Source organism: Oryzias latipes, chromosome 10 (genome assembly GCF_002234675.1).
Source record: "Oryzias latipes chromosome 10, ASM223467v1".
Taxonomy (NCBI): Eukaryota; Metazoa; Chordata; class Actinopteri; order Beloniformes; family Adrianichthyidae; genus Oryzias; species Oryzias latipes.
Genome location: NC_019868.2, coordinates 15547723 through 15785380, shown reverse-complemented (window position 1 = coordinate 15785380; position 237658 = coordinate 15547723). Strand labels below are relative to the sequence as shown.

At 39.1% G+C, this 237658-nt stretch overlaps 4 protein-coding genes across 14 annotated transcripts; 1 reads left to right on the top strand and 3 right to left on the bottom strand.

Moving 5' to 3' along the window:
• Positions 1-16905: 16905 nt before the first annotated feature.
• On the bottom strand, positions 16906-53864 carry LOC101173072 (amyloid-beta A4 precursor protein-binding family B member 2). Of its 5 annotated transcripts, none has more exons than XM_023959189.1 (15): positions 53523-53847; positions 49085-50381; positions 47775-47974; positions 46765-46932; positions 46317-46402; positions 46117-46177; positions 43444-43590; positions 42453-42580; positions 25736-25741; positions 23966-24080; positions 21661-21736; positions 19181-19261; positions 18966-19081; positions 18346-18528; positions 16906-17898 (listed from the first exon to the last, which is right to left on the bottom strand). In XM_023959189.1, exons 2-15 carry the CDS (start codon positions 50328-50330, stop codon positions 17722-17724), a joined length of 2790 nt encoding a protein of 929 aa, XP_023814957.1. In that variant the 5' UTR covers positions 50331-50381; positions 53523-53847; the 3' UTR covers positions 16906-17721. The 5 variants fall into 5 exon arrangements, with proteins under 5 accessions (XP_023814957.1, XP_023814956.1, XP_023814955.1 ...); XM_023959188.1 differs by having other exon boundaries at positions 47775-47977; positions 49085-50364; XM_023959187.1 differs by having other exon boundaries at positions 47775-47977; positions 53523-53846.
• A 6540-nt stretch (positions 53865-60404) lies between these two features.
• Positions 60405-66952, bottom strand: kiaa0141 (KIAA0141 ortholog). 3 transcript variants are annotated; one of them, XM_011480207.3, is made up of 13 exons: positions 66878-66952; positions 66690-66788; positions 66076-66193; positions 65827-65929; positions 64303-64447; positions 63963-64154; positions 63781-63851; positions 63595-63688; positions 63346-63488; positions 62601-62759; positions 61878-61970; positions 61117-61276; positions 60405-61043 (listed from the first exon to the last, which is right to left on the bottom strand). In XM_011480207.3, the coding sequence occupies exons 2-13, from the start codon at positions 66718-66720 to the stop codon at positions 60802-60804; spliced, it is 1551 nt and encodes a 516-aa protein (XP_011478509.1). In that variant the 5' UTR covers positions 66721-66788; positions 66878-66952; the 3' UTR covers positions 60405-60801. The 3 variants fall into 3 exon arrangements, with proteins under 3 accessions (XP_011478509.1, XP_011478508.1, XP_004073503.1); XM_011480206.3 differs by having other exon boundaries at positions 66690-66928; XM_004073455.4 differs by having other exon boundaries at positions 63796-63851; positions 66690-66928.
• Positions 66953-70500: 3548 nt separating this feature from the next.
• LOC101172590 (protein bicaudal C homolog 1) lies at positions 70501-82012 on the top strand. Of its 5 annotated transcripts, none has more exons than XM_020706594.2 (22): positions 70501-70604; positions 71301-71532; positions 71874-72177; positions 73592-73638; positions 73904-73973; positions 74098-74177; positions 74255-74416; positions 74497-74550; positions 74639-74854; positions 74940-75191; positions 75346-75477; positions 75747-75936; positions 77084-77217; positions 77321-77502; positions 77936-78041; positions 78457-78496; positions 80158-80324; positions 80593-80788; positions 80886-81043; positions 81131-81230; positions 81313-81439; positions 81927-82012. In XM_020706594.2, the coding sequence occupies exons 3-22, from the start codon at positions 71907-71909 to the stop codon at positions 81928-81930; spliced, it is 2688 nt and encodes an 895-aa protein (XP_020562253.1). In that variant the 5' UTR covers positions 70501-70604; positions 71301-71532; positions 71874-71906; the 3' UTR covers positions 81931-82012. The 5 variants fall into 5 exon arrangements, with proteins under 5 accessions (XP_020562253.1, XP_023814952.1, XP_020562252.1 ...); XM_023959184.1 differs by having other exon boundaries at positions 74252-74416; positions 77150-77217; XM_020706593.2 differs by having other exon boundaries at positions 74252-74416.
• A 2534-nt stretch (positions 82013-84546) lies between these two features.
• spock1 (SPARC/osteonectin, cwcv and kazal like domains proteoglycan 1) lies at positions 84547-224603 on the bottom strand. Its single transcript, XM_011480201.2, has 12 exons — positions 224376-224603; positions 223786-223923; positions 157154-157162; positions 155115-155160; positions 112390-112504; positions 107270-107402; positions 103303-103423; positions 91584-91700; positions 90225-90446; positions 88880-88942; positions 88163-88300; positions 84547-85891 (listed from the first exon to the last, which is right to left on the bottom strand). Exons 1-12 carry the CDS (start codon positions 224586-224588, stop codon positions 85695-85697), a joined length of 1512 nt encoding a protein of 503 aa, XP_011478503.1. The 5' UTR covers positions 224589-224603; the 3' UTR covers positions 84547-85694.
• Positions 224604-237658: the final 13055 nt, after the last annotated feature.

Sequence of the window (237658 nt, the reverse complement as noted above, 5' to 3'; positions counted from 1 at the left end):
ATTATTTTTTTGTCAAACTAGCATTTCAGCGTTGTGACTTTTTGTTAGTCGCTGTTCTAAAACAGGGATAATATCCTTCCTCCACAGAGCAAGCCGACCTCTGTGCAGAAATTGATTTGCTGTTGACAAACATCCATGCCGACAGTCACACCTCATGCTCATGCACAAACACACACGTCAATCATGCCACTGACCTGCAGTGACTGATCCAAAATTGAGTTGATGTCAAGAAGAAATGCTTCAGTAGGGAAAAAAACTAAAATGCAAATGAGCTCTGACATTGATCTGATGGTTACACTGAATAGTTTTTCTTGTGATCTCAATTTAGAAATGACTACTAACATTTTTATATCACAACATCCATTTATCTTAAAGCTATTTCAAATTTGTTATCACAAGACATTTTGGTGACCATGCTTTCGATAAATTTTTCCAAAAAATAACATTTATTATACAGTAACCACTGATTATATAGAATATAAGCAACGTCAGCAAGCACATGCAATAAATATTTATCTCATGTGAAAGAAGTCTGCATCATCCCTGTACTCAGGTCTAAATGATTTATAGCAGAAAATGTCCAACGTTTATTTTAAATTGCTGCGTGTGATTTATAACATGTAGCCCTCCACACACCTGACTGTTGTCCCCACCCCTCTGCTGTCTGGTTTCTGGTGTGCGGTGGTGGTTATCTGCTGAGGGCTTATCTTTAAGGCCTTCTGCGGTAAAAGTTACAACTGTAAACCTTGGCAGCTGTAAGGACCACTGCTGTTGTTGTATGCCTGCATTTCCTCTATTACAGATAAGCTCTATCGCGCAAAAACACATATTTATGCCTGTAATGGTGCTCACACGCATGTGGATTCACCTACATGAATGTGCGTCCTCCCCCTTTGGAAACTCCTATAGATCTGCACTTAGCTGAATCCGGCACACATATTACTGTTGGTGTGGTGAGTTAAAAGCAACGTCAGGGATTTCTGCTGTCAGTTTGCATGGGGGCATACTCTGAAAATAACTGAGGAGAAAGGAAAATAAGATGTTTAAGAGGCTAACTGCTCGCTCACGCACGTTTTAAAATTGCTACATTTCCAGAAACCTAGGAGTCTGAGTTTATCCGCTAGAAGACAAAGAAATGTGCAAATGAAGTTTCAGATTAGCCTTAATTAGGCATCAAATTAGCTTTTAATCATGCACATTTAAGCCCCCTCCTGTTGTTCAATTGTTCTTTTTTTTAATTAAACCCCTAATTTGAAGTTACTCCGGAAGCCTCTCCATTTCTTAGCGGCTTCTTGAAAAGTGTTTTATCCTCAGACGTTAAAATTGTCCTTCATAACATTTATTTGACCCCTTATTGGACACGGGTCGTTAAATGCCGTCCTTTTGTGATAATAGATGAAATAATTCCTTCTTTTTAAAGAGATGATTTCACGATGATGAAAAAGATGCAGTAATCGTTACTCTGAATTAGCAATCCCTCTTCTATTTCAGCACAACCTTGTTGGTTTTTGAGCAGATCAAAAGCTGCTGGAGGACATTGTGATGGACAGCTCTTTTTAACCTGTTTCCACCAATAATAAGTGAGCTTCACTTGTGCTGTGGGTTTAACATGCAGTCGTTATTAGAGACATAAACACGTTTAATCCCTCAGTGTCCTTTAATTTAAGCCAATTTGAATAGACACGCTGCTCATTGTCCTTCTGACGGTCGTCCTGCTCTCCTTGCGTGCTTCAATCAATGTTTTTATGTATCGACACATTTGTTTCGATGAATTTGATTTGAAAGCACATTAAAATATATATTGCAGCAATGTACCACTTTACACTTCATCTTTATTCTCAATCAATGAGGATTTCTCCCTTTGGAGTAAAATATAAAGGCTTCTGCGGGGCTTTGAGCACGTCTGCCTGTGTCTTTATAATGTGAACGCTCAACCAAACCACCCCACTTAACTGCCCTAATTGTTTAATAACCCAAGGGCAATGTTTTTTTCTTTTTTTGGGGCACTTAAATGGGTTTTACACACTGTGTCCTATACCTACCCCCCCCCCCCCTTCCCCAATGCGCACAACTCTGCGATTCCCAGCTGAGCCACGAAAACTGGGGCCGTTAGACAACAGAGGAATCCCCCGCAGCTTCAATGAAGAGGTATCCTCTGGATGAGATTGGCATGTTCTTTTGCCCTACTTTTAACACTTCACATCAAAGAAGCTGTGGAAACTGGGGGCTTTCGGAGTCCTTTTTTTTCTCTTTTTTTCCAACATTCTGGCTTGTGATCAAACATGCACAGAATACAAAGATGTGACCGTGAGCCGGCTAAGGAAACAAGTAATGAAAGCAGACAGTGGTGAATGTGTAAACACAAACAGAGCTGTCACGGAGCATAGACTGCAGATGAGCAACGTCTACTTCAGTGAGATACATTAGCTGGGATGGAGTTGGGATCAGGCACAATTTCTGCATGCACGTAGATGTCCACTTGGACTGTGCACTTGTGAAATATGGTTGCAGTGAAATAAATAGCTCCCCCTATGTGTTGGTGACAGGTCGTTACTCTGCATCCCTATAGCTTGACAATAAAGCCCAGACACAATGAGACAGTCTTTAGAACTCAGTCTCACCTTCTTTTACGCTCCTGACATCTATAAAGTTCAACCTTGATAGAGAGGAGAGAATGAGGTGAATGAGAGAATAGGTAGTAAAAAGGGGTTGCATAATGGTGGCAGCGTGGGGGTGGGATGAAATATGAAGCTATAGATAGAAATTGAGCCTGAAGGATATTTGATCACCATAAATGAGAAAATGAGGGCTGGATCATGAAGGGAAGGGAAGCAGCCTTAGTGATGATGCAAATTCTGAAAGGACAAAAACACAAAAATAAGGGGTCATCCTTAAAATAACATGTCCTTGACTATAAGGGCGTGTTTTGAATAGAACATTGTATAGCAGATGAGTTTGCAGTTTTTTGATCACACAGATCTGAGATAAAGAGTGCACACTACTGATCGAACAGTGAGAACCTTCATGAGGCGGGCTCAATAGACTTCTGCAGTTTAGTTCCAACCTAAAGGCTCCTTGCATGTGACACCACAACACCTGCTCTCTTACATTTAGATCTTTTTCGTGTCAATCTTTTGTTGCGTCTGGTCTATTGTTTTCATGAAGGACGTTGACAGTCTGGAGTTGTTGGACATTGTGGGAAACATGAAGGGTAATGACAGACAGAAATACCTGTGGAAATGCAGGAATACTGGAACTTCTGACCCCTACTTGATTCCAAAGTTGAGCATAATTCCACACCTGTGGATGATGTAACCCTTGTGCTATCCTAGGCATTTTAACATTGGGAGTTGGGTCATGTAGACCCACTAGACAGTGCGCTAAACCTTTTTTCTTCAATGATTTTTGAACCTCACTGGTGTCCACGGATTACATGAAATCTTTCCACCTTTTTCCACCTTTGTCTTGGTAGGGAGAACACGTCAATGTAAGGGTGGGGTCATCTAAGATAGCACAAGGGTTTTAACCGGACATTGCCTTCCTAGAATTATACATGTTTTTAATCAATTATTCAACTGTTTTGGAGAATCTACGAGAACCTACCGAAGCCAGGATGCACATAAGTGCTTCACCAGTGGAAAACTCTGTGACTTTTTTGTTTGGCTTGCAAGGACATGGAAAAGAAAGCTTTGTTTTGCTCTGATGATGATATTATGAATTCAGTCATGTTACTCAGTTGGATTCAACTGCTGGTCATCTTCACATTATACTAAGCACAACTTTTACATTTTAAAAAGTTGAACTTCATCCAGTTTACGATCCAAACTCCATAAATCTTAGTTCATACTGAGATGCTGTTATAAGCATCTCACTTAAACTCAGTGAGGAGCAGTTGAGGTAAGGTGAGGAAGAAGAGTGGCCAAAATGGGGCAGTATGATCTTACTTGCCCAAAATGAAACTTGATGCCGGCACGATGAATAATAAAGATTTCAAAATTTTTGGGGCAGCTGCATAAAATTTGGAAGACTCCTGGCTTCTGTGCCCAAAGCTCAGTCATGTGAATGTGTCAAGTGCTGCTGCTGCCGTGGAATCATTACCTGCCACTAATAGAGCTGTTGCCCCTCTTCCCTCAGGAAGAGAAAGGTGAAGATGGATAGAATGCAGCGAAATCCTGATGGGGAGAGTCACAAACAGAGTAGTAAGTTGAAGGAGGAAAAGAAGGGACATTATTATTATATGCTTGAGCAAGGCTTCCCCCTGGGCTTAATTAACAGCAGAAGTGGGCTGGAGGGACATTTATCTGCCACTGTGTGTATTCTAGGTGCTGCAAACTAGATATAACTTTAAATCTGTATAGAAGCCACACACAAAACTTCATATATATATATGAATATATATGAATATATACATATACATTCATTTCTTTTTTGCTTTTTTGCACATGATTAATTTCCATAGTTGCAATAATATAACGGTTGTGAGAATCATCAGATTATTCTTATTGCTCAGCTCTCCTCTTACCTCTGCACAACCCCACAATTTCTTTACCATCTATTCATCTTCACATTCCTCCTCCTCAGGGATGGAGGTGGGGGGACCACTCTATAAGTGGCAGATGATCTTCTAAGGTAATGTCAATCTGCTACATCCTCCCAACTGAGCTTTGGGTAAAAAAGAAGAAGCACTGTATTCTTTTTTTATAGCACGTGTTGGTCATTTCCGGCCTTCATTTTTCCATGGGAGAATAAGACAGGTTCAGCCACCTTCAGCACTTTTGATTTAACTGAAAGATTCAATGACCAAAATCATTGTTGTGCTCCTTAATCTTGGGAAAAAAATATTTCATAAGAGCAAAGGAATTTTAGAAATGTGAAGTTTCTTTTTTAGATGATAACAAACATGACTAAAATGCATATTTTTGTTGAAAGTTGAAAAATGGAATGACTTCGTGAAATGACAATGTTCTTTTTCTTTTCCAAAGGTCCAATTTCACAAATCTGCCTCGTAATCAGTTTAAAATTTAGTTTGTAGTTCCATACCTGATGGAGAGTGTAAAGAAGAGGCAAAAAAGGGCAGTAAACAACTTGATTCGAGTTGCAAATTCGACGGCTTTAGTCTTGGTTGACCAACTCTGATCAAAAAAGTTCAACTTGGGAATTGAGTATGAATTGATGCAGAAAAATTAAAAGGACATGGTCTGTTTTTATGTAATCTTACATTTTTGTAATTTATCTTAGAACTAACATTCAGTTATAAAATTACACTCTGATTGAAAGCTTTGGGCGATTAGGTAAATCTATAGCTCAGTGCTTACTGTGCACAGTTAACCACAGGAACAATAGTAATGCAGCCATTACAAGAATAATTCAAACTGCGACTAGGATTTATGTTGTCAATGATAGTATTTGCTTTTGGATCCCCATAAGTCTTTACAAATTTTAAGATCAGTTTTTAAGGAGTCCACTGCTAAAAATACATGCATTATTACAGGAATTTTTAATAAAGATGAAATTAATACATAAAACAATTCATTGTCTTCACAGTTATTCAAAATGAAAAGATTCAAAGAAACAGACAAGCAAAACAGCACAATGTATAAACTTTCTTGATAAGACAGAAAAGAAGACATTGTTTTTTTGTAACAGGGGTCTATTTGCTTTTATAAGATTCAGTTTTTGCAGTGGAGAGGTAGAGTGATTGATCTGTAATCGGAGTCTCACAGGTTAATTTCTTGCCTTCCCTGAGTTAAAGTGCCTATGGGCAAGACTGAACCTCACAATGCCTCTTGGTGGTTACAGGTTTAGCACCTCGCATGGTAGCAGAGCTACCATTAGAGTAATTATGTGTACGTGCCTGTGTGAATGGGACTGTGATGTTTTGGAAAAACGCCATCCAGCTATATGTATTTCATTAACTATATTAATAGTTGTGGTGGAAAGAACCAAATGAGTCAACTCAAGTTGTTGTTGAGTTCAAACAGTTCACAAGTCAAGTCCTAACATTTTGAATTCCACAGCTACATTTTGCCAATGTCAATTTATTTGAATGGCACATTCACAAAAGCTCAAGGTGACCAAAAGTGTACAAAAGATCATAAAAAGCTCCATGTAATAAAAGAAGAACCTTGATAATTTAAAAATGGATTTAAATCTGGAGAGGTAGAACTTCCAGAACAAGCTGCAAGAAAAACCTAGGTTCTCCCACAAAGTCAAATCAGAGCTGGAAAAATTGTTTAAAAAACGGGCCAAACCAAGGCGAGTTTCATAAACAGTGTGTTTTTATGCATGGGAGAACACACATAGAAGAAGTCATTAGTGATAAAAAAGCTGACATATTTCTCCTCACTTTTGATATCTTTTTAAGACTCGTGACTTGGCTTGCATTATTTTTTCCTTCCACAACAACTTGGTACAACTCCTGAGACTTGAAGGATTGGTCTTGAGCATTGACTGTATAAGAGATCTGGACCGAGTGAGTGTGATGTCACCCGTGGAAAATCACTTGTTTCCGGCTTCAATAAAATACAGTCAAATCAGCCGCCTTTTTTCTCTCTCGCAATATGGCCATTGCTATGTTGGAGCCAGAAATTGTCAGTAAGCAGTGATTGGTCAGAATCAGTTTGAGTCAACCCACTCTCCAATCAGGAGTACGCATGTTAGAAGGCCACACCTCTTCAACTAAAAATGGGCCCAGGTGAATCTGTCAATTTAATGCTTTAAACGTTTGACACCGCCTGCTTTTATTGAGGCTTGTGATTGGTCCGTTTATAACTTAAATAACTTGTGCCACATCAAGAGCATAATAAAGAAGTAGTATCAGCAAGAACATTCTGAGTAATAACTGTTTATTTCTCAATGAAGGTCTTTTTGGGACCAACAGGCGCTTCCTTTTTGGAAAGCAAATGGGAAGGGGACCCTCAGTCCAATTCTCATAAAAAGTCAATAGTCTAGAGTCTAGACCAGGCGGGGGCGGGGCTTAGACTCACCGCTTGCGATTCCAGACCCTGCAACAAAGACAGAAAAGTCTATTCAAGGTTGTGGAAAATGGACAAAAGTTTAAAAGAAACATCAAGCTCATAAATAATTAAAATAAATAGTTAAACTATTATCCTGACATCATTTTGAATCAATACAAGTATCGCCAAATGAACTATCGTGATATGTAGGCGAAACAAATTTTAAAACACCCCTAGTGTTGCGGCTCCCTGTGCTTTCATTTCTGTGGGAAACTGATCCAATTGGCTCTTTGAGAGGAAAGGGTCGCCGACTCCTGGTTTAGACACTAGTATGTGAATTGTGCATTAGGGACTTTCTCCCTCCTCTGCAATCTCCTCCTAATGCATTAGCCAGCTCACTGAATAGCAGGTCAGTCTTTTCAGGCTAGGCAAACCTAGCCACATCCCCATGTGAGTATGCACTTATTTACAGGTTGAATCAGTTTGGTGTAAATCCTGCAGCTGTAGACAGATTAATCAGAAACACCTCTCATCCACTTGTGTAACTGGAAAGGTCACCTGCCTTAGACAAACGGTGTGTATGTGTGCCTTAACAAATTTACTGCACACATTACGTGTAAGGCATTTTAGAAGGCCAAATGGGAATTCTGCACACCTGTGTGATCTATGGCGACAGGTCGTCTCTCTTTCCTACCTTTCACCTTGTTCTTTTATCCCTCCTCTTAGATTTTCACTTATCCGCTGTCGTTGCTGCTCTCCTTTTTCTTGCAGTCTCGATATGGTCTGAAGTGTGCTGAGCAATGCAGGGTTGGAGAAATCAATTTGGCAGCTGGAGGGTCTGCCAGGATCCCCACTGTGTTGGTATGCTGGTGTTTCCAGCTGAGCTGAAATCTCAGTTGCTCTCCATCGTGTTGCTTAGTGACCACAAACTCATAATCCAAGTTAGCGCTGGAGAGAAGTCTCCTCTCTGAAGGTGTTAATATAGCTGTGGAATTCTAACAAGCCCCGTCTATCCTCTCAGTTATTTCTCTTTTATCCTCCTAATTGACATGGTCAGATTTATTACAAGCCTTAGGTGTTTTTCATTTTACATAATTTACACTCTAATGAAATAAACTTTAAAAACTCTTGAAGAAAAGAAGGTGAAAGCTTAATTAGTACAACTTATTAAAGGTACCGCAACATACATCTGATGTTTGAGTCGTGTTTGATAAAATATTCTGTCTAAATTGGAATCAGAATCTGAAAAGTCAGCTTTTTTTGTTTTGTTTTTACTATCATTTTCCAAATTGTGGCTGAAAATATTTATCCGGACTTTTAGTCCTCATCTCTGAACACTTGATTGTTTTTCCAGCTACTAACTTACAGTTTTTTAACTTTATTTTGTGAAGCATTAACATAAATCATCTGAAATATTTTGGATTCAGATTGAAATTGATTTATTTTAAGCAATCAAAACATAAACTACTAAAGAGGACAAATAAAGAAGATGTATTTATGCCGATGATATATCAAAATGTAAGTGATTTGTGGTGAGTTGATTGTAAAAGTGAAACATTAAAAAAACAATGGATATCCAAACATACATATGGGATTGGATGCCATTATATAGACAGATTTCAGATAAAAAGGTACAATTATATAATTTTGGATGTTCTACATACTGGTTCACTTGAACACACTGGACTGTGTTTTTTAAGTGAGTGGACCATATATTTTAGCTCAAAAGAACCAGGTTCAGAATTACTGCTCGATAAAGTCATGCAACTTTTGTTCACATCAAATAAATTCCTGCTTCTACTTTTTAGGCAACAACTGGCAAAAGTGAGGCAAAGGAATACATTTTTGACACATCGTTGGAAAGGGGTGGGACTCCCAATTTTGTGACACGGCTGAAAAGGATGATACCACCAACAAACAAAAAATATGTTCCCATCATTGTTATCAGTTTGGAGCCAGAGGAAAGTCACCATGAATTCAATCTAGGTAGAGCAAAAATATTTACAAAAAAGGAGGCTTTAAGGCTGCAGTGGCATGAGAATTCATGTCATATTTAAGATACAAGGGATCCTAAGAAACAAAGGGAGGATTTAAAATACCCGATAATATCTATTTACACATTTTTAAACCAGCTTAAATGACAGGAATTGTCCATTTTTGCTTCAGACTGAGCCTCACTCAGGAAAACATATGAACACTGAGGCAGGTGGAGACTTCCCAAAATTAAATATTTTTCAGTAACTTCAGGCAGAGTAATTTCCCCTTTTTTTTCTTAATCTATAGGCAGTAAGCATTATCAAACAAAAGCACAGAAAAATGCATCCCAACGGTAGATTTCTCATCTTCTTGCTGCTACTCTGTGTTAGAAGCTGATTTTTGAAGAGAGTGAGTGATTTGAAGTTTCAGCCATCTTCAAATGTTTTTTTTTTTAAATCCCGTTGATCCTGATGTTATGGAGTCAACATCCCTGTGGAGATCTTCCTGCTAAAACTGGAAGTATTGGATTTATTTTCACAAAAAATACAAATATTACAAATAAATAAATATAATCTGCATCCACTGTGTCTACAAAAAGCAGGACAAAAGGGATGCAAAGCATCATGTGCTTGTTTTTATGCTTTTGTAATGTGCTATTGTACATGTGTAATATAAATTTAAACTAGAAGAAAGGCATATTGATCAAAACCAATTTCTGCTTTCAGTCAACATGTTTGTAGATTTTATGTGAATTGATTTGATCTTGTGGACACAATATTTCAAGTGTGTAGATGTATATTAAATCTGCTCAAGTATTCCACTCTGTGTAACTCCTATAAGTAATATCACGTATTATGTTTTGCTTTTTGTGCATTTTTGTGGACACAATATTTCAAGTGATTTTTTTTTTTTACCATTTAACTTTCTAAGACATAGACCTCTTGCAGGGCTTTTCTTGCAGCTCCATAGCCTGGAGCAAAATGGAGGCTCTGGTTGCCACTTCAGAAGAAAGATATTGATCAAATCATGAAGTGAGGGTGTAAAACCACCTGCTCTCCTGTAGTCATGCACAACAGACACGTGCACTGCTCCTCTCGCCTCTCCGACACAATGAAGCTTATACGCTTCCTAATTATCTAATCTCAAATGCCATTAGACTGAATCCCAGGGCGTTCCTCTGAGATGGTCTGAGTTTTAATTAGGAATACTAATGTTGCTCCTTATTGGTCAGCCACTGTCTTCTGCAGCATTACTTACTTTTTCTTTTACGCAAGTGCTTAATTCTGGAGTTTGCATTCATCTCGTTGCTGGTTTTTTAGTCTTAATCACTTCTCATCTACTGTTGAGTCTTTTCTGCCCCGTCTGTTCACTCTATGCCTAATTCATTCGCTGCTTTCTTTTGATGCCTGGACCTACTTCATCAAATGATCGAGTTTTTTAGTTAGTGGAAAATTAAAACCAACTCCTCCAGTCTCCCTTCTATTGATCTTTTTGTTGATTCTTTCTAACTGAACTGGTAATTAATGGTTTGGATGCATCGAGTTTCCAAATAGGTGGATTGTTTTATTCCATTGCATTCAAAGAGGCACAAGTAAAATAGGAGACATTAAAGCTTTTTAAAGTCTGTGATAAAGCTCCACATCCGAACCAGGATACCTGAATGTTTTAATGTAAACCCTGAAATCCTTAATTTTTCTTTTGAGTCTATTAACTTTTCTCATTTGTTTGGAGCTATGCTGTTTTGAATTTACTTTTCGTGAGCTCTAATTGTTTCTGTACAACTACTTTTAGTAACGGAAAAAAAATGTTAAATCAAACACTTAATGATGAAAGTCAAACTCCCAGCAGTTTAACCAATCTGAAAGAAACCAGAAGTTGCAGGAGGCGAACAGTGAACGTGTAAATTCAGTTTGATAAAAACCCTGTTTAGAAGTTCATTCATTCTTTCTTTTTGATAAGAACAGGCATCAATCCAAAACAACTACATTTACGGCTTTTGTGTTAGCTGAGATGTGTGTTTTTTTGTTTCGTTTTTCATTGTTTTGTTCATGTTGATGTAGGAGTTGCAATGGAAGTCTGTTCAGACCAGAAGTGATTTGCCCATAGTTATGACTAGTTATGACTTAAAAACACAGAAGCTTAAGTTATTGAAGAGAAATTTAGTCATTGTTAGTTAGTCAATCTTTATGCCCTGTTTGTGTCTTTAAAGCTCAGTCAAGAGCATTCCAGAAACGCTGCTCTTTCAGTTGTTTCTTCCCTCCTTGTGTTTTCTACAGGCACAGAGTTGCTCACATTACATATTTATTCTCATTGTGATCAGACTTCTCCCCACAAAACAAGACAACTGTGTGATCAAAGCACACCTGGATCAGCTGCACAACTTCACACTCCCCCTTTTTTCCTAGAAGAACAGAGTGAGAATCTCCTCTGTCTGCCTGTATAGCAATCTGCTCTCTTTTTCATAGCAATTCCAAGGAATCAGTTGCTCCAACAAACCACATGAGATGGAACATGCATTGACATGCAACATGTAACATTTAATGACATGGAAGACCTGGTCTGGATGCGACACTAGTTAAGTTTAATGAACTATTCTTACAATTTTACTTTAAAGGGTTCAGATTTTTTTTAAAACAAGTAAATCATCACTGAATTATCAATCCAATTTCTAATTGTTGTTTACTTACAAGAGTAATGATCTTTATTCTCCAGCATCTGCTGTAAAAGCTTGAAGTTTGGCTTGATTGTATGAATAAAACATTTACAGGTTTGGATAAACCTTAATATTTAAAATCTCAGATAAATGAAAGTGTGGCTTTAAAGAAAAAAAAAGTTCTTACAGTGTAATAATTTGTGATTGATAAATTCTACATAGTTGGACAATCCTATATTAATCATCTTTTTCTTTATTAAATGATATTTTCAAGGCTTATGCTGATTGCTTCCATTTCTATGCACATCCAGTTAGATGCATATTAAATCTGCCCCAGTATTCCACTCTGGTTAACTCCCATAAGTAATTTCACATATTATGTTTTACTTTTTGTGCATTTTTGCTTCAGACTGAGCCTCACTCTTTTTAAAGCTGCTTTGAGTATGAGCGGACCACAGAAGAAACTGAGCCTTCCTTTGTCTGAGAGCCTTCCAAGGTCAGCAAAAGCTGCTTTTTGGCTGTTTCTGGTAAACACACAAGTATGACATCAGTGGAAACTTCTCACAGAAAAAAACCCTGCAGTGATTCTCACAAATAAACATTAAACAACCATTATTGGTTTTGCAAAACAAATAACGCATTTACAAAAAAATTTTCCAAGGAGAAAATACCTTTAGTTTAAGAAAACAGGTCCTAGTGACTAGAGTTATGTTCCTAAAATAAGACATCTTAGTAAAACCATTTTTCTTATCTCATTGGCAGATTTTTTGCTTACTTAAAAAATGTTCAAATTCTACGAATTTTTAAAATATAGGGAGCCTGTTTTTGCAGTGTCAGATAGGTAATTTTGCATTCCAATGTATGAAATTCGGTGTATAAGTAAAACAAGGTATCTGAAAATCTCAATCGTTGGTAACAAAAGTTGTTTTCAAATATGAGCTAGCTTTTTGCCCAATGAAAGAATAAAAAACACTTCTCTTTTGCTTTTAAAGCTAAAAAACGTAAGACGACTACGGTAAGTTAAAAAAGTCAGAATGAAATATTGCCCATTTATACATAAGTTAGAGAAGTAAATAAATACACCATGTAGCTGGCAAGATGTGATGGAGCTTCCCTTTTGTAACTCTTGAGGATGTTTTATATATACTTAAAAAACTGAAGAAAATTAAGAAGAATTTCAAGATTTGTTGAATTTTGCATTCAAATGCATGGTTTTAGGCCACTTTTTCTCAGTTTTTAATGAATAATTTTTACTCATATTTAAATTCCCTTTATCCATATTCTCCAGCTGAAAAGGTACAGAGCTGTGACAAACTCACAGATGATCTCATTTTAGTTTTTCCTGCCCACTTTTCCACTATTCCTCATACCTCACAATGACATTACTACCTGCCATTATGAAATTTGCTCTTAAGAAATGCTTAATGCGAGTTATTAAGGCCTTTCACCCACAGAGGGAGTGACAGAGTTCCCCCACGCTGTTATTTTTCTCCAGCCATCCATCATACTTTATACGTCCGCAGATGAGTATGAAAAGATAATCAAACTGCTGTAACGTTGCCACTAACAGGATTTTTTTTCTTTCTTACCTCTAATAAATGTTGCTAATCAAATCTTATTGTGGCACTTTGAAAAGCACCATAAAAATAGCAATTATATAAACGTTTGAATGTTGCCTGGGTTATATGGGCATTGCCGTGCACAGTAAGGTTCTTTATGAGCCTGTTATATGGAAGCAGCTGGGGACAATAAAGACATTCCTGCATTACTCTGTAGTGTTCATTCATTCATTACAGTGTAGTGTTTCTATAATTTCAGAGAAAGCAGATTTCACCACAAATAGGTTTTTTTTCCACATGTTTTTTATGGACTAAAATGTTTAGCCAAACATATTCAAGGTCTTGTTTTTGAAGGCAGAACACTCAGAAGAAAGGGTCTGGAAAACAACGCTGCAATTAGATTTGGCAAAGATGGAAGCTCTACGGATTTTGATATAGTTTCTGGAGATATAGATATAGAGGAAGTGAGGTTTACAGGGATGAGAGAGAAGAAAGACAAGTAAGGCAGAGTGCCTCTTTAATAATTCAGCGCCCCCTGTCTGTATGAGTTAACATCAATGAAGTCCAGGGCAACCACCAAGACTGCACACTAGAGAGGCCTTAAAAACAATGTCGACTGCTGTACAGAGGGTCTATCAATGCACCTGCAGGAGAACAAATGGGAAAAATGCACACTCTTATGCTTATATCTACACACACCCACATTTGAATGATGATTAACGGCCAATTTGTGCAATCACTTGAAGGAATTTGCATTCAGTCCAAGCAAGCAGCTGAAAAATCAAAGTACACAAAAGAGTCACCCAGGCTGCTTTTCCCTATGGTGTACACTGTGCTTGTGAATTATTCAGCCGCTACAGAGAGCGGTGAATTCCAGCATGGCCTTCTGCTGAGACAGCAGGTGACCCCACCACCAACAGCAAGGACACGATGGCTCCTCTCCTCTCCTACCTTCTCCTCTGTGCCGCAGGCCTGGAGTTTACACAAGTGAGTTTGTGAAGGTGTTGGTGTGTGGTATTTGGTACAGTTATTTACGTACATTATTCTAAACATTGAAATGTGATGGTAGCTTGTGTTATATGTCTGCAGTTGATGCAAGTAGCTACTGGGCTGCAAGGCTGCATTGGTCTACAACAGAAGTGATCATAAGGATTATGGGAGTGTTGTTACCAGAAGCCAACAGCTGGTACAACAAATAGCTAATGAGCCAACAATTAACCAGAGACAACAAAAAAACAGTGAACAATCCTTTAACTTCCGAACCGAAGCTTGTAAGAAACTGAAAAACGCTGGCGCCTGGTGAAATTCACCAAGTAACTGATATAAGTGCTTGTTAAACATACATGTCAGAGGTTTAGGGTTAGGGTTAGGGTCTTGGCTTTCCTTTTGCATAATCTTAATTTAGTTTTGTCCTGTTAACTGTTCTGGATCAGGTGCGACCCTCATTTGCAATAAATGTGAAAACTGTCAATAAACTAAAACCAATTTTGAACCCTTCTGTTTTTATTTTAATTGTGAACTCTTGCTTTTGAAATTGGGATTCATTTTAGGCTCATTTTTGCAACCAACTTCAAGTGGTCACATAAAAAATTGCAGGTTTTAGCACTGTAAATTGTGGGTCAAAGTCTGTGTGTCAATAAGCTGTGCTTCTCAAATGAGGAAAACTTTTACAACCCAAGCAGAAAAAAATTAACTTGATGTGTTTTTATAAGACATTTAAAACATGATACAATATTGTATGATATGCCTCAAGTCTTAATAGGACTTTACAAAACAAGTTAGTACATTTTTAGGTCCTTTCAGGTCCATAAGATTATCTTAATCTGCCCCTCTTTCCAGATGATGTTTGATATTTTTTCAATCCCCCCAAAACACCAAAAAGTTAAAGAAATATTAAAGAAATTGAGAATAGGGCCTAGTCAAGGACAGGATCAACTTAACCACTGTTACATAGTGAATAGTGTGAATAATTAGCTCAGCTGACCTGGAAAAAGCGCTAAAACACGGAAGAATCTGCCCTTTTTTATGGTAATGCTTTTATTGTCACAACTGATACATTTACATGGTGAGACGTGACAAACAGAAAATTATGTTTCGCATTTCTCTTTTTTTAGTGTGCATTTTTACTAACATAAAAAGCTTCGACAAATTTTACATTGAGTGCAGTTGGTGGCCATGAGCCCATGAGCATAGAAAAGAGTTTTTGACGGCATACTTATATTTTCAAACATAGATATTAATTCCCGCCGTGTGTGCATATTAGTGTGTTATGACTGTGAGAGGGTGTAAACTGTCTGAATTCTCAGTGGTTGAGAGAACACTGTTAACCTCAAGTGTAAGGAACACATTTGACCTTTGACATGCCTTCCAAGCGCTGCAAATGGGGTTGTGCGCTGCTGTGGATATGCCTCCCAGTGCTTTACATCCGCTTAAGTTAGAGTCTGGAATTTTCTGGATAAATTTTGGCTATCTGCATAAAAATTCCTGAGAAATTTGACAAGTTTAAACTGAAATATTTCTACATTCATGAAATGTTAAAATGTTTCTTTTTGTGTACAAAAAGCATCACAATCCAATGCATCAAAATACATCAAAAACTGCTTAAGGGCTTGAGTCACCATAGTGTTTTGTCTGAGCATCAGCCTCCTTCAGTTTGCTTCTTCTGCGGAAAATGCGTGTGCCAAATCTAAGCGGAAAGAGCTGCATGCAGTGTGCTTGTTGCAGAACAGATTTTGTTTATTTTGTAAGAATTTTTACATTTTCTTACAACTCCTATTTGAACATGTGGTTGTATAAATGAATCCTTTAAAAGTTGACTTAGTTGTTCACATTTTGTTTCAAGTTATGGGTAACATGTGAGGACAAAAAAATTTATCTGAATGTCCTGAGAAGTCAACAAAAAAAAGAAAGAAACCTAATTAGTGCTAATAAATAATTCAGAGGCTTAATATTGGTCACATATGTTACAAAACCATGACCTAGTGTAGCTTGTCAAAAGGATTTTAAACAGGTGAAACGGTTATACACTAAACCTTAGAACAGTCAAACTTTGAATGATCAGGGACTCGGATTTTGCAGTGACATATGGATGGATCAAAATCACTGAAGTGCCAACTGTTTGAAAATTGATCATTTAGGATAAATTAATAATTGCGGTTTGTGCCCGACTGGAATTATATGACACCACGTCTTTTATACATCAGAATAGAGCTGTGAAAGTAAAAGCCTGGAACAAGATTCACGAGATTCGCACTGTTTTGACATTTCGCACCAAACCTCTTCCAACTGTGCACTAGTAAACACTAGAAAAAGAAAACCCTCCCTGTTTGTCCAGTGTGAACGGCATGGGCTAAAATGTATGTTCAAGAGCCTGCATTAAGGAAGTTCTTGCATGCACGTCACATGCCCGATGTGTTTGTAGCTTTAGAAACGATTGCCTTTTAATTATGACTTGAGATCATGATGATTCTCATATTGCTTTCTCAGTCAGCTTCACTGGCTGTTCTGCAGCGGTCAGACTGACAGGCACATTCGTTGACCAAATGAAGACAAATATCTTGTTTGGTGCTGAGATAGGAGAACAAAGTCAAACAGAAGATTGATAAGCCTGCAGCAGCTGTTGTTGCCAGAGAAAACCACTATGTGAGATGCACCCAGCCTTCTTCTGCTCTGAACTTCTTCAATAAATAAGTGAACAAAAAAGCTGACATTCATTAATTGTATTTTTACAAATGATAATCTATTTAGATGTTAAGATGGATTTCTTGTGCCAGTCAAGTAAACATGTGATGGTTTTTTTTGTGTTTTTCTCATACCAAAACCCCTAACATTCACCACACCCCCATCAGGAAAACATGCAGAATCAAAAGCCCTATTTCAGCCACACTTTCTGTCAAAAACATCTCATCTCTCTGATGCTGCATCTACAGGTCTTGTGCCCTAAAATGTAACTTTCTACATACAATCAATTACAGATGTGTCACTTTTTTAACAATCACGTCACAGAGGCTGTGTTTTCAAGTGACTCCTTTATCTCTGAAAAATGCTTTCACCATTTTGGTGGCTGATGCCACTTCACATCTGATCGAAATCACATTTTCTCATGTTTTTCATTTTTACAACAGCAAGACACTTTCTACATCTACTGTAGCTCAATTAGTCCAGAAGTCCAGAAAAAGACGGATATGAAAATAAAAAAAAACACATTTACAAATGCTGCTCCGTAAGCAATTAGCAAATAGAGGCTGGATATTCTTTTTTTGTTGATAATTCTGTCAGTAGTTTGTTATCAAGTAATTTTCCTAGAGTAGAAGATAATTGATTATTTTTGAGGTCCAATTTCTACCAGTAAGGTCAACTTCTTTTCCTATTCTATTTACAAAAGCAGTTTTCTTTCATTTATTTTTTTAATTGGTAGGTATCTCTAACCATTCCCTTCTTTCCTGTATTTGTGATGATCCTTGTTATACTGTGTTCACTGTACATCCTCTTTTACCACGGCTGGTATTGTTTGGGTGTGTGAAGTTGGTGTCAGTGGTTTCCAGGCTGGACTGGGGTGAGTGGCCAGTGGTGATGGTCATTGCTGTGGCAGTTCTGATGACTGTTTCTTGGGTTTCAGAGTGTCTATGAGAGACTGGACGCTGCGTTTCACACTGGTGGTCACCCGTCGGGTCACTGAATCCGGAGAGGGGGAGGAGGAAGAGCCAGCGCGCTGAGAGGGTGGCCGGGCGACCAGACACTTCTGGTACCGGAGCTAAGAGAGGGCAAGACAAAGTTATGCCAGTCGTGATATTATTGCTGCCATACTGTCTATTTCTGCAGTGTTCCACACAAATGAGGTAAAAATAACAAAACAGGAAGATCAATATCCTAGATCTGGGGTCTGCAACCTTTGACGCTAGCTTTGGGCCAGTTTCTTACTGACTAAAACCCAACAAGAGCCCTAAAGTGCCACTTCACTGTTTGGAAAATGCTTTTGCGGCCATTAAGCCTTTTATTCATAAATTTTAGCTTCTAACCTATTATTTAAAAAAAATAACTTTTTCTTTAAAGCCAAAGTGCCACAATGGAGGGACAAAAGAGCTGCACATGACTCTGCAGCCTCAGGTTGCAGACACCTGTCCTAAATAGCTCCTTAAAATTGTGCCACAATCCTCCAAATGATGCAAAAAATGTTTTATTTGAACTTTTCAGAGCTTACCACACAAGCCGCCTGCACAGCTTCCGAAACGCAGCCAGCATTGGGGTCACACCAGAAAGCATGACACTGGAAGTGCTGGCTCCCAGTGTCCATAATGAAGGCAAATGTATGGATGTCCCGCCCCACACCCATGAAGGACAGAAACCGCACACGGCACTCCACCAGTACCTCCTCTTCCTCCTCCTGCACAACAGAACGACAGAAATATTTTTAAACATTTTCTATAATCTCGAACTAGTGACAGAAACTGAAACTGAAACAGAGGAACTACACTGAATTAAGCCAGATCTGGTTCCATTTTCCATAATGTTTCAATTGTTGCAAATTTGCTAAACACTATTTGTTAAATTGTTGCAAACACAATAAAAACTCAAAGTTAATTTTCTCGGCTGCACTTTTTCTATGTAGGCTCTTCAGACATGTTTACTAACAGGACCTTTGGTTTGTAACTATTATTACTCTGAGCAGTAAAAATGAAGCCTGAATTGGGATGAACATTTTCCAGGAGTTTACTGTACAGTTTTCCAAAAATGGCTGATTGGGCAGAACAAAGTCAGACGAAAGTCCACTAAAAAACAACCTGTTTCTAACCAACAACATGTCTTTGTGAGCCTCCTTGCCTTTTCTTTGATGACGGCGACAGTGGTGTCAGCAATGCTCAGTATGACGGGAGTCCAGTCCTCTTTGCCTGTTGATGCCAGCAGGTTTTCTATGGCCCCATTTATGACGTCCATGCCTGCAAAAAATGGGTTAAAAAACACAGATAGGAGATAACATAACCTATAAAAAACATGTAAGCTTTAAATATGAGTGTAAAGCAAGGAATTGGCTTCACCTATTGGACGAGACACAGAAGTCACACCGAGGTACAACACATGAAACTTCTGCACCAGCTCTGTCTTTGGCATCGGAAACTCTGGAGACAAAATGAAAAACAAGAACAAAAAAAGGAATGATCAAATGGTTGGACAGCATGGCCGGAGAGGACAATTACCGGTAGGCGTAGTTAGCATTCTGGTTGTAGTAGTTTCTAATAGATGAGCCCAAAAACACAAACTAGGACAGACGTAAAAAGCTGAATGTTTTAGAAAACAAATATAATTAAACCACAAAATAGCTGCGTTTGGCAAAAGCCCACTGACCACTAATAATAATTATGAAATAAAATATTTAAAAAAGATAAATACTGAATAAATAAATAAAAATTCTTATCTATTTCTGTGTTTGAAAATGAAAAAAAGTAAAAACAAATAACTATAGGAGTTGACTGCATGTAATTTTTTTGTATGTAAACAGAGAATAATTCATGAAAAATACAATAATCCATAAACTAAAATGTTTTACTCCACATTAAATAGGTTGTAGTTGCTTTTCAATGTAAAACTATAGAGCCGGAATATACCAACAGGATTAGATGATTCAAGACAACATCAGAAGTTTCTAAAGAGCAGTCCGTGGAATTGGCCAAATGCAAAGAAATAAGCAAAGGTTGGTGAATATTTTAACATTTTCTGCAGCACTTTCATGGTTACAACATGAAAAAACAGACCCAGAATTCCAGAAGGGAGCTGCCACCCTGTTTCAACTGTGGCTGAATGACAGTGACAGATTAAAACCATCACCCTGGACTCATTCAACACGGGTGTTTTATTCTCCAAGAAATTAAAAATGGACAAAACAGAAAATACTATTCAACTTTAAAATCTCTTTTGCCTGTACTTATTATTGTTGTTAATGTAATCAACACGTCTACATCCCTGAATATTGAAAAATATGGGCATATCCCATGTAGGTTTTTCTAAATATGACTGTTTTAGATAAGATTGTCAAACAACCATAGATTTAACATAGCTTTCAAAAAGTTCACCAGCCATGGCTGTCTTTGGCAAACTTGACTTGGACTTATCAAATAATAATATGACTGAATGTCTGTCCAGTTTCATGAGCTGTTAGGCTTTTCAGACAGTAATGTCATAAAACAATGGAGCTTGGACAGACTGGATCCAATGAGCACAGAATAGTCATTTTCCTGCTGTTGTTCTTCATCAGTCTAATTTCTTCAAATTTCCTTCCAACACTCATGCAGCAATTCATTGAAAGGAGAGATATTGAGAACAACTGTTTCCAACCCACTGCTGTGTCCCCTCTATTGAGGAGGCTAAGTCTCTGTGAAAAACAATTACTCAGAAAAAATATATACACACACATATTCATGGAAGTTGGTTGTAAAGAAACTCTGAACAGAATTTTCTTTGACCGTAAAGCTGTGATGTGGGCTGAGGTGAACCACATTATTCCTGCAAGAAATTTGGGTAATTAGATTTTAATAAGGCAAATTGTCTCTGCAAATGAGAAACCGTTTCTTTTGTAGTCTGATCACTCACACGGCTTGCCTCTTCTTGCAGCATAGAAGGAATAGTGGATTGATTTTTTTTCTGTTTTTTTTTTGCTTTACAATTAATAGGAATATTAGATAAAGGTAATCACAAAACAGAAAAGGTTTGACAATTTGACTTTGCAATGAGATAATGTGATTTTTGAAAGACATGTTGTTCTGGACTCACTGCTATACTTAAAAAAAACAGTGATTCCTTTTTTGTTAGCAGACGTTCATTGATGCTCAAGAGGAACTGGGGTTTAAAAAAGGTGGCCAATTCTGTCACAAGAGACAAAAAAGCACAAATAAAGAGGTAGCACAGGGCGGACAAATGCAGTTCCTTACACGTTTCAAGAAATATATTTGCCTGGGTTATGGAGCAAAAAAAACAAACATGTATGCATACTGTAAATCATAGCTTTTTAAGCGCTTAATTCACAGATGCTCAAAAGTCTTTCCAGGTCCAGGTCAAGGTTAAAGTCTTTAGCTGTCATTTTTAAGTCAAGTGTTAATGTGTGAGTGAATGTGTGTGTGACTGGGTGAATGGCTCTGTGACTGTAAAGCGCTTTGTTCTTGTAGGAAGAAAGGCGCCGTATAAGTATACGCCATTTACCATTGCCATTTAATTCTCAATTTTTAAAACTTGTTTATTTAAAAAAGTTAGTCATGATACAACTTGCCAGGAAGCAATAACAGAAAGTAATATTCCAGAATTCCTAAAGAAAACTTTGAAAGCAGGGAAGCAAATGAATATTGTAAAACAAGTCCCAGATTTCAACTTTCAAGTCAGGTCTGAAGTGTCAGCATATGCGACTCAAAACGACACCAGTCCCAGTTACCACCTCTGGTCTAAGTGTTCAGTTATTTATTACTTCTATGTCAGGAGTCTCTGATATTTAAGAAACATAAACAAATACTCTTCTTCTGTGAGTGTGTACCTTGTAGTGGCACATCAGAGCCGTTTTGGGAAGAGTTGCCAGCTGCAGCTTTGGCACTTTTTCTTTCAGCCATAATCTAAGCAAAGAAAAAAAATGGGTTACACAGTGAGTAATAATTTAATCCAAATATTCACAATTACCTAATAAAAAACAGAGATTTCACAATGCCCTCCAAAACAATTTTAACTTTGTCCTTTTTGCTTGGTCAAAGACACATAAACACACACATACATTTAATTAAGTCTACGCTAAATGTGTGTGAGTATATAGTGACATTTAACACTTTGCAGTCATTTGCTCCTTTTTTACATCATATGGGTAAGTACTGTTTAATGAAATTATACCTAATCCTTGCTAGGTCATTAATGTGGATCTACTAAAAGATTGACGGCTTTTGAACTGCTTCTGTGCTTTCTTTCTCTGCAGTGTGCTCTCTTGAGGAGAGCAGAAGTTTTGGCGTGGCCTGCTGCTCTGGGCCAGTGCTCTCTCCTCCTGCTGCAGACACTTGATTAATTGTAGGTGTCATTAATCAAAGATGATGGTGAGTCTGCAGCTCGGCTCACGAGGGAACGCACGGGAGCGCGCTCACATTCATGCACACTCTCATACACGGACACAAGGGAGCCCTGTTCAGTGTTGTGCACAGCTGCAAGGCGCAGGTCACCAAGTTTCTTCCCTGCAGTAGAAAGAGACACTAGTGTGTTTAAAATAGGCAGCTTGAGGATGGGAGGAAAAGTTGTATGCATACGGTTATAGACACTCTGGTACAAACTCCACGCTTTGAGGTTAAAGATAATACTAAAGTGAACAAAAAATATATATTTAACTGGGTCGCAATGCCTCGCAGGGAGAAAATCTTTAGTTCCAAGTATTCATCTTTTACAAGGTTAGATCTGACCTGAGGAGAGACTTACTTCCCATTTGTGCACAGAGCGTTCTGTGTGTGTTTGTAAAAAAACAAAGTGTCTCCAAGGAAATCAACAATGTTTTCATTGCTTCCCATTATTGCCTTGAGATATATTTCTGTTTCCTAAAATAGTCTGATTTAAAACAAACTTTAACTGAGAAGTAAAGATGCTTCTTAAAAACAGACGTAGAGGGAATTTTCTTTTTGAAAGGCAGGTCAAATTTTTAGATTTACTGCAGAGGAATTATTCCAAATCATACAATCTAACCTTTGCTTTAACTGAAGGAAAAATGAAATAGGATTCAGGAAAGATTTTGTGACGATGGGTAACACAGTTTGGTTGGTTTGGCCTTGGCACCATGAGGAGCTACTCTTTTGACAGCCAGCATTGGCTGTGTGCAAGTGCAGATGGGAAAAGGTTGGGGTTTGGATCCAGCAGGTGCAATGCCTGAAGCAAATCTAGATTTGTTCTCAGTCCTGTGGGAACAAGCATGGTGTCATTAACCAGGGGGTCTCAATGTGACTTCAGGTTTGATTAAAATTCTTTCAAAATGGGACAGATGGAGCCTTGTTAGCTGGAATCTAATTTAAGAAACTGTTGAGTTGAAAAATTAAAAAAAGCAGGCAGACCAGAAGATGACAGCCCAAGCACACATGCTGTTGTGAATTAGCCGGTAAGTGACCAATAGTTTCAGCAAAAGCGGAGACTCCTGCAGCCAGGACAGTTTTATTCATGATGCTTGATCACACTGATGTAAACAGAAAACTATGCAAAGCAAAAATGAAGAAAAATCAAGTTTTCTTTATGCATAAAATGCCGTCTGAGGATTATTTCAGACAAAATGATCTTATAACTTGGAAAAGCTGATCATTAAATGTCCGGCATATGCCATAAGTATTATATTAATTATGTATGCTTTAAGCCGTAGTACGTTGTTGGATCGCTGGTTCCAGTCCAGGACTAAGCCTGGATGGAACAGATACCCAGCAGTGTTTGCTCCACCATTGTAACCCCACTGCGGTGCCCTTGAGCAAGGCTCTTTACCCGAATTGCTCTAGTGGAGCAGCTCATTGGACTACAGGTTGATCTGTGGTTGTACTGGGTAGCCCCGAGCAATGAATGTGAAACAGGACGTCCTTGAAAATGAGAGTTCACTCTCTTAAGATCTGCTCTTTATAAATAAAGGTTAAAAAACAAGTGCAGGCGGCCTCCCGTCTTGTCTTTACAAAAGCTTTATCTGACTTTCATGAATAAAAAGTGGCTCCTCTTTACTGCACAAGCAGAAAGTAATGGGGTTCTGTCAATAACACTCTCACTGATAACTGATTAAAAGCTTGTTTGAGAGCAAAAGACAGGCTTGTGTACGTGGAGGAGTTAACAGTGACCATGGCGCCCACCTTGGAACAGATTTCGTGGAGACTTGTGGCGATGGCTGCAGCAGGGGTATCACATCGGAACACGTGGCACTTCAGCACCCGAGTGTTCTTGTCTCTTGCCACGTAGGCAAAATCCCTACGATGAAAAAAACAAAAGAAAACACAAGAACAAGTAAGCATAATTTTCCAAAGTAAATAAGTCAGTGCTATCTCATTGTGGTTTCATAGCATGTGAAGCAAAAGCTTTTTTTTTTTTTTAAATGGATGCAAAATCTCTAATAGTACGTTGACACCGGGCTCGGGAACCACTTCCAAGCGACCACTTCTAATGAAAAGTCTTTAAACACATGTGTATGCACATTTCAGGCTTACGTGTTCAAAATTCTCACATGCAGGTGTCGCTACGCAAGCATGTTTTCGACGTTTATCATTAACCCAATGTAACTTTGACCAATCAGACACTCTGGTTTGGTAGTGGCGTATAGATGCTGTCCCTTTCAATTCATGTAGCATGAGAGTTGGTAAATAGAAAAGGACTCCATCAGCAAATAAAAGCTGTAAAGCTTTTTCACACATGCTGGAAATGTTGAAGTTTTTTTCTCTTTTCATATCTGAATGGACCTGTGCTCTAATTACCCTCCTTAGTTATGGTGATACAGCTCTTTTCATTTTCGGTGTCACTTCATCTACGCTTTGGAGGGATTGTTGGAGCAAATGGTTGAAGAAAGCACATTACTTAAAGCTCCCCTGATGCATTACATGTGTGCTGTGGGAACAAAAACTAGTTAATAATTAACTAGAAATGTCCAGCCTTAAATACAATTACACAAAAACCCACATGTGCGTGTATGTAGATGTGAATCCTATTGCTCACAGCTTTGTAGTTCTGCTGCACAGGATATGAAAGTAAGTAGGAGAAAATTAGGATGGGATTGAGGGAGGAGGCTCCACTGAGACCCAAATTTTATGTAGAGAGTGGGTGGAAGATTAACAAATATCTGAGAGATAGGAAACACGCACAGAAACAAACAAACCAACAAACAAATAGGTGTATGATGGAAGAAACACACACTTATCCTCAAAAACACGTGAGACAAGCTTTAGAACTACAGTCAAGACAAAAAACTAGTCACTATGTGGGCAAAACAGAGTGGTGACACAGGGAGAGACCAACTTGCACAACTGTGCCACCAGATGCACACAAACATGCTTCGCACACTACAGCGTTAGTAAAGACACAAACAGAAATATGGCGAGCCCAGCTGGCATTTATCTCAAGGGGCCCTTTATGTTTATGATTCCATTACCCGGCCTGTCTCCTCTTCTTAATTGTGTGCTAACACACTTTGGGTCGATAATGCTCTTTGCCTGCGGCGAGGAATCAAAGTGCGACAGGACGCGTGACTGTGCGGCGTCCAGCCCACTTTGTTCAGGGACATTTGAGCAGGCTATCGCCCATAGCAGCATGAGTGGCCTTGCCTCACATTCCACAAATGATTCTTTTATGACTTCTGTACCCTCTATCAGGGGTTGCGGCGCTATAAAACAGCATGCAACTCCTACCAGGAAATAGCTTGTGGCCAGTCTGGCTTGTGATGATTTAGCATCAGTGATTTAGACCTACAGTATCTGCTGCTGGGCTCCTGTAAAGCGCAACGGTCACTCTGGTTGAGGCAAAGCCACCAACTTGACATCTATAGTGGGACTGATGTGATTTTACAGGTTGAGAGTCCTGCATGACAACTATGGAAAACAATTGAGCGTCTAAATTAAACATCAAAGAGGAGTTACCTTTCTCTTTGTCCCAGGAGGCAAAAGGGAAAGTAGAGTGAAGGAAAAACAGAAATGTTAGCAGTTTTTTAGCACACGGATACGGTTTGTTTGGGTGCAATCAAAGCTCAGACATGCATACCTCTATTTTAATGGGATGGAACTTGTTTTCTCTAGAACATTTGCAACATGCTGAAATATCTAAAAAACTTAAATCTGCCTTGGACTGATTACAAGTTTCTCTGGCACTCGTGTTTTTCTTTCACAATAAAAGTGGCCCCAGATAGAAAAGGAAATGCAGCATTAAATGCATAAATCAGTTGCAATTGATGATAGCCAAACACCCAATATTCTGTGATCTTCCTCCATCGGGATCAGTGCAATGCAAAAGAAAACACATAGCTAATTCAAATATTGACTGGCTTTGTTTCTTTGAGGAACTATTAGGGAAGTGCTTCCGTGTGTGCATGTTTGTGTGTGAGCAGCAGACTATATTTTCAAGCAAGACTCTTATTATCAGAGCCTTAAAACAAACGTTTCATCAACTCTACAGGGGGTTGACTTTTGAACAAATGCTGAGAGACATATGGAGACGAGATCAAATGCTTCCGTCTTCAAACATCTCTCTTGTTGCATGTAAATGTATCAACTTTTTGCATGAATTACATTTTGTTTTGCTTCGTAATGCTCTTTTTTTTCAACCTTATAAAGTCGGACCTTGTGTGTCACTTAGTGCCCAACACTTCGGAAAGAGTTTGCTGAAAATGACACTCAATGCTTCACACTTTCTACCACAACTGTATATTAGTGGAAAGTGCTTTTTTTTTTTTTAAGTCAAAGTATCACATAAAATTCAGTGACTCCTACCAGCTTTCAAATACCATGAAGAACTGTCATAGTTGCACCAACAGGTTTGACTTTTGGAAGAAATTTGAAGCTGTCAGTCACAACGAGACATATGTCTTATAACCGATGTTTGACCTTTAGCTGGTCGTATATATATATATATACATATATATATATTCATGTTTTCTGTTTTCTGTTGAAAATGTAGTACTATCACAAATAAAATATGAGCTTGGGTCCTCAACCAGAAGCCTGGGAGCTTAAGGGTCCTGCGCAGAATCTTAGCTGTTCCTAGAACTGCGCTTTTCTGGACTGAGACATCTGAGGTCTTTCCAGTCCTCCAGCTTGGGGGTTATTGCCAGAAGTGCTCCAATGCATTTTTGTCTAAATTTATTTAATTTAATGTCATACATTTTGGCTAATATGTTAACCCTTAACTTCCAGCTCAACCGAATGGCAAGGCACATTTAAAAAGCATATTATTAAAAATATTGTTTGAGTGTATTACCATCTAAATGCAATAAGCAGCAGAACCCCTTCCTTACATTTTATTTTACTTTTACTGATTTTGTCTTGTTTGGGTAGTTAAAGAGTTAACATACTTAAAATGTTTAAGCTAAGGTTTCTTTTTTTTTTTAAAGATTAGAACTCAACAAATTTTTTTTTGAGTACATGGGAATTTAAAATACGTTTTGCCGTTATAAACTTATAAACACACCACTGATCTGTTTTAGTAACAGATGTTGCAATTAAAGTTGAAACACAGAGAATAAAATAATATTAAATAATTTTTTTTTAAGAAATCAAAAATTCTCTCAATTTTAGAAAATGAATAATGATAGAAAAACTACTGGTACTGTTATATGTTCAACAGAAAACATGAAAAAAATCAAGCCCCGTGTAACAACTATTTATAATTTAATCTTTTAAAAATATTTTTTTAGCTTTACTATACATTCCTTCAATCTTAAATGGCATTTGTATTATTCTGCACTGCTACTTGATGAAAGGCCCAAAATAGACTTCAGTCTATATTTCCCCCAGGTTTTCTTAGGTATTCATTCATTTCAGTCCCAGTGTAGTGCCACTACTGTCTCTTTGGTGACCATGACGTCAAGGTTTGGAGCTATGCCCTTCAAACACTGAAACCCTTCCAGCCCACAAATACTTAAATAATTTTAGGTACTGAGATCAATTAAAAACTATACATGCATCAAACTGTTTCTTTCCCCTGTTTACATTTACATTAGGATTTTAACCCCTTCACGCTGTATACTGCTATTTTGAAATGCACTATTAATCCAAGACTTCACCTAATTTCCCCTTAAATGGAAAAAACACTGAATAATATCTTTTTATTTATTTGGAAAAAATATTATTTGGATTTGAATTATTTGGAAAAATTCCGGTATGAAGGAGTTAAAGTTATCCTAGCATTACTGTGCTGCAAGTATTTTAATCCAAATGCCACACTGTACTATTGGTCACTTTGCAACAACTACATTTCTTTTTAAAATTAAAAGAAATATTAATGTTATGCTCAGATTTTTGAATAAATGACAAAATGTTGTGTATGAATGATGAAACTGTTGCATTTGCTTGACATTTAAATCCAAAAAAACAAATAATCTAATAATCTAAGATCAGTGGGAACACAGGAAAAGAGTTGAAAGTTGCTTGGGATGGTAATGAAATACGGTCAGTCAAAAGCTCAGAATGAATGGAACATAGAGGTCCAAGCATGAGAAAAGAGAGTAATAAAGGTAATAAAAGAGAGCATGACAAGCCAGAGAGAAGAGGTGGGTCTGCAGCCGAGAGGAATGGAGGTGTGAGATCCTCTGAGGGCAGCAGGATCGTAGAGGAGGAGCTGAAGAATTAAAAAAGCGGGGGGGTTAGAAAGAAGCATGAGATGAAAGGTGATGAAAACACCAAAGCAGAGAGATGAGTTTAAGCAACACTCCCCACACTCTTGTGCTCCTTTTTTCTCTCTGTGCTCCAGATATTTCCACAGCCTGGTGAAGGTTGACTTGACTCACTACCACCAATCTTTCTTTGATCCTGATGGCTGCGAGGCAGACTCGCCTGGAGAGGATGCGTACAACTGTGTGATTAAATGAGGTCACGACTGCAGGTGAACTGGGCTTGTAAAAGGCACTTTCTTTTTTTTTCTTTTTTTCAATCTCTAAAAAAATTGTATCGCTTTTTTTTTTTTTACAATTTTTTTTTTTTTTTTTTTTGTATCGCTAATCTAGCCACAGGGGTTGCAAGCCAGTAACTTCTGTGCCGGTCCCAAGCCCGGATAAATAGAGAGGGTTGCGTCAGGAAGGGCATCCGGCGTAAAAATTGCCAAAATAACCATGCGAATCATCCACAACACTTTAGACATACCGGATCGGTCGAGGCCCGGGTTAACAACGACCGCCACCGATGCTGTTAACCTACAGGGTGTCGGTGGAAATTTGACTACTGTTGGTCGAAGAAAGAGGGGAGGCAGAAGGGTCCGTTGCCAGAGAGAGAAGGGAAAAGGCAGGAACATAGGTTTGAGAATAGGGACTCTTAACGTTGGCACAATGACAGGGAAAGGCAGAGAGCTGGCAGACATGATGGAGAGAAGGAAGGTAGATGTACTGTGTGTGCAGGAGACAAGGTGGAAGGGCAGCAAGGCACGTAGTATTGGAGGAGGATACAAACTTTTCTATCATGGTGTTGATAGGAAGAGAAACGGGGTAGGTGTGATTCTGAAGGGGGAGTTTGTAAACAGTGTTCTAGAGGTGAAAAGAGTCTCAGACAGGATGATGAGCCTAAAGTTAGAAATTGAAGGGGTGATGGTGAATGTAGTCAGTGGGTATGCGCCACAGGTTGGCTGTGAGTTAGAAGTGAAGGAGAGATTCTGGAGTGAGTTGGATGAGGTCATAGAGAGTTTTCCCAGAGGAGAGAGAGTTGTTATTGGAGCAGACTTTAATGGGCATGTTGGTGAAGGCAACAGAGGTGATGAGGAGGTGATGGGCAGGTTTGGTGTGAAGGAAAGGAATCTGGAGGGACAGATGGTGGTGGACTTTGCGAAGAGGATGGAAATGGCTGTAGTCAACACTTACTTCCAGAAGAGAGAGGAACATAGAGTGACATACAGAAGTGGAGGTAGGAGTACTCAGGTGGACTACATCCTATGCAGACGAGGTCATTTGGGAGAGGTTAATGACTGCAAAGTGGTGGTAGGAGAGAGTGTAGCCAGACAGCACCGCATGGTGGTGTGTAAGATGACTCTGGAGGTCAGGAAGAAGAAGAGAGGGAAAACAGAAAAGAAGACCAAGTGGTGGAAGCTACAGAATGAAGAAACTTGTGAGGAATTTAGGCAGAAGTAGAGGCAGGTCCTGGGTGGTCAGGATGAGCTTCCAGATGACTGGGAAACTACAGCAGAGATTATCAGGGAAACAGGTAGGAAGGTGCTCGGTGTGTCATCTGGAAAGAGGAAAGACGGTAAAGAGACTTGGTGGTGGAATGAGGAAGTACAGGAATGCGTCCAGAGGAAGAGGTTGGCTAAAAGGAAGTGGGATGTAGAAAGGACTGAGGAAGGTAGACAGGAGTACAAGGAAGCGCAGCGTAGAGTGAAGAGAGAGGTGGCAAAGGCCAAACAGAAAGCTTACGATGAGCTTTATGACAGGTTAGACACAAAGGAAGGAGAGAAGGACTTGTACAGGCTAGCCAGACAGAGAGACAGAGATGGGAAGGACGTGCAACAGATAAGGGTGATTAAGGACAGAGATGGAAAGGTGCTAACAACCCAAGAGAGTGTACAGAAAAGATGGAAGGAGTATTTTGAGGAGCTGATGAACGAGGAAAATGACAGGGAAAGAAGGGAGGAAGATGTGGTTGTTGTGGAGCAGGAAGTAGCAGAGATTGGAAAGGATGAGGTTAGGAAGGCTCTGAAAAGGATGAAGAGCGGAAAGGCCGTTGGTCCTGATGACGTACCTGTGGAGGTATGGAAGTGCTTAGGAGAGACAGCAGTGGAATTTCTAACGAGGTTGTTCAATAGGATTCTAGAGAGTGAGAAGATGCCTGAGGAATGGAGGAGAAGCGTTCTGGTCCCGATCTTTAAAAACAAGGGTGACATGCAGAACTGCAGCAACTATAGAGGAATAAAGTTGATGAGCCACACAATGAAGCTGTGGGAAAGAGTAGTGGAAGCCAGGCTTAGGAAGAAGGTGGAGATCTGTGAGCAGCAGTATGGTTTCATGCCCCGTAAGAGCACCACTGATGCCATTTTTGCTTTGAGAATGTTGATGGAAAAGTACAGAGAAGGTCAGAAGGAGCTGCATTGTGTGTTCGTAGATTTAGAGAAGGCGTATGACAGGGTGCCGAGGGAGGAGCTGTGGTACTGTATGAGGTCGTCTGGAGTGGCAGAGAAGTATGTCAGAGTAGTTCAGGACATGTACGAGAGAAGTATGACGGTGGTGAGATGTGCTGTAGGTCAGACAGAGGAGTTCAAGGTGGAGGTGGGACTACACCAAGGATCAGCTTTGAGTCCTTTTTTGTTTGCTATGCTGATGGACAGGCTGACAGACGAGGTAAGACAGGAATCTCCCTGGACAATGATGTTTGCGGATGACATTGTAATTTGCAGTGAGAGTAGAGAGCAGGTGGAGCAACAGCTAGAGAGGTGGAGGTTTGCTCTGGAAAGAAGAGGTATGAAGGTCAGTCGTAGTAAGACAGAATACATGTGTCTGAACGAGAGGGATCAAGGTAGAAGCGTTAGGTTACAGGGGACTGAGGTGAAGAAGGTGCAGGAGTTTAAGTACTTGGGGTCAACAGTTCAGTGTGATGGGGATTGTGGAAAAGAGGTGAAGAGGCGAGTGCAGGCAGGTTGGAGCGGTTGGAGGAAAGTGTCAGGAGTGTTGTGTGACAGAAGAGTGCCAGCAAGACTCAAAGGAAAGGTGTACAAGACAGTGGTGAGACCAGCTCTGCTCTATGGGTTAGAGACGGTAGCAGTGAGACAGAGACAAGAGGCTGAGATGGAGGTAGCAGAGATGAAGATGTTGAGGTTCTCCTTAGGAGTGACCAGGTTAGACAGGATAAGGAACGAGTACATCAGAGGGACGGCTCATGTTGCCTGTGTTAGCGACAAAGTCAGAGAAGCCAGACTGAGATGGTTTGGACATGTTCAGAGGAGGGATAGTGGATATATTGGTAGAAGGATGTTGGAGATGGAGCTGCCTGGCCGGAGGGCAAGAGGACGGCCAAAGAGGAGATATATGGATGTCTTAACAGAGGACATGAAGTTGGCTAACGTTAGGGTAGAAGATGTTCATGATAGAGTGAGGTGGAAAAGGATGATTCGCTGTGGCGACCCCTGATGGGAAAAGCCGAAAGAGAAAGAAAGAAGAAAAAAATTGTATCGCTGACAGCCTCATGCTTAGTGGCACCCCGTTTGGATGAAAAAGCTGGGTTTCTTATGTATTTGGGTTTGTGATATTCAGTTCTCCTAATTTGTGAATTTTTTTTGTTGCACAAACATGTTATATCCTTTAATGTGGGACACATTTCTCTGTTGGCAAAAATCTATAATGCAAAACACAGCAGGCCACTTGTGCTGACTCCAGTTCCTAAATCGGTGTCTTTACCGCTTAGACATAAAGTTTTAAACAGTCGATATTAGATATAGTTATTGATTGGTGGTGTTGGAGCTGCATGAAACTTAGGTAAGTTACTATAAATTATGAGATGTTTGCTAAGTTAAAAAAAAGGAAATTGAAAGTGATTTTAATATTTTTCCGGTTTCTTTAATTAAATCAGTTTTACTTTTGATCAAATCTAATCAACTCATTTTATAACTTCTGGACTCATAGAGAACCAAATCCCGGCATTAGACTTCAAAAGATTTCCAATTTGAACTCCAATCATCTTTTGATCTATTTTAAAATGTTCCCAATGGTTTTTAATTATGATTTAATTCAAATCTGCATCATTTTCTAGGACATAGTTTCTGCAGAGGTTCATTAGAAAGTTGCCTCTGAGTAGTGGGCAGGACTGTTGGCGTGTAGTAAGCTTCCCCGACCTCCTCCTATTCACACTTTCCAACTAACTTACAGCCCCTCACAGCCCCAACCTGACATTAAATGGCAAGCAATGTTGGAGCTATCCAGCCGTACAGTGCTGAGCCAGATGCCAGCTCATGGATCTAGTCTACAAGTGGATGAATTGGAATGGTGCATTGCAGGGAGCTTGGGGCCCGCCGATTGTGTCTTCTACGTCACAGCTATAAGCTTTTTTCAACAGTGTTTTTTTTATCTGCTCTTGATTCCCAACTATTTGAATAAAGACATACTTAGAAATACAATTTTAAGCCTAATCTGTCTTTATATATGTCCTCCATCATGAGAAAAAAGCTAAAAACACATTTTTTATTGCAGTGGGTCACATCTTAATCCAAAATTGAAACCAATGCAACATCTGTATTTTAATTTCTATTTAAGGCACTTTTATCATTCCTCCTTCACTGTGTTTTCATGGTTTCACTGCTGTTTACATGCTCTCATTTTAGATTGCTTATGAGTCTGAAATGCAATGACTAATTTAGGCTAATTTCTAATTTGAGTAACAGTCTTGTCCAAAAATGTATGCAGTCATAAAAAAGTTGAACAGAAAACACATTTAAGGTGCTAAAATGTTGTAGTAACACTTCAGTATCTTGCTGCAGCAAAAACAACACACTTGTAGAGATTCCTAACGCTTTCTGCCGCTAGGATTAACTTGTAGAGTCACGCGGTAGAGACTTGACTTTTCCACACCATCTGTCACATGCACACGCAGGTGCAGAGAGCACAGTGTACATCACACAGACTTTAATTATCAAACAGCTTTCCAGGGCTTCTGCGTACCACCGGCAGCTATGCTAATGCGTTTACAAGTGTGGACTGATTTCAAATGTCTGAGGAGGAAGTTCCTGTGACGGTTCAGTCAGCAGAATGTAGATGCTGAAGACCTGCTGTAAGTGTAATCGTATGTTCTGGATCACCTCTCCACTGTTTATACTGACAGTGGTGGGTTTTGGCTGAGATCCAGAATGGGTATGGAGCTAATCCAGGTTTGGCACTGAACGGTGACAAGTGTGAAAAGATGAGACAACAGCTGGATAATGATTTGGGGGAAATCCTCCTCATCACACTGTAAAAAGAATAACAAATGAGCTGCTGGGCATTTTTCGGTTTGAAGCCACCTACAGTTGTCTTTGAAACACAGGGATGCAGGATCTCAACTCATCTTTAGCTATTTGCTTGAGTTTGAGTATTTTAGTCCTACTTATCATTTCTGACACTTAAAAGATGCAGAATTTTGAGGCTAAGCTAACAGTCATTAGGAAAAACTAAAGAACGAGCTATTATTCTGAGAAAATTTAGATTGTATTCAAATTCTTCTGACAATTTGAAGCACCATGCATTTATCCAAACACCCAGATCTTTGCAAAACACTACAAAAAAACAAAAAATAGAACTATTAGTTAGGTTTAGCCTCCTAATATGTGGCACATAAGTGCAGTATTTTTTGTACCTGCACGTTTAAAAGCGTGATGAAAAAAAGGTAATAAATGTTGAGGATAAAATGGAAAGAGGGTCATAACATTCTTACTGACACAGAGCTATTAGCAGACCTGCACAATAGTGCTGACAAAAATAAAAATTTGGCTTAGTGTTGCTGCAGTCCTGCTGCTTCATTATTGGAAATGATCTGTTTTAAACTAATAATTAGCTAGCAAATATTATTCAGATTCTTCAAAGGTTAACTATTTTTAGAGAACAATTAGTTTCTGATTTGATGACTGAATAACTTTCTTTCCCTAATATTTATTTTTTCTTATACTTTTTCGTGTTTTTCTTTTCATTTTTTTCCTCACTTTTCATAGTCACAACACAAAAGACTAAATGAAGACAAATAAAGACGACAAATAAAAAGATGAGTATTTTAAAAATGTTTTTCCTTTTTAGTTGGTTTAATTTTAGCAAAAAAAACAAAAACAAAACGAAAAACAGAAACCAAAGATGACCAAAAAAATTACATAGATATATCAAATCTAATTCAGACCTAATCAAGTTTTATTATTATTATTGTTATCATTTTGTTTGAGTTTTTTTGCAAAAAAGACAGACTGATTCATAAAAACTACAGAACCACAGGGTTGTTTGAATGCTTAACCTTATTACCCTGTCATTTCAAATGCCAAGTTACAAATTATAATTTAAGGTGCTCCATGATACGGTCTTTAAATGGAGTTTTAAAGATTAGGAATGTAGCAAAGGACTGATGTGTTTGTGTTTCATTCAGCACACGGCACCGCCTGTGTGATTTTGAGCAAGTGATTGACGTTGTTTACAGCAGCAGCTGTGGCGCGGTTTGATTCCTCCTCTGTTCCCGGTGCATCAGTTGAAGCTGATGGTTAAAAACAGTCTTTTGTCAAATGAAAGAAACATAGCTCAGTTTATACAGATGCAGCTTTGTGACCCAATTCCAATTGTGCAGAGTGGCACAGAGGCAACCAAGAGTGGGAGGGGCATTATGCAGCAGCCAAGTGTCAACACTCATGGTGTTTCATTAGATATTTAACAGCAAAGATCGACGATTGGGACTGACAGAGCGTGTGTTAGGAATGAAAGATCGGGGTTGGAGGGGGATTCTTGGTGGGCGGCAGAGAAGGAAAGATGATGTCCTGCAGTTCTCCCTGCTCTTGATCATTTATACATCACATTTCTTTAGAGTATGCGTAGTATACTTTTGCTCTGATGCACCAATATTCTCAAGGCTGCAGAGCTTCAGTGAGATGTCACTTCAGTCAAAAGCCTCCATTCATGCATCACACTAACTTCTATTTGTGACAGAGTGTGGGAGAGCACAGGGACTAGGTGTAAAGTTAATGTTGAGTTATTCTTATACTCTTTTTGCACATAATTTCATTGAGTTGCAGAGCAATAAATCATACTCTATGCATATATGCAATACAGTGCCATATGTCCCCATTTCCATAAGGAGGTACGCTAAATGCCTTAAGGGGATGTGTACTAAAATATCTTTTATAAGCTAAAGATTTCATTGCTATCAAGACAGCTCTTTAAAAAAGTACAGTAAGTTTTATGCATTTTTCAAAATAAGTTGATGCATTGTTTTCAATTATTTTTTCTTGATAAAGAAAATGATAGAAATGATATATATCATTAGTAAGTTTTGAGGTTAACATAATAGAGCGCCATATAGTTAAATGAATGAGCAAGTGTGCAAACTAATGGTTAAAGACAGACTGCAATGAAAATTGTGTTTTTTAGTGTTTTTAACTTGCTCTTGTGGCACTTTTATATAAAGAAAATTAAGCTCAAAACTGCATCTATAAGTATTTCTTTCTTCAAATCATTGTGAAGCAGGAGCAGAAAAAACACAGTTGGAAAAAACCCTGTAGCTGTGACATAAAAGCTACTACTGAGTGTAAACAGATGGATGACGGGAATTTGAGGCGGTTTGCTCCGCGCCAACAGTCTCACCACAACTTAGAGGCAAATTTTTAGTCAACTACTGATGCTCTGCAGAAACTATGTCCTACACAGGTCTTTTGACTTTGTCTAAAAACTGGATAATCATATTAAAATACACTGGGAATGCTTTACAACAGATAAAATGATCAGAGAGGGACTTTAAAAAAGACGGTGGAGGGTGTTCTCCATTCCAAAAAGTTTTGACTTTCTTCTTTGGATGTTGAATGACAGATCTCACGTTTTCTTGTATGAGTCACATCAAAAACCGAAAATCAAAGCAGCACTGCGACTTTACTCGTGCAGAATCCACACATGCATTTCAGCGCCATCATTTATGATTCACTAACACAACATTAAAAACTTTAAACCACACAATCAAACACTCCAACAGCTGAAACCGAGATGCTCAAAAATGCAAGACAACAGAAAAACTCCCACAATGCACCTTGCCCACTCTTTCACTTGCAGTGCATGGAAACATTGCAATAATAACAATGAAATTCAAATGTTTTGCACTCATCAACACGGTCCACCACCATCTTCTTCTAATGAACAAATAAAATACTTCCTTCCTTTCTCTCCTGAGTAAACATTAGCGTATCTACTGTTCAGTTAATCTGTGCGCTTTATTTTTTATCAACCGCTTATTTTCCGTTGACAATAATGTTATTAGCATGTGTTTGACTGTGTGCACTAAAAAGAAGGATTAGACACAGGAACAGCCAACAGGCTTCAGCATAAGGCTGTACCATCACTCAGATTTTTCTTTAATAAAATATATTAGTTGCAGAAATTCAATGTTCAATATTCATTTTATCTTTTTATGTCTTGCGACAAGAATATGTCAAAAACGCCAAAAGCATGATTTTCATCAGAGTGAGTTTTGAATGTAGGATTATTATTCTGAATTCGGGAATTCTTATTCTTAGAACATCCAGCGTAAGACAGGCCTTACTGTCACAAGCTGAAATCTGATTGGCTATTGCAACTTTCTGTTTGCGCAGTTTACGTCAACCCGTTTTGTGAATTCTGAAGGCCTTGGGCAAATTTTACTGAACATGACAACACAAGCAAGCAAAAGAGTGATTGGATAAATAAAATCCCACCAGGATGTCCAGCACTGTCAACAACTAAACTAAGGGGATTTATGTGACATTAGAAAAAAAAAACTACAATGAATGATTATTGTTTGTTAAAAAACATAAAATAATTGTAGTTACACATTAAATCACTTTGCTCTACTATCTTCAGTCCTGCATTATCAGCAAACATCTCTGTCTGACAGGCCCAAAGATGTTCTTATCCTGAGGAGATTTATTGGCCGTTGTGGCAGCGCAGGGAATCTATGGGGATGAACAGGAGGAGTAATCTGTCAGAAGGAAAAGGATTACTGCAGGTGTTCCTAATAATGCAAATGTAAGACAGAAATAAAAGAAGAAGAAAGTATTCAATCAATTTATATTCTAGACGATGATATACAATCAAAGCCTTCACAGTGATCTTCTGCTCAGAGAAGTCTCTTTTGGGATGGGTGGACAAAACCCTGTCAAAGGTGGGTTGTTTGTGTGGGGAGAAGCAGAATTGATCTATTGCAGACAAAATGGAAAAAGCGATGAGTTGCAGGGTAAGAACAGGTGCAGCTATAAGGTTCAAAGCAGTGCAGGAGTGGGGAGGAAAGGTCATCAATCATTCTGACGTCCATCGAGTGGGTCTATGTGTTGGGTCTCTGTCCCTGTGGGCCATCAGAGGGACATGTTGCATGCTAATTAAGGCTTCAGAGACCTTGACATCAGTAAATAAGCTGCGGTTATGGTGGTCTCGAGAAGGGAAGGGGGGGGCTCTAACCAAGCCTGCTTGTACAAACTCACTTCACAAAGGAAAAGAAAAAAAAAAAAGAAAGAGATTGCAAGAATGTGTTCAGCATTAAAAAATGTATGATCCCAGAGGCTAGTGTGTCTCCTCTCCTCTTGTCTCCCCTTCACTTCTTTTCTATATGCCAAAGCTGTCCACAGAAGGTTAGCAGATTGGGAAACAAGTGATAACTGGAGGGAATAGGCAAGAGTCTCTATTGCCCACTAATGAATATGAATGAAATGGTCAACCTCACCCATGAGTAATCCGTGAAGCACTTACACAGCAGGAAAAAAACCCCACAAAAAGAGTTTTTCCAACAGTGCTCTCCGGATCTAAGTAGATGCCAAACGCAAAAGGTCAAGGAGACCAGCGGATGCAGCTTTCCCGTGTTTTTAATCATAAAACTTCACAAATGTGGCAGCGTTTCTCAAGCACACATGCGTGACTAAATGAACATAATCGACTGAAGCCGATTCTGGGTTGCATCTCACCAAAAACTCACACTCTCGCACAAATCCAATATAACATCAAACAGCTGCAAACAGCCTCAAAATCCCTGCAGCTCACTGAGCCCATTTACACCTGTCTTTTTCAATCCTTGCTTTGCCTCATTTCTTTCCTTGCTTGGTTTCTCTTTTTTTGGGTTGTACTCTGTTGTGTCAGTGACTCCTGCTGCTAACCTGCAGCCCTACACCTGATGGCTAACCAAGAAGACGGAGAGAAAGGCAGGAACTTGAACAGCTGGAAGTCAAACGTAAAACCCCAGAAAAGAAAAGAAAAAGGAAAATACATTTAAATAGCTGTTTTCTGTGCTGGAGAAACAGTGACGAAGATGATGAGTGATGTTGGATGACTTTAAGCAGACTGATGGGTGGAGAGCAGAGGAATGAATGAATTAGATGGGAATACTCACACAGGCAGACATCCTCGCCCCGATAACTGCTTCCCTGCCTCGTTAGCTCCACCACGGTGACATTGCTTCTGCCTCTCTTCTGCTGATCCCTGAGGTAAATCTTTTCCAATTTTTTCTTCTTACCCTTTTTTGTAAATTTTCCCGTGGGTCTTTCTTTTCGATCCTTCCCCTCCCCCTGTTCTTTATTTGCTCTTTCCTTCTGATACACCTCTTCTGTTCCTTGCTCTCGCTACAGCCTGCTTCCTTTTGCTCGCTTGCCTCATCCGAAGAGTCTGGCGAGGTCCTGCTGCGTCCTGCTCAATGCAAGCGGGGAAGCATGCCTTTCTCTCCACGCTTCCCTGTTTGCCTACGCTCTCCTCTTTTCCATGTGTCTCCCTCTTCTCCTCACTGAAACTGGGGTGAAAAAAAGGGAAGGCTTCCACCCCACTAAAGTGTGGGACAAACAAAGGGAGGCAGAAGGAAGTGGAGTCAAAGCCTTGCAGCCAATAGCATAACTGGAAGGGATAAAGAGTGTCGGAGACAAAGAGTGGAAATAGCAGAAGAGTGTTACAGACAGGAGAATGGAATAGTGAAGTGGGTAATACATGCACACCCACCCATCACACACCATCACACACCGACACACACCGTGCTCCAGATAGAAACACATGACTTCATCAGTTCAAACCCAGCAGAAAACACACACACACACGTGTAAACGTGTACACGCACAACTGGGCGTGCACTATCAGACTTGCTGAGTGCTCCAGATATAGCCTCATGACTTCATCGTGGGGCAAGCCCCTCCTCCCCTGCTGTCCCACCCTGTTCCAGAGATGGAATGGTGGTGGGGGGACTCATTCATATTGAATTGAGCTGAGAAAGAGATGCAGGAAAAGACGAGGCAGAAGATGGAAAGAGAGATCTGATGACGACAGTAATGGGAGGGTTGTCCTCAAATCCTCTGCAAAACATTTTTAATCTATCTTTTAAATGGAAATTGTTGTTGTCATTTTTTGAAAGCTTTTTACTTATTTTTCTTATTTCGTTCGCTTTTATCTATTTGCACCTAAACCTTAAAAAATGATGTATCTTTATTTTATCATCTGTTCAATTTAACCTCTCAAGACCTGGTATCCACATGCGTTGACATCTCCTTTTGGGTTATATTATTCTGCTTAACTGGGGTTAACGTGTGTAGTGGGTTAGCTTAAATATCAGCTCGGACCTAAAGAGGTTAAAGTACAAAAGGAACATTAAGAAAAGTGGAACCACCTCAAAAGCTGTCAATTTCTTAGATTGATTAAAAACCAAAACAAAAAAGAGAATGTGGATGGCTAAGTGAAGTCTGTTTTCTTTGTATGCAAATCTTTTCCAAAATCACCTTTCCTAAGTCAAAAACAAGATTTTATAATTAGAATTTGATGGATTGATGACTCATCCATCAACGCAGGAGGCCTCTCCACCAAAAACAAAATACATATTTAACAATCAGCAGTCAGGAAGCTTGCCCTCTGCCAAGGCTCATGCTTTATTTAGCTTTTTTTTTTTTTCTCTAAAGTGCATGTTAACACTAAATCTAAAGGGGACTCTTGGTTTTGCCTCACCTCTCCATCTACCTTCATAGAATTTGGCTCAACATTTATGTAAAATCTGAACAGACAAACTCAAGCAGATGGAACCTTTTAGTTATAAAAACTAACAGCACACATGGCATCTCTGTAGCAACAAGAGTAGTCTTATAAATACCCTGTTATGATTAGAGCTTGTCAGGCTGATTATAACAGTTTTTTTCTTTTTCAAAAGCTCTAAAAAAGATCAACTGACAGGTTTCTTTACACCAATGCAGATTGTGCAATTTGTTTTAGGAGCTCATTCATCCTTTTGAAGCACACTATTTTAAATTGTAGAAGGAAAAATGCAACAATAAGTTAAGAAAATCAATGGATTTAAATAACACAAATTGTAAAGCTTTAGCTGCTTACTTATCACACATTATTTTTCTGGGAAGAACAAACCTTGACTACACTGCCCTCTGGTGGTTTAATCAACCAATCGCAGATTTTAGAAAATTGCTGTGGGAAAATTGTTCAAGATCTTAAACATTAAAAATGGGAAATGCAAAAGATAAAATATAACTTTAAAAAAGATACTAGCAGCAACAACATTTTGCATCAGTTCCTATAAAACAAAGTCATGAGAAAAGCGCCAAACAAAAGAAAAAGCAGACTTAAAACTTTGAAGGTTTGTTGGGGTGAAATGTGAACAGAATGGATGTTATGAGGCCACAAAATACAGTTTAGAAGACAAAAGATAAGAGAGGAGCTATCACAGGCCAACAGTCCCCTCTTCTTATTGTAACACACTTTATCCATTAGCACTAAGAGAGAAAGCTGCTGAAAGTTTTCTTGGCCCCCCGGGACGATAGAGGCCGGAAGGATTTTCTGTCGTTATGCTTCACTCTTTATCACCCTCAAACACATGCAACTAGGATTTTAGTGGGTTTGCTAATGGAAAAGAGAAAGAAAGGAGGTAAAATTGAGGACGGGAAGAACGTGAGAGCACAAAGCTGTTAAAGACCCACTCTGATGAAAATGTTTTTTTTGAACATGTTTTTGTGGCATTTTTCTAATGATGGAGGACATACATCAAGAAAATTAAGATTAAAAGTGCATTTCTGAATTGAATTTCTGAATATTTCAAATTTTTGTGAATCAGGAGCAGAGAAAAAATACAGTGCTATTATGCTTGCAGGTGTGACGTAGAAGCTACTTTGGCTGACCCCAAACTCCATGATTTATTTTTAGTGTGTGTGGATGTGAAGTTCATGTTGCATATATGAAAAACAGGATCTCAGAGGAACTGGGATGTCAGCACAAATTTCTGTAGACATGAGGGGAGTTTGTAAGTGACACAGTTGATCATTGGGTCTTTGGGAGTCACGTCAATGGGGGTTTAGACTACCGCTCTATCAACAGCTATGCTAGCTTCAGCACATTGTCAACTCAATAATAAAAGGTTAAGACTGAGGAATGATGGGAAACGATCGACAAGCCAAAGGTTTAACTGGAGGGGGATAAGACTTGAGCAGTGGAATAATTACAACCCTTCATGTATTTCTAAAACAGACTGTTGAAATGATAATAAGACAAATTCTGCAACCTGGGTAAGATTATAGACTTAGTACTCTTAAGGGTATTATGGAAAATATGTTTTTAATGTCCCATTTGATGAAAAACAGAAAAAATTTAGTTTAATGTCAATCTCTGTGCAACAACAAAACAAGAACAGGAAAACTCCACAAAACTTCAAAACTTTGATAAAAATCTGTTTCAAAGAACTGATGTAAGCAAACTTTATCTGCTACAAACTTTTCCATATTGCTAGAACAGATTCTGGTATGCAAATTTGGAATTGTCAGTGGGACAAAAACTTTCTATGTTGGAGAGCATTTTTTTTTCTAACAGCCCCTTAGCTGTTTATTCTTCTGCAGTCTGATGAGACTTTCAGTAGTACCCCATCCTGTCACTCAGTCCTCCAAACTGAGTGACAGTCCTTTAACTTTAACTAAAAAAAAACAAGGTCCTTTAACTCTATCTTAAAAACTCCTTCATTTCCATATTTGTTATTTTACCTGTCATGGTCTCGGCCGACTCCCCAGACACGGATGCTGCTGATTGGCTGAGAGTGGAGCAAGCTGTGATCATCCGGGTCCACCAGGCTTAACATGCGATCCTCCAGCACTAAAAGCATCCCTTTACCCTGTAAGACAATGAGAAGGGATCAGGTCAAGCTGTGGTTTAGGTTACAAACTGAAGGGTAGAGGTTCAAGGTGGAGTCTTTGTCAATGCAGAGTTAAAGGACCTGGGGTGGAGACATATATAGGTTGAACAAACAGAGCTGTGACATACAGATGTATGCTCTTTGTCTACTGGGTATTAAAAATAGCTGTTGATGGTGTTTGCTGTGCTGCCATTTATTAGTAACTAGTTGTAAAATGGGAGCAATCAGTTTAGCATGGATTCTAAACGTCAGACAAGACTTTTTTTTTGCGCTTTTTGTTTTATTCTGTTGTCTTGTTTATACATGAATTTTACATATCATAATGTGGGGAATGTGGGCTTATGGGGAAGGTGTGTGTTTTCACAATATTTTATGTAACAGTCTTACTATGTCTTTTTATTGTCTTCCTTTGTTTTTTTTATTGCTGGAAATTGCTTGAAATAAATCAATCAATCAGACTTTGTATTGTTATTTAGTTTAATTTTTTTAAAGTAATTGGTGTTGATTGTATGAAAGGTGTTTTATAAATAAAGATTAATTCGATCTAACTCACAATATCTCAGACATCAAAAAACACACCTCTATTTACTTTTTTTTTACTAGGAGTGCTATAGTCTACTTAAGTTTTATCAGTTTCAAACTAGTCTGCCATCACCAGACTGTATTCTTTACTGCAGATTCTTTCATAAATCTTCTCTTGCAGAACTTTTCCCACCTGTTAGGCAAAGGAGCTTAACTGAATCTGTCGCAGGTTTTCTATAAATGTGTGTAAAGTGGCATGATGAGGTTGTCATGTCTTAACTAATATTACATGAATAACTGCCCTTTGTAGAGACACTTACCTCCCCCCAGACACCGGCTGAGTCCCGTATGTCCCTCCTGCAGTAGGACAGCTGTCTGATACACTGGTGGACGGCCACACTGCTCCTACCCTCACAAAGGTCCTGCTCTGCCATCTCCACCCAGCCAAGAGAGCGCACTGGAAAGGACTGGGACATAAAAACAGAGAACTTGTATTTTCCTATGTAAATGAGCTGAATATCTTAATTTACAACAGAAAGGTTGGCTGTAAAAAACTGAAAAACTATAGTGAAATATAAGTTATATAATATCTGAATTACAGCATGAGCAACTAAAACAGAATAAAACAGAACAAGAAGGGTCAAAACAGGAGTGGGTGGTGAATTGCAGATGACCTAACTAAAACTAAGCACCAAAAACTCTTTGTAGGGTGACAAGTTAGAATCTCATGACAGCAAGTACTCAAGTTAAGCGATCAATCCATTTTCTACAACTCCTTAGTCCCATTCAGCCCTACCAAGCTACTGTCTGGTGAAGGGAGTCACACCCTGAACAGTATGACATGTCGGCGCCACATAGACAAACGACCAAACACACTAACATTTTCACCTAAGAGTCAATTTAGAGTCACCAATGAACCCATGCAGCATGTTTTTGGACTGTGGGATGGAGCCTGAGTGCCCAGAGAAAACAAGGGGTATCCGCGAGTAGAACATGCAAACTTTGAGCAGGGAGGACCCGGCTGGAATTTGAATTCTTGCTGTGAAGTCAGAGTGCTAACCGCCCAGTAAAAAGATGACTAACTTAACAAATTAAACCAAAAATTCGTACCATTAAGTACAGATAATCAACATAGATTTTTGGTAGATTTTTAATTTTTTATTGATTTTGTAATTCCTTAATGGAAGTACATTGAGACATACTGTAGCTTGTTCCAAAGGAACTAGGGATTAGACACCTCTTTCATTATATACATTTATTTTGTTTTTTGTTCTTTCAAGAAGAAAGAGGTGTGTGCTACCTTTTGGAGGACAGGATCATTAACAGAAAATCACATGAAGGGGGTAGGTCCCTCACCGACAGAAATAGTCACAGGTAAAGAGACAACTTCATTCATTTTGAACGATTTACGCATGTTTTTCATTTGTCACCAGTCGCCGCATTAATTAGTTATGGCACATAAAGCTTTCGCAAACTTTATAAATCAGCTTCATTCTTTGAACTTAACAGAGCCCTGAAACTGACATAAAAAAAAAAAGGTTTCGTCAAATTATTAGTTTAAGCCATGAATTAGTATTTTAAGGCTACAATTTAGAATTTTATTAGCATTTTGTGTGGACAAATTAGCATTTTGTGTGGGCAAATTAGCATATTTAAGCCACAATTTAGATTTTTAATCTGCATTATGTGCACACAAATTACTATTTTAACAGCACAAATTAATATTTTATACAAACAAATGAGCATTTTGAGGCCACAATTAAGTGTTTTGTGACAATAAATTACCATTCATTGGTATTTTGTGGTCACAAATTAGATTTTTATTGGCATTTTGTGGGCACAAATTAGCACTGCCTGTGCACAAATTAGGTTTGTCGGCATAAACTACCATTTAGTGTAAACAAATTAGTATTTTGTGGCCACAAATTAGTAGTATTGACTGATGATATGGAAAATTTTGTGCACCAAATGCTTATTTGTTGGCATTCATATGCCAACAATTCATATGAACTTTTTTTCATTTAATGTTTGGCTCTCCATTGTGTTTTTTGGGCTTTGCTGTTTTTCCTGTTAAGTCACTGGTTCTTAGGTTGCACGTAACTCCAAAGCGAGTTTGAACATCCCTGAAGGTAAATCACTGTTGCCTGTTAACAAAACTCCAAGCAGCTCAGTTTACAAAGTGACCAGGTGGTGGAGCTGTACTCTCAAACAGAGAAGCAAGCACTGGAGGCGAATGGGTTCATCATCCCATTCTAAATGCATTTTGATAAATCCCTTTATTCTGAAATACAAAGTCAGTATTATTATACCATAATTAGCCATTTATTTGACGTTTGTCTAAAACTAATGCAGATTTCACCTTTTTGGAATTATGTAATCAATCAAAACCTTTCCAAACCGCATGTTTAAATTCTAAAACAGAGATGTTGAGTATTTTAATTTATTCTCTGCAATCATCACCTTCCAAAGGATTCTCGGTATTGCATCAGAAGCTGTGACAGCTATACACAGATTCACTTAACTGCCAGACATTTTTCAAACTGAGGCATTGAGCTGTAACGTGTACAGGATGTGCTTTGACATTGTCTTAGTAAGATGAAAAATACGTTTCCTCGGAAAACGCTGCCCTTTGGGTGAATGCTCATTCTGCAACAAAGCCCTGCACGGTTAAGAAATATCTTCTCCAGCTGTGTTAGTTAGTCAAACCAAATGTTAACTTAAAATTTCTGTTAATAACCAGCTAATACCTAATATTTCAAACTACTACTTTTGCCAAAATAGAAAAGACAACCGAAAAGCTTTTACGGCTGCAATACCAGCGGACTAAAAACCAAAAATCTGAAGCATTTGATGTTTTTATTTATTTCCAAAACAATTTTGCATGAAACTCAAGCACCATATTTTTTTATGACAGGGCATTGCATCTGTGTTTGTCACACACCATGTCCAGCTTTGTTATTGTAAACACACTGCCTATGTTTTCACTAGATTACCATTGCCTCTGCATCCGGATATGTGCTGTCAAGGTCCACCGTCTGTAGCTGAGCTGTAGGGCTGTGGAGAGGAAGAGAACACAACAGATGATACAAATACCAAGGCTACTTCAGACTTCACATATACACATACGATGCAACTAACATCTAACAGAAAATCTATTAGATTACATTAAATTCATTTCAGTGGGATTTTTTACTTGAGTTTTAGAGAAGCATAGCGCAGAGTTGCTCCTTCAAATGCTTTAAGACTGGGATCTGGATAGACTGGATAGTCCTTCAGCTCCTGAAACAAACGAAGATGAAACTAGAACCATAGTAATAAATATTCACATATTATTATTTTTTTAGACTGTGATTAGTTTGGGCCATATCCAATTTATATAATAACAATTTAAATTCAGTTCAAGAGATATCACCTTTGAAATAAATTACCATTATTTTCTTTTACAAAGAACAGCAGTGCTACAAAAATAATAATAAGTATCATAAATTTGATGAACATTTTTATTATTTTATTATATTAAATATGTTAGAAGAGTTTTGGATACATTTTCATTTGTTTTAAGGGTAAATGACCTTCAAAATAGAGTTTCGAAAAGCAACATCAGAGTTACAGCTAGAGAGAGCTAAAGCGACTTGACTCACATTGACGGTACGGGTGGTGGTGGTGGTGGGGGTGGGGGTGGTGTCCACAGTCCGTCCAGGAGAAGACATAGCATTGGAGGGTGTGGGGGAGGAGGATCGGGAGGAAAACGAGCCGGTGGGGGACGGAACAGGCTCCACCGAGCTGTCGGATATCAGGCTGCTGGGGCGCTAGGGGCAAAAAAGGATGGAAACGGAGAAGCATTTCAAGATTTGAGTGAAAACAACAAAATAATTTAAAAATCTGTAAAAAAAAAAAAAAATGTGGTCAAAATAACCAGCAGCCTTTCGACAAATGAAATGTAGCTGTTTAATAGTTGCAGGATTTTCCTGTGTGCACAGTAGAATTCAAATGGAACACTATTTCCATCAATATTTATAAAAATAATCATAAGCAAAACAGAATTAGAGGAATTCCTTCCACTTAAACAAAGCTACAAAAAAAATATTTCTACTGAAAAATAGCTGCCAAATGATAATAAATGTGTTTATTAAGATTATCTTTCAAACTAAGCAGCATTATTTTATTTCTCTGGATTAGATTTGACAAAAGAAAACATTAAAAAAAACATTTAATAACTGATTTTAAAAAAGTAATATTTGCATTTTTGACTGTCGTGCTTTCTGATGTTGTCAAAAGGTCAAATACAAAATAAAGCTACACTTAAATAATTCCTAACTTATTAAAATAATTAACCTATTTTTATATTACAAATATAAAAATTTATATTATAAATATATAATGAATCAAATTGTCCTAATTAAGCACATTTTTTGATCCAGTGTTTTATTTTTGCTTTCCTTCAACTGTATTCTACTTTTTTGAAGTCTTGTGTTGTTATTTTTTCCAAAGATATGACGATTCGTTGTCCTTGTAAACAAACAAAAGTAAATTTGACTAGTAATTGTGCACATAATGAGCCATGTGAAAACGGATTTTAGTTGATGCTGCTATTTATGATGATTTCATACATTTAAATGAAACTAAAGAGGACTTTTGTGGGTCTGCTCACCTCCGCCGGCGGTTTCAAAGACTCCTGTTTGTCGCTTTGCTGGTCAAGCTTGGCATCTGGCTCATTATTGGAAGAGGTGTTGTCGGAGGCAACAGGTCGGTCATACTGTGTAGTGCCGGTGGGAACGTGCCAGAAATAGACCTCAGATGAGTCGGATATCTCCCGCCAGCCCGGGGGCAGGTCCCCTTCAGCCCACACATCTGCTGATGGATGGAAAGCAGATTGAAAATGAGTGTAAATACCGACACAGACACTCATGGTCACATGACATAAAGAAGTGTGAGCTGCATGTTTGCTTGGGACATCACCAAGCAAATCTTGAACAATAACTCAGCCCCGTTTGTGCTTAATTTTGTGAATCTTGAGAACAGCTTGTGTGGTTTTTTTACTTCCTTCTTTCTCAGTGTTTACAATGCAAGAGTTCGTCTGGTTACATGTCTGACAAACATAATTCACTTGAATCAATCTTGTTTGTCTTTCAGCTTTCTTTTGACTTTTGGCTCTCTTCAAAACCGCCTCCTTTCCTCCTCCATTATCACCTCCTGCACCATCAAGTTATGATAAAGTTCTTTAGGGTTCCATCAGCATTGTTGGAGATGCTTGCTCCAATCGTCTTTTGTTCTGTTGTAAAATTTTTCCCACTGATCTTTTAATTATGATTATGCCATTTTTAGCCAAAATCAATGACCTATCTCATTTTCTAGGTCATGGTTTCATTCATTAGAAATTCACGTCTGAGTCATGTGCGGGACATGTGGTGGCCCACATTCTCCATCATCCATCTGTTTACACTCCCTCACAACCCCAACCTAACATTACCGGTTCAAAGAAAAAGGGCGAGCAATATTGGAACTATCCAATCGTACAGTTTTGAGCCAGTTGCCAGCTGAGACAAGATAATAGATGAACACGGATCTAGCCGTCTTCTAGTGAATACATGAGAATGGAGTGGAGTTGGGAGCTCCTGGCTCAGCGATTGTAGCTTCAATGTCACAGCAACAAGTTTATTCCAACTGCATTTTTTCATCTGTTCCTGATTCAGAATAATTTGAATAAAGAAATACCCAGAAATGCTATTTTAAGCTTAATTTTATTTATTTATGTCCTCCATCAAGAGACAAATGCCACAATAACATGTTAAAGACACCCAAAACACATTGGAGAGGGTCTTTAAGAAAAGCCTTTTTGTAAAAACCCAGCGCTGATATTCTGCATGAGGCAGACGGATGGAGAAAGACGGGGCTGAGGATGATTACAGAATAACACAGAAATACTGTTTTGAATTGAAAGCAAAAAAAAGCCCAACTAACCTGTCTCACGTGGAGTCTGCGGAGACGGTGTCTCCTGGGACAATGTGGTCCAGCTGGAGTCTTCATCCTCTGAAGGAGTGTCAGGATTCAGGTCAATTTTTAAACTCACTTTAGGGAGTTTAGTTTCCTCTTCAGGGATGGTCAGGGTAAGAGGAGCCTGGGTCCTGGCAGGATTGTTCTTCTCTGCTGCTCTGGGCTGTTTGGGAGGAGATGGTGGATACTGCTGCAAAAACTGGTTCTCGTTGTTGGGGTGCAGCTCCACTTTGATCACCCGGGGCTGGGAGCTTCGTGGGGGCTTAGCAGGACTGCGTGGACACAGCTGAACCTGGGCACAATGCTCTCCTCTGACATGTGTCGGAGCTTGGCTTTGGGGGTTACTGTGGTTCTCAGGTGTCCACTCTGGGCTGTCAGTGGATGAAGAGGAGGTCGGTGAAAGAGGAGCTTCCACCACCACTGGTAGCAGGGGTTGTTTGGGAGTTGGAGTGGGCTCATCTGCTTCATCCTCTTCCACCACAGCCTCCACATCTTCCTTCTCTTCCAGACTTGAGTCTTTGCTGCTCAGCTTCTCTTCTTTCTGGCTCTCCCTCTCTTTAGCAGGATTGGCCTGCTCCTTCTCTGATGAGGGCTGATGCTTGTTCTCTTTCTTGTCGTCTTTTTTTCCTGAATCCAGATCCCAGCCTTTGCCATGGTACTCCAAGAAGCTCTTGGTCCTTCTGCGATACGGGGGCAGCTGTGAGTTGTCTTTGCCAAACTCTGGCCAATCTGAACTTGGGTTACCAATCAGATGGTTGTGAATTTTGTCCACTGTGTTGGCCCTGCTCAGCTCCACCTGCTGGTTCTCAGCTCGCCTCTGCATGTTGGCTCCATTCTTTGCCAGTTTGGGGTTGGTTGTGTTGAAGAAAGATGATAAGGAGGAAGAGTAGAGAGCTGAACTGGAGGAAGACTTGGTTGGAAGGCCCCTACCTTTGATCGCAGATTGGTTTTTAGGCAACAAAGCCAGGTTGTCACTGATTCCCACGGCGCTTCGCACACTGGTCATTGTGTTCTTCTGCCTGCTCTTGGGCAGGGTGGCTGAGCTTCCCGTTGCCATCGATTCCTTAATGATATCACGTCCAAGCAGCTGGTTGTAAGACGAACGAAGGCTGAGAGAGTTTGGTGGGTTTGGGGAAGGACCGCTGCGATTATCCAGACCTCCGGTAGAAGGGGTGGAGCCAGAGCGAGAGAGGGACGGAGTTTGGACTGACATAATGGCTCGGTGGACACACCCCTCAAGGATCAGGCTGGGAGAGGAGATGCACTGTAAGAGGTCACAGAAGGATCACCTGAAACTTCTATTTTCTTAAAAAGAATTGAGACAAACCTGCATCTGATGAAAACACCTTCACTACATTGTTTTTTTCTGCTGAAGTACTGAAAAACTCACAGCATCCAGTAATGAAGTCACACCCACAATGCATTGAAGCGGGACTAACTTCTGAAGCTGGAGCTGAGCAGTAAGCTGCTCTAAGAAGTGCCAGCTCCTGCTAACAAGCTAGGCCTGTCTGATCTCTTTTATCTCTGGGTTTTCTTTGATGCTGATACAGACAGATGGATATCAATGATGAGAAGGTCTGAAAGTCATTCTGATCTCACATTGTGACACATACATCGTATGTGCCTGCTTTGCCACTAAAACCTTGAGCTGGAAAACCCAGCAGGCAGACAAACAAGTTTTCGACCTGCAAGCATAAACATCGCTGGGAACAAATGTGCCTGGAACAACACAGCAGTCATCATCAGCATCTCAGCTCGGAGATCCAGCAAAACTCAAACTCAGCTGATTTTAAGGCAAGATAGGATGAGAACATGTTTCAGATGCAGCAAAAATCCCTGGAGTGAGCAACTTTTTCAACGTGAGTCTCCATCCGCCGAGATGGGCAGTTGTGTTGTTCCTTAGTCACTCTGACATGCAATAGTGGGGTTTGTGCTGAATCCGTGCTTTCTTTAATAAAGTCAACAGGTTCAGGCCACCTGCACGAAAGTCTTCTATCTCATGACAATATCAATATTTAGGGAAAAAGGCCCTTATTGTGAAGGGAATGCAAAGTGTATAGGAACCTCTGGTGACTTGTTTGTCAAGTCTCTGGGGTTCTTTTTTTCTAAAGGAAAATAGTGACGCGGTGAAAAACAGAACAGACTAGGGGCGTAACAATTAATCGACTTAATTTATTAATTGATTTATGCAATTCAACCAGATCGAACTGTCTGAGGCAAGTTGTTAATCAAACCGGCCTAAAGCATTATAAAATTGTTTCAAAAGTAAATAAGTCAATTAAATTCATTCATTCATTTATTCATTCATCTTCTTCCATTTATCCCTTTCGGGGTCACGGGGCTGCTGGAGCCTATCCTGGCCACTTGCGGCCGAAGTCAGGGGACACCTGGACAGGTCGCCAGTCTGTTGCAGGGTCACAATCACACACCCATGCACTCTCACATCCACACCAAGGGACAATTTAGAGTGACCAATTAACCTATGAAGCATGTTTTTGGATAGTGGGCGGAAGACAGAGTCCCCGGAGAGAACCCTCGCATGCACGAGGAGAACATGCAAACTCCACACAGAAAGGTCCCCCGTTCTGTTGGTAGGTTTATTTTACTGTAATGTAAAAATGACCAAGTGCATCACAGCGGACAACACACATGTGATGGCAACAAAAAATATAATTCCAATCCAGTGTGGGGAAATACTTTGAATTTTGCAAAGATGTGACCATACAGTGAGGTAGAATATTCTAATAATGTTCCCTATGGATAAATGTAATTTGGAAAAACAACAGTGGGCTAAACTTTAGGAAACTAAAATGTAGATGGATTTTCCATTTATTCTTGTTTACTTATTTGTTTGTACACATATTTAATAATAATATTTAAAGACTCATTTTAGGTCAGTGAATCAGATCTATCAAAATGAACAAATGTCGACTATGAATCGCACAATAAACCACAAAATCTGATATGAATAGAATCGTTGTTAAAAGGAATCTTTACACCCCTAGAACAGACACTTTGGCAAAACATTTTCAGTTAAAGTAAAGCCTATTAGGCACAACCTGCCACATTTGTATCATTATCTGTAATGCCAATACTGCAAAAGACTTGATCATGTCACATAAGTTGTATGGTTGTAAGAAATTGTATGAAACCACACACGAGAAGTTTTTAAACCAGCTTACATGTTATATAGATTTTTAGGCCTATTTATGGTTTGTCTTTATACGCTTTGTCTTTGTATAATGGAGTATAAGTTACCAGAGTCAAATTACCTCCTACTTGGTCAATAAAGCTGATTCTGAAAGTGAAATTTAACTCATTTAAAGATTTGTATTCATTCTATAAATTAAGCAGAAAAATACAAGACTTGGTAGGGCGTCATTAGACATATTGTGTAAATTCTTGTATTTTTCACATCAGTTAGCCTGTCCTAATGTTATGCTGCTCTGCAATTCAAGCAGGTATGACTCAGATGATGAATTCCATTATAAAGAACTCCTTCTGTGTGTGTTTGTGCACTGCAGACACAGAGACTCTATGGAGGCTTTCCTCCACCCTTATATTAATGCAGCCAGGTCTATTGGTGGACAAAGTGGAGCAAAGCGAGGGTGCAGGCCAGGGCCAGCGAGGAAGAGAAGCTTATTAGAGGAAAAGGGAGAAGAGAATGACACAGCAGTTTGCAGGACACAACACAAAGGGGAAGCTCCAAGTTGAAGAAATCTTTTGTGTTTATTTATCTAGTATGGCTTTAAGTAGAGCAGTTATTTTGCTTGGGAAAATTTGTCCTGACACTTGTACAAACTAAAAAAAATATATATTTTTTTGCAAAAATCATTTTACTGGGTTTTATGTTCAGTATAGATTATTTGCCAAAATAATGAAGTAAAACTTGTTTTCTGGCAGAATAAGCAGAAGGTTTTAAAGAAAAAATGAAATCAGTAATGACTTGCAGGAACTGAATTTTATGATTTCACATAAACAAAAACGTGTTTTACGCAATAATCAAGATTTGAATACCTCAGAAAAGCATCCATCTGTAATATATCAGGGCTTTGGCTTTATTATATATCCCAGTGCGACACAAACCTCCCTATAACAACAAACGCAACAGATGAAAGCCCGAGCATTGGAGAAAATGAACTTGGAAAAGTGGATGATGTCATGGGTGGAGTATTTTAACCCCCTTTTTTGCTGCCTCCATAAATTCCCTCACAGCCAAACCAGAAACGGCTCCATGGATCAAATTTACCCCAAAGAAACGGGCGGAGGAGTGGAGTTAAAATGACTGCGGAAGCTTATCTGTAAATATAGAACAGACGCAGTACATGTTGGGCATCCAGCCCCATCCCCGCCGCACTGGGAGGGGAGCGCATCCCACCGAGAGCATCTGTTTGCTTCCACTCACCGCTTCTGCGTCTCTCCTCCAACGACGGCGCGCAGGGTTGAACACTAGGGCCGCTTTGAAATGCCGGTCTGACCCCCTATGGAATTTAGATCATCTTCGGAGCCCCCTCCCCTCAACCCCGGCTTGGTCCTCCCTGTCAAGGCGGCCGAAGCTACGCTGTTTCTCTGCGCCAGAGGATCCCGGAGAGGCGCGGCGCTGTGGAGCTCACGCGCAGCCGGCCAATCAGAAGCGCGGACGCGGCAGCGCCTTTGCACGGAGGGGACGCAGACATGATAAATCTGCCGGGGTTGTTTTGCGTTTCAGGTAATGAAATCACACATCATCGGGGAAAATCACGTCACGCGGACCGAGGAGACACGACTGCGTGTGGAGGATCTATGGAGTTAATTCAGTCTCAATAATCAGAAATGCACACAACCGGTTTTACAAATGCACACGCTCCGATTCACAAATGTCATTTTATGCAAACGTGAAAAATAAATTCGGAAATACACACCCTGTGTTTCACAAACACACAGATTGTGTTTCACAAATGCACACTAAATGTTTTACAAATGCACAATAAGTGTTTCTCACAAATGTGCACACTGTGTTTCACAAAAAACATTTTAGAAATTCACAATAAATGTATCAGAAATACACAGTAAGTGCTTCACAAACATGATTTTTAGGTACACATGTGATGTGAACTCACAGATCATTCGAACTGCAGACTGTGCATTCAAAATCCCGTTCTCGTTTGTGAATCTCCCCGTGTGTGTGAGAGATTTTTCTACGGTGAATATTGAGACTCATCTGACGGAGCGGGTCAACTAATGTCACCATTGGCTAGTGAATCTGTCAATCAAACTCATCGGGAAAGCAGGCGGGTTCGCTTTTAGCCAATCGTATGGCCCCTTACACTTTCTCTACGCTTTCTGCGGGTGGCAAAAGCCCCGCCCATATTTGATTCTGTACCAGTCGGTCGTTAGCGTGTTAGCCTTAGCATGGCTTGTCGGTTTATTGCCTTCGGTTGTCAAAAATTACTGGCTTGTGCAATTTTTCAGTGGACCTGGAAGCAAGGCAACAGTGGTTGAATGCAGTTGACAGAATCCATCGAACTCTGTACTGGTCATGAGATTTAAAATGAATGTTTCACTCGGGATCGTTTGTACGTTATTCTCTTAGCTTTCATGCTAGCGTCATTTCAACACTCAGACACGGTTTTGATCATATGAAGGTGGAGGAGAAAAATCTTCAACTTCCACAGGTTTTGTGGAGAAACTGGCATCACTTTGCTCCGTACCACGCAGTGGGACTACATTACCTCAAGTTCATCTCACTGTCAATCACAGATACCCAATACACCTCCCCTGCTCAGCCCGAAGTCACTTTGATGGACCTTAATTTTATTTTTTTAATAACTCAAATGTCATTGATTTTATATTGTAACCATATACATATACACCTCTTGGCCAGGTCACCCTTGCAAAAAAGATCCTCATCTCTCTGGGTTTTTGTAGCTGGTTAAATACTACACAACAAAAGATGGTCATAGAACAACAAAGTGCAAACATTCACCCTTTATTGCAGAGTAAAATTCAGTGAAAACCTGGACAGATTAAAACATCAAAATTTAAGCAAATGTGGGATCTCTACTGATTTGAATTTTATTTAAACTCGAACTAATTTTCATAACTTCCTTACATACAATGAAGTCCCTTGAACAATACAGCAGTATTGATTTGAACTCTGTCTTGCCCCGCTCAGTCTCTCTTCTTCTGTATGTAATTATGTCGCCTAAATTAAGTTCTAAACACACTGGACAGTAAAGATGTAGGTCCACTCCCAAACGGTCTGAATTCCACAATGGATTGATGTCGTCTTGCAGTTCCAACAATTGTGGACCCAAAAGAGGACTGTCCCATACCGGGACATTGATCCCAGGATGAGGTTCAGTCATGGATCCACTCTCCTCCCATTCAATCTCTGGAACCAGCATACCCTGACAAAAAAAAAAAAAAAAAAAAGATACTGTTTTTGAACAGCACTGTTTTTTTTGTGTTTTAGATTATGTAGGAACAGTGACCGACTAATAATAACTTATATTGTTGCTGGCAGGCAGACCTCATATCTCCATAACTGTTTATAATTTGCAAATAAGTGAACCTTAACAAAGTAGTGACATTAGTACATCTGATGGTTCATAAGGCCATGCATTGTGATGCATTTTGAACTTGCAGATGTGCTATTCTTCCTACAAACAAACAATTTAGGGAAATTGTTTGCACCACACAACAATAATCCTTTTCATTCATTTTCGATGAAAATTCACTGTAGTCATTAGGATTTCATGATACTCTTCTTGATACTTTCCACTTTAGTCAAACTGCACACAAATCAGTTGTCCAGTACAGTGAGATTAAATAAAGCATTTACCCGGGGATCAGAAACAGGGTTCTGGGTCAAGCCCAACTGCCACAGCTGATTTGGTGTCATGCTTTGCTCCGTCCTGATTGGATGGCTGTCCCACGCGTCACTAAAGACATCCAAACTGGCCTGAATGCGTGGTAGAAAAATGTAATGGCAGCAGAATATGTGATGTGACTGATATTGAGCAAGTCTTGGTCCTCAGGAGAGTGCAGGATGTTGTAATATAAACCAGTAACACTCACGAAGACATCACACCAGAGGAGCTCAATCCTGTATTTGGAAAAAAGCAAAAATAAATATTATATTATTGTCAGATTTATTTTTAATACATCATTCACTTTTATGTATCAGGGCTCCAGACTAACTTTTTTCACTAGGAGCACAGTGGCCCCCAACTGAAAGTTTTAGGGGCACAACCAGAAAATTTAGGGGCGCATACCGTAAATCAACATTCTAACCAAATCTACTAATTTCCACTGTATTACAAATAAATACTTTAATAATAGATGCAGAAATTACAATGTGCTGTTTCTAATTCAGTGTCATATTTTATTCTGCACTTTTGAAGATGCAACATGAAGGTAAACTGACAGCACCATCGCTGTCACGACAGTACAACTAAGTAAAAATAGTAAAAAAAAATACCATACTTTTAGAATAAAAAAAAGTTTTTAGTAACAAGTGATTACCGTAGTAACCTTTCGTAATTTCACAGTTTCAAACAATACTTAAATGTATGTAAATATTAGAGGATGGAAATTCATGTTGGTGACACCAAATAGGTTCAGCCAAGATGCACAATAAGCGTGTTTGAGATCACCCAGATGGACGCAACACTGCACAGATCACCTGGTGTGTGACGTATATTTTTCTTTTTGCTCCAACATCACCTGTCAATCAAAACAAAAATATCCCGAGAAAGGGGTGAGAGCAAGACACCAATCAGAGCGAACGCAGCTGGAAATTTAGTATTGAACTGACTAAAAGCTGCCCTACAGACTACAAAACAATGCATTATGGGACATGCGTCCTGATGGGTTTTTTGTAGTTCACTGATCAATTAAAATAATTCAAAATACCAACTGATTAAAAAAAGGCTACATCCATTACAAAACATTAAAATAATTATAAAAGATGTAATATCACAGTTCATACTTAGGGGGAGAGGCATATTAAAACGAAATTGAATGTTAAGGACAACTCCTAATTCCTGGTCTCTTTCAGTCTCGCTGCAGCTTCGATTTCATGCGAGTTTGAGACCCCTGCTGTACACTCTGTCACTGGTACACTAGCTGCAGGTCGGAAGAACGAATCAATAGTTCGCTTGCTCATAGCTCAGACGCACATATCAAGTTGTGATGATATTTGTCTCCGTTTCCTTCCCACGGATGTTTATGCGCGCTCGATTATCTCTAGGCCCCGCCCCTCCACATATTTTAGCCACTTGCAGTGACTTTCCCTATTCTTCTCAGACGCATTGGCCGCCTCAGGCATCACTCAATGAAACGCGAGTGTGTGCTCGCGTGTGCTCCAGTCTCATGAGTATTCGCGCGAGTGTGTGTGTCTGCCTGCGTGCGTGTGCACTCGCGTCTCATTGATGATTTCATCTCTCATTTCATCGATCATTGACGTGCTCCTTTCATGTTTAATGTATAAAAAATACGGAGGGTGGAGGAGGCAAGTTTACTGGTAGCACATGTGCGACTGGGTGTAAAATTCAGTCACACACTCTCAAATTTTGGTCGCAAAATGTGACCAAATGGACGCAGTCTGGAGCCCTGTGTATATATTAAAGCTTCTAAAACTAGGTTCAACTCACCGTTGATTGTGTGTACACTTTTCCCACAATGAAGCCGTTTGTGTCAGTTGTACGTACTGTGAGCATTAACTCAGCTATGCCCACATTTTCTCCTCCGTGATCTCCTCTCACCCTGACAATAACATGAAAATCATGTCTCAAACACATAATTACAAATGCATCGCCAATACGGTACACATCAGTTTAAAATGTAATGTTCTTATGTATGATGCCAATAAGTAGAATTTCTAGGTTAAAAAAATTGCAGGAGTGGGTTACATGTATCACTGAGGAAAAAAATGAGGTGAGAGAGACTGTTAAGGGGGGGTAAAATGTTATTCATGAGGGGAAAGTTTTAGAGTTGCCTTTGTTTATGGAGAGGAGTCTAAAAAAAGTAATTTTATTTTTATACAAATAACCAAGTACTTATACTGCCTGATATGTGAATAAAATATTTCTTTATGAATAACATGAATACCTCAGAGGAAAGCCATAAACGTTCACAGCGTCACTGAAGAAGGCCAAGTGGGTGTCTGCACAGTTGTTCTCTGCTATCTTCAGGTACAGGATACATGGAATACAAGTACAAATACTTTCAACTGTCAGATATTTACAGGGGCAAAAATGCTAAATTCCCAATTGACAGGTAAAACAGTAATACAATAGGATGATAAAATATGAAATAGAATAGAATAGAAGGGTATTTAATAATCCCTGAGGAAATTTTTTTAAAATGGCCATCTTAAAAAAACACAAACACACATGCATTACAAATAGAAATATCACAAAATAAAAAGATTGATAAAAAAAGGTAAATAATTGGAAAATCAGTGGGTAAAATTAAAAGAAATTACTTGTAAGATGCCCTGCCAGAGAGTTGTATTGCCTGATGGCACGAGGAACAAAAGATTGTCACGCTGTCACATTCAGTAATTCCTAGAGAATAAATAAAAACACAACAAACATGGATTAGATAATTTAGCCGTCTGATCTTAAATTACATAATTTTCAAATATATGAAAGGGGAATTTTTTTAAAACACTCTTGCTATGATTACTTGAGCTTGTAGTAAAGAACACCTTTAAAAAAAATCAGAGACAAGACACTGATCACAGGAAGCCTGTGTGTAATACTTACAGTAACTTCTACTCAAATCACTGTTGACAGCTGATTTCTCCCATCCACCCCTGTGACTACTTATCGACTACAAAACAGCCTAAAAACATAATGTTTGGGATTCTTGTCATTACGTCATTGGAAGTAAAGATACGGGGATTTTAGTGGCTGTCACTCTGACGCAATCTCACAGGGCTTTTCAGCACAATACGGGTTCTAACGTTAGAAACTTAATGAGGCTTCTTTCATTCAACAGTGGATTCATGTCTGTTATATTTAAAAAATGCCGTTTTCATGAATGTCATATGAAATAACTTTGTTGCACAGTCCACCCCGTCTTAAAGTCTGGGTTGTGAAAATGCTGTGTCTAACTTTAACCCGGATCGCGTTTACATAAAGGCAGCACACGGAACAACTAGCTAGTTAGCATAGCATAGCATCAGTGTTTAAACAAATCGCCGTCTCCAAATCAATACTTTTTATTAAACTTTCTTTGCTGCTGTAAATCCGGCATGCTTTTCCCCTTAGTTCCTTATGAATCATGTTAAGAACCTACAGATCATTAGCTATAGACGCTAGCTTGAACCGACACCGGCTTGAACTTCACTCACACTCACACAGACACAACTTGCACAGGCTAAGCAAAACAAAGCTAAGCTAATTTGCGGTGGGGGTACTCTGCAAACGACTCGGCTGCAGTGTTCATAAAGCATTCACACATGTCACTTGGCAAAGGAGAACGCTTCAACTTAGTATTCAATAACATTACAGGACGTACAACGAGGGAATGATCAAATAAGTGCATTACTTACGGCCTGAGACTGATCCCGTTCAGAAGACCTCTCCGCCATGTTTGCCGCCCGCGTCCTTTCAACTGCTGTGCTGAACAGCTCCCTCCCTCGTCACTTTGAAAGTGAGGAGTGTAAGGGGCCATTCGATTGGCTAAAAGCGAACCCGCCTGCTTTGCCGATGAGTTTGATTGACAGATTCACTAGCCAATGGTGAGATTAGTCGACCCGCTCCGTCAGATGAGTCTCAATATTCACCGTAGAAAAATCTCTCACACACACGGGGAGATTCACAAACGAGAACGGGATTTTGAATGCACAGTCTGCAATTCGAATGATCTGTGAGTTCACATCACATGTGTGCCTAAAAATCATGTTTGTGAAGCACTTACTGTGTATTTCTGATACATTTATTGTGAATTTCTGAAATGTTTTTGTGAAACACAGTGTGCACATTTGTGAGAAACACTTATTGTGCATTTGTAAAACATTTAGTGTGCATTTGTGAAACACAATCTGTGTGTTTGTGAAACACAGGGTGTGTATTTCCGAATTTATTTTTCACGTTTGCATAAAATGACATTTGTGAATCGGAGCGTGTGCATTTGTAAAACCGGTTGTGTGCATTTCTGATTATTGAGACTGAATTAACTCCATAAGGATCGGATCTGACAGAAACAACCAGCATTTAAACATTTAATCAGAAGTTACAAAAGCATTCTGGGAAATTTATATTTTTGGTAAATTAAATAAAAGTAAACAAAACAATACTTTCTAAAAGTGTATTTATTTAAAACGGTGCGTCTTAACAGTGCAATCAACAGACTTTGGCAGCATGGTGGTGCTTTCACATCAAGAAACACAGAACAAGCCATTAAGCCACAGAGACATGTCATCAAATATGGTTAAACACATAGTTTTACATGTTTAAGACATTTTGCAAGGAAGCAAAAACACCAAAGGCACCAAGTTCTTTTACATTTACCTTGACATAGTAAAAATGTTTTTTTTTTTTATAACAAAAAAGCTTATTTTCTGATAACGTTACTAAAAGCAAAAAGATAATGTAATCAATACTAACTGACCACCTTACTTCCATCCAGACTTTACAAAATCTGGATGGATGGACCTTTATCTCCTTGTAATTTTACTCATGTTTGTCTATCTACCCTACTCCTACAGTCCACTGACAGCGCCCCTTCTCTGTGGGGGACGGCTGGAAGTGAAGGGGCATGGAGGACAATGACAGGGGAGCTCCAAGGTTCCCCATACTCCAGGAGTGAGGGAGGAGTGGAACGGTTGCCGGATGACTGGAAGTGGTCGGGGAGGAGGGTGTTGGTAGGAGCCGACTGTCAGCCACAGGGAAGCATGGAGCTGACTGGATGGAACGCATCACCACATCTTCAGCTGAAAAAAACATGAATATTATCATTCATCCTATACAGATACATCTGGAAGCATAAAATGCAGATGTGCTCACCTTTAGTGTTTAGGTCACTGTGGGGCCTGAGTAAACTCTTGGCTTGTTTGTTGCCTGCTTGAGCTGCTTGTTTGTAAAACTGAGCAGCTTTGTTGAGGTTCTGCCGCACGCCAAAGCCGCTCTCGTAACATTGACCCAAAAACAGCAGGGCCGTGTCGTCCTGAACAAGAAAAGATCAAATCATATCATTTGATCTGAAATCACTGAAATTAGTCGAGCAGGTCGTCCAATGACTGAAAGGTCGGTGGTTCGATTTCCCACTCCTCCCAGCCAGCTGCCGTTGTGTCCTTGGGCCAGACACGTCACCCTGGTTGCCTCCAGTGCGGCTCCACTGGTGTGTGAATGTGCATGAATGTCCCGTTGGGTCAGAGGGACCGTAGGCGCAGACTGTCAGTCTGCCCCAGGGCAGCTGAGGCTACATTAGTAGCTACCGTCACCAAGTATGAATGAGGAGTGAATAAATAATGGACACATTGGAAGCACTTTGAGCACCAAGAAAAAGCGCAGATAAATCTAATCCATTATTATTATTATGAAGAAGAAACTTGACCCAAAAATGATCAAAGTTTTACCAAGATAGTTACCCACATAAAAAACTTAAGTCGGTTCAACAATCAAAGATTAGGAGATGACAGTGAACTTTTATTTTTATGCAGCATTATTATTATTAACGTTAGTGTACGAGTATTTTACTTGAAAATTATGCGTTTTCTGGTATGAAGCCACTGATAAAAGTCTAGAAGCATCTAGAAAGCACTCACTCCACTCTCTGCTGCCATCTTCAGGTACTTAATGGACTTGCCCCCATTCCTCCCAGGATCCCGAGTGTAGACGGAAGCTAAGCACAGCTGGGCCTGAAGGATGGAAATTAAAACTGCTTTAAAGTCAAATAACGAATCCAGCTTAATTTAATTTCCAGAGAACTTTTTAATATAATTTTGTTGATTAATATTATCTATATTTGATTAAAGAAAAAACAAAAAAAATTACCCTGCTTTTCTCAGATATTTTCAAAGTGAAACATGGGTCAAATTTGTGATCAGGGTTAAAGAAAGCTTTTATTTGATTTTTTTCTTCTTTTGGATATTCCAGACCAGGCTTTTGCATTTTTTACGTGGCGTTGCCTTGACTTGTTCTTTGGTAATTGGTAAATGACGTGTACTTCAATAGCATTTAGGTCCAAAGGGCTTCACAGTCACCTTAAAGAAACCTTTTAAAAGGAACCAGCTCAAAATATCTCAGCAAGACTTAAAAAAATAAAAAATGACATCTTTTGTTGCAGTTATGTTTTACTGCCTTTTGGCTATATGACTTTTACGAAAGCTGTGTGTTGCAACAGATACAAAAACTTTTCATTTAAACCTTTAGTGTTGCAAACGTATCACTAAAATATATATTTCTTCAATTAAAAATGTCACTTGCACCAAACCACAGTGAAATATATTTGCATTGTGAAAGGCTGATCATGAAGGCTGGATTCGTACCTTGGTGATTCCAGCTGCAGCAGCTTCTTGAAGTAAGTTGACAACAGTGTTCATCTCTTCTGCACTCTGCTGCTCTCTGCTGGTCAGTAGAAGCTTTGCATATCGATACTGAGCTTGTTTGTGGCCTCTGGCTGCAGCCTGTCTGTAAAAATACAGAGCCTGGGGAAAAACACAGGTTATTGAATAGCTGGCAGATGAAAAGAAAGAATGTAATTGATTAAAAACAAGAGTTTTTCATTATAGAGATTCTTAGAGGCTTATATTAGTGAGAAAAAGTGATAACCTAAAAAAGTAGTTTGACACAACGATAACAAGCAAAACTGAAATCGGTGTATCAAAAAAACAAAGGCGTCTCTGAATAAAATATCTTTAATATTCAAACAAAGTGACTTATAGCAGACACATGTAAGATAGAAAAAACACATAAAGGCAAAACAAAAAACAGTTTTTACATTTGTTTAAAATTTTTGTTTAATTCTACATCCATTATTTCCATACATCAACAATCTAAAATGTATTAAACTCTCTTTTCAACATCGTATCGTTTACTGCAATAAAAAAAGGTTCCTTTTCCTTAACGGACTTGGACTTTCCTCTGAACTGTTGGGCACATGTGCCCGTTTTTTTTCCAGTTTCTAACGATAAACCAGATATTATTTGGTGCATAAGTCAACCCGAAACACTCAGCCCTGCTGACACTGACTGATTATGTAGGACTAAACTAGTCAGCAGACAACAGCCTCACCTTGTCTATGTCCTTGTCGACTCCTCGACCTTTTTCATAGCACACGGCGGTGTTAAACTGGGCTTTACTGTAGCCCTGTTGGGCCGCAGCTTGAAAACACATGAAAGCTTCCCTGTAATTCTCAGCCATAGTGTTTTCTAGGCCTGTTGGACAAGCAGACCAAACAATGAATACAAGAGAGGAAATATTACTGTTTCAACTGAAATGTGCATAGGATTGCTATTAGGGGAAACTCTAGCACATCCTTACCGATGATGTTAAGGATAACAGGAATACTGCTGTCCCCCACATGTTTGAGGTTAAGTGCTGCTTGTGATAACTTTTCTTCTTTGGATAAGGTGGCCTAAAAATAACAATGTGGACATAAATTATTTGTAAAGAAGTCAGTGAAGTGTATTTTAAAGTAAAAATCAAACAATAAAGTGAGAAATGTACTTCGTTTTTCCTCACTGTTTTTTCTGGACTAGTGTCATTCTGAGGACATTCTTCAGAAAGAAGATACTCCCCTGTGAGACAAGGAAGAACAAATTATTATTTGCAAGCAACTAATTAGCTCAAAAACGTACAAAAATGTCTTTTCTTTAAACATTTGTATATAAACCTGATAGAAAACAAACCAATTTCAGGTGAGTGTTCGAGCTCCCCCTGGTGGTCGGAGGTGGAACTGTCAGCAGTCAGAAACTGCTGGCCGGTGCTGGCTGGACTGTTGCTGCTGCTTTGAGTGGAAGAATGATCTGGATTCTGACTCCCTGTCATCCCCTGGAGACACAACACACTCCTTCCTCTGGGAAGAACATCACGTCTGGATACTGCATAGAGCAGATGGAAAGGACACACACCACTGTCAAGCTGTACTCTTAAGACTACAGAAATAAAAAAACTATTGTTTTTAAATGAACTGTTATTTAAATGAACGCGTTTTGCAAACAATGTTCTTGTGATGACAAAGGGACTTACAGATGTCAAGCAGGACGCGGTAGCCACACCGCTGCAGGGATGAGGACGCTGTCCAGCTCCCTGCATTTGGACTTGCCTCAGAACCTGATGAGAAGCTGGAGTGGACTCTCCTGCAGATCTGCATAAACAGAACTGCCACAGCACCCTGGGAAAGGGGGTTGATTTTACAATCTGAGACATCTAATGTTTAGGACTCCCAGTGCTGAGAGGTTCGAGCACCATGTGCCACAGACGACTTACGGTTGATGAATTTAATTTAAAACAAAGTAATTTTCTAGACAAAACGTTCCTATTATATCTAAATGTAAAAAGTCTGAATAAGGTTCGATTCCTCACGCAATAATGCAGAACATTTACAGTTAATCGCCTATTCTGCAAGTTGTCCCACTTAAAAAAAAAAGATAAGTGTGGTCTGTAAAGTTCATCATAGGTTCACAAAATATAAATAAATAATCTAGAAAATCATAAATTTGATTTTTAAAGAGTTTATATGTATAATGGTGAAGAAAATAAGTATTTAGTTCTACAAACAAGCAGGAATTCTGCTACTTCTTCTTCAAGAAGCTCTTCTATCCTCCACTGGTTACCTGTCTTTATAGCTTCTGTTTGAAATTTATAATTAAAGCTTCTGTTCTCTGGACTGCAACCATAGTAATGAAGGTTATTAATAGTAACACCCTACGTTGTCATGGATTCAAATCCTGCAGAGCTCCAAAGGTTTGCAGAGACCATCTGGATTATCCAGAGAGGGATTGGGAGAATGTCATGTGGTCAGAGGAGACCAAAAGGGAACTGTTTGGAATAAACACCACCGTGTTTGAAGGGGGGGAATAAGGCTGAGTTACAACCTAAGAAGACCGAACCCACTGTGACGCATGGGGGTGGGAACATCATGGTTTGAAGCAGATTTTCTGCATCTGTATTAAGGATAAGGATGAATGGATCTATGAAGAGATTTTGGGCCAAAACCTCCTTCCATCAGTGTGGCATCGAAGATGAAAGACATGGCTGGATTCTTAAGCATGACCGTGATCCCAAACACATGGTAACAAAATAGTGGCTATTTAAAAGGCATTTCAAGGTTCTGGAGTGGAGTAGCCAGTCTCTGAACCTCAAACCAACAGAGATCCTATGGAGGGAGTTGAAAGTCCATGTTGCCCAGCAACAAGCCCAAAACATCAAAGCTCTTGAGAAGATCTGCATGGAGGAATGGACCGAAATAGCAGCTAAAGTGTATGTAAACATGGTAAAAACATACAGGAAACATCTGACCTCTATCATTAACAACCACAGTTACATTAAAAAGTGTGATGATTTCCTGGATTTTTTTCTTCTACATTCTGACTCTCACAGTTAAAATTTATCTATGAGCATTTTAGACCTTCACCATTTTTCTAAGTGGAGCAACTTGCAGAATCAGTGACCGGCAGATACTTTTTTGCACCATTGTACAAACTAAAACTAACAAGAACCCGCACACTGATAATAGCACACTGACACTTTAAATGAAGTAACCAGACATACCCATCCCACAGCATCGAGGGCTGTGTAACGTGGAAGCCTCGCATAATCAAACTGAAAAGTCTGCTCCTTCCTATTCCTTTCTCCATCCTCCTCCTTCTGAGACCTGAAAGTTTCAAGAAAACCATCAACACCTCAAGAAAGTAAGATTTAAAAAAATAAAAATGGGGACGGCACATTTTAGTTTATCCTAGCCGTCAGATGGGTTCAGAACCCAAAGTCTGTAAAGACAAAGGATGGAGTTGGAAGTACCTGCCGTCAGACGGGAGTCTGGACGTAGAAAGAGCGGCTGAGCTGTTGAGAACCTCATCTTCCACATGGTGGTTCGGTGTCAGTCGTAAAGTGTGGCTGCCATGGAATCTATGCAGAGCTGAAATGCAAAAGTACACAAACCGAAAAAGAGATATGAACCTGCAGTTCTTGTTATTTTGGGACATACAATTTGTAAATCTGCTAAATATGATTAATTTCACTCCCGGAAGGACTACTAGTTAAACACAAACGCTTGAACTAAATGTATTTTTCGGGGGAAAATATAAACATTTTAAGGGCCTATTTGGGCTAAAGTGTTTTAAGTGGATGTGGGGAATTAAATTAATTATATTTTAAACGTTCTATAAAAAAAATAGGAAGTCAGGGACCGGAAGTTAATAATTACTGTCCGCAAAGACCAAAATAAACATCATGCTGTGTTCGCTGTGCTGAAGTTACATAAACGTCTCCCATTTACAGTATGTGCTACACAGTTTCTCATTTACAATAACAAGCTTGAAAATATGCGTAACAGCAAAATAACTAATGAAAAAAATTACAGCGAAATGAAAAAAGTGTATTTTTTCTTCAAAGACTTGAGTGACATTTCTCACCTCTCCCCACAAAACCTTGAACTCTCCACATGATGTTCGTCCTTGCTTTTAACCGCAGATATAACCTCGGGAAGACATGTTTGTTTCTCCCGCAGAGTTCTGATTCACAGAACAACCGGAGACTGTGGTTAATTCAATAAAATAGTTCCGCTGGTGGTAAAAAAAACAAATAAAAAAACAACACATACACAGCTGTCACGAGTTGTGCCGAAAGAGGAACAAACCGGAAGTGCGTAGTGAATTGATGCAACCGAGCCGAGGCAGGAAGTACAGGCAGAATCACGGCGCCCTCTTGTGGCAAAAGAGGTAACTAACGCTCTTGCATAAAGCTGCAGAGCATGGGATCTGACCCTAAAAAGAGCAAAAGCCATGAGTCACAAAATGTTTTTGTAACCATACCATTAAGCCATTTAACGCCAGTAAACATACGTTTAAAATAGTTGCAGTAATTGAGCCACTATAATTTTCTTCGTTTTAGTTTATTCTGTTTGATAGCAGGATGAATTTTCTGTCCAAAATAAAATTCTGCGTCAAAAAAATCCTCCTGCAGCAGATACTTGAATTAAAAAAGCCAATGCACCCCCATCCTTTTTCTACTTTTACTATCACATATAATCATGACAACATTGGTGCAGAACCTGTTTGAAAAAATCTTAATGTTCTTCAAGCTTATTCTGATAATAAACTACTCCTACATGTATTTTTCTCAGTTATATGACCCCAGACAATTATAAATACAAATGAATAAACTTACTTAACTTAAAGAAATTAACTACAAACCCTTTATTTATTGGAATTGAAAGCACATTTATTTATAAACAGAGCCACAATGGAGGCATAAAGGAGCTGCATGTGGCTCCAGAGCCCTATTTGCAGACCCCTGATGTTGAGAATGAATAACCTGCAATATTAGGTAAACATACACACTCAAATAACCTGTGACAAAGAAAATCTATAAGGGGAAAAATGGTTGTAACAAATGTCTCACTTAAAAAGCACAAGAAATGATTTATAACAACACTAAGTATGGACACCAACTGTAACACATTTATTTTTTGCAACTTTCTTGTTCCAGTCTTCCATGATGCAAAATGAATAAATAAATAAATAAATAAATAAATAAATAAATAAATAAATAAATAAATAAATAAATAAATAAATAAATAAATAAATAAATAACTAGCTCTCGTAAGAAACGAAAAATTATAGGATATAATTGATTTTTAAATACAATTAATATTTTTTTAAAGAACAATTTAAGGTGTCTTTTAAGTGACACTTTAGGATGGGATGTTTTTCTTAGTATCCAGTGGAATTCTAATGATTGCTGATGTTTAGGAAGATGCAAATAAAAAACTAAATGGAAAAACTGTAAAGTATTTAATTAAAAAAAATCCACAACCTCAAACTTAAAAATAATAGTGGGGATTATGTATAAATATAGGCTTAAATAACAGTACAAAACAGAGTGCAGACCAGTAAGAGCATGAATTAAATGCCCTTGGCCCTTTTTCCCAACTCAACATATACTTTATGTTTTATTTTATTTTATTACTGTTAAATGCAAGAAATTTCGGATATTGCAGCTAAACCTGTTGCATTTCGACAACGAATCTAAAGCAAATCAGGTTTTAATGGTGAACATCCAAAATCTTGCAGCACACCCCTCCTCTAAGATCACATTAATGTTGGTTTCCGAGAACTGGAATGCCAACTCTCTGAGAGGGTGAATGAGGAGAAAAAGGTGGCACTCGCCAGATTCATTAAAGAGTGGAAAGCAGATTTGGGAAATAGTGCAGGATTAACCAGTCTCCCTGCAGGATGGTTTGTCTTTTCTCTGTCCTCAGCAGTAATCAAACATGTGACGCACGTGCCGACATTTTACTGGAACTACGCACACTTCCAGTCAGATGGAGCTAAAAGGGGGGGAGAGGGGGTGAGCTTTTGAGGGTGAGCTGGAAAGAGCAGAAAAGCACTCGTAAAGTCAATTCAAACTTTGAGTTATTTGCTCCTTGCCCTGTTGCTATGGTGACAAAGTAATCGGGGCTTTCACTTTTGATCCTCCTCAGGCAAACAGCCTGCAGTGTTTTGTAATGCTTGCAGGATCTCTGCACTGCTAAATACTGTTTTGCTGATTTGCCTGGAGGCAGATGTATGGAAGTAATACAAAAAACACACAAGGTTGACGGTGAGACAGAATTCCTCTGGAGTCGGCAAACTGCGTCAGTGTCTTGCATTCCTGCATTTTTCAGCTTGTGACCCGCCGACTTGCTCATATCTTTATTTTGACCAGCAAGCACATTAAAGTGCATATATATATATTTTTTTGGCAAAAGGTGGTGGTCACACTTTAAGGTCCTTTTTGGGCAAAGAAAACAAAACTCTATGTTATTTTTTAACATTATTCTAACAATTGTTATCGTGTACCAAGTAAAATCATATAAAACAAGCAGTTTGTGCATATAAAAAGTGTTGTTTTCTTTTTTTTTTCTTGTACAAAATCTACAGCTTTGTCTCTGTACTGTGTTCATCTTGTGCTTGAATTATTTTATAAATATTTTTATTTGAGCAAAAACTGATTTTTACTGTAATTTAGTACATAGCACAAGTGTTGCTTGAAGGATATTTTGCAATAATAAAGCTGCAATGAATTCCTCTTTTATCACAGATGAAGAATACAGTAATTTTATAAGGTATAATTCTCTTTAAGGATCTGTTGTAAATAATTTCTCTCCTTCCCTTATGAATTTTGTACTTTTTCTGTGCACATAAAAAAGGAAAAGTCTTTTTCCAAAAACATTCATCTTTCAAATTGGATACTGCTACTAAAATAATTCAACCATCCATTTGATTTTAATTTTCCCCTTTCCCTTGTGAAGATCATACATGCCTTTGACTGGACCATTGGAATTTTATTTTTTTAGGAGGGGAGAACAGACAACAGAGATAAAGTACAATGAACAGCAGTCAAAGCTGCATTTGATTAACTTCAGCAGTCTCATAACTGTGGTAGATGAACACCACCAGCAGTAATTTACAATGTTTTAGTTTCTATCAATGTCAAAAGAGTTTGTGATTAAGCTTAAATAGAAGACAGAAAAAAGGACCAAAACAGGAGTGAAAAACGCTGAAGTTTTTTCCAGGCCAAAGCTTTGAACTTTAGACACAAACACTTGTAAATATGTAAATTTTTACATTTTGACAACCATCAACTGCAAGTAAGAAAACTAACATATTTTGCACGAGCCGTGTGTATGAGGTTTTAGTCAGGGTACAGGTTGGTCTTTATTGCATTACTGCACTTTGTCTGAAAAGTGCTATATAAATGAAAATTGTTTTTATTGCTTGCTTGATTGAGCATAAACACACATGCAAATATGTTTCTTTCACCCATAAATTCAAATGTTTTACTTATACCTGTTCCTTAAAATGATCAACTTCTAAATCTCGTATTACTTTTGTCAGCCAAATAAAAGTATTAACCTGACTTATTACAACATTTAAGCGTTGTTGCTTGGATTCAGTACTTTCTCATGTGGCACATGTCCGTGTGCACATTCAAACACCAATATCATCATACTACATTAACGTTCTACATCTTTTCCTTATCATTCGGCTGCTTGTAGACTTATTTTTTGTAGGTTTAGTTTCATCAGACTAATTTTGTAACGCACGATGTCCAACCTGCATTTAATTATCAGGCCAGTTCAGGTTTGCATCCAAATTGTGACTAATTAGCAGCTGCAGCATCATTTTGTTTTAATTAGCAAAAATGATCAGAACATACTGGGGCTTTCAGGAGGATTAAACAGACAGGTGCTAAATATAAGTCGGTCGGGCACAAGGTTGTTGACAGTTTCTGCATGAAATCAGTGTCCTGGTTTTAGCGGGAAAATAGGGACTAAATCATGTCAGGTAAGAGTTATTAAAGATTGGCTGCCTGGTGGTGTGTTGGTTAGAAGAAAAGAGTAAACCTTGACTGGGATTTTTTAAAGCTGGTATAAATTACAAAATGATAGTTGCATCTTTTTCTTATTCTAACATTTTCACATTGCACAGTTTACATGCTTTCTTAGGAGCTCATCACTTGCTTTCAAGACATTTTTAAAGCCCCACTCCGATCAGTTTTTGCTATATTGTAAAATTGTACAAATGATCGTTATGGTGTTTTTAGATAAAATCAAAAAAGTCATTTTCAAGGACATAGTTTCTGCAGAGCAGCAGGAATTTATTAGAAATTCCTCTCTGAGTTGTGTGATTGTTGACGTGGAGTAAGCCCATCATCCATCTGTTTACACTCACTCCTGCTAGCTTACCCCCACACCCCCAACATAAAATTACCGGTGCAACAAAAATGGCGAGAAATATTGTAGCCATCCAGCCGCACAGTTTCGATCTGCCAGCTCGGACGAGGAAAACAAAGACGTAAGTAGATCTGTTTTTTTCCTGCAAGTGGATGCATCAGAATGGAGCTGAGCAGGAAGCTTATGGCCCACCAATTGTAATTTATACAACAACTACAAGCTTTTTCAAATGGCATTGTTTCATCTTCTCCTGACTCATACATGCAATTTAAGCTTAATTGCCTTTACATGTGTCTTCTATCATCAGAAAAATGCAACTACGCGTTGAAAAGACCAAAAACCCAACTTTAATTGGAGTGTATCTTCAAAGACTTCCCCTTATCAGAACCTTCGAAATCTGAAAACCTTCTGTAGGGAGGACAGATGTGAGCTGAGGTGCAGTGGAAAACCAGGACATGAGTTTGTTTGGTCAGCTGTGTGTACTGCTGTGAAGATGACCTCACAGTGCATTTGGTTCATGAGCACAGTGTGATTTGAAGGTTTGTCATGTGACTTTATCATCTGATATAATCTGTGATTTTTCAGCTGTGGATTTCAAGATTCACTCAGAATGACCTGATTATCATCTTATGTGTTTTATTTCAATGAGATTTCTTGCTTATATGGTGAAAAGAAGAGACTTGCCTTCAGCATAATGTCAGTGACAGTTTCTTTGAATATTTAAGAAGCTCTAATTCTAAATCAATGAACTCATTTATATTCTCAATTAACTAAAGGGGGTGGAGTATTGGAGACAACTAACCGGGGTGTTTCTTACCCCTCTCTCCCCTCTTCCCTTTCCATGCTGGTCTCCTTGGTCACACACATGCACAAACACAAGTCACACAAACACTGACGAGGGCTCAGTCCTGCTATGGCCACCACCACCACAGAGGAGACTTCTGGGGTTTCTCAGGACACCATAGCACCTCAGCAGCCCGAACTAGGAAGTAACATAGAACATGACTCAGCAGCAAAGCCTGACCCCAAAGGGGCCCAACATGACAAAAAGGAAAAGGAGGAAGCTGAGAATGGAGGAGCAAGTTCTGCTGTGCAGAAGGATACAACAAGGCCAACTCTGGATCCAGAGTGGGTGGAAGAAAGATTCAGGATTGACAGGAAAAAGCTCGAATCCATGTTATATGGTGAGTGAAATGACACCTTGTTTTTTTTTTCTGGTGGTAAAGGGAGGCTTTTTTTAAAAAAAAAATTCAATTTACCTGGCAGGCCACATTTCCTACAAGTTCTCCTGTGTGTTGAGGTTGTTATTCGCCTGAACCCATGAGTCTGTCAGGGCAGCCAGCTGGCTGCAGCACTGCTGCTCCCATCAGTAGCTGTGATCCAGCAAAGCCCTGTTGGTGCATCACTGTAATTTATCATCTGCAATGACTTACACATTCAGATCTCCTTTTTCCTTTTATCAATCCTGTCTGGAGAGCAGAGGTGACTGCTTCTGTTGGCTACCGCTGCTTGGCAGATTTGTGACAAGTTCCTCCTTTGGGTCACAGAGGAAACTGACAGTGAAATATTGATGTAAACAATGACGGTTGGCTAATTTAGCTTTTTAAAGTCCCACTCATCTTTTGATCTATTGTAAAAGGCTCCCCAGTGTTTTTTTTTGGGCCAAAATTAAAAAGAAAAATCCTGTGACATTTTCCAGGACAACAGAGCAGAGTGGCAGTAGTTCATCAAAAATTTGCCTCTGAGTCATGGGTGGGACTGTTAGCGCTGAGAAAGCCCACCCTTAATTCCCATCATCCATCTGTTTACACGCTCTCTCGCTAGCTTACAACCCCTTTCAAATCCAACATAACATTACCACTTCAACACATACGGCAAGCAAACTCATAGCCATCCAGCCGTACAGTTTTGAGCCAGTTGCCGGCCTGGACAGGGAAAACGAAGTCATACATTAATCCATTTGTCTGCAAGCGAATGCATTAGAATGGAGCGGAGCAGGGAGATTGTGGCTTGCTGATTCTAGCACCTACATCACTGCTACAGGCTTTTTCAAACAACATTTTTTCATCTGCTTCTGATTCACAAAAATTTTAGGCTTAATCTTTAGATACGTCCTCCATCATAAGAAAAATTCTACTAAAATGTAAAAACACTATAACACGATTTTCATTGGAGTGGGTCTTTAAAAATATAAAGTTGATTTTAACCTTTTTTTTCTTTATTCTACTGGGGGTTATATAAATGCAATTAAAGTGAGGGGGAGGAAAGCCAGCATTACTGCGGTTGTCTCCCCAAACCAGCACCTTGTTGCTCAACCCCACACTGAGCTTTTCTCATTCCTCAGTTTAGTCCAGTGTAACCCGTGGTGATAAGGGGGAGATGAGGGCGTTCCTGGAGCTCCTCTTGAACCCCGTAAATGTCACCATGGCGCGATGACCTTTTAAAAAGTGTTTATGTTCCAGGCGACCTCTTGTTCTACTTGCAATGCAAATTTTACAAATGTTGACTCATGTTCTAAACAGAAGACTATGGACCTGCAACACCCAACCTGACTGCACATTATTTGAACCTTGCCTGTTTTTTCTTTTCTTCTTTTAGCTCCTAAGAGTGAAGACAGGGAGACAGGAGAGGAGTTTTTTGAGAGAGTGAGTGCTCCTTCCTTGAAAAATTTCAATGAACAAACTCAAAATAAAAAAAAGAGAAAACCCACACCTTCTGTTCTGCAGACAGCTCTTACTTTAAACATCCACATCAGTAAACCACTCTGTGACACCTTAATTATCTAAGTTTCCAACTCTGTTTAAAGTTGCTAAAGTTTTAATGGGGAAATCGTTGAAGGCTTTGAAATGCAAATGTCCCTTTGTGTTGTGAACAGAGGGATGCTGTGTTTGTGTCTGTGTGTTACCACAGGTGATGCGAGAAACTAACACTCAGGTGAAATGGCCATCCAAGCTGAAGATAGGAGCAAAGTCAAAAAAAGGTGCTGAAGTCTTCAGTTTTTGTTTAGCATCTTCACACTTCTGAGCAAACACTTTGGTCTATTTTCATAAAAAAAAACTTTCCAAACTGAGGCATCAACTCAAATAACTGAGCTTTTTCAACAGATCCACATGTGAAAGTGGAAGGTAAACCAGCCGGTGTCATAGAAGCCAAAATGAAGATTCTTGAAGTACTGGAAACCAAGGTGACAACCTTATCATGAGTAGCTGTTCTTTGATCTGGTTAATGCACGATTTACACCAGCATTTACATGAAAAGCAGGTAAACAAAGTAACTCTGAAAATGGACGTGGCCTACACAGAACACTCCCATGTGATTGGAAAAGGTGGAGGGAACATCAAAAAGGTGATGGATGCCACATCCTGTCACATCCACTTCCCTGACTCCAACCGTCACAACAGTGCAGGAGAAAAAAGCAACCAGGTGATGCTCTATAAATGATGCTTCCAATGTTCCCATGGGAACATTTATTCATTCATAATTTCTTTACATGCTCTGGTAAGGTTTCAATTGCTGGACCCATAGATGGGGTGGAGGATGCCAGGAGGAGGATTAGAGTAAGTGCTTTTCATCTTAAATACTTTTCCTGCCTTGACACAGGCATCAATGAAACACCATCATCTTGTTTCCTTGATGTTGCTCCAGGACCTCCAACCACTGTCACTGACTTTTGATCTGCCGGTGAGTCTGGTACCCCAGGCTCTTCCAGATGCAGGTTCCCCACTCATCCAGCAGGTAGTGCAGGCTTTTGGGGTCAGCGTAAATTTCAGGGCCCTCCCATTGCAGCCTCAAACCCAAACCTCTTTTTATGGAAACTGCTGCACCGTCTGGGGACTGCAAGGCAACACGGCCGCTTTAAAGGTTGGCACAAGTTATTTCCGATCCCCTCCCCGCATCCTTCAAGGTCCACCATCATGACTGGCTTGTGTACATCAACACTTGATAGGAGGCGACCTGCATCCTGATGGACCTCCTACTGGGTTCAGAGGTTCCAGGTGGGGCAGTAAGCAGCCAACTGGACGTCACCACCCAGCAGCATCTTTTTCTGTTGGGCCAGAACGGAACACACTTTCTGAGCATTATGCAGCAGACTCAGACCCAGATCATCCTGCCAGACCTTAGTGCCCCTCAGAGTCCCCCCTCTCTGCTCATCCAGGGCAGCCCTGATGGAGTCTGTCTGGCTCGACAGCAGCTCATGGTACAGTGGAATCTTCTTGTTTTTTTCTGGCAGATTCCTACCTTCCAGTAGATATGCATTCCCCATCTGTCATTCCCTGCTCTTAAATTAAATTCCCCATGAGGTTTCTTCATAGTAGTCTGTTGTTTTAAATTTCACATGGGTGTTTTTTCAGGACTGTCTGCCTGTGTGTCTGATGTTTGACATGCGAGAAGATGGAGCAGCAGATCCCTGCATGCTGGCTAAGATGATGCAAAATCTTGGGGTATTCATTAGTGTCAAACCAAAAGTGAAGCAGACCAGCAAGGTACATGCTTTTCTATCACTAAACTCTCCACTCACAATTAAACAATTGTAATTATGTCAGCCCTCGGTTTCACCTCTTTTAATTTACTTTAGTTCTGTGGCCACAAAATAAAGGGTTTGCTCATTTCACATGCCTCGCATCAGTCAGAAAACCTTGTAAATTCAGTTTAATTTCAAAACGTGGATGCAAATGTATTCATACCTGTAGCTCAGTGTGCTGCAGTGAGTGGAATACTGACAGAAGAATCTGTGTGGATGTGTATTCATCAGTCGGTGGTGGTGAAGGGTCTGGAGCGCAACATCTCCAATATTTATGAGGCCCGTCGTGCTCTCCTGGGACTTGACTCCTCTGAGCATGCAAAAATAAATGGAGTGAGCCATGACCCCGTGCTTCCCGGAGGTGGGGTGACCAACTACTGGCTCAACATGTTGCTACAGCAACTTCGTCTCTCTGAGCAGGGTGAGCTTCTTGCCATCATAGTCCTTCACATTCATTATCGTACAAAAAAAGTTCCCGCTTTTTCCCAAAACAATCCAAGGGGCATAAAGGAAAGGGCAGATTCAATTCTGATGGGATTATTTCACAGATAATAGATATTTGCATTTACGTGTGCTTTAAGCCCCATTCTGATGAAAATTGTTTTTTGTGTTTAACATGTTCTTTTGGCATTTTTCTCTTGATGGAGGACGTATATAAAGAAAAGTAGGCTAAAATGGCTTTTTTAAGTATTTCTTGATTAAAATTGTTGTGAATCAGGAGCGAACACAAAAATGCTATTTGAAAGAGATTGTAGTTGTGAAGTGAAAACTACAACAGCAAGCCACGAGCTGGAATCTGGCTCAAATCTGTATGACTGGATTGCACCAATATTGCTAACCATTTTTGTTGCAGCTGTAATGTTAGGTTGGGTTGTGAGGGACTGTAAGCTAGCGGGAGAGAATGTAAACAGATGGATGACAGAAAGTAGGGGCAGGCTTACTCCACACCAACGGTCCTGCCCACAACTCAGAGGTGAATTTCTAATAAACTTCTGCTGCTGTGGAGAAACTATACAGAAAACGTTACAGGTTTTTTAGTTTTGAAAAGATTGGAATGGGACTTAATTAGACATAATTAGTAACAATGATTTTGTGGTCTGGTTTCTTATTTGCATTACCAAGACAGTTTCTGAGGAACATTTCCGCCAAAAAAATTAAACTTTCTCTTCTTTAAAATAAATTAATGTAAGAAATGTTCATAAATATGGACTGACCTGTAAATCTTTAATACATGAGACTGATTTAGATTAAATAACTTCTATTTTCATTGATTAGGTTTTTTTTATTTATTCCAGTTTTTATTTGCAATTTTGTCTTTTGTTTTTTCTACTGTTTGTACAAAAATATTGACTCAAATTGATTAAGAAATGTGCTTTTCACCACTGAAGTGTTGGCAATAAAATATGATGATGATTAAAACTTTTGTTGCCCACAATCTTTTCAAAGGTTTTGTTTATAGTAACTTTTCCAAGGTCATATTTCTGAAATCCTTTTAAAAGGTTTATGTCAATCAGGACATTTTTTTTGTAATATGAAAAACATTCTGTGCTTTTCATTCTGGTGCACAGGTTCTTTACCTGTGTCATCCACAGAAATTGGGTCTGGTGGTAAGCCCCGACTTTCACCTCCTCCAGGACTCGCTCCTTCTCCTGAAGAGTGCAGGTCAGGGCTGAGGGGAACAGACAACCGGCCACTGGAGAAGGTGATGAATCATGAACTTTTGGGGAAAACAAAAGTTCTGTCGGATAACAGACATTTCTCTCTCACAAGCTCAAAATATAATTTCAATGTTTCTTCCTTCTCAGATTCTTGAAAACGAGTACCAGTCGGGTCAGTCTGAAGATGAGGACCCAGAGATGAGTGATGCAGCAAACGGCATCAGCAGGGTTGGGCTGAATGGTCGAAGAAGGAGCCTGCAAACTCCTGACGTTAACAAGGTTCTGAGCCAGGGCAGAAGGCATTCAACAGGACAAGCAATCTCATACAGGTCAGCAGTCTTAAAATCACCAATTGGGATAGATGTTCATTAACTGTTTTTATTTCTGTGAAAGAAACGAACCCTGACTTTTATTTAAAAGTTTGACCTGGAGAACATGTTGTCTCATCTTTTGTCTGAATAAAGTTTGATGGATGGATGTCTTTCCAGAATCTATAAATCACAAAGTCTGTCATGCAAAGGAGAACCTAGTACTCTCCTTTCTTAAGCTTAATTAGAGCCATACAGCTTTAACACCACAGCTCTCATTAATTGTGCTGGATATTTATAAAGCTTCATGACATTGTCTTTGAAATTCTTCAACAGAATTATTTCTGTCAGAGCGATGAAGGATTAATAAGGCCCGCGATGTGGCGTGTATTCATTAGACGTTCACCTTGCTTGCTCTTACCCTCCGTCTGTGTGTGTCTCCTGGATGTGGCAGACTGTTGAACCCAGAGACAAAGGGAGGGAGGGCTGAGAGGAGGAACAGCCTGAGGAGTGACGTGACTTTGCCTCCAAATGTCTGTGCTGACTCATCCAAGGATGAGGTAAAGCCAAACAGGAATTTAGCTTGTTTTCTCAGAAAATGTTCCCCTTCTACAAAAAAAATCATTTTCATTGGATAAACAGTCAAATTTGATGGATGAGTAATACAAGCAGAGATGCAAATCCTGTCACTTTGATGCCAAAATGAACACACAAGTTGGACTCAAAACAGCACACAAGTCATGTTTGTTGATTTGTTGATCTGATGTTTTTTTTTCTTCCCCTCTTACTCAGAATGTTTCTCCATGGAGGATTAATGAGTACCCCTTAAAAGCAGCATGAGTGTTTCAATCTCTTAAGCTTTTTTTCCTATTTTAAATTGGTTTTCTTACAACCTTTCCTGAACAACCAGAAAAGAAAAACGAAATCAATTTCATGCATTATTGACCTTCTCTATTTGCTTTATGTGTTTCACAGGATTATGATTACGAAAAAAAGAAACTACTCGCAACCAGAGGTTGGTACATCTAAAGGTTTACTATTTGAATCTGTCTTATTGAGAAATTAAAATCCTTTTAAAGACCCACTCAAATAAAAATAGTTTTTTTCATGTTTTAACATGTTATTGTGGCATTTTACTCAGAAAACCAAACTTATAACTACATTTCTGAGATGTATTTATTCAAATCATCATGACTCAAGTGATGAGGAAAAAATGCCATTGGAAAAGGCATGTAGCCCTGACCGTTGGTGAGTCACAGCCTTCCCATGTGCGGACAAAAAGATCCATTTACGTCTTTGTTTTCTTCTGTGCTGACATCTGGGTAAAGTGAACGGCTGGATTTCGCCTATGTTGCTCGCCATTTTTGTTGCACCAGTAATGTTGTGTTGGATGTACGAGAGGCTGTAAGGCAGTGAAAGAGTGTAAACAAAGGGGTGATGGGAAATGAAGGCAGGCTCATTCCGCACCAACAGTCCAGCCCAAAATTCAAAAATGAATTTCTAACAAACTACTGGCGCTATGCAGAAACTATGCCCTAGAAAATTACACAGGTTGTTTGATTTTGGCCAAAAAATTCATAATCATAATTAAATGGCCACTGGAAGCAGTTTTAAAATATATCAAAAGATGATTGATAGGTGGATTTGTTATAGGGTCTGGATAATGAAAATACTCTTTTAAATGAGTAACGTTCTGCTTTTGAAGTACAATGCCACGTTTATTTAAAATTTTAATTATATATAAATAATACATTTGAATAATAAACAAAGGCATTGCATATCTTTTGCATGCCTTGTATTTTGTAAAGAATTCAGTAATATTTTGGGGGTGCAAGCTGACATCCCACACCGAGGTAGGGATTTAACCGAGAGGATGTTGAACAGACATGATATCTACTAGAGCGACTCATGATTGAGAGCTTTTTACGGGCTGCTGTGTGCCAAAGTTATAACAGAGTAGCACTGACTCTCACACTGCCATAGGTTCACAATGCTGATATGACCACACGTGGATCTGGACATCCTCGCACACACTTCTGCCCTTAGAAACGACAAATATCCAGCAAACTCTGCCTCATTTGTCATGCACACTGAGAGAAGCTGCAGCCAAATGCTACCAAATTCCCACAGTGTTGTTTTATGGGATTATGAATAAGCAGTCTGAATGGGCCATCTGCCTCTCAGTCATTAAGATGTCCATATGCCAGCCTATGAGCGGGGCATTTACTCACACAGAAACACACATGCACACTTTTAACGACAGCCCACCAGAAACAGTCTTGTTGATATTGCACTCTGAGTGGAGGGTTGTTGCCATTCTCATCACACATTCAAAGGCGTGGAGACCCTTTTGGAGTGAGTGTGCTAGACTTTGCAGTCTGAATTCTGTAGCGCTATGCATGCTGGAAAGAAGTTCTACTGATCGTGATTCTTTATTTACCTTATGGAAAGAGCTGGTTTAGGTCTGGGCCTCAAAACAGACGTGGAATGAAAGAACTGAGGGTCAATATGAAGAGTACACAATGGCCCAGCTTTGTGTAGGTGCTGCCGAATCTTTTGTGTAGCACCTACAGTATCTTCAGACCAAAGTCTCTTTAAAACATCAGAGTCTTGCTTGAAAACAAGCATTTCTTTGACTTTTTTCATGTAAATGACAAATTTAGTTTGTGTTGTCAGCAATGCAGAGGAAGCCGGTGGTCACTGAGGTCCGCACGCCAACTGATACCTGGAGTGGCCTCGGTTTCTCCAAGTCAATGCCAGCTGAAGCTGTCAAGGAACTCCGCACCATCAACCGCCGTAGCTACAAGCCTTATCTAAGCACCACCAACAACAATCAGCAGCAGGTGCAAATCTGCCAGTTGTGAAATTGTACTTTTGATTGATTATTTTTGATTTAAAAGTACATTGGCTAAAGTAGGTTATTGCCTTGAAGCTCATTTAATGTTATTAGTTGTGATTCTTTATTTATGCGGCAAAAGCCTGATTGGCCTGCATGACAGGGGATGTAAATGACAATAAAAATGAAAAATTACAATTTTTATTGAGATTGATTAAACCTACAGGAGCAGCTAAAAAGATGATTGTTGTGACTGCTTCCATGTGTCTCCTTAGTCTTGGGCTGCTCAGACGGGAAAGGCGTGTAACGGCAGTAACTCTGAGAACTGGAGAGACAGACGTGGATCAACATCTCGTATTGTTTCTTCCTCTCCGTCCTCCCCCATCTCACCCCCAGCAACCCTCTCATCCTCCACCTCTTCTTTTCCTTCATTTGCATCCTCAATGAGCACAAACAGGAGCGACACACCACGTAAGTCTTGACTGTTTTAAAGGGAAATAAAAACCACTCTAAGCATTTTTTTTACTTCATTCACTGGTGGAGTTGACCTCTGAACTTCAATGTTTAGCGGAGGGTTTTGTAAGCAGCAGCTTCTTTGAAAGTTCTTCAAGGAGGACGTTAACCTGCAGCCAGCAAAGTCCCTCCCCTAGTGTGACAGATGACTTGCATGAGTTGCTCAATCAACTTGGCCTGATCAAATACATTGATGTGTTTGAGCAACAAGAAGTAAGCTTGTGCACAGAAAATTGACCTTGATCCACCAGAACAATGTCTGGGTGAGTGATGCATTCTGAATGACTCTCCTTATGACAGATTGACTATCAGACATTCCTCACTTTATCTGATGATGATCTAAAAGAGGTGGGCGTCTCCACTTTTGGAGCCAGACGTAAAATGTTATTAGCCATTTCAGGTGAGAATCATTCTTGGTATCATTTGGATATCTATTGTGCACTTTGTAGCTGTCACGTCATATGGTTTGACTGTTTGTCTAGACCTCAACAAGAGCAAAAGGAGGCTGTCAGATGCACCGGCAGTAAAGTCCGGCTATTTGGAGGGAGGTGCGAGCGGTCGGCTCCCTCGAATCATAGATGTGGATGTTGCAGCTCAGCGTAATGGATGGTGAGAGAGGGCGTAAAGCATCTCTGAGACTCAATTAAAAAACGTAGACTGTCTTTGACTCTAAGAAAATGTTGTTTGTTGTGAAAAGTTAAATGCTTTTTTATTTTCTATAAAAAGAGGACAAAATGCCCCCTGTAAGGTTTAATGCCAATATTTCAGTTTTTCAGCAGCCACAATCCAAAGTTTTTGTCATAATTTTTGTACTCCTTTGAAGTGCCTTTATATGCAGATTACATGTTTGTGTGTCTTAACGAAGAGTTTGATGCAACTGTAAATAGATTATTACATAATAAACATGAAAACAGCATAATCGTCTTCAAAATGTAGCAGTTGATCTCTGTCTTCTGCACTGTGCACTCATTTTTACACAAGATTCTAGTGTAAAAATCTAGTAGAAAACAGCCCAACACTAGAGGGCGCCAGTGTGACGCTATGTTCATAAAAACAGGATGTACTAAAGAAGAATTTTGTATTTTTTTTCTTACAGGTGACAAGGTTACTTGGGGAATCTTGAAAAAAAATACAAATGCATTTGAAAAATCATACATAAAAATAAACACTGTAAACACATCACCCAACTGTTTTTGTTTTCTAATTTTTTCCCCCCTTCAATTCAATGGTTCATTTTTATTTATAATTCCTGTCAAAAACGTTAAATTTATCACCAGGAGAAGCTTGTTGGCAGTGATTTGTAATTTAGAGTAATTTTGTTGGGTAATAAATGGGAATAAATGATGCAAAATATCTTTGCTCAGGGCTGTGAGGGGGTCTGATCCTTTCAGGGTCTCTGCAAGCTGGCTCAGCTGCAGTCAAGCATGAAAAACAGAGAGTGGAAATGGTGCGTTATGACAGATTAGAAAATTGATGATGCCTAATCATGACAGAATTTTTGGCCAATTACTAAAATCTGCTTTAGAGCAGTGATCCATAAATTTCGTCGGCAGACTCTGAAGTTGGTGCATAGCAGATATGCAAAGGTGCGTTAGTAGGGGCTTGCTTTGTTTTCTTGGTGCTTTTTAATATCTTTTGATGAAGTAAATCCATAAACCGGTTAACCCTTGTGCTATCTTAGATGACCCCACCCTTACATTGACTTGTTATCCCTACCATGACACAGGTGGATAAAGGTGGAGAAGATTCCATGTAATCCATGGAACCAGTGAAGATCACAAATCATTGAAGAAAAAAGGTTCAGCGCACTGTCTAGTGGGTCTAGATGACCCAACTACTAATGTTAAAGTGCCTAGGATAGCACAAGGGTTAAAATGCAATGCTGTATCTTTACAGGAATAAAAAAAACCATGAAAAATGTAAAATGTGATGGTATAGAACTGTTAAGCAATGACATTTATACCATGAACCAGCTGTTTCAGACTCTGGAGTTTAAACCCTATAGTGGTTTTTCAAAAACCCTGTCCCATCTGCTGCTTATTACTTGGGTCAGGTGTGTTTTACCAATGTCAACAGCAATAACAATGATATGTTGAAGATGGTTTCAGGAGCTGATGTCTTAAAGTTGAGTCATGGCATCTGGACTTAAGATTGTCTTCCTTGAAACATTTCATCACTCATCCAAGTGGCTTTATTAGTCCGACTAATGAACGTCAAGACAATAAGAATGGTAGTTTAGTTGGAAAACCTGTAAAAAACAGGGCATCGAGGCCGGGAATATGATACCTGTGCACATCTGAAACTGCATCATATCATGCAACAGAGAAATTCTTCTTTTAACATTTTAGAATATGATAACAATTTTATGTGTCTTCTTGTTTACATTTACACTTCAACTTAACAATTTGGATTAATTAATCAGCCTTCAACATATAAAAAATCTCAATTAAGAGACAACCATCTTACTAAAAAGGTGTGAGATTGAGTGAATTTAAAAAAATAAAGTGGAACACCCCAAAAGCAGAAAAACAAACTTCAGCTGGGATAAGCATCCCCACTCTCTATGAAGACCCAGTGTTGCTGTGAGGATCCACCCAGCAGGGAGGCCATCTGAGCATGATGAAGAAGCAGCTAATAGAGAAATAAAATAGAGCAACAAAGTGCCCCGAGGATAAAAGATTCCCCTCACTGTGATGGAAGATGGAACTCACTCCAGGAAAGTGAGAACAAGAGCGGAGAAAAAAAAATCGGTTATGAGACACTGCGTGTGTGTGAAGAAGCTGGGGGGTAAAAATTGAGCACAGCGTGATCGATGCGTTACTAAATAAACTACCAAATGATTAAAAACTGCAACACTCGGATTTAGAATTTTCTTCATAAATATGCAGTGTTTTTTTTCGCGATCCAAGATTCTTTTTAGATATTCTGAATGACATATCCTGCTTTTTTTGGCATTGAACCGACACCTGCATGTGAGAAGCAGATGCTCAGACAGAAGCAGTTTTTCTCTACCAGATTTATAATATTTTATCTTAGCTTTGATAAGAAGAACTAAATTAATTTTTTCCAACACACAAAAGTGAAGTATTTTTGACAGAATTTGTACAAACAATATCCGCATTCCATACTTGCTACAGTACGAAACAACAACATCGTTCATTTTTCATCATAGAAGTCCCTGCATGGCTGCATGTATAGTTCAAAGAGAGTTGCTATGTCTTACCAGGTTGCTGACTACTAAAAACGTTTAGATCTGGTTGCCATTTCAGACCCTTCTTGTTGGTACAGTATGTTTTCAAAGTGCTGAACAGTGTGTTTCAAGCTTGTGGGGTCAGCTGTCCTATTAGCCGGTGATATTACAAAAACACTCATTAAGTCCCCGTGTTTCCTTTGGTTGCTGGTGACTTTTTCTTCTCTCTGAAAGGAAAGTGATGAGAGCATTTTCAGCTGCTACCATTTATGTCTGCCTCTAACGGGGAGAGCTGCCTTTGTCAAGGTTGGAAAAGGTCAGAGCTGATGGAGCACTTTGTAACTAAAGAAAAAAACATCCAGGCTGGAAAAGAAAAAGAGCAAGCCAGAGAAATGTATTAAAAAGTCTAAAAGTAATTTGAGAGTTTCCATTCATTTTTTTTCATCCATAAGGGGTGAATTAAGATTTAATGTACAAGACGAAAAAGGACCAAGAAGAGAACAAGTGACAAGTTGACAACAACCGCTTAGGTTCAAAAGACACTCAATGTGCCACTTTACTTAAATTTTCAAAGTTACAAATAAAACTTCACGTTGTTGACATAGTGAACATTTCAATTTTCAAATCACTGAACAAATCCAATGTCGGGAGGCAGAGCAGACGTCTCTGCTCGACGTCGTTTGTCCCCCCAGCTCAGGAGCAGTGGCTTCTTCTGATGTCCATAAGCAGTCAAAAGGCCTGAGCAGGCCTACTGAGCAAAAAGCAAAATAACAGCCAGCTGAGACTTGCAATGCAGGCCTTGCAGTTCACTTTTTTTTTCTTCATCCTGTTATCCCTCTGCAATGCAGCTTTCCATCTCCTGAGATTGGGAGAACCAAAAGGACACTAGACAGCATTAACATAGCAACAAAGTACTGTAGCAGCCAAATAGGCATCACTTTCTGTTTGAGATGCATAGAGCTGGACCTGGCCAGGTAAATCTCTCTTTTACAGATACACGATGAGAAACATGCAACAACAACGACAATACATCATTAATCTCATTGCTTCCTTGACTTTCTGGAACATTCAACAATTAAATAATTTACAGTCTTCCATGAAACAATAGAGAGGGGAGCGGGGGCATCTCAGAGGCTGGAACTGTGGCGTCAATGAAACATTGTTGAATTCTGGAAGGAGCCCAACGTTGAAACAAAGGACAAGAGAATGAACTGCTGATGAATCAACCAGAAGAAGAATGTGCAATCAAGCTTCCCTGGAGAAACCATATTTACATCCAGTACATCTGCAAATGCTTCCTGGCTCACAGACCCATCAGACACTGAGAAAGACATACGGCAACTAGAGAGGATGGAGATACATGGATAAAAAGGATAGTCCAACGGATGGGAGAGGGTAAAAGTTCTACAGAGGGTCAAAGCAAGAGGTGGACAAATGGAAGGATTCTTAAGGGACTTCACAATAGTTGGATTCTATTTAGTTCTCTGAAAGTATTGATGAAGACTTCTCTGAAGGGTGAGAGATTAGGATGAAAGACAGAATTTATAGGGCCGGTTCAAGAACCAAACAATGGACTGCTGCCAAGGTAAGTGGAGGAAGAGACATTGGAATGGCTTCAGATCTGTGCCGAGTTAGTTTCCTGGTCAGATGATGGCAAATTATCATGAAAGGGAGCTACCAGATGTAGCCAATTTCATCATCCTTGTCCTCTTCCTCATCTTCATCGTCTTCAATAGTTCCCCGAGGGTGGATTCGGCCCCGTCTCTTCTTCTGTTGGCTCCGTCCAACCTGTGATGGCTCCTCCTCCTGGTCATCAAGGAGAAGAACTGCATCGCCGCTGCCAAAATCCCCTGATGTCTCGTGGTCTTCATCTAGAACCAAATTAAGGAATAGGAGAAAATATGCTTAAGGGACATCAAGCATTTCAAACTACTGCTACCATTTTGTTCTGCATAAACAGAAACCTATTCTAATTGATTCTTGTCTGGACTGCTGTTGTTCAGAATTTAATGCTACTGAATGACATAGCAAAAGATGTCAGTTTTAGAAATTTGAACAGATAGATTCAGATATAGTAACTCAGTTTGAGCAACATGTTATACTACCACAAACCTTTGGTTGGATCTACTTCCTGACACTGGATTTCATGTAAATATTTGCTCTCCAGACCTCAAACCACTGTGGGTACATCCCACCAATCAAAGATTTAGGCTGGTGTTCCAAGTAAGCCTAAATTATTAACATTTAGCCTCGCATTCAACTATGCATGAACCCTATCTCAGCCCAGCGCAGGGATGTAAATTACTGATGTAGTAGTTGGTCTGTGAATCACCTGCGTGACTCCTGTACGTTTCGCTCCTTTTTAGACAATAATCAGAGAAAGAAATGCACGAGAAGGCAAGCCTCCAACTCATTATTCCTTCATACATCACAGTGAAGACCTAGGGGGTTGCTTGTCAACTAACTCGCTTCAGTGGGGTCTATCTAATTGGCGATGACTGCTGGATCCAGCATAGTTACAATCGGTACAGACGCTATAATAACTCTGCTTCAAGTGTTTTTGTGAGCAGAATGCAGAGCAGCTTATGAGGCCTGTTCAAAATAGGGTATGGACACCTGGGTACAAATGTGTTCTGGTTGAGTGACACCTGCTGCATTAATATCAGCTTGATGTCCTTGTGCTTGAGCTTTTGAATGTTGAGCTTCGTGCTTGTTATACGCAGGGGGAATGGAGGATCTCTAAGCTGCTCCACATTAAGGTAGACTTAGATGAAATTGTTAGACTAGAGACAAAGGAATGATGGTCTGTGTGAGTGTGTGTGTGACAGACAGACACCATATCAATATTGCAAGCTACAATCATGGACTCTATGCTAGAATGACATTTAGGTAATTTCAGTAAGCAGTAATCTGTGCCTCAGACTTTGCTGCTCGATTTATAATTAGTGTAGACTCCTTTTTGGTAATTACTGTTGTTGTGATTTGCTTTTTGGCCCTTACTTTATATGTTCCCTTGCTGGTTTCAAAGACTTCCCCTTGATATGTCAAAGCACTTAACTATTTATATTTAGTAACGGTCTGCAGCAGGTTTTGATCATCCACGATAGGTGTTCTTCAGTCTTTGCATTAAACTCTTTCTTTAGCTTTGATGAACATTCTCCTATATTTGCAAAATGAACCTGTTGAATTTCCTCAATCAGGTTATCAGATTGAGGTTACAGCAGCTTTTTACCTAAATTTAAAGTTTGTATAACTAACACTTGAACTTTAAAGAGAAAAGTTGAAAGAACTCAGAATTTCATGCAACTTCGACTTTTTGACTACGGTAATCTAATTTCTCAGTTTTAAAGTTGAGTCGACTTGTTGACTGCTCCAAATTCTCAGTTTCAAATCGGGTTGACTTGTTGGGCTCTCTAAATCTTCAGTTATTACGTCAAGTTGACTTGTTGGCTATAATTTCTCAATTTTCAAGTCGAGTCGACTTGTTAACTGCTTCAATTTCTAACAACTAAGAAACTGAAGTAGTCAACAAGTCAACTTGACTTGAAAACTTAGAATTATGAGTAGCATTTTTCAAGTGCTTGGTACATTATGTTTAAACCCTTTGGCCTCAGACCTTAGCTGGAGTGTCGACATTCTTTTAACTACCTTAACTCTTCAACTGTTTAAGCAATTAACGTGATTCCAGCAGATTTTGAAGCGTAGAAAAGCAGTCTTGCTTTGATAAGCAACACTGTACAGTTGTGGAGTGTTTATGCATTTGAAATGAACCAGCTGATTCTGTTGTGGAGAAAAGTGACTTAGCGTCACTTTACATTAGTAATATGTAGCATAACGACGCACAACATAAAGCTGCTATTTTCCACGTTATAATAAGCTGATTTATGTCGATTGTGTGACTAATAGAGGAGTTATGTCAAAGAGCGTGTGTTATTTAGGTGTCGCTGGCGACAGCTCTGTTGTTAAAGGGTTAGAAAGAATCTGTACAGTCTTTCAAGTGCACCAAAACAGAAATAATACAAATTTCTAGTTACCTATTTGGATCCAAACAGTGATAAACAGTTAGACAAAACGTGACTTGTGAAAAACTCTAAAGGTATGAATTTTATTTAGTGCAGTCTTTGTGTTTTGTGCACTCTTACCGCATTTAGGGTTGCCCTGTTTTCTCGAGCCAGCGATTTCGTTGCCGTATTTGTCCACACACCAACACTGGCCAGTACTGCTGTGACACTGTGTGGGTTTATAGTAACCCTCCTCAGTACAACGAGGAACGTAGGAACCTTAAGGCAAAGCCAGCATACAGGAAAAACCATGAAAATGGTTGGAAGAAATAAAAAGAAGCAAAAAAAAAAACATTTAGTATAGGAGTCAAATAAAGGTTAAGAGCCTCAAATTGATAAAAATGGAACACATAATCTGATAAGTGCCCAGCAAAGGTTACGTCGACGTGTCCCAGAGTCTCAAACAAAGTTTTTGTGTATTCTGAGAGGCAGATCAATCAACTACCTCCGAGAAGGTTGTAGGAAAACAGCTATACATCCTGCTTAGGGGGAAGCAGTAAGTCTTAATAAGACGCACACAAAAACACCTATTATCTTTTACCTTCATTTGACCCAGTCTAAGTTCATTTTTCAAACTAATTTGCAGTGAGGGGAACACTGCGCAGTCTGCTGGGTGGGGACAGGTGCCACTAAAATACATGAATGTGCTTCACAGTGTTGTTTTGAAGTGGATCATTCCCTTTTCCTTCTTTGACATATGTGAAAAAGACACATTTGTCACTGCAGCTTCTGAGTGTTTTCTCCAAAGACATCAAAATATGTTAAATAGACTGAAAGCTGTTAGTTCCCCACACTGACCTACGAGGCTCTTTCTGTGACTCTGACTCTGGATCCTGCTCTTCTCACTTTGGCATGGCAATCCTGCAGCATGAAAAGAAGCACAACATTTTTTAAACTTCGCAACAACAGCTCATCATGAAGAAGACATTATCTTGACATTTTTTACCTGGTCAACACACAGGTCAACAGTTTTTTTACATTCCTCCATTTATTCTCAACCAGTTACTGGGGATTTTTTTAAAAACTTCTTTCATTATCCTTCAGCAACACAAACTTGTTTCTTTATTAGACTTTACTTGTACACCCACAACATTACAACCACAGTAATGTTTACTTCCAAAACAGCAATCAATTGTTGTAAACCTCAAAGCACAGGTTCCTTGCATCAACTTGTCAGGTTTGTTTACAGCCCCAGTCCTTTAGTGTTTAAACCAATTAAAAATTGAAGCATTTAGAACTACCATCAAAAGTGAATTCCAGTTCTTATTCTTTATTCCTAGTAGTTGTGTTGTTTTGCTGAGTGAGAAAATGAGTGCCCTGAATCAACCTCATTTGATGTATATGCAAATACTTTCAAAGTGTGAAGTAAACATTTAAAAAGGTGATAAAATGAAAAAAAAAACTAATTAATTCTGTTTCTATTTACTTTTCTAAAGCAAACACAACAGAAGGCTGCATTAAGCTGTGCTTACGCTTGAGGCATTGGTCATAATGTGCATAAACTGTACAAAAAAGTCAGTAACTTGTGACTATGTGAATTAATAAAATGTTTTTAAAACTGAACTACCGGTAAAAGATTTCTGTTAGGCATTTAAAACTTTTTCTTAAAAATAAAAATTACACTTATGTTTTGAAATTCCTGCAAACGGGAAGCTTTTAAGCAAACTAGCTTGGCTAAAAACACAGGAAGCATTTGACCAGCTGTCAGCAGATCTGCATTGGGAAGTGTGTTGAGTGTCGAGAGTGGTAATGTCCTGAAGGACATCTGGTGGTCTTCAGAATGTATTTTCACCATTTGTGAACATTAAAACCATTATTTTATGTCAGCTGGCTGAGGGTGTGTTCAGTCTCCATATGCAGCCGCCTGCTGTTCAGAAAATGTGTTAACATCTTTCATGATGCAGATTAATTCCTTTTTGGAAAAGGCAAAAGTACCTAATCCTAAAAAATGCTTTTGGGACATTCTTTCTTATAATATTATATTAAATGTATTTCAGTTGCAAAATGTAAACAAACTTTCATACTGAAAAGCTGCAAAACTCTAACCACTCCTTTCATTTATCTGCTTCATTTATTTTTTATGTGATTTTTTTTGCTTATCCATCTCAATTCAAGGCCTGCCTCTGTCCCTCTGCTCCCCCACCTTCAGGCTTTTGGAAGCAGTAGCACCACTCGTTGTTAGACAGCTTGCCGTCCTTGAAGGAGTCACAGGAGTTGAAGAGAGGCTTCATGCACAGCTCGTACTTGTCCAAGTAGATGGCACTCAGCTCTGAATGGTCCAGCAGCAGGTCAAAGTTCATGTCAAGCTTGTTGAACATCCAGCCAAGTGAGTCCTTACAAATGGGCAGGATGCTGGTGTCAAAGTCTAAAGAGCCAAAATAGAGCAAGAAGCAAAATGAGACAACGAAAAAATAAAATATATAAAGTGCACTTAGGGTTCTGAGTGGATGTGAGGTGTTGTTACCTTTAGAGCTCAAATGTGATCATAGAGACTGACACACAGTTTGTGCAGCTGTGCTTTATAAAACAACACATTGACTTCTCCTCTCTCCTAATCTGGAAATTTGTCTCACAAAAAATTGTGTCAGTTCTTGACAAAACGATTTGTTCTTTGAAGGCCCACTCTGATTTAAAAAAAAAAATTAAAAACATTCCCAGTGGCCTTTTAAATATACTGATATAGTTTTATGCCCAAGTCAAACACTTGTGCCTTTTTCTAGGACACAGTTTCTGCAGAGCGGCAAGCATTCATAGGAACTTCGGCTCTGGATTGTGGTCAGAACAGTTGGCATTTTGTAAACCTGCCTCCACAACGCTTCCTCCATCTGTTTACACTCTCTCCCACTGGCTTACAGTCCCACACAATGTAAAATTACTGGTTTAACAAAAATGGCGAGCAACATTGGAGCTATCTGGCCGTATAGTATTGAGCCAGATGCCAGTGCAGACGAGGAAAATGAGGACGTACACGGAACTATTCGTCTGCCAGTGATGAGCTTGTAATCCGCAGATTGTAGCTTCTATGTCGCAAGTATACTCTTTTTCCAACTGCATTGTTTTCGTCTGATCCCGATTCACAAAGATTTGAATAAAGAAATACTCAGAAATGCAATTTTAAGCTTTTTTTTTTTTTTAAAGAAATGGCTTTCATTATTAGAAAAATGGCACAATAACAAGTTAAAAACACCAAAAGCACAATTTTCATTGGAATGGGTCTTTAAGAGGCAATACAAAAACTAAGACACAATGCCCTGTCAGCTCAAAAGATTTTTAAATACAAAAAATATTTTTTATATTCTTTTAACACAATGCTAGCAGCAACCTTTCTCACCCTAATTGCTTAAAAACCTCAAATCACTTATAAACCTTAAACTCTTTAAAAATATATACTTGTATATATTTTTATGTACTTGTGTCCATTAGCAGGCAGAGTTGGTATTTAAAGCACACAAAGACACACAGGCAGACATTATCCAATGTGTTGTTGCTGGGAAACACTCACGTCCAGCGGTGGAGTCAAAACTATCAGATTTGAGATCTCTGTTGGCGTCGAGGTGGAGAACTCCAAACCAGTCCTTCAATCTTGCAGCCAGACTGTGCAGCTCAGCATCTGTGCAACCTACACACAAACAAAAGACCATAAGAAGCTAATGCTTTTTTTCAGAGGATAAAAACACAATTTAACATTTTATTACATTTTATGTTTTTCTGTACATCAATATCAATATATATATATATATATATATATATATATATATATATATATATATATATATATATATATATATATATATATATATATATATATATATATATTGTTATCCAATGATTTTTCCCTGAGCAAACAATACAGTCATACAACATGAGCAGATGTTATACCATCACACCTCCCATGGAGACCTCATCTGACAGCTGCATAGACAAACCTGTTTTCTGGTCTGCCAAAAAATTTAACATTTATTTTAAGTTTCAATCAATACCTTATCTGTAAAACTGTCACAGACATGAACAAAAGTCTATTAAAACAAGTGGCTTATTGTTCTCAGGAGACAATAGATGTTCTCAGAAGGCAAGAGTCATCTTCCTCTTTCCAAGCCTGTAAATCCACATCCTCTCATTTCAGCATGGAGCTCAGTGCAGAGGCAGGTTATTAACATTTCTCCAACATGCACAAAATTCACAACTAGAATTAGACAAAAGCGTAAGCACAATTTATAGCCAATATTTTTTATGGGTGGGTTCTGGAAGAAAAATGCTCATTAAGTTGTTTTTTTTTTTTATCAGAACCTGAATTCTTTTACATGTGCCAAGACAGATGCCTAGACACACATACAGAAAATATTTCTAGTCTGGGATTCTGCACGACTGTTTCTATATAACAGCAGATGCCCAAGGCAACAAGAAAAGCAGCAGCAAAGGACACATAGCATTTATCTTGCTGGCTAGTTTTTTGGCATTACCTCTGGAATGACATGGCAGGTTACGTTTGTGCGCACACATGTGTGTGCGTGTCATAATCCTTCAGGACCACATTGATAACATTTCACATTTCAGAGTGCTCTTCATTTCCAAGCTCTGGAGCAGAGAACAAGGGAGCAAAAAACGAACAGCTTAACATTATCTGTCTCCACCTCCAATATAAAACCCCACCGAAGTCACTTAATGGTTTTGAGCAGAAACCTGCAGGGGGAAAAGTCCATTTTATTTTGCTGTACTTTCTACCAATATCCTTCAAGGATAATTTTCCCACTCTGACCTTTTCCTGGTTTGGTTGTTCATTTGTCATTTAGTTTACATTTGTCACCCAAATGAAATAGCAAAAAAAGAGTTGTGTCACAAATTATTCATTTTAATCACAGTTTTCTCCCATACGATGTCCTTTTACTTCTTAACGCTGTAAAGCCAACTACATCAAAAAATTGACAAAAAATTAAATATTTTTTAAAATTAAAAATGTTTATTAAACCCTCTGATAAATAAAAAATAAGTGATACAATATTATAATTGTATTAATTATGATACGTTGGGTGAATCGGTGCGTTTCTGCTCACAACAATATCACTTTAAGATGCAAAAATATTGACATGAGGAAAAAAAAACACATTTGCCCGCTGTCTCAAATTTGATCCATATTTTTTTAATTCATTCATTCATTTTCTATTCCGTTTTATCCCTTTCGGGGTCACAGGGCTGGCGGAGCCTATCTCGGCCACGTATGGGCGAAGGCAGGGGGACATCCTCCCTGAGCAGGTCACCAGTCTGTCACAGGGTAGAATGTCCACAATCACACACCCATTCACACCTATGGACAATTTAGAGTTGCCAATTAACCTATGAAGCATGTTTTTGGACAGTGGGAGGAAGCCAGAGATCCCAGAGAGAGAACCCATGCATAAACGGGGAGAACATGCAAACTCCACACATTGATGTTCTGTTTTTCAGGTCCCCCAGATTGGACTTGAACTGGGGGCCTTCTAGCTGTAAGGGAAGAGCGCTAACCACTGCGCCACCGTATTTTTAAGTGTATTATAAAGATAAGTTATTCTCATAAAATTTTGATTATTAGTTAAACTTTTCCCACCTAAAGTGTTTTAGGTGCAAAGCCTTTTTAAACGAGCAGGAAAAGTCCTTCTACTGCCCCTAGTGGAATGACAATGAACTACAGGGCAGAACACATGGACCAAGTTCTATCCAATGTTTTTTAAAGAAAGCTTGGATCATGCTAATGAGATAGGTGTGTCAAAAAAGAAGCCTGTATGAAATATGATACGGGTGGTTATATAGGATAGTGCATTACAACAGAAACCCATTCTTAGTTTTTTTCTGTTAGTAACAAGGCTTCTTACTAAATCATACTTTATCTTCTACACTACACATGCTTCAGATGGAGATAACATCTATTCCTGTATTAAGTCCTTATAAAAATGGAATTCTAAGAAATTAAAATAAAAAAAAACACAGGAACAGGCTTGTTGCTGTTATACAAAAGTAACATTTAAAAGCTTGGTATAAGATGCATTTAATACATGCTTTGTGTGTTGTGGGCCTAAGTGTTAAAATATCAAATGCATATTCTTAGTCTGACAATAAGTTATTGTGCAAACAACTATTTTTCTAAATTGTTTGTAATCATTTCATGCACAGTCAAACTAGCGCCTTAAAAAACAATAAATGTGTATAACATACATGTATATGTTCCATTATAATATTGCAGGTGACCTTTAGTTTTCACACTGCAAGGCGATGCACTAAGTGCAACTGTTGTGTGACATTTATCTCCATCTCACCATAGCAACCGTCACCAACTCTGGCACAACACTCAGCCTCTAGAGAAACAGGCAAAGAACAACAAAAGAATTTAGTACCTTTTTACAGCAAACCCTGCAAAGTCTGTTCATTTTCACAGAGAAGGAAAAAGGAGAAATAAAAAATAAAAAAGTTCAAAGAGACTGAAAACTGAGAAAGCACTTTCTAGTTCAACTCTTCAGATCCAAGAACATTTTCTCGAATCCTAAAACATTCAAACTGGTAAAACAAAAATTTCAATAATAGTTTGGGGTGTGAAGCAAACAAGCGTGGAGGTTTGACTTGTATATTTTCCTTTGACTTTCTCAACAAAGTGTACAATGATTACGGGCAAACAAGCAAATCCAAACCTCAAAGATGTATCAACCCTATCAACCCTGACTTTATGACCCGAGTTTACCATCTTATCCTTCTTCCTTGCTTCTGACGTATTTCATGTTGGCAAATTGAACTTGGAAAATAAATAAATAAATAAAAAGCTTCCCAAGCCATTAGATTTTTAATTGTTAATGCTGAACCAAATTATCATGTGATGTATGTGAAAAATACAGTTAAAGAACAGTGTAAGGCTGCACCCAGTGAACTGGCAGGGATCTTAGGCATGAAAGAGCACACATTTATGTTGTTATAATGCAGGAAAACGTGAAGAAGTATTAAATCAGAAAGTTGCACAAGCATCTAAAGTGATGCACCAACATTACATACTAGGGGACAGAATGATCATTTTAAATAACAGGTTTGTATATGAATGAGCTGCTCATTTAGGTTTTATAGTTTGGTTGCAAGGTTTTAAAGAATTTTAACAGTTGAAAATGTTGCTTAGTTAGTTACAGGATGAATTAGTCTTTTTTTTTCCCTTCTATTCACATATCTCCTTTGGGGTTGCTGGAGCCTATCCCGGCCACTTATGGGCGAAGGCAGGGGACATCCTGGACAGGTCGCCAGTCTGCCACAAATCGCACCTATGGAGAGTTTAGAGTAACCAATTAACCTATGAAGCATGATTTTGGACGGTGGGAGAACATGCAAACTCCAAACAGAAAGGTCCCTCATTGGTGTTCTGTTTCAGGTCCCCCAGCTGGGACTTGAACACGGAAGTAGAAACACGGATTTCACCGCTCATCGCCATATCGTTGGCCTTTTTTCCAGAGTGTTGTACACATCACTCTGATCCATCAGGTCGCTAAACTAGAATCTATTGCTGTGAGTTTCCGCAGTACTTGGCCCGCTTTGCCCGCTACAAAGCACCGCAATCCGCGTTTTTATATGATACTGGCATCAACGTGGCACAGAGTTTTGGTTCGGTACCCATCATAAGTAAAAACTAAGTAGTGCATGTCTCCTAACAAGAAAACACGCTGGTTTTCGCTGAGCTTTTGTAGTTGTTTTGTGCGGTATAGAGCTGTTCAAAGAGGCTGAGGCTGAGTGGGCTGTGCTGCCAACTAGCGGTTGGGGGTTTAGTGGAAAAATAGAGTCAGACTCTTAAGGTCGCTATAAATAAATAAATAAATATCGCCCTGACAGCATTCTATATCGATACAAACATCCCCAAATGAATATCGCGACATCGATTTTTTCCTGCAACCCTAGTATTAATAGTATTGAAACAGGTTCTGGTTGAATTGAAGCCTCGTGCTGTTTGTTATAATGTAAACACAAGTTCTCTGTTTCCCAGAAGTGGATAATTCAGAGTCCAACATATGGTGTGTTATAATGAAAGAAGGGAAACAAAGCTGGAGAGAACTCTCACAGCATGTCTGCAGTGCAGGCTGGAGACATTTGTGCTGCAGCACACAGTTCTCTGAGCAGAAGATGAGATATTTGTTTATCCACCAAAAAGGATGTAAAAAAGGAAACAGTTCACAAGTCACAATCAGGTTTGAATTATAAATGAGAGATGAAAAAAACGTTAATTTTCAAAGTTCAATAGCTTGGATGAGGGGAGGTTAAAAAAATAATAGAGGTAAAAAAAATTAATGAGCTCAAAACAAGTGAAGATAAATAGATAATGAGAGCAGTAATTAACTTTGTTTTATTTCAGTCTAAAGAGAGCGACTATATTTCATAAATATAATTTGAAAAGAATAAAACACAGCTTAGAAATGTAAGGTTTAATAAATATAAATGTATATTCTGCAACAAAACCCCAAATCAAATCAGGCAAGAAAAGATGACATTAACAAATACAACATACAGTATTGCATTAAATTCAGTTAACTTATTGGTGCCTAAGAGTTGTATAATATGCATATATAGTTTTATGCATTCGTGTTCAACCACTTTATGGGGGATAAGAACAAGGGACAGCTTTTAGTACTCTGTGCTCATTGAAAAAGTAAGTCAGTGGAGACGTACAGTTCACCGAGTGTCCACAGGATTGTCGCCATAACTTGTAAATATGTAAAATGGTTTGACTATGCAACATTAATACACTTGGTTTGAATTTTCTCATCATTTTATTTGACTCCATCTTTTAGACTGGTAAGTCACCATCAAGTTCACATGTAATTAAATGAAAATTAAATGATTGGGGATTTTTAAAAAGACATCTGACTTAAATGTCTCGCCTGGAGCCAATTTCCAGAAAGACTAACATTTGTTTCGGAAAGTCACCAACAGCCATGCAGCGGTAAAGTGACCACTTCTTGTATTTAGTTCTTTTTTCAGTCTTTGGTTGAGAGGCTCACTGACTTGGTTCTCTAAAAAGACTGCCTTACATTTCATGAAAACATCAGCTTTAAGCTACAGTAATATGAAAAACCACTACCTAAGGGTTAAATCTCAGTAATTATTATAAATATATGTTCCATTTTTCTTTTTAGATGGCAAAGCAATGACAAAAATATCCAAAAATATTGGTATTCCACTCCATCTCTGCTGTGAAACTAAAAAATTTCTTTGTTGTATTGGGGAACCAACTATCACCTCTTAGTCGGGAAGGTTTCATGGCTCCTGTTTGGAAATCTAAACTTTTCTACTTGTATGTTGTCATTGAACTTTAGCTTTAAACAATAAAGCATTGCCCATTAAATCACAGAACCTCCTAGTGTGAGAGAGGAACAAGTTTGCTCTTTCAGGTCCTTTGACTTCCAACTTTTCCTGTGTCCTGTCCATTCCCTGATGTCAACTGAAACTTGCTGCTGTAACATTTTTATTAGTAACTGGTCTATAAACAAAGTTTGCTTTTCTTGAACTTATTTAAATTACAGTAATAAAAGCTGGATCATTCCATAAAAAGGTTTAATATGATACCCCTAAAGGAACATAAGAGTAAAAAAAAAAAAAAAAAATATATATATATATATATATATATATATATATATATATATATATATATATATATATATATATATATATATATATATATATATAGCTTTCTGTTGCGCACCAGACAGTTTGTAGTGCAGATATTGTATGGTGTGCACGAGAAACAAGTACAATTTTTTTTTTTTTACTTTTATGCTCCTGTAGGAGCTCCGTAGTTTACCATCAAATTAAGAAAGTAAACTAATTCTCTAAAGCGCTTTTAACTAAATAAAATCACATGGTCTATTACTGTATGCAAGGTCTTAATATGAATAAATCTTCATCACTTTAAAACTCCCTTTGATTTGTTTTATCATTTATGCTTAACTCATCTAAATTCTAAAATAAAATTCACTAATTCAAACAAAAAGAAGGCTGCTGTGATTACCTTGACAACTAGGACACATTTAAGAAATTTTAGAAAAAAAACTAAAAGGAAAAATGAAGGATTGAAAGATGTTTTTTTATTTTTGAGAAACGACAAACGAGAGTCTGGAAGGAGTATGTTTGGGATATGTAAAAAGACAAAAAGTTGGGTTTATTTGAACAACACAGGCATCTTCTTCTTAACATTTTTCCAACGTAATTTCACAAAGTGAATGTGGGATAGTTCATTACAGACAGATGAGTGGGTACAGATTTATTAGACATAAACCGAAAGAGGGGTAACTTTTAAAATTAATTTTTATGCCTTCTTCCCCAAACTTTTTTCACTCCTATTGTGCGAAAATTTCTGATTTTTATCTCAGCTGCATTAGAAGTGTATAAGCAAAGGCTATGAAGTTGGAGCAAAATGTTCCCTGCCGAAGATTTCACTGTCACTAGACTCATCGAAGTAACACACAGCATGAAGGAGGAGGAAGAAATGTCATTTATGAGTGTCCAAGTTGTGAACTAAAACAAAACAGGAAGCATCTATGGAAATAGGAAGTATTTTGAAATAACAGCAGCCTTCACGAGTACTTTTCAACAAATTCTCCATCTTCAAAATCGACCGCCCAGCAATGACAGCTGTTGCATTTTTCAGTCCTGAGGCAGTTATATCCCAAATCCTTTTTAGGTTCGTGAGTTAAGCTAAAGAGACAAATAAAAACCTATTTAATTCAGACTTTGTGCAGCTCTTACATGTCTCCAGAATGTGTCATTTCATCCCCATTGTTGTTGAGATGAATGAAATACATCTGCTGTTTTGCATTTACAAAAATCGAGTGTGATTTAGAGGCGTCCCATCATTCAAACCGTAACGGAGCAGCTTGGCATAAAAAAAAGTGCTGATGTCTGTGGACACAGTTGCGTCTGCTTTACATTTACATAACAGGGAAAATGCCACTGTTTTATTTCTTGTACTTTTATAATAAAAAAGTATTTTTTACGAACACTGCTAAATTTAATAGTTTTTTTGTACTTTAGTTATCGCCAATGCATCCCTGAAGCACATACTATTGTGCCAAAACCTTAAAAAGAAGAAAAAAAGTAGTTTTTATAATTAATCTCAAGATTTACTAAGGCCTTGTAGGCATCCTTTACTCTGGTAAACCTCCAGAGAAATCTCAGAAGAACTGGCATAAGCCAGGAGAGGATGGGAAATGTGGAGGCAGAAGAGAGGACAGCACAGTCTGTCCTCCTGGCTGCTCTCTGTAGAACCGGGAGACAATAAAAACGCCAAGAAAAATCTAATTTACTTAGTAGAATTATCTCATTCTAAGGGCTGAACCAGCTCCTTTCGCCTTATCAATGTCTAGACAGAAATGATTTCTTTCAGACTACAAATATTACTAACCATACTTAGCGCCAATCACGATTATGTGCAGTCGCTCCGTGCCAGAGCCAGAGCTTTTTCTCAAGAAAGTGTTGGTGTTCAGTATCACAGCAGTGCCGCTGCGGGGGAGATGACAAATCAAATGACATCAGCGCCTTCATGTCAGCATGCTACACTTTCTTGAAAGCAAGACATACAGCTTTGATGGGTTTCTTTAGCTGTTATAATGATCTTCTTATAAGGCTTCATGAGACCAACCTGTGACAGTGCCACAAACTGCCATGTAACATCGTTAAATCTGCTGAAATCAGTTCATTATTAAGGACAAAGCAATCACAGAAAAGCAGTTTCCTCGCATATCTTTGCTCAAATTTCAGTGGCAAGCACCCAACTGCGGCATGGAAGCCAGTGGCGGTGAATGGAAGCAGCTGAAAATCACATTATTTCCACATATTTAAATATATTTAACAGAATATTTCTAATATGAGAACAATGCTTAAAGGACATTACAATGAAAACGAGATGGTAGCTCAACGGTTCCTCAAACCTCAAAGGTAAACAAGAAGCTGCAACAAATAGAGAATTAGAGTTTTCCCATGACTTCTGGCTATACTGACACAAAAAAGGTTTATAATTTCCAAAAAACATAATTTTCCATCAAGCAAAACACATGCAATGGAACCAGCAATTATGTTAACACAAAAGCAGATGATTCATTCATCTTCTTTACCGTTTATTCGCTTTCGGGGTCACGGGGTTGCCGGAGCCTATCCCGGCCACTTGGGCATATGCAGGAGATACCCTGGACTGGTCGCCAGTCTGTCGCAGGGTAGATATCCTCACTCACACATCCATTCACTCTCACACTCACACCTATGGACAATTTACAGTTGCCAATCAACCTATAAAGCATGTTTTTTGGACGGTGGGAGGAAGCCGGAGATCCCGGAGAAAACCCACGCATGCACGGGGAGAACATGCAAACTCCACACAGAAAGGTCCCCCATTGATGTATTTTTCAAGTCCCCCAGCCAGGACTTGAACCGGGGGCCTTCTTGCTGTGAGGCAAGAGCGCTAACCACTGCGCCACCGTGCAGCCAAGCAGATGGTTAAGTTGCTCTTTTTACATTTTTTATTGTTTATAAAGACATTTTTTGTTTTAGTCCTTCATGAAGAATTCACTAAAGAAATTAAGTTTTGAAAGAAGACAAAAAGCTGATAAATAAAATCATCCTTTAATTTGTACACCTGCTTTATATTCAAGGACTCGAATAAATCTATTGTGGCAGAAAACAGCAGTTCAACTGTTTGCTCTGGCAGGTGACTTTCAACAAGAATATCATTGTTCTTAAGTTATTATTCTTCTGGTTATTACTTTGAGGGTAACAAAGAAGCAATTCAACTGTAAAAACCTTTCATCGCTCTGCACAGTATAATACATTCTCAAACAATGCTGTGTTGAACCATGGTGCCAGTATATTACTGCCGGTTGCCAAGGGGTCTACAAAGTTTTTTTAATCCATCATAAAAATGTTATCTTCAAAAAATACTTTAACTACATGGGTAGAAATAACCCAAAAAAGTATTTTCACATCAGAATTGATAATTCTTCATTGTGTGTATATTGTAAGCAATATATTTTTTGTAAATGATCTTTCCAGGAATTGAATCTTTAGCACAACAAATCAGAACATTTGCAACAATTGTGCCAACCACTAAACAATGTTTAGTGAACTGCACATGCAAGTCCAAGGTATCTGCAACTGCAGTTTAAAAGCCCATATTAAAGTTGAACCGCCCTCTAAATAGTATTCTGTTACCATAGGTATATGATACTACGCATATTCAGTTTTTACCTCCTACCATTTCTATCTGTTTATTAGAATGCTTTATAGATAAAATGAGAAATCAGGCAGAAGATTGACAAACCTTCATTTTTTTCTGTGTATTCTATGAATACAAGCAGTTTTTATGTTTATATAAATGCTAATTTTACGAGTGTACTGAAAAAGACATAAGCTATGAAAAGGCAAGGTAAGAAAGCAGAACTAAAAAGCAGATATTTTTTTCTTGCCTTTCCCACCCAGCACTGTTCACTCACAAAAATAAGCTTTCAGCATACTAAAGAAACAACTATAGATTATTTTGAACAAAGGCAACGATTCATTTGACAGAAATCAAGCTGGTGAAACACTTCTCTAACTAAACATCCATCCATTTTCTCGCCATCAGTTGGGCTCAAACTAATGGAGTAGAGGCTACGATAAAAAAAGCTATCATTAATTAGCGGACACTTGGTCTTTGTATTAAATCCAGCCTATTATGCCCTATTATCAGAGAGGAGGCGGACAGACAGGTAGGCAAGATACTTATTAGACTGTGCAATTTTGTTACAAATGCTATGGTTCCTTTCTAAAAGGTCAAAATTTAGAAATTATCAGACTTTTTAAAATTTATTTCACCAGATGGAAAAAATACAAGTTTTATAATATTTAAATAAGTACTTATTATGCTGCGTTCACATCAGGCTCAGAAACGCGTGTTCAAGTGAGCACTTTCAATAAAAAGTCGATGTAAACACATGTATATGCACCTTTTGGACTTCTGCTTTCAAAACTCCCACTACACAAGTTATTTAGTCTGTTCTCGGGCTCTACGAACAAAACGCACAGCATTGGAGAGTCAACAGTTAAACCAGTTGAACTTTGACCAATCAGCGACTCTGGTTTGGTAGTGACATATGGTTAGTGTCCTTTTTTATATCACGGAAGTGCTAACCATTTGAAAATTGATCTTGAAGGAGACCTGGACTAAGATTTATGAAATTTGCACCAGTTTAACATTTCACAGCAACGCTCTTCCAACTGTGAGTACATAAGTTAGTACCTGTGTGAACACCATGTTAAAAGCGGGTACAAAAACCCATGTTCAGTGCATTATTGAACCCGCCACATATGCCCGGTGTGTACGTACCTATCATTTTTTTCAGTACAACAGACATCTGTACTGTCGGCCTCCTATAAGCAGATATGCTGTTTCTCTGTTAATATGAGAAACAATCGCAATGTTGAGACTTATTATAGCAGAGAAAAAGGACACATATTTAACCGGCAGTAGCTATCAATAAACACCTTTCTCTGAGCATCCACACTGAGTCAGACTTCTCATGTGAAACTCGTTGGAGATTTGTCCTACGATTCACATCGGAACACTGAAGACTTTAGAGGTAAATTGAAAGCCAAATGCTGAAACACACTTTTGATATGAAGTATAGATGAACAGCAATCAGAAAGTCAAAGCACACCCCCACCTACCCACTCTCCATTATGTGAAAGAGGAAACCTGCAACAATGGCAATCTATCCTTTTCTGTGCAGCTTTCGCTTAGATTTCGTTTCTCCACCAGAATCTTTCCATCCATCTGCGGAAATCCTATTTTCATGACAAACAATGAGACGCACACACGCGTGCTCCATCATTGATCCTTGCAGCTGTCACAGAAAGGGGAGCAAGAAAGGGGAAGCAATGAGAGGAAAATAACACAACTTAAGGGGGCGGTGATAGGAACTGAATGAGAGAAAAGCGAAAAATTATCAGACAATTCAAGGGATTACTGGTAAAAAGAATTTTTGCATGTTCAAGAGGTGAGCCAGTGTAGCGACCTTTCTAAACCTAAAAATGACTTCTGATAATCTCTGTCACTCATTCCCTTGTCTGTGCGCTTGCATTCAACTTCAGCTATAAAGAAGTGCAAAAAAATCCTCATAGATTTTACAGCACAACAGAGTAAACAGACAAAAAACTAAGAAAGTTTAAATGACATCCGAAAAAAAAAATAGTTGGGTACTCACTTGTCTTCTCGGTATCATGAGGGGATTTGATGTTCTCGTAATGAGGCAAGCAGGGGCACAGTCCCTTACATTTCACTGAAACTGCTTTCCCTGACATGCAGCCATGAAAGTCCAGCTTACACTGCAAGAGAAAAGGCATACATGTTCAAAGGGAATCATATTGGAATCGAAAGAAGTTTTGTTGCACAAAGAACCAACCTGGAACAAATAAAGTGTAACACATTTTACTTATTAAAACATTTAATCCCCCAAAGAATTACCAGAAAAAACAAATTTTCTGGAATAAAGATGTTTTTTAAACCTTTTAATGAAAAAAAAATTGCAATATCCTTTTCATGAGATATAGATAGCATCAAGTGTGAAACATTGGGTGATTTGGTAATTTTTTGCTCACGTCTCCTGATTTTCCCCGTTTTATTTTGAAGGACCAAGTCAGTTGACAAGGTTAGAAATGTTCAGGTAAAAATTATTAATAATTTCTTTTTTAAAACTTCCTTAACAATAAAACCAATTTTATAAACAGCTTGGACTACTATAATCACTATTAAATGCAACAACTGTGTATCTAGTAGATCCAATTGCAATTAAATTTAAAAACTAGCTATGCTATTTAATGGCCCCGTCTGTAAGCTTTTATTAAACAAATATATCAATGATATTTAACACACATAACCGTTTTGTGATCATACGAAAACCATTCCAGGTAGAATAGCTGAACAAATTTTGCTTCCAAGCAATTATAAAAGGTCAAAACTGCACAGCATTTCATTAAAAACTGTAATTTCATCTCATGAACATGAAATCATGACATTAGTGCAGCATTCTTCACCCATTTATTTATCAGTAAAAAAAGGAAAAGGGGAAAAAATAATATTTTAAGTATTTTTCAAATGTTTTATTTTTTAGTTTAATAAAGGCACAGAAATAGCAGGCAACATTAAATAACAGAATGTAAGCCGACTTTGTCAACTTGCTCCAAATTGTTGTGTTAAGACAACAAAAACTTTGAAAAATGATATTGCTTACATGATTAAAAAATGTAACAAGATTAAATACATTTTTCAAAGTTTTTGTCTGTTTTTGTCTGTCTCGTGCACTGCATGCACGAGACAGGCATGTTGACACAACCTCAGTCATCTTATGATATTCTGTTATTCTGCAGTAGAGAAGAATACAATTCAAGTTAATAAAAAAGAGAGGTGTGTTGCAAGAGTACAATCTAGATGGAATTTAACGACATTCATTTGATTTGAAGCAGGTGAGGGGTTAGAAATTATTTGGACAACTTACCAAAAACGTTATTATAAAAGACTTTCCAAGAGGAATATTAAAAACGGAAATATGTAAATTCTGTTTGCAAGATAATACGGCTCGTAGAAGCATGAACATTGCTGCACTTATCACACTTTGGACAGCCCTGTTCTGCAGGCACACTCACTTCTCACGTTGTATTTCAAATCAATCATTTCCTCCCTGCCACCTTTATGATAGCACTGCTAATGTTTCTTAATGAAATTTGTTGACTAAGGAGCAGAGCGTTCTCCCATTCTTAGTGTTCTGAATTAGCTGTCTGGGAAGGCCGACTGAGCGGCAGAATGGAAAATAGATGACCTCTCCGAGTCACTGTCAGCACAAGGAGAAGCTCCATGAATCTTCATGTTTGTGTTTCTCCTGGGGTTAATGTGGTTTTGATGAAACAGTATTTTAACACCTGACATGGTCGAATAAAAAGAGAAGAAAGAAGAGGAAAAAAGATGAATTATGTGAGGTAAATTAATGGACTTTAGCCTCTCAGGAGATAGGAGTACTGTCCTCTTAATAGGAAACTGCCAACGTGTGAGTGTGTGGTTATGAGGAGGGAGGCATGTAAGGCAGTAATGAAATATGAATAAACTCAGAATCGCCAGATCCCTGGTGAGCAGATTTGAAGTTGGACCACAGGGACCCATCATTCCCCCAACTAACTGAACTCCTTCAAGTTAATGATCACAGAGAGCAGAGGGAGTTTCTGCCTCTTTTGTGCCTCTTCTTGTTTCTTCTCAGCACAATCCAAGCTCGTGCAAAGCAAGTTGTTAAAAAGAACAACTTCTTCAACCTGAATCCATCTCCAGTCTTGTCAGTTTTCGGCTGAGAAATGTCATGGAGGAAAACAAAAGTAATGAGGAAAGTCTAAAGATTGGGAAAAAAAAGTAAAAACCTGAACTCTTGCTGCTAACAAGCACAATTCACTATCCCTTTAAAGTCCCACTCTGCTAAAAATTGTATTTTTGGTGTTTAAACATGTTCCTGTGGCATTTTTCTCATGATTGAGGACATGTATGAAGAAAATTAAGCTTTAAATCACATCTCTGAGTATTTGTTTATTCAAATCCCTGTTAATCAGGAACTGATAAAAAAGATATTGTTGAAAAAAGCTTGTATTTGTGACGTTGAAGCTACAATCGGCAGGCCACAAGCTCCCTGCTCTGCTCCATTCTGATGCATCCACTTGCAGAGAAATAGATCCATGTACATCTTTGTTTTCCTCGTCCGAGCTGCCATCTGGCTCTTAACTGTACGACTGGATTGCTCCAATTTTGCTTGCTCTTTTTGTTGCACTGCTAATGTTAGGTTAGGGTTGTAAGGGGGAAATGGAGCGGCCTAACTCCGTGCAAACAATCCCGCTCACAACTCTGAGTCAAATTTCTAATGAACTACTGCTGCTCTGCAGAAACTATGTCCTAGACAACGACAGGTTTTTTGTTTCTGGCTGAAAACACCATAATCATAATTTGAAGACAACTGGGGACACTTTGAAAGGAGATGATCAGAGTGGGACTTTAAAAACTCAAGCTCACCTTATTTTTGGATAAAATTAATAATAGTTACAAACTAAAGCATCTCTTTGGCAGCAGTACATCACATAAATTTACAGCTTCATAAAAGACCTCTTTTCAGTTTAAAAAGATTTGCCTTTGTGATGTTAGATATGTGTTTGTGTGACTATCTGCCCATCTCTTATTCAATTCAATTTATCCTCAGCCGTCATCATAATTAAAGATAAGAACACTTTACATTTGTGATGTATGAGGGACATGTGTGTTAGAAATTGTTCCGATAATAAGTTTGATATTTGAATAATTGATAGAGGCTTGCCAAAAGTAATTAAACTACTCATTACTGACCAAAGTAATGGTGTTAATATGTAATGTTGTTCCTCCTTGTGGTTTGCTAAACAAATATCACTCTGTAGTTATGAGTCCCTAAACTCATTTGCAGAAGTTTAAATAGAATAAACCAGCTTGAATTGTTTGTGTGAAAGTTGGGGAAAGACTATAGAGACATTTCTTCAAGACAATTTTTCTTACAAAAAAAGAAAAGTCATCTCACATTACCACAACTGTAATAGTTTGATTTTAAAACCAACAGCTGTCTTCAGTGATCCAAATGAAATCCCTATAATTGTTGCTGAAGAGGATGAGGACCAACATCTCTCCTTTCTTTTTTTAGGGGTTTGTCATGAAAATAAAAATGTTTAATTCCTGCTGAGCTGAAACACATGGGTAATGCTTGGATGTTTGACAGAAGAGGGAAAAACAATCATTTGATGCACCACTGGTTTCCCCAAGACAAAATTACACCTTTAATTGATGCCTCAGATTGCAATTCTGGGAATTCTGAATCGAACTGAGTAAAATACAACACCACAAACTCAACATATTTTTTCCCCTTTGGTAGCAAAATTGTGAAGTCAAAATGATGCACACTTATTTTGATTTATTTTTAGTCTTAACTTAGACTACCTGTTCAATGTCATCTTGATCGATCACAAAGGTTTTTCTCATACAGAAAGTGTTCATTTGTGTGAGGTTGAAATCAATGCAATGATAACATTTCACATCAGAAAAAGTGCCAGGAGACGATTGCAGACGGTTTTAATTTTAAAAGACCAAAGATAAAAGTCAAAACAATATATTGAAAATCGGACCTTTGAGGAGTAACTGTGTCCATCGGAGCCACAAACAGGCGATGTCTTCAAGGCTGAACAAAGCCTGCATTTCCCATGAGCCCCGGCTTCGGATCGATGTTTGGGATTTACGCTGCCTTTTCTGGCTTTCACACTGGGACAAATAGAGAAAAGGAGAAACTGCATGACTAGGGATGTCAAAGCCTTTTATCTATTTTACAAAAACAATGGCCCCTAAGCAAATAAAAATAGAGTACTGCACTGCCAAAGGCCAAAAAACTGTACAGCATATCTAGTCAATTGCACAATCTATTTATGCATGCAGGGATAAATGCTGTAATGGCTTTACAGACATTAAAAGTACCTAAACTAGGAGAATAACCTTCTGAGCCGAGCAGAAAGTGTTATTGGAGGAGATGAGCCTGAGATGAAGCAGATTCCAATTGGTCTGAGGAGGCCTCTTCAATAACCACTGTAATTATGTTTGATCCAAATCTTGTTGCAATTTTCTGTCTAAGTGCTCTCGCTGAACACCCTGCTGCCTCCTGATCCATCAAGCAGGGGCGATAGAACTGGAGCCAAACAGACTCTTCACAGAGAAATGAATGTCAGGACAAAGAAATTATGGAAAGTGAACAGTAAAGCGAACAGGTGGGGATGTCATGGCAACTTGTCTTTTTACTGAATTCTGGACAAATTGAAGAAAATTGCTGGATGAGATGCGACACGGATGTCACTGGAAAGCAGAACTTTAACAAAAAAATAAAGTCAGACTTTTTATACAACATCAATAAAAAAAGTTTATTAGGGGTAATTTCATTGCTACATTTAGGGAAATGATTAAAAAGAGACTAACTCATGCTATCTAAACAAATCATATTATGATTGTCTGTAAACATCAAAACGTATTAAATTGAGTGGTGAACGACCAAATTCACCAACAAATAATCTTCTTTAAATTCTTTGTAGGTGTAATTTGATGAAGATCACTTTCATCACAGCTGTTATAAATCCCCTTAAAAAAGTGTTTTTGATACAATCCAAAATGCAGAATAAAGAAAGACTGCTATTTAAGTTTTATAAAACTTTAAATGGCTTAAAACCTGAACTTTAAACCTATCAACCTCTTATGACCTGAGCTAATATTTTAGCTAACCATCTAAACAAGGCTGTAGTAAAGAATAATTAACTACTGTGTTAATATAACCTAAAATGTGATGTTTAAGCATGTGGATTCAATGACCAAAGAGGTTAAAACTGACAACATTTTTGAAGAAAATTCTGAAAATAATGCAAAACTGCAAAAAATATTTAGACCCAATTGGGTAAATATTAAATGTTAAAAACTGATTCATTCAGTGGACCAAAGACTATTAACTAAAAAGTAACAAAACATTAGCATTTGAAGATTCAAACTCTCCAAAGTCATAAGATGTGAGTTACTATGTTAGCCTCAAATCAAGATGAAAGAAATCAGTTTTGGGCAAAATGGACATTCTTGTTCACTGTATTTATGAAATTTTATTCATGTATTTCTTTTTTATTTTGTTTTCTTGAGTTCATTTTTGACCTGTATTGAATAAAAAAAAACAATGCTTTTCTGGACTGCATGTTTAAGCGGTGAATTTCAAAATGATTAAAAAAAAAGACAGAAGGCTTTGGTCAAAAAAAAAAAAGAAAGAAATACGATCACACTGTAAACCCGAACAAGTTACCAGAACTTAAAAAAATTAAGGCAATCATTTGCCACAATTTTTTTGAGTTGATTAACTAAAAAGTCTGAGTTTTCCACAACATAAATGATTTAATTGTGTGCTACTTGTATTTCTTTATAACAGTTAAATTAAAAGTGTCAATTCATGCAAGTCAAATATTGGCATTAAATATTACTTACATTTACACATTAAGACAACTTAATTGTCATCAGTCACTATGACTCGCAGTTTTGAGTTTCAAAGCCACAAGAATAAGTTTGCATAACTTAAAAAAATAGGGAAAAACAACAATTTTATCTTAACAGAACTCGATATATATTAGTTACCTTCTTGTACAGGGATAATCAATTTGTTTGAGTCAGTAAACTCAAAACCATGCTTTTCAAAACTTATTTTCTTTAGGCAAATGATTGCCTAAAAAATAGAGTAATGGTAACTTAAAACACTCTAAAAAGAAAAAAAGTTGATCCAACTTAATTGAATTACTTCAGTTGGTAACACCTAATTGAATTGAGTTTATGCAACTTAGTTTATATGGCTATTCAACTCAAATTGATAAGTTAGTCTAACTGAAAAAAGATATGCAACAATATACATTGGCTCATTTTTCTAAAGTTTCAACTACTGGACCTTGATTTATTCACATCAAAGACATGAATGACCCAGCAATGTCATATTGTTCAAGACAAGAGCTCAGCCATTGTGAACTCTGCCTTTAATAAAGGGACATACACTGTTTTGTGCTCTACGGGGTTGGTCATCATCCTTTACCAAACTCTAACTTATGGTGCAGAAAGAAATAAAAATAATAGTTTAAATTACTAGTTAAAACAGAGTAAAACAGCTACACAACAAAAACCATGGACAAAAACGCACACCTAAACCCCAATCTGCCCAGATTGGCAAAGAAAATGGTATCCCATAATTCCTTGCGCTGCCTTACGTTATGACATCATGGTGCATTTACACCAAAGTTACACCAACTTAATTCAATTAAGTTGATTGAAAGTAAAAATAACTACATCAGACAACTACATGTTATTTTTAAGTTGAATGAACTAAAAAAAAGATTTATCTTCACCAAACCAAATAATTAAGTTAGAACAATGGAAAAAAGTTTATCTTTCCAACTACAGCCTAAATGCTCTTTTTAGATTGTACAGCAAAATGTTGTAAACACCTGCCTAACAATATTAATGACTCACTCCTTTCTGTGCAATGCCTAAATAAAACTAATAAAAGTACTTTTCTCTACATTTATTAATTTAAAATAAGGAATAAACTTTTAAATTCATATTAAAATTTTATTCCTACAAGAAGTATATTTTCAAACAATAACTTCTGTTGCGCAAAGGAACCTTTGCTTCTGCCCGCTTCTTCCAATTATTTGAACACACACACACACACACACAAACAGGCAAACAGCATGCATCTCACTTCTGCTTCCAGCCCCCTCACTCATGGTTTTCACACCAAGATTCCCCACTTCCCATGATTCTTAGGGGCTGAAGGCGGGGCTGCAGGTTGCTACAATATTTAGAAAAATAAAAATAAAAATTTGAGAGCATGCACCACCTGAAACAAGAGAGATAAGAAATCCAGTACTAATTACAGTGCAATACTAAAATCTATATATTACACTTTAATTATGTTTTAAGTTTAATTTACTTAATTTAAACTTATTTTATTTTAAATTAAAAATTATTAGTTACATATACTCAAAACAGGGGATGTGTTGAACAAGCTTTATATGATTGAGTTAGAAGAGTTTTTTTGAAAACTTTGAGTATTAGCTACTAATTATATTTAATTACTTTGAACGTTCGGGTTTACAGTGTGCAATACTTAAATCTATATATTACACTTGAATTATGTTTTTAAGTTTAATTTACTTAATTTAAACATATTTTATTTTAAATTAAAAATTATTAGTTACATATACTCAAAACAGGGGATGTGTTGAACAAACTTTATATGATTGAGTTAGAAGAGTTTTTTTAAGTCTTTGAGTATTAGCTACTCATCATATTTAATTACTCTGAACGTTCGGGTTTACAGTGCAGTATATATTATAGATTAAAAGAAAGATAAAAATCACAGAGACACCAATATAATCCACAAAGCTTTTAAAAAAGATAAAATATACAAATACATGCAAAATCATAATGAACCCAAAAGAAGTAGACAAAAAGTATTACTAATCTGAGAAATGGATGTAAAAACTAAAAAACACTATGAAAGAGGTGTAATATTAAAGCAGTCATCGTCTCTGTATCAGTTTTTTTTGCCTCGTAAATCATAATGTTTTAGCTTGTAAAGAAATACTGAAGAGTCTGATGAAGATACTTGGATGAGTTCTCAAAGAAGAGAAAACAATAAGAAGCCAAAACTCATTTCAAGACAACATCACCTGGATGAATGAGAATCTTCATTGACACACTGAAAGCATCTTTTTTTTTGTGCCTACAGGTTTGGAATTTAAGCGTGAATTTGACAAGTGATATCTGACACTTAAAGCAGTGCATGTTTGATTAACACTTCTAGGAAACACAGAAAAGTGTTGACAGATAATCAATAAAAATATTCACCTCATATTTCTCTGCTGTGCATCAGCACCTAGAAAAAATTCTGTGTTTTCTCATCTACACGGAATTTGATTGAATAGGATCTTAATTTAAAATAACAAGGGAAACTCCACTAATGGGCCTTCAGTTGTACCCTGCTGTAAACATGGATCCTTCAAGTAGTTGAAAAACTGATATGAAGACTGCAATCCAGAGTGAGCGTACAGCCTAACAACAAAAAGTCAAATTACAACAATCAAGTCAGTCATGGTGTTAAAAAAAATGAAGAAATGTAGCCTCAGTGGAGTGAAGATATTGGGGAAAATGCAAATTCCATGTGAATGATTGGACATTTTCAGCAATACATAGAACTTGTAATTAATGCAACTGAAAGCAAAGGATTAAATCTACAGTTTTTGACGGGTAAACCTCAGGGCATAGATAAGTCAGGGGAAAATGGAAAAAGAAAAAGAATTAACTGAAAAAGAAAACTTAAAAGACAATTTGTCCAGTAGCAAAGCAGATAGCTTAATTAAATTTAATTAGCTCGGTACATAAGTATGTGTGAATTTAACCAATAAAGTGCAAACAAAAGACCAACTGCTTTGCTAAACCACTAGACTAAACCACCTAAGTGGTATTGCTAATTTTTTTAAAGCCAAACTAAGTCTTGTTTTTCCTTGTTTATTACAAAATTAGACATCTAATGTTAATTATCTAAAAATATATTGGATTTTATTAAATATAAACTTATTGGCATGCAAAAAGATATTTTTTTTCCATTTGCAAATAAGCAACTTGTACTAAGCACCTTAAAATTCACAGATTATATTTATAAACAATACATTTAATTGGCTCCTACCTGTGGCCAGGTTGCTTTTGATTGATGCAGATGGCAGTCTGAAAGTCATGGCTCACGCACACCTTGTGAGGAGGACAGTGAAGCCTCAGGCATGGGTCCTTGGTGGTATCTGGCCCTGAAGCGAGAAAAGAGGCAAAAAATTGTAACTTTTAAAGTGCAAAAATAAAAGAGTACTAACACGCAGGGCAGGAAATGTCAGCACAGCAGTGCCAGGTTGATGCAGTGAAAAATCCTGCTGTTCTGTTATTTTTACAGATGGCAGACTCCCACTTTCTAATAGCTGAAGCCGGCAAAAAGCAATCGCTTAGAGGGAAAGACTGAAAAGTAAACATGCATGAAGTAAACTGTGAGATCTGTAAGTTAACCAATAAGAACTACTCTCTCCAAGCATCAACAGCATTTTCTAACAAATCAATTTTTAGTGGAACAATGAGGTTGGCTGATGTCCAAGGTAAAAAAGGATCAAAGCAAGGTCATTTACTCAAAAGAGTGTCCTCTACTGGAGGCTAAAAGCGCAACCCCACCTGCATTTGACTGACTTTAAATGTTGCTAAAGTGGCAGGGAACAAAGGCAAAAACAACAAAAAGAGAGCAACCGGCCCTTTAAGCAGAAATTGAGTCCACATTTAAGAGTCAAATTGTGGATTTACAGATTTTGTCACTTTTGTTTTCAATAATAGATGCCAATTAAAAGAAGATTAGCAATCTTATTTAACAAAGGTAACTAAAAACACAAGGATATGGCATAGGTAGTAATTACTAGAGTCCAACAAGCAGTCCAACCGCCTACAAATAACAATAATTATGGTCTCTTTGTGCAAAAAATGTTACCTTTAACCAAACTCTGTGAGTGATTAATATTCAGCACTACCCTAAGCGTTAATTCTAAACAGTTTCTGTTTCTTTGCTTATCTGTAAAATTAGAGGAATTCTAATAACATGAAGCTAAGTTTCTGTTTACTTAAACTCCATGTGATAGTTTAGGAGCAGGAAATTCTTTGCTTTTACCACCTAAAGTGCTACAAATACTACAACAGTTATCACTTTTTGTTAACACTTCTACTATGACTGATACTGTACAACTACCAAAGTTTCTACTACAGCTACTGCAACTGAAACTACCAGTGTTACTGCAACTATTCCTGGCACTACTGCAACAACTAGTATTCCAATTGCAGTCCCACCACTACGATTGCTATTATTACCACTGCTGTGTTGTTACCCTTACTGCTACTCCAAGACTGATGCTACTATTAAAGCCGCCACTGCAATTACAACATATAATATAAGCTAATAATAATAATTATAGTCTCAGATGCCTGATGCTCCCTGGCATATTGTCATTGTCCAGGATCGCCACTAAGAAGATTAGAGGGCAAAGTTAGTTTTAAATCAAATGTAAAGATCAAGTCTTTAGTAAAATATTTTTTAAATGTAGAGGCAATTTAAACAGAGAACATTTTTTTACATTAAAACCTTAATGATCTAAAAGTTATTAGAATTACATCATTTAATATTAGTGGCCTAATGGGTTTTGTTTAAGTCAAAGAGGACATCTAATGTGGAAAAGCATCTCGCTTTCATCTCCCACAACTTGGGAGGCGAGTTTTTTCCTGATGTTAATTCCACAGGGAAACCTCAGCAATCAGCCGAAAGATGACATAAAAACTGTAGACATTATACGACTAGAGCTGACAGACAATAGGGAAAATCTTTCTAAATCTTTCAAGAAGATGAACCAGCCTAACAATAAAACTGTAAAGCTTAGAAAGCCTGCAGGCAAAAAATTCCTAGGTCACTGACAGACACACTTCCTCTTTACTCTGCATGATAGACACACAAAGAAAGACAGAGAGAAAAACACATTTGTAAGTGAACCTGCTATCATATCCCAAAAGCAGAAAAAGGGGAAATGTGTGTTGTGCATGCCTTTTATTGCATGATAATTCGAAGCCATCGTTACCTTCATCTTTCAGGGATGAAGTAAAAGCATGTTTTTTTCCATAGCTGAGAAAAGGCATCATGGATGTGAAGAAATGACAGATGAAGGGGACAAGAAGAATGTTATAGTAGATGGATGGAGGAAAAACCAGATCTTATCTGGTTAAAGGAGGATGAGATGCCTGTGTGACCTCGACTCTGAAACGGATAAATCTGTGCAATTAAAAATACTCTCAAAAATTACTTTCCATTGAATCGGTTAAACGTTTTGGGGAAATAGAAACAATTAGAGCTAATTTGAAGTTGCTTAGATGAAGTAGGGAGTGTAAACAAGAGTAGAAGTGGATGACTAAAAAAATAGAAAAAAAAGGTAGAGAGAACAATAGATTCAAAACAGATGGAAAAAGAATTGATGTAGACGTTGGGAGCAAAACGGAGGATTTTGAAGCAAGAAAAAAAAAGTACAATTTAAAACAACAATGAAAAGGGCATTAAGGTGGCTAAGATAAGAAGCAAGTAAGAGATATGGGCAAGAGAGAATTTATCCATCTATTTAGAGCTTGAGTGAGCAGCACTGCGCTGGTTAAACCAGCCAATCAATTGTAATGCAGAAGGACTGCAGCACATGCTTGCCACCTCTTTTTTCACTTTCCTCAATGACCGAGCCATCTGCTTTATTCCCCACTTCCACTACTGCGATATTTATTGCACTAAAATATTGATTTGACATAAAGTACACTATCATCTGCAAAAACGTTACCCAAATTAAAATAGTCGTTATGTAACTGTTTTCCATGAAATCAATGGCTTTTCTGTTGAAGAAGTCTCAAAGTTGCACACGTGAAAACCTGGAATGGGCAGACTATGCTAAAATGTGCAAAAATTATATAAAGCTTGTTTTTGCTTGAGATGCCAAGGAGCAGCTTTTATGAGCAAAAATGTTACGTTTCTCACCCATTTGTTTTGAATCTGGTTGGCTTGCTATTACAGCATTTGACTCATTCTTCAAAGGGAGAGCTGAACAGCAGCTGCCTTGTTCAAAACCCAGTTGGTGATGTAAACACCGGTATTTGTACACTAAAGCCAACATCTTTATCTTCAGGAACACACTTTCATGTTTTTTGTTAGTAGATGAAGCTTCTTTCAGTTAACTGCTATTACAAATTAATATTCTATTCTATTCTTAGTTAATATCTGAGTCAGTATCCTGAGATCAAGAACTGACACTGCTTTTCTGACTGGGGAGATAATATACGCCACTTTTAATATCTCTATAAGGTATAAAAGTCAACATAAAGATCAGACCTTCAGCCTCTGTCAGCATGTGAAGAGCATTCTGTGAACACATTTTTCATGTGCAGAAGACACCATTTCTGTCAAGTTGGTTATCATTTTTCAGATGACAGTGTTTGAAGATGAAGAATATCATGTCTGTTCTTTAACTCTAAAAGCAGACACACGCGGATGAAAAGAGTTATGGGATTTCACAAGAACCTTACTCTTCAAGAAATTATATCAATTCTAATCTGACTTATTTCTGATATAACTATACTCACTAAGCAGGGCATTTTAGCTCCAATATACTAGTGTCAACTAAATTGTGTTTTATCTAAGACAAAAATATGAAAATAAGCAAAGCATTAGCTTGTCTCTGGAAACAAGTCAGGATGCAAACAGAAACATCTTTTGCCAGAGTTTCTGTTTTGGAATGTTACAATTCAAACAGACTTCCTGTTTTTAAATCTTTTTTCTACATAATTCACTTCCAAGCGTTACCATTGTCACAGGAAAAGAAACACCATTGGGGATTTTCTGCCAGACATAAACATACAAAAGGTTATCTGTTTTAAAACTGAAATGCACAGTTTGGACTTTTATTTTTTTTCTTCTACATGGTCAAAGTCATTATTCACACAGCTTTGCTAGTCATTGTCCTTGGGCATGTGTAGAGATGCCTAATGCTCCCTGGCAAGCAGAACTGTAAGACTGAGGCAGATGGAGGAGTGATCAGAGCCTTAGTTAGGAACATCAAAGGCACCAGATTCTTTAACAAACAAGCACCAACATCCTCCAACAGAATGCAAGCTGACCATATTTGTCTAATAATCTATCGTAATGTAAACTGCTTTGGGTTTAAACAGCTGTATTTGAATTGACCTGTATGATGTGCATATTTGAATGTACTGGACGTGTGTACGTGGGGTGCATACAGAGGATTTGTGTAACATTTTTAGCTTTATAAACTGTTCTTCCAAACCATTTAATCAAAAGAATCTCACAATGTGAATCAATAGATTGCTTAGTATCCAACCGCTTCAATTATAGCTTTTGCTAAATAAAAGAAGCCTAAGATTTTAACAAAAGTTCTGACAATTTTTTATGTTGGAATAATAAAAAATGTTCATCACCCAACCCCCCCCAAAAAAGTCAAAGTTTTAATGAGCAGAAAAACAACAACAAGCCCTTCTAATGTTATAGCTGCATGGTCATTCATGACAAAATAGGTTTTAGATTGTGACATTGCCGTGTTATTGCAGAACAATGGCCGTAGACCCGACCTGTTCCAAAAAAAAAAGAATGTGTTGAGAATTTAAGCTAGTCCTCTGTTCTTGCTTTGTGCTGCGGTAAGTCACAGAAGGGTTGGAGCCTGGCTGTCATTAGGGAATCTGTAGTGTAAAACCTGGACAGATTGCATGCCCATCACAGAAGGAGTAAATGTTGCACGCTCACATTCCCTCTCACTGGCAGTTCAGAATTATCAGCTAGCTTCTTATTCATGCTTTTTTGGGCAGTTCAACCCATATCTGCAGGGTAAGTAAATGCAAACTCTTGACTGAAAGGTCAAACCAAGGATTTAGACCAAAAACCTTTTTTTTGGCCTGTGGTTAGGATTAGAAAAATGTGAAAAGGAAAAATATATGCACAGGTGCCAGATTTGAAAAGGCTAAAAGTCCCCTTAACATTGTTTTATCGCCTGTTATGGGACCCTTTGTAGCATATGATCTGCACTTTTTCTTGTTAGATTAAGGTAACTATCTCTATGGCTATTTCCGAATACCTTCACTACTCACTACATAGTGCACTATATAGTGCATTCGCCCTAGAAATTACCCAGAAGTCTCTGCGAAAACAAATTTGTGCATCGATGCCTACTAAATTGGCCAATTTAGACCACAATGTGTGGCGTTTGAACAATTTTTGCAAAGAAAATGTATTTAAATGTATTTTTTTTGATAAACCATCAAAGTTTTTATCTTCAGTCATGCAAAACGCTCATATCAATTAGATTTTCACTTTCTGAAATCGATCACGTCATATTCCCTGTATTGCTTTTTTAGTAGTTATGGACACAGCGTTCAAGTTTGTACACAAAAGAAAAAAAAAATTGGTTGAGTAACAGCAAACTTTTATGCCCTTGATGAATTTGCAAAAAGATTCTTAATCTTGATCCTGCAAATAAAATAAAACATTTTTGTGTCATTGTTGTTCCATTTAGTATTGCTTCATATGCATTTTCCAGGGCTTTCTTCATTTTGTTCAATATACTGTAAAAAAACAAAAAACAACAACAAAAAAAACATGTCAGTACATCAAAAGGTTTATGCACAGAGTGCATTCAGAAAAGCCTCTGATACTTACTATAATGTTAATACTATATTAAAACTAGACAGTATTAACATTATAGTATTAACTACAACTAAATATTTGTAGTAACTATGAACAATGATTTATTAAAAAATAGTGGTGTAACTCAGGGTAACTAATAAAGCAAAGATAGTTTTGTGTACCCTCTTATTTCCAGCCTCGTCCTTAAAATAAAATGCAAAATTGACTGTAAAATGCTGCTGTAAAGGGTGTAGGACAAAACACTCGTATTGTGTCCTCTATTGCTGGACAGACGCCAGGATAAGACACAGTGATTGGATAATAAAGATAGTCTGACTCCAATAGCACAGACTAAATTGCGTGCAAGCCCAGCTAAAGAACAGACATGGACCTTAAATTAATTGCTGCAAAGCTGCACACGGGTCAATAGGTCGTTTTAGTGACCTGTGCATGTGGTGGTATGTGCTCTTTTATCCACAATCTGTTCCACCTCTCTCGCGTTATTTACTCTCCCCTGCTATTTTGTCTTAGAGCAAATAAGCAGGTCTGTATAAACTCAGCAACAGCTTGAACGGCTGTTCCCAAAGGACGCGTTTGTAACTGTTTTTAGAAATATGAGATTTACTTTCAAGCTTTGATAAACAAATTAAAAATGTGTTTTTTTAAATGAATCCCCAAAGTGTAAAGAGAAGCAATGAAAAAAAGAAAAAAATCAGTAAGGAAAGTGATTTTTTTTCCTTTTCACATTGTGGGGGGGCCGCTGTGGTGTTTTATAAAGTAATCCCTACAGTCTAGAAAAAGGCAACTGAAAGACAAACAGATGAGATAGAGATTAAAATTGTCTCCACTTTACGCTTCGTGAAGCCTCTCGGGGTCTGACTGTTTGGCCTGGAGAGAACCACTAGAGCGATGGACGTCAGCAAGGGACGATGGAGGGAGAGAAGAACAGACAAGGCCTCTGGGAGGAACACATTCAGCATAAAGAAAATTAATTATTGAAAACTTAAGCAAATCGTATTATTGAGAATGTAATTGAAAAATGGAGAAGATAAACAGGCTATTACAGTCTGCATGTCAGAAGAAAGCACAATAGCTTACGGGAGGAAAATACTCACAGAAAGAACCTATGCATTATCAGTTATAATTCGTTCTGTTCATCAGTGACATGCAACAATTATCAATCTATTCACATGGAGAGAATTCTAAAATGAGGATGTTTTGCCAGTAGCAAATTTAAAAGGAAGCCATGCAAGTCATCAATCAAGCATTCTTTGACAGTGGCCTAAAAGCAAAGTGGTACAGATTAATTAAAGGACTGCAGCAGGATTTATCTGGTGAAAAATGCTGAAGGTTACCGTCTCAGGAATAACTATACCCCTTGAAAGTGTTAACAATTTTAAAAATCGTTATAAACAATGAAGAGCATCAAGAAAATACCTTTAGACCATTATGGTTAAGGCATCAATTACTTTAGGTCAAAACATCTTGTGACAACATTTGAATTGAATTTATAAGTTTTGTTGTGACCTAATTTAATTGTCTTGAATTGGTGAATTCATTTTTAGCGATGGTTATTGCAGGTATGTCGAACTTAACATTAACCAATTTCCAAATGGTTATCAGAAAATGTAAGAAATTACCAAATTACCAAAACTATGGTGAATAATTGGAGAGGCTTGTACAAAAGACTCAGATACTTATGGTTAAAATACGTTCCTGTCCCTTTAAGTTCTGTTTAGAGTTAGACGCATGCTCATTAAAAGAGTGATGACGTCATCGTGTTGCTGCACGGCACCTGCCTGTCTGTTTTCCTCCGTGCGTGTGAGAGTGCCGCTGCGTGGCAGGTTGAAATGAAGAAGTTTTTCTTGGAAGTTTAGTGTGCGTTGATGACAAAGTAAGTTTATGTTAATATATGTTACTTGGAGTAATTTGGTTCAAATATTCAGCATGTTTACGTAGTGCACAGCTAAATAAGCGTTAATTAGTCAATAATGAGCATAAAGCGCACGTGGGCGCTCATGACTTCTTTGTTCTTTTTATGTGATTTAAGTTGCATATTAAGTTTATATTTGTGTTTGTGTTTATTAGAGACCACACACACACACCTACCTGTGTTCATCCACCTATGGAAATTTACCTGCCACTGTATGTCAAGTCAAAGGATGTAAAGCCTGAAGCGTGGATTATAATTATTGAAGCCACCCTCCTGCCTGCTGTCATTTATTCCACGCACCCACTAACAGAAACAGCCTCATCCAGGCCTTGAAGTAGTGTTCTGGCCGACACTCCTGGTTCGAGAGTGGTGTCACCCACGAACAGTTTTTGATCCCATATCCTCCTTTACATTTTGGTCCTTCGAGCCTGAGGACACTGCCCTTAACCAGTTAAGATGGATGAAGCTCTGAACTATGAAGCAAGTGGTGCACGTCCCCGACGCGTAGTTCGTCCCCCTCTTCGATTTGAAGAGTATGTGGTGGATTTCACAGATCCAACCTTCCATGGACATGAGACAGGAGAACATTTGACCCATTCACCTGAAGCAGCCAGTGAGACCTCAGACGGACATTCAGTTGCATCAGAGATAGACCCCAGATATGAGATTCAGAGACTGTGGCATGAGCGAGAAAACCTAGTGGTCCAAAAGCCACCCCTTAGTCCTATGCATGACCGGCTGAGAGACCAAACCCTTCTTCAATATGATCTTTCACCGAAGCCACGGCAGTCTATTTCTACAAACCCTGAGCTTGAGGAGATCCGTCAGGAAAGGCTCCTCCTTCAGCAATCACACATTCGGATGGCTGCGGATTTTGAAGACATGTGTGCAATGCAACGGGACATTTTAAGGATGATGGACTCTGCTAATACTGCTCCACCCTGCCAATCAACCCAAAGAACATATGCCGATCCACTAGGAAAGGTGGAAAATGTTAAAGAAGAAGATTGGCCAGCACCCCCACCTCCAGTTTGTGAGAAAAAGGAGCAGGTAGAAACTCACTCACCTATGCTGGAGCGACTTGATAAAATGATGAGAGAGCTTCAGATTTTGCGCAGCCAAGCGCTCTCAACTCCGCAAAGTCAGCCATTGTTGACTAGGCAACCCCCAAATGACACAGATTTAAGACCTCCAGAGACTAATTGGCACAAACGTTATGCTGTGCCAACACAACATAACTATGGTGAAGATCCCTTCCCAGCATCTCCATCGCCCATCAGGTTAGCATCAACACCTTATCACAAGCATGTGGATTCCCCAAATGTCATCTTTCAGGCTAGTTCTGGTTCTAACCGTCCCCCTGCACCCAGTCAGTTGTATGGTCGGAGTTCAAGCTTGGATGCAACTTACCATGGACCTCGTCCATCAATCCCAAACCTCGTCAACCGAGACCCTGGAGAGTTCGCCCACCTGAAGATGGCGTTGGAGAATTTACTCCCTCCTGACAGTACGGAGCTGTTCAAGTACCAGGTGCTGATTAATCACTTGAAGTTGGAAGATGCTAAGCTGGTGGCTGAGGCTTACATCTATTCACCAACACCATTCACAGACACCATGAGAACTTTAAACGAGAAGTTCGGTCAACCTCATCAGCTTGCATTAAAGAGAATAGCTGAAGTGATGAATTCCCCTGACGTCAGGCGAGGTGACGCTGTTGCCTTTGAGAGGTTTTCCCTCCAGGTTCAATCGCTGGTGGGAATGTTAAAGACACTTGGCCCTGATGGGGATGTGGAGCTGCGGTGCGGCTCTCATGTAGCCCAGCTACTTAGTAAGTTACCCCCTGAACATCGAGCAGAGTTCCGCAGGTGCATGTTCAACCGCCCTGACCAAAGATATACCCTTGCAGACTTAGCCAGCTGGTTGAAGTACGAGTCTTGGTGTCAAGACTTTGACGGCCAACTACCATCAAGAGGAGTAAGAGATAAACCACAGGGTCGGAACCCTGAGGGGCCATCCGGTAGACGTTCCACTGCAGTGTTTCATGGAGCAGAAACCAAAACTCAATCACTTAAATCACCAAGCGGCGTCCTACAAAAGAATCCCCCACCATATTGTGCTTACTGTGACAACAGAGATCATCACTTAAGTCAGTGTACAGCAATCAGTGGACTGTCAAAGGAGCAGCTAACTGAATGGATCAAAATCAACCATAGGTGCTGGCGCTGTGTCCGCTCTCATCGTGCTGCAGAATGCACCCTGAAGAAGCTTTGCAGCTTATGCCAAGGTCGTCACTTAAAGGTTCTCCATGATGTCAACACAAGTCCATCTAAGAGGTCTTCAGAGACCACAGCACGCCAACCACAAGATGGAGGTGAGAAATGCACTGGGGTTTTATATCTCGACCGGCCAACAGCAAACAGTCGTGTTCTTCTCAAAGTTGTTCCAGTTCTCATCCGCAACAAGGGTCAGATTCTAGATACATATGCTATCCTAGATGATGGGTCTGAAAGGACTATGCTTCTACCCAGTGCCGCCCAGCAATTGCGGCTTGAAGGTGACCCAGAGACCCTTCCTCTACGCACAATCAGGCAAGATATACAGAATATGAGAGGCTCCTGTATATCCTTTACCATTTCACCAAAGGCTAATCCCAAGACTAAGTACCAGATCAGGAATGCCTTCACGGCCTCCCACATTGATCTCGCTGATCATACATACCCGATCGAGTCACTACAGAAGAAGTACAAACACCTGAGGGGACTAACTATTCAGCCCTTCAAGAAGATCCAACCGTTGCTGTTAATAGGTAGCGACCATCCACACCTTCTCACTCCTATTGAGGCTGTTAGGCTGGGACCTCCTGGTGGACCAGCTGCAATCCACACCAGGTTAGGCTGGACACTGCAAGGCCCCTCCAATGTGGTTTGTCAGTTCAACAGATCACAGCAGTGCCTCTTGACCTCCATTCCACCCCAAATGAGTGAGCTGATGAAGCATGTGGAGAAATTGTGGCAAACTGACACCATCCCCCTCAGGATAGACAAAATAGTGACTCGCTCCAAGCAAGACCATTTCGCTGTTGAGATGCTTGAGGCCAGAACAACAAGGGTGGAGGTCAGTGGAGTATCTCGTTATGCTACTCCTCTGCTCAGAAAGAAAGATATGCCATGCCTGCAAATAACCCCTGATGCTGTGAAGCCAAGCCTGAGAGCTATTGAGCGAAGACTCCTGAAGGACTCGGAAAAGGCTGAGATCTACTCAGCAGAGATGGAGAAACTCATTCAAGCTGGATATGTTGCCAAAGTTGAAGAGTCAGAATTGAGTGACGTAAAGGAGGCTTGGTACATACCACATCACCTTGTCAGTCACAACGGTAAGCACCGTCTCGTGTTTAACTGCTCTTTCAGTTACCAAGGCCAGACTTTGAATGAGTATCTACTGCCTGGCCCCACTTTGGGCGCCTCTCTTCTTGGAGTTCTTCTTAGGTTCCGTGAGCATGCAGTAGCCATTAGTGGTGACATAAAGGGCATGTTCCATCAAGTTCGCCTTCTTCCTGAAGACCGCCCTTTACTCCGTTTTCTGTGGCGCAACCTGGACCTTGATGAACCACCAGCAGTATATGAATGGCAAGTACTGCCCTTCGGCACCACATGCAGTCCGTGTTGTGCTACGTATGCACTGTGGCGTCATGTAAAGGATCACTGCATGCCAGAAGACAAGGTGAGAACCTCCATTGAGAGAAGTTTCTACGTTGATAACTGTCTTCAAAGCCTACCAACAACAACAGAAGCCAGAGATCTTGTCAACGAGCTCCGAGCTCTTTTGTCCTCGGCTGGTTTTGTCCTCAGACAATGGGCTAGCAACGTTCCGGAGGTCATTAGCCACCTTCCAGAGGAAGATCGTTCCAGTAGTGCAGAACTTTGGTTAACGCAAGACAGGACGGACAGTCCTGAATCAACCCTGGGTCTCAGTTGGCACTTTGCCACTGATATGCTTGGCTACAAACATCGCCCAGTCCAGTATGGTGCTCCCACACTCCGCAACATTTACAGAGTACTTGCTAGTCAGTACGATCCATTGGGGTTCATTTTGCCTTACACCACGAGGGCCAAAATCCTAGTCAGGTATTTGTGGGATAAACAAAGAGGCTGGGATGACCCCCAGCTACCACCTGACCTCCTGCAGCAATGGAAGACATGGGAGGCTGAGTTACAATTCCTCCCTCAGATTGTCTTCAGCCGTCCATACCTACCTGCAGGTGAAGCTGCGTCAGTAGCAAGACGAGAGTTGCATGTGTTCTGTGATGCCTCCGAGTTGGCTTATGGAGCAGTGGCATACCTCAGGACGGTCTGTGAAGACAATCACACTCACCTTGCCTTTGTGATGGCCCGCTCCAGAGTAGCCCCAAAACGGCTTCATTCAGTTCCCAGGTTGGAGCTCTGCGCTGCCCAAACAGGAGCACAGCTTGCCAAACTGCTCGAGGATGAGCTCACGTTGCCAATCACAGCCATTTTCTTGTGGACAGATTCAACAACTGTGCTGACCTGGTTGCAGTCAGAGTCTTGTCGCTTTAAGATCTTTGTTGGCACACGTGTAGCGGAAATCCAAGAGCTAACCCAACATCATCAGTGGCGTTATGTAGACTCTGCTCAAAACCCTGCAGATGATATTACCAGAGGCAAGACCATGCAAGATCTCAGCAAAGCCAACAGATGGAGTTTTGGACCCCCCTTCCTCCACATGCATCCAGACACATGGCCAACAATTCCAGCAGCTAATGAGATAAATGCTCCAACCACTGATGAGCTCAGGAAGACTACTTTCTGTGGGATGTCAGCTACACCTGCAAGTCCTAGGATGAGTGAGCTCAGCCAAAGTAACTCCTGGCAGGAGTTGCTCCGTACTACAGCAGAGAAGCTGCATGGGGCGGCCAAAGAGGACACTTCGTTAAATGCTGAGGATTATCGTCAAGCCGAGTTGTTTTTACTCAAGTGCATTCAAGAGGATAGCTTCCCCAGTGAGCTAAAGCTTCTAAAGGCAGGCAAGGATATCCCACGCAGTAGTCGCTTGCTAACTCTGTCCCCTGAGTTAGATGAGACTGGGCAGCTAATCATAGTTGGTGGCCGTCTTCGTCGCTCAGAAACCCTGGCTTATGATACTCTCCATCCAGTGGTGCTTGACCCTTCACATCCATTCACTCATCTGCTCATCAGAAACTATGACAATGAGCTTAGGCACCCAGGTCCAGAGCGTGTATTTGCTGAAATTCGACGCAAATACTGGATTCTACGAGGCAGGGAAGTAATTCGGAAACTCCAGAGAACCTGCACAGAGTGTCAAAGATGGAGAGCAAAGCCATCGGTTCCGAAAATGGCTGACTTGCCACTAGCTCGTCTCCGTCTCTTCAAGCCTGCTTTCTACTCTACAGGAGTTGACTGCTTTGGACCATTCAACATCAAGATAGGACGCCGATCTGAGAAACGATGGGGGATCATATTTAAATGCCTCACCGTAAGAGCTGTGCACCTGGATGTTCTGAGTTCCCTGGACACAGACTCATTTTTAATGGCTTTCCGAAGGTTTGCTGCACGAAGAGGAACCCCGGCAGAGCTGTACTCGGATCAGGGAACTAATTTCAAAGGAGGAGAGAGAGAGTTGAATGAGGCATTTGCTGCTATGTCTCCAGACCTCCAGCGACTCTTAGCCCCAAGCAAGATTCAGTTCCATTTCAACCCTCCTGCTTCTCCTCACTTTGGAGGAGTTTGGGAAAGGGAGATCAGATCTGTTAAGACAGCGCTGTACATCACAGTTGGAGCACAGCCCGTTCAAGAAGAAGTGCTCCGAACAGTGTTGATCGAAGTGGAGAATATTCTGAACTCAAAACCTTTGGGCTATGTGTCTGCTGATGTTAGTGACCCCGATCCCGTGACCCCTAATTGTCTTCTGATGGGGCGGCCCGACGGAGCACTGCCACAAGTGGTATACGAAAAGAATGAGCTCCTGAGCCGAAGACGGTGGAAGCATACGCAGGTGCTTGCAGACCACTTCTGGACCCGCTTCATCAAGTTGTACCTTCCCGGACTTCAAATACGTCAGAAGTGGCAGTCCTTAACAGACCCAATAACGGAAGGCTCAGTCACCATGATCGTGGATCCCCAGCTCCCAAGGGCACTGTGGCCTATTGGGCATGTCATCAAGGTGCACCATAGCCTAGATGGGTGTGTCAGGTCAGCTGACGTGAAAGTGAAGGACAGGACCTACACTCGACCTGTTGCCCGCCTAATCTCCTTACCTGAGCTCCCTGCGAAAGACTCTAAAGGGACTTTGTAAGATTTTTACTTTGCTCCTTAGTTGTCTTTTGTTGGAGCAAACGTACTGCGCACCTTTGGGGGCGGCTGTACAAAAGACTCAGATACTTATGGTTAAAATACGTTCCTGTCCCTTTAAGTTCTGTTTAGAGTTAGACGCATGCTCATTAAAAGAGTGATGACGTCATCGTGTTGCTGCACGGCACCTGCCTGTCTGTTTTCCTCCGTGCGTGTGAGAGTGCCGCTGCGTGGCAGGTTGAAATGAAGTTTTTCTTGGAAGTTTAGTGTGCGTTGATGACAAAGTAAGTTTATGTTAATATATGTTACTTGGAGTAATTTGGTTCAAATATTCAGCATGTTTACGTAGTGCACAGCTAAATAAGCGTTAATTAGTCAATAATGAGCATAAAGCGCACGTGGGCGCTCATGACTTCTTTGTTCTTTTTATGTGATTTAAGTTGCATATTAAGTTTATATTTGTGTTTGTGTTTATTAGAGACCACACACACACACCTACCTGTGTTCATCCACCTATGGAAATTTACCTGCCACTGTATGTCAAGTCAAAGGATGTAAAGCCTGAAGCGTGGATTATAATTATTGAAGCCACCCTCCTGCCTGCTGTCATTTATTCCACGCACCCACTAACAGAAACAGCCTCATCCAGGCCTTGAAGTAGTGTTCTGGCCGACACTCCTGGTTCGAGAGTGGTGTCACCCACGAACAGTTTTTGATCCCATATCCTCCTTTACAAGGCTTTTACATTGAAAGTGTAAAAACCTTTCTCAAATTTAATGATAATTTAATGCAACATGAATGTGCACCACAGGCAAGTTTTGCAAAGTCCATGCAGCACTCGTGTTAAAACAATTTAGAGGCATTATAGGGGAAATTATTAGCTGCATTTCTGTTTCTCCAACTAATCGTGCTCTGTCACATCCTATTTGAGGGACTTTAATACAAAGACAGGAATAATGTGCCATTGAGGGGGATGTGTCAGTTAACATCAAGAGAGTCAAGGTTGCACCTTTGTTCTGAAACTGCAGTGTTACAAAAGAATAAAAAATTGTTTTAAGGACCTAAGAATCATGCATTGTTGCCACTAAAAAAGTAATACTTTTGTAATGTGACAGTCCAGAGTAGGAAAACACATAATCATCTTTCTAAGAATCTATTTTAAAAACAAATTTTTCAGTTTAAAGAGAACGAATCTTTTATGAACTTAGACAAAAATAAAATCGAACTGACCAATTTATTTTAGAGGAGCATCTCGCACCTTTTGAGATGGTGGTGGTAGTGGGAAAGGTAGTTCTGTACTTGCTTATTTTGATTATTATAGTAATAACATAGTATCACAAATACCCACTTTATTCCAAATGGTCCAATTAGGTGATTATGGAATTACACACTGTTTAACATTTTACACCCTTTTACTGATGATGAGATAATATCCAATGTGTTTGGAACAAAGAGAAAAATTAGATGCTCCAAAGAGTGCCTTATGAGTCAAACATGCATAAAATCTCAAAGTTCATATAGAAAAATACCACTCATTCTAACAACCACTAGGCTTACCTCACTTGTATTCTGGTCTCTGATTTAATTTTTACCAGACACAGATAAAGACATAAAATAAACATTTTGAATCCTAAAGTCTGGCCAACTATATGACATGCTACATTTTATCAGCTGTGATTCTTACAATAGTCTTCTTTCTACAGTTATATCTAAAATACCACTTTTTATTATTAAGTTTTGGTTGTCACACAAAGAATGATATACAAAAAATATTTATTACAAAAGAAAAGTGGGTGAGAGTGTAGTTACTGTATTATATGTTAATAAAGGGGGGTAAGAAGAAAAAGACCGGCAGCAACACACACATTTTATTTGATGTATTCCTTCTAACTTTGCCCTCTGTTGCCCCTGATACACTTGAATAATGTTAAGTAGTTTCTTGTCTATCTTAAAAACCAAACATCCCAAGACATTTAACCAGCCATATGTTGATGAAAGAGAGGGAAAGTCCAAGCTTTTATTCTGTTTTGGTGAAGGTCACTGTGACAGAGTACAGCATGAAATTTTTAGCTAACAGACCTGGCTTCTACTTCCCTCCCAGTGTCAGAGATTATTAAATGTTATTCAATGTGTGGCATTTATTATTTTAAAGTTCAAGCATGTATGTGTCCATAATTGTGAATGAGTAAGACCTTGTTAAATTGTAGTTGTGTTTCCCTTGTATTTCATTTTTCATAATTTCCCTGATGTTTCTACTCTTTTAGAGGCTTCTCTTAAGAAATAATGTAAATAAAATTACCAAAATAAAAATGATTGTAATACATAAAAAGTGCATGGAGTATATAGTCTAACAAAAAAAGATTACTCAAGAATAAAAGAATAATTTTATTAGATGCCAGATCAGAGTAGAAAATTAATGCATTAAACACAGACGTGTTTTTCCACGATTCTACCAGCCAAATGTAATAGGTTATACAAAAAAATTGAACTTGATTATTTATTTCCTTAAAATAATTTAATGAAACCTGGAATGCACTGTTAATTGGATGCAACTGGATTGTACTTAACTCCATTATTAATAGCTTTTTCCAGTTTTTTCACTTTGCCAAAGAGCTCAGAATTGACTGTTAATGTGAATACATATAAAAACTAATTCAGTAAAAGTATAATGAAGTGTACTCCCCTTATTATCTAAACAGAAAATTCACTGTATTATTTTTAGTTGCCACAATGACAAGATGCCAGAAAACACAAAAACAAATTGCACTTAGCCTAAAAGTAAACAGTTGTCTTTTCATTATTCTGTTCTAATGTTTGCATCCGACTTGACAGAAAATAACAAATTCTTGGAGTTTAATTCGAGCAAAACATGCTAAAATGATTTTAACCAAACAGACAAAGAAAAATATGCGGAGGCTGTCACGCTTTGTGTAATTTAAATTTGCATTTTGAGTTACTGTTTGGTTAAGTATTTACTTTTTTGCTCCCAAACTCTAACGTTCAAATGACTCTTGCTGAAGCATAACTTGTTTTCCACATTCTGCAATGAGCAACCACACTGACTGCCACTGCAGCTTGTGTCCAATTCCATGTTTTGCACAAATATAAATTTTTGTGTTCAACTAGTCTGGTACTCTGACAATAAATGTTCAGATGGCCAAACATAGCAACATATAATGCATTCCTTTGAAATGATGAAAATTAAAATGGAAAACCTCTGATTTCACCAGGGCCTTGTTTGATCCTATAAAAAAGTGAAGCTGTAAATAACCTGCATAGACGGATGCAAATATTGATGAAACCAAGGTGGTTGTAGTAAAAAAAAAAAAAGGACCCTAACACTAAGCTCTGGGGCACTCCGGTGAAAACAATAACCCCTTGAGACGTTTTCTCTTGTTTTATCACTTCATACGAGCACCGACAAACATGACCGAAATTGAAATGTGGTGACTAGGGTAATCTGGAACACTTGGTTAGTTTTAAAAAAAGATGCTGATAAGTTTTAGAGCTTGATTTACTTTACTGTGATTGAACATTTAGCACTTAAGCAATTACAATGAACCAGACAGCCAAAGCGATTCATGAACTTCCAAAAGCTAATCATTTGGGGGCAGCTTTGGTCATGAATAGTATCTGAATAGAAACGAAGAAAAACAAAAACGAGATTTAATTAAAGCCGCAAGCGGCGTTGTATGGCCCGCAGGCGCTACCCGCCTTCCACGCCTTCCACGCCCAACTCTTCGCACCACCGCCCTCACCGCCCTCACCGCCCTCACCGCCCTCACTGCCCACTTTTGATGAAGGCTAGTCAAAACTGCATATGCTAATTATGCTAACTATGCTAGCTATGCCAATGTGGCTAAAAGTGCTAGCATAGCGATCAGCATCATTAACTGACTCAGAAAAACACATTACCTAAAATGCTAATCATGCTAACTATGCTAGCTATGCTAATGTGGCTAAAAGTGCTAGCATAGCGATCAGCATCATCAACTGACTCAGAAAAACACATTCCTCCATTGGTGAGAGCTATATGTCATAAGTTGATAAAAAAAACCCACTTTTTCCAAAATGGCGGCTTTTCTGTTGATTTTATCTCCATAGCAACCATTTTATGTTTTGGTCCCCATGGGAGGACGAACAGATTGACGTCAGTTTCGGACAAATCGGTAAAAGTAAACTTTTTGTTGTCCTTAGCAACAGTGGTTTTATGCTAACCACGCCCACATTCCTTATATGTCCATATCCAGTGTTTTTCAATGTATTCTGATTCAGGCATTAATGCATGCATTCAATTTTCACTGTATTGTATTGAAATGCATGGGAGTTATAACAGTGCGCCACTTTGCTAGCTTGCCACGCACACGCCGTTCAAAATCTACAACTTCTAATTCCAACATTTTTTCCACAGTAGCTTGCCATTGATGCCCAAAAGGTTTCGTGACGATCGATGAAAATTCCAACGACAAGTTTACGTTTGAATCCAGTGGTAAAGGTGTTTTTTATAGAAAATTCAAGATGGCCGCCTTTTTCCGAGGTCAAAGGTCGACGAAACTCCAGAGGTAATTGTAGACTTACGCTAGGGACATGCGCGTCAAATTTCGTGAAAATCGCTCGAAAAAAAGTTCATTTTTCCATATTGTGTAAAAACGCGAAAAACTCAAAATGGCAGATTTTGGCACAAAATGGCCGCAAAACCATAGGTCGTGTCGCCATCACGTAATGATTTCAAAACTTTCTTTGGATATACCCGACAAATTTGTCTGGGTTTCGTTAGCCGATTCTTAAAAATAAAATCCGAAAAATTTTTTTTTTGCCGAATCAGCACTTTTTTTTGCGATCGTTTTTTGTTTACCACGGCCACATTCCTTTATCGATTTTGTCGTATGTGACATCGTTTTGTTCAGTGTGGGCTAGGGTATCGCATATTTTAGTTTCAGGCTATTCCGATAAAATATGTGCAAGCTAGCTAAAATGGCGACGGTTGCGAATTCGCCACGCGCACGCGTTTCAAATTCTACAACTTCTAATTCCAACATTTTGTCCACAGTAGCTTGCCATTGATGCCCGAGAAGTTTCAAAAAGATCGAAAAAAATCCCTAGGACGAGTTTTCGTTTGTATCTGTTACTAAAGGTGCTTTTTTTCGAAAATCCAAGATGGCCGCCCCTTGCCAAGGTCAAAGGTCAACGAAACTTTTTTGGCAGTTGTAGAATCGTGTTAGTGGCACGTGTATTCAATTTCGTGAAAATCGCTTGAACAAAAGTGTTGTTTTCCCATATTGTGAAAAAACACGAAAATCGCCATTTCCCTGAGTTCGCCACAAAATGGCCGCCAAGCCGTAGGTCGTGTGGCCATCCCATAATGATTTCATAACTTCTTTGGGATATCTCCAACACGCGTGTTTTGGTTTCGTAACTGTATTTCAAAATATTTTTTTTTGGCCCCATAAGCGATTTTCGGCCCATTCATTTTTTTTACGGGAACGCTTGCCGTGATGTCATCATCGTGGGGGGGGTGACGTTCTCTTTGCCGAAAATTCAGTTTCAATTTATCCCAGGTGTGTGCCAATTTTGGTGAGTTTTCGGGTATGTGGCGGGGGTCAAATTTAAGCTCAAAGACGCCGTTAGAGGACAAGAATAATAATAATAATAATTAAAGCCGCAAGCGGCGTTGTATGGCCCGCAGACGCAAACCGCCTCCACGCCCAACTCTACGCACCACCGCTGACCTCACCGCCCTCACAGCCCGCAAATTAAAAGCTAGTCAAAGCTGGATTTGCTAATTATGCTAACTATGCTAACTATGCTAATGTGGCTAAAAGTGCTAGCATAGCGATCAGCATCATCAACTGACACAGAAAAACACATCACCTAAAATGCTAATTATGCTAACTATGCTAGCAATGCTAATGTGGCTAAAAGTGCTAGCATAGCGATCAGCATCATCAACTGACTCGGAAAAACACATTACCTAAAATGCTAATTATGCTAACTATGCTAGCTATGCTAATGTGGCTAAAAGTGCTAGCATAGCGATCAGCATCATCAACTGACTCAGAAAAACACATTACCTAAAATGCTAATTATGCTAACTATGCTAGCTATGCTAATGTGGCTAAAAGTGCTAACATAGCGATCAGCATCATTAACTGACTCAGAAAAACACATTACCTAAAATGCTAATTATGCTAACTATGCTAGCTATGCTAATGTGGCTAAAAGTGCTAGCATAGCGATCAGCATCATTAACTGACTCAGAAAAACACATCACCTAAAATGCTAATTATGCTAACTATGCTAGCTATGCTAACATAGCTAAAAGTGCTAGCATAGCGATCAGCATCATCAACTGACTCAGAAAAACACATTCCTCCATTGGTGAGAGCTATATGCCATAAGTTGATAAAAAACCCACTTTTTCCAAAATGGCGGCTTTTTTGTTTATTTTAGCTCTATAGCAACCATTTTATGTTTTGGTCCCCTCGGGAGGATAAACAGAATGATGTCAGTTTCGGACAAATCGGTAAAAGTAAACTTTTTGTTGTCCTTAGCAACAGTGGTTTTATGCTAACCACGCCCACATTCCTTATATGTCCATACCCAGTGTTTTTCAATGTATGCAGTTTCAGGTATTATTGCAGGCATTCAAATTTCACAGTAGTCATTTGAAAAACATAGGAGTTATAACAGTGCGCCACTTTGCTAGCTCGCCACGCGCACGCCGTTCAAAATCTACAACTTCTAATTCCAACATTTTTTCCACAGTAGCTTGCCATTGATGCCCAAGAAGTTTCGAGACAATCGATGAAAATTCCAACGACAAGTTTACGTTTTAATCTGGTGGTAAAGGTGTTTTTTATAGAAAATTCAAGATGGCCGCCTTTTCCCGAGGTCAAAGGTCGAAAAAACTCCAGAGGTGATTGTAGACTTACGCTAGGGACATGCAAGTCAAATTTCGTGAAAATCGCTCGAAAAAAAGTTCATTTTTCCATATTGTGTAAAAACGCGAAAAACTCAAAATGGCAGATTTTGGCACAAAATGGCCGCCAAACCCTTGGTCGTGTCGCCCTCACGTAATGATTTCAAAACTTTCTTTGGATATACCCGACAAAGTTATCTGGGTTTCGTTAGCCGATTCTTAAAAATAAAATCTGAAAAAATTTTTTTTTGCCGAGTCAGCACTTTTTTTTGCGACTGTTTTTTGTTTACCACGGCCACATTCCTTTACCGATTTTGTCGTATGTGACATCATTTTGTTCAGTGTGGGCCAGGGTATCGCATATTTCAGTTTCAGGCTATTCCGATAAAATATGTGCGAGCTAGCTAAAATGGCGTCGGTTGCGAATTCGCCACGCGCACGCGTTTCAAATTCTACAACTTCTAATTCCAACATTTTGTCCACAGTAGCTTGCCATTGATGCCCGAGAAGTTTCAAAAAGATCGATAAAAATCCCTAGGACGAGTTTTCGTTTGTATCTGTTACTAAAGGTGCTTTTTTCTGAAAATTCAAGATGGCCGCCCCTTCCCAAGGTCAAAGGTCAACGAAACTTCTTTGGTAGTTGTAAAATCGTGTTTGTGGCATGTGTGTGCAATTTCGTGAAAATCGCTTGAACAAAAGCGTCGTTTTCCCATATTGTGAAAAAACACGAAAATCGCCATTTCTCTGAGTTCACCACAAAATGGCCGCCAAGCCGTAGGTCGTGTGGTCATCCCATAATAATTTCATAACTTTTTTAAGATATCTCCAACACCTGCATTTTGGTTTCGTAACTGTATTTCAAAATATTTTTTTTTGGCCCCATAAGCGATTTTCGGCCCATTCATTTTTTTTACGGGAACGCTCGCCGTGATGTCATCGTCGTGGGGGGGGTGACGTACTCTTTGCCGAAAATTCATTTTCAATTTATCCTAGGTGTGTGCCAATTTTGGTGAGTTTTCGGGTATGTGGCGGGGGTCAAATTTGAGGTCAAAGTGGAAGAAAGAAAGAAGAAGAATTAAAGCCGCAAGCGGCGTTGTATGGCCCGCAGACGCAACCCGCCTTCCACGCCCAACTCTACGCACCACCGTCCTCACCGCCCACGTTGATAAAGGGTAGTCAAAATTGCTCAAAATGCTAATTATGCTAACTATGCTAACTATGCTAATGTGGCTAAAAGTGCTAGCATTGCGATCAGCATCATCAATTGACTCAGAAAAACACATTACCTAAAATGCTAATTATGCTCACTATGTTAGCTATGCTAACATAGCTAAAAGTGCTAGCATAGCGATCAGCATCATCAACTGACTCAGAAAAACACATTCCTCCATTGGTGAGAGCTATATGTCATAAGTTGATAAAAAACCCACTTTTTCCAAAATGGCGGCTTTTCTGTTGATTTTATCTCTATAGCAACCATTTTATGTTTTGGTCCCCTCGGAAGGACGAACAGATTGACGTCAGTTTCGGACGAATCGGTAAAAGTAAACTTTTTGTTGTCCTTAGCAACAGTGGTTTTATGCTAACCACGCCCACATTCCTTATATGTCCATATCCAGTGTTTTTCTTTTTTTTTTTTTTTTTTTTTTTTTTTTTTCTAACTTGTCCTGTCCAACAGCTAGGCAGACAGATGAGAGCTGAGGGCCTCTTGGGTTGGACATATTTTACTTTAACAAGAGGGGTTATTAATCTTCAGACAAACCAAAGGTATGTCTGAATAAACCCCTTTTGTAATTGAGGCCAAACTTTATTAATTTCAAACATGTCTGAAAATCTTTGGTGTTGGACCGGACGGAAAAGGAAAGAGGGGAAGAAGAAAGAGGGACGTTAGAGAGAGGGGGGGTAGGGGGTGATAATAGGAGGGGAAGGGGGATAAGACCATGAAGCAGCATAAAGCAACAAGTTTACTGGTTGTTAATCATTATGGTAAGGTTCAAATGTAAAAAAAAAACAAAAAAAAGGGCGGAGCCTGTCCACACACACACTCAAATGTTATAAACACACTTGTTAGTTGCAAAAATGTCCACCTGTCGACATGTACACAAAACAGATAGTGTTCACACGCATACTTATGCCTTAAAACCAACTAGTGTGAAATATTTCAGTCATTCAGTCTGTTGAGCTGACACCTGTGCTCAGGTGAGTGTTTATGTTCTTCTAAAATGGATGGTGGAACGTGAAAAGAAGGAGGGAGAGTGCCCAGCCATCCCCACCCCAAGACCCCCACCGCACCAGCAGCGGCAGCCGGACTCCCCCCAACACCACACGGGAACCGGCAGGGAACAACCGCCGCCCGGGCGACCAAGCCCGCCACCCAGGCCAGGGCCAGCAGGGCCGCCGCAAGGCCCCCAGAGCCAGAGAGCAGGGAGGCACGGAGGGAAAGAGGGCGCCGCCCCAGCCCAACCAGGAGAGCAGCCCCCCCGCCGCGCCGGGAGAACCCAACGCAGGGCCCCACCGGAGAAGGATGCCCACAGCCCCAGACGAGCACCCCACCACCACCCAGGAGTTCCGGGCATCCCCCCGCCCCAACCCCAGGTACGGGCCAGGACCCCCCAAGGGAGACCCACTCCGCACTCCAGGCAGCCATCCGCCCGGCCAACGGTTGGTCCAGGGAGGAGCGAGGCAGGGGCCCGCCGCCCCCGCCCAGGAGGGGGGAACCCCGGGGAAAAAAGAGGGCCCACAAGGGGTGTTGTAAATATGGCCCGACCAGGCTCGGCCACAGTTGGAAATTTGGCGGGGCCCAGCACTCAGGAGCAAGGACCAGAACCCACCCCCCAGGGACACGAACACCCCCGGCTCAGATGTAATGTGAACCCCCCCACCGCGCGGAGAGAGCACCGCCGGGCCCAGGAAGCCAGCACCCCGGGGACACAGCCGCCGTTGCAAAGGGGCCCGTACCCCCCACCAGGGAAGAGGCAGGGGACAGATGGTCCTAGGTCCCACCTTCCTTGCAAAATGTGTGTGCGTGTATGTGTGTTTGAGAGAGTGTGTGTGTGCATGTGTGTGTGTTTATGTTGGGATGTATATATTGAGGGGGGAGGGGTGTGTGTACTAAGGGGGGTGCGGTTAAAATCCAGTGTTTTTCAATGTATTCTGTTTCAGGCATTATTGCATGCATTCAATTTTCACTGTATTGTATTGAAATGCATGGTAGTTATAACAGTGCGCCACTTTGCTAGCTTGCCACGCGCACACCGTTCAAAATCTACAACTTCTAATTCCAACATTTTTTCCACAGTAGCTTGCCATTGATGCCCAAAAAGTTTCGAGATGATCGATGAAAATTCCAACGACAAGTTTACGTTTGAATCTGGTGGTAAAGGTGTTTTTTATAGAAAATTCAAGATGGCCGCCTTTTCCCGAGGTCAAAGGTTGATGAAACTCCAGAGGTGATTGTAGACTTACGCTAGGGACATGCGCGTCAAATTTCGTAAAAATCGCTCGAAAAAAAGTTCATTTTTCCATATTGTGTAAAAACGCGAAAAACTCAAAATGGCAGATTTTGGCACAAAATGGCCGCCAAACCGTAGGTCGTGTCGCCATCACGTAATGATTTCAAAACTTTCTGTGGATATACCCGACAAAGTTATCTGGGTTTCGTTAGCCGATTCTTAAAAATAAAATCCAAAAAAAAAATTTTTTTGCCGAGTCAGCACTTTTTTTTGCGACCGTTTTTTGTTTACCACGGCCACATTCCTTTACCGATTTTGTCGTATGTGACATTGTTTTGTTCAGTGTGGGCCAGGGTATCGCATATTTCAGTTTCAGGCTATTCCGATAAAATATGTGCGAGCTAGCTAAAATAGCGACGGTTGCGAATTCGCCACGCGCACGCCGTTCAAAATCTACAACTTCTAATTCCAACATTTTGTCCACAGTAGCTAGCCATTGATGCCCGAGAAGTTTCAAAAAGATCGATAAAAATCCCTAGGACGAGTTTTCGATGGTATCCATTACTAAAGGTGCTTTTTTTTGAAAATCCAAGATGGCCGCCCCTTGCCAAGGTCAAAGGTCAACAAAACTTCTTTGGTAGTTGTAGAATCGTGTTTGTGGCATGTGTGTGCAATTTCGTGAAAATCGCTTGAACAAAAGTGTCGTTTTCCCATATTGTGAAAAAACACGAAAATCGCCATTTCTCTGAGTTTGCCACAAAATGGCCGCCAAGCCGTAAGTCGTGTGGCCATCCCATAATAATTTCAGAACTTCTTTGGGATATCTCCAACACAAGTGTTTGGGTTTCGTAACTGTATTTCAAAAAAAATTTTTTTGGCCCCATAAGCGATTTTCGGCCCATTCATTTTTTTTACGGGAACGCTCGCTGTGATGTCATCGACTTCGGGGGGGTGACGTTCTCTTTGCCGAAAATTCATTTTCAATTTATCCCAGGTGTGTGCCAATTTTGGTGAGTTTTCGGGTATGTGGCGGGGGTCAAATTTGAGCTCAACGGATCCGTTAGAAACAAGAATAATAATAATAAACATTCGAAAAACAATATAGAAGTTTTTGCAGTCAGGTGGCCTATGTATTTCAATGCGGCCTGTCTTTTACTATAGGGTGGGCATGTCTTTTTGGCTTTAAACCCGTTCTTTGAGGGCTTTTTGGGGCTTTTTTTGGCTTTTTCGTGTTTTTGTCGTCATTTTTGCGACTACAATTTTGTCGTTTTTGCGTTGGTGTTGTGCGTGTGTGTGTCTATTTTTGTTGCGTTACACAATTGTCGTGTCGTTGTGTGCTTTGGGCGACTTTTGACCCCATTTTTTGGCGTTTTAACGCGTTTTTTTGACGTTTTGGACCTTTTTGGGGGTCGACCCTCGTAGCAGTTACAATATGGTCCTTGCACTCTGTGAGTGCTGCGGGCCATAATTATTATGTCTGTACACACTGACCATGTCATGTCTCGTCAAGTTTCTGTCCGTCACTTGTGTTGTCTCGTGTGACACTTCCTGTTTTATTCTGAAGGTTTAACCCACCTCTCGTTTCAGACCTTCCTCTTCCTGGCCTTGTCTGTTTCCCCACAGCTGAGACTGCCTCATCATCCCTGATCGTTCCCACCTGTGCTTCCCCTCCTCATGTATTTATAGCCTGAGCTTCCCTTTGTCCAGTACCAGTTTGGCATGTTTCTTCACTTGTCAAAGCTTAGCCAAACTTCTTGAATCCGAGAATTAAAAGTAAACTTGAACTCTGCATCTGAGTTCAGTTCTGTGTTCTGCCTTGTCAGACCACACTTACTGTCAAGCTATTGCCTAACTTTTTAACAATTAAAGCTTCTTTAAACTGTGCAGTGGACAGTCTTCCCCCTTACTTGTTATCCATGGCACCAATGCAATTTCCTCCTTTTGGGTCGCTCCCTCAGTTCGGTCTTCTGAATAGTCCCTTCACTTGGAAGTGGATTACATCAGAGTTCATTTACAAGTGAACTGAGACCCACATTCCTCCCAGGGCTCACTTGTTTGGTCCAGACCACAGTTTAGGCTTTTTACTTAGTAAATGATGTGGACTGTCTGTATAAACAAACCCTGGAGCTGATCCAGATGCGACCTGAGTAAATGCGACCCTTAAATGGTTATTACACCAACATGGGTGACTCATGCTATAGAGTTCAGCCAGCATATCATCTCAAAGGAGCTTAGTGAAGTAAAACAAGTTATATTTTAATGAGGCCATGTTGATTTAGTTGGACTCCACCATATTTGGTGTGACAATTAAGTGCTGAAAGAATAACACATAAAAAAAAGATCTTTTATGAGGAAATTCTTGGAGGAAGAAAAATAAAAGATTGACTGCAGACCAAAACTTCTGAAACTGAGAGCATACATTATTCTGCGTATGAGCAGAACTATTAGGCAGGGACTTTCTGAGTCAACTACAAAGTGCTGGGAAGCAGTTTAATACAAAGAGCGAAAAAACTATTTTGAAATATGCTTTTAGAACACAAGAGTCTCAATACAAAGCAGAGAACTTCCTTTTCTAATTAAACATAAACACTAGCACTGTAATGACAGAGATGAATTACTACACCTGCATAACATATCCCATAAACGAAAATACAAATTAAAGTGGAATATTACACAAACATTGGAAAAAATAGTTTTAATACGGAAGCTAATCTTGGGAAATGTGAGTAAAAAATGCAGTACCTTTGATTACTTTATGTAAATTTCTGTTTATTTTATAAGGCAACAGATTGCGAGCCTGGGAATCTAATTTCGCATAAAGCAGAATTGGCTATTGACGCTAACTGTTGTTTTTTGGTCAGTTTTTAATAAAACCACCAACTTTGAGAGCAGATCAGGTTACTGATGATCAGTAGAAAGTAATAAACCAGCCCCTGATGATGAAGCAAATGGATTAGAGGCCATTATAGACTGGCAATATATTTAATTAATAATATTTAAGCTCTATCTGGACAAAAACACTAAAAACATTTAAAAAACTTAAAACCTGTGAACACTGTATATGAAATGCTTCAAAGTGATTCAAATATAGTGTTTTTTGTTTTTGTTTTTTTGGATGGGGGTGATGGAGCTCAAGCAATGGATACATTAAATGTTTAAATGTTTGTGCAACATATTTAGTGTTATCAATTGTTAATTTATATTTATAGGTGTAACAAAAACAAGCTCTTTGTAACCTAACAGATGAATGTTTTAGGAGTAAATTTGGATAAAAATGTCTGGGGGGGAAATGGAGGATTGCAGATATTATTATCTTTATTTTTTTCAGACATATAGCAAAGGTACATGGCTACAGCCATGGGTTCTACCATGTTTCTCAAGTTAAAACGTTAGCACTTACTATAAATCAGGTACGATTTTCTTAATGGTTGCATGTCAATTGCAAATATTTATTAACTTCCAGTTATTCTTTTTTTTAAAGGGGTTTAAATGGGCTCATTGTGAGGCATAATGTTAGTGTAAATGGAATCTGGAATTTACAGCAAATTTATTTTAAAAGTAGGAATCTATGGAGACATCAGTGTAAAAGCAAACATCAGAAATGTGTTTTGTGGTCTACCTGGTCTGTGGTATGGCTCACATAACCTGAATTTTGGGGAAAATGGGTCTGGGTTCCTACCAAGATACTGTTGGGGAAAGGTGGGGTACACCCTGGACAGTTTGCCAGTCCATCAAATAGACACATACACTCACATACACACCTAGGAGACACTTACGAATCACTAACTCATGAAGCATGTTTTTGGATTGTGGGAGGAAGCAACAGTGCCAGAGAAAACCCCCATATGCACCAAGAGAATGCAACTCCACACAGAAAGGACCCAGGTGGGATTTGACCCATGCAGGGCCTTCTCGCTGTGAGGTAAGAGCGCTAACGTCTACGCCACTCTCGGCCCAAAGTCGAAATAATATTTATAAAAATAAACCAAGCATGTAGTTCCACCTGATTAAAGTAAAGGTAGGCCATATAAAAACTATTAAAAAATCTTAGTACAAGTTCTGCTGCTTAAACTTAGCATTCTGCAGCCTCTTTTTAGCTGAGCTTGAGTGTGTATTACTTCCTAGATCTCCATACTTGCCAGGTTCTGCAACTTGCTCTAAAAACAAAAGTAAAAGACCAATGCTTAAATTGAGTTGTTTAGCCATCCCTAAAAGATTTCGTGCCGCTATCAAGCAATTCCTACACATTTTCTGGACACAAGAACTTTGTCCAATCACTGTAACTTTGGCCAATCACTCTAGACTCAGAAATGTTCCACCTTTAAACTATTCCTGCCAATCAGCTCAAATACACGCGCAATTCTAACCAGTCAAATCTGCTACTCCATTACAATTTTAACTTCCCCTTTACTTGTGACAATTATACTGATATAGGTGAGAAACTCTCTCAGCTATCAGCAAGTCTTCACTATAATGTACAACAGCTTGTAAATATTTTTCATGGAAGTGTCAGTAAACAGTTTTGTTTTCCTGCACAAAAAAGCCAACAATTCATGACATTTTTCTTAAACCTGAAACAAACACAGAGAACATCTGAAAGTTGAAATATGCAGGCATGTGTGTGTGGATACAGCATGTGTGGGTTTAAAAGAAATCTAATGATCAGGTTCTTAAGGTAAAAACAGGTGTTCGTTTAATGCTTTTAGATATATAGGACAGGTTTTTGACTGTCACACTGAGTCAACTTGTTAGATGACCTAATGATCTGCTGACAAAGATATGGAAACACAAGAAAACCAATTCACATTAATACAAATATAATATAATAAAAAATGGATGAGCACAAACACAAGTATTTCATCCAAATGGTATTTTTAACTGAAGCCACTGTTTTAAAATAATGTCTGTATAAAATGATTAAGTCAATTTTAGACCTCAAGTTTTGAGTAAAATGAGAAATACGATTGAATAAATATTTTAAATGCATATCACATATTGCTAGTCAAAATCAGAGTAAATTGGAATAAAAATATACATAAAAAATGTCAACTACTAATCAACAAATACAGTTACTTCACATATTGTTCACATCAAATATTTAAATCCGGGACATATTTTCTCTCAGGCAATAGTGCTGGCATACTACACTGTGAGGTCATGACACATACATTGTCTTGTGATTTAAAAGGATGAGCCAGTTCATCATCTCTCTTATGAGCTCAGTGGAGAGAGCAAAATCTGCCACAGAAGTCAAAAGAGGCAGAGCCTTAGGGAGGAAGGAGAGCAGCCAAATACGAGGCAGGGAGTTTGTCATATCTGTCTGTAGGCTGTGACATTAAAACTCCAGTGATTAACTTCCTGAACTCACCCATCTTCTGACTTTATTAGCCAGCAGGGCTTTTTGACTAAGGGCTAACTGAGGACTTTGTATGAAGATCAGAAAAAGGAACGTCCCAGTCAGAAGTTTGCCCAACTTTTGTCAATATGCCCGTTACTCATTATCTTCCACTCTTTCCTTCGTCTCAGTTTTTTTCCAGACCTTTCCTCTCCTCATTATCGGGAGACTCTCTTATCCACAAGTTATCCTTTCTAGAGGCAATCTCTCTCAAGTGTCCTCTATGGGCCTTGTGTCTATATATCTTTCTATCTCCCTCTGCCTTTGTCCCACGGGACTCTCTGATCCCACTGTCGCTTTCGTATGCTGACATTTCGCCTGAGGCTCCTGCTAAGATGGCAAGCAACTGCTGTCTGCTTGCATCCTCTTAAGTTTATTTATCTTAATTTACGATGATCAATGGTGTACCTGTCGGCTAACAGGCAAAATAAATAAAGAATAGTCAAAAAACACACACACAGTCTTCCCTCTAGGCAACCTCTGTGGTTCTCATCTCCCCTTGAAAACTGCTTGTTCAGCTCAGTACATATTGCACGCCATTGATTCACCACAGTGTTTCTGCGTGAGAGTGTTGTTTGTTTTCTGCCCATGTAACATGAGGATGCAAGGTAGTAACTTTGTGGACATATCTGGCTTCAACTGCTCATTAAATTAGCAATTCTCTCAGTCTAAGTGTGTCTCAATGGGTTCAGGGTATCATTGATTGCCACTTCATTCATTTACTTTGTGAGCCTGAAATCACTGTAGCATGTATGCACTGGTTTCACTTGATGATCCCAGGACTAAACTGAGGTTATAGACATGGATTACTTTTTTGTGATGCAGCCAGCAAGCTATTAAAGCCAGAAAACTAAACAATGTTTAAAGAATGCCTCGAGAGTAAGTTACAAACCCACTGCACATTCTACCGAAATTAGATATTTATTTTCACTCTAATTCACACTCCATTTCCTACATAGACCTGAGGTGCTCAAAGCAGTTTGTAGTCCTATCTGTCTCTTCTCTTATCAGTTTTCCTCTTTCTAATTCTCTTAGCTCTTCCAGGCGTAGATTAAAGACAGTTTTATGAGACTGTATTAAGAGGTGGTGATAGAGTCAGGGGAGATTAAAGATGGACCGAGGAAAAATGGGAGCAGACAAACATCACATCTGCAAAGAGGCAGATGTGTTGTAATTAGAGAACGCACGGATGAATTACGTCAAATGCGTCAAATACGACAAATGCTCCTCTAAAAAAAGACAAAGACATTGTCTTTTTGTTATCAGACTGATTGGCAATTTGGAAGCTCTGCATTTCTGCTTTGTTAGCCACTGCGGTGGCCAAATTCATAGTGCTTTGCAAATTACTTTAGATTTGCAATCAAAATGGTTCCCATGGCAATCATTTGCTTTTTATACTATGTGTTAGTGAAAAAAAAATAAAATAAACACCTGAAAATTGTCAGCCAGACTCTTAATGTTTTGTCTCCGTTTGCAGAATGACCTCTGTTCTTGTCTTGATGCCAACTTGAATCTCTGAAGTCTTCTGGACCGACTGCGATAATGGGCACTGAATGCCTTCAAAATCCTCGCTTTGACTCCCCTCTCTGGATAATGTCCTGTAACCACAAACTCATAAGACTGCTAGCCATATAGAGGAACCCGGATTCAAACAACTCCAAGACCTTTTGTAACATTGGCTTTGCTGACAGCACAACTGTTATCGTGTGCCAAACACTCTTTTTCCCCCCTTCTGTCAGGCTTAACAGACCGCTACTGCTAAAGTGTTACTGACAGGAATGAGTAGAATTAATAGGCATGCAGAAAAAAACGAATATAAAGTTTGAGGATCACTAAGCTGACCTGAAGGGAATAAAAGATTTCAGCTTTAACTGAATGGATGAAGAATGCAGGCTAACTCCTGTGGTTTACAAGCTGGAAATGTGTGGGAGTGAAATCTTTGCTGTTCATTTTTGAAAGTACCAAATACGTTTTCAAAACCATATGTTGTAAATGATAATGAGCTGACAGAAAATTATGGCGGCAAACAGCATCATTCGACTGTGAAAGATAAAAGACCATCAGGATTGTCTCCTTCAGCCCTCGTTTGAGTTGCTCATGATTGCATACTTTACGCAGGCTTATGTAATAATTCAACCCTACTCTGGTCTTCAGACCTGTCCTCTGCAAGGAGTTTAATAGCACAAAAACAATAAAAGAAGAATGTTGTTTACACTCTTCAAGCACAAAACTCTAGCATTCAGCTGTAATATTCAGCTAAATGTGTTTTATTATTATTTTGTTCTATGTCTGAGATGATCTTTCATCCTCACAGCATCTGCAATCCTCTAATGAGAAGATATGAAATCCTTAGGTAACTGTAAGGCACAATTTGTGGAAACGGTTAAAGTTTGTTGGACAAATTGGTAGTTAAGACATGATTTGGATACTGAAATTGGTTTTATGATTATGAGAATACCTCAAATAATATGCACTTTAAAGCTAGACTGGAGACTGAGGGAGCAAGGACAGTTTGCTGTTGGAAACCTCTGTTTCCTGCAAAGCACAAGAAACCAGACATAAAGAAACAGACATGAATAGAACTGGGTCAGTGGCAGCAATAAGCAGTTTCTAAATTATTAAATAAATGTGCCTGAATACAACACCCAATTAATTCTCACAGGCTTTTAGTGAGTGTGTTTGTTTATGGCACTTTGGTATGTTGATTCAGAGTCACCTATTATTTTTCGTTATGCAATTTCCATTTGATGAACTCAATGTGTCAAGAATGATATAAAACTTTGGAGAGGCAATGAGCAGTAATGGTGGGAGGAAGCTCCTTTTAAAAGTAACCAGAAATACAACTGAACCTGAAGGCAACCCTGAGGAACAGGAAGTGTGTTTATAGGCAAAATATCATAGGACATTGACTGATTACATGAGCTACATTTTTGTGTTAAGCTTCAATCAATATAAAGTTAACACATATACAACTATAGATTTGGGACACACTCAAGCTCCACAGCACACCATGGTCAAATTTAAGACTCAAACGAGGTCAAACACCAGTATTTTTTAAAAATTATTGCTGCTTCTTTCAGGAGTCACCAAAGCAAATCACCCCATCACACATTGTGATTTGGGGTTAGTTTAACTGTAAATGCCCTCCCTGAGAATACCTTCAGCATTTACCCGGACTTGGGACGGTCTCAGGGAACCCTGGAATGTGCTTCCACTCTGAATGAATGTACAATTAGTTAGATGCAGACAAAATACTCCCAAAAACACAGTTGATAGACGTGAGCAAAATAAGCATCAAAATATGTTATCATTTGAGCAGCCATACCAAAAGAAAAAAGCAAAAGCATAGTCAAAGGTGAGGATGAGAAGAAAAAATGCAAACTTATAAAGATCTCACAATTATTTCCTACTTAAAAAATAGAGCTGTTTGAATCCAGATCACATCACTTTTCGTAGAAGTCTCTTCGTGTAGGAAAACACATTATTCAGCCAAGGCTAGAACTTTGTTTACTTAGCAAAAGCACACCCATGGATTCAGACCATCTAAGGATAAAACAGAGTTATATGAGGATGACAGCCGAAAACAGGAAAGAGACAGAGGCAAGATTGTTAATATATTATTACACTTAAAAAAGTCATGTAAAGGAGAAAGTACAGCCACTTTCAGATCGGGTAGTTCATACTAACAGCGAATTCTTACTTTCAGAATTAGTCAGGTATGGTAGCTTCCTGTGTCCTGCAGCTGAGTGAGTCTTACACTCGTGAAAAGATGCTGTACATTATTTACTCCATTTTCACATGTATTTGGCAAATCTATCCTAGATTTAGTATTTGTAATGCAGCCAAAATATATTAAACTATATTGAAATTATGATTCACAAAAACTAGTGTCATTTGTGCTGCAGTACAGCGCTATAGGAAGACAGAATTTACCAAATAACTGCTTATTTCAATAAATTGAACATCGAGATAAACTATTTAGTCTATATTCAATCACTGCTTACCATTTTGAAGAGATGTTTCAAATGTTTTTTCATTGAGGTCAAAAATATTAATATTTGTAATGTGGTTTTTTGGCTCAAATGCAACAAATTAGGTTTTCAATCTTCACAGCATGCTGTAAAAAAACAACAACTGTTTTACCACACGATACCCAGCTAAAAGAAAAAAAAACATAATAGTTCTCTATTATAGCCAATATTTTCTTACAGAAAGTTTTCTAGTTTCACATTGAATGAGGACTTTTGGGATCAAATATATGTTATCTCAGTTTCACAAAAACCTTCTGATCAACAGCTGGACTTCATTAAACTGCAAGATGTCTGGAAAACTAATTTGTTATTCTCTGTGACACCAACAAGCAGTTTGTGATCCCACTGAATTCATTCATGTGTCTGAGGGAGCATTAATCTCAGAGTGATTGATCAGTGGACTAAATTTCTCCTTCATCAACGTTCTTGGTGCGGTTCCGTCTCCAAGGAAGGCCTGAGATTCATCCATCGAACTGAAATCATCAGTGTTTAATCCTCCTGCTCTTCCATCTTTAGTGATTTCAATTCAAACCACATAATCAACCTTTTTTTATACATATGACGGTATTTGTATTACTTTAAAAGGTTTTATTTTTTTGTGAAGCACTTTGCGTCACCCCAGATACAGGAAAAGTGCTGTATAAATAATGTTTGATTGGATTTCTCTTCACATAAATCAGTTTAAAGCATTTTTTCCCATTCCTCCAAAAAATTTGTCTTCTTGGAGCCTTCAAATTAGAAAAATTCTCTTCAAGACTGACTGCATGCTCTTTTAATTTGAAAGTCCGCTCACAGATCTATTAGTTTAATCAACCTTATTTTTTTTTTTTTGCCTTTGAAGCTTGGAGTCAAACTTAAATGGACCAGAACACAAACTAATCATTAAGTCTAAAGACAGAAAGTGAAGGAAATGTCAGCTAATGGTTTAGTTTTGCTAAGGAAAAGAAGTAAAGACATTCTCCATCACATTGTAAATCATAATAAAAGTCAAACCAGATTCGACTGTGATGCTTGCAGTGCCAGCTTGATGGTTGTAGCAATGACTGGAAGAGTTCAGACATGCGATGCTATTAAATGTTACAAAAAGGGGACCAGATTGTCCAATTGACGTATATTACTTATGTGCTGTCTAATTGTTTCTGCTGTCCATTACTTCCAGCTGTGCTGCTGATGTGGAAGGGGATGCTCCCCTGCTGCAGAGGAGAAAAACGTCTGCAGTCATGTTGCAACTAAAAAGTGTTGAGCTGCTGCAGCAGAACCAGAAGCGGAATCAGAAGATTGACACAATGCTTTTGAGCCCATCATTCTCCTAGTTAAAACACACAGTTGCATCATTTGGGTCAGAAAATGTTTTGCAGTTTTTACCTTTCGCTGAATATAAGCGGCATTGCAGTTGAAAGCAGAAATGTTGTCTCACGGCATAAGAAATTTAAACTAACTGCGCTGACTGATATGTTATGACATCGCTGATTATCATGTGGGCAAGTTTCCATTTCTTTGCTTTCAAGACTCATAAAAATTGCACTTTGTATTCATTGGACCAATTCTAAAACAGGGGGGAAAAAACGACTATACATATTCAACTGTTGAGACGACTGGTACAGCATTGTCAATTTAGGAAACATTGTTTTTTTCTCTACGAGAATCTTCCTCATCTCCACTTTAACGTACGTCCTTCACTCAAGTTTTGCATCAATTCACATTTTGTACAAAGATTTTGAAAATTGTTTTGAAACTTACAATTTTTAGTGAAGCAAAAAATTAAAAAAGAATTCTATCACCACTTTAGGGAACGGCGTGCTAACCCAGCAAGGTCTTGATGTGCGGACAGGAAGCAGCAGCAGTGCTGAATAAATGCTTACATAAATGTACTGTCCATTCATATAGAAGCTCAGTACTGAGACTGTTGAGGTTTTCTTTAGTTTAAGAATAATTTTGGGCAGTCAAATCAGTAACTCGGGAATTGGCTTTAAATATTCGGGTCACAAAAAAAAGTAAAAGTGGGTATAGTTGCTTTTTCCTTTCTTAAAAAAATGACCTTCAAAATCAATATTCTTGCTTTAACCACTTTTTTTCAAAAACATTTTAATTTTACCAAAAAAAGAATGAGAAAGGCAAAAAACCTATTATTGTCAGAAATTTGACTTTTTTTCTCACAGCTCTGACTTTAACCTCAGATTGGCGTTCTTTAGACTTGCAGTTATTCTTTGAATCATGTGAAATGAAAATTGTTTTCAGATTTATTCAAATTCCTTTGCTAAATTGTGAACTCAATTATAAATATTCAGATTTTAATCTATGAGTGCTGAAAAAGCGTGTAAGTGTGGTTGGGAGGAATTTTTTTAATTAGCCTTTTTTTTTCCTGGTAGATAGAGTTCTTTTCATATCAAAGCCCTTTGCAATAAGAGGGAAATTACAAAGTGATACCAGTTCTTGAAAAATGATAAACTGATCTGTATTTTCTGTGTTTTTTTTTTCATTTTGCTTTTTCTGTATGTGTCAAAACAGCCGATAGTTATTTCAAGAGACCTGGTTGTTTTAAAAAAGCTGTCTAGGCTTCTTAGTTAGTCAGTGTGCAAAACAGCTGCTGAGCATATTGAGTTTGCAACTATTTCCTACTGAGATACACCAGTCAAGGTAAAGACCATCTAAATGAGCTTGTTAACATAATTTTTTCAAATCTGATCATGATCTGAAGTCTATTCTGAAATATCAGAATTTTCAACAGACCATGTAAACATGATACTCGCGTGTCCTTTATCTGGTAACAGCTGTTATTCTATAATCTGAACTCAACTCAGACATGTTGATTTCTACCAAGAAAGTTGATAATACCCAAAATGCATCCATGTTTTTTCCAAATTATTTTAAAATTTTACATCTGCACCAGAGTGAATAGAACACAGGAGATGGAAAACCTATGATAGTGTTGCATAACCAAGGCAACTGCTGTTACCTAATTGCCAATACAAACGAGGGACAACAGTAAAATGGATTTAGCTGGGATTTTCTGATGATCACATTTTCAGTGATTTGATATTTGCCGGCTTGTCAACACCAGTAACATACAAAAAAAGTTGCAATAAACTTTTTATGACAGCTTTATCTGATTCCAATTGGCAAATAGGATCTTTTTGGTTGTGCAGTACCTCTTTATGGATTAGACATTATTTTAAAGGCTAAATCAGACAACTCTCAGACTGACACAGAGGATTTACATACAAACACTTGCGCGTTTAGTCCCTTGTCAGAGTGTGGTGTGCTGCATACCTTGGGTTTTGAGTCATATTTAAGAACTCCATGAAGAACATGATGCACTGAGGCAAGGCTGTTCTCATCAGGCTAAGCATCCACAAGGAGCTGGCCCAGATAAAACTGCTCAGCAAGTCTTTCCCTGAAGAATTACAGTTACTGTGCTAGATATGCAAAATCCAGCCTACAAATAACAGAAAAAGCTAAACAGCTGGAAGATTTAAGGTTCGGTGTGCTGTTCAGAGAGTTGCAGTCCAATTAACCCCCCTCAAACTGTGGGAGAGTTTGTGCATGTGCACAGGCAGCTACCAGGCTGTGCATGAGTATGTGCATGGGCGAAATCATGTTTGTAATAATTGACTTTAGCTGAGAGTTACTAGGGGATGTAAGGGCATTACACAGTTGAGTGTAGCTGATGGAAAGGACTTGGCATTCTTTCTATACAGTAGTAAATCCATAATTACCAAGCCGTGTAAAGACACAATTTATTTCCAATAATTAAATGCAGTAACTAACCTTAACCCTCTACAAAGTTCCCATGTCTGTTTTGTATAATCACTTTAAACACTTTGCAGAATTATTTTTTTGAAGAATTTATTCTTTTTGAAGTAAAGTTACTTATCCTTTATATAAGCTGGTCCAGTTTGAAATTACCTGCCCACACAAAGGTGCTTCAAAACCTGTGAATCATTTTGCCTTATTTTTACATTTGAATATATGAAACAAAAATCACTTCCTGAACTACAGTCAAATGAACTGAGTCAATAATATTTTCCTCACAGCATTAATGTCTAATAATATTAGACTTTCTATTCACTAATATGCTTAGAATTAGTGATTAATCAATTATAAGAGCTGGAAAAAACAGCACAAATCAAAATCTCACTATTGAGCAGCTCCTGAGTAAGCTCAAGTGGATCTTTTAGTGCATAAGCAGATTTGCACCTGCATATGTGTCCTGATGAATATGTGCTCAATGTAAATTCCAGGTGTGGTGCTAATATGAGAGCACAAACAGTGACTGAAAATCATAATTTATTAGTGCAGTAAACAAACCCTTACTCCAACAGGCGAAGTAGTTCCTGTTGTTGTGACTGTCTGAGTGAGCACACTGTGCTCTCTGAACATGCTTACATACTTGGACATGCTGTACAGAACATGCAACATGGAAAATAGATCGTTGTGTAATTCAATATTCATTTATTGATAATTGCGTAAAACGGCCATGTGATCTGCCTTGAAGCTAAATGTGAAGCAGTTACAGGATGCTCATCTGCATGTGCAACGTGCAAGTCTACCCCAATGTGGAAGCTGCACTGCAGAGGATGGATGACCTGATAAAGGAGCTCATTTATCTATAGAACAGTGACATAAGTTACTTGATAAATTGCAAGAAGGAAAATCCAGAATATTTCACAAGTCTCTAACCTTTTTAATGACCTAACTATGTTAACAATAGTAATTTCAGTAACGACACATGTTGTTTAGCAACTACATAGGAATTTTTACCTGTGTTTTAATAGAGCTTACAGCTTGCAGCAAGTCAGTATTTTCCTTCATAATATGAGATACAAAAAGGATGCTTTTCACTTTGTAGGTGATGCCTTCTGATGCTACACTAAAAACAAACATTTGAGGCACAAATAGTGACACTTAATAGAATCAATCTTGTTTTTGGCCAATACTCAGAAATCAAGTCATCGTTAATGCTTTATGGAGATTTGTCAATTTGTTCTGCAAAACACTGAAAACCTTTCATGCAATCTCAGGAAAACCTTGAGATGCACTTTAAACTCAATGTCCCACTGCAGTTATCTTTTGATCTATCGTGAAAGTGTTCCCAGTTGTCTTTTACTTATGATTTTTTAGGCTAACTCAAAAAACGCGCCTCTTTCTAGTCTAGTTTCTGCAGAGCGGCAGTAGTACCTTAGAGATTATCCTCAGTTCTAAACAGGTCTATTGTAAACCTGCTCCCACTTTCCGTCATCTATCTGTTTTACTCTTCCCCCACTAACCTACAGCCCCTCACAACCCCAACCAAACATTACTAGTTCAACAAAAATTTGGAGCTATCCAGCTGTACGGTTTTGAGTCAGATACCAGCTCAGACGCGGAAAACAAAGCTGTACATGGATTTATTTGCCTATAAGTGGATGCATTAGAATGGAGCGAAACAGGAAGCTTGTGGCCTGCTGCTTGTAGCTTCTTGGTCACAAATACAAGTGTTTTCAAACTGAATTTTTCTGTGTTTTCCTGATTCACAACTATTTGAATACAGTGATCCCTCGCTATAACGCGGTTTACTTTTCACGGTTTCGCTACTTCACGGATTTGCATCGTACATTGTGTTCTGCATTCTGATTGGCTAAAAAGTCACTCTGCTTCTTCTCTACCTGTGCGTCAATAACGTTGAAGTTTGATATGTACACGTACGTAAAACAGCTTGCCAAATTTACAACACATACGTGCAAATTCTCTTGCAATTTCGAGTTTCTCTAAAACCCATGAAGAAAGAGCGACAGTAACTGCCTTTCAGTATGTTATTCTCCCGAACAAACACACCTGCACTATGGGCTTCAAAAGAAGAAAACTCTGCAGAGCGGAGTCAGGATGCAGCGGCTCAGTCTGAAGAGCAGTGAAATACACCCGAGTCACTATTTGTCCGACTGTACTTTGTATTTTTTTTCATAATCATTTTAAATTTTCATCCCATTTAATCCAATTACTCAGGTCGCGGTGGGCGGGGCTAATCTCTGCAATTTGAAGCCTTCTGTTCACATCGATGATTAAAATTATTATTTGACAGTACAGAAGTTATTCGTTGAAAAAAACGTTTCTAAAGTACTTTTTTTGTGAAACAAATGCTTGAGCCTGTAAATTGGTTTGTTCTTTCTTTTCAATATATAATACAGTATTTAATTTTATAACAGTTGTAAAAAAAAAATAAAAAAAATCCAGGTTTCTTAGTTTCTACTTCACGGATTTTGTCTATCGCGGGTTCTTTTTGGAACGTAACCCCCGCGAAAAACAAGGGTTTACTGTAAAGAAATACTCAGAAATGCAATTTTAATTTTCCATCATGGCAAAAATCCCACAAGGAGGGAGAGGGATCCCTGAGTTCTCTGTCAAGACCAAGATCACATCACATCTGAGCCTGGGGGTGTCCGTGTCCCTGTGGCTTGGGTTCTGGTCCTTGCCCTAGAGCGCTGGGACTCGCCAAATTTCCAACTGTGGGCGAGCCTGGTCGGGCCATGTTTACAACACTTCTTGTGGACCCCCTCTTCTCCTGGGTGTCCTCCTCCTGGGCGGAGGGGGCTGGCCCCTGCCTTGCTCAACCGTGGGCTGGGTGGGTGGTTGCCGCGGGGCGGGTCTCCCTTGGGGGGTCCTGGCTCGTGCCTGGGGTTGGGGGATGCCCAGGACTCCTGGGTGGTGGTGGGGTGCTCATCTGTGGCTGTGGGCGCTCTTCTGGGTGCCCCGCATTGGGGGGGGCTGCTCTCCTGGTTGGGCCGGAGCTGCACTCTCTGTCCCCCCATGCCTCCCACTCTCTGGCTTTGGAGGCCTTTGTGGCGGTCTTGCTGGCCCTGGCCTGGGTGACGGATGTGATCGCCGGGGGGGGGGGGGGGGGGGGGGGGGGGGTTGTTCTCTATCTGCTACTGTGCGGTTGTTGGCGGGGTTCTAGCTCGCCCACAGTGTGGGGATGACTGGGCACTCTCCCACCTTCTTTTAACATTCCATCATCCACTTTAGAAGAACATAAACACTAACTTGAGCACAGGTGTTAGCTCACCTTTGCACAAATACTTTGCGTGATTGAATGAAATATTTCACACTAGTTGGTTGGAATGCATAAGTATGGGTGTGTAAACATTATTTGTATTGTGTACATGTTGACCTGTAAACATTTTTGGAGCAAACCGGTATGTTGATAACATTTGAGTGTGTGTGTGGACAGGCTCTGCCCTTCTAGATTTGTATTACATCTGAACCTCACAGCAATGATCATAACCATCCAGCAACTTGCTGCTTTATGCTGCTTCATGATTTTACCCCCCCCTTCTATAATCACCCTCCTACTCCCCCCCCCAACATCCCTCTCTCTTCTTCCCTCCTTTCCTTTTCCGTCCGGTCCAACACAAAAGATTTTCAAATATGATTAAAATGAATAAAGTTTGGCCTCGATTACAAAAAGGGTTCATTCAGACATACCTCTGGTTTGTCAGAAGATTCATAACCCCTGTTGTTAAAATAAAATATGTCCAACACAAGAGGCCTTCAGCTCTGATCTGTTTGCTCAGCTGTTGGAAAGGACAAGTTAAAAAAAAAAAAAAACACTAAAAACGCAATTTTTTTGGAGTCAGTCCTTAAGAAAAGATAAGCAAGTGAAAAAACAAGCAACTATTGGCACTGGGTGTTCCCACATATGCATTTGAATAATAAAAACAAAATTTTCAGTCCATATTTTATCAATAGACCTAACTTGATTATGATGTAGCAAGTATATCACCTGGCATTTTATGTGTTGCACACCTAAATGAGGACACGACACAGGAGGCATGTTGCTAATCTGATTAGCTGACAGCATGCAGCCGAGTCAGCTGGTATATTCATAAATCATTTTTTGATTGCAAAAACAGAAAGAAAGAGAGCTGTGTTTCAATTAAATGTAAAAATGGACAAATACTGGGAAGCGATAGATCTATGTTGTTTCTGAAGAAGATCTCGGGTATTCATCTGTATGTTGACATGAGAAATCAATGTTACACACTTTGTTAATTAATATTGGTGCTTCGGCAAGCCTAGACTTCATGCACCAGCAGATCCATATGGATTAGAGTAAAGTGCTAGACACAACACTAGTGGTGCTGATGCAGAGCCACTGTTGTGGTTGAAAGTGGAAAAAGAGTGTTTGAGAGAGATATGAAGATAAGCATTGGTTTGTTCCAAATTAAGTTGTACAGCTCCCACCGCTTTAATAATTTGTGGAAGGAAGGCACCATAACTAAAGTATCTAAATGTACTATCTGTTTTTCTTTTTGATAAAAAAAAGCTAATGTTGTATGGTCATCATTATTACTGCTTGTATTTGACCTTGTGTCACTGATGTACAACAAAAGACTGCTTTTTGTTTTTCCTCTTTTTAGTTGATAGCGTTCCCATGTACCACATCGTCTAAAAATAAATCCCAAACCTACTAGTTATGAACAAAAGATATGAAGAAATTAGAGTCAATTAAATTACAGTCTTCATGTTGTGCTGAGCTGCCAGACCTCCAGCTGCTGTTGGAGGTCTCGCCACATTCCCTTCCCTCCTCATCAACCTCATTACCCTCACCTGGCCTAAGCTGCATTTATTTCTCTGCTCTGCTCTTCTTCTCCGCCAGTTCATTTTTTTCCTTTTTGCTCTTGTTCTAGCCAATTATTTCATGTCTTGTTGCCACTTTGTTGCTGACCCTTTTTTTTGTTCTTGTTTAGCCGAGTTTACCTGTGGATTTACAAATGTTCTGACCTTTGCTTTCATGGATTACTCCTTTTTGGATTGTTGGATTTCTCAACACCACTCTGATCAGCTCCTCATCCTGTCTGGTTTTCTCAGAAGATAATCCTCCTGAGCACTTCAGACACCATCATCACTGATCACTCTTCCACAACTGGTAAACTGCTCTTGAGTCTCTCTGCCTTCCTTGGGTTGTCCATCTCAAATCCTTACACCAGCATGAATGAATAAGCCTTTTTACAGTTACTCTGGATTTTTAACTTAAACAATATACATATGTTGTATGTTACCACAGTTGAGAATCGCCTTTGCCTCAGATTGACATCAAATTTATGCCATTGCTTAAAATAGAATTTATGGACACAAAAGTTACTCACCATGGTCGAGCGATTTGGCAGGAACCCAACTTTTGAAGTAGTCATCCTGACAAGAACAACCAAAATAAAAAAGCGTTATAAAAAACACAAAAATAAAATAATGATGAACATAATTTATTTTGGTAGACCAGAAAAGAAAGAGTCCAAATACTCGAGTAAGCTACAGAGGAAATTTGTCTGCAGCAAGTAACTTCATTGACAAAGGAAAGGTACAAGCTTATGTAGACACTTGAATGGGACATAAATCTACCCAGAAACCTGCAAGGCACTCACTGGGAAGTAAAGAGAGCTAGTGGCAAAAGCAATTTTAACACCCCCCGCTATTAAAAAGTGATCTGAGTGTTTAAAAGCAAGTGATGCCGCTTTGCTTGTGGTACTTTATCATGAGTGAACAGCATTACTCATTACAATCCTTCACATAGAGCATTTTCCAAAATGAATAAACTGTAAAAAAATAATTCTAGGAGGAGAAAATTTTGAAATTTTTAAGGGATGTTTCTGCAAGAGTTCTACATATAAAACTGACAGATCGACTATGGGAATAGGTTATACTTAGTGACTGTCCAGACACAGTTGGTTTATTTGTGTTTCTGTAGAACTAGTCTCAATTTGAAAACAAGGAAAGCGGTGAGAAACTATCTAGACAAAATATGGTGACATAGCCAGCTTGGTAGTAGCGCTCTGCCACTTTAACCCTCTTAGGTGTAAACACTGTCAGTGTTGGGCCCTCAAATAGCCACTATACAAATTAAACAACAATGTGGATTAGAACACACAGCGTTTCTCATCTTGGAAAGACTTACAGCTTCTGGGCTGTTGCGTTTTAGCTTCTCTACAAATTCATTAAAGTCCTATTCTGTTGACAAAACACAGGGGCTAATCTGACATGGATTTTGTTCACAAACCTGTCAATCCTCGAAATTTATCACAAATTAGACTCTACCCTTAAAAATCTCTGCAGTGTATCATTTCATTTGGAATTAGACCAATATTTTTTTTTAGATACAACCAATTACGAATATGACAGGTGGGACAGAATAAATGTATTCAGATTATTAAAATGAACCTCATCCATAAAAACAAAAAGCATCTGGAGAGGGTTGAGAGTATGATATGATCATTTTTGATGCTCTGGATGATCAACTGTTGTGCCTTCTCTTCGGGTATGATTAAGCATATATACGAAAGTGCAGTCAAATCTGATTTAAAAAAAATCTTCTTTATTGCCAATTTCATTTGCAGGACTGAAGGTTAAAAACAACGTGCCACAAGGAGTCATCAGCTACTGACTGTGTAGTAATCAGAATCTGTTGAAACAAAAACTTCTCTTTTTGATGCTTTTAGCGTGTTATCTTACTGTATTCATCATACGCTCATGATACGCACAGTTGGAGTGCTTTTCTCCGTAGATGCTTCAGGAGTGCAATGGAACATTTCACAGCATGGCAGCTTTGACATTTTAAACCTACATATTTCTGAAGAACAGTTGTTCTTGTTGAAAAGGTTAAAGTGTCATTATTCAAAAAGTAACAGAATGAGAAAATCAAAAATGCTTCTTTTGAGCTGTACATAAGCTCCATGCTCCTTCACATATTTCCAACCTCTGCAATAGGCTTCAAACTAAATGGAAATAGGATCATCATGCTTGGGTGTCTTTATATTCACAGTTTGTCATGTCAAAATGACAGGCTTTATACTGGAAAATTCAATCACTCAATCACTCAGAAAGCTTAAAATCTATAAAACGACATGGCGGAATCTTAATATTCTGAACTATCCTGCACTGTGCCTGACCAGACATCAAACCTGCTGTGCATTCAAATCAGCAATACTGCTCCAGCTTCTCAGGGTGATTCGCTGTGGCAACCCCTGAAGGGAGTAGCCAAAAGGAAAAAAAACAAAAAACATCTCCAGCTTCTCTTATATGTCTTTAAGTAGGTGTCAGACAAACGCTGCAATGTCTGGGGCTTCCAGGGAGGAACTGTGTTATTTCTCTTTAAAATAGCATTTGAAGTCAAAGAAACAATGACTATACTTACCTCTGCTTCCTGGAAATGATTGCAGAGGGCACAGGAGAATTGCGAGGAGAGAGAAGAGAAAGAAGGAAAGGTCAGTAATTATGGCACAGTATGCTATGCCCATCAGATCCATTACAACCCTATGTGACTCACTCAGAATACCAAGCTCAACTCCAGAGATCCGTTTAATGCAAATCTAATTCTGAAGCTGGCTGATTACCGCAGAACTCACACGTACACGCACTTGCAGCTTTATTTGACGTGGCATGTAATTTGAAACACAACGAGGCCAAATTGTGAAGCCAGAGTAGCATAACAGCATAAAGGAAAATCAGAGAGAGGAGCGAGGCATGAACGCTGCGCAAAAAAGAATTCTGTGGAGAAAAAAAGCAAATTATTCCACCGTCATTCTGTTGCACTGGAATATGATATGAGAGTGTAAAGAATATCGAGCACGTGAAACATTCAAGACATGAGCGTCATGCTAAAACTATGTCTGAAAATGATTCTTTTAAAGAATTATTGATACATTATGGAAGTGCTACAAGTTGCTGTAACAAGAAAAGGATATAAAACAGTGAAAAATATATTGCAAAAATAACTACAGTTACATCTTTAATACATGGTGATATGTTTATCTGGAAACTTCAATATTAGGAAGCATTAAAAAAAGATGGTTGGACTGTTCAGACTGACTAAAAGAAGATTTTATATATGACATTGTTCAATTGTTTCAATTATTATCCAAAAAAAAACAATTTCAACAGTCATTCCAACCTCAAAGTCATCACTATCACCATCTGAACCATGATTTCTTGTATCTACAGATCATTTTATCTCATGCTACATTCACAATGCCCTTGGCAACATGCGTTCAAGCGACCACTTCCAATGAAAAGTTAATGTAACCTGTGTATATGCATGTTTTGGATTTCTGTTTTCAAAACTCTCAAGTTCACGCGTCGCTACACAAGTTTCTACGACCATTTTCTGGCTGTACATATCAAAAAAGTCCAACCAGGTTGAACATTGACCAATCAGGGACTTGGATGACATCCCTTTGAATTCATGCAAGTTTATCATGTAGGAGAAATAAATAATTGCGGCTTGTGCCCAGTGAAATCATATGATGCTTAGTCTTTCTTATATCAGAATAGAGCTGTGACAGAAAAAGCCTGGAGCAAGATTTGCCAGATTTGCTCTGCTTTGACATTTCGCACCAAGCCTCTTCCAACTGTAGGTGGCGGACATGCGTTGATAAACAGAAGAAAAAGAAAAAGAAGCCCCTCCCTACTCTTCCGGTATGAACACCGTGAACTTAACGCACATTCAAGAGTTCAAAATTCAAGAATGTGCGTCACATGGCCCATATGAACGTAGCTCTGGAATTAAGGAATTCATAAACAAACTTCTGTTTGTAGGGTCATTTCTATACAACATGCCATTTGATTACATGTCCATGTAGGATTTTTATATACAGAACAGTTTACATTTTGATGTTCTTCTTTCAGGATACTGGTAAATGAATGAAAGCCCCAAAGAACACACACATTCACACACTGATGCTGAACACTGGCACCAACCAGCACCAGGAGGATTCAGTGTCTTGCCCAAGGACATTTTGACACATGGGCAGGCAGGGCAGGAACCAAACCTGTGATCTTCCGTTCAGAGGTTGACCGCTCTACCTCTGCACCATGACCTTTAACCATGTTATGCCTTGAGGGAAGAGCACTGTTTAACTTCATCAGTGAACAGCCATAAATATCTAAAAATGCTCCTTTGCACAAGTTGTTACCAAATACATTCTTATTTAGGGTGAGTGCAGCGATGACCTTTCTCTGCAAAAGTCCCTCATTAACAGTTTAATACGCTTATCTATAAAGTATGAGCTGCCTGCTCAGGTCACTGTTCCAATGTCATTCAAACCTTTTAAAAAGATTACGAGGAGATAAAACTGGATCGTTACTATCACATCTTTTTTGATGGAGGTTTTGCTGCTAAATCCAGCTACAAGTGGAAAGAGGGGCTGTTCAAAGTTGCAGGCACTAAGAGTTTATTACCAATCATAATTTTACACAGTGTAATTGGGTTTTAATTAATGGTTCAATTTAAAATCTATTTCAAAAGCAGCACAATAACTGTCCGGGAAAATTAGATGCTCTCATTATAAAACCAAAGAACACCTTCATTTAAATAATAACAAATGGAACCGCTGTGCTTAAACACCGTATTAAACTCCAATGATATAGTGAGCTTTAATGTAATCATGACATTGTTTCTTGCATTTTACTACTGTTAAAGGTTTGATTATTTGCACTGTCACCAATAGAAAGACAAAGTTGTGAGTTAATAAATAAAAGTGGGTTTTGAGAAGTGACATTATTAGCATGAATTCATTGAAATGTCCTAACAAACATTTAAACAGATAAATGACATCTAATAACTGATTCTAAAACAAAACAAGGAACCAGTGGAGGGACACCGAGCCCAGGTTCTGAGACTCAGGGTTAGTTGTTGTATTTTTTTTAGTTGAATTTAGAGGCTTTTGGCTTATTTAAGAGAAAAAAAAGATTACAGAAGAGATAAATGCAGGAGTTTTGTCTTGTGGATCCTAATTTTGTTAAATCCCAGAATGTTGGGCTATTTTTGAAGCTAACTGAGGAAGGACTGAACTAATTTACTGAAATGGGCATTGAAACTGAAAGTCTGAGTCTTGTGGACAAAGGCTGATGACATTGGGAGGATGAGGTGTAGTGAATTGCATGATTTCGTTTTCAGAAAAAGCTGTCAAAAATATTAAAGTTTGATCAAAACCAATCAAATACCAATAAAGGTCTCTGCTCTATTCACAGATGAATAAAGTCTATTTAGGAGAAAAATTAACAATCCATATCCATGATTTGTCTTGAAATGTTTTGTAGAGGTTTAAAAACGAATTTCATATTGTGTAACCATATAAACATAAAAACCTCCCACATTTTTAGAATGCTTTTTATTTTTTTTTGTTTTGGGGTGGGGGGTTAAAACATGATGAAGCCATCCACTCTGATTAGGTTTTATTATTACTCTGCATTTTCTGCTGTCTTAAACTCTGCTACTAAATCACAGTGAGCACTGAACCATTCTTAGGTCCCTATGGAGCAAAAGCTTAGCTTTTAAAGCAAAAGTGATTTATGTTTTCTTGACACTACTGTACCCTCACAGTTGCACATGTAATCTTGTGTTTTTTCAGGTATTTATTTCCTGTGGGTTTTCATTTTTTGATAAAACAGAGGTTTGGAACATCAAGTTTTGGGCTTTGTGTTCCCAAAGGATAATCCTTTAGACACTTTTAACAATTAATTTTAGCATTTAACTGAATTTTTACATATTTTTTCTCCCCTAAAATGAGGTCTTGAAAATCATTCTAGGAGCACATGAACTCACAACTGAGCAAACAACCCATTTTTCACTGCCGCAGTGACAACTCTTTCTATTCCGGCAAATTATAACTGTTTTCTTAGGGCAGATGTGTTATAATAATTGAGAAAGCCTGATCATTGAGTGCGAAAAGGTGATTAGAAAGAAGAAAGTATAAAAGAAAAAAAAAAAACTGTCCTTAGATCTTTTAATTGGGCATAATGGGAGTAAAAATGAATAGAGATAAAAACCAGAATAGCACAAATGAGTACTGTCTGTTTCTAAAGACATGAGAGTTAAACCATATTTAGGCTTACAAGGCTATGAAAGAGCGTCCGTACAGATGGGGGATTGAACTATTGGCTTGCATCCATATCGTTTAATGAGAGCTAGTCTATGTTACCTGCCAACCCTACTGTATTTATTAAAGTCTTAAGGGCTTTCAGCTATAAAACTCTGTGTTTCAGCTATTTCTGTTTATCAGTCTATGTATAGAATATATCTAAATGCAAAAGACTAATCTTCTTGTGGCAATAATCCAATTTTATTCAATTTATTATGTACCAATATGAAATAGTTCCAAAGAAGCATGAGGTGAGCATAAACATGAAGTTAATTGAATGGATTCTTTTATTTATTTTTTAATTTAGCAGGTAACCATAAAATTAAAGAAAATTTCATAATACCCCCCAAGTCAAGTAGTCAATACTTATTTTTTCAATTTTTAAACCTTGGATATTGAAACCCTAAGGAATGAATAATTGTAAGTATGTAAAATATTCACATTAACATTAAAATAGGCAAAGCCAGGCCTGGAGTGCTGCTTGAAAATGTCATAATCAGGGGATGAGGATGCAAATCCCACTTCTTGAAGAGACCAAACTGCATTAAATATTTACCATATAGGTTTTTTCTTTAAATTTTTGTTTTAATTTCCATGGTTTTAAAACTTTGTTAAATTCCTTTTCTTCCTTCCTATTTTCCCCTATAATTTTTATACCCTCCTCCCTAAATCTGTTTCTCTTTTCTCCCTTCTCCACCAGGTCGTCGCTCTTCTCTTTAGGCTACATCCTCTGATCCAATCAGCAGCCAGTGAAGCTGAGACACGAGCTTTGTGAGCAGATAGCACAACACAGCACACAGTGGCTTTTAGTGACACTGCCTCAGATTACTGCACTGTTTGCTCTCTGCTGAGGTGAGGAATGCTAAGTAGGACTAGCAGAACTTAGACTTATTATTGTAACTTTATTATTTAGTATAGGTAATGCAACTTATAGTGGGGTAGAATTTTACATGAACTTCCTTCTGAACTCAAAAGATTTAATGAGGCCCATTATAGTGATTACAGTGATTGAAGTCAACTATAAAATTGGAGTTTATGAAAGCCCTCTAGCTGTTGCCATAAGGAGGTATTTGATTTAAAAAAATAAAATAAAATGACTTTTTCCCCCCCAAACACTTCACCAAGTATTTGGATTGGTGCTTATGACTGAGAAATGTGTGCTATCAATGTTATGACCAGCACTCAAACCAAGAGCAATTTAAGGTCATGCAATTTTGACTGAAGGGGCGAGCAGAAATGAGAATGCTAATGCAGCTGCACCACAATTACCACCAGAGACTTGAGTGCATCTACACCCACAGTGAAAGCAGATCAACCACAATTGTAATTTTGATCTCAAACAGCAGATATCATGACTAAAAACATACCTTGCTAGCCTTTTCCCCCCTAGTTTTTATGACTATACTTTTACATTAATAATTAGATTCACTTTTTGCATTTTTACAATTTTTAGTAACTTCATTTAATGTTTTTATAATTTCATTTCGCCCTGTAATGGACTGGCGAACTATCCAAGATGTACCCCAGCTTCACCCAACAGTAGCTGGGATGGGCTCCAGCAATGCTGGTTTAAAAGATGGATCTGAATTTTTTTTTTGCTTATTCTGAATTCTTTGAGTTTTTATGATTGGTTGACATATTACGATTTTATGAAATTCGGGATACATTTAAAATAAATGAATCCGTCAACAAATATTTTTTTCTTAGCCTTACAGGGAAAATGTCAAAGTACTGAGTAGCATAAGTTTTATCAGTCTGAGCTGACATCTCCTTGACTCAGCGTGTCCTCCCAGACCGGATTTTCTGCAAAGAATCAAGTTTAAAAAATAAATGCACATTTTATTTCAGATTAGGTGATGAATTGAAATGAAGTAGGAGTGAATGTGCATGCTTTCTTTTAACTATTCTATTCAAAGTAAACCCTGTCTGTTGCCAAGTTACATCTGAAGAAGGGTTCGGGAGATTAAAGAATGGAAGGGGATTAAAGAAAGCGCAGAGCAAAGAGAGAAGGCTGAAGAGCTGCCTGCCCGGACTGTAAGGTTATGTAAGCAACCGGCAAACCAGTGCAGACATAAACAATAACTGCAACAACACAAACAACTTATTTTCTCTCTGTATACCCCCCACCCCTCACAGTTTGCTTTCTATTTGAAAACTCCCCCTCATCCATCAGTTTCTTCTTGTCATTCCCACTGTTGCTGAACACCCCCCACAGATGAGTAAACTGAACAAAAGCTCAAAAAATGAGATGCTTCCTTTTCATTCCCATTCTTTTCCAAGTTTTCCGGCGAAAGCCTTTACAAAGCACAGTTTGTAGCTCAAAATTGATGAATGTCTTTATGTACTTTAAAAGTGTCTTCATTCCTAAAACATCCTCCTCTAAATATACTAAACCGCAGACTTAAAAGAAAAAATAACTTTGAAAAAGGGTCAAATTTGAAGTTTTACACCTGCACTGAACAACTCATGGTCACAAAAGCTCCCAATAATCACATGTGCTGCCACAAATGTATCACAAATAAGAACCACACTTTTTTTTTTAAATCTGATTTTAAGTAACGTTATGCTGATGTAGAGTATTTAGAATCTGGAGAATACTTGAAATACAATAATATACATGAAATAAAAAGTCAAGAAACTTTGTATTTCCATCCCAGTGTTACTGTTGTTTCGCTGCTGGTTTGATATAGTGGATGCTAAAAACGAACATTATTCATGCTTGTTTTCATGTGATACATGATAAATGACTCCCTATTGTGAATTTGTCTTGTTACTTAGGCTCCTGAAGAGCAAACAGTGAAGAACAAAGCCCAATTTTAAAGAAATGCATCCTTTTTTATTTTTGTATGCTATGTTCTCTTTCTAATGTTTACATTTATGCCTACTGGAAGAAATAAAATATTTTGTGTTGGGTTTTTCTGAATTTACTTCCATTTAGAGAAAATCTTTTCGAGATAAAACAGTTTTCATGCTTCTATAGGTTGTCTTTAGCTTTGACGGCTGTCAACAGCTCCCACTGGTGTTGAGATCAACATAGATCCAAGTCTTTGGGAGGTAATGTTTCTGTGGACACAGAGAAAAAAATACTAGATACACGATTGTGCCAGTAGATTTCATTGAGACAGCTACATGTTGTTTCTGTCTGACCACACTTTAGACACCAGGTCAGAAAAAAAGTATTTTCAGTGCCGTATTTGATGGTCCGATCAGTCAAGTGAGCTACAGTGAGTGTGTGGCTGTAAGAGAAAAAAAAAAGTTTCTGCTGCAGCTGCACGTGCACGACTTTACGCTTTTACAGTCTTGGCTTTGCACAAAGTATATTAAAAAAATGCACAAAGTAGTTTCTTTTTCACCTGACAGCTGTTTGCTCACTCCTGCATTTTCCAAAATATGTGCATTAACATTAACAGCCCACCAGCATCTGTGCTCTGCACTTGTTATTATTTATATGGACATGTGGAAAACATTGGACAGAAGCTAGGAAAAGAAATCATCTGTTTCTCTTTTTATTTAGTCAAATAGCTCTTTGGTTTTCTGCATTAGAGAGCCTGTTTGGATCTAACGTGCAGACTGTTCCCATCTCCATCCACACTTTTATTCACCAACTAGAATAATTAACTAGGAAAAAGTAAAAGGAAAACCCAGCTACTCTATTTCCAAATTCCACAACCGTTGAAGTCTGAAAGTTTTCATTGAGAACAAATGTGTTGAGTCTTATTGTGAAAAGGCATCAGAAGTGGAGAAATTACATACAAAAGAAAAAGGGAGTTTGTTTGATGTATGATTTCAATTTGTGTTACTGATCATATCCAAAATGCAGAAGCTCTGATTTAAGTTCAGGAAGTCAATATCATGCATAGAAGCTGTCCAATCTTGTTTAAATACCACCTTATCTGAAGAATCCCTTAGCTTGTCTCAGTGTCCCACAGTGATAGTGCGGCAGTGGTGATGGGCCAAGTGTTAAGCCAGTCATGCACACAGGCTCTCTTATCTGCCGGCTCCACTGGGGAAATAAGGGGAGAGCTCAGGAGGATGGACTGATAAATGTTCCTACTTTCCTCTGACTGCATTACTCGGCTCTGTTTAATTCTTTCCTCCTCCAGCTCATTTCCCCTCTCTAAGCGTGCAGAGTTTTCTCCTCCCTCAGCACGATGGAGCTGTCCTGAACCCCTCAGATGAGTCTTAGGCTCAGCTCCTTTTTCACTTCCCCCACCTTCTCAGTCTAACTGACGTCAGGCCTGTCTGTTTGCAAAGTTAACACCTGAAAGTTCTGAAGTGGAAGGACGCTGACACACTTCAACATATGTGTGCTTCTGTGGCTTTGTCAAGCTAAGCACAGCTGAGAAAATTACAGACTAATCTTTCACATTGTATTAGGCTTTCTTCTTTCCACTATATTATTAGGAAAAACGTCATTATTTAATTTTTTTTACTTTTCTGAAGGGTCTTATACTGTGTTGGGTTTTACATACGGTAAAAGCAAAGGGAGACTAAAAGTTTATGAATTCTCAAATAGACAAACACTGGTAGTTAGAAATTTGTGAATTCAACCTGTACTTGTACAATATGCCTAATCAAGTTACTGTACAGTGTTTCCATGCATTTGGATCAAATGCCACAGTAAAAATGACCATGCAAAAATTGTTGATTTCAGATGAGTTAAAGTCCCTTTCCAATCCTTGTGATGTTACAAAATTGTTCCCAGTGGTCTTTTAATTGTGATAGGGTCATTTTTAACCAAAAGATTAACCAAAACAAAAAACTATGTCATTATCTAGGACAGATAATTCACTCAGAGGTGAATTCACCTCTGAGTTGTGGGCGGAACTGCTGGCATAAAGTGAGCCTGTCTTCATTTCCCATCACCCCTGTTTTTACACTTACATCCCTTTATTTAAAGCCCCTTACACCCCCAACCTAACATTACCAATATTGGAGCTATCCAGTCGTAATATTTTGAGCCAGATGCCAACTCAGATCAGGAAAACAAAGACGTACATGGATCTATTTGTCTACAAATGGATGCATTGGAATGGAGTTGGGCAGGGAGCGTGTGGGTTGCCATTGGGAGTTTTACGTCAGACTTACAAGCTTTTTCTAACGGCATTTTTCATCTGCTTCTGATTCACAACAATTTAAAAAAGACATACTCAGAAATGCAATTGAATCGGTTGGTTCAAAAGGGGCCCAAGTCCACAATTTTTCAAAAGAGAGATATTATATGTTCTATGGTATACAAGGGAAAAGCAATCTGATTATGTGCAAAAAAATCCTAAATCTGTAGTAATGTTTTGACTATGCTTGACATTTAAAATGCATCAAGTGCAAAATTCCTGAACTTGGGCCTCTCTTGCATGGGTTTTGCTTTATCCCATAGATGGCAGCACTAGTTTTCCAATGTGGCAGCGCCCCTGTTTAATTCAAGAAAGGCCCAAGTCCAGAGACTTTAGTTTGCTAGTCCTATGAAATTATAAAAGTGAGGTGCTTTATACTATGTAAGCTATGAACTGGTGCTAAATCTGGGTAAAGTATTAATCATTTGGTGTAGCCTCCCTTTACGCTATGCAATTGAAATCATTTTGCGGAAAAACAAACCTCTTGGACTTGGGCCCCCCTCTTGAACTAACCGGTTCAATTTTAAGCCCAATCTTCTTTATATGTGTTCTCCATAATGAGAAAACAAGAACATGATAAAAATACATTGTGGTATTAAAGACCATAAGTCCTTAAGTATTTCAGAAACTGTTGATCTGTGCAGACATGTTCTGTCTATCTCCAGGGTTTATAGAAAGTTCACTCAAAAACAAAAAAATACTCACCATGTGGTTTTACTTTGAGTAATTTCCAGTGATAATGTTTAGTCATAGCAAAACTCCCAGCTTGCATTGAAACAACAGTTGATACACTAACCGCTGAAAAGGCTGCAATGGCTGCAATGTGCAAGTGCTCCCCAAACACATTAATAAATGATGAGGAATGAAAGCAGTTTTAAAAGGAAAAAGTGCGTGGGTCTTAAGTTATGGCCTAGATTGAACTACTAAAGTATGACTGAAACTAAGTGCACAGTGCCAGGTGACATTTAGACTTTAGAGTTGTTCTAGTGTAGTTGTCAACAGTAAGCTCTGCACTCCCGTCTACCTTTGTGTAAGAAAAATCTCACTAGATAACAAAGATATGATCTAAATCCCAGGAGAGTTGAGAGTTTCAGATTATCCAGGTCACAATCTTTACTGTTCCCAGAATAACTGCAAAACAGACAGAACAAACAACCACAGTAACAGTGAGAATTGCGCTCACTGTTCAGGTTTTCCAACAGTCGGTATGGTTAGGTGGAGAAAGGGGTTAGGAGTTGAAATTTCGAGATCAGTCTGTATCCTCCTTTTTTGATTACTAAATATTCTTTCCTTTAATTTATAATCTTATTTTCCATCAACATTCCCGCAATTACATTATTTTACAGAAATAAAAAGAAACAAACAAAAAGTAATGACATTTACTGCACACTTTGTAAAGAAACCATAATGCTCTGAAACTCACAATAATGTCAGATTTGATTCAAGACCTTTCTGATGTGAGACCCTGCCTTCCCACCATCATATGGCCCTTTATTTTTCATACTTTAAACATGTTCTTTGTTTTAAACACCTATTCAAAAAGTAGTTGTATCTTTTTTTGTTCGATAGCAATGCTGCAGTCCTTCAACATGCACAGACTATTTGATACATGAACTTAGCTGTGATTTCTGTCCATAAGAAAATCTAATTTTAATAACCTCTGAACAGAGAAAGACCATACGCTCTTTAACACTCTACCACCAAGTAGGCAGGGACTCCTAACTGGGAACAACTGATCAATAAAACATCACAGAAAAAGTGAAATACACATCAAATTTTCATAGAGTTTTAAGCAATCTATAAAAAAAATGTGTTCAACAAGATATTAGATGCCTTAAAAAACATCTCTTTTAACTTATTTTTTGAGTTACTGATCACTTTATTTTTAAAAGGAAAAGCTATTCAAGAATCCCATAGTATCACCTTGAACAGAAAAAAAATAATAAAGCATTTATGTTTTCAATGATTAGAAATAAATTTAGAAATGTGTGATTTGATTATGTGTCAGAAAATGGTTGGTTGGTTGTGAGGCGAAGAAAAACAATGTACATGTAATTCCACATTGATGCAAAAAAAAAGATGCAGATTAACATCTTGATTCTTTGTTAAATACATATTGTAAATTGGGTAACACACTAAACTAACAATAATATATTGTTTTTAATAATAAACCAAGGCAACAATATCATTCACTGATTAAATTAGATTTAGGCTTTAATTTACACTAGATTCTGAGCTCAGCTCCTAGACAGTTCATATGTACAGTGTTTATGTAAACTTTTTGTGATTTTTTTTTTTATTGCAGAATGTGCAAACCCAAACCCTAACCCTATTGTGTAAAATCTACGTTGGGCAAAGCATACTAACCTTTTCTATGCTGGAACCCCTGTCAAATTCTGATTTGCATGACACTCCACTTAGTCTCAGCAATTTCAATTTCAATAAAAACCAATTTGAATGCATTGGATTCATGGCACAACATTTTATATTTAGTCTTTCTTAACCTTCGACAGTATAACAAGCCATGTGTTACTGGTTGCTTCAAGCTACTTCTACCTGTGTTTGTGAAATTGTGTGGCCAAAAAAAGCAACAAAATAAACCCCAAAAGAAACTATCTTTGTCTTTACATTGGGAGCATGGCCCTCTTTATTTAGATACAACAGAGCATAGAAACAGTAGCTGTTGTTTTTTTGTTGTTTTTTTTTTAAGTTGCAGTTAATAGTAGCACGACTGCTTCACTTACACCCCACTTACACACAAGTATGCCAGCACACACACCTTGAAAGCTCACAGGAGTCAGGAGCTAATTTCATACTGTCTCTTGATCATTTAAAGGCTTACTCAGGAGCAAAGTTTGTGAGGGGAAACAAAGAGAAAGGTGCTGATGTAGCAGCAAAAAGGAAAATGAAAAGCCCAACATAGAATAAAGTGAGTAGAGAAGGAATAGAAGTGCAGGGTGGATAGAGATGAAGCAAACACAAATGCAAGATGAAGAAAAGTGCAACTCCTCGTTAAATGCTAATAGAAGACATTCAACGAGTCAAAGCTAAAGCACAAACACATCTCTTCACCTTCACAATTATGCTAAAGTTGCACTATTCAGGGCTTCTTTTTCACACTATCTCATTAAGTTGTGCTATTTTAGTAATCTACATTTTAGCTGCTCATCTATTGTAAACTAAAACAATGTATTAAAATATTTAGTTAAATATTTAACAAATTCTATCCACAAATTTGTTTGCTATAAATAATCAATTATGATGATAAGAATTTGACAAAAACGGAAAGAATTTTGCTATAAAAAAAACTAAATGGTTATACTCTGCTTAGTTTTGTACAACAGAGTTTTAGGGCCACCAGAAAAAAAAAAAAGTACAATTACGAGATTTTAAGTCTTACACTTACGAAAAGAAACTCGTAAATTTACGAGAAAAAATACACGTAATTTTACGAGATTAAAGTCGAAGTGAGCATTCAGAGCAGCAAGTGAACACCACGCAGCACGCAGCAGAGCAGACCGACTAAACTCAGTGGAACAGGTAAGCTGAATGTTTATTGATAACGTTTCAAATATTTGGAAGCTCATTTGTTTTATTTACAATTTATTAATGTTTTATTTATTGCTGGGTGGTTTGCAGGATCTCTGCAGCCTGATGAAGCCGTCGGTATCCCTGCAGCTGTCCACTTCAATCCTTTCTTCCCTTCTCCAAAGACAAGAACTCTACGTCTGTGTGATGCTTTCATCTAAGGAGGAACACTTTTTGGCGTTTTCAACGTTCTAATCCTAATATAACAGACTATTTTCATTCATCTTTATTGTTTTATGTTGAAACGGGACGCTTCATCTGGAGGAGGAGACGTATGTAACACTGTTTACTTCAGCATTGGTGTTCGGATGACAGGTTTATGACGTAAGGTGACAAATAAACTTCAGGGTGTGTGAATGAAAAGGAAAATAAAGTATTGGTCCTCAACACCCCAAACTGTGAGCTCCTTATTTTACATATGAAACTCCGCTTTCCTTTTTTTTTTTTTTTTTTACTTGTCCTGTCCAACAGCTAGGCAGGCAGATGAGAGCTGAGGGCCTCTTGTGTTGGACATATTTTACTTTAACAAGAGGGGTTATTAATCTAAAGACAAACCAAAGGTGTGACTGAACAAACCCCTTTTGTAATTGAGGCCAAACTTTATTAATTTCAACCATGATTGAAAATCTTTGGTGTTGGACCGGACGGAAAAGGAAAGAAGGGAAGAAGAGGGAGGGATGTCAGAGGGGGTGGGGGGGGTGATAGTGAGAGGGGGGGGGGGGGTAAGACCATGAAGCAGCATAGAGCAGACAGGTTTACTGGTTGTTTATCATTACAGTACAGTTCAAATGTAGTACAAAAAGGGCGGGGCCTGTTCACACACACTCAAATATTATCAACACACCTGCTAGCTGCAAAAAATGTTCACATGTCAACATGTACACAAAACAGATAGTGTTCACGAACGCATACCTATGCCTTTAAACCAACTAGTGTGAAATCTTTCATTCATTCAATCATGCAAACTATAAGTGCAAAGGTGAGCACCTGTGCTCAGGTGAGTGTTTATGTTCTTCTAAAATGGATGGTGGAATGTGAAAAGAAGGAGGAGGAGCGCCCAGCCACCCCCACACCCAGACCCCCGCCGCAGCAGCAGCGGCAGCCAGAATTCCCCCAACGCCACACGGGAACAGGCAGGGAACAACCGCCCCCCGGGCGACCAAGACCGCCACCCAGGCCAGGGCCAGCAGGACCGCCGCGAGGCCCCCAGAGCCAGAGAGCAGGGAGGCGCGGAGGGAAAGAGAGCGCCGCCCCAGCCCAGCCAGGAAAGCAGCCCCCCCGCCGCGCCAGAAGAGCCCAACGCAGGGCCCCACCGGAGAAAGACGCCAGGGGAGAACCGCTCCGCACTCCAGGCAGCCACCCACCCGGCCCACGGTTGGTCCAGGGAGGAGCAAGGCAGGCCCGCCGCCCCCGCCCAGGAGGGGGGAACCCCGGGGAAAAAAGGGTGGCCCACAAGGGGTGTTATAAATATGGCCCGACCAGGCTCGGCCATGTTGGAAGTTTGGCGGGGCCCAGCGCTCAGGGGCAAGGACCAGGACCCACCCCCCAGGGACACGAACACCCCCGGCTCAGGTGTAATATGAACCCCCCCAGCGTGCGGAGAGAGCACCGCCGGGCCCAGGGAGCCGGCACCCAAGGGACACGGCCGCCATTGCCAAGGGGCCCGCACCCCCCACCAGGGAAGGGGTAGGGGACAGATGGACCCAGGTCCCACCTTCCTTGCAAAATGTGTGTGCGTGTATGTGTGTTTGAGAGGGTGTGTGTGTGCATGTGTGTGTGTTTATGTTGGAATGTATATATTGAAGGGGGAGGGGTGTGTGTACTTAGGGGGGTGCAGTTAAAATTGGCAAGTAGGGCACTAAGGGGACATCTCCTGATTACTCACAGTGATGTCCCCTCACCCTCCCCACCAAGGGGCCCTACATGTCCAAGGTGCAAATAAAACCGAAAGAGGGGGGGCCCACTCCATACGGCAACCATAGGAGGAGGGCCACTGCCAAGTAGCCCCCCCCCCAAGGCGCATCGCAGGCTAGACCCCCCACCCCCTCACCCTAATATGAGGTTATATGAGGAAGGGGGTAAGTTGGGGACAGCTGGTAGACTGTTCCCCGGTGGTCAAACAGCTGTCCCCCAGCCCCCCCCCCCCCCCACCCCCAGCAAAGGGGCCAGGGCCACCCAGCCCAGGGGCCCCACCCCCGGAGGCGCCGACACCCCAGGCCCGGCACCACCCACCCCACACAGAGAGAGAGGAGCCAGAAAGCGTCACCCCCCCCAGAGCAAGCCCAGGCCCCCACCCCCAGACGCCGGCCCTAGAGGAGCTCTTTTCAGGCCTTGACGGGACCGAGGAGGCCAACCGGCCGAGGCAACCACTGATTGCCTCAGCGGAGACCCCGACCCGTTAGCCCTCCCGACCCGTACCAATAATGGGCCCCCCCTCCCCCCCAGAACGCCCCCCCCACAGGACAGGGCCGACAAGCCCCCCACCCCACCCCAGACCCAGCAGCCGAAGCGGATGACACCCAGAGCGACCGGGGGCCCCGAGTGGGTTGTCCCGTTCCGTCCCAGAGCCAGGGAAGGGCCGATCCCAGCCCCAGGTGCAGATGGGCAGCCCATCCGGCGCCGCTGGGCCCCCCCCCGAGCAGGGCCCCCCGCCAACCCCCCCCCAGCGCAGGCAAAGGGACCACCCCCCCAAGCCAAGCCAGACCACCACCCCACCCCCCCACCACGCACCCCCACACCCAAGCCCAGAGGACCACGCAGCGCCCCAGCCCGCTCCACCCAGGCACCGGACCCGACCCCCCGACCAACGGAGCCCCCACCGCCCCCGCCAGGCACCGGAGGCCCCGACCCCCACCCCAAACCACGGCAGAAGGGCAAGGAGCAGGGACGACCAAGCCCCCCACCCCCTAAGTCATGGAGTCAACCACAGGAGACCAGAGAGACTGAATTCTTTCTCTCCGCTTTCCTGACACCAAACCCCGGAAAGCCGGCTCCACTGAAAATAATCTGATTTTGAGTCGCCAAAAGGTTCAGAATCTCTTTGATTTTTAAACCTATTCGGAAATAAAGCCTCACAAAAGGCTCCACATATTTCATCTTCAAACTAGGCTCCAATAAACGGAAAACTTTGGTGTTTTCTCCTCGTTAATCTACTTTTACTACTATTACTTTTGTACTATGACTTTTTTTCTTGTAAATTTACAAGATTTTTTTCTCTTAAATTCACGACTTCAAATCTCGTAATTTAACAGTTATGACCTTCTTTCTCGTAAATTTGCGACTTAAAAAATGTAATTTAATATTTCTTTTTTTTGCAAACTGGCCCTAAAACTCCGTCGTAGTTTTGAATGTTTTGTTACATTCTTTTCACAGTGCCTAAGGAATATGTAAAATTGATTAAAAAAAACAAACTGAAATGAAACAATTTCATGATTTAATAGTTATTATTATGTCAGCCAAGTATAGTTTAGAAACCTTCTTATCTACAATACTTACAGTGATAAAAGGCACTTCAGAGACTGTAAGTAATACACTAATATTACATGGTCTATCATTCTAACCTGATCCTTTCTCACATCTCTCCTGACAAAAAGCATCAAGTCCCTAATAAGCCAACATGGGGAATGACCCCTTTTAACAGAGTAATGAGTGATTGGGAGAAGAATGAGCTCCCTCCACAGAGGGAATACAATGATCTGGTGCAATTATTACAGTAGATTTATTCCGTTTAGGATAGAGCATATCCATTCCTTCCACTACAGCCTCAGTTATGACTGAAATTGCAAAGAAACTTTTCTTACTCTGATTGAAGAGAATGGAATAAAATTTAATGAGGCCCCCTGGGACAAGTGACATCCCACTCATCCACTGATGGAAGGTTTATTTCAGTTTTAAAGGTAAGAATGTAATGACACAGCCTGATCATATTCATTTGCATGTTATTTATGTAGTAGAGAAAACTGTTAGGAAATTATTGTTTTTCTTTTCTAGTATGACCTTTTTCTATTGAAATTGCAATTGAAATCCAAGTTTTTTTGAGAGGTCACAGAGATGATGTTTGATTGAGGGTGGTTGGAGTCTAACCAACAACTTTTTGAAATCCAGTATGTAGTGTGTCATAGTAAAATGTTCTAATAGCCTGTGTTTTACACCTTAACTGCTGCATACATACTATAAAAATCGTAGTTATTATGTATTTCTTTTATGTATCTTGTTGGTACAGTAGTCCAAGAATTAGATAACCTAACATTTTTTTTTTAACTTGTCCTGTCCAACAGCTGGGCAGACAGATGAGAGCTGAAGGCCTCTTGTGTTGGACATATTTTACTTTAACAACAGGGGTTATTAATCTTCAGACAAACCAAAGGTATGTCTGAATAAATCACTTTTGTAATTGAGGCCAAACTTTATTAATTTCAATCATGTTTGAAAATCTTTGGTATTGGACCGGACGGAAAAGGAAAGGAGGGAAGAAGAGAGAGGGATGTTATAGAGGGGGGGGGATAAGACAATGAAGCAGCATAAAGCAACAAGTTTACTGGTTGTTTATCATTACGGTAAGGTTCAAGTGTAGTACAAAAAGGGCGGGGCCTGTCCACACTCAAATGTTATCAACACACCTGCTGTCTAAAAAAAATTTCCACATGTCAACATGTACACAAAACCCATGGCCTGCAAACCGATGGCATTAGTATGCGTGTTCACACACGCATACCTATGCCTTTAAACCAACTAGTGTGAAATATTTCAGTCATTCAATCATGCAAACTGTTAGTGCAAAGGTGAGCTAACACCTGTGCTCAGGTGAGTGTTTATGTTTTTCTAAAATGGACGGTGGAATGTGAAAAGAAGGAAGGAGAGTGCCCAGCCATCCCCACCCCAAGAACCTAACATTTTACTAGGTAGATTTAGATTTTAATTATTTGGTAACTACTTTATAATTAAAGGGTAATTTAAAGGTAGTTTTTTTCATGCTGGAAAGCTGTGAGTCCACATAAAGCACCTATTTCAAGATGACAGAGTAGCAGACGAAAATGTTGAATAAATGCAGACATAAATGTTGAAATTTGCTAAACTTCAGAATGGAAACATCGTACCACTGTCCTATAGGTGTCATGGTTTGGAGATGTTTGAGTTCTGTTTCTTGTTTTATTTTGAAAGGTTTCCTGTTTTGTCATGCTTTTGTGTTTTACTTCCTTGGTCCCAATCTCTCCTGATCATGTTCACCTGTGTCTTGTCTGTCCTGTCTGTATTTAAGTCTTGTCTCTGCTTTCCTCTTGTGCTGGTCCATTAACGTCTCTTCCCTGACTCCCTTCTGCCATGTTTTCATACTATGCCCACAGTGAGTTTTAGTTTTGTTTCCCTGCTTGGCAGCGCTTTTTGTTAGTTGATTAAATCCCTTGCCCTGGAACCGTGTGCCTCCCGTCTCTGAATTCTGGGTCCTTCATGCTCCCCATCCCCCCAACCTGACAATAGGTACAGCCAATTGTAAATCATAATTACATAAAGAGTTTACCATACACAAAAGCTAGGTGATAATAGATCTTTCAAAGCTGATTAAAAATATAAAGATTGTTAGTACTATGTAGTTTGAGAATAAAAAGCCACTGATAAAAGTGAAGCTTTGCTAAATATTTATTTTACAACACACACAGTTATGGCATAACTTCAGAAGCTATACCCCTTAAATATGAAATAATACTCAGTTCTTAGTTGAGTGACCCCCCCCTCCTCTCACACACACACGCACACACACAAACACACACCTACGCAGTAATTACAGTGCAAACTGCATTCTAGAGTGTTACCCATTTTTCATGAAAAAGTTATGTTTTAGTAAAAGAAATGTCAGTCAAGCTTGATTTGTATTTGACAGACTATACAAAAACTTACCAACCAATTAAGGTTACAACATTTAAATTAAGCTTGGCAAGAGCACACTTGGCCCGGCAAACCTTGCTTTGACTGTAGAATTTTATTACTGTGTCTATTTTTTTCATGTCTCTTTCTTCATTCCTACTAAATTCTTCGGGTCGAAAGGAGTAAACAGTGGTATATGCAGTAAATCCTTCCATAGGCATAGACTTCCCCACCCTCTGTTTTTAAAATAAATAAATAAATAACAGCATAAAAAGCTAGAGCTACATGATATGAGGAAAACTTGCAATTAGCAATAAAAGCGATCAATATTGCAGTGACAATATAACTTGCGATACATGAACAAATTGCAAAATAACATAATTTCCATTTCACTTTAACAGCTTAATTTAAACAAAACTTAAATTACACTCTAAATGACTCATGTCTACCTAGGGGGCGGGCATCTAACATAAAAGGTTATCATCTGATTGGTCAACAACTTGAAGGCGTCCATCCTATTGGTCAAATGCATATAGGGATTTATTTGATTCTGAAAATCGTAACAATTCGTTAAATGGTTTCTACCTTTCTTGAAGGCCCAAGGAAACAGTCACAGGCCCATTCACACACTGATGGATTCACCAGAGGCAAGGTGGGGTTCAGTGTCTTGCACAAGGACCCTTTGACTATGGGCGGGCAAGGCGGGAAGCAAACCTGCAATCTTCCGATCAGGGGCCTACCGATGCCCCACAGCTGCCTCTATGGCAACTTAAATTCTTCGGGCTGCCATAAAATTGTTTTAGCACAATTAAGGTAACCATTTATCTTAATTTTTGCCAACTTTTGTGAAATGCACATTGCACGGCATGGTATCGCAATAATGATAAATTTACAATTCATTGTGCAGGCCTAAAACAAAGCCAAACCTCTCAGGTCAGAGTCACCCACAAACAATAACTCAAACTTGATTCGAAAATAAAATAATGCTGAGACGCATAAAGTGACACGAGGCAATAAATCCAATGAACGTGCGGCTTGACAAGCATGTACAGCTGCTGACTGTGACATATGCTATGTTCAAGAACAATACAGTTTTGCTAAACAGTTAAAAGCTGTATTTTAAGTTTTGTTTTACAGTGACCCTAAAAACTGTAGATATACATTTACGGCATTATTGACCCAATTTAAAAAAAATTAATCTCAATGATTGGATGCCTTTGTTTCCTTTCAAGTTGAACAGACAATTCTGTGGGAGACAGATTACCATCAAAATGAAACGTTAACTTCCAGGGTGAAGTAAAACTCCAATCTGTTCAGTATTTCTGTGCAATGATTTGAGGCAAGTCAGCCATCTTCCTGTCATGCACCAGAGGAAGAGCTTTTTACACACACCACCAACCTGAGTCTCCCCAGCTTTTCCCTGGAAATGCTCACTCTTCTGCTCCCCTTATACCCCTTACAACTTTTTCACCATTTCATCGTCACTTCAGTCTGTCAAATCAACATAAATACTTCTTTTTTAGCCTTGCTTTGTTGACGTGCAATAACTAAATTGGTATAATTGAAAGGAATACAAGAAGGCCAGGCTGAAGACACTGAGAGATGGATGAGGAGATAGAGAGGCTGGAAGCAATCCTCTCAATGTGACTCCTCTAAGGAACACTTAAGGGATCCTTCTAGTCGTCTACGCTTAAAGCTCTTAAATTTCTTCAGACGGAAATGTGCAGAAGCGTGTTAGGAACTCCTTTCACACACACATCCCATCATGCTGTTCAAACAGTAATTCAGTAAGGGTGATGGAGGAGCTTAATAATGTTTTCAGAAGCTCTGCTGTAAATGCAGATTTGTTTTTTCGGCGAAGCTCTCTGACTCACGAGCCATTCTGTGAGGTCCTTTGTGCTGGGAGAGCAGCTGTGAATGTGGAAAGAATTCTACATCCTTCATCCAGACAGACAGCTGGTTTGCCATTCAGTCCGAAGACTGAAAGGTGCTGTGTAGACCTGTCAGGTCGACTATCTGCAGACTCTTCATCAAGCAAGATATACACTGAATGCGTTATGAGACTCTGCCTGGTTTTCATCATTTTCATCTGGGAACTTCTTTTTGTTGCTTTTTACAGCTAAAGAAAATGAAAAAAAAAAAAAATTACAGGTGCACATTCACAGATCATTGTCATTGCTGTAAGCTTTTGCTGTTCAAAGATTTTCTTTTCCCATTCCTTTTAGTGAAAGCCAGTCAAAAATCTTCAGCGCACCTATTTATCATGTCATCGTCTCTAACTTACATCCATCCCACCCTACCATTTCTGCGTAAATGACACCAAATTAGACTTGAGCCTATTCATAAAGAGGAAACATTTGAGGATGTTTGCATCCTTCATTTCCTCTGGTGTACTTCTGTCTATCTCAGCAACTTCAGTTGTTGTGAATATATATATATATATATATATATATATATATATATATATATATATATATATATATATATATATATATATATATATATATATATATATATATTTTTTTTTTTTTTTTTTTTTTAAACGGTAACGTCACTGGCAACATATGATGTTTTTAGCCCTCAAGCTTTGCTGCAGTTTTGGTATCTTAAAAAGTAAATGCGAAACTTCACCATTCTTCTATTCTAATTCTATTTAATTTTTCTTTCACTGCTGTATGTTTTTTTTGCATATAGCAGAGTTAAATATAATGTTTCAATATGCAAAAAAGCAAGAAAAAAACCGAGACTCCTGTAGTATTCCTTGTGTGCATGCATAATATCAGTGTTCCTTTACATTTGTTGATACCTCTTATTTTTTCAGGACAAATTTGTGTCAAATGTTTTCATAAAAGAAACTCAAAAGTTGGATAAATCCAAAGTGGCAATGCAGACTGAGAGAGACACAAAGTAGATATGTTTTGCATCTTATCCAGAGCCACATTTTTATGTTGTCCTTGTGAAATATAAATTAAGAGGGGAAAAAATTGATTTAGACTGCTTTATGTGCCACAAAAAAAGATCCAAAGAGAAAAAGGAAAAAAAAAACGTGAAGGATTTTTAGGATTGAGGTGTAGGACAGCCTTATTTAAAATTGGAAAAAGCAAATCTTCATCATGATCGCAACATTCATTTTACCAGATCAAACTAAATCCTGATGCTTATAGGAATAAAAATATAATTTGAATTTAAAACTGAAATGAAAATAATTTCTAGTTATAGGTCTTTAAATTGTAAACAAATTACTCATCTTACTAGAGAGCCCGCTCAATATATATGTACTGCTTGGAATATATATTTGCAGGGACATTTGTAATCTGAGTATGCGTGTGTGTGCATGCACTGCACAGGAGACAGCAAAGAAATATAATATGCATACTAAAGAGAGGGGGGATGAAATATTACAGAGAAAAGTGGAGGTGAGGAGATAGAAATGCAGAGTGAGGTTAAAGGTTGAACTAAGAGTTTTGTAAAACAGGTTTCTTGTTACAAGAAAGAGAACCGACAGGCATTTGGGATGCAGATGGTGTAAAATTCCAATCTGATGCTTCTAGCGTTTCTGTTGGGTAATCCAAAATAAAATAAGACACATAAATCCACAAAATCTAGCTTGACTTCAGATCATTGTATCTTATTAAGATATTACATTTCTTTAAAAGATTGTCTTTTTTTTTTTTGTCTCTGGTTTGTCGTGTGTCTCAATCAGCTTTTTATTTTCCTGATGTTTTATTCTAAAATATCCTTGTCCTTGTGCTGGTATGACAGCCCCACTTCCCACTCCTGAGTTATCCTTGTCACATATGTGTGTGTGTTCCGCAGACTCCCTGCTTTTTCCCCCCTGGGTTGCCAGGTTTCCTTTGTGATCCGCTGTCAAGCTTTTCATTTCTTGTTTCTGTAGGTTTTGATTTTTGCGTTTGCAGGTTTATGCTCTGTGCCTTATCTTCCCTCTGAAGCCAACCACCTTAGGTTTTGACTTTATGGACAGTCTCTGGAACCATTTTTTTTTTTTTTTTTTTGCATTTGACAGCTTATTGGTTTCCTCGTAGACTTCCTACCTTCACTTGACTTCAGTTTCATAAAATAAACTATTTCTGGGACTTCTATCCAATTACATATCCACTCAGACCCACTGTAACTAACTGAGTAATAAATCTGCTCTGATTTACCCTGCTGGGTTTTGGACAATGCTGTCCACGTGAATGACATTTTGAGCTAAACTGGACAGCTTTCCACCACCTGAAGCTCAGCTTGGACTCTCAGAGCAGAGCTGCTATATTACCACCTGACACTCGTGTTCTTCAAGACCTTTCCATCCCCTCTTGACAACATGACGATGAGTCTTTGGCCAGACTGCCAACTGTGATGTTACATAACCCACAGCTGACATATCCAAGCACTTAAATTGTGCTACTGTAACTCCTCTCTGCCAAAACCCATCAGTTCTATTGCAACAGTACGTTAAAGATGACATGTGCCAGCTCCTTCTTTTTCACCAATGTGTGGTTCAAGGTGGCAGGCTAAAGCGCTACACTGTCGAGTTAAACCAGCACATAAAAGCAGAGGTAGAAGATATCATATTTGCAGCAGTACTGCTGCCAAATTTGAAAAAGAAAAAACAAGTATGCATGATCCTTCTCGCCCCCGTCCCCCTGCAAATCCTAGATTAAATTGAAACAGTTGCAAAAAAAAACAGTTTGAAACCACTCACTTCCAAAAGTAGGATAATCCATCAAGGACAATACCTTGTTTTAAACACAGCCGGCTCAATTGCAGATTGACAGCTTGAGGAAATGTTTTTTTTTTTTCTATAGATTTCTCAAATGCGAACTTTGTTTGCAGTGATGTCAGTTTGATGTCAAGTCTGTCATGGATGCTACCTGCCACCAAACAGTCCCCACTAAAATCTCTCCTAAACATACAAAGCTACTTAAAATGACAAACAACAAACAACAGTAAGGAGGAGTGCATCGATTTGTTCCTAATCATGCAGAGTGCAATAATCCCTGATTCCTGAAGCATTTTGTTTCATGTCTCAGATCCTCTTCATGGGTCTAAAACAATACAAGTCAGAGCTTAGTAATATACAAAGACATCAGTGATGATTAGGTGGGTTGCTAAAGAGTAGATAAAGACAACAGCCTTGGGAATTCTGGAACTAACTATGTCAGTATTAAAGACAGATGTGAAGTGGGAATAGAAAACTGTTAGACATGACTCATTTCCCAACAAAAGCTGCAAGTAAAAATTCCCAAAAGCATCCCCTGACTTGCTCATCACTGTGTTGCTTAAACACAGGCATCAGAGTTGTGTTTCTAATGAACTGGTGAAAGCTGTGCAGTTGCACCGGCTGTTTTCCCCTTTCAGATCTGCTTTGGCAGATGTGTCCTTGTGCCACAGTTCCCCTGTCACTTAACAGCAACATACTGACAAACTGACAAACAGCAAACAAATCAAAAGGAGCCTAACAGCAAGCATCACGCGAGGTCAGAGATCAAGGAAAACTTAAAATATAAATAAATAAAGAGCACAACTTCAAATGACAACTTAGGAGCAATGACTGCAGGGGCTGAATGTAGGATTCTGCTGTGCAAGGCTGTCATTTTAAAAGCTCCCTCTTTTTACTCAAGAGGGAAATGCCATTTTCCTCCCTCTGTTTTTTTTTCTTTAACGTGTCACTGAAAAAAAACAATTAATTTAAACGAACAGAACAAAACTATTACAGGCCCCAATAAAAGAGCGCAACTCAACCATTCTTTTGTTGTAGCTTCAGGGGTTCCTGGTGACAAAATGGTTTCATCACAGCAAGAAGGTGACCATACAGATTACAGAGAAGTCCCTGAAACAAGAGCAGCATGGCTTCCTGGTACTGAAGGATTGAGGAATATAAAATGTGCCAGAAGAAGAAGCAGATTTACATTCAAAGGTACTTAAAGATGCTTTTGGCTGAAAATGGATGTACTTTTATGCAACATCCTGCTGGGCTAAACTGTTAGCTGAACAAAAAGTTTGTCTGACTTGAACTTACTTGGTAAAACTGTGGCTTTCCATTAAAATTCGAATGAGGTTGAAAGTTGAGTTTATTTAAATAGGTGGCACAAAGTTATTTCAGAAACAGTTTGCCATGAAATTGTTGTACTATTTTAGAGCAAGCAGAGGGCACCTCTTCCTGCAAATGCAAACAGGGAAAGCAAATGTTGCTGCTTCACTTAGTGTGGGTGCACACAGAGACATTTACAAAAGAATGTGCACCAGTTTGGCATGTTTCATTACAATTTACATTTTTGCTTCTAATTCAGGGGATTACCATTATTTCATTGGAAGTGGCCCATTGGAAAGTTTGACCTCTACTTGCTGAAATTTCTGGTTTATTTGTGCAAACTTCTTTTATTTTCTTCCCACATTGGTATTTTAGAACAATAAAAAGTAACGAAAAGAAGACAAATTAATCTAAACTATCTAAACTGCTGTAAACTATGTTTGCACTTCAGTTCACATAAAACGTTACTTTCTGAAATATGTTTTTTGTGTTTTTTCATGTTCTTATGGTATTTTTCTCATAATGGAGTACATATATAAAGAAAATTGTAAATTTCAAAGCAAATGAGAAAATGTCATTGATAAAAGCTTGTAGTTGTTACTTAAAATCTACAATTGCCAGGCCACAAGTTCCTTGCTCTGCTCCATTCTGAAGTACCAACTTGCAGAAAGATAGATTTATGGCAGTAAATCTAATATTGCTCTCCATTTTTGTTGCAAGATTAGGCTGTGGGTGTGAAGGGCTGTAAGCTAGTGGGAGACTGTGTAAATAAATAGGGAAGGGTAGTGGGCGCAGGCTTACTCGGAGGTGAATTTCTAACATATTACTGCCACTCAGCAGACACTATGTCCTGGAAAAATTACACAATTATTTTACATTTCGGCAAAAAACAGCAAAATCATAATTAAAAGACCACCGCTTTTGAACGCTTTTGAAATAGATCAAAAGATGATTGGAGTGAGACTTTTAACAAATAATAAAATAATAGATCCTGCCCCCATAAAGAGGGTTTGTTTATTTTTTGTTTTTTTAATGAGCCTCACACTTTACGGCAGAATAAATGAGTTTAGTCCATCCATCCATCCATCCATCTTCCTCCGCTTCCCCGGGGCCTCCACCCAGTGGGACATGCCCGGAATACCTCCCAGCAGTTCGACTCCGAGCTCTTTGCGGGTGGCCAAGCCTCTCACCCTAACTCTAAGGGAGCACCCTCTCACCCTACGGAGGAAGCTCATTTCAGCTGCTTGTATTCAGAACCTCGTTCTTTCGGTCATGACCCAAAGCTCATGACCATAGGTGAGTATTGGAATGAAGATCGACCGGTAAATTGAGAGCTTTGCTTTTTGGCTCAGCTCTCTCTTCACCACAACGAGCCAATATAGCGACCGCAAAACTATGGACGCCGCTCCGATCTGCCTGTCAAACTCACGCTCCGGTCTTCCCTCACTCGTGAACAAGACCCCAAGATATTTAAACTCCTCCAACGGGGCAAGGACACTCCACCCACCGAGAGATGGCAAGCTACCAAAGTTTAGTTCATAAAGGTGTAATATTACTACCAGGAGTGTTTGGTTACTGCAGATCTACAGCTTTCTCAGTGCATTTGTGAAGGTGGAATTTTTGGTCAAGTGGAAATACCACTGACAGCAACTGCTATTGCACTGTTAATCATTTAATTAAATGAGAAATCTAGACAATTTTAATAATGCACAAGCAATGTAATTGTAGTATCCCTGCCTGCAGGAGAAGTTATTTCCTCTGAGAATCTGACTTGACCTCCCCTCCCTGCTCATTAGAAAGCCGTCTGCCACAGTTAAATAGGCTGAGAGAAGAGTCGATGTGGCTGGTCATCGATGCTCCTGCCAACTCCACCTTCTAAGACTGCATTACTTTCTCAGCACAGAAGTCCTCATTGATGCCACTGCCAGGATTACATATCTGCTTCCCATAGCAAGGATTCTGGAAGTTAATTGGCCACGCTTCTCCCAGTGTATATATATGTGTGCGTGTGTCTATGTGAGAGGCCACAACACAGCAACAAGACAGGAGGCTGGCTCCAAATACAAATCCAATACAGACTCTGCAGTGCAATTGAAGGGATCACAGCAGCAGCTCTCAGCAGGTGTGCAAGAGCATGTGTTGTGAGGATGTCAATCTGTTACAGTCACATTGTGAGGGGCTGCTTCCTTTGTGGGAAAACAAAGCAAGTTCCCACCATGTGAAATATTCAATTATAGGTTATTTTTCAGTAATGTGGTAATACTAGAGGAGTGCTGGTACAAAAATTAACACTTATCTGCTGTAGTTATGCCCTACTCTGGTGATTTTATATATATATATATATATATATATATATATATATATACATCTATATACATTTTTATTATCCTTTATTTTACCAGGAGGAACAATTGAGAACAGTTTCTCATTTACGATGAAAATTGCATTTTTTTTTGACAATAACTTCCCAAAAAGTTCAATGCCTTAAGTTTGTCGTCCAACTTGAAGGCACTGACAAGCACAAAGGCAACAACACAAGGAGGCAGATTTGGGATGTGCTCAAAGTTCCTGCTGTTTTTACTTCAGGAGATCTGGAATTGTAATTTAAAACCATCAAGAACTAATGCATGATTCTTCTTTATAAGGGAGAGGAAGAAAGCCCCAGTGTTTTTCAAGGAGGATGTTGTGGAAAAGACAAAAAAGACACCAGAGCGATGGAGAAAAAGGCCTTAAAAAGGAAATTAGAACAAGTAGGAACAAGAGTGAAAAGCTGATTACATTAAAAAAAGGGTCTCTGAACTCCTGTTCCTCTCCCTCCACCTTGCAAAAGGATACGTACATTTCAGGAAGACAGTTTTTTCCATCTGAGGTGTGAAATGGACTGTTCTTTATGCAGCGGAACCTGTTTATAGTGCTTCAGGTTTTGCAAGCATGATTAAAAAGTGTCATTGCCTAAAGTATAGAGCGCTAACATCCTCATCCGCTTTTCAGTCTTCTGTCACGACTTTTCTTTCACCTAATTGACGTCTCCCTCTCTGCTTTAACCTTTCGTTCTCAACTGCCCTCATTTCTGCTGATGGCACTCAGAGTGGAAAAAAAAAAGAGTGGCGATGAGTTTATTTGCCTCTATGAGAAGTTGTATTCATTCCTCTGATGACTAATGCCCTGCTTGGTCATTAATGGATGATGGCAGTGACAGAGCTGTCACTTTCCAAGCCTGAGGCCACATGTGTGCCTTTGCCTTCAAACCTGTGTGAACTGTGTTTGGGTTGTTTTTTTTTTTTTTTGCCGTGGTTTATGAACCTTTACTAAAACTAAGTGTATTTTTTTTCAAATATGGGCACACAACTTGTTTCCACTTCCATATTATTTAAAAGAATAGAAGAGGGTACAAGTTTGCACTACTGCTACAGACAGATGACATAACAGTGAAACCCATTGCAAGAGAGACAGTCGAAAATGAAAGGAAATGCCTGAATTAATCTGAGTCGTGTGACTTCAAATAGAAAACAAAACAGTTTATAACACAAGAAATATGCATAGGTAATTAAAGAAAATCAAATACAATAAGAAAAAGACAAGGAAATTGAAAAAAGAATTTGGAGGATGACAGAAATAAAAGGTTTTATGAAAACAGGCAGGGAGATGGACAAGGCATATAGAAGGGTGTTTTATGCCATTTCTTGTGTTATATTTCATTCATTACGTATCTTCAAAAACAGATCCAACAGCTTCTGTGAGGATCTTTATCATAAACATCTCTTTTCTCAATCCTGTGGGCACATTTCCCTAACAGGAGACGCTGAAACTCCAGCTTTGGTATCTGATTCCTGGCTTTTGTTTTGCTCAAATGAAAGCTGATATCATTCTACTGCATTCACCGAACTGTTAGTGAGCACTCAAAAAGACAGTGATTGGAAAACACAAACCAACCTGGGTATATTGTTTCCCATAATTATATCTATTTATAAATAATAATGCTCGTTGTTTCTGCCCTGATTGTAGCTATTAGAGAGGTGTAACTGTGCATGTAAATGGTGAGTACAGTTTAGAAGTATCTTTACCACAGAGCCCGGATAAATCTACGAGGATAGATGCCTCTTTAATGAACTTTTGTTCAGTTCAGATCAGTTTTTTCGATTTTGTGCTTGGGCTGCTCAGTTTATAGGTTTGCTTTTGCTTGCATGTTCACTCAAGGTTTGTGCGTCAACCACAGGTGTTTGTGTTAAGTTTATTTAAGTCACTGGTTTTAGTCACCAGCTTGGTCATGTTCTCTGTTTAGTAGCATTTTGGGTTCCACTCCTCAAATTCTGGTTTTGCCACATTACATATCTTGGCTTTTCATAGCATGTTGAAGTTTATTTAATAAATGTTTAGGTTTCCTGCAAACAGAATTTGGCATTTGGGTCATCCACAACTACCATCCATGATAAAAGGACTCGATTACTAGGAACTCAGCAGGAAATCCTTATCTGCAGTAGCAGCATTTCTTCTAAGTGCCTTTTGTTGCAGCTCGAATGCTAAAATTATTTTATTAATTCTTACTTTTTCATGGTTTTACAAAAAGACTGCAATTGCTTTATGTTTTACACTTTGAGTCTGGTTAAGATTTTTCTAAAGCAGATTTTCAGATGTTTTTTCAGTTTTTAAATATTTTTCTCTTGTGCATATTTTTATGTTTTCAGCCTTAATCCCAGTACATTTTCCTTTGCAACAATGCTTGCCTAAAACAATGGAAACAGTGAAAACTGTTTTCCTCATGGGAATTTATATTTGTTTTGTTTTTTTCAAAAATAATTAAATTTTTGTGATGGACATGAATTCCTGAATGCACATGTTGAAGTTAACATAAATTATCAACAATTCTACTTTGTTACAATAAGTTTTGCTTTACATAACTGCAAAATACTAAGCTTAAAAAGGTATAGTCACCCCACTTTCATGTACAATTTTCCTTCTCTGCAGCAAATGTGATGAATTGCCGCAGTTTTACTGGAGTTCTAAAAGCACTTATTTTAGAGAGTGTCTTACTCTCCCAAACCTCAACTTGACCTCTACTGTTTTGTTATCTGCCATTACTAATTAGATTACAAACTCAGCAAGCAGCTAAAGAGAAACACAGCTCCTAATTTAGACCTCCCTAGGATCACTTCATTTAATGAGCTTCCAGGCTGTCTTGTTGATTGTTGGGACAATGTGCTAAAATACCATCATGTTTTTCTGGTGTTTAAAAATAGCATTTTTGACATTTAATAAAATAAAATAAAAAGCCTCAGTGTTTTGACAGAGCATCTACAAGATCAGCATCACAAGTGACTGAGCGCTGATGTCATATTCCATTAGCAATTTCGTCTCATAGCAAGAGGGCCCTGGTTCAAATCCTGGCTGGGTCCTTCGTGTGTGGCATTTGCATGTTCTTGTCATGTATGGGTGGGTTTTCTCAGGGTACTTCCTCCGACAGTCCGAAAAGAGGCTTCACAGGTTAATTGATTACTCTAAATTGTCCCTAGGTGTGACTGTGAGAGTGTAGTGTGTGATTGTATAGCCCTGCAACAGGATGGCAACCTGTCCAGGGTGTTTCTCGCCATTGCCTAACAGTAGCCAGGCTAGGTTCTGGCAGCCCAGTGACTCTGGAAGGGATACAGTGGATTAAAAAATGGATGGATGGCATTTTCTGCTCCAGGAATGTTGAACTCCAGGCCTCGATGGGAAATATCCTGAACTGCTGCAGATTACCTGGATCAGGCGTGTTATGCCATTTAAAAGCTACAAGGGCAGGTGAGTTAGAAGCAAGCAGCACATCACCCCTCAAACTGTGACAGCTGGAGTTAGTAATGTAAAGTAAGACAGTTGGGAAAAACCTGATACATCAATTAACAACCAGTTTTTGGCATTTTAGCAGCTTTTTTGACCACAGCAGTCTTTTGATATTACTTGCCCGGACTAACCTTCTGTACTTCTTAGGGAGATTAAATTGCACGTTAATATTAAATTGTGCAATTTAATAGTTAACATTTTTCAAATATACATCAGAAACACTGGGTCTTTACTGTTCAGGCATCAGTATGCATGAAATGAGCTGGAAGGGAGTGAAGTCAACAAGGATGATATAGATGTCAATTGTTTATCAGAAAATACCCGAAAACAAAACATAACATTCACATGTGTGTTTTAGACGCTGAATCTTAATGAAATCATATGTTACCCCTTGAAGATATCATACAGATTGACATCATAAAGTGATAATTGGAGATTTTTCCTTTACCAAATGTGTTTAAGGACAACCGATTTTGTGGGAGGTATGATTTTTTTTGTCCTTTTTCTAATCCTCTGCCCTTCAGCCGACATGAACAGGGAAAGCAAACAAATCAGTAAATGGAAGCAGCTGAGCACAAGTTCACATAATCCACCATAATCATGACAGGGCTTCCACACCAGCAGTATGAGCCGTATGAATATTTGCCTTCAGCGCCCAGGAGCAGCTATAAAAGCTTGTTTAATCTTTGGTCAGGTCATGTCCTGATAAAACAAGCCAAACCATGTTTGGAATTTATTCCCAAATAAATTCAGCTAACAAATTGGCTCATGTTCCTCTTTGGCCATGCGGGGGAGAATACAAAGTTGCTGATTCATTGCACTCATAGCTCTAGGGCTTCAAACAAAATTCTGAAATGGAAAAAAAAAAATGGTTGTGTGAACTTACATTTAAAATACTTTTTAAATATTTTTTTTTTCTTGTTACTGATCATATAACTATGCTACCATAGTTACCATTTACAGATCAAGATATTGTCCTTTGAGGTAAATGCAGGAGCTAATTGCTCAGAAACAAAAAAGAATAATACATAATTTCAAATAAAAAAGCATTCAAAACTAAATTCTGAATTTGGGATGAGGATCAGAAAAAGTGGATACATTTCAACAAAAGGCAAGATTTGATAAAGTATCGCATCATCGCACAAAAGAGACCATCTGGCTATCATTGTATTGTGAAAATATACACAACCTATGGTGAACTGCATTTTATGAAGCTTTAGACCTTGTAATAAAATACATAAAGAACATGCCCTGTCACCTCCTATCTTGATTATTTTTTTCAGCTGTCAAATTGTTTTCAGGTGTGTTGGTCCTGAATTCAAGTTACTTGAGCCCAAAATGGTAGCATCCTAAACGATTAATCAAATCTAATGAAAGGGGACTTTTAAAGGCAAAACTTGACAGAAATCTAAATCAATAATTGGAGAAACAATGGGTATTAAGTTAGACAAATGTGCCAAAAAACAGCTGAAACCATGCTTTTATATTTTAAAAACTTCCATGGATCAGAATCTAAAACAAAACTCAATGTAAACAGACATCACATTTAAAGGCGTATTGCAAATTCCAATTGTGCGATGCATCATTACAAAGAATACTTTACTTTCGCTGGTGTTCACTTGCTTTCACAGACCTCCTACCAAACATCGTTTAGGCTTTTTATACTTGTTTCTGACAGGTTTTAAATAAAGGTGAAGAGCTTGATTTGAATGTGGTCACACAAAAGTCAGAGTTACTGTTGGTGCGATATCTCGCTACACTCATGGAGGGATTATGACACCTCGACTTGTGTGTGGCTAAATGAGTACATTTTCACTTATGTGGATAAATCTGCCTGTTTTTCCGGTGAGCAACACAAAACTAAAGCTGATTGAGTTTTTGGCATTCGCAGCGACATAAAGTGCAGAAAAATCTAATTTTTCTACGCCTTTGGAGACTCTGCGCAGAGCAGAGGAGCTGAGCTAAATCTCAGGTGTCACACTTAAGCCTGGAGGCGGCTGATGTGGTTACCAAGGCTGCACCTGCAAAGAAACATACAGTACAAGCCAGCAGCTTGTGTGTTTTTGTGTAAGCTTAAAAAAATGGTCACAAATCCCTGTAGTCACAATGACTGTATGTGGAAAGCAGCAAACAGGCCTAACAGCATGTTTTGGCCAAGTCATTAGGCATTATGTTCTGTGCAGTCACACCTGTGCTGCACTTAACGGTTTCCTTGCTTTAATGCCGACTTTCTGGGATTAGATAACAGCAAAAATGTCAAATACAACTCAATCAGGATGAAATTCAAGCAAAAAACAACAGATGAAAAAATAAAGTATCAAGACTCAGTTTTAGTTTTAGTGCTGCAGGGTGTTTAGAGCACACACACACGTCCAGACTCGGCAAATAACCTTGAGCAATTTAAAACTGAAGAACAATTTATCTTATTTTAGGTACACACGTAAGCAAAGATTTACCACACTCCTACTGTGAATGAAAAAGTGCCCCATATTTAGTAAGGAAATGAAGCACATCGTGCCACCATTCCTCACACTGCAAAGTGAGCAAAAAACAAGAAAATTAGACTTTTCCCAAATGAAAAATGACAACATTCATCATTTAGGACAAATTCTCCACCAAAAAGCAGACTTATACAGTTATGGAAAGAAGCCATTTTTTGATTTAGCACTTCGGAGAGAAAAATGATTGTCCTGTTATTTATCCAGGATAAAAAACTATTCTTTCTTCCTATAGTAATTTGGGAAAAAATAAAACCACCCATTAGCGGTTTCCATCAACCATAAACCAACTTATTAGGAGCACTAAATAAAGACGTGTCTACCTCGAATAGTGTTACCATTAATATGAGCTATTAGCCTCCGAACTCTCACGGATAAACAATCACTTACTGTTATACTGCCAGAGAAAACATACTGAAATCACCTCGGCCTTCCTCTTTGTGAGTTTGATTGTGCTGGAAATTTGGACCCTATCAGATGGTCAGCCACAAACCTTTGAAAGAAAAAGTAACAAATGCAATTAAACAAAAAAGTAGAAAAAGCAAAGGCTAGCAGAGGGATGGGAAAGTACTTTAATATTTTTTTACACACATTTTTGCCTTCAGGTCTGTGATCTCAGCAGGAAGATTTGCAGTTATGAAAATGTAACAAGGTAAGGGGTCATAAAGCCCTATTTCTACATGTCGGTGTGCACAAATGCAAGTGTGAGAAATTTATAACCAAAGGAAAGCAAATCCAGCAAGCCTATAGGCGTAATTAAGATGGTCAAGCTGACTGCTAATATATGTAAAATGTTACACATGTTGGATCTAAAGGTTTCAAGGCACAGCTAAATACTGCAACTCAAAATGTTTGAAGTTAGAAGAATGCAACAAAATAACCAGTTCGTGCTGGTTTTACATTAAAAACCATCCTTTCATTAAGCCTGCAGACAGATGGATTGCTTTATTTCCAAAGGGAAACTCAGTTATCATAATGGTCCAGCAGATTTCAAAACAATAAAATACTCTTGAATAAAAAAAAAATATATAGACAAAAATAGATTGTACAAAAAGACAAAAATATTGTACACATAATGGCCAAAATACAAAACCTATCTGCCAATATTTATATTTCGAGATTTTACATTAACTAGTAAGAACTAGGAGTTCATAATAAGTGAATCTGCAAAAATCGAGCTGTCAGTACAAGAGCTAGATTAATTGTAGATCCTGAATACCATATTTAAGAACTGTTTTCTGTCTTTTTCCAAGAGCAAAGGGCTTGCATACCACAAAAGAAAACATTTATAGAAATACTTAAAACATTAAGATGAATTTTTACTGTACAACCAGAGCAACATAATGGAACAAGGACAAATCTTAATTTAAAAAGAAAATATGCAGTTCCATGACACTTTTGAGTTATATTGTGCATTTAATGAAACATAGTGAATTACACCGTTGTGAAGAGTAAAGCTAAGCTCATGAAATTGGACTCTATCTGTATAATTCTTACTTTAGAACAGTCCAAATGAAAGTCTCTAACAAAATAAATCTCATAATAGCAGCAGTTAAAAAGGCATTATCCACAGTCAGGCCATGTGTGCTAATTTGAGGTTTTGGCAAAGAGCAGTTTTTTCTGTCAGCTGCAGATAAAGGAAGCTCTTAGTGTTGATCTGCAATATCCCAGCACACCTTTTTTTCATGAAACCTATTTAAAAGTCAATGAAAACGTGTCAAAGGCCAGTGGTCTTCAAGGTTAAGAGGGCACACATACATGGACATGTGCGCACAAATGGCAGGCAAAGAAAAAGGGGGAGGGTTTAGGAGGACAGGCCTCGTCCCAAGTGGGCTCATGGGTGTGTGGCTCATTAAAATGTGATTGAAGTTGCAGCTCAGAGGCTGACTCAGCTGAGTTTAATTAAAGCTGTCAGCCCAGTCTTGTGTCACTCTCCAACATGCATATGCATGCATTCATTTTCACACTCTAATCTGTCTCACCCTGCATTTTGTCTTCACTGTTATCAACTCAAGTGTGACATTCTCACAATCAATCTCCCTTTATCCACCCCCCACACGCACGGCTGGCTATTTGGCCTAATTATTCTTCCCATGCCGTTGCCCCCGCCCAAAACCACTGGGTCGGCTGCTATCAAAACAGACAAAAAGCCTGTATCACAACTGAAGCACAGGAGAAAAGCAAGGATGAAGAACGACAGGATAATGAAACTCAGATCCAGAAGTCCATTAGTCTCTTTGTAATTAAGTGGGTAGGGCTTCATGTCATCAGAGGGAGCAGTTCATTTTTAATAAACTACTCACATCTTTAACAGGCAAAAATAGTCAGATTTAAATGAACCACATTTAGGGTGAAATATTTAGCCCGAATATAAACGACAGATAAAAAAAAAGGTCAAACTAGAGCTTTGGTCTTAAAAGAGTTAAGTGCTAAAACTTCTTGCTCCAAAAAAAATCATCAAAATTCAAATGCACCAATGTATATATTTATATTTGAATATTATATGAGTGATTATCAGTCAACAACAGCGCAGGACAGTTTCCTTCTTCTTGCATCAATGTGGTTTAATGAGTATGCAAAAGAATTTACACGGCAAGACAAAATTTGCAGCCAAAAGGATGCCCATGTCTGGGCCCCTTGTGCTGGTCCCCAGCCCGGATAAAAAATACAAGGTTGTGTCAGGAAAGGCATTCAGTGAATAAAATATTAACTTTCTTTTGTCTTAATTTTATATTAAATCACTTTGGTACCCTGAAAGAGTTGTAAAGTGCTATATAATAAAGCTTCATTCATTCAATCAGTCAATCAACATCACTGCAAAAGCACTTGTGCAGATTAGTGAAAGCTGGCAGGATATGCCAAAAGGTGAACAATAACAACAAAATCCTTATTGCATTTTCAACAAAGGTTTACCAGATCAGCTCATTCTCTTCCTATTAATAAAGGTTATTGAAATAAATCACTTTGTTTAATCTACAGTCCTTGAAGAAAGCTCCAGATACAATCCTATGAATTCCAAATTGGAGTACAGACATTCTGAGAAATCTCAGTTGATTAAAGGGGTGACAGGGTGGTTGAGAGTTGCTAAACATAAAAACGTGTTTGATTGCTTGCTGCCCAAAAGTGTAATGCAATCTAATTGTTCTACTTCCCATAATTACTCAAGCAAACCACATCAAATAACAAATTCCAAAACAGCTGATTTTTTTCTTAGAGTTATGATCAAATAAAGAAACGAGTCGAAACTTTACAACATTGATTGATAAACATCCAGCTGAAGATTTAGGTCACCTGTGATGTTACACAACAATTTTAAGCCATAACAATCTCTATTCAGTTATATATGTATATATAAATATATACAAAAAAATACTATTTCTGTATTATTAATCCTTTTTGGCCCATGGATTAGTTTCTCTTTCAATTATGTGTCTTCAAAATCAAATCATATTAAATATACGCAGCGTGTAAAGGATAAAAACACCATCTGGCCTAAATCTGTTTAGTCATGTCTCTCATGGTTTGAAAGTCAGCCTGAAAGAGGACGTCCTGCCAGCTGTTTCTTTGACAACACCGCAGCATCCCACTGCAGAGTGGCTGCGTACTGCCAGAGACCACTGAAGCAAAGTTGGCACCGAAAAGTCAGAGTAACATTAACTTCAGCACCAGCACTGCTGGCAGGCAGATCAGTGAAAATAGTCAAGCTCAGTATAGAACACTGAATCCACAGAGGCTCAAATCCACTTAAACCTTGTCCACTTCTGGATTTTTGACACAGCAGAGGGAAACTCAGTACAACTTTGACAGGAGCATCACACCACCACAGTCGGGAGCTGACCGTGGTGCTGAAATCTCATACCTGGATAACAGCTGAATAACACATGCAGCAGAAATCCACAGCGAGACTCAAGTTTGTGCTGTTTAATCAAACAATATATGTTTTCTAGAGGCAGTAATATTATTAAAAAAAAAGTATATATATTTTTTAGTTTACCTAGGGCTCATTTTTTTAAGGGAAAACTAAGAGGAAGTGAAAACTTACAAAAAACATTGGACAGATCATCACATTCTCAATTTTTTATATCTGTTTGCAAGTTCATACAGTAGTTAGATAACTATTTAACCCCCCGAGGATACAACCGTTTTCTGTAATTTTCATTAAACCGCTGCAGATTGTGTCACAACTACAAAAACAACAATAGTATGAAGTAATAATCATTATTAGAGCTGATGACTTCCCCTTTTTTGAACCAAATCTGCCACTGTTGGATGTTTTTCCTATTTATTTCCACTAAGGACAGACAAGCTATTTTTTCTCTTTAAAAAATTAATTACTTAATTAAAAAAAAAAGATAAAAGGACCTTTCTACTCCCCTTTATTTTTTGCTTGCTTGGGAAGTCATCAAACAAGACACCTTTACTCCTCTACTCACCAACAAGAAAGAACTGAGTTCATGAATGAACAGTGTGAAAAAGGCCATTTCTAAGCTTCTTAGTAATTTTGTCACTACCTGTAAACTTTAAAAATAAAAATAAAAACTATATAAATGTTTTATGTTTATTATTAGATTAACTTTTTTAATAACCTAATCTACTTTACAAAATTAATTCTTGAAATTAACAAGGATTTAAGATAGTATATAATGCATACTTACTTATTTCAATAAACTATATTTTTGTTTTGTTTGAAAATGAGCCAGACCATTATCTTTATTGTATGTGTTGATGCATAAGATGAGTTTTCAGACAAATTTGTTATATTATTAATCTATTTTAAAAAAGCTGGGCCACAGGGAATAAACCTGGCACTGTTTCCCTCCCTTCATCTGCTCTTCTTCTCTCTCTGCCTTCCTTTCCCTCCAGCATCAAGAGGTGTAGTAGCAGAAACCTTCTGAATTATTGAAGCAGACAAGACATCTGTCAAACCCACCCACACACACACATGCACACATACACACACAAACAGCAAGTCCCTTCCCTTGTGGGAGAAAAAAAAAAGATAATGACCGATTCAAGCTGACATGGTTTTACAGGCGATAAACATCAGCGTGAGAGGGCACAAAACGAGGTGGAGAAGAGATGCTGACTCTGATCAAAAGAGGGCTGAGGAGGTGTAAAAGAGACAGTTCACAATTTATTCCATGTGGTGACATTCAGGTTAGAAGCGGTGCTTTAAAATGTAATCTGTGCAGAACTGTCCACTCCGCACAAATAAAAAAGGAATTTGTGGCACAATTGATTAAAATGTAGTTAAAAGAAAAAAAAATACTTGGTCAAGCATTAAAACCGGGAAAATAATTTGAATGCTGTTAGAGTAATTATCTGCATCAGCTGTTTCAATGGGTGAGACTGAGCAACAACCCCATTATAACAAAGAATAAGCAGAGACAGATGTGATGATGAATATTGGTATGAAACAAGTTTATAAGTCACATCATGACCCTCATTACAAGAAAAACATGTTAGGTTGTAAGGATGCAAGAAGTGATTAAGAAAGATAAACTCACTTCCTGTTGACACAAACACTTTAAAAACAGGCTGTCACGTAGCTGGCAAAGAAAAAAAAGAAAATCTCAGTCAGTCTGACTTTCCAACTCTTTCCCTCAAAACACCAACAAGCAAGTAAAACAAAAAGCCTCCTCCAGCAGCTGCTTGACACTGAAATATTTCATGCTCACTGATCTGGGATAGTTATGTATTCAGGACGTCTACGTTTATTATGGAACTAATGACTGATGGTTGATAGGATCAGCTGTTACTATGAGCTTCATAAATTTCTATTTAAATATAGATGCAGCCTTGAGAGGATCCCCCAACAGGTAGAACTTGCAAAGTTTAGACAACAAAATTCCTTTTAGAATTTTTCTAAAGCGCTTTTCTTTTACACTGGAGCATTTACATTTTCTTCAGTCCTTCTATCAATTCATCTCCTGAGTCTTTGTTTTACTTTCCTAGCTCTCCTTCACCAAAGAAAATCTGCTTAGCGGTGGTAAACAAGTGCAAGGTCTTTTTTGTTGTTGCCTTCAACTGGAGGTTATGTTAAAAATGAATAAATAAATAAAAGAACCTGGTCATGGGGAACATGTTAAAAATATTTCTGAGGCACGGGGGATAATGAAATGCGTCGCCACATTTTACAAGCATCATCAACATGGAAAACCATCATCTGTCAAGCCAACATCTTTACCATCATTAGATGCTTCATGTTATGTAAAACCATGGAGATAGTGCTCTCAAAAAGGGAGAAAGAGTTACGTAGTGACACACTAAAATGACCAAACACACTGTGAATTTTTTTATTTAAACTATGAATAAAAACATAGTCAATCATTTATTATCAGATTCCATTTATCAGTAAATAATTCTTCTTTTTTCTAAAATCTCTATTAGAATTGTGACTGCCGTCAATCATTTTTCCATAGTTGCTCAATCAAAAAGCACGTTTAGGCTCTCCTCTGCATTGTAGACACTGACAAACTTGTTAAGTGTCTTTTTTTCCACCACTGAATCTCCCAGACATATTTTAATAGGTCACTTAATTAATTACCCAGACATCGAAGGCTTTCCGTTCTGCTTTTGGAGGAAAAAGTAAGAATAACGTCTGGGTTTATTCACAGTCTAATGTCCAAACACAAATAAGTAGTCAAGACTTTTTTTTATCTGCTTTCTTAACTTTCATCTGCTTTCCAGACCTCATCCAGCTGCATGGATCATGGACAGAAAATCTATTATAGAGGTTAGGAGCATTTTGGATGTGGGCCAAGGTGGCAGGATGCCACATGGTCCAGAATTAAATTCCCGGTTTCCAGACTGACATTTTGGACTGTTGTCCAATTGAAAAACTTTAGCAAACATAATAATGACAAACTGCAGTGTGTTTTGGGAAGAGTTTTTTTTTTCTTTGCGTCCCCTAAATCCCTGGTGGCACATAATGTGAGTGTGTTTGTGTGCTGTGGGTGCACTTAAACTTCCCCCCTAACTGTGTTCACCTTTAATTTAGAAGTAGCTCAAAACTATTAGGGAGACATTCACTCACAGCCAGGATTTCCTGGCATGTGGCTACTGACTTAAAGCTTAGCTTAAGCTTAGTTTTAATCAATCAAGTCATGTTAACCCTCTGTGTCCAAAAATACTGCTGGCATAGCGAGAGCCTCTGAGTCTCACTCAAACTAGTGTGTTTGTAGCAGCATTGAACACTTTGGCTTTAATCTGCCTGCTTTTAACAATTACGTTCAAGGACTTTTTCAGTTTTTTCTCAAAATCCCGTGTTGAAAAGCTGACAGTGTCAAGGACTAGTGTTTAAATCAATCACAACATAAAGACCTTCTGCACTTTCACTCTTCAAACTACAATCATAAATAATGTTTCTTGCAGGAACCATCTCCATAAGACCTCTTGAGTCCAAAAGGCAACATACTAGAATGTGGTCCTCAAACTAGAAGCCAAAAGACTCTTAATTACTCTTTAGCATGAAAAGCAGACCATACCTAACTCACTGTGACTTTTTACCATATGTTTTACACTGAGAAACCAAGAGGAATATTACTGTAGAAAATCAAAGAGCAGAAAACAGGCAAGAGCCCAAGATCTTCGACTCCAAATCACAAAACGCAGTCCCTATCCAAACGGGCCCTTACCAGCTGGCACAGCAACAAACAGGCAAATAATGCAGCTATAGCTCATCTTCACTTGTAGATTCTGTCTTTAATGTGTTTGCCTTACAGGAGGACACATCAAACACTTATAAATGGAGCGATCCAAAGGCTGCCAAATTCATCCATTTCATTTGAACAGGGAGCAGCAGCACCAAGCTGCCACTGAGCAAACGATGGGCTAGTTCCTAATAGTTCTGACCAATCACTTTCCTTGGACCTTTTTAAAAAAAATAAAAAAAAATAGCTGTTAACAGTTGATTTATAGCAGGGGTGTACAACTCAATTGCACCTAGGGCCACATCAGCATAGTTGCTGTCCTCAAAGGGCCAGATATAACTTATACATGTAACTAAAGGTAATGAAAAATAAATGTAACTACTCCTTAATGTTAAAAAACGTATTTATTTATTTTAACTTTTTAAAGTGACAATTACAGTTGTATCGAAAACATGTTTGCTTGTTACTCTAGCATAAATCCTTTTAAATTTGATTCTGTCAGGTTAGGTTAGGTGGACAGTGTTTAAGTCCTAATGTATAGTTGCCCAATCCGGCCCTGAGTTTTACACATGTGATTTATAGTCTGAACATTGTCCAATTTTTTAATGATTTTTCCCTTTTAAAGCTAAATAAAATGATTTAATATTTAGTATCTATAATGTAACCTACAAGCATTTGCCTGCAATCTATGAGCCTAATTGGAACAAAGGAAAGTGTCATGGGTTTCAAGTTTCTTTTTATGTTAGTTCCCAAAGGAACAACACTGTGCTTCCCACAGTCATGCATGTCTTTACATCTTCGTACATTTAGGCACGGGTCAGTGGTCTTCCTTTTTGTGAGAGATGGCATCACCTAAATTAGAAAGAATTGCAGAGCAGTAGTGACAGGTTCATCAACAGTGGTGCCGTTGGCAAGCAAATCAGTGAACGAAAACGCAGAAAGACTACTGTGCCATTATGTTATTAGGCTATTACTGTGACATGTAAACGCCATAATCCAAACAATCATGCATGAACACATGCTTAATGCTTTTTTATTTAAAAGAAATGAGGAGATATAACTCTGCTCATTAATTTTACTTACACTCACTCACACACACACGTGGATATCTTCCCTTTAAAACAGGTTCCCATAAGTAAGCTACCTTGTGGAGTTTTGCTGTGTGTAAATTAACATCACAGAGGTTGGGGCTTTGGATTCAATCTTTTTAATGCTGAAGAAATTAAAATAATCAAATTTGAGCTTATTGAACTCTAAGATATATTCTGTTCCCATCCAAAAGGTCAGCTACAATGTCAGTGGAATTCAGAATATTGAAAAGACCATTTAAATGGTTGTATTACTAATTACAAATGTATATAACCATTCATATAAATCCTTTTTAACTACGTTAAATGTTGTCTCTCTCTCTCTTTTTTGTTTTCCTTTCAAATGAGGTTGTTTAATATTGATTTTTCATTAGTTAAATACACAGATTTTGTTTGTTTCCCCTGTTTATGCATGGGTTTCTCCACTCACTCTGACTTTAAAATTTCAGAAAAGTACCAAAGCCATCTCCTGGTTTATTACAGCCACAGTTCTGTGTCTGTACCGAGTTGATTGCTAAACTTTATACTAACCTCACTAACATCCCTTAAAGTTATTTGATAGTTATTATTCTGGTGTGGGAAAAACATTTTTTAGGTAGGTTTGCATTTCACTATCATTTAAAACATTGATTTTATTTATTTATTTATTTATTTATTTATTTATTTATTTATTTATTTATTTATTTATTTATTTATTTATTTATTTATTTATTTATTTTTAATTTCATTACCCGGCTTTCACTGGGGTGAGAAAATAAATTGTTGTAGTCATTTTTTTGCTACTTTAACAAAGTACAGAGCCACTTCTTGGGCTCTTCTGAAACTTCAGATGGAAGCGCTGTTTGAAGTGGCAGCAATCAACTCTGGCAGTAGTGACAGAGCCATTACATAAATGTAGTGGTTTTTCTTGCACTTCTTCAGACAGATACACTCTGAGGTCAGGACTTCACAAACTACTTTAAAATAAAAAAGTTTAGCTCAGCAAAGAAAAGTACTGATATTTCATGTCCTACAAGTTTGTAACTGTTTTTAGTGTGATGGTGGCAGAAAAACGTGCAGCTAGCTGCCTGTTTTTTTAAAGTTTTATTTTTGATGACATATTTCAGAAAATTACAGTTAAGGGTCATTAGGATTCATTAACTCTGGTGACCAAAGATACCTCGATTTCTGATGCTTCTTGAAGAATCCAAAATGGAGTCAGACTTCACCACAGATCTATGCTTTTCTCTCCAGATTCTCATTTAAATTATCAAAAGGTCAGGATGATTCCCTACACGGACTGTAATGATCTAACACATCTATGAAGATTAAAGAGGGAAACTAAGCTTCAGGGACAGGAAAAGCTTGTGACGGCCGGCAGATTCACGTCTGTGATTATCAACATCAGCTCAACATTTGCAGTTCAGGCACAACAGTGGTGATATTTTCCATCTAGAAAAAGAACATTGCTGCCACGACAAAAGCTCCTGATGAATTGCACGAGTCACTCTTCAGTTCTCCGTCTATCCGTCTGTTCTCTCCACTGTTGACTGGAATTGCATCAAACTGTCTCTTTGTCCTCTACTCTGGGACCGGCCCTTTCATCCTTACGTAAAAACCTTTCCAAAACTGCTGGGATGGCTCCCGTGCTTTGTCTTTATCTCTGTCATACATTGAGCACACACATGTTTCCCCATAACATATATCTGGTTATACGGGGCACTGAACCTAGTCCTCAGTGTAACCCAACTCTCCTATTGGTTTTGTTACCATGTGTGTGTGTGTCTGTGTGTGTGGTGTTTGTGACTGTGCACATCTACCTGGCTTTTCCTGTGCTTAGTGATTACATCAATGCTTCAATCTAGGTCACCCCTCCCCTCAAATTTAGTGATTGATCTCTGGGAGTTTCAGGGTAGATGGGATTCTGGGTCATCAGCAGCGATACATAAGGGAATGTTCTCACAGTATAGGGAGACGCAGCAAAATGCTGTTCTCGACACTTACTTTAGTAGTTTGTTTTGTTTTATTTCAGTAATAGAAGGGAAGGGAAGGGAATAAATAGGGCCTTGGAAGGAAGGGGCAAGATTTACTTAGAACCTCCTTGCTTATCTGGAATTTATCTAATAATCTGAAAAGCTAAAAAAAAAAGTTTTTAAGGAAAGGGAAATTTAAAGGTGATGACTGAAGGACAAATAGAAGAAAATAGAAATCTGAAGCCAAACTGATAGAATTTGGGTGTTTGGTCAAAAGTATTGAATTAGAGGATGTGTGTGAGTGTCTGAACAACTCCCCCTTTTATCTTTTGATGTATAACCGACCAATCATTTTAACAGAGCACACATGCACAGTCGCCGGGCACAAACCCAGATACACCGAAGTCTGCAGTTTCATTTGGAGGCAGAGAGGTGCTTCCAGGTGTGAATGTGAAGCAGGAGGAAGCTAAAAAAGAACATGCACATTCAGCAAAACCCGTTCTCCATAAACAGAATGGGGGAAAAAAAAACATGTCAAACAAGCAACTCGACCAACCAACTTTGAAATGAAAATAAAAAAAGTCTGACTTCTGTTGCACCATGTTAAAAAAAAAAAAAAAAAGACAACAACTCACAAATTCTCCTTCCACGGTATATATGAGGCAGAGGCAGAGGCAGGGACTGTAACTGGCAGCCCTAAAGAGACCGTCTGTCATCTCAGAAAACAGAGCATCTCTGATGAAAGATGACAACGTTTAATTCTCACTGTAGGAAGGAGTTGAGACAGTTCGCTACGGCCTGAACACTTGGTTTATTTGACAGCATTCTACACCTGTCACCAGGTTTATCAGCTAATGAATAGCCGGTCTGGCAATTTGCAGTAGATATCCAATGTCCCTCATAATTGCGTTGCAGTATTTGTCCAAGTTTGACAGCATGTGAGCAGGGTGGAGGACAGGATTTCCCACAGATTAGGGAGAAAGCAGATACAATCAAAAGAAAGCTTCTTTGTGGAGAAACAAGAAGCAGACTCAATAGAGTTGAAACAAGCTTTTTTTGGAATTTCAGAAGAAAACAGTGAAGCTGCAGACTGGAGATGACAGCAGTTGGCGTCAGGAGGGGAGACAGTTGACAAAGGCTGTCCAAATCCAGGCAGGAGGCAGAATTCACAACGATGGACATGGTGGAGAAATGCTGGTGTGGGATGAAATGTCCAAAATGTAACTCTGAATTTATCATTTAGAGCATGCAAGGGCAGCGAACCATCATCTGCAAAATTAGATCCAAAAACAGAAAGTTCAAAAGAACTAGTTGAGCTGGTACAGGTTGGTTTACTTCTAAGGCAAAGAGTTTATTTAAACACCGGAGCTTTAGCTTCAGTGTCCGCATTCTTTCCACTACTGTAACTCTTCAACTGTTTACGCAATTATCGTAATTCCAGTGGATTCCGAAGCAGAGAAAAGCAGTCTCACACTGATATGCAACACTGCACAGAAGTGAAGTGCTTACACAATTGACGTAATGACAATCATCTTTGCACCACTATGCACAGGACTTTACGTCTATCTATCTATCTATCTATCTATCTATCTATCTATCTATCTATCTATCTATCTATCTATCTATCTATCTATCTATCTATCTATCTATCTATCTATCTATCTATCTATCTATCTATCTATCTATCTATCTATCTATCTATCTATCTATCTATCTATCTATCTATCCATCCATCCATCCATCCATCCATCCATCCATCCATCCATCCATCCATCCATCCATCCATCCATCCATCCATCCATCCATCCATCCATCCATCCATCCATCCATCCATCCATCCATCCATCCATCCATTAAAAATAAGAAACCCAAATTGCCAAAGAAGGATTCAAATGTTTTTGATACTTATACATTTATTGGGAACTTGTTACTATTTTTTAAATTAACTTTTTATATTTACTGTATAGTTTTGTCAACATGAAGATGTAAAAGTTGATCAGATGTAAAAATAATGACATGTTATGTGTCTCCTGCTCCAGCTTAGTGGTCTTGTGGTAGAGTCTCTGCCCTGAGACTAGAAGGTCGTGACTTCAAATTCTAAACCAAGTCATACCAAAGACTCTAAAAATGGGATCCAGTGCCTTCCTGCTTGATAGGATTAGGGGGTTAAACCACGAAATGGTTCCGGAGCACAGCTGTGACTGTAGCTCACTGCTCCCCCAGGGGATGGGTCAAATGCAGAAACAAATTTCACACACCTAGGTACGTGACAGCTAATGGGACTTTAACTCCTTACATCAAAGAGTTTGCCATTAAAGCACCAGCTGTCATTGTTCTGCTTGAAATGAATCGAAGCAATAAGAAAGACTCAAACATCAAGATAAAAGCATGTGCATCATGTTTCTGCCATCAGATGTCTTCATCTCTACAGAAATATCAGAGCATATTTCAAATGACAGGTTACTGTTATAGTTGTTTGTCTTCCTGTGGGTGGTCCTCTACTAAGAGTTTTTTTCAAATTTGCCAAAAATGTTTGTCTGATGACTTCACAGTGCTGCTCCCATCTAATATTTTTGCACCAACATGAGGTAAGTATGTCACGTTTAAGCTCAACTGACTGCTCTCTAAAGAGCACAGAACACTTTAGAAGCTGGAGGCTTATAAAAATTAAATCACAGAGAATACCAGGAACCTCTATAGACACTCGATCGGTGTTCTCGTCGACACACTGACTGGTAGATTTAAAGCTTGAGTTTCTGGTTCAGTTTGCATTTTGATTGTAATCTGAACAAAGAACAAACACTTGCTCAAGAAACCCAAAATAAAAAGATAGCTTGAGAATCTGCTTTTTAAGAACTTTTCACGAAACCACATTGCTTTCTACTTGGAAGGGATTTCTATGTGAAAATAACAGGCCGCAAAGTTTACCACTAATGTACTGAGAGCGTGTCGACACCGCTGCCTCCACCTCCATGTAAATCAGTGAAGTCCCTCTTTGATGTTTGCTCCCCGTAGCTCTGTTGCTCAGCTACGTTAGAATTGGCTGAGAAGATTGGCTTTTGTTCTTGCTGGTAGTTTCCCCACTGTTGCAGGCAGACTGTGCACATTCACGTCTTTCCTGACCAAAACACTTTGATGGAGCCAGCAGCACACGGCCGCTGCAGGCTCACAACAAACTTGACCCTGTCTGAAGCAGGAACACAAACTGAAGTGTGTTGCATATGAATGCGTTTGTTCTCTGCGGCTAAACATCAAAGTTTGGGAAATTTGAACGGTGAGTGCTTATTTAAGAAAAAATTCGAGCATTGTTGCATGCACAAAAATGAATGGGGAAAAAAGGTAAAAACCTAATTCAAAGAACAAAACACAAGCTGTCAATGTTTATAAAAGAATTTTACTTTTTGTGTTGAAGATGATAATTTATATGTTAAAGTCTAAAATGTATTCCAAAAAAATTATTTATATTATTCTATATATTTTCTCACAGTTAAAGAACAGTTTAATACAAAAGCATTCTGAATTTGAGTGACAATTAAAACTCAATACAACTTTCTTGTGCTCTTAAGCTCCTTAAGTTTTTTTTTTTTTTATATATAGTTATTTTTGTATCACACTGGTACATTATTGTGTAAAACCAGCAAGTCATCATTTTTAATTAACAATGTGACCAAACCAGATTATTTAAAAAATTCTTGAAAAATTTTTACTTTCAACTATAACACCAGCTCTTCAGCTAGAATGTGGACACTCATGCATTATGCACAAGGAAGGAAGTGGCTCATCAATCGGTATGTAGAGTGAAATGTGGTAGGGAAGGTAGAGCAAAAGAGAGGACAACTCGAGGGAGTGGGGCACGACGAGAAAAAAAACGAAATTCTGTGCTGTGGCTGATGAGGTTTCGGGCCTTCTGCAGCTCTGGAGACAGAGGAAGAACAGAGGAGAGGATAGATATGGAGTAAGATGTAGACTATGATGAGAAAGAAGAGACGAACGCTCAATGGCAGACATGAAACACAGCAGCTGTAGTGCAGATTTGATAAAGACCCACTCCAAGAACACGATTTTAACATATCCATGTGGCATATTGATGATGGAGGTCATATATATAGAAGTTTTGGATTAAAATTGCATTTCTGAGGATTTTTTTTAATTCAAATTGTTGTGAATAAGTAGCAGACAAAAAATGCTGTTGGAAAAAGCTTGCATCTGTGATGTAGGTGGTACAATCAGAGGGCCATAAGCTCCCTTATCCGCTCCATTCCGATGCATCCATTTGCAGACACATACAGTACAGACCAAAAGTTTGGACACACCTTCTCATTCGCATGAATGGGGAGGTGTGTCCAAACATTTGGTCTGTACTATAGATCCATGAACGTCTTTGTTTTCCTCGTCTGAGCTGGAATCAAAACCGTACAGCTGGATGGCTTCAATACTGTTTGCTAGTTAGGGCCCGAGCACGGAGTGCAAGGACCCTATTGTAATTCGAATGTTTATTATTATTATTATTATTATTATTATTCTACCGGAAGAGTCGCCTTTTTGAGGCCTTTAACATACCCCAAAACTCACCAAATTTGGCACACACATCAGGAGTCGCGAAAAATTTCGTATTTTATAGGAGATTGGCATGGGCGCACAAAAACGGCTCGATAGCGCCACCTACAGTGACTTTTGTCCCGACGCCCCGCATACGCTTTAACGTACAAGCTTGATTTTTACAGGGCATGTTCTTCAGATGGAGACTTACAAAAAAGTCTGAAAGGACCCACCTGTCACTCGCACAGGAAGTTTGATATATTGAGGTCAATATGTCATTTTTGCTTCATTTTGGACATTTGCAGGCCTCGCTCTAGAACGAACTCCTCCTAGAGATTTTGGAGTAATGACTTCAAACTTTGGTTGTGTAAACTAGACACATGTCCGATGTTAAATTGCGAAGCTTTTAAGTTTTTATGGATGTTTGTGACCATGGCGGCGCGTCAAAATTGGAGGTCGTTTCGAAAACACGCCATGAAAAGAAAAATGGCCATTACTCAGCCATGCAAAATCCAATCTGATCCAAAATTGATATGCATGATTGTAGTCTGACTCTGAACACATCTGCAGTGAAAAAATCTGGAAAAAGTGTAGCGCCACCTGCTGGCAAGAGGAAATGACATGTTTTACTTGGAGCATCACTACTCCGAGTAGGATGAGCCGACACACCTGAAAATGACGTCCACCTGTTGAAAAGCCATTGAAGTTTACTCTGACAAAAAACCATAACTTTCAATGCGGGGGTGTGGTCGTGACAGAGCGGCAAAGTTGGGCATCTCGCTATGCACACAAAAGTTGCTCTCACGTGCACATTCCTTGTCCAATCTCACTGAAATTCAATGGATATGATGAAGCTTCTATTCTGAACCCATGGATATGACAATCTTGGACGAGCTCTATAGCGCCACCTAGTTATTGCATGGGGCACATTCTGCCCTGTATTTTCTCTTTGCTTTGTCCGATGTGCATGAAATTAAAACTGGAGATACTCAGAAGGGTCTTCTCTCATCATGTAAAGTTTCATGGGTGTACACCTGACGGTGCCTGCGTAACAGGAAGTGGTCGATTATGTGCACCCAAATAATAGAAATTTATTATAAATCAGCCGTTTGTCTCAGGAAGCTGAGATTTCAGAATTAGATGCCTTTAATAACCTCCAGCTTTGATATGTAACACTATAGGGTCTACGAGAAACTTCATCACTTGATTTTTTTAATGAAATTTTGGACTGAACAAAGATTTTTAGCATAAATTCTGTTTAGGTTATCAGCACCAGGAATTCAACTTTCATAGGCATTTATGTGCTACTGCTTCCTAAAAAAATTCAGAATTATTGAAGTTACCGGTGAACTTTTATTCAACATTTCATCCAAAAAGGTCCGAAAACGTCTTTTTAGGCAAAACTGCAAACACCTATTTTTTTGCATAACTTATCTTTCAAATATCAGCACAAAAAAATTAAAAACGGTAGGGATCTGTGTTTGCTGCCTTCCATATTTTTTTCAGACTTAAAAGTGTAACAGATGATTTATAAAAAATCCTTTTTCATCCAAAAACCTGTGTTAAATCTGTCTAGACTCCAAACAAACATTTTTTTATGGTAACTTATGTTTCAACAATCGACACCAATTTTCACAGACCTATAGCTAAACATGTCCCATAGCTACCTGAATATTTTCATAGATATAAAATGAACTGGTCATTCTAACATCTGGCATTCTAACATCTAACATCTTACATGTCAAAGCCTCTCTCAGCCTGGCTCTGCTGAAGGAGTCGTGTTACAACCCCGCCCCCTCCTGCTGGGACCCCTGCTATGTAAATTAGCAAGCAGTGAACAGAGAGATGAGAAGTAAGAATGGCCATTACTCAGGCATGCATAATCCAAAGACAGCCAGTTAAACACTGAAAGACATATTTTTTCGGTATGTCTTTCATACATCTTTAGTATTAAAAACTCTCCAAGATGAATGTGCCTGACTCCACCTGCAGGTGGATCACAGACTTCCTGACGGACAGACAGCAGTATGTGAGGCTGGGGAAGCTCGTCTCAGATACTCGGACCACAAGCACCGGATCCCCCCAGGGCTGTGTCCTTTCACCCCTGTTACTCTCCCTGTACACAAACAGCTGCACAGCTGGTCACCTGTCTGTCAAACTCCTGAAGTTTGCTGACGACACCACACTCATCGGCCTCATCTCTGACGGAGATGAGTCGGCCTACAGGAGTTAAATAGCCAGGCTGGTGTCATAGTGCAGCGCTAACAACCTGGAGCTTAATGCTCTGAAGACAGTGGAGATGACAGTGGACTTCAGGAAGGCCCCAGCCCCCCTCCCCCCTGTCATCCTCTGTGACTCCCCGGTGACCTCTGTGGAGTCCTTCTGCTTCCTGGGAACCATCATCAGCCAAGACCTCAAGTGGGAGCAGAACATCAGCTCCATCACTAAGAAGGTCCAGCAGAGGATGTACTTCCTGAGGCAGCTGAAGAAGTTTCACCTCCCTGAAAAGATGCTGGTAGACTTTTACACCGCCATCATCGAATCCACCCTCACGTCCTCCATCACAGTCTGGTTCGCTGCGGCCACGGCCAGAGACAAGGCCAAGCTGCAACGCGTCATCCACTCAGCAGAGAAGGTGATCGGCTGCCACCTCCCGTCTCTCCAGGAGCTGCACATCTCCAGGACCTGGAGGCGGGCAGCCAGGATTGTAGCCAACCCCTCTCATCCAGGACATAATCTCTTTCGGCCCCTCCCTTCTGGCAAGAGGCTCCGGTCCATCAGGACCAGGACCTCGCGCCACAAGAACAGCTTCTTCCCCACTGCAGCCAGCCTGCTGAACAGAACCCCAACTCCCCCAGGTGACCCCCCCTCCACCCCCCGCCCACCAAAGGACTGTCGGTGCCACTTACAGGCCCCACCATCCCAGCCCATCTGTGCTCCCACTTTAATTCACCTTACTCTACTGTATATAGTGTGTTGTTGTTGTTAACTTAATTTTTAACTTATTCTTAATTGCACTATACACCAAGTCAAATTCCTCGTTTTGTAAAGTGCGCTCTACTGAACCTGGCAATAAAACTTTTTCTGATTCCTGATTCTGATTCTATTAATCATTGTTTTTTATTCATTCAAAATGCAATTAAATCAATATTTTATCTTTTTTCTTTTCCTTTTTCTTTTTTTTTTATCTCTTATATCCTTTTTTATAATCAATGTTTGAACTTCTTTTCCTTTCTATTGTCATGGTTTCAGTTTGTTGTCTTTTTTTTCGCTTTAGTTCTTGTTCTGTCTTGTTTGGTTCTGTTTCCTGTTTTATTTTGAAAGGTTTCCTGTCTTGTCATGTTTCTTGAGTTTTACTTCCTTTGGTCCCCATCTGCCCTAATCGTGTTCACCTGTGTCTTGTCTGCCCTGTCTGTATATAAGTCTTGTCTCTGCCTTCCTCCTGTGCTGGTCCATTAACTTCTGCTCATGTTGATCACGTCTTCTTGTCTGGCATCCATGTCCCTTGCCATGCCACAGTAAGTTTTTGTTTTTAGTTTTGTCATCCTGCTCTGCAGCGCTTTTTGTTAGTTAAATAAACCCACTTGCCCTGAACCCGTTTGCCTCCCGTCTCTGCGCCTGGGTCCTACCTGCTCTCGAGCCTCCCCCCCACACGACATCTATACATCCAATGAAATTAAACTACAAATCAACAAACACAACTGATAACAAATGTCTCTAAAAAAATGATGTGTATATTTGCAGAACCTTAAAAACACCAAACAAATAACAAATGCTTCCCAATTAAAGCACAAAAAATGGAACACAAAATGTAAAACCCAAGTTAGAAATTGCAATTTGAAAAAGATACTTTTTTCAGCAGCTTTTCAAAATCAATCACCAATTCTACACTTCTGTGGATGAAACAAAGAACTCCAGAACAATGAAGCCATTTCTCTAAGTCTCTCTCACCTTCAGTTTTAAACAAGGTCTGTGAAAATCCACCATACATTGGTCACATGAACTCAGAGACCTGCTAAAAGTGCACAATTGTAAAAGCTCTTTTATATAGACAACTGTTTGTTTGCTTAGAGCTCTAAATATAAAAAAAAATGCTTTTCTATCACCTAGACACAGATGGAGAACCATATCAACTGGATTAATAACAGGGTGGCATGTTTAGACAACATGAAGCTGTCCATCACATTTTTGACCTAAACATGTAAACACATCCTTGGCTCTGCGGTTAGGAAATGGTATTTGGGAATCTCTTTATACCAGGAGCCAGCCTGGCCATTGGAACATCGCCACAGTGCCCATCCAGACTGGGACAGCAACGGGGTCCACTTCAGAGCCGTGAGCTGCTGTGTTTAACTCCAGCTGTCCCAGTAAGGTAGACAACTGCAGCAACATCCACTGACCAAGCTGACAAGCCCTGGCAGAAAAGATCCCCACAAGAAAAACACTGGCTCAGGCAGGCTGGTCAAAAAAAAATAGTTTTGCCATTGTCTTGCAGCTCGCAGATCAAGTGGTTTAGTTTTCCAGTAATGTCAGTCAAGAATGCAAGTTCAGATTCACAATGTTCATATTCACCATATTCAACAGACATCTCCTCCAATAGCACCTTAAAAATCCTGTGCTGTTTTGCTTTGCAGCTGAGGTTGTTTACGATTTTCAGAATAAGAGTCATTATATGTCCAGAGCCAATCACTTCTGCACATAAGGCCTGCTGGTGAATGACGCAGCAGTAATGCAGACATTTTGGAAAGTCTGGGTCAGCTTTACAGTGAGTGATGAAACCTGTTTGTCTATTGATCATAGCAGGAGTCCCATCTGCAGTCACTGCTACCAGCTTTTCTAATTGTACCTTTTTCTGCACAAAAACTCCTTCACCGTGTTATACATTTCAACTCCTCTTGTAGTTGTCTGTTAGGGCAGATGTGTCAGGAGTTCTTCTCTTGTGGAAACCAAAAGCTATGCTGTACTGTTGCCGTCCACAGACTCATCACACTGGACGTTAACCACCTGCACTTTGCAAGATCCCGGTCCAGCTAATTGGCCAAGTTATCAGACATAGCTGACACTCATCTAGACATTGTAGTGGAAATTGAATGAGTTCTATTGTTCTCATCCTTAGGGACAGTGATAGCAATTATCATCATTGCTTGAATTTTTTTCATGCTATATGCAAAAGTCTTTGTCCCTTAAGGCAACAGATTACAGCCCCCCCCCCCCCCCCCAGGCTGCTGTCGTATTAACAATAGCTTGGAGCTCCAGAATGGACAAGAAAAAACGACGAGAATGGCTCGAGCAGGGCGTTGCTCACGGGGCGGTCGCTCGTGCCAGGCGGTCGCACGTGCTCGGGCCCGCTAAATGCTACTTGTAGCTTTAATTTTTATTGCACCACTAATTAGGGCCCGAGCACGGAGTGCAAGGACCCTATTGTAATTCGAATGTTTATTAGGGCCCGAGCACGGAGTGCAAGGACCCTATTGTAATTCGAATGTTTATTATTATTATTATTATTATTCTACCGGAAGAGTCGCCTTTTTGAGGCCTTTAACATACCCCAAAACTCACCAAATTTGGCACACACATCAGGAGTCGCGAAAAATTTCGTATTTTATAGGAGATTGGCATGGGCGCACAAAAACGGCTCGATAGCGCCACCTACAGTGACGTTTGTCCCGACGCCCCGCATACGCTTTAACGTACAAGCTTGATTTTTACAGGGCATGTTCTTCAGATGGAGACTTACAAAAAAGTCTGAAAGGACCCACCTGTCACTCGCACAGGAAGTCTGATATATTGAGGTCAATATGTCATTTTTGCTCTATTTTGGACATTTGCAGGCCTCGCTCTAGAACGAACTCCTCCTAGAGATTTGTGAATAATGACTACAAACTTTGGTTTTGTAAACTAGACACATGTCCGATGTTAAATTGCGAAGCTTTTAAGTTTTTACGGTTGTTTGTGACCGTGGCGGCGCGTAGAAATTCGACGTTGTTTCGAAAACACGCCATGAAAAGAAAAATGGCCATTACTCAGCCATGCATAATCCAATCTGATCCAAAATTGATATGCATGATTGTAGTCTGACTCTGAACACATCTGCAGTGAAAAAATCTGGAAAAAGTGTAGCGCCACCTGCTGGCAAGTGGAAATGACATGTTAGACTTGGAGCATCACTGCTCCAAGTAGGATGAGCCGACACACCTGAAAATGACGTCCACCTGTTGAAAAGCCATTGAAGTTTACTCTGACAAAAAACCATAACTTTCAATGCGGGGGTGTGGTCGTGACAGAGCGGCAAAGTTGGGCATCTCGCTATGCACACAAAAGTTGCTCTCACGTGCACATTCCTTGTCCAATCTCACTGAAATTCAATGGATATGATGAAGCTTCTATTCTGAACCCATGGATATGACAATCTTGGACGAGCTCTATAGCGCCACCTAGTTATTGCATTGGGCACATTCTGCCCTGTATTTTCTCTTTGCTTTGTCCGATGTGCATGAAATTAAAACTGGAGATACTCAGAAGGGTCCTCTCTCATCATGTAAAGTTTCATGGGTGTACACCTGACGGTGCCTGCGTAACAGGAAGTGGTCGATTATGTGCACCCAAATAATAGAAATTTATTATAAATCAGCCGTTTGTCTCAGGAAGCTGAGATTTCAGAATTAGATGCCTTTAATAACCTCCAGCTTTGATATGTAACACTATAGGGTCTACGAGAAACTTCATCACTTGATTTTTTTAATGAAATTTTGGACTGAACAAAGATTTTTAGCATAAATTCTGTTTAGGTTATCAGCACCAAGAATTCAACTTTCATAGGCATTTATGTGCTACTGCTTCCTAAAAAAATTCAGAATGATTGAAGTTACAGGTGACATCTTAGAGAGCATTACATCCAAAAAGGTCCGAAAACGTCTTTTTAGGCAAAACTGCAAACACCTATTTTTTTGCATAACTTATCTTTCAAATATCAGCACAACAAAATTAAAAACGGTAGGGATCTGTGTTTGCTGCCTTCCATATTTTTTTCAGACTTAAAAGTGTAACAGATGATTTATAAAAAATCCTTTTCATCCAAAAACCTGTGTTAAATCTGTCTAGACTCCAAACAAACATTTTTTTATGGTAACTTATGTTTCAACAATCGACACCAATTTTCACAGACCTAAAGCTGAACATGTCCCATAGCTCCCTGAATATTTTCATAGATATAAAATGAACTGGTCATTCTAACATCTGGCATTCTAACATCTAACATCTTACATGTCAAAGCCTCTCTCAGCCTGGCTCTGCTGAAGGAGTCGTGTTACAACCCCGCCCCCTCCTGCTGGGACCCCTGCTATGTAAATTAGCAAGCAGTGAACAGAGAGATGAGGAGTAAGAATGGCCATTACTCAGGCATGCATAATCCAAAGACAGCCAGTTAAACACTGAAAGACATATTTTTTCGGTATGTCTTTCATACATCTTTAGTATTAAAAACTCTCCAAGATGAATGTGCCTGACTCCACCTGCAGGTGGATCACAGACTTCCTGACGGACAGACAGCAGTATGTGAGGCTGGGGAAGCTCGTCTCAGATACTCGGACCACAAGCACCGGATCCCCCCAGGGCTGTGTCCTTTCACCCCTGTTACTCTCCCTGTACACAAACAGCTGCACAGCTGGTCACCTGTCTGTCAAACTCCTGAAGTTTGCTGACGACACCACACTCATCGGCCTCATCTCTGACGGAGATGAGTCGGCCTACAGGAGTGAAATAGCCAGGCTGGTGTCATAGTGCAGCGCTAACAACCTGGAGCTTAATGCTCTGAAGACAGTGGAGATGACAGTGGACTTCAGGAAGGCCCCAGCCCCCCTCCCCCCTGTCATCCTCTGTGACTCCCCGGTGACCTCTGTGGAGTCCTTCTGCTTCCTGGGAACCATCATCAGCCAGGACCTCAAGTGGGAGCAGAACATCAGCTCCATCACTAAGAAGGTCCAGCAGAGGATGTACTTCCTGAGGCAGCTGAAGAAGTTTCACCTCCCTGAAAAGATGCTGGTAGACTTTTACACCGCCATCATCGAATCCACCCTCACGTCCTCCATCACAGTCTGGTTCGCTGCGGCCACGGCCAGAGACAAGGCCAAGCTGCAACGCGTCATCCACTCAGCAGAGAAGGTGATCGGCTGCCACCTCCCGTCTCTCCAGGAGCTGCACATCTCCAGGACCTGGAGGCGGGCAGCCAGGATTGTAGCCAACCCCTCTCATCCAGGACATAATCTCTTTCGGCCCCTCCCTTCTGGCAAGAGGCTCCGGTCCATAAGGACCAGGACCTCGCGCCACAAGAACAGCTTCTTCCCCACTGCAGCCAGCCTGCTGAACAGAACCCCAACTCCCCCAGGTGACCCCCCCTCCCCCCCCGCCCACCAAAGGACTGTCGGTGCCACTTACAGGCCCCACCATCCCAGCCCATCTGTGCTCCCACTTTAATTCACCTTACTCTACTGTATATAGTGTGTTGTTGTTGTTAACTTAATTTTTAACTTATTCTTAATTGCACTATACACCAAGTCAAATTCCTCGTTTTGTAAAGTGCGCTCTACTGAACCTGGCAATAAAACTTTTTCTGATTCCTGATTCTGATTCTGATTCTATTAATCATTGTTTTTTATTCATTCAAAATGCAATTAAATCAATATTTTATCTTTTTTCTTTTCCTTTTTCTTTTTTTTTTATCTCTTATATCCTTTTTTATAATCAATGTTTGAACTTCTTTTCCTTTCTATTGTCATGGTTTCAGTTTGTTGTCTTTTTTTTCGCTTTAGTTCTTGTTCTGTCTTGTTTGGTTCTGTTTCCTGTTTTATTTTGAAAGGTTTCCTGTCTTGTCATGTTTCTTGAGTTTTACTTCCTTTGGTCCCCATCTGCCCTAATCGTGTTCACCTGTGTCTTGTCTGCCCTGTCTGTATATAAGTCTTGTCTCTGCCTTCCTCCTGTGCTGGTCCATTAACTTCTGCTCATGTTGATCACGTCTTCTTGTCTGGCGTCCATGTCCCTTGCCATGCCACAGTAAGTTTTTGTTTTTAGTTTTGTCATCCTGCTCTGCAGCGCTTTTTGTTAGTTAAATAAACCCACTTGCCCTGAACCCGTTTGCCTCCCGTCTCTGCGCCTGGGTCCTACCTGCTCTCGAGCCTCCCCCCCACACGACATCTATACATCCAATGAAATTAAACTACAAATCAACAAACACAACTGATAACAAATGTCTCTAAAAAATGATGTGTATATTTGCAGAACCTTAAAAACACCAAACAAATAACAAATGCTTCCCAATTAAAGCACAAAAAATGGAACACAAAATGTAAAACCCAAGTTAGAAATTGCAATTTGAAAAAGATACTTTTTTCAGCAGCTTTTCAAAATCAATCACCAATTCTACTCTTCTGTGGATGAAACAAAGAACTCCAGAACAATGAAGCCATTTCTCTAAGTCTCTCTCACCTTCAGTTTTAAACAAGGTCTGTGAAAATCCACCATACATTGGTCACATGAACTCAGAGACCTGCTAAAAGTGCACAATTGTAAAAGCTCTTTTATATAGACAACTGTTTGTTTGCTTAGAGCTCTAAATATAAAAAAAATGCTTTTCTATCACCTAGACACAGATGGAGAACCATATCAACTGGATTAATAACAGGGTGGCATGTTTAGACAACATGAAGCTGTCCATCACATTTTTGACCTAAACATGTAAACACATCCTTGGCTCTGCGGTTAGGAAATGGTATTTGGGAATCTCTTTATACCAGGAGCCAGCCTGGCCATTGGAACATCGCCACAGTGCCCATCCAGACTGGGACAGCAACGGGGTCCACTTCAGAGCCGTGAGCTGCTGTGTTTAACTCCAGCTGTCCCAGCAAGGTAGACAACTGCAGCAACATCCACTGACCAAGCTGACAAGCCCTGGCAGAAAAGATCCCCACAAGAAAAACACTGGCTCAGGCAGGCTGGTCAAAAAAAATAGTTTTGCCATTGTCTTGCAGCTCGCAGATCAAGTGGTTTAGTTTTCCAGTAATGTCAGTCAAGAATGCAAGTTCAGATTCACAATGTTCATATTCACCATATTCAACAGACATCTCCTCCAATAGCACCTTAAAAATCCTGTGCTGTTTTGCTTTGCAGCTGAGGTTGTTTACGATTTTCAGAATAAGAGTCATTATATGTCCAGAGCCAATCACTTCTGCACATAAGGCCTGCTGGTGAATGACGCAGCAGTAATGCAGACATTTTGGAAAGTCTGGGTCAGCTTTACAGTGAGTGATGAAACCTGTTTGTCTATTGATCATAGCAGGAGTCCCATCTGCAGTCACTGCTACCAGCTTTTCTAATTGTACCTTTTTCTGCACAAAAACTCCTTCACCGTGTTATACATTTCAACTCCTCTTGTAGTTGTCTGTTAGGGCAGATGTGTCAGGAGTTCTTCTCTTGTGGAAACCAAAAGCTATGCTGTACTGTTGCCGTCCACAGACTCATCACACTGGACGTTAACCACCTGCACTTTGCAAGATCCCGGTCCAGCTAATTGGCCAAGTTATCAGACATAGCTGACACTCATCTAGACATTGTAGTGGAAATTGAATGAGTTCTATTGTTCTCATCCTTAGGGACAGTGATAGCAATTATCATCATTGCTTGAATTTTTTTCATGCTATATGCAAAAGTCTTTGTCCCTTAAGGCAACAGATTACAGCCCCCCCCCCCCCCCCCCCCCCAGGCTGCTGTCGTATTAACAATAGCTTGGAGCTCCAGAATGGACAAGAAAAAACGACGAGAATGGCTCGAGCAGGGCGTTGCTCACGGGGCGGTCGCTCGTGCCATGCGGTCGCACGTGCTCGGGCCCGCTAAATGCTACTTGTAGCTTTAATTATTATTATTATTATTATTCTACCGGAAGAGTCGCCTTTTTGAGGCCTTTAACATACCCCAAAACTCACCAAATTTGGCACACACATCAGGAGTCGCGAAAAATTTCGTATTTTATAGGAGATTGGCATGGGCGCACAAAAACGGCTCGATAGCGCCACCTACAGTGACTTTTGTCCCGACGCCCCGCATACGCTTTAACGTACAAGCTTGATTTTTACAGGGCATGTTCTTCAGATGGAGACTTACAAAAAAGTCTGAAAGGACCCACCTGTCACTCGCACAGGAAGTCTGATATATTGAGGTCAATATGTCATTTTTGCTTCATTTTGGACATTTGCAGGCCTCGCTCTAGAACGAACTCCTCCTAGAGATTTTGGAGTAATGACTTCAAACTTTGGTTGTGTAAACTAGACACATGTCCGATGTTAAATTGCGAAGCTTTTAAGTTTTTATGGATGTTTGTGACCATGGCGGCGCGTCAAAATTGGAGGTCGTTTCGAAAACACGCCATGAAAAGAAAAATGGCCATTACTCAGCCATGCAAAATCCAATCTGATCCAAAATTGATATGCATGATTGTAGTCTGACTCTGAACACATCTGCAGTGAAAAAATCTGGAAAAAGTGTAGCGCCACCTGCTGGCAAGAGGAAATGACATGTTTTACTTGGAGCATCACTACTCCGAGTAGGATGAGCCGACACACCTGAAAATGACGTCCACCTGTTGAAAAGCCATTGAAGTTTACTCTGACAAAAAACCATAACTTTCAATGCGGGGGTGTGGTCGTGACAGAGCGGCAAAGTTGGGCATCTCGCTATGCACACAAAAGTTGCTCTCACGTGCACATTCCTTGTCCAATCTCACTGAAATTCAATGGATATGATGAAGCTTCTATTCTGAACCCATGGATATGACAATCTTGGACGAGCTCTATAGCGCCACCTAGTTATTGCATGGGGCACATTCTGCCCTGTATTTTCTCTTTGCTTTGTCCGATGTGCATGAAATTAAAACTGGAGATACTCAGAAGGGTCTTCTCTCATCATGTAAAGTTTCATGGGTGTACACCTGACGGTGCCTGCGTAACAGGAAGTGGTCGATTATGTGCACCCAAATAATAGAAATTTATTATAAATCAGCCGTTTGTCTCAGGAAGCTGAGATTTCAGAATTAGATGCCTTTAATAACCTCCAGCTTTGATATGTAACACTATAGGGTCTACGAGAAACTTCATCACTTGATTTTTTTAATGAAATTTTGGACTGAACAAAGATTTTTAGCATAAATTCTGTTTAGGTTATCAGCACCAAGAATTCAACTTTCATAGGCATTTATGTGCTACTGCTTCCTAAAAAAATTCAGAATTATTGAAGTTACAGGTGAACTTTTATTCAACATTTCATCCAAAAAGGTCCGAAAACGTCTTTTTAGGCAAAACTGCAAACACCTATTTTTTTGCATAACTTATCTTTCAAATATCAGCACAAAAAAATTAAAAACGGTAGGGATCTGTGTTTGCTGCCTTCCATATTTTTTTCAGACTTAAAAGTGTAACAGATGATTTATAAAAAATCCTTTTTCATCCAAAAACCTGTGTTAAATCTGTCTAGACTCCAAACAAACATTTTTTTATGGTAACTTATGTTTCAACAATCGACACCAATTTTCACAGACCTATAGCTGAACATGTCCCATAGCTACCTGAATATTTTCATAGATATAAAATGAACTGGTCATTCTAACATCTGGCATTCTAACATCTAACATCTTACATGTCAAAGCCTCTCTCAGCCTGGCTCTGCTGAAGGAGTCGTGTTACAACCCCGCCCCCTCCTGCTGGGACCCCTGCTATGTAAATTAGCAAGCAGTGAACAGAGAGATGAGAAGTAAGAATGGCCATTACTCAGGCATGCATAATCCAAAGACAGCCAGTTAAACACTGAAAGACATATTTTTTCGGTATGTCTTTCATACATCTTTAGTATTAAAAACTCTCCAAGATGAATGTGCCTGACTCCACCTGCAGGTGGATCACAGACTTCCTGACGGACAGACAGCAGTATGTGAGGCTGGGGAAGCTCGTCTCAGATACTCGGACCACAAGCACCGGATCCCCCCAGGGCTGTGTCCTTTCACCCCTGTTACTCTCCCTGTACACAAACAGCTGCACAGCTGGTCACCTGTCTGTCAAACTCCTGAAGTTTGCTGACGACACCACACTCATCGGCCTCATCTCTGACGGAGATGAGTCGGCCTACAGGAGTGAAATAGCCAGGCTGGTGTCATAGTGCAGCGCTAACAACCTGGAGCTTAATGCTCTGAAGACAGTGGAGATGACAGTGGACTTCAGGAAGGCCCCAGCCCCCCTCCCCCCTGTCATCCTCTGTGACTCCCCGGTGACCTCTGTGGAGTCCTTCTGCTTCCTGGGAACCATCATCAGCCAGGACCTCAAGTGGGAGCAGAACATCAGCTCCATCACTAAGAAGGTCCAGCAGAGGATGTACTTCCTGAGGCAGCTGAAGAAGTTTCACCTCCCTGAAAAGATGCTGGTAGACTTTTACACCGCCATCATCGAATCCACCCTCACGTCCTCCATCACAGTCTGGTTCGCTGCGGCCACGGCCAGAGACAAGGCCAAGCTGCAACGCGTCATCCACTCAGCAGAGAAGGTGATCGGCTGCCACCTCCCGTCTCTCCAGGAGCTGCACATCTCCAGGACCTGGAGGCGGGCAGCCAGGATTGTAGCCAACCCCTCTCATCCAGGACATAATCTCTTTCGGCCCCTCCCTTCTGGCAAGAGGCTCCGGTCCATCAGGACCAGGACCTCGCGCCACAAGAACAGCTTCTTCCCCACTGCAGCCAGCCTGCTGAACAGAACCCCAACTCCCCCAGGTGACCCCCCTCCCCCCCCGCCCACCAAAGGACTGTCGGTGCCACTTACAGGCCCCACCATCCCAGCCCATCTGTGCTCCCACTTTAATTCACCTTACTCTACTGTATATAGTGTGTTGTTGTTGTTAACTTAATTTTTAACTTATTCTTAATTGCACTATACACCAAGTCAAATTCCTCGTTTTGTAAAGTGCGCTCTACTGAACCTGGCAATAAAACTTTTTCTGATTCCTGATTCTGATTCTGATTCTATTAATCATTGTTTTTTATTCATTCAAAATGCAATTAAATCAATATTTTATCTTTTTTCTTTTCCTTTTTCTTTTTTTTTATCTCTTATATCCTTTTTTATAATCAATGTTTGAACTTCTTTTCCTTTCTATTGTCATGGTTTCAGTTTGTTGTCTTTTTTTTCGCTTTAGTTCTTGTTCTGTCTTGTTTGGTTCTGTTTCCTGTTTTATTTTGAAAGGTTTCCTGTCTTGTCATGTTTCTTGAGTTTTACTTCCTTTGGTCCCCATCTGCCCTAATCGTGTTCACCTGTGTCTTGTCTGCCCTGTCTGTATATAAGTCTTGTCTCTGCCTTCCTCCTGTGCTGGTCCATTAACTTCTGCTCATGTTGATCACGTCTTCTTGTCTGGCGTCCATGTCCCTTGCCATGCCACAGTAAGTTTTTGTTTTTAGTTTTGTCATCCTGCTCTGCAGCGCTTTTTGTTAGTTAAATAAACCCACTTGCCCTGAACCCGTTTGCCTCCCGTCTCTGCGCCTGGGTCCTACCTGCTCTCGAGCCTCCCCCCCACACGACATCTATACATCCAATGAAATTAAACTACAAATCAACAAACACAACTGATAACAAATGTCTCTAAAAAATGATGTGTATATTTGCAGAACCTTAAAAACACCAAACAAATAACAAATGCTTCCCAATTAAAGCACAAAAAATGGAACACAAAATGTAAAACCCAAGTTAGAAATTGCAATTTGAAAAAGATACTTTTTTCAGCAGCTTTTCAAAATCAATCACCAATTCTACACTTCTGTGGATGAAACAAAGAACTCCAGAACAATGAAGCCATTTCTCTAAGTCTCTCTCACCTTCAGTTTTAAACAAGGTCTGTGAAAATCCACCATACATTGGTCACATGAACTCAGAGACCTGCTAAAAGTGCACAATTGTAAAAGCTCTTTTATATAGACAACTGTTTGTTTGCTTAGAGCTCTAAATATAAAAAAAAATGCTTTTCTATCACCTAGACACAGATGGAGAACCATATCAACTGGATTAATAACAGGGTGGCATGTTTAGACAACATGAAGCTGTCCATCACATTTTTGACCTAAACATGTAAACACATCCTTGGCTCTGCGGTTAGGAAATGGTATTTGGGAATCTCTTTATACCAGGAGCCAGCCTGGCCATTGGAACATCGCCACAGTGCCCATCCAGACTGGGACAGCAACGGGGTCCACTTCAGAGCCGTGAGCTGCTGTGTTTAACTCCAGCTGTCCCAGCAAGGTAGACAACTGCAGCAACATCCACTGACCAAGCTGACAAGCCCTGGCAGAAAAGATCCCCACAAGAAAAACACTGGCTCAGGCAGGCTGGTCAAAAAAAAATAGTTTTGCCATTGTCTTGCAGCTCGCAGATCAAGTGGTTTAGTTTTCCAGTAATGTCAGTCAAGAATGCAAGTTCAGATTCACAATGTTCATATTCACCATATTCAACAGACATCTCCTCCAATAGCACCTTAAAAATCCTGTGCTGTTTTGCTTTGCAGCTGAGGTTGTTTACGATTTTCAGAATAAGAGTCATTATATGTCCAGAGCCAATCACTTCTGCACATAAGGCCTGCTGGTGAATGACGCAGCAGTAATGCAGACATTTTGGAAAGTCTGGGTCAGCTTTACAGTGAGTGATGAAACCTGTTTGTCTATTGATCATAGCAGGAGTCCCATCTGCAGTCACTGCTACCAGCTTTTCTAATTGTACCTTTTTCTGCACAAAAACTCCTTCACCGTGTTATACATTTCAACTCCTCTTGTAGTTGTCTGTTAGGGCAGATGTGTCAGGAGTTCTTCTCTTGTGGAAACCAAAAGCTATGCTGTACTGTTGCCGTCCACAGACTCATCACACTGGACGTTAACCACCTGCACTTTGCAAGATCCCGGTCCAGCTAATTGGCCAAGTTATCAGACATAGCTGACACTCATCTAGACATTGTAGTGGAAATTGAATGAGTTCTATTGTTCTCATCCTTAGGGACAGTGATAGCAATTATCATCATTGCTTGAATTTTTTTCATGCTATATGCAAAAGTCTTTGTCCCTTAAGGCAACAGATTACAGCCCCCCCCCCCCCCCCCCCCAGGCTGCTGTCGTATTAACAATAGCTTGGAGCTCCAGAATGGACAAGAAAAAACGACGAGAATGGCTCGAGCAGGGCGTTGCTCACGGGGCGGTCGCTCGTGCCAGGCGGTCGCACGTGCTCGGGCCCGCTAAATGCTACTTGTAGCTTTAATTTTTGGTTGGGGTTATATGGGGCTGTAAGCTAGTGGGAGAGAGTGTAAACAGACAGGTGATGTGAAGTGGCCGTAGGCTTACTGTGCACCAACAGTTCCGCCCACAACTAAGAGGATAATTTCTAATGAACTACAGCCGCTCTGCAGAAACTATGTCCTAGAAAATGACACTTTTTTTTTTTAAATTTAGCCTAAAAATGGCATAATTATAATTAAAAGACCATTGGAAATGCTTTTAAAATAGATCAAAAGCTGATTGAAGTAGGACTTTTATGGACAGGTTCAAAGTTGTTCAAACAAATTAGAGGGCATTTCTGTTGAGAATAAAAACAGAATTAAAGAAAAAAAGTTGGTTTGCTGCTATCACCTCTGATGGGAAGAGTTAAACCAAGAAGACAAAGAGAAATGGGAGGGATAAACAAAAACGCCAGTCCTTTACACACCCCTATTTGGCATCCTCTGCACAAGTTCACTTCTCTTTCTTCCTCCTCTGTCCTCCGTTGACAGGTTGCTATCAACCAGTTTTATTCGCACACATGGCTACAGAGAAGCTTAATGAAAAAACAACATATACTGTAAACACACACTCGGTGTTGCAGAGCTCTCGCTGAGTGCGCACTGTTGTGGCCGGCTATCCTTAAACGCATTGACTATTTCTTCTTAGTGATTTGTGTTTTGAATCTGTACAACATGCATCAAAGCAGTTCACATGGATGCAAAATGTGTTTAGTTTGCTAATTATCTCAGATAACCTAGGAGAACACCAAACACTTTCACAAGTCCCACAGGACATGGCAGATATGTGCTGATGTGGAAACATGCACCATCAGAAGCCTTACTGAAAAATTAAAGATTTACAATACAACTTTTGACCAAGAAAAAGAGCTGGAGGCTCAACAGTTTCATTATTACACCATCAGTGTCATTCACAATTAAAATTAAATTGAAAAAAGAAAATTCTTTTACATTTACAAAGCCAATTGCAGCTCAAAACTAGCTTGTTTATAAAGATGGGACAAAGTACAGAAACTCAGAACTGAGCTTTTTATAAAGTAAAGGCTAAAAAAAACGTCAGAAACAAAACAATAAAGATAACAAAAATGACATCTTCCAAATATCAACAGCTTGCTAATATATGTGTATAAAGATTTTTTTTAAATCTGAAGAAGTTAAAAGGATAGCTTACAGACATGAACTTACAGACATGAACCAAAGCAAAGACTAAAAACAGTGTGAGACGGGAAAGATATGCATGCATGCCCTCAGGCAGCAAAGCCTTGTAAATAAACAAATGTCCCATGGAAATCCCAGCACAGGCTTTCCAACGGGACATTTGTAAGATCACATCTGACAGTTGTCTTTATGTTTATGAATCCCAGCTGCGATAAGAAATCCGAGTTAATTACATGTAATGAAAATAACTTTCCAGCATTTTAAAACAGCCCAGAACCTCAGAGTCATCTTTTTTTTCCCTGCCTGTTAATTAAAAATTAGTGAATCTGTTTTGAAACAACTGACACTGCCTTCCAACCATGTCATTTATTGCAGCTGGTGAGACTGCAGCTCTGAATATTTGAGTAAGAAAAAAACACATTACCTTTACTCAAATCAAGGTTCCACAATACAAGACGCTGTGTTTGAAACCACACTTCTAGAGGAAAATACCTAGCATGCAATGTTTTAAAACAGAAATAACTAAAGCACTTTGTCTTCAGTTTTCATCCTCTTACAGTGACGTTCAAAGAAGTGATGAAACACACAAAGTAAACATGCAGCTTTTTCAAAATCAGCATGGATCCCATTCAGTGTGAACATGATTATCAAAAATGTAACAAAATCTAATTCCCAAAATGCATTTTGCATTTAAAAAGAACAAATTGTGTATTTGTAAGCTTCCAAGTGCTTTTCTTGCACATGTACATCTCCAACAGATTAGGAGAGCATACATGAATCATTACCTTGAGAAATGTTTTATATTTCTTGAAATGAAAATCAGCTGACTAAATGATCAACATTTTTCTCATGATGTGACGAATGCTTGATGGTAAACTGGAATGAAATTCAAACATATCTTGATGTCAACACAACTAAGGTAACTCAGGCAATACAGAGGGGGAAATTGCTCAGCCAGTGAGAATGAGCTGCAGGAGAATTTTCCACCACGAGCAGCAGCTGACTGTTTGTCTGGGAGTCTGACTGGCTCTAAACCCGGGGTTCAACCTGCCGACTTCCTACAAGGTGGATTATGCCTGCTGGCAAATGCTCAGCTGCTCGCTGAGTGCGTGAAGGGCGGAGCGTGCGCGCTCGTACGCATACATTTCCACAGATAAACACACACATGCGCGCGCATTTACGCACAATGATGAAGGTAATCGCGATTCGTCTGTCTTTTTTCTTTTTTTCTTTTGTGAGGGGGAAGTAAGCTCTTGTGTTGTGCCAACGCAACTCACATCTCTGAATCTGTTCCAGGATCTGTCCTTGTTGTACTGAGCCCCGGTGCCCAACCATTTGTCGTTACTGATACCGGAGACTGCTGTTTCTCTTCCCAGCAAGACAGCCACGACAGGTAGGAGACAGAAAAGCATTTTCTGAAAGCAAAAAGAAAGATGATAAAAGAAAATCGAAGCAACTCTGAGGGTGAAAGACTCGGCGAGGATGCTCCTGGTCCAAAGTGGAGGAAAAGTGAGCGCTTTAAAAGAAGAAGAAGTTAGTAAAGCCACTTCCTGTGACTGCGTGTGAAGTGATCATTACATCAAACTGCGGATCCTCCTTTTAATCGGATTATAAACACTGGAGAGTTGTTACAGCAGCAGATGGGGCACAGCCAAACGATTAGCTTCCCTCCCACCAATTTTGGGGAAAAAAAGCAATTAACGCAGACGGAGGCGCAACTGCAGTCCCCACGGAGCTTTGTCTGTTTTCTGCCGCTTTCTCTCACAAACGACAGCAGCACCCTAAAGTCTGAGAGAGTTGACTTTGATTCCAAATGGAATGTTTCTTTGCCAAATACCGACAGCTGCTGCGATAATCCACAACTTACCTTAACCGTTGGTGCGCGCGTTGGTGCGTAATTCCTATTACAAAGAAAATAAGTCCACGACGGCACCCGGTAGCGCCCCGACAGCACTGACGGCAAAGCGGAGCAACGAGAGAGAGAGAACCAGGAGCTTTCTCCTCCTCCTCTTCCTCCTCCTCCTCTCCGGTCATTAGACACCGCCCCCTTTCCCTCTCCTTTCGCCACCAACCATGTCATTGATTTGAGGCTGGGGATCTTTTTTTCTTCTTTTCTTCACACTGGGGTCCCAGCAGGATTTGGCTGCCATGTACAAGCTGTGTTCTGCGTGTAGAAACACTTTTCAGTTTAGTCACAGGCATAAATCGTTGAAGTAGCTCCTTAAGCTCTGCTGCTGAGTTTAAGGAGAGTGTCAGCACCATGGACAGGGCAAACAGCATTGAACCCCTATCTACAAACAACAAAACCCCTTTCAGTATATCATGTTTATTATTTTTTTTAAAACTGAAAGTTAAATTATTATTATTATTATTATTATTATTATTATTATTATTATTATTATTATTAGTAGTAGTAGTAGTAGTAGTAGTAGTAGTAGTAGTAGTAGTAGTAGTAGTAGTAGTAGTAGTAGTAGTAGTAGTAGTATTTTAATCTGTCATTTCTGTTGACTTTTTTTTCCTTTTTGGGTCAGTATGTGATGTGCCTGTTTATATGTTTGTGCTTAGAATGTTATAGAAATCTCTTTTTTCTCTGCAACCTCTTTTTCCTGAAATACATGCGTTAAATGTTTCTTTTTATTTGGGGGGTCAGAAAAATACTGAGACATTAAAAAATATCAATATGTGAAGCCATAGTTTTTTTTGGCTTCTCAGTGAAGTTGAACACAGATATGAAGAAAAGTTGACCACAGGTTAACCTCTTCCTGAGTGCCTGAGGTACTGTTGGTAGAAGAGAATAAAAAAATACCAATCACGTGCATACAAGCACAATGGAGTGCATACATGCAGCAAGCCAAACATGCATGAACAAATAAATGATTGTGATTTAAAAGATGATTCCAATCCATAAGAAACACAGTTTCTTTACCAAAACTTTGCGGGGAAAAAAGAGTACTGGCATTTGACATAAACCCCCACCACCTAAAAGATGGAAAATTAAGTTAATATTTAATATTACAGCATGTGGTGCATGTGGCATTTTGGTCTTAAGAGCAAAAATGTCTTATTAAACGTCTTCAAATTCAATTCAATGCATTTTTATTTGTAAACCAAAATTCACAACAACAGTTGTCTCAATGGGCCTCGTACGGGTAATTGTAAAGTAAACGTATAATCAAAAGGATCATAAATGCATAGAATTAGATAGGATAATACCAAACTTTAAGTAAACAGACTAAACTAAATTGGGCATCCGCTGCCCTTAGACCCTCCTTCGCGGGTCATGCATGCATGACATATTCAGTCATAAAACACTGTGTGCTTCCCTAACATTTTAACATTCTTAATATCCATTTACTGTGATTTCTGAGATTTTCCCAGATAAAAAAAATGCATCCATCCATTCTAAACTTAACATTCACAGAAATATTTCAAATGTCAAGCTTTTATTTTGCAGTTCAAACATGACAAGACTCTTGCTCTCCATAAGAACTTTTCTCATGTGTGTGTGCCAAATTTGGACTGTGGACCAAATGTGAAGTACTGTGTAAATGGCTGAATTAAAAAGTCAAGTAAGCAGCTTATAAACTAAAGGATTACCAGACACTTCTGTCTGACATTTAGGGGCTCTAATAATACATTTTGATGCTGGATAGTGAATGTAACCCAAGTTAAATGACATGCTGACATTTACGTCATATGTATTTAGTGTTCAGGACTGAAGCCGGTATGGAGAATTAAAGGGCACTTTTTTTTAGCTATCAAAGCTTGAGTTTGAATTCTTTTGAACTTTTACTTTTGGTTCAGCTCAAAGGAGACTTTAAAGTGAGAGTGATACCAAAGATGCATGTGCAGAGAGGGAAAAAAATCTGCAAGAAGACATTGCATCAAATATGCTCCCAAAAAAGCGGAGCCGTGGATTGAGAAAGAAAAGTAAGAAATTATTACATATCCTTTAGTTACTAACCACAAAACATTACCTCCATTATCAAATGTTATGTGAAGGAAGCGGTTTACCTTGAGTTTGTGGACAGTTAAAGTCTTGAAATTAAAAAATAAAATATGTAGGGCATCAAATTAACACCTACCAACCTGTCAAATGAGGTTTAAAATTCAAATGGCTATGTACAATTACAGACTGTTGTTCATTTTTTGGCATATCTACGGGGGCCCAGAAGGGTCACAACACAACACATTAACTTTACACACAACACATTAACTTTACACACAACACATTAACTTTACACACAACACATTAACTTAACACACAACACATTAACTTAACACACAACACATTAACTTAACACACAACACATTAACTCACAACACAACACAATAACTCACAACACATTAACTCACAACACAACACCTTAACTTTACACACAACACATTAACTTTACATACAACACAATAACTTTACACACAACACATTAACTTTACACACAACACATTAACTTAACACACAACACATTAACTCACAACACAACACATTAACTCACAACACAACACATTAACTCACAACACAACACATTAACTCACAACACAATAACTCACAACACATTAACTCATGGCCCAGAAGGGTCACAACACAACACATTAACTTACCTCACAACACTTTAACTCACAACGGAAGTAAAGCACCAATGGAAGTGCTTTTATTCTGAAATTTCCACTAGGCTGAGCGGCTAACCAGTGAGCTGTGGAGGGAGCATGATTTTTCTACAAGAGAAGATAGTAGCAGTGTTGCTAGATTGGGCGGTTTTGGTTCTAAATTTGCGGGTAAAAATGGCTTTGGTTTGCATAATTTGGGCGGTTTTAGGGTCGGTTCGGCGGGTTTTTCCCTTCATGAATATATAATAGCGGACTACGTTAGGCCGTATGGCTGTTGAACTTCTATGTACTGAAGCTCAGTGAACGCACCAGGCAGAGACGCTTAAGGGGCTCTGTCATTTAACCTGTTGTTGGGGGGATGCAACGCCCCGCCTCTTAGAAATTGTGTTCTTTAAAGCGTGACACTGCGGCTGCGTGTAGGAGGAGATACCAGCTAAAGTTATGGTCTGATCGCTACATGGATCGGTGTCTGTGTTTATCGATCCTTTTATTATTAGTCTGAACTATCTTTTATTTTGAAAAATCATCGGATCGGGTGCTAAATCAGTCTAGTACGGGGAAAACTCAATGAAAGCTGTGTATTCTTCTTTCTCCTGATCTAATAAAAGGAGGACAGTATTGAATATTTCTTCAGCGGACCGGCCTTCTTTCATTAATTTTCTTAACCCGCTCTATCCCCGCTATATGCGGCTCTTTCTTCCGTGTGCAAGGCCGGAGCGTGCCGACTATCGTGTCAACCTATGATGACCGTATTTTGCGTTCTCTGTGTAGGATCCACTGGAGGAGCGCTGGGGGAAACAACTCTCAGCTGCAGAGGATGTGAACAGGTGAACAGGTAGAGAGGAAAAGCAGGTAGAGAGGCGGGGGAGGGGCTTTGGCTTCAAACTGTCAGAGAGATGCAAACATGGCGTCAGATTTAGATGCAGCTTTCACTGCAGGAGTTGAAGCAGAGACTTTCCCTGGGATGATCTTATGATCTCAAACATGGAAACATGATTACCAAGTAGAACTCTCCAAAATACTAAACCCCATCTCTCCATATTCTTGGTGTCTAGTGTTGCGGAGTGGGTGTGTGTGTGTGTGTGTGTTTGTTTGTGTGTGTGTTGGGGACCGCACGCGCCTGTGTGAGAGGAGGGAGCGCAAGAAAGGAGAGGAGAGGAGCGCCCGTGCAGGACAGAGAGGGGTGTGAGAGCGGAGGGAGGAGTGTGCGTTCATATTGTGTGTGTTTAGAGGAAGGAGAAACGTAATAAAGAGAAAGTTTCTGGCAACACTGCTGCTAGCTGCTCCTTTAGAAAAATCATGGTCCTTCCACAGCTCACTGTGACATTACTTTCTGTTAGGCAGTTAGCCGCTCAAATTTCAGAATAAAAGCACCTCAATTGCTGCTTTACTTCCGTTGTGAGTTAAAGTGTTGTGAGGTAAGTTAATGTGTTGCGTTGTGACCCTTCTGGGCCATGAGTTAATGTGTTGTGTTGTGAGTTAATGTGTTGTGAGTTATTGTGTTATGTTGTGAGTTATTGTCTTGTGTTGTGAGTTATTGTGTTGTGTTGTGAGTTAATGTGTTGTGTTGTGAGTTAATGTGTTGTGTTGTGAGTTAATGTGTTGTGTGTAAAGTTAGTGTGTTGTGTGTAAAGTTAATGTGTTGTGTGTAAAGTTAATGTGTTGTGTGTAAAGTTAATGTGTTGTGTTGTGACCCTTCTGGGCCACCGTACATATCCCTTCAAGGGTCACCACAGCAAATCAGCTTTCACTGATGCGCATAGGTGGTTTGGCAGAGATTTTTGCGCCAGATAAACTTTCTGACAAAACCTTTTTTTGTCTGAGTTTGGAACGGCACAGTGAGACTCAGTCTTGGGCCCACTTGAGGCTGCATAGTTAGGCAGTAGCACAAAGGACTTGCCCACAGTGGATGAAGCTCATTGTGCCCCCTGGAAAATAAACTCTGGTTTCCCATGCGCCAGTCCTACACACAGCCAACGGAGTCATCCAGCCTCTAAGTACAACTGCAAACTGTAGTTTGGCAAAAAAAAATATTTTTGCTTCATCTTGTCTTATGGGTTTAGGTGTAATCATGACATTTCCTTTGAACAATTCTCTTTGACACTTCATATATGCATCAGCTTTATGCTCATTTTTCTATAACTCTCCATTTAGAGGGCTAAATATAGGGGCAGGGAAAAGCCGTAGGGGAAGTGGAAGAATTCAGATTCAAACAGAGAAAAAGAAGATTTTTATTGGCTTCCTTGTCACGAGTGGTTGGTGTTCACCCAAGAATATTTCTACCGTGGGAACTGTTGGGTCTACCCCAATAAATAAATAAATAAATAAATAAATGAAGTATTAGAAAAAAAAAGATAAACCTGAGGTAGAAATCCATGACATTGTACAATTCCCCCCTCTCTTGCTGAAAAATAATACTATACTGTATGTATACACGCACATAGCATTTCCAGTGAAGGCCCACTAAGGGGATCTCTGCGAAACAAATCACAAGAGAATGTTTGGGAAGCCCATTATAATACATATCAGAACTTACTGAGATAAACTAAAGAGAAGCAGGAATCTTGCAGAAAGCAGGAATTTCAGATATTGTTAATACAGATGGTGGAATTGAAAGGCAGACAGTGCAGTTAGAGGAATAAAAATGATAAAGCAAGACTAAACCTGGTGTACATTATTGTGTGTGGGAGCGTTTTAGAGACAAGTGAGAAAGACACGAGAATGCACAAGTGTGCAAATGATGTTTGAAAGTGAGCAGAGGGGTGTGATGGACTGTGTCTTAATGAGCTTCCCATGCGAAACTTGAGCATGACAACTTCAGTTTTAGTTGACTGCCTCTGCAGATAGGCTCTGTCAGTCTGCCTGAGTATGGACCACATCCGCCATTCAGATGATACCTGCTCATGTAAATGTAAGTAATGACTTTTTGTTTTAGCATGTCCTATCATGCAAGGTGGAAAAAAAACATTTCTGTCACACAACTCACACATCTCTGTTTGATCCTCTCGGGGGGCATGCATAAATCCAATTACACATCTGTCTTTCCACATAAAAGACAATCATCACTGAGCATGAAACACACAGGCAAATAGGATAAATAGCATAAGTGTCTTGCCATCCTGACAGATGTTTTCTTTTTACGCCTCTCCCTGATCGTTTCTTCATCAAGGACTTCAGTGACAGTAAACACTACATGGTTTTTGACAAGTCCAATCTAAAAAAAGCACTAATCTCATATCCCAATAATGAGATAATTTTCAACATGCAAAGAAATTCAAATATCATAGTTATGGGTGTATTCTTTTAGTAACAGCCTTCAGCTGGCTTTGATGTGTCTTTCTCTGTCATTCAGGCACTCCTGCATTTCTCAGCCACCTTCTTCAAAGCCAAAAGAGGCATGTCTCTTGCTAATATGTCCCTTTATACCTGTGTGAAAAGTTTATTAAAACTTTAAAAAAGTTTAAAGATCATGACACATTTTGTTGAACTGAGAAACAAAAGAAAAAAGAAAAAAATGCTTTTGAGCTCATTTATCTTGTTCACTGCATGAATAGAGCTTTTCAAAAGTCGTGACGATTTTCACGACGTTGACAATGTTTCATCTTAAAGTGAATTTTTGGTTTTCCCCTGTTGTCAACCTAAATACAATTCCCTACAATGATAACTATGGATAAGAAAAAATTGGGTCAATAAAATATGTTTGTTATTGTAAAAACTCATTTGCATAAATTGCAGGATAAAGTTCCATTTAAAAAATTTCAATTCAACAATATGCTTTTGGTTCGACGTTCCAACTGTTACATAGGAAAATGACAGTGTTGAGACATTCAATACAGAATCAATAAAGTTACCATTTGTTTCGAGGATTTCTCTATATGGCACCAAGATGGTAGAAACAGAGAATACTGAACCGAAAGAAAATAATTTTTTGTTGCACATATTTACATTATTTACAAGATCTTTGCTCTATTAATATTAAAGTATTTACAGGCAAATCAACAAACACTGGATTCATATTTCGTCTTTTAAAATGACTTTTTGATTTTCTTGGTAACTTTACCTACTATGGCAAATGTTGCACAGAGGTCGGTGTTATCATCAGAGAACAGAGTAAGAATAGGAAATAAAAGTCAACCTGGAGGGAGACAGGGAGCCTGGACGCCCCCCAAACAGACAGACGGGACATGTTGACCACATGAGGAGAGCCCAGGACAGTCGGTACATCAAAAGCTTGTCTGATAAGTTTGAGGTGTGGCTGTAGCTTTGAAGCAATTGCACAAAGTGGTGTTGATTCAAGGAGGTTTTAAGCTATTTTATTAAACAGACAGTAGTTTATAATTATTATTATTGTTATTACTATTTATTTAAAGTTCATATATTTAAACTTTTTACTGGATTTTCTTACGAAAAGGCGAAAAAGTTTTTGTTGAAAGATATATAATATTTTACAATTAGGAAAACTTTCTAAATTTGTTGTCAAAAACAATTCCAGTTAGATGCTAATCCTTTACCTTTGTTTGATACATTATGTATTAGAGTTATAGTATATATAATAATGGTTTTATGTAGAAAAATAATTATATAAGTGTACAGAATATTATATATATGCTGAAGGACGTCTATTTAATATTGATGTCTTTCAATTTCTTGGTGGGGTTGGCAATGCAATTTAGTAGTCATCCCTCCTTATTCAGAAGGATACAGCAGGCAACAGCTCAAAAGGAGTGACTGGAAATTGGAAATGTACCCCGTGTGCTGCTACTTTCTGAGAAAAAAACCACAGGCACAACTCCATTAACACTGGAAGCAAAATAATTTGAAAAGACGCTCAAAGCTGCATGTTCCACTTGCAAAACGATAGGACTTTTTGGGTATTTAGTAACATTTGCTGTTAAAAAAAATTTGAATCAACCATTCGTGTCACTAATTTGAATTATGGCTTCATCAAGAAGTAAGGAACGGTTTCTTTACACCTTTTATCTGTGAACCATGTTTTTGGAGAACTACAAAGTTTTAAGTCAACAACTGTATTGCAAATGATGCTGTAAAGAGGTAAGAATAAGACAATCACCTTTTTGCATTTGTAGCACTACAGTCTATTTTTTTTTCCTATAAATCTTGTAAAAGTGACATTTCCAGTGAACCAATTCAACATTGGCAAAACCAAAAGAAATCCTTTTCAAAAGTCAACTAAGTACAACCTGACATCAACACAGGGCCTCCCACCAAAAAAACAAAGAGTCTTAGGAGTAAGGCCTTGTCTTTTTGCTGTTATTTGTTAAATTGGAGACTTTGGTAATTTCATTCTTTGGAAATCGCTGCTTAGATTGAAACCTGGCCTTTTCTCTTTAATAAAAAAAATCCTTTTTATTGGTTAAGCAACTGAAACCAAAGCTCCTCCAGGCAAATATTTATTTTAAATATCTGTATTTTATGTCATAGAATTAATTGAAAAAGTGAATATTCTTAAATAACATTATTGTCTTTTTTGATGACATTTTTCACAGTTAAAAGTAGTGTTCACATACAGGAATTTGGTAGTTTGTCCCAAATATTGGTTTAAAAAATGCAACTTCCTTCAATTGATTAGATCTAACTGAACTTGTGACTTTGACAAGTCGAAAATTCATATTTCTTTAAATATTTGTACTGCGGTAGGGGGGTAAATTTAATCTGAAACATTAAAGACCATATTTATGAAATCCTTAGTTGTGGATTGACTGAAACTGTGTCTGTGCACAAAAATTACATCTAATAAATGTTAAGGATGGTGCCTTTTGCCCCATTATATTTGTTTCAGGATTGCTGTCTTGCACTCCACCATGAGAGTCATCGCCATGCAGGAGCAGCTGAGGAAAGGCCTGCAGCCATAGCATCAGCTGGAAGTGATAAATACACACCTTGGTGAGCCCATGTTTGTTCCAGAGAACAATGATAATTGCAAAACTTTCTTTTATTAGTAAGGTTATTTTTTTTCCATTCTATAGCCGGTCTTTTGCTTTTTTCATTTGTTGTCTGAGATGGATGTGGCCTTGGTTCTGGAGAACTGCCTGTTTGACACAAGTGGCATAGATAGAAATTCAACAGAAAAATGTACAAAACTGAACAACAACAAAAACTTTACATCACTCTATTTTTCAGGGTTTGTTCACCATCTCTTTGATGTAACTGAATGCTCCTATTTTGTGGAAACATTTGGCCAGGGTGGTGATGCCCAATCCTCTTTTGGGAAATAAATAAAGCAGGGCATATAGATTGCTTCTGCTTATGAAAATACGAATGGTCTCTATATATAAAATATATTTTGGGTTATGTAAATGTAAATCTCTTGAATCTAAGTTGACTTTTATATTCCATTTCCATCCGCTTTCGTTTTTATAACATCAAAAGAAAAAAGGGATCTAGTGTTAGTCATTTAATTAAAAATGTGGGCTATTGAAAGCTTGGAGCTTCCACTGATTTTATTAACAAAGTGAAAACAAAATTACTTTACTTTTATTTTATTGCTGTACTTGGGAGATCCCTCTGGTTATTTTGGTGTGTGAGCTGATAGAATTGGGCTTGGGAAATGTGCTTCCACAGTAGTTTTTTAGTAAATAAGGCTTTGTAATTTTGGATATTTGAAAAACAACAGTAAATATTTTCTGCTCTTATCTACAGGATTGAGAAATTTGAGATGACTCATTAAAAGCTATGGCGTATTTCACCAATGCTTTGAACAAACTGAATGTAACGGCAGTTGGCAGTTTAATTATAATGCACATACACAAAAGAACATTTTCTGTCATTTACACTGAATCATTTTCACAAAGGTGTCTCCACCAAATGATGCAGATGGTGCAAGAAGTGAATTAATGACTTGACTGTTTCCAGTGCAGCTGGACACAGTGGACACTCCATTTCTGGAAAATTAACTCCAGCAGGTTCTTCTCTTATGCACTCAAATCTATTTAGAGGAATTTTAAACATTGGAGAAAAGGTGAGCACTGCCTTTGCTCAACAGTAGCTGGGACAAGAACCAGCAACCTTGAAGGGAATTCAACAAGTTCAGCAGATGGAAAAGAGCGCACAGATATATGAAAATACATGTAAACCTGTAAGTCTTCTTCAGCCTCTGCTGCAGGGCTCTACATTTGTCCAAAAAACCAGAGGTGGATGAGTGTGAGTTCACCTTCAGACTGCAGAAAATGATTGTTTCTCTGTTAAGAAACAATCATTCCTCAACTGCCAGTTGAGGAAAAAACAACAGGATATGCACACAAAAAAATCAGAGAAATCCAAAAGGTCCTCCCCCTCCAGGCTGTAATAGATTTCAGAGTAGATCTGAGTTCCACCAGAGCAAACAGCCCAATCCTAATTCAAACAAATCAGACACATAATTACAGATCATCGGAGAATAAAATAGACTGCAGCAGAAAAATGGTTTACTTTCTCCTGATGATGGTTCACAGCTCAGTTTTCAAACCTTTTTCATAAATGAATCTGAAGACTGAAAACTTATGTATATAAACACAAAATGCTGTTTTTTGCAAAACTTCATATGCTCATTTCTTCTGCAAAAGCGTCGCAGTTTGTTGTTGTTGTTTTATTTCCTTGCCCCATAACACAAATTAGAAAACAGCTGTTCTTGTTTGAAACAGAAACCTTGTGTGACTGAAGAAAAACACAACAGTAACTGAAAACAAAGCATGACTTTAACCAAGAACTCAACTGAAAATCTTCACAAGCTCTAAATTTACCACTGTACTCTTCCATATCAATAACACTCCAAAATTAAAGATTTTCTTTTAATTAATTCAAAATTGTTCTTAAGTTTGGTAGCTCTATAAATGAGATATTTAAGATTTCATTCATTTGTTTCAGTGTGAGAGTAAGTGTGAAGTATTCTAAAGATGATTTAAGTCATTTAAAATTGTATAAATCAAAAAGGAATTTAAAACCCTTTTAACCCTTGTGCTATTTCAGATGACCCCACCCTTACATTGACGTGTTCTCCCTACCATGACAAAGGTGGATAAAGGTGGAAAGATTTCATGTAATCCATGGGCACCAGTGAAGATCACAAATCATTGAAGAAAAAAGGTTCAGCGCACTGTCTAGTGGGTCTAGATGACCCAACTCCCAATGTTAAAGTGCCTATGATAACACAAGGGTTAATCATGAAAGATCTGGACACTTTGATGTCTTCTGAGAAGCCAAAAATTACATATCACACCATCGAGGTCCATATGGAAAAGTTTTCATTAATAAAAAAACACAAGTAACTACATTTAAACATTAGTATATTCAAATGCCCCGACAGGGGTGAAGAGAAAGAGAGAGAGAGATATATTCAAATGTGTGAGAAGGCATTAAAACATGTTTTAAAAAGGCTAAAGTTTAAGAGGCTTTGTTTTTAAGTACTGGTATGTCTCCTCTTGAACATTAAAAAAAAAAAATCATAGTAGAACCATGTTAATAAGAAACCCTCCATTACTTCAGTCATTGTCAGGTAAACAAATAGCGACATGACGCCCTTTTGTTTTTGTTTTTGAGGTGGTTCATTTGCCTTCTTCAGGATTTGTGCTGATTGAATCCACAAGCTGTAAAGATGTCTGAATTACAAATTCATTTAAAGAATAAATGCAAATGGTTAGTTTTAACCTCCATTAAGAAAATACTTCAATTTCATTTAACACACATATTCAATATTAAACCAGCTGATTTGTCAAGAATGCTGCTATGACATAACACTAAAAATGTAATGTAATAATATAATCTTAAACGAGAGATTGTAGAGCAAAAAACTAAAAGTAAGAGGAATTACTAGTCTCTTGATTTGAAATGAAAACCAGAAACCCATCGGAAGACAAAGAAAAGTATATTTGACTACCTGGAAAAATGCATAGTTCTAAAACTGTAGAATTACCTTGGTCAATAAGTAAACCCAGACTGTAAAGCAGGTGGTGAAGCTTATTCAAGCACAGGACATTTGTGCTGAATGAGTAATGCTCTTTTACAGCATTACACTTATGCTTATTACAATATAAATGTGTGTGTGTGTGTGTGGGGGGGTAATCAATTTACAGTTTAGCTTTGTATTCAGTGCTCAAAGATCCCCAATTGCTTGAGTCTATGGCAGCTAAGAGAACGAGGGAAAACACCAGCAATGACACAAAGAGGTTATCTTCTTCCAGCAGCCACTGTTCAAGTGGACTTAAAAAGAGCAAGATGCACTGCAATGCAGCACTGCCATGAGAGCTGGGTCTTCTTCATTAAAAAAAGGCAACATATGAGATCACCAAGGTTTCTGGAATCCTGGAGTCCCACAGGATGAGTTCCCAACAGTGAACTGATGTATCCCAGATGGGAATTTCACACTTATTAGTTATTGTTGGTGCAGCATAACCTCTTAAACTATTCCCTTCTCCATATTTCTTTGTTGGGCTGTGAAAAATGTGTTTTTTTTTTCACTTTTGCTTTCCAGAGATTGAGTTTATACTAAAACATTTCAGGCTTAGGTTTAAACACATTTAATTTTTCTTTTTTGGTTTTGTGATGAAACACATTAAAGACCAAAATTGGCATCAGTTAAAGGTCGACTTATTATGAGTGATAAATAATGAAGGGGTTAGGAGTATGCCTGTTTAAATGTTTTTTTCTGGAATTTGAACGAGGGCTCAATCCGTTCCTTTTTGCCTCCCAAATTTGTCCACATGCAGGGTTTTTTATATCCACGGTGCTTATCGAACGCTTGCAACTGACCACAGTGAAGTGTGGGCCTCTAAGAGGGAAGAAATAGATTACCCTTATCAAGGTTTTCTCACCGGAAGGCAGCAGCCGTGAAACCTAATTACACTCTGGCTCTGCAGAAAAAAACAATAAAGCTCACTGATCTCTTACGTTTCACTTCTGTGAACTTAGCTAACACGTACGCAAAAATGGCGTTTGTACTCAAATTTGAGTTGCACATGCATTCTCACGCATTTTAGATTTGGTGTATTACAGCACTGAGCTTCAAATGCTTCAGGTTATTTGTCTCTGCTGTTCACTGAGGTCATTAGTCCAGCTTTTTCTGGATTACCTTCAGTCTAGAGAGTAGTTTATCTAATACTCACTGAAATAACAGATTGTTGAGGCGTATTTTCCCTCGCCTAAGTGGTTTGGGTAAAGGCGTATCCTTATATAGAGCCTATAAGGCTTTAAGCATGTTACAGTCACACTAGCATTCACCCATGCACACATACATTCACACTAATGGTGGTTCTGATGCTCATCTTCAACCACCAGGAGCAACGTGGGGTTCGATGTCTTGCCCAGGGACACTTTGACACATGGGCAGGCAAGGTAGAAACTGAACCTACGATACTTTCAATTCAGTTTAATTCAATTTTATTTGTATAGCCCAAATTCACAACAACAGTCGTCTCAATGGGCTTCGATACTCCCTTCAGAAGTTGACTATGTGAACTTTGATCTGGAGCAAACAACTGAACAGGACAGGGTCAAGTCGACATTAAAAAAGAATGTGGTATGGTTTACTAATGGACCAACAGACTTTCC

Coding starts and splice junctions, on each gene's coding strand:
- LOC101173072 (XM_023959188.1), bottom strand. CDS start 50,330: ATGTCAGTCCAAACTCCGTCCCTCTCTCGCTCTGGCTCCACCCCTTCT. Junction 46,403..46,764: donor CCACCACCCGTACCGTCAAT/GTGAGTCAAGTC, acceptor CGTTTGTTTCAG/GAGCTGAAGGACTATCCAGT. Junction 21,737..23,965: donor TCCACGAAATCTGTTCCAAG/GTGGGCGCCATG, acceptor TTCTTTGCTTAG/ATTATGGCTGAAAGAAAAAG.
- kiaa0141 (XM_011480207.3), bottom strand. CDS start 66,720: ATGTGGAGAGTTCAAGGTTTTGTGGGGAGAG. Junction 63,689..63,780: donor AAACAGTGAGGAAAAACGAA/GTACATTTCTCA, acceptor TGTTATTTTTAG/GCCACCTTATCCAAAGAAGA. Junction 61,044..61,116: donor CAGTGACCTAAACACTAAAG/GTGAGCACATCT, acceptor TGTTTTTTTCAG/CTGAAGATGTGGTGATGCGT.
- LOC101172590 (XM_020706593.2), top strand. CDS start 71,907: ATGGCCACCACCACCACAGAGGAGACTTCTGGGGTTTCTCAGGACACC. Junction 75,937..77,083: donor ACTTCGTCTCTCTGAGCAGG/GTGAGCTTCTTG, acceptor TCTGGTGCACAG/GTTCTTTACCTGTGTCATCC. Junction 80,789..80,885: donor AAACAGGAGCGACACACCAC/GTAAGTCTTGAC, acceptor TTCAATGTTTAG/CGGAGGGTTTTGTAAGCAGC.
- spock1 (XM_011480201.2), bottom strand. CDS start 224,588: ATGACATGGTTGGTGGCGAAAGGAGAGGGAAAGGGGGCGGTGTCTAAT. Junction 103,424..107,269: donor GACACAGTTACTCCTCAAAG/GTCCGATTTTCA, acceptor TTTCTCTTGCAG/TGTAAGCTGGACTTTCATGG. Junction 90,447..91,583: donor TTTTGACTCCACCGCTGGAC/GTGAGTGTTTCC, acceptor TTGGCTCTTTAG/ACTTTGACACCAGCATCCTG.